The 288358-nt window shown below is 41.0% G+C and overlaps 4 protein-coding genes and 1 non-coding gene across 21 annotated transcripts in view; 4 read left to right on the plus strand and 1 right to left on the minus strand.

Moving 5' to 3' along the window:
- Positions 1-4345: 4345 nt before the first annotated feature.
- Positions 4346-214853, minus strand: DNAAF6 (dynein axonemal assembly factor 6). Of its 4 annotated transcripts, XM_007507009.3 has the most exons (9): positions 75676-75910; positions 56972-57080; positions 49382-49454; positions 43840-43945; positions 34197-34293; positions 15226-15311; positions 5431-5572; positions 4866-4894; positions 4346-4642 (listed from the first exon to the last, which is right to left on the minus strand). In XM_007507009.3, exons 2-7 carry the CDS (start codon positions 57065-57067, stop codon positions 5443-5445), a joined length of 588 nt encoding a protein of 195 aa, XP_007507071.1. In that variant the 5' UTR covers positions 57068-57080; positions 75676-75910; the 3' UTR covers positions 4346-4642; positions 4866-4894; positions 5431-5442. The 4 variants fall into 4 exon arrangements, with proteins under 4 accessions (XP_007507071.1, XP_007507073.1, XP_056664904.1 ...); XM_007507011.3 differs by lacking the exon at positions 4866-4894; XM_056808926.1 differs by lacking the exon at positions 75676-75910 and adding an exon at positions 214759-214853 and having other exon boundaries at positions 4346-5572.
- Positions 74943-132882, plus strand: LOC100015414 (nuclear pore glycoprotein p62-like). Of its 8 annotated transcripts, XM_007507007.3 has the most exons (18): positions 76032-76116; positions 91511-91680; positions 91840-92128; positions 93221-93585; positions 95211-95321; positions 97330-97434; positions 98914-99015; positions 102040-102160; positions 103980-104018; positions 104384-104422; positions 104791-104829; positions 105193-105231; positions 109936-110080; positions 110249-110298; positions 110425-110559; positions 112013-112124; positions 118656-118722; positions 131664-132882. In XM_007507007.3, exons 3-18 carry the CDS (start codon positions 91851-91853, stop codon positions 131753-131755), a joined length of 1839 nt encoding a protein of 612 aa, XP_007507069.1. In that variant the 5' UTR covers positions 76032-76116; positions 91511-91680; positions 91840-91850; the 3' UTR covers positions 131756-132882. The 8 variants fall into 8 exon arrangements, with proteins under 8 accessions (XP_007507062.1, XP_007507064.1, XP_007507063.1 ...); XM_007507000.3 differs by lacking the exons at positions 76032-76116; positions 91511-91680 and adding an exon at positions 74943-75354; XM_007507006.3 differs by lacking the exon at positions 91511-91680 and having other exon boundaries at positions 75991-76116.
- On the plus strand, positions 175892-175998 carry LOC130456217 (U6 spliceosomal RNA). The gene has a single exon (XR_008914810.1). It is a non-coding gene; the product is annotated as a U6 spliceosomal RNA (small nuclear RNA).
- Positions 214854-219230: 4377 nt separating the features above from the next.
- Positions 219231-258587, plus strand: RBM41 (RNA binding motif protein 41). Its single transcript, XM_007507012.3, has 7 exons — positions 219231-219379; positions 231868-231984; positions 232258-232450; positions 232884-233088; positions 240858-241267; positions 248526-248673; positions 256251-258587. Exons 1-7 carry the CDS (start codon positions 219372-219374, stop codon positions 256415-256417), a joined length of 1248 nt encoding a protein of 415 aa, XP_007507074.1. The 5' UTR covers positions 219231-219371; the 3' UTR covers positions 256418-258587.
- Positions 258588-260412: 1825 nt separating this feature from the next.
- Positions 260413-288358, plus strand: part of MORC4 (MORC family CW-type zinc finger 4) — a 43917-nt gene continuing 15971 nt past the window's right edge. The window contains exons 1-4 of one of the 7 annotated variants that reach the window (XM_056808986.1): positions 260413-260702; positions 265239-265373; positions 278459-278557; positions 282215-282342. Coding sequence is in view for 4 of the 7 variants with exons in the window: in XM_007507020.3 (XP_007507082.1) it covers positions 282263-282342 (80 nt within the window). In the remaining 3 variants the exon portion in view is untranslated. Of the gene's footprint in view, positions 260703-261787; positions 261931-265238; positions 265374-278458; positions 278558-278594; positions 278698-281424; positions 281444-282214; positions 282343-288358 lie in introns of those variants that run through there. The other 6 variants (XM_056808987.1, XM_007507018.3, XM_056808988.1 and 3 more) reach the window with 6 other exon arrangements.

Below are 288358 nucleotides of genomic sequence, written 5' to 3' on the forward strand. Positions count from 1 at the left end.
CCAAAAGCTAGTCAGACCATATGCAGGGCTACACAAATGCCCCTGGGGATTATAGGGCAGAATAATGGAGTGAAATAACTCCTAGGGAGGAGCCCCATTGTGGCTTTAGTCCTCAAAATCAGGGGCTTCAAGTGCGAATAGAAAGGGGACATATGTTAAGGATCCCTGCAGGCCGACATATCGACTTAGTTCTAAAATGCAATCGGATCTATATTGCATGGTATTTTTGTTTATTTAGATAAATATTCCTCAACTCCATTTTAATCTTGTTCTGGCCACACTCATGAGTTTCGTGGGCCACACGGGGCCTGCAGGGTATCCATTCGACATCACTGCTCTAAACAGTGGAAAAGGCTCGCCGAAAACTAGCAAGCAGAAGTGATTTCTCCTGTGTATTCTCTTTTCTAGATTTGTATGATTGAAGCTTGGTCTTCTGCAACAAGAGAGCATTTGTCTCTAAGATCACTTTGAGCTCTCCCGTTCGTCCCAGCTGTGAGCATGCCTGCCCCAATTATTAGGTATTTATTTGGAATCTGTTTATAGGACAGAGGCCTCCTCATGGAGTCTGAGTACGGATAAGAGTGGATCCTGGTCACTTCCAGGCTCAGTATTGAAGGAGACGGGGTTTGGGGTGACGTAGCAAATCCTGAGCCCTGTGATGGATGGAGGGGGGGTGGCGTGGAGCTTCATCTTATAGGTTATGTGGAAGAGCTACCTACTTAGACTTGAAAAGGAGAGGCTCTTCCCTCTGGCTCTCTCTTCTTGTTTCCCGAGGGTGCTGGCAGTCACATTCTCTTTAGGAGAAGGGGAAAGGGAGAGGGGCAGCCTCCCCAAAGCCTGGGACCTCCAAACGTACATAAGTGGGCCTTTGGATGCCTCTTCTGCTTTGAGTTTCTTCCCCTGAGCACAGGTCCCCAGAGGGTTTCTTAGAGAAGGGGCTACTTCAGAAATCCCTGGGTTCCTTAGCTGCCGCTGGCTACACTTTAGGAAGAGCCCTTATAACTACCAACCCATCTTGAACAAGTCAGTTGCCTTTAGCAGGTAGATGGGCTGGCTTGCTAGAAGTCCTAGAGCTTGAAGAGGACAGCACAACACCTTCCTAAGTCAGCAGGCCTGCAACATGTTTCATGTTTGCATGTTTCAATTAATTCCCCTCCTCCGCCATTTAATAGTTGTGTAACCCTGGGAGAATCACTTACTGTCTCCGGCCTCAGTTTCCATCTGGGTTGGACCCTGCTGAACAGCATTTTCTAATCCTATGAACCTTCCAGATGCATATAATAGTGCTTGTAAGTTACTGCATTTATGTTGAAGGGTTGTTGGATTTTTCTTCTCAATGCATGCTTGTGAGGCTTTGGGGTTTGTAGAATTTCTTTTTATGGAAGAAATCAGTAGCTGTTCTACATTTGATTTACATTTTATATATGGACCTTTCTGCTTTCTCCTTGGGGGAGATCCAGGACATTAAAAAACAAAACAAAATCTTACCTTCGGTCTTAGAATTGATAGTGATTATTGGTTCCAGTAGCAGAAAGGGTAGAAGGGCTAGGCAATGAGGTGTAAGTGACTTGCCCAGGGTCACATAGCTAGGAAGTTTCTGAGGCTAGATTTGAACCCAGGACCTCCCTTCTCTGGGCCTGGCACTCTATCTACTGAGCCACCTAACTGCCCCCTAGATCCTAGACATTGACCAAACCTAAGTTAAGTGATTTTCTCCAGGGGTCTGGGGTATGGGTTAAAAAAACCTCCCCTCTTTGAAGTGGGGCACTTCATATAGTGAGTGTGGACACCCCAAAATTCAATTATTGGAACTGTGATTTATTAATAGCAGAACAAATAAAGAATCTACCAGCTGGGACAGACTTCCCTAGTGGAAACTGCTTCAGATTAACATTATGGGATAGTTTATATAGGTTAGAAGATACAAAGTTATTTCCTTTCACATATAGGTTCTTATTTGACAATCAAACAAACCTTTATCACCAACACAGGAATGTGAGGTCAGTGATGAGGGGACAATCCTCAGATTTATTTAGAGGTTGTTATTTAGGGGTTGTTTATCTTCACATGTACTTAATCACCTAGCCCTAGTTAGCCATATGCTATCTTGCATTCCATCCTGACCTCTTTGATATTCCTGAAATTCCTTTGTTTCCTGCCCTTCCTAATTCTCATCCTCAAGCTAAGTAGAGCCTGGTCTTCTGCCTGCATAAGCAGCTTGACCTCCTGGGGGGAGGGAAGCTGGGTCTGTTCCCTAAAAATGCAGGCAGGGATTTATCTACTTCAATTTTATTGTCCTCCCCTTTTGGGACTACTTCATCTTGAGGGGACAGGTTCCCCAAATATTAAACTTAGTTCAGAGCTTAGAGGGATCCCTTAGGGAGGGTGAGTCTTCCAGACTTCCCGGGCCCAACAACTGTTCTTTATGTTTGTCACTTATATCTGTATGTCATAAGGACTCTTGCCAGCATGGATCTCCATTGCATGTTAAAGGGGACTAGGGACTTTGGCTCTGTGGTGGCCCAGTCCTGAAAGGATTTTGTGGTTTAGTATGATGTAGTAAAGTCTGAGTGGTCCCTTGGTCATACTCCCATAATATGACAGCAGCCTAGAGGCAAGGGCTACATGGATGAAAAGAACAGAGAGCTTTCAGTTCCTTCTCTTCACAGTCCCAATCTCCCATGGTGAGTCATGAGCTCTTTGTTTCCATTTTTCCAGGCCAAGGAGAGGAGAATGGGCAGAGAGCTAAGCAGTTTCTGCCTGGACCCCCACCAGCTTTTTCTGTTTTGGTTTCCTTTTCCTGAGGTGACTTAACATGGTTCTTTAGGTGGACATGTGCAGGCTTGGAGACTGCAAGAGGTCTGGGGATCGTGGGTCCAACAAGAAGGGCAGCTGGTTGCAGCAGAAACAGAAAAGTCTTTCTGCCTTGGAGGTGTTGACCACCGATAAAGACAATTGGGACAAGCCTGACCATTTTACCACAGATGTCAGAAGTTGTTTGCACAGTGCAGAGCCAAGGTGAAATGTAAAATGCCTCCCCGCAGACTGTAACAGTAGTTCAAAGTTATTGTATCTTCTGTAATTCTGCTAACATGTTCCACCTCTTATCTTTAGCATGTCCTGTGTGTGGAGGTATAATTTCCTGGCCCATAACTGATTTATATTGTAAACTGAGCCTCTTTTTTTTTTTACTCTCCCCTCTGGAGATGCCCCAGGAGTAAGCCAAGATAAAGGCGTCCCGAGGGAGGTGGAGACTTAACAAGACAATGGTTATGAGAACAAATGGTTGACCATCTCTCCACAGAGGCAGGATTCCCTGTCCTATACATGCTTTAAATTATCCCTGGGCTTCCTTTCATGGAAAATAGAGGGGCCCAGGATCCTAGGACCTAGAAGCAATACCCCATCGCTAAATGTTCATGTCTCCTTCAATAGAATATGGAAGCCCGGGGCCGTTTCTAACACAGTGCCTGGCACCTAACAGGGGGCTTAAAATATTCCTATTGATTGCAGGATAATTCTACCATTTGCGAAGTCAGAATACCTCTCTTCAAAAGTGGAAAGTCCCCTGAATTGTCAAAAATGACTACTTCTGACCCCAAGGACAGTGAAGTAAGATGATTTCAATATGGCTATAAATCACTGAACTAAATTACATTGTTCTTGAAGCTCAATTTCATTACATAATTAATATAGAACCACATAAGCAATGCCCAATGCAATTTGGCCTGGAAACGCTGTCTTCTCTTCCAGGGACAAAGTGTACCCAGTCATCCAGATCACCTTACTTGAGTGATAGATAGTCCTTCTAATTAGGACCAGCACATAAAAAGGGGGTGGGGGAGTACATTTCCCACTGATTCATTGCTAGTCTTTGGAGAAGAGAAATGCTTACCCAGAGCTTATACTTTGGGGCATAATCCAAATAAACTCTCAAAATACTGCCTAGATAAAAGAAATGCTAAAACCACAAAGCTGGTAAAGTAACTCTTCTGATCAAAATCACTGTGGGGACTTAAATCACTGGGATGTACTTAGCCACTTAATCCTTGCCTTTCCCTTTTGTCTCCCTGGGAGTAGCCAAGGCAATTTTAATTTTAAATTCTGTCTGAGATCTTCCTGCTTAACCACAGGCAATTGATCACAGTCTGAGACTTGCTTGGTTCTACTTTTCTACTTGACCTAATCCCAGCCCAGATCCTCCCTGGCCGCTGGCCAAGGTGATGAACTACTCCCAGGATGCATCTGCCCTATTATTGATTTCCCCCAACACTTGTTGGAGAAGGGTGGGTATCTTTCAATTGTTCCCTTTCACTCCTGACCCTGAAGAAAAGCAGAGAAGAAATGCCACAAGATTTTTTTTTATTGTTAACTTGCAAATGAAGGATCTGACTGAGAAGGTTACATTTCTATCTATGGATAGACCATAGTTGAACAGTTAACAGTAACAGGGACAAAGACTAGCAAGCTCATCACCAAAATCGGGGAATCCAATTAAGAAGAAAGCTTGGAAATGAGGGAGACATAGCCAATTTGTCAAGGATGACTCTTCTTTCTTTCAGTGCTTTTCAGAATCCAAGGAGTTCACTTGCCCCAACAAAATACGGAGTACTGGAAAAAGGCTTTGGTAATAATTTTAAGGCTGCAAAGGGAGAGAAAAAAGAGTTTTTAGAAATCTTTCAAATGCAACTACTAAATATTTCAAACAGGTCAAAATTGTTCAGAGATTACAGAAGCCCTTCATTTCCTTTTCTACTCAAGCATAGAGTTTAATATGATGAAAATGTTAATATCTATAAGCAGAATTTCCCCAAAGTCCCAATACAGTGGTTTAAAAAAACAAAAAAACAAAAACAAACCCTTACCTTCTTTCTTGGAATCAGTACTAGAGTATCTGTCCCAAAGCAAAAGAGCAGTAAGAGTTAATTGGGGTTAAGTGATTTGCCCAAGGTCACACCTAGGAAGTGTCTGGAGTTGGATTTGAATCCAGGACCTCCAGGTTCATTGAGCCACCTAGCTGCTTCTCCTCATGCAGTTTTAACTTTTTAAGCTTAAATTTTGGGACATCCTGTATGCCACTCATGGGAATATTTTGACTACTTTAACATAAGTGAAATCTAGAGAGTTTAACCAAAATTAACCAAACAACAGAAAAAGAGCTTTTTTTTGCTTTGGTTTAATTGGTTTGGGCCATCCTACAGGCCAATCGTTGAACAACATACTGGTCTGAGGAGTGCTTAAGGCTGCTGAAACAAAAGGACTAGCCATTCTCCATTGTTGTAACTAGTAAACTGAATCAATTCCTTAGTGATCACCCCATAGATGGATGACCAGATCCAGTCATCATCAATACAATTACTCAGCGTCCAGGGAGTTTCCGCTGGTCTTTGGCGGTATTTCTAGTCTTACTGGACAGAAATCTTATCTTACCCCATTACAGCTTCAGAAAAAATTAAGGAAATCAAACTCTCTTTTCATAGTCAAGGTGACTTCAAGGATCTCCGTTTCTGTGATAAAGCTTGCTTTTCCAGTCTTGCTGTCCACAGGATGGGGAAGGTGCAGGACCAGCTTACTAAAATAAAGGAAGAACCATGTTAGAAATGGCTACTTAAAACTAAAACAAGGGGCAGCTAGATGGCTCAATGGATAGAGCACTAGACCTGGAGTCAGGAGGTCCTGGGTTCAAATCTGACCAGTCAGACACTTCCTAGCTGTGACTCTGGGAAAGTAATTTACCTGCAATTGCCTGGCCTTTACTGCTCTTCTATCTTAGAACTAATACAGACAGAAGGGAAGGGTTAAAAAACTGAATAATGAGAAGACATTTCCTTCACTGGAGTAAGAGAAAAAGAACTCTGAATGATCAGAGCAGGGTGAAGGTTCTTAATTGACTGATAACTTGTTTTGAAATGTAGGTGTCTTAGGTTAGGGTTACAGGTTTGGTGGCAGAGACATTACAGTGTCCTTCTGACCGTAACTTTGATTGAACCAGACATCCTTTCCTTGATAACTCTCAGGCCTGTCCCACATCAAATCTCTATTTTCTGTCCCCAGCCCACCCCATTGATCTGCCCTCTGGAAGGAACCCTTCGGTATTGTTTTTTTAACCCCTCACCTTCCATCTTAGAATCAATATTGTGTATTGGTTCCAAGGTAGAAGAACTGTAAAGGCTAGGCAATGGGGGTGAAGTGACTTGCCCAGGGTCACACAGCTGGGAAGGGTCTGAGGTCTGATTTGAACACAGAACCTCTGGTCTCCAGGCCTGGCTCTCAATCCACTGAGTCATCTAGCTGCCTCTACCCTTCTCTATTATTAACAAATTCCCCTTCACTGCTAGCTCCCTTCCACCCATAAAAGACCTTATCATCCTTTTTTAATGCTGGCCACTCCTCTCATATCTCCATGCCAATAAGGATAGGAGGAATCATCCAGTTGTGTCGGCTGACCCTTTCAAATCTACTTCTGTTTAGGTTCACGCCATCCAGCTATCTCACACAGCTCAGATCTGTGCTGCTCTCATCTACCACCCTCTGGAGCCGACTTTCTCCTTCCTCAGTAAATTCAGGACTTGGCTTTCCTTTCCACCCCAACTCCTGCCCTCATCCTTAATAATGCCTATATTCATTATCTGAACACCCAAGCCACCTCTTTAACTCCCGTGACCTTCTCTTCCTCTGCACCTTAACCCCTCACACGAGTCCCATTTTAGGTTTACAGGTACGGCAGGGACTGATCCACCTCCAAGACCTTAAACTCTGATGGCCATCCCCTGACCTCCCACTTCCCTTTTGCCTCACTCCTCATAATCCTACTCTTTGTCCTTTGGGAAGCAGCATGTCACGCGTTCTAGAGCTGCAGTCAAGAAGATCTGGGCTCAAATGCCACCTCGATACTAGACTTAGTAGTAGCTATGTGACCATAGCCAGACAACCTCTCAGAGTCTTGCTTTCTGCATCTGTAAAATGAGGCTAATGCCTATACTCACCTCATAAGATCATCTCGAGGGTCAAACGAGACAATGTCTGTAAAAGCACTTCATAAACTGCCTTCAAAATGTCACTCTTTCTCTTTGGCTCTCCAGGCCCTCAACTCACCCATGTGCCGTGCCGAATTCACTTTCCTCCCATCATAATACTGACCCTATAATCATCTAGTTCCGAAAGGCTCACCTAGTCCTCTCACATCCTTGTCCTTCCATTGCCTATTTCAATTCACAACTGTATTGTATTGTATTTTATTTTTCATACCCATACCTTCCGTCTTAGGTATATGTTGGTTCCAAGGAAGAAGAATGGTAAGGGCTAGGCAATGGAGGTTAAGTGACATGCCCAGGATCACACAGCTCGGAAGTTTCTGGGGCCAGATTGAAACCCGGGACCTCCATTCTCTGGGTGTGGCTTGGCTCTCAGTCCACTGAGCTACGTGGCTGCCCCTCAATTCTCAACTTTAGTCAACCTCCTCCCATTTGTCTTCTCTACTGCTACTCTCAAGTCAAAGAACAGTTCTGGAGGAAGTTATCCAAACTTGTCAAGTGGGATCACTATAAATTCATATTTTCTAACCTCAACTGGGTCCTTACTGCCACACGCAAATTCTTTTCTTCATGCCTGATTGCCACCCTCCCCCTGCTGCCTTTTTTATCCCACTTCCCACAATAGCAGTTCTAATCTTCTCAAGCCCTCAACTCCATCTTTCTCTCTGCAAAAGCCTCATCTCATTTTCATGAAAAGATTGCGGTCATGTCCTTTCTTGCCCTTTCTCCACACCTCAGAACTTCTGGGCACCTTCAGCCCACCTCTTTTTTGTCCCTTCCCATATGACCTCAATCCCATCTGTTCTCCTCCCTTTGAGGAACTTGTCTAATCATTCCCTCTCATCCTCAGTCCTTTCCTAAATACTTCTTCCTTCCCTGTTGGCTACAAACATGCTTAGGTCTTTCAAATCCTTAAAAAAATTCCTTTGAACTGAATGTTGGGAAAATTGAATGGGAATTAAAAGGAATATATACCTTCTTTTCAGCAGTACATGTATGTACACAAAAATTGACCATGTACTAGGTCATAAAAACTTCACAACCAAATACAGAAAAGCAGAAAGAATAAATGCATCCTTTTCAGATCATGATGCTATATAATTATAATCAATAAGGGTCCATGGAAAGACAGTTTAAAAATTAAATTGAAACTAAATAATGAATGACAATGAGGAGACATCATGTCAAAATTTAGGAGATATAGCCAAAGAAGTGCTTAGGGGAAATTTTATATATCTCTGGATGATTTTATAAATAAAATAGAGGAAAAGTAGAGCAATGAATTAGGTATACAGTTAAAAAAAAACAAGAAAAAGAATAAATGAAAAATACCCAATTAAAGACTAAACTGGAAACCCTAAAAATCAAAAGAAAATAAATAAAATTGAAATTAAAGAACTTTTGAACTAATAAATGAGACTAGGAGTTGGTTTTATGGGGAAAAAATCAAATAAAATAGATAGAGCATTGGTTAATTTGAACAAAATGTTGGGAAATTAGAAAGACCAAACTTGACCCCAAAGAAGCGATAAGAGAAAACAGTTCCCCCTAAATCAGAGGTTAGGTTCCTGGATGTGGGATATCATATGTAAAGTCAGATCTTTTGGATGTATTATTTGGTTTTTCTGATTTTTTTCCTTTTTCCCCCCTTTAAATTTGTTGTTGTTATAAGGGATGGATCTCAGGAAGAGGTAAGGAGGAGGGATACAGGAAAAAATCTGAGAGGTGTAGAAACAAATGATAACAAAAACAATCTATTTTAAAAAAACTTCCCTTTGACCCTGCCACCTCCACAAACTAGTACTATTTCTCTATTCTCTTTCACAGATAAATTCCTAAAAGAGTAGTTTACTACATTAATATCTCCATTTCCTTACCACCTGTCCCCTCCTCAGTCCCTGGTTATGTTATGTTAAACTCTGCTTGCCAAAGTTTCCTCAATCATAAAAATGGGGACAATAATTGTACCTACTAACTATAGGGTTGTAGGGAGGGTCAAATGAGATAATACTTATAAAATATGCTTAGCACAAGGCCTGACACATAATAGGTACTTAATAAATGCTTATTCCCTCTACCAAACCTGCATATTCAACTGCCTTTATCACTTGTATACCCCACCCAAACCTCAAACTCAACATTTCTGCAATGAAAAGGGTATATGTGACCTTAGAGTCACAGACTAGGGTCTATTTAAAAAAATTTTTTTATAAACCCTTACCTTCCATCTTGAAGTCAATACTGTGTATTGGCTCCAAGGCAGAAGAGTGGTAAGGGCTAGGCAATGGGGGTTAAGTGACTTGTCCAGGATCACACAGCTGGGAAGTGTCTGAGGTCATATTTGAACCTAGGACCTCCTGTCTCTAGGCCTGGCTCTCAAACCACTGAGCTACCCAGCTGCCCCCAGGGTCTATTTTTTAAAGTCTTATTTATTATTTTTTGTGCCTCCTTTACCAAGTTGTTGACTCTTTTTCATGATTTTCTTGCATCACTCATTTCCCCCCCCCAATTTCCCACCTACCTCTCTTATTTCATTTAAAAAATCTTTTTAGAGCTCTTCCAGGGCCTGAGACCAATTTACATTTTTCTTTGATACGGTTCAGGTAGTTGATTTGATTGTGTTGTCTTCTTCTGAGTTTGTGTTTTGAGCTTCCCTGTCACCATAGTAACATGTGATGGTCAGGTTCTTTTTGTTTTCTTGCTTACTCATTTTTCTCCCCCTCTTTCTTGACTTTTAACTTTATGTTAAAGTTGAGCTCTGCTCCTGGGGTGGAGAGGTCACTGTCCCAAGCTTCAAGTTTTTTGTGCTACTGTTTTTAGAGCTAGTTTTAGGGGGTCTATAAGTTAATTAGATCTTCCAAGGTGGATGAGGGTCCTAGCTCATGCTCTGGTCTGTGAGTAACCACAAGCATTCTTTTATGCCCTGGAACTGAGACCAAGGTCCCAGATCCTACTTGTGTTCCTCCTTACCCTGGGACTGCAACCAAGAACTCCATATGGTCAATGCAACAGAGTCCTGCTCCCAGTGCCAGCTAAGAATCCTCTGTAATCTCCTTCTAACCAGTTATCCAACCTCTTTACTATCTGTGGGCTGATCTGAATCAGCCACTCCCAAGGTCAGCTACTGGGATTTCTGTGTGTGGCCAACACTGAACTATGCTCCACTTTGACCCCAATGAGATAGACCTTTTCTGTTGGCTTTCCAAGCTGTCTTGGGCTAACAAATTGTTTTGCCCTGTCTTTTTGTTGATTTTACCACTCCAGAATTTGTCTGGAGCTGTAATTTTAAAGTTGTTCAGAGGGGAATTTGGGAGGTCTCAGGCAAGTCCCCGCCTTTATTTTACCATCTTGGCTCTGCCCCCATCAGATATCATCTCTTCTGAACTGCCTTCCAGCCACAAGAGGTCTCCTTCCCTCCTCAAGGTTTCCTAGAGTATTTTTGTCTTAAATCTCTTCTTTGCCCCTGACATGTGAGGGAATAAGGCATGGACATGAACATTTTTCAGAAGTCAATGCAGGGTCTTGAACATTACTCAATATATATTGGAATAAACTGGTCTGCCCCATTAGTCCCCACAGTAGCGTGGGAATGGAATGACTCAACTCATAAGGAGGTGCTGACCCTGCCCACTGGATCAAAGTTGAAAACCTGAGAGGTTCTGTGTCACCGAAGACTGAGTCCTCACCAGAGGGCTAACAATTGAGGCTGAGTTTTGGCATAATTACAATATCACACTAATGAAAATGGCTCTGTTTTCTTGCTGCTGGCTGTTCTGACTCAACATTGTTAAAAAAAAAAACAAACCTCTCTGATAGATTTCTGGATTTGTTTGTAGTTAATGGCTCAGTTGTCCAGCAGCGAGCACTTTAGCTGCAATGTGGGTGATGAGACGGCCATAATTCTGTCATAGTGCTATGTGCCTGAATTATGCATGGAGCTGGCATATGCTAGGCTCTAAAGAAAAGTAAATGCTTGCAGCACTTATTACTCAGTTTTCTCTGATGGAAACCTTGAAGATTTCTAAACAAAGTGAATAGATGATCTTCTAGATATAAGATTCAAATCTCTAAATGAAAACAGTATTTTTATTGTCGAGGACTTGAATTGAATATTGCTTTATAAAAAACAAAAGACAAAAATCAATTCCTTCTTCAATCATATGTGCAGGCCTAAGTCCAGGAGATCTTTCTCATCAGCAATATCGATTGTACATGTTGAATTCTTAAAGGTGACCTTTTCTGGGAGGCTTCCACTACTGGAGGAGTTTGGGGCTAGGAGAAAGAGCTCCCTCTACAGTGGTGGCCCAACAGCAAACCCTCCTATCCCAGGAAAAGTATTTATGTGATCTGTGAATTGTGTTGCTGTACGGATTGGGGGCGTGGGGGGGGGTCTATATATTGGGATGATTCACAGAAGTACATAAAAAGAAATCATTGGGCAGAAATGCACATACGCACCTTTTGGAATCTGTTGCTTGGAATATGATTTCTGCTCAAAGTGGAGTTTTTTATCTCTAATTCTATAAATAATAGATTTTGTTTTTAAGAGAAAATCTAAAACTCAACAGTGGAGTAAATTATTCTCCTCAGCCAGAGTCAATGCACATTCACGACAATAAATTAGCAGAAGCAATAATGTCAATGATAACATGTATTTCTTTGTCTAGAGAAATCCACTCCAAGGGGGAAGCTACCATTAGAGTGATGGAGCTGGACTAGTGTTTCTGCTTTGGGAAATTTGGACCAATTTCGTCTTTCAGGAGAGAAGTGCATTTGCCTGTTGTGTTTTACTGGGTAATGACCAAACTAGGATTAATACTGTATTTAAATGCAACAAAATTCTATGAAATCTTTAGTAAGTCCACAAATTCAACATAGGGCAGGGAACAGCTCTTATTCATCTTTTTGACCCTCTGTAGAGCAGTAGATACAGCACCAAGCCTGGAATCTGGAGGACCTGGATTCCAATCTGGCCTCACACACTTCCTAGTTGTGTAATCCTGGGCAAGTTACTTAACCCTGACAATCGCCTAGCCCTTACCTCTCTTCTGACTTAGAATCGATACTAAGACAGAAGGTAAAGGCTTAAAATTCATTTTGTCTTTAAATACAGGGTGGTGATGGGCAGTGTAGCTGATGGCCTATCTAAGTTGGGAGGGATTCATTACTCAGTTGATCACGGGGGGATACTCTGGAAGATGATCGACCATGTTGTGGAAATTCCCATGCCAAAGAAATTATGTTTTTTCAAAGGACTGAAATACTGTTCTTTAAGAGTTCTGTTAACTGGGGTTAACAGGCATAACAGTGTATAGAGAGCCAGGCCTGGAGATTAAGTCCTAGGTTCAAATCTGGCCTCAGATACTTCCTAGTTCTGTGACCCAGGGCAAGTCTTCTAACCTTAGCCCTTACCACTCTTCTGCCTTAGAATCAATTCTAATTTGGAGACCAGGGTTTGAGGGCAGGGTGGGGTGGGAAAGAATTTCTGTTCAATCATCCCAGGTCAAATATTTGAGTTAACATTCTTGCTTTTGAAACTATGTTAGCAGTGACATTCAAATATAAAAATCAAAAAGTATATACAAGGGGGCAGCTGAGTAGCTCATTGGATTGAGAGCCAGGCAGAGAAACAGGAGGTCTTGGGTTCAAATTTGACCTCAGACACTTCCTCGCTGTGTGACCTTGGGCAAGTCACTTACCCTCCATTGCCTAGCCCTCACCACTCTTCTGCCTTGGAACCAATACACAGGATTGATTCCAAGACAGAAGGTAAGGTTTAAAAAAAAGTATATACAAAATTTAGAGAGTTTGGAGACTCTAATGTCATAGGTCAAATTTGCTATGACTATATTTCACAGTAGGTAGTTTTTCTTTCCTATATTAAATAGATTAAGGTTTTGGTTTCTCTGTCTAGATTTCATATATCTATATATGCATATGCATTTTCAAGACCCCCTAAGGTAGTGATGGCAAAACTTTTATAGATGGAATGCTGGGCCCTGTCCCCATCCCACCCACCACCAGACTGAGTGCTGTGCCTGTCCCCACCCAGAAACCACATGCTTCCCCCTGCCCCCACCCTTATGCCACACAGAGGAGGGAGAAAACACTTCCATTGGACTGCTGGGCAGAGGGGCAGGGGATGTGAAAAAATGTCAGGCATGGTGGACAGGGGGAGGGGAGCAGCTGCACTTGAGTCCCTCTGACTTTTTAGTAATCAACTTGGTAGGGAGGAGAGGGAGGGCAGCTGCATGCCCACAGAGAGGTTTCTGCATGCCATCTTTGGCACCCATGCCATATGTTCACCATCACTGCCCTAAGGGAACCTTAAACTTCAGATAAACTATAAGTGACTGTGGAGTTTCAGCTGCATATTTCAAAGGTTTGTCAAATTACAGGCAGCTCTCAATTATTTGCTTTAATGAAAAGTAACAGTGATGTGTCTCCCCAGCCTGCATTTACTCCACTTTAGTCATTGCAAGCCAATTGGTCTTGTTGTTGTTGCTATTGTTGAGTGTTTTTTTTAGTTTTGTCTGACTCTTCATGATCTCATTTGTGGTTTTCTTGGCAGAGATACTGGAGTGATTGGCCATTGCCTTCTCCAACTCATTTTACAGATGAGGAAACCAAGGTAAACACAGTAAAGTGACTTGCCCTGCGTCACACAGGAGGTGTCTGAGGTCCAATTTGAAGATGAGTCTTCCTGACTGCAGGGCCAACACTTTATCTACCACAACACTACCTAGCTGATGACCCTCTTGGTCTAGATAATGGCAAAAATTGAGTTTTTACTGATTATGGTCAAATCAATAATGTACACAAACAGAGATTGATGTCAGCAACCAAAGCAAGGCTACAACACTTTTGTTTGGGTTTTAAAGAATTCCCTGCTGAAAATAATTAAGCAGAATAGGTTTTCATATCAAAGGACATTTTGAAAGCAAGATTTGAGTTGGGAAGAATCTTGGTTCAGAAAATGGAGAGCTCTTTCCCCCAAAGGATGAGGCAGGATTTCAGAAAATGGATCCAAGTTTTCTTTGGCTTTTCTTTCAATCTTCTTTTTACTGATCATTTTGTCTTTACATTCTCTTCACTTTAAAATATCTCCATCCATTGCCTCCCTCACCCAGTCAACCATAATTTTAATAAAGGATTTTTCCAAAGAGGAAATAAGGCTGTTCATCAAAGCCAAGAAACCCATGAACTCTATCTGACAATATATGCACAGAATCCCCTACTGGTACAAAGATGGGAGGAAGATGCATTTTCTCATTTCTTCTTTGAGACTAAGCTCAATCATTAACATCATACAGCATTCATTTTCATTTTGTTGCCCTTTCTGTCTAGATTTTCATGATCATTATAGATATCTATTGCTTTCCTGGTTCTTCTTTTTTAATTCTGTATCAGTTCATTGAAGTCTCCCCAGGTTTCTTTGAATTTGTCATTTCTGACATTTGTCATTTCTGACAATATGGTCATGTCCCATTACATCCAAGAACCATGACTTGGAGAGCCATTCCCCAATCAATGAATATCCACTTTGTTTCTAGTTCATTGATAATGCAAAAAGAGCTGCTATGAATATTTTGGTGAATTATTGCAGAGATGAGGATCTATGGGGTGTAGGGGCAGAGTATTGCGTGTATTATCAGATAAGGTTGATGGTTGGTTTTGTTAAGTTGTTTTTTCTTTGTTACAAAAGAGGGCCCACTAGGTAGAGGATGGGAGGAAATGGGAGGATGGGAGGACATTTGGAAATGAACATAATGCCAAAACAAAAAAATGTCGTGAAAAATGTGATCTTGCCACTGGCTAGATTCTCCACCTTTGCTATTCCAGTAAAGAATCTGTAAGAATTCTCATGCAAGGTTCAATAACGGTGAAGTATCTTCAGCTCTTACCATTTGTTCTGCTTGCTGTCCGTTAATTGCACTGTAAGCTAAAGATCTGACTGATTGAGGGGTGGGGTTTAAAAGGCACATAAAGTCTTCCAGATATGCTGACGTTGCATAAACCAAATATCTGAGTAACTAAAATGTTCACTTTCCAGTGGGGTGCCTTGGAGGAGAATAGACATGGCCTCTCTTTAGATGCCAAGGCAAAATCACTCTATATATTTTCATAAAAAGATATTGACTGAAGACTCACTTAATCACGTTAACTATTCCCTCTGCTGCGTTTAACTTACTGCTTGGGAGTCCTAAGGTCGAGAACTTTTTCATGGATATCCAGAGTGATGTCAGAAGACTTGATACCTGGCAATTTGATTTTAACCTGAAAGAGAAAATGAAGATGTTCTCTTAATTCAAGCATTTAAAAACTTTCAAGGCGGGGAATTTAGGCACCCTTCAGGGGTCATGAGACTCCGTATTGAGCGCTGGGCTGAAGCTTAAATCAGGGAGGAAGACTTTGCAGAGAAACTTTAGATCGACGATGAAAACCTCTTGGAACTAGGTGAAGAAAGTGACTATTATGTATAGAATCTAATATGACTAATAATAATATATAGACTAATAATCCATAGCCTTTGATCCAATGATTCTACTACCAGGTAGCATCCTGAGGAGTGCAGGGATAGAAAGAAGAAAGCCCTAAAAATACCAAAATCTTTGTAGCAGTTTTTTTGTTTTGTTTTGTTTTTTCGGTGGCAAAGAACTAGAAATAAAACAGGTGCTCATTGATCAGGGAGTGGCTAAACAAATTGTGGCCCATGACTGTGATGAAATATCATGGTGCTGTAAAGAAATTATAAATATGAAGACTACAGAGTGAAGTGAGCAGAATCAGAAAATCAATATCCATAATAACTATGGTCATGCCACTGGAAAAGACTACAGCGATCAGTAAAACTGAATGCTGTGAAATTACAATGATCAAGCTTGGTGCCAAAGAAGAGCTATGGGAAGACATTTTCCCCCTCTTTCCTCCCTCCATTGCAGAGGTGAAGGACTACGGGTATGGAACAAGCACTATACATAATGAACTTTTTCAAAGTGCGGGTTAGTCTTGCTAAACATCTTTTTTCTTTCTGGTTACAAGAGATCTTCCTCTGGGAGGATGAGGAGGGAAGGATACTTTGGAGAATGTAGGTGATATAAAAACAAAAGATACCATTAAAATTTTATTTCACACCCCCAAACCCAAGTGTAATACTACTGAAAATTGACAAAAACCCAGGAAGTTGGAGCTTCCTCCTTCTTGCCTCTGATATAATTGCCATAAGAAAAAGTCTCCCAAATGAGGCAATTTAGGTTACCAGTTGAAAATGTAATTTTTTAGAGGGTTGGGGGGGGTCAGGAAAGGTGAAGGAAGAAGCAAATTAATTGTTATGGGGCCACGTTGTTATCTCACAAGGTAGGTCCTTTCTTAATAGAAGGTCTTAACAAAAGCTACCTCTTGAAATATAATGAGGCAGACTATTAGAGACTTAGCCTTAATATATGGAAAGTAGAGAGAGCTGCCAAATGAGCCCTATCTGATTGTACCCAAGATCTGGCCAGGCCCATAACGGGGAAATAGCTTAATAGGATTGACCAACCAATTTAAGGGATTAAAGTTACTCTCTTTGCATTAAGATGCAAACTGAATAAGTTCCCTTAATGGGAGGCTGGGTGAACCAAGGGGAACAGACTGAAACATGAGGGGGGGGTATTTCCAAGCTTTTCATCTCATCTTTCAAAGTAGTTAATCCACAAAAAGAAGGCTAGACTGAGATTGAGGGCAGTGTTGGACCCTAAATCTGCATTCGTCATGAGACCTGTGCTTGCCACTGACCTGAAGTAGAGAGGTGTACAGATACTGCCACCTTGGACTCTTTTCCATGGCCAAAGGGAAAGGGGCCAAATGAAATGGTGAAGGGAAGCGAAATGATGGAGCAGGGCTAAAGCAGATGGAAGCGATCCTAATCAGATCAAAGAGGAAAGAAGACAGACAAGATCCAGGGGCAAAGAGAGAATGGGTCAATATGCAAAAAGGGGCAAAAACATGATCCAAAGACCATCTGCTACTGAAAGGAGGACTACATCACCCACCTGCACTAAGGAAATAGCAAATCGTGATGCATTCTTTTTTTTTAACCCTCACCTTCCATCTTAGAACCAATATTGTATATTAGTTCCAAGGCAGAAAAGTGGTAAGGGCTAGGCAATGGGGATAAAGTGACTTGCCCAGGGTCACACAGCTAGAAACTGTCTAAAGCAAGATTTAAACTCAGGACCTTCTATCTCTAAGCTTAGCTCTCAATCCATTGAGCCACCTAGCTGCACCTGTAAAAGCAATTTTTGACATTAGTTTTCTGAAATTTTGAATTCCAAATTCTCTACCTCCCTGAGACAGTGAGCAATTTGAGACAGGTTATATATGTGTGATCATGCAAAACATATTTCCATACTGGTCATGTTAAAGACACATATGTATATATAAACGCACAAAAAAATAAAGTAAAAAAATAGTCTGCTCTGGTCTGCATTCAGATCCCCATCAGTTTTTTCTCTGGAGATGGAGAGCATTTTTCATCATGAGTCCTTTGGTGTTGTCTTGGATCATTTAGGGCTCAGAACACCTGACTTATTATTATTTTTTCCTTAGATTTTGAGAAGCAACTCAGAATAAAAGAATCTCATCTCCATGAAAGAAAGGAACACAGGAGAGTGGGTAGTGGAGCATTCAATCTTTTTATGAATTTTTATATCAAAGGAGCTGATCTTCAGTTTTCATTAGTTGTTCCCAGCACTGTCTCATCTAGTCAAAGTCAAGTCTCTCTCTTGAACTTCAGTCCCTATTACCAGCTGCCTATTGTACTTTTCCAAATAAGTGACCCAGAAGCATCAAAATTGGCATGTCTTTACCAGATCTTTCCCCCCAAATCCATCCCACTTACAAACTTGCCTGTTTTTTCAACCCTTATCTTCTGTCTTGTATAGGTTCCAAGACAGAAAAGTGGCAAGGGCTAGGCAATTGGAGTTAAGTGGCTTGCCCATGGTCACATGGCTAGGAAGTGTCTGAGGTCAAATTTGAACCCAGTTCCTCCTGTCTCCAGGTTTGGCTCTCAATCTACTGAGCCACCTAGCTGCCCCCAAATTTCCCTATTTTCATAGAAAGCATCACCAGTCTTCATAGAAAGCATCACTTGGCATCATCCTCAACTCCTTAGTTTCTCTTGCCCTACATATTAAATCAGATGCCAGATCTCAAGAGTTCAACTTTTACAAGATCTTCCAGATCTTACCCTTTTTTCCTATTTAAAGGAAAACCTTTGTTCAGGCCCTCGTTGTCTCCTTCCTAGGTATTGCAATTGCCTTCAAATTGGAGTCCCTGACACAACCCTCCACACTTTAATCCATCCTCCACACAACTGACAAAATGATTTTCCTTCTGCACAGATCTGATCACATTCATTGCCTATGCAGTAAACTGTAATGATTCCATTTTGCCTCTTTAGTGGTTGTTCAGTTGTTTTCAGCCATGTCTGACTATTTGTGACCTCATTTGGGATTTTCTTGGTAGTGCTTTGCCATTTCCTTCTCCAGCTCATTTTACAGAGGAAAAAACTGAGGCCAACAGGGTTTAGCAACTTGTCACGGGTCTTATAACTAGTAAGTGTCTGACGCTGGATTTGAACCCAGAAAAATGAGTCTTCTTAACTCGAGGCCCAGCATCCTATCAAGAATAGCACCAGCCTTACAAACAAAACGAATGCCTCCAAAATTAGAAGGGAAGCAACAAATTGGGAAACAAATCTTCATTACAAAAACCTCTGACAAAGGTCTAATTACTAAAATTTTATAAAGAGCTAAACCAGTTGTACAAAAAATCAAGCCATTCTCCAATTGAAAAATGGGCAATGGACATGAATAGGCAATTTTCAGTTAAAGAAATCAAAACTATTAATAAGCACATGAAAAAGTTTTCTAAATCTCTTATAATCAGAGAGAAGCAAATCAAAACAACTCTGAGGTATCACCTCACACCTAGCAGATTGGCTAACATGACAGCAAAGGAAAGCAATGAATGTTGGAGTGGATGTGGCAAAGTTGGGACATTAATGCATTGCTGCTGGAGTTGTGAATTGGTCCAACCATTCTGGAGGGCAGTTTGGAACTATGCCCAAAGGGCGATAAAAGACTGTCTGCCCTTTGATCCAGCCATAGCACTGCTGGGTTTGTACCCCAGAGAGATAATAAGGAAAAAGACATGTATAAAAATATTCATAGCTGCTCTCTTTGTGGTGGAAAAAAATTGGAAAATGAGGGGATACCTTTCACCTTTCAATTGGGGAATGGCTGAACACATTGTGGTATCTGTTGGTGATGGAATATTATTGTGCTCAAAGGAATAATAAAGGGGAGGAATTCCATGGAGACTGGAACAACCTCCAGGAAGTGATGCAGAGTGAGTGGAGCAGAACCAGGAAAACATTGTACACAGAAACTGATACACTGTGGTACAATTGAATGTAATGGACTTCTCCATTAGTAACAATGAAATGACCCTGAACAACTCGGAGGAACCTACAAGAAAAACCACTATCCACATCCAGAGGAAACACTGTGGGAGTAAAAACACCGAAGAAAAACAACTGCTTGAATGCATGGGTTGAAGGCATATTGTTGGGGATGTAGACTCTAAATGAACATCCTAGTGTAAACAACAATATGGAAATGGGTTCTGATCAAGGACACATGTAATACCCAATGAAATTGCGTGTTGGCTGCGGGAAGAGTGGGTGGAGGGGAGGGAGGGAAATAATGTGATTATTGTAACCAAGGAATAATGTTCTAAATTGACTAAATAAACTTATTCAAATGGGAAAAAAAGAATAGCACCACCTTGGCAAAAAATTGGAAAATGAGAGGGTGTCCCTCAATTGGGGAATGGCTAAACAAATTGTGATGTATGATGGTGATGAATACTATCATGCTGTAAGGGATGATGATCTGGAGGCTTTCCATATGAACCGGGAGAACCTCAATGAACTGATGCAGAGTGAAGTGAGCAGAACCAGAAGAACATTGTACACAGAAAGTAAAACATTGTAGAACAATCCAATGCAATGGCCTTTGCTACTAGTAGCAATGCAACAAGCCAGAACGGTCCTGAAGGACTTATGGGGAATAATACTATTCACACTGAAAGAACTCTGGGAGTAGAAATGCGAAAGCAAAACCTATGACTCATCACATGTATATATGGGGATGTGATTTGGGGTTTAGGCTTTAGAAAAAATTGCTCAATAACAAAAATGAATAATATGGAAATAAGTATCAAGTGATAACATTTGTACAACCCAGTAGGAACATCAGATAATGAGGTCATTCTCAGTCCCCCCCCCCATATTTAAATAGATATAATTTCCATTAGATTTGTACGGCACTAGGAAAGGAGGCACATCCCCAAAGCTCATGCCATGCACAACTTTCAGCATGAAGCTTTTCCCTACTCTATCCAACTGCTGGTGCCAACCCTTACAATTTATCCTGTATGTATTTTGTACAGATTTGTATGTTGTATTATGTAACCAATTTGGGGTTTTCTTGGCAGAGATACTGGACTGGTTTGCCATTTCCTTCTCCAACTGATTTTCTAGAGGAGGAGACTGAGGCAAACAAAGTAAAATGATTTGCTCAGGGTTACATAGCTAGTCTCTAAGGTCAGATATGAACTCAGGGCTTGTTGATTACAAGCCAAGCATAATATCCACTGTGCCATGGAGCTGTCCTAGACTTGTATATACTTCTATATGTATACACCCTAGAATGGAAGCTCCTTGAGGGCAAGAATTGTTTCTTTGTTGTCTTTATAGCCCTGGAGCCTAGCACAGCAGGCAAGAAATAGATACATGCTCATCCATCAATTCCTGGGAAAGTTGCTGTCCAAGGTGGGAAGGGATTATCTCTGCTATCTACCTTGTGACATGGCTGATAAATGCCTTTGGCCTGAGCTTGCATCACTTAACCCTACCCTCACCACCTCCCTGAACCCCCACATTGCTTGGCTTGGTCCATAGACTGCCTCTCAGCTCCACCCTCTACCCAGTGCTGTTATTGTCCTACTGCTGAGGCCCCTGCTAGAACCATCATTAGATGAATGGAGCTTCTGCTGTTTTTCCAGGATCATCCAACATTCTTCTGGATTCTTAACTGCCATCCACTGAGGTTCCATGGGCTTTTACCTTGCTGCTGCTGCCACCTTGGGGACCTGTCCCCTTTCTTTAGTGACCCTGTTCAGTTCACAAGCCTCTGACTGGTCAGCATATGCATGGCCTCTCCCCTACAGGATAGCCTTCCTTTTTGATGCGGATCCACAGCTGCTTTTGCATTGTAATCACTTGATTCATTCCTTCATTAAACAGATTGCCAGCTTCATTGTGAAACACCAGTCTTCTCCAACTGGCTGCTCCAGCACCTACATAGTCCTGAGTCAAGCAGGTGAATTCTTTTGACCCCCTTTCTGGCTCAGGCTAGAGGTTGGGCAGCTCTCCCCTCCCCTCCCCTCCGCTCCCCAAGGTCAGGACTTTGTCTGAATTTGGGGAGAAACATATGCCTTTTCATTTGCCCTTTCGAATTCCCTCTGGCCCCCTCAACACTCAGCCTCCCCAAAGCCTAGAAAACAATGGAGGAACAAAGTGGGGTAGGCAGCTCCTGGCATCCATCCTTCCATCATTCTTGCTGCCACAACAAAGGTCCGTGTTCCCCTTTCACTATTAGAAGTTACAAAACACTTTTTAAAAAATAAAATCCTCACCTTCCATTTTGGAGTCAATACTGTGTATTGGCTCCAAGGCAGAAGAGTGATAAGGGTTAGGCAATGGGGGTCAAGTGACTTGCCCAGGGTCACACAACTGAGAAGTGTCTGAGGCCAGATTTGAACCTAGGACCTCCCATCTCCAGGTCTGACTCTCAATCCACTGAGTCACCCAGCTACCCCACAAAACACTTTTATATTATCTATTATCTCATCCCATCCTCCTAACAGCTCCCTGGAGGATGTAAAACTGTTGTCTCTATTTCACAGATGAGGAAAGCGAGGTCAATGAATTGCCCAAGATCACATCATAAAGCTAGTAAGAGGTCAAGCCCAGCCCTGACCCAAAGTCCAAAATGACTTGGTTGCATAAATACGAGTTGCTGTTTCTATGTATTATTATTGTAATGACAGTGCTGGCTCTATACCGTGCTTGCTGTTGGAGGTTTGGAAGGGAAATTCCAGGAGGGGCTGGGCTCTGTTTCTTCCCCTGAATGGACCTCTAGGCACCCTCATGCCAGGATCCTATGTGCCCTTGTTTGCACAGCGTAACAGACACAGCTGGTTGGGGTGGATAGCTTAAGAAAGAGAAAAGTAAGAACCTCAGGGAAACACAGCAGTGTTGCTATAATGATAAATATTTATAACATCAATTAGCTAATTCACTCAGCCACAAATAGAGAAACAACATAATGACAAAGTAAAGAAAAAGCCTTTGAAATACCAAAAGTATAGCTCTTCACTTGCCTGTGATAACTTGACTTTAGTATCTTCCTAGTCTATTCTCAGCTATCAGAAGCAGTCTGTTTTAGAGTTAAAATAATATATTAACTGCAGAATCCAAATCATAGAATTTCAAAAGGTAGGAAATAACTTTAGAAGCCATCTGACCCAGCCTCTGCTCCAGAAAGAAAGAATCCACTTGACAAATTGTCCCCTAGTCTTTGCCCAAAGAATCTCCAAGGAAGGGGCCGCCACTGCCCCCTCCCCAAACAGACTGTTCCATTTGGGGAGAGTTCTAATTCTCAGGAAGGGTTTTTTGACATTAAGCCTAAACTTGCCTATTTGAAACATCTATCTCTTGCTCCCCATTCTGCTTTCTGGAGCCAAAGAGAACAAGTCAAGTCCCTTTTCCACAAGAGAGCTCTCCAAATACTTCTCGTCAGATTTGTCTATTTTATTTTTTTTTTAGATAAAAAATCCTTACTTTTTGTCTTAGTATTAATTCTAAGATAGAAGAGGAGCAAAGGCTAGGCAATCTGAGTCAAATGACTTACCCAGGGTCACACAGCCAAGGAAGTATCTGAGACCAAATTTGAACCCATGTCCTCCCAACTCCAAGCCTGGCCCTCTATCTACTGTGCTATGGAACTGTCCCATTTCATCATAAGATTCATAGCCAAAAAGAATCTCAGAAGTTCTTGGATCCAACCCCTTCCTGCTACTGAAGAGGAGACTGAGGCTAAGTGAGCTTAGGTGATTTGACCAGTCTAGTAAGAATCCGAAGCAGGATTTAAACCCAGGTATGCCTGACTCCAAAGCCAATATCCTATGCCCAATGCCATACTGCCACTTGTAACATTTATTAAACATTTGCCAGTTCCTTCAATAAATCTTCCTTCTATGAGACTTCCTTTTTTGTTTGCTCACCTATGTATGATTTCAGGCTTATCAGTGACCTTCCTAAAACAGCACCCAGAACCAAACTCCAGCTGTGGTTTGATCAAAGCAGAATGTAGAAGAATCGCTCCCTCCTTATCGCTGGAAGCAACGCACGCCTCTCTTATGGCAGCTAAGTTCACAGTCCATTAAAATGCCAAGGATCTTTTTAGACACACTCCTATCTAAACATACCTCCTCCTTCTTTTGATGTATGAAATCGATTGGTTGAAACCCCATGTAGGACTCTACATGAATCTCCATTAAATTTCATCTGATTAGACTTAGCCTCATGTTCTTGCCTTTTAAGATCTTGTCAGATCCTGCAGGGTGTTGGCGATCCTTCCCAGCTTGGTGTCACCTGCACATTGGCTCGGCCCACCCTCTCTTCTTTTAGCCAAGTCATTGATAAACATGGTCCGTGGTTAAAGCTTAGGCAAACTCGAGATTTTCTTAATAATATTTTCTTTTCCTCGATTACCCATAAAAACAACTTTTATGTTTATTTTCTACAATTTTGAGTTCCAAAATCTCTCCATTCCGCCTGCCCTGCCCTGCCCCCAAGGCAGGAAGCAATTTGACCTAGGTTATACTTGGGCGATCATAGGTAAACTATATGTACAGCATTCACCTGGCCTTAAGTAACCACCAAAAAAGAGATCAAGTTGGCCCAATGGACACTGTTCTTTATCAACACTACCTCTTTTCCAGACATTCCCTAATCATCTCCTTAATAACCTATTCAAGAGGGGGCAGCTGGGTTGCTCAGTGGATAGAGAGCCAGCCCCAGAGATGGGAGACCCTGGGTTCAAATCTGCCCTCAGACACTTCCTAGTTGTGTGACCCTGGGCAAGTCACTTAACTCCCATTGCCAAGCCCTTGCCACTCTTCTGCCTTGCAACCAATACATGGCATTGATTCTAAGACAAAAGGTAAGGGTTTAAACAAATAAAAATTTTCAAATAACCTGTTCAAGAAGTTTACCAGGAGTCAGTCAAGCTCATTGACCTGTAGATTACAGGTCCTATTGTCTTCTCGATTGTGAGACACAAGACAAATGTCTGTGGTCCTACAGAATACCAGCCATTCTCCAGAATCTCTCCAATATGAAGGACTGTGGTTTAGCAGTCACATCTGCTTCTTCTTTTAGCACACAAGACACAGCTGTAGAGCTCTGAATCTAATTTTATCCATGGCAGCCAGATGTTCTTTCTTTTTAACTTTCTGTTTTAGAATCAATACTAAGTATTGGTTCCAAGGCAGAAGAGAAGTAAGGGTTGGCAATTGGGGTTAAGTGACTTGCCCAGGGTCACACATCTAGGAAGTGTCTGAGGTCACATTTGAACCCATGTCCTCCCTTCTCTAGGCCTAGCTCTCTATCCACTGAGCCACTGAGGTGTTCCTGATGTTCTACTATCAGTTTATTTCAGTTGTGTGAGAGTTCTCCTTCAGCCCAGCAGTTTGGTCCTCTAAACCAAAGGTCACTCCTCTTGCAAGAACTAAATCAGAGTTGAACAGCTGGGCCTTCTCTCTGCTGTCAGTCATCATAGGCCCATCCATTCTTAGCAGCAGTGGGCCCAGTCCCATCTTTGATCTTCTACATTCCCCCAGTGCAAAACTTGGTGTTCCTTAGCACTCCTTGCCAGCTCATTCTGACCTTTAGCACTCTTGACCCTGCTTTAAAATATTTTTTTTCAATTTTCAGTTCTAAAAACTCTCTCCCTCAACTCCCTCTCCCACTCATTGAGAGGACAATAAACACCCTACCTATTATAAATATGAAATCCTGACTCTATTCTTAAACAACTATACCAGTCTCAGGCACTTAATTGAATGGGTGACCCTGGGCAAGTCATTTCACATCTATCTGTCTCAGTTTCCCAATAAATGTAAAATGGAGATAATAACTGCACCCATCTCACAAGGCTATTGTGAGGATCAAATGAGACAACAATTTGTAAAGGGCTTAGCCCAGTTCCTGGCACATAGTAGGAGCTCTATAAATGTTGATTTCCTTCTCTCCCTTCCCCTTTCGAACTTATCCTGTTCCCTGTACTTGATTCCCTCTTTTATCTTTTAAAGATTTAAGCTGGTTTTTTTTCCATTTCCCACCAGCCTCCTTGGACAACTTTACTTTTTTCTCCTCATCAGAACTGTTTCAGGACACATAGGTGGCACAGTGGAGTTGGGAGAACCTGGGTTCAAATATGGACTCAAACACTTCCTAACCATGTGACCCTGGGCAGGGCACCTAACTCCATTGGCCTAGCTCTTGCTACTCTTATGTTTTAGAGTTCTTATTAGGACAGAAGAACTATTTCCCTTTGGGTCTTCAGAATTCCATTCTCAAGTAGCCCATTTCCCTGTAAAATTCTGGCCCATGGGATCCAACCGCTCCTTCTTCTGAACCCTTGGAAATTTGTTCTCTGCCAAACTGGGGTGCATGCTTTCCTTCTCTACTGAAACTCAAAGAAGTCATGATCTATCACTGCAAAGGGTCCCCTTTTCACCCTAGCAGTCAACTCTTCCTGGTTGGTGAGAAACAGATGAACTTGGAATTTCTCCTTGTGGGTTGAAGGATGAAATTATCATCAGAGCAAGTCAAGAAGCCTTAGCTGTTGGGTTTTGGGCAGAGAGAGAGCACACTCCAGAGGATGAAGCTCCATGTCACAGCTCTATCAGGCTTCTGTTTTCAGGTTCTATTTCATGAAATCCCCAGCTTACTGACTCCTCCTATTCGAGGGCTCTGTTGTATTCTGTGATGGCAAAATCATTTCTGTTTCTCCCTCTGTGGACCTTTACCTAAATGTTTCTCCCCTTTGCTTCCTCAGTTTCCTCACGTGACAATATATTTTAATATATAATGCTATGCCAGTTCCCCTTTTACCAATCCTATTTTTTAAATGGCATACCATAAAGAGCCATATTCCAATCATACTTCCCTTCAACCATGTACAGATGCCTATCTTGTAAAATCTGTCTCCTTGCATTGGGAACTCTATTCCCCTTTGTTGCCTAAATGGAAAGTTTGCATATAGAGATTTGAGCCTGTGAGTTTTACTTCCTGTGTTTTTAATCCTGGGAACTTCTAGGTATCTCAACTGCTAGTCTTCTTCTACCTTTTTCTTTTTTTAAATAATCCTGGCCTTCTGTCTTAGAATCAATACTGTCTATTGGTTCCAAGGCAGAAGAGTAGTAAGGGCTAAACAATGGGGATTAAGTGACTTGCCCAAGGTCATCCAGCTAGGAAGTATCTGAGGTCAAATTTGAACCTAGGACCTCCCATTTCTAGGCCTGGTTCTCAATCCACTGAGCTACTCAGCTGCCCCAGTATTCTTTCTTAATTGTAGTTGCTCTCAATGGTGTCTAGTTTGGTGGATAAATACAGGAAGTAGTTTTAGTTTTCTCCTCTTATTCTTTTCGGCTTAAAGATCTTTTGGTTAGATTTGCAAAAGAGTTGGCAAATTCATCTATTATAGCCATTGGTTGGTATACTCTGTCCCAGGAGTATAACAGGAACCTCTCATTCCTAAGTTTTAAGTAGTGGTAACAAAGTGCAAAATCTCACTATAGACACCATCTTTTAAAATAATATTTTGTTTTTTTCCACAATTACATTTAAAAACAATTTTAACATTCATTTCAAAAATTTGAATTCCATATTCTCTTCCTCCCTTCTTCCTTCCCTTCTCTCTTCCTTGAGACAGTAAACACTGATACAGATTTTACACATGCAATCATGTAAAACATTTTTTCATATTGGTCCTTTTGTGGAGGAAAACTCAATAAAAAATAAAGGAAGAAAATGAAATATAGTATGTTACTGCCTGCATTCAGACTTCATCAGTTCTTTCTCTGAAAGTGGATAGCATTTTTCATCATGTGTTCTTTAGGATCGTCTTGGATCATTGTATTGCTGACAATAGCCAAGTCATTCACAGTTGCTCATCATATGAGATTGCTGGTACGGTATACAATGTTCTCCTGGTTCTGATCACTTCACTTTGCATCAATTGATACAAGTCTTTCCAGGTTTTTCTGAACTCCTCCTGCTCATCCTTACTTATGGCATAATGGTATTCCATCACCATTTTATACCCCGACTTGTTCAATCATTCCCCAATTAATAGGTATCCTGTCACATTCCAATTCTTTGTCACCGCAAAAAGAGCAGCAAAAATATTTTTGTACAAATAGATCTTTCTCCCTTTTTTATTTCCTTGGGATACAAACCTTGTCGTAGTATTGCTGGGTCAAAAATATGAATAGTTTTGCAGCCCTTTGGGTATAGTTCCAAATTGCCCTCCAGAATGGATTGATCAGTTCACAACTCCACCAACAGTGTCCTCCACCATTAGCGTCCTAAACTTCCCACATTCCCTCCAACATTGATCATTTTCCTTTTCTGTCATTAGTCAAATGCAAAGTGGTACCTCAGAGTTGTTTTAATTTGCATTTCTCTAATCAAGAGTGTTGACACCATCTCCTTAAATGACTGATCACCTCCTAAATCAGCTTTTCTTTTCTTTTCTTTTCTACATCTCTTGCTTTCAGTTGACAATAGTGATTAAAGAAGCTCAGGCCTCTGTAGACTTCCATGTCTTACCTAAGCCCTCATGAACTTGGGTGATAGGTTCCTTCTGGCAGTATCATTTTGCCAGAAGTGGGTGGTAGTTGTCCATTTTTGATAAAGTCTAGAAGGTTCTTCATTGTTTTCTATAGGAGTAGTGACAAAACTCTGTCAAAATGCTAAGCTATATCCACAACTCAAGTCTCTTCATCCTGGGACATCACTGGTCATACCTAAGACTTCATGATGCCATTGTTTGTATCCGAGGCACCATGGAGGGTGATCGTCCAATTGACTTCTACCACTAATGAAGTCACCCAATTGTCCCCAATCTCTTGAAGGCTATTCTTTCTGTACTTTGAAACCAGGGCCCTGCACACCTGTCTGCCATTGTGACCTTTCCTGTGTGTCTCATTGAGCATGGTACAAATGCTCACACACAAAACTACTCAATCTCTGTGCCCAAGTACCAGGCAATCTAGGACGTAAGGGGTAATCAAAGCTTTTCTGGAAACATCAATTACTGACAGGGGGGGTCTTTGGTGCCCCTTATTTCAGCTGTAAGTTGATAAAACTAAAATAATAAACTAAGGCAATTTATGGTTTCTTGCCTTGTTTCTTGCCTTCTACAGAGCCTTGGGTCATTCAGCCTGACTATCAGGTCCAGGGGCCTTGTTCTAAGGCCTGATTGTCATAACCCTGACCGCTATGATACTTCTGCTTCTCTAACCCTATGGCAGCTGCTCAAAGTCTGAGGAAGTCCTACTCCTACTCCTACTCCTACTGCCTTTGCCCTTGGGTGTTTTTGCTATCTGTTGTCACTTAAAACCTTGGTATCATCTTCAATTTCTCTCTCATATTCACTCCATTACAGATGATCTGTTAAGTTTTGTCATTTCTCCCTTCTCAACATCACTCCTATATGACTCCTTATCTCCTCTGAAACTGCTACTACCTTAGAGCAGGCTCCCATGACCCCCTGCTTAGGACTAATGCAATAGCCTGCTGGTTGTCCCTCACTACCCCAGCCCACCCTCCACTCGGCTGCCAAAGAGGTTTTTCTAAAATGTAGGTCTAACTATGAATAAAGTCTAATGGCTCCCTATTAACCCCAAGATCAAACAAAAAATGCTTTATTTGGCATTTAAAGGCACACAACCTATCCTCTTCCTATTTATCTAGTCTTCCTTCACTTTCCCTCTCTTCATTGGCCTACATTTTCCTCTGATCTTCCTAGAGTAAAGCCCTTCTAAAAGCTAGCTTTTTGTATTAATGGATATGATGTCACTCTGTCTTAGTGACCTCTATTAGCATACCCAGATTGCCTCTGAATGAATGATTCAGCAACCCTATTTCTTAAAAGGGTCATACTATTTTATTTTAAAAAACCCTTACCTTCTGTCTCAGAATTGACACTAAGTATTGGTTCTAAGACCGAAGAACTATAAGGGCTAGGCAACTGGGGTAAAGTGACTTGCCCAGGGTCATACAACTAGGAAGTATCTCAGGCCAAATTTGAACCCCAGTCCTCCTGACTCCAGGCCTGGCTCTTTTTCTAGCTACCATGGGTCACACTATTTTAAAGCAACACGTTAAATAGAATTAAGTTTAACTTTCACCTAGATATTTTTTAAAAACCCTTATTTTCCATCAAGAATCATATGAAAAAGTGTTCTAAATCACTCTTGATTAGAGAAATGCAAATTAAAATAACTCTGAGGTACCACCTCACACCCATCAAGTTAGCCAATATGATGGTAAAGTGATAAATGTTGGAGGAGAGGTGGCAAAATTGGGACACTAATGCATTCTAGGTGGAGTTTTATGAACAGATACAACCATTCTGGAAGACAATTTGGAACTCTGCTCCAAGGGAGGGATATAAAACTATGCATGTATACCCTTTGTTCCTATATTACTACTACCAGGTACTGGGTCTGTATCCCAAAGAGATAATAAAAAAGGGAAAAGGACCTACTTATACAAAAATATTTATAACAGATCTTTTTTGTGTTAGCAAAGAATGGGAAATTGAGGGGATTGTCCATCAACTGGAGAATGGCTGAATAAGTTGTGTTATGTGATGCCAATGGAATACTATTGTGCTATAAGGGATGATGAACAGGATGATTTCAGAAAGAGCTGGGAAGACCTACATGAACTGACCCAGAGTGAAATAAGCAGAACCAGGAGAACAATGTACACAGAAACAGCAATATTGCAGAATGATCAACTGTGATAGACTTAGCGACTCTGAGCAATATAATAATCCATGAAAATTCTGAGGGACTTACGACAAAGGATGCTATACACCTCCAGAGAAAAAACTGGTCGAGTTGGAATATAGATCAAAGCATGTTATATTTTACTTTCATTTATTTGTGATTTTATTTTGGCATTTTGGCTTTATATGAGTATTCTCTTAACAACAATGAATAATATGGAAATGTTTTGTGTGATAATTTATGTATAACCCAGACCAAATTGCTTACCATATCTGGGAAGAGAGAGGGAAGGGAGGGAGACAGTTTGGACCTTATAACCTTAGGAAACAAGTGGAAAATTGTTATTATATGTAATTAGTAAAATAAAATATATATTTTTAAACCCTTACCTTCTGTCTTGGAATCAATACTGGGTATTGGTTCCAAGGCAGAAGAGTGGTAAGGGATAGGCAGTGGGGGTTAAGTGACTTGCCCAGGGTCACACAGCTGGGAAGTGACTGAGGCCAAATTTGAACCTAGGACCTCCCATCTCTAGACCTGGCTCTCTATTCACTGAGCTACCCAGATGCCTCCCCCCCAAAACATATTTTTAAAAAACAAAAAACCTTTTACCTTCCATCTTAGAATCAATACTATGTATTGGTTCAAAGACAGGAGAGTGGTAAGGACTAGGCAAAGGGAGTTAAGTGATTTGCCCAGAGTCATACAACTAGGAAGTGTCTGAGGCCAAATTTGGACCCAGGACCTCCCATATCTAGGCCTGGCTCTCAATCCCCTGGGCCACCTAGCTGCCCTCTCCACTTTGATATTTTAACAGACACATTAGAGAAAGAGAAGCATGGTCCAAGGAGCAAACCAACAAGAATCACATGATTATCTTAATAGACGTAGAAAAAGCCTTTGATAAAATACAACACACATTCCTAATAAAAACACTAGAAAGCATAGGAATAGAAGGGTCATTCCTAAAAATAATAAACAGTATATATCTAAAACCATCAGCTAATATCATCTGCAATGGGGATAAACTAAATCCATTCCCATTAAGATCAGGAGTGAAACAAGGATGCCCATTATCACCTCTATTATTTGACATTGTATTAGAAACACTAGCAGTAGTAATTAGAGAAGAAAAAGAAATTGAAGGCATCAAAATAGGCAAGGAGGAGACCAAATTATCGCTCTTTGCAGATGACATGATGGTCTACTTAAAGACGCCTAGAGATTCAACCAAAAAGCTAATCGAAATAATCAACAACTTTAGCAAGGTTGCAGGATACAAAATAAACCCACATAAGTCATCAGCATTTCTATATAATTCCAACACAGCTCAGCAGCAAGAACTAGAAAGAGAAATCCCATTCAAAATTACCCTAGACAAAATAAAATACTTAGGAATCTATCTCCCGAGACAAACACAGGATCTATATGAACACAACTACAAAACACTTTCCACACAACTAAAACTAGACTTGAACAATTGGAAGAACATTAACTGCTCATGGGTAGGACGAGCCAATATAATAAAAATGACCATCCTACCCAAACTCATCTATCTATTTAGTGCCATACCCATGGAACTTCCAAAAATTTTTTTTACTGATTTAGAAAAAACCATAACAAAGTTCATTTGGAAGAACAAAAGATCAAGGATATCCAGGGAAATAATGAAAAAAAATACAAAGGAAGGGGGTCTTACAGTCCCAGATCTCAGACTATATTATAAAGCAGCTGTCACCAAAACAATCTGGTACTGGCTAAGAGACAGAAAGGAGGATCAGTGGAATAGACTGGGGGCAAGCAACCTCAGCAAGACAGTATATGACAAACCCAAAGACCCCAGCTTTTGGGACAAAAATCCACTATTTCATAAAAACTGCTGGGAAAATTGGAGGACAGTGTGGGAAAGATTAGGTTTAGATCAACACCTCACACCCTACACCAAGATAAATTCAAAATGGGTGAATGACTTGAACATAAAGAAGGAAACTATAAGAAAATTAGGCAAACACAGAATAGTATACATGTCAGACCTTTGGGAAGGGACTTCAAAACCAAGCAAGAATTAGAAAGAGTTACAAAATGCAAAATAAATAATCTGGATTACATCAAATTAAAAAGTTTTTGTACAAACAAAACCAATGTAACCAAAATCAGAAGGGAAACAACAAATTGGGAAAAAATCTTCATAGAAACCTCTGACAAAGGTTTAATTACTCAAATTTATAAAGAACTAAATTAATTGTACAAAAAATCAAGCCATTCTCCAATTGACAAATGGGCAAGGGACGTGAACAGGCAGTTCGCAGCCAAAGAAATCAAAACTATTAATAAGCACATGAAAAAGTGCTCTACATCTCTTATAATCAGAGAGATGCAAATCAAAACAACTCTGAGGTATCACCTCACACCTAGCAGATTGGCTAACATGACAGCTATGGAAAGTAATGAATGCTGGAGGGGATGTGGCAAAGTGGGGACACTAATTCATTGCTGGTGGAGTTGTGAATTGATCCAGCCATTCTGGAGGGCAATTTGGAACTATGCCCAAATGGCGACAAAAGACTGTCTGCCCTTTGATCCAGCCATAGCACTGCTGGGTTTGTACCCCAAAGAGATAATAAGGAAAAAGACTTGTACAAGAACTTGTACATAGCTGCACTCTTTGTGGTGGCCAAAAATTGGAAAATGAGGGGATGCCCTTCAATTGGGGAATGGCTGAACACATTGTGGTATATGTTGGTGATGGAATACTATTGTGCTAAAAGGAATAATAAAGTGGAGGAATTCCATGGAGACTGGAACAACCTCCAGGAAGTGATGCAGAGCGAGAGGAGCAGAACCAGGAAAACATTGTACACAGAGACTGATACATTGTGGTACAATCGAAGGTGATGGACTTCTCCATTAGTATCAATGCAATCCCTGAACAATCTGCAGGGATCTAAAAAAAAATACTACCCACAAGCAGAGGATAAACTGTGGGAGTAAAAACACTGAGGAAAAGCAACTGCTTGACTACAGGGTTGGAGGGGATAAGACTGAGGAGAGACTCTAAATGAACACTCTAATGCAAATACCAACAACAGGGAAATGGGTTCGAGTCAGGAAGACATGTGATAACCAGTGGAATCATGCGTCGGCTAGGGGAGAGGGAAAGGCCGGGGGGGGGGGGGAGAGGGGAGGAAAAGAAAATGATCTTTGTTTCCAGTGAATAATGATGTTTGGAAACGACCAAATAAAATAATGTTTAAAAATTAAAAAAAAAAAGAATTGGGGAAGAGGAGGAGCTTACGCTAGCTGCTGAATCCAAAGCTTGGGTCACTCCCACCATCTGCCTCTTTCACTCCAACTCACTTGCTGCTGAGTGTTGCTGCTAAATGAAGCTAGAGGAATCAACACAACTGAGCTGACTGGGTCTCCTACGAATTTGTGTTTTCTAATTTTAGCTGGGCCCTTATGGCAGTGAGGTGATACTTTTATTCCTCCCTAAATGCTTCTGTATCATATTCCCCTCAGCCACTTCTATAGGAAGTGTGATATGTGCTAGTGCTCCTGTCGACTTTTGAGATGAGAGGCACGGCAGTCTAGAAGAGGTGAGAAGAATTCACCTCAAAGTCAGGAGGAAGAATCATGTTTAGGTTCTATTTCTGAGAAACACTGGCTAAGTAATTCCTGGCCAATCATAATCCCCGCACCCCAGGCAACTTTCTAAGACTATGAATTTCAGCACTGGCTTTGAGCCATGCAGGCAGAGAGATTTTACACACTGGGAGTTCCCTATACCAATGAAATCACACAGCTGGTCCAAAAGGAGGAAAGATTTTTTTAAGACATTTGATGGTAGGGATCACTATTTTTAAAAAGAAGTCTTCACTTCTCCTCTAGTGTGATAATAGGCAAGAGACATATAGCAACTGGATTTTCTTTTGGGTGAACATTGGAAAATGGGATCTAGCTCACCAAGAGATCCTCACAGCAGGCTGTAGAAGGGTCCTTTCTGGTCATGCCCAGGAATACGTCCTCGGCTCCCACATGCTGTTTGAATATAATGTCATATCTGGAATAAACAAAAGAAATGGTAGTTGGGATACATGGACTAACAGCTTTTAGGCATGGAGTAGAAAATCCAAGACTGTGGGAAACTGTATTATCAAAACTAGATCTGGAGAAAGTACTAGCAGTTTTTCAGTTGTTCAGCAGAAAAGGAGAGAACAATTTTCCTCAAACTAGTAACAAAATTCAAACAGTGAGGATAAAAAGTGTTGAATCCTGGGATTCAGTAGATTGAACACAACTTGGAGTTAGGAAGCTACAAGTTCAAATCTCACCTCAAACACTTACTACCTGCAAGTCATTGTATCTTTGCCTCAGTTCCTTCCTCTGTAAAAATGAAAGGGTTGGGCTCAACAGACTCTAATATCCCTTCCAGCCCTCAATCTATGGTTTTGTGACCTTACAGGGAGTAACAGACCTTTAATGGGTGCATAGTCATTTTGGCTTACCACTGGAAGTTGCCACTGAAAATTAACTTAGAGATCTTACTTGTAGGGGCTGCTTTGATGCTTAACTGGAAGTTGAGAAGTCTGGGCAGGGTACAGTTTGGGTCAGGGGCAGGCTGGGAGGAGGGACCTTGTCCAAAGCACACTGGCTATTTTTGTTTCTCCCTTTTGAGCTGTGTGTGAATGTGGCAAAACTGGAAAATATGTGTTTGATGTTATCCTGGAAATTAACGGGCTATGGCTAATGCCATTTGGCTAAAAGAAAAGCCTGGGAAGATTGAAATCAGTGCCATTTCAAGTTATTTTATTTTTCCATTTCCATAGATCAAAATACCATTTAGAAATTGAAAAGATTTTTAACTTAGTTTTCATGATAATCAGCTTGGCAAACAGATGGCATTTCCTGTGTTCAAATGGATCTAAAATTATCGTGCCTGTTTTTAGTCATTTCAAATTGTAAAAGCCATAATAGTACTAAGCAGCTTTACCACAGTGGGCCATTTTTATTGGAGATGTCAGTCACCCTGTGCAAATAGCATCAGGAGTTCATTATCTTGCTATTGCTTAAACAAGATAATATACATACATTTATATATAAGAGCGCCTTGCAAACCATGAAAAGTTATGTAAATGTCATCTATTCCTATTATTATTGCTTCAGGCCAAAGAGGGAATGGAATTCAGACTGTAGATCTATCACATCCTGGTTTCCCATTCATCTATTAGTACTCCATTGGGAAAGGAATTAGAAAAAAAGGATCATAGAATCAGGGATTTCGAGCTGGAAGAGACCTCAGAGATTATTTAGTACAACTCTCATTTTACATAGGAAGAAAATGAGGCAGAGAGAACTTAAGCTCCTGGCCTACAGTCACACTGCTAGTTAGTGTAAGCAAGGTGTGAACCCAGGGATGCTGACAAGGCAAAAAGAGGCTTAGGGAGTCCCACTGCCAAACCAAAAGACATTCGCCTATCCCTCAACTCAGGGATGTTTGTGGTGATGGGGGTAATGTGAGCACCCTGGCAACCTTGACACTATGGAGAGTTCACCCACACTAATCAAGTGCATGGAGGGAAGGAATGTATAAGAAGATTGGAAAGATAGGAAGGGGCCAGGCTGTGAAGATAATGAAATGTCAGACAGAAGAGTCCAGGTGAAAGGTTGACTAGAATGGACCCATTGGTTACCGGTTACTCGACTCAAGGAAACTAGCCTGGCAGCAGGTTCCCAGTCATTTCTGGTTCTTTCAGTGACTCCACTTTAACCTCCCTCTTTTCATCTGCTCCCTCATACCATGACTGTTCTCTGTTTATGACTTTGGCTGGCCTGATCCTGGCCCTAACTTTCATCTGCCTCTAGACTCTTCATCTCCCATTCCATCCATTTCTATGCCCTACCCCCATGCCCGAGGATGCAAAGAAGGCCCTCCCCTTTGAGGTCTTCTTCTGACACAGTGCTACAAAAATGTCCATGACTGTTGCTGCTTATTTTTTCGTAGTTTGTTAGTCCTGACATGATGCTTCTAATTTCAGTGCAATAAAGCTTCATGATTTCATTCTTGTGGGTATTCCCTCTGCCTACTGAGATCACAACTCGTCTGTATCTTGGCAGATGCTCTTTGGGAGATGCTTTGGCTGAAAGAAAAAATGTCACCATGAAGCTGACCCAGTGAGACAAGGCTCTCCAATTGACTTAAACTGGTCTTTAAATCATAGACATAGAAAGCATTAAGAGGCCAATATCTGAAGCCTTTGAAGCTCAGGAGGGTCTGCCAGAGCTTGTAGTCTGCTGCTGGCTACTCTCTCTTCTCTTGCATTTTGTGACAGTACTCTGTTTTTGCTTCTCTTACTTATCTGGCCAGTCTATCTTAGTTTCATTTGCTGGATCATCACCTGTCTCACTGTCTGGTCCTCTTCTCTTCTGTGCTCTCAGTGACCTCATCAGCATCATTGGGTTTGACTAGAATCTCTAGGCACATGGCTCTCAGATGCATACATCTAGACCCCAGGTCTAGTCCCACACTGCAATTAGACGGACCCATAGGCAACTCTAATTCAATGTATCTAAGACAAGAATTCATTATCTTTCCTTCCAAATTCATTCTTATGTTGCACTTTTCCCTCTCCTTTCAGCCTTTCCCTGCTTAAAATAGTTTTGCTTCTGTTTACCCATCTCCCCAAGTTCCCCCTCCTTTTAGTCTGTCTCCCACCTCTTTTTTGCTCCTCCTCCCATGCTTACTTCCCTGGTGGGTAAGATAGGCTTCTATACCGAACTGAGTGTGGATGTTATTCCCATTTTGTGCCAATTCCGATGAGAGTAAGGTTCAAACATTGCTTGCCGTCCCTATCCTATCTTCCCTTCTACTATATTGATTCTTACATGCCTCCTCATGTGAGATAATATACCCCCAACTTTCTCTCCTTTTCTCTTTTCCCACTGTATTCCTTTTTCTTATCCCTTGATTTTTTCAAAAGTCATTTCATCATATTCAACTGCTCTCTGTCTATATATGCCCTAATTGTGATAAAGTTCTTAAGTATCTTCAGTACCTTAAGTATCCTAAGGATTTTAGGTGTCTTAGGCACTTCAAGTATCATATATATCTTTTTTTAAAACCCTTACCTTCTGTCTTAGAATCAATACTGTGTATTGGCTCCAAGGCAGAAGAGTGGTAAGGGCTAGGCAATGGGGGTCAAGTGACTTGCCCAGGGTCACACAGCTAGGAAGTGGCTGAGGCTAGATTTGAACATCATAGATATCTTAAGCATCTTAGTTAACACCTTACTAGTAATGTAATCAGTTTACCGTGTGTGTGTGTGTGTGTGTGTGTGTGTGTGTGTGTGTATGTGTGTGTGTGTGTGCGTGTGTGCCCCCCCCTTGCTTCACTTGCTTACTTTAAAGTATCTTAAATATCTCTTGTACCATAACTATCTTAAGTATTCTAAGTATCATTTTCCCATGCAAGGAATGTAATCAGTTTATTCTATTGAACTCTATTTCTGTTGAGGTCACTGCCATCCTCACAATCACCCACCTTTGCACCCTTAGACTCATCATTGACCCTTCCTTATCCCTTCCCACTCAAAGCTAATTGTCAGGTTGTCAAGTCTTATTACTTTTACCTTCACAACATATCTCTCTCCTCTACTCACATGGCTCCCACCCTAGGTCTTCATCACCCCATAGCCTAGACCAGTGATGGAAGACCTTTTAGAAACTGAGTGCCCAAACTGCAACCCTCACACAACATGTCAGCCTCCTCTGACTCATCCCAGACAGGGGAGGGAAGAAGTGCCCATTGGGTTGCTGGGCAGAGGAGTAGGTGATATGAGAATTGTCCTCAGGCATGTGTAGAGAAGGGGGAGCAAGTAAGACCCCTTTGGCATGCTCTAGCATATGTGCCATAGGTTTGCCAACATGGACCTAGACTGTTTTAGTAGCCTCCTGACTGGTCTCTCTGATTTCTCCCTCCAATTCTTCTATCCAGCTGTCAAAATGCTATTTCTTTTTTTTTTTAACAACTCTTACCTTCTGTCTGTCTTGGAATCAATACTAAGTATCTGTTCCAAAGAAGAAGAGCAGTAAGGGCTAGGAAACTGCGGTTAAGTGATTTGCTCAGGGTGAGACAACTAGGAAGTATCAGACCAGATTTGAACTCAGGACCTCCCCTCTCTAGCCCTGGCTTTCTATCTACTGAGCCACCTAACTGCCCCTCAAAGTGATATTTCTAAAGCACAGGCCTAACTCTGATACTTCCCTTTAAGACATTCTAATTGTTGGGGGGTAACCAGGTGGCTCAGTGGATTGAGAGCCAGGCCTACCTGGGTTCAAATCTGGCCTCAGGTGATTCCTAGCCATATGACCTTGGGCAAGTCACCTGACCCCCATTGCCTAGCTCTTACCACTGCCTTGGAACCAAAATACAGGCAGAAGGTAAGGGTTTTAAAAAATTAGTTCCAGTTGTTTGTGGTATTTGTTAAGTTTGTAATAAAAAAGAAAATTTGAATATTTTTTAATTTTATTTATTTATTTTTTAAAACCCTTACCTTCCATCTTGGAATCAATACTGTATATTGGTTCCAAGGCAGAAGTTTGGAAAGGGCTAGGCAATGGGGGTTAAGTGACTTGCACAGGGTCACACAGCTGGGAAGGGTCTGAGGTCAGATTTGAACCTAGGACCTCCCATCTCTAGGCCTGGCTCTCAATCCCCTGAGCTACCCAGCTGCCCCAGAAAATTTGAATATTTTTAAAAGAACCAACTAGTTTATAGCAAAGGGAAAATCAATGGGCAACCCACATTCCACTGATATTGGTCAATGTCAAGAGATCTAGAAGAAATCCCCCATCAACCTGGGAGAACTTTCTGTGGAGTATTGATAGAAAGTGGAGGACAGGTTTAGGTATCATCCAGACTGAGAAAGGGGGAATGCTCTGCACTCCTACAGGGAGTGCCCATATCGGCAAGATCCTAGTTCCATCAACATATCGTGTGATCAACATAGATGGAGTTGGTGATCTGCCCACAATCCTAGATTTCTTCTGGATAATCTGCTCTCTAAGAGTCACATCTCCCTATCTGATATTCATGAAATTCGGACTTTTTGAAACCAAGTGTAAGACTGCATTTCCTCCTATTAAATTCCATCTTATTAGATTTGGGTTGGCAGTTTAGTCTGCAGAACTATTTTTGGATCCTGACTCTGTCATCCAACAAGCTAGCTTTATGTCAACTGTGAATCTGATAAGCACACCATCTTTGCCTTTATCCAAATCACGAATATAATTAGGAAAGAGCACAAGGCCAAGCCCAGGGAAAGGGAGTTCTATCACTGGAGGCCTCTTTCCAAGCTTATATCAAACCATTCTTGACCTCATTGCTCTGTAAGTCTGGCCATTAGGCCAATTCTGAAGCCCCATGACTCCAGTCTAGCCCACACTTCTCCACTGTATTCAGAAACATGATATGAGAGTATTGGCCAAATGCTTTGCTAAAATCTAGGCAAACAATATCTGTAACATTCTCCTCATCTACCTGTTGATTTTTGTGATTATTGTTTCAGATCTATGATTTTTTTGGAACCTCCAGTGTGAAAACATTCCACCAACGCAGATCAATAACTCATCTATGACTTCTAATCTTAGAAAATTTGCTGAGGAGTTAAGTGACTTAATTGTAGTCAGAACACCAGAATGCATCAAAAGCTGGATATGAACCCAGGCCTTCCACACTCCAAGGCTGGTCTTCTAACCATTATACCACACTCTCTTCTACTAGTCTAATAACCTTGCCAAAACAGGAAATGAGGTTAGTTTTGAGGATGCCAGGGTGGCTCATTTTGACCTGTACTTCCTTTTTGAGAAGTTCACTAGACATCCCTTTAATACTATATTGTAGAATTTTGTGAGGAATCAAAGTCAGGTTCACTGGCCTATACTTTGGAGGATTTACTCTTCGTTTCTTATGAAAACTATAATACTTGCTCTTCTCCAACCCTGTGGCACTTCTGGATAAGAAGTTAAAATGACAATGATTTGTTTATTTTGCATCATGTAGATAAAGCATTTAGATGTCCACAATTTTTAATTTTTATCTAGGTTCTAAGGGTCATATAGGAAATTTTTAAAAGTTATTTTGGCTCAAAATCATTATTAATAAATTCAAACAATTTTAAGGTACCACCCCACACCTATCAGATTGGCTATTATGATAGAAAAGGAAAATGACAAAACTTGGAGGGGATATGGGAAAATTGAGACACTAATACATTGTTGGAGGAGTTGTAAATGTATTCAATCATTTTGGAGAGCAATTTAGACCTAGGCCCAAAGCGCTATAAAATAGCATGTGCCCTTTGACCCAGCAATATCATTACTACATTTATATGCCAAAGTGATAAAAATCAAAAAGAAAAATAACCTATATGTATTCAAATATTTAAAGTAGCTCTTTTTGTGATAGTAAAGAATTGGAAAGTGAGGGGATGCCCATCAATTGGGGAATGACTGAGAGGGCTGTGGTATATGATTTTAGTGGAATACCATTGTGCTATAAGCAATGATGAGCAAGAGGATTTCAGAAAAACCTGGAAAGACTTACATGAACTGATGCAGAGTGAAATATGTAGAACCAAGGGAACACTATACTTTAACAGCAATATTGTATGATGGAACAACTTTGAATAACAGCTCTTCTCAGCAATACAATGGTCTAAAACATTCCCAAAAGACTCATGATAAAAAATGCCATCTGCTTTCAGAGAAAGAACTAATGAAGTCTGAATCAAGACCAAAGCATACTTTTTTATTTCCTTTCTTAATTTTTTTTGTACAATTTTCCTTCCACCAAAGGATTAATATGGAAAAATGTTTCACGTGATTGTGCATATGAAATCTATATCATCTCAGTGAGAGTGGAAGGGAGGGAAGAAAAGAATTTGAGACTCAGTTTGAAAAAACCCAGATGTTAAAAATTGTTTTTACATGTAATTTGGAAAAAAATAAAATATTATCAAATTTTTTAAAAAGGAAAGGTCTTAGGGAGCCTACCTTAATAAACAGATACAATTGATATACTTTTTAAAATTATTTTGCTTAATCATTTTAATAAGTTAACCAACTTGATTTTACATTTTAATATTAAACAAAAATATTTCTTAGAACTAACCTAACAGTATTAACTATTAATTGACTGACTCAGTGTGGCATTTTATAATAGTATAGATTTCTCTCCATCCAAGATGGCACAGTATACTTTATCTAAAAGCCAAAGTAATCCCTTCTACTAGGGAGGCTAAGGCTGGTGGAAAGAAGGAAATAATATTTATTAAGCACCTACTATATGCCAAGAGCTTTACAAATATTATCTCATTTGATCCTCATAAAAACCATAAGAGGTACATGCTACTACAATCTCCATTTTACAGTTAAGGAAACTGAGGCAGGCAGAGTTTAAGTGATTTGCCCAGGATTATCCAGCTACTAAGTGTGTGAGATCAAATTTGAATTCAGATCTTCCTTACTATCTTTTGCCTCTTTTTTATATTGATAGTGCTTAGTACAATGCCAGGCACATAGTAGATACTTAATAAATGTGCTCTATTCGCTGTGCCACTTAGCCTCTTCATTTGAGTCCAGAACGTCCGAGCTGATTGAGTTTCCACAGTAAGCCCCTGGGAGCAAGGCCACCAGACTGCCTTAAAAAAAGCAAAACCACTGATGTCAGAAAAAGGAAGCAGGTTAAAGCTTTCATATGAATCAAAATTGGGATGGGACCCAGGAGTGGTTGCTACATTTTCAACCTGAGTGAGATAGGAAGACTGTAGGGGTAAAATTTATGGTTGGACTGAATAAATTTTGAATTGGTTGCCAGGGATTTAATTACTAAATCCCAATGAATTGATCAAGTCAGAATGGCTTTTATGGTAGTTTACTTACAATAGAGGGAAGAAATTAAGGAAATGAGAGAGAGAGAGAAAGAAAGAGAGATAGCTGCTCTGGCCTGGCCTGAACCAGGCAGGAATTCAGAGGCCCCAGCCAAGGGATGTGGGGGGCCCAGACGATTAAATTTAACACGGCTTTCAGCCATGAGGCCTCCTACAAGATGAGGGATCTCTCCAGAGGCTGGTGCCTCCAGAAAAGCCAACGAAAAGGAGTCAGCCTTTTTACTCACCATGTGGCAGTCCAAAGGGAAGCAGTCTGAGATCTCAAGTCCAAAGTCCTCCACAGTCAAGTTCCAAGGGGAAGACTTCCTCACAGGAAGTGACCGTGAAATATAAAGGCAGTTCTTTGTGTCACTTCCTGTGTCTTACATGTACCAATGGTGGCTTAAACTTGGCTTTGGACTGCCCAGGGGGGCCGTCAGTTGTTTTTGATTTGTTACTTGCTAGCACACGTTGGTCATAGACCTTTCTCCCCCACAATTAATCCTTAAGTGGGGGTGTATACATTCCTGGTAGCTAAAATTCTTAAGAATAAGTAGGGTGGAGTAAATCTCAATTTCACAAGATCCAGTCTCAAAAATGGATGGATGGATGGATAAATGGATGGAAAGACAGACATATAAAGAGATAGTGAGAGAGGGATAGATGGATGGAAAGATAGATAGATAGATAAAGAGATATTGATGATAGATTAATAGATAAAAGCAATGGATGTCTCAGACCAAACTGACTAGAGTCCTACAATCCCTGACTTCCAGGGCTCCTCTACTTTTGCATCAGGTATAAGAGGTAAAGAGCCTGGAGTCAAGAAAATTTGGGTTTAAAGCCCTCTTCTGATATTAGCCATGTGATCTTTGGTAAATTCTGGAGCCTTGGACAACTTTTTAAGACTCTAAGTTACAGATGGGCTGAAAGCTGTTGAGTTCCCACTCAAATGAAATCACAGGTCTTTGATCTAGGGACAATGGGTCCCAATTACATTTAAAAAATCTTATGGCATTGAAAGTAATACTAAGCAAGAGTTTAATACTGCCTTAAAAGTATATGAAATAGTGTATTTGTTCCTACAGATTTCTAAGAAATAAGTTTGTGTAATGATTAATAATTAGAGAGAGAGAGAACATAGCCTCCCACCCATTGTGGAACACTGAACAATTAAAGGCAGCCCTTTGATACATAAACATGGTATTATAAGACAGTTAATAGGAATGCTGGTAATTTAAGGGGCTGGTTTTCTCCCACTCTGAATCCCACATTACACAAATAACTGGCATTATAGAAAAATTTATAATGGAATTGCAGTGTGTTATAGTGGAAACTTAGCTCTGTCCCTTCCTACACATGTAGTCTTTAACAAGTTATTTAGCCACTCTGGGTCTCAGTTTCTTTATCTGTAAAATTAAGGAAATGGACAAGACGATATCCAAGGTCCTCTCCAGCTTAAATCTGTGATCCTGTGATGCCACTTATTGTCAGATCATTTGGAAAGTAAAAGGTCCTATCTCTTCTTGTCTCATCCCTTTGGTACACTTGCCTTCTATCCTCTGCCTTTCCATCTTGTCAGGAATAATGCTATATACATACATCTTGTAGGAAAGAGAGCACCATCATATCCCTCGCCCACCTCATAGCAGCAGACCCATTTCTGGCTTCACTTGACTTACTCTGGCTGTTCCCGGGGGTCCCACATGTCATCAAACTCCGATCCTTCTGGCACCTCCTCCGGATCCCAGATGTCCTTTCTATTTTCAGGCTTATTTGGAGGGTTGACTAGGAAGGAAAAAAAGATAAGACTGATGTTATTATTCTAAAAAATGATTGCTGTCCTTTTCCCATACTCTTCTGGACAGCAGGAATCAAGTTATTTCTATTTGTAGCTATCAGATGAATTGCCTTTTTGTCCAATTTTATTTTTGTCTAATTTGGTAACAACCAACTTCTACCCAATAGCTCAGATGAACCATGAAGTCAGTAAGCCCATCTCCCCATACTGTGACTGGCAGAGACTAGACATTTAATAAATGCTTATTGACTGAGTCCATTAATCTGATGTGAGCGTTATAATGACGACAGACTATTTTATCCTTTAAGCCATCTCCCATCCTTGGGGAAGCAGATAAGGTACCTAAAGGGCTCTAGAAAAGCAAGTCGCTATCTAATACCAGTGAGGAGGAGGAGGAGGAGGAGGAGGAGGAGGAGGAGGAGGAGGAGAACCCTGACTAGTGCAGGTAAATGATCTCTAAGGTTCCATTTAGCTGTCCAAATCTGGGCTTGTGTGAGTGAGCAGGGTCAAACGAGGTGCTACACAGTCTCAGCTGCATGCAGATGTGAGGCTGCCAGTAGAACCAGACACACCAATGTGCACAAGCATCAAGGCCCCTGGAGACAGGCAGAGAGCTCAGCTTAAAGGGGAGCAGCCTGGGCCTGAAGGCAAGTACAGGCAAGGCACCCTCCTCAGCACCTCCTTCCTCAGCCATGACAATGACTTCCTGGTTCTTATGGAAAGACCTGCCTTTATACATCTAAACCACATGCTCTATGATTTCTATATTATTCAAGGCCCAGAATTTATTTAGAGCTTATTAGTTCTCTCTCTCTCTCCCCCTCCCTCCATACACACATATTATAATATAATAAACCCACATATAAATAAGAATGCATGCATATATTATATAATAAATATACCTGTATATGTATTATATGTGTAATATGCATGTTATATAATAAATATATGCGCATGTATTGTGTGTATAATAAATATACACACATATATATTGTATTTATAATAAATGTACATTATATTATATATAATGAGCTTACACATCATAAACAATAGCATATTATAATATAATAAACATATACACACATCATATATACCAAACATACGCCTATATTATATACACACATATATAACATGTATATACACATATTATACATATAACAAATGCACACACAAATTGTATATAATAAATATACACGTATATCATATACATACACACATGTATGTATGTATGTATGTATGTATGTATGTATGTATTGTCCCTTCACTACATAACTAGTTGGTTCCTTTAAAAATGTTCAAATTATCTTTTTTATTACCAGTGTAACAAATATCCACAAATAACAACTGGAACTTAATTTTTACCCTTTTCTTCTATCTTAGAATCAATACTGTGTATCAGTTCCAAGGCAGAAGAGTGGCAAGAGCTAGGCAATGGGAGTCAAGTGACTTAACTTGCCCAAGGGCACCAGCTAGGAAGTGTCTGAAGCTACATTTGAACGCAGGACCTTCTATCTCTAGGCCTGGCTCTCAATCCACTGAGCTATCTAGTTGGTACACACACACATACATACACCAAAATATATTTTACAGAGTTCATCTAATGGATTGTTCTTGACTAAGACAAATAAAAATTATAAGTAAATTAATATTTTTCATGTTAATGAGGGAGAGAAATATTATGAATAATTGAAATCTACAGATAGATACCCCATGAGTTTATCTTGGCCATCAGTTTCAACCTCTCAAACAAATCTCTTACTGAAGAATCTAACAATCAATTCATAACTGCGCTCTTTGTGGTGGCCCAAAACTGGAAAACGAGGGGATGCCCATCAATTGGGGAATGGCTGAGCAAATTGTGGTATATGTTGGTGATGGAATACTATTGTGCTCAGAGGAATAATAAAGTGGAGGAATTCCATGGAGACTGGAACAACCTCCAGGAAGTGATGCAGAGCGAAAGGAGCAGAACCAGGAAAACATTATACAGAGAGACTTATACACTGTGGTATAATCCAATGTAATGGACTTCTCCATTAGTGGCAATGCAAGGATCCTGAACAACTCTGAAAATATAAGAGAAAGAACACTATCCACATTCAGAGGAAACACTGTGGGAGTAGAAACACAGAAGAAAAGCATCTGCTTGATCACGTGGGTCAAGGGGGATACGGTTGGGGATATAGACTCTAAATGAACATCCCAGTGCAAACAACAGCATGGAAATGGGTTCTGATCAACGACACAAGTAATACCCAATGAAATTGTGCGTTGGCTGCAGGAAGGGTGGGTGGTGGGGAGGGAGGGAAATCATGTGATTATTGTAACCAAGGAATAATGTTCTAAATTGACTAAATAAACTAATTCAAATAAAAAAAAGAATCTAACAATCAGTAAACATAATGAATGACTAATAAACAACAGTTAGAATGCCCTTCTTTTGGAAAGATGGAGAAGTTCTCCATCAAAGAAAAGTGTTAGGAACATACCCAAAGCACCAGATTCTAGGTTAGAACAACTTTAACATATACAATTCCAAGGATTTTCTCTTATGAATTTTTTTTAAATTAGAGGCTTGAACTCTGAAATGCCTGGAAGTCAGGAAGGTAAAAGGTGGAGAAGTCAAAAGTTAGGCAATCCATAAATGAGGCAAAACAATCTTGAAGCATCCTTCAAAGCTCTCTGGTTCCATACCACACCTGTCCCTCTTCAGACATCTCACTGTCAGTGTGTGTCAATGTGTGCCAGGGCATGTCTGTGTGCACCAATCTGTGCCAATGCGTTTTGCTGATTGGGAAGAGAGCAGAAGAAAAATGTACATGACTAAAGGGTCACCATGTCCCTCTAGTGTGTGAGCTTCCTTAAAACAGCAGGCTGAGCTAAGAATGCCATCTCCAGAGGGGTGACCATGGCTGCTATGGCTCTTCCTCCCTTAGGCAAATTTGAGGAAGTGCTAGTGATGGTCAGGACCAGGCCTAGGTGAATTCCTAGTGAGGAAACTCCCTGTAGCAATGAAGATTGACAGCTATGCTGCTGTTCTGGTCTTAGTTGCCTGAGGCACCCAGAAATGAAGGTACTTGCCCAGGGTCACACAACAAAAAAAAGTTCCACCTCTGAGACTGGTTTTCTAGTCACTACATCCCCCTATGACCCTTGGTCAATATTTATATCTTTGTTAACTTGCTCCCACTTCCAAAATTGTAAATTGCAATTATCCCTTTCTGATCACACTCTCTTATCTCTCCCTAGGCCTTCATCTTTCACTATGGTCTTGAGGCTATCAGGCCTGCTTTGGTCTAGCCTTTCTTCCCTGTTCCTCAGCAGTTCAGTCTGGCTTATTCTTCCACCCTTGAAACCCTTGGCCCCTGGTCCATCTGCTGTTCAACTTGGAGTCACTCCGACTCTTTATCTTCTCTGTTCCTACTACTACTGAATATTTATAACAGCTAACATTTCTGTAGCACTTACTATGTACTAAGCATGTGTTAAATATTTTATATTATCTTACTTGATGCTCACAACAGCCCTGGGACATATGTACTATTATTATCCCCTATTTACAGATAAGGAAACTGAGGCAAATAGAGATTTTTTTTTAAGTGACTTGGCCAAGATCACATAGCTAGTAAATAACTGTGGCTGGGGTTGAACTCAGGTTTTCCTGACTCCAAATCCAACATTCGATCCACTGAGCCACCTAATTGCAAAACACTGTTGGAGGAAAGGCTGGGCTCTCTATATATTTAGCTGATCTTCACTGGGGTTTCACGGTTGGGCAGCAACATTTTGGTTCCTCCCAAATAAACTATCCCAATCACCAGAGAAGTTGCTCCAAGTTTCTTTTCTTGAGACCCACTCTGCCTATCATACTTCATGCCTACTGGAAGTTATCCATCATGACTGCCCTCATCTAGATGACTTCAAACCCTTTCTATAGGGGTGATAACCCATCTTTCCTCCTTTGCTCCAGATCCTGAGAAAGAGATGGCCTTTCATGGGACAAGCCTAACCCTTCAATTCCTGTCCTTCCTGTCTCTGATGAAAGTTTTCCCCAATGATCAGAACACACTCTTGTCTCCATCTTTACTGGCTCCTTCCCAGTTGCCTCCAGACATGGTGCAGGTCTCATCTTTGGCATTGACATCTCCTCAAGGTATTGCTGTTCATTGCCAACTTGTAGAAAGAGTAGTCTATTCTTGGGGCCTTTACTTCCTCATCACCCACTCAACCTTTCAACCTCCTACAAACTGACTTCTGACCTCATTAACTCAATGGAAATTGCCTCTCAAAAGTGACCAGCCATCTCATAATTACGTTGGCTCCTCATTTCCTCGATTTCACAGTAGCTTCTTAAACCTCTGCTTACTCTCTCCTCTTGGATGCTCTCTTCGCCCTTACCTTACCCTACATACCACTGCTCTCTCTTGGTCCCTTTCAAGTCTTACCAATTCTACCTCCACATCTGTCATTTGAACACTTGTATAGCTACTATAGGAGGTTCTTATTGACTCTCTCCTGGATTATTGCTATAGCTTCCTAATTGGTGTCTGGCTTCTTAGACTCTCCCTTCTACAATTGATCCTCCACACAGCTGTGAAAAGAAACTTCCAAAAGTACAGATCTGATGATCAGGTTATTCCTCTGCTCAAAACCGTTTGGTGGCTCCCTAGTGCTTTTAGGAGAAAATACAAACTCCTTACCTCATTTCAACATATCTTGTCAGCCTTGTTTCATATTTTTCTCCTGCATTCTGAATTACAGCCAAACTGGACAACTAGCTGATCCCCAAGCCCACCTTCCACCTCTATGTATTCACATAAATTGCCCCCTGTGTCTGAGATGTTCTTCTTTATCTCTCCCTTTTGGAATCCTCATCTTTCTTCAAAATTCCACTCAGGTAGCAGAAAGTAGGCATAGACTAATATACACCATACACCAAGATAAGTCAAAATGGATATTTGATCCAGAAATAAAGGGTGATACTATAAACAAATTAGGGGAACATGGAATAGTTTACCTGTCAGACTTATTGATAAAGGAAGGACTTATGATCAAATAAGACATAGAGAACATAATAAAAATGAAATGGATAATTTTGATTACATTAAATTAAAAAGGGTTATACAAATAGAATCCTGCTCAGGTACCATAACCTAAATTAAACCTTCCACAATTCTGCCCCTTGTTTGGAGCTTTTTTGCCTTAAATGACCTTGGCTTATTTCTATGGTTCTTTCTATGTGGTGCCCTCCCAGTAGGATGAAAGTTCCTTAAGGGCAGGGGCAGTTTTATTCTTGTCTTTGTATCCCTGGGCATAGCACAATGTCTGGCACAAATAGGTGCTAAATTGAATGGAAGTGCTACTATATTGAGGAAGCAATCAACAAACATTGACTATATTTCATGGTTTATTGAACAATATACCTTTTGATTCTTCTTTCTTTGCTGGTCCAATATTCCCAGGACTCAAGGCTCCAGTGGAAGTTGATGGATATAACTGAAAGAGTCCACAATTGTGTAAGTAATGTTTCCATAGCCCACCTGATTATTAATGATTCAAATTTGATGGTTTACAACTCTAGACCCCCCTAGCATTCTGTCAAATTAAATTGATTACCAATCCCTGATATGATGATAATATCCCACCTTGGCACAGTGATTTTCTGTTTACAGAGTACTTTCATATCCATTACCTAATTAAATAAATCCTCATGAGAACCCTCTGAGATGTCTTTCTTTTTCTGTTTTCAACAGTTTACAGGGCAGGGGAACTGAAGCTCAGAGAGAAAGTGACTTAACCAACTTACTACATGACAGAGCTCAGATTTAAGCCTATGGCTTCTGACCCCTGTCTGGTATTCCTTCTACTGCAGTAAATTACTACTATTCTCCCAAGAGAAAAAGAGGCCAAATTATTATTTTCAGTACTTGGCTTCTAGGTCTTTGCAAACCCTTAACACAGAGATGACTGGCTCTAGAGGACAGGCCTCTCTGTGGGTCAAAGGGCATGCACAGTTTAGTGCCTTTGTGGCAAGGTTTTGAGTTGCTTTTTCAGAACAGTTGGACTCATGGCACAGCTATGCCAATTGCACATTAATGTGCCTTTTTCCTCATAATGCCTCTAACAATTGTTATAACATATAGGGGTTTTTAAAAAGTAAGTTTTATTTTATATATAGTCTTCTTTTTGTTCTTTATGGATTAAAATGTTTATTGATGAGTTCATAATTAAAAAGGACATTTGGGGGGAACTAGGTGACTTGGTTGATAGAGACCAGGCCTGGAGATGGGAAGTCCTGGGTTCAGATCTGAAATTGGACACTTCCTAGATGTGTGACCCTGGGGAAGTTACTTTACTCCAATTGCTTAGCTTTTACCGCTCTTCTGCCTTGGAACCAATACTTAGTATCAATTCTAAGACAGAAGGCAAAGACTTAAAAAAAAAAAGAGGAAGAACATGAGACCTGGAAGGCAGGGCTTATTTTTTTAGAGGTTTTGAATCTTCAGCATTTAGTGCAGTGCCTGGTACATAGTAGGTGTTTAATAAATGTTTGTTGATTGATTGATTGAATTGATGTTCCAGAGGTAGTCCAAAAGCTGAGCTTATTTCCTAGGTGACCTCCACACTAGAAACAATCAAACTAGTCTAAGTTCTTTCATTCAGCAAGCATTTGTTAAACACCCACTATGTGCCAGGCACTCCGCTGGGTGCTAAGGACACAAAAACAATGTGCCAGGCACTCCGCTGGGTGCTAAGGACACAAAAACAAAAATAGCTGTGTCAAACTTGAAAGAGAAATAGGATCACTAAACCATATATCTCCATGGGCTGCATATTGACTTAGAAAACCACAAATTAACATTATCTATGTTCTATTGCATTTTTGTTTATTTTGTTAAATATTTCCCAATGACTAGCTTTTTCCATCTGGTTCCCAATGCACTGGGGAGCTTTGCTGGTTGCAGTTGACATTTCTGGTATAGAGAACCAGCTGTTTAGTCTCCAAGTTACCTATAGGAGTCACTAGAAAACAATCTTATTTCTTTTCCCAGAAGGCATACCTATCTGGAAAACAAAACTGTGAATTTAAACAGCAGTAAAACTTCTTCAGTACGGTGTCTGAAAATGCACTATGGGAACCATGAATTTTAGTACATCTTTTGTTTTTATATCCTCTAGATTTCCTATACCAGAGAGCCACCCCTTATAATAAAATTTTTTTTAAATCAAGGGGAAGATTAGGAAAAATATTCAATGAAACTGATCCATATATCATACAATATGACATTATCTGCAGTGTCCCATATTCATACCCAGTACCTCTGCAAAGGAATGGCCGAGGTGTCTTCTCCTATCCCTTCTTTGGGTCTAAGTCTGTTCTTCCTAATTTAGCAATACTTGTTTTTTATTGTTTTGAGGTAATTGTTCCATTTACACTGCTGTAGTCATTTTGCATTATTTTCCTGACTCTGCTTATTCCACTCTGCATCAGCACAAAGAGGTCTTCCCGTGCTTTTCTGTATCCATCATTGTTTCTTGGAGCACAGGCATAGTCCATTATATTTGTGGACCACAGTTTGTATAACTATTCTCCAATCAATGGACATCCATTTGGTTTCCAATTTTTTGCTACCACAAAAAGGCTACTATGAACATTTTGGCATCTATGGGGACTTTCTTTTTGTCATCAACCTCTCTGGGGTATACATGTTGCACACATTCTTATGTAGCAATCCTAATTCTGTAATACACACTGGGTCTTTTTTATCAGTAACTTTCAGGCCTTTTGATAAATGAGCAATTGCTGAAACACTCGTAGCCAGTACAAAGTCTTTTTGGTGCATAAAGACTTGTTTTATTGATTGCTCCCTTCCATAGAACATTAAAATCATTAAAATCAGTAGAAATAAAGTACATTCAGTTCTTGATAAAATTAATAGGCTCTCCATGGGCTTTACTGATCAGATCAGTCTATTCGAACAGAGAAGGGAGTTTCAGCTTACTAATTTAAAGAAGACAAATGATTTAAAACTTGTTTCTCAAATGAAAATATCAAACTGGGTAGTGACAGCATTCAGAAGCTTCTAGTAATTTGTTGTCTATGAAAGATAGCACTTTAAGACTGTACCAAGGATCCACATCCAATAATTTGAGCAGTCTATCCTTGCCAGTCTCATTGCTTTGTGACTTGTGCTATGGGCTGTTCTTGGTTTAAAATATTTGAAATGCTGTCAAATTGATCTCAGAGACTTGAAGTCCTTTCCCTGACACCTCGTGGCTGACTGGGTGACCCTGGGCAAGTCATTTAATATCCAGTGTCCTGGGCAGTTCTCGTAATCTGACTATACATTGTAGTCTGTACTACATTGCTACCCACTAGCATTGTAAAAGGTTAGTTCTCTCACTAGCAGTCTCCTTGCCCGTCCCAATTCCTATTGACTTTTGGGTGACCTATAAGTTAAAGAAAATAATAAGTATTTTCTTTCTAATATCAGGAATTCTTGCCAGTTTAGTTCTCAGTGAGGTTGGTACAAACAAAGCAATGTTCAGGCAGGAAGGCTCTTGCTGTGACAAAGAGTAGGTTTTAAGAAAATCATTCTGGTGATATTTCTTCAATTCCCAAATGAACACATGCTAAAGAGAAGTCAGCAGCTTTTCTACTGCAAAATGTAATTGCTTATTAACAATATCATCAGGGTAGCTAGGTGGCTCAGTGGATAGGGAGCCAGATCCAGAAATAGGAGGTCTTAGGGTCAAATCTGGCCTTGGATACTCCCTAACTGTGTGGTCCTAGGCAAGTCACTTAACCCCAATTTCCTCCCTTCCTGCTCTTCCACCTTAGAACCAATACTTAATGTTGTGAAAGGAAATTCTAGGTTCTCTTTGTCTATTCTGAGTTTGCACTTGTGAAAAGGGAATCCTTTGTTCTCTTTGTCTAGTTGGAGTTAATGCTTTGGAATAACAATAACTTAAGTACTCTTACTTAGTACCTCACTAGACTGAAGACAGGATTAACTCTCTTCTACTTTTGAATTACCCATACTTAACCCCAAAGTAAGGGAAGTCCACAAACTCTTACTCCTAGGAGGAGAGTTAACACCTTTATAGGTAAGAAGCCAACAAGATACTTGAAAGAGCTCAATCCTTTTTTCTAACTCAAACAGCCAGAAGCCTTTGAATTCTTTTAAGAGCTGGGGGTGGGGGGAGGCAGCTGGGTGGCTCAGTGGATTGAGAGCCAGGTCTACAAATGGGAGGTCCTAGGTTCAAATATGGCCTCAAACACTTCCCAACTGGGTGACCCTGGGCAAGTCACCTAATTCCCATTGCCTAGCCCTTACTATTCTTCTGCCTTGGAGCCAATACACAGTATTCACTCTAAGGTGGAAGGTTTAAATTTTGAAAAAAAAATTTAAGAGTTCACACACACAGAACCTTGTGGTTCCAAAGGTGTGAATTCTAGGATGAGTTGCTACCTTCAGAGGATGAGAGGTGTGACAATTTTGGAAACTATAGGAAACCACCATAAAAGTCACAAAATCCTCAGGCTGGCAGTCTGGTGAAGTTGAATCTTGTGGAGAGTGTCTCCTGCAGATAGTCTTCGAGGAAACCTCATTGGATACTGAATCGTGGATCCTGACTTCAACGTAGACTCTGACTCCTGGACTTTGGGTGAGTGAAATGGCTGACTCCCTTCCTAGTTTCCTAAGAGACTAGCTTCCATCTTGGAGAAGGCTACGTGATTACTCACTACCACTAGCCCTCTTGGCTGAGGACTAGTGTAGATATTTTCTCTAACCTCTTTCACATTTCTCTACTTTATTGTTTCCCCTCTATTTTGGTAAATAAACTGCATCCAACCACTAAATTTAACCTTTACAGTGTCAATTCTGATAGAAGGCCAGAGTTTTAAAAGAACCATATTCTTACTACACTATATTTGTATAGCACTTCACAATTTATGTGCTTTTATACCCATTATTTCAAAAGATTAATATCATCCTCTCCAGTGCATCAGTGCTTCAAGATTGGAATGCCTAAATATCTCCAGCTTGCTTAAAACCCAGACATACATAATCACTACATTATGACAATAATTTCCACTCTCAGTTATGATCTCACTCAATCAACAAGCATGTATTCGGAGTCTACTGTGTGCCAGGCCTTATACTAGGAATACCAAGTAAAGTGAAAGATGGTCCCTGCCCTCAAGTCTAACCGGGGAGACAACATACAAACAACTGTGACATGTGTATGATATGACATCTGAAATACGACAAGATATATAAAGAGGAACTGGAAAGTAACCTCAAAGTGAAAGGGACTAGCAATTAGGGGAACTAGGAAAGGACTCCGGTTGAAGATGAGATTTGAGCTGAATCTTGAAAGAGATCAGGGATTCCTTCTAAAAAACAGAAGGAGAGAGAGAGAGAGAGAGAGAGAGAGAGAGAGAGAGAGAGAGAGAGAGAGAGAGAGAGAGAGAGAGAGAGGGAGAGAGAGGGAGAGAGAGACAGAGAGAGACAGAGAGAGTATTCCAGGCAAGGTGAACAGTCCATGCAAAAGCCCAGTGATAGGAGATGGGCTGCCACCTAGAAGGAACAGCAAGGATGTCAATATGGCTGGATCACAGCAAATGTGGAGGAGAGTAAGGTAGCCCCTCTGGGTTCTTCCAGGTTCTTGTATTTTCCCTAGAACACAGTTAGATGTAAATAACTCTCCCTATGTTTAAACATTCATGGTTCAATGTTGCAGTGGAATAAATCCTTTTTTCTGGCTCTGTTCCAGTTCCAATTGTCACTTCCTGTCATTCCCAATCTCTGTAGGGCAGCAGATTTGATTTTCATAGATGTCTTTAATGACACCGCCCTGGACCATTTTCAGGAGGTGGTCGCCAGACAATTATTTTCCTGCTGTTTCAGCTAACTAAGCACAGAGGAGCCCATGTACCTCATTCTCCTCTATTGCCTTCTTATTTCTTTCTCCTGTGTCTCACTTTTATAGATTCTAAGCACTTATTAATTTCCAGCTTTCAGGTTTTGTTTTATTCTTTCTATACTTTTCCCCAACTAAAACTTTCTGGTTCCACAACCTGACCTCTTTGTAGGCCTGGATTATTACATTCTTCTCCTTTGCAAATTCAATTTCCATTTTATGACTAAGGTCTACCCTTCTCTATCAAATCTACCCTAGGAGGGGAGTCCCAAGGACTCGGTGATTATCTCTATTGTCTAATGGTAACATTGAACTTGTCACTCATCCAGACTATACATCTTTCTAAACTTGGGGAATTAATGCTTTGGAAAGAATATGCTGGTTCATTGTGATGGTAGTTTACCATTTCATGATAAAACAATTTCCCAATTCCCATAATGAAATACTTCATTAAAAAATGTAACAATAACAAAATACATTTCTTTCAGATCCATGGATTTTGCTCTATTAAATAGATTTATGGCAAACATGTTTATTTGGCCTCATATAAATGGTTTGCCAGCCAGGGTTCACAATTATCCCAAACTGAAGGGATTTCATGAAAATACTCCTGTCATCTTGGGAGCGCTGGCTGGCCCAGAAGAAGTTGTCATAGGTGTCCCATTGCAGAAGTGCAGTAATATGGGACCCCTTCCCTCACTGAAATATCCCTGACTTATAGTTCTCTTCAGGGAAACACTAGAGGATCCTTTTTAGATTCAAGCTAGGCCTCAAAACACTCTGAAATTTGACCCATGATGTTTCCTGTGCCTGTATCTACTTTACAGGTAAGTCAGACAAATCAAGGGAGTAGGGAGAGGGAATTTTGAGCCAATAGGTTCAACAATACTGTTCTAATCAATAGTGGTCAAACATTTTGAAAGGTAGTTGTTAAAAAAGATAGGAGACACAAATGTTCTAGGCTATAAAAATGATGACTATAAATAATAGAGAGAAGCATGAAAAGATCCATGAACTGAAACAAAGTATAGTAAGCAGAATGAGGAAAACAATATACAGTCATGCAATGAGCATTTATTAAATGCTTAAAAAATCAATCAACATTTATTAAGGACCTGCTCTGTGTCAGGTGCTTTGCTAAATGCTGGGGATACAAAAAAAGGCAAAAAATTAGTACTTGCCCTCAAGGAGCTTGCAGCCTAAAGACAACATGCAAACAAATCTGTACATAAATGTTATGAATAGGGGCATCTGGGTTGCTCAGTGGATAGAGTGCCAGGTCTAGAGAGGGGAGGTCCTGGGTTCAAATGTGGCCTCATCCACACTTCCTAGCTGTGTGACCCTGGGTGAGTCACAACACTGATTGCCTAGTCCTTGCTGCTTTTTTGCCTTGGAACTTATACTTGGTATGGATTCTAAGAAAGATGGTAAGGGTTAAAAAAGAAAATGAAATGAATGTTCTGAATTATGCTCATCAAGTTTGGTCATTTAGAAGAGAAGAAAAAATGCACCTCCTTCCCTTCTTTGTAGAGGTGGGGGACTGGGGAGTAGAGTACTGCATACACTCAGACTTATTTGACATGGCATTTAGTGCTACTGAGCTTATTGTCCCTGACTTTTGTGTTCTTTTGTTAGAAGAGGTGGCTCTTGGGAGGGAATAGAGGATGACTTAAAACAAAAGATATCCATAAAAATGAGAAAATCAATTCAAGTTAGACAGAGACAGATAGAGAGGAGGGGGAGACAGAGATAAAGAAGAGAGGAAGGAGAGAGACAGAGAGAGAGAGACAGAGACAGAGAGAGAGAGAGAGAGAGAGAGAGAGAGAGAGAGAGAGAGAGAGAGAGAGAGAGAGAGAGAGAGAGAGAATGGTGATTGTTGCTACCATAGTTACAGTCCCGCTTTCCTACACAGTGTTTGGGAAGATTTGGTTTGAGTGTTTATCAGATGTTCTCGAGGTTATGCTTATATGTAAGATCTATAAAACGTTCTGAGCCAGCCTCCAACCCCAGCAATCTTGACACAGGAATGCCATGACCTGGCACTGCCAGGCAGCCTAACACTCAAGCACTGTATAGACACTTACCACCTGGTCCAAGGCATCCTCCTCTTCTTCTGGAGAGCTGAGCAGCTTGGAGAGGGCCTGCAGAGCAGATGTCGAACATACATTTTCAAGGTCCATGTCTCTTGATTTCCTAGGGTTAGGGGTACATAACAACCAAGAACCATTTTATCCAAACACTTTCTTAACCAGGGAAAAATAGATAAAGAAATGCTTGCTCCTCCCAGCCCCCTAAACACTCTCCCCTTGAATGATTTAACGATCTTCTGTTCCTCCTAGAGACATTTTGGTACCTCTCAGGCAAGGGCTGAGCAGCAGTGTCAGACCTTGGTCCTGCTTTCCTCAGCTTCTACACTTTCACCACAATTCATCAAACATTTATTGAACATCTACTGCATGCACAGAACTGTTAGGTAATACAGGACGTATTAAGGAAATATTCCCCAAGAATTTATAATCTACTTGGAAATATAAACACATGCATGAAGCAACTCAACGCCAATTCCCAGGCAATATGGTAAAAGGTGCATGAGGCTATAGTACAGACTATCCCCATTTGGGGGCATATACTCATATAACCACAGGCTGTTATTGCTAGAAGGGACTCTGAAGATCTTCTACTGACAATGCTGCTGTCTGTTTTTTAAATCATGTTAAATAGCTGATTTTTTTCCAAATTACATGCTGATAGAATTTTTTACTTTATTAAATGCAACTTAATTGTTGCCATCTTTCTTAATTTATTAAACAAACTGAATAGAATCTAGTATGCACTTCAATAAAATTTTTAATAATCATTTTCTGACATTTTGAGATCTGGGTTCTTTTTTTCCCCCGGGTCCTACATGTATTATCCTGCAAATCAAATTTCAATATTATTCATTTTGTTAAGTGAATAATCTTATAGAACCAAACCCCCAAAACATATAACCAAATAAACAAGTGATAAATTATATGTTTTCATTTGCATTTCTATTCCAGCAGTTCTTTCTCTACAGGTGGGTAGCATTCTTTGTCGTAAGTCCCTCAGAATTGTCCTGCATCCTTGGATTGCTGTTAGTAGCAAAGTCTATCACATTTGGCAATCTGTGTTCTTTCTCTCCCTCCCGCTTCTCTCTCCTCTCCAAGATGGCAAGTAATATGCTATACATTATATATGTGTTATCATATGATACAGATTTTCATGTTCATCATATTGGAAAAGAAGATACATGTTGCTTACCCTAGAGAAAAATTCAGAGGAAATAAAGTGAGGGAAGATATGTACCATGTTAATTTAAAAACAAATGTCACCAACATATATGTTAAAGTTCTACCCAATTCCTTCATGGGTTTGACTACATAAATGACCTTGAACAGCCACTAAGTCCAAATATTGCATTAAAACAAAGTAAATGAAAGACCAGAGCTCTGTGGAAAGTTCGATATCCAAGCACAGAAAGCAAGAGAAACATGAAAAGGTAAATATGAAAGAAAGGGAAAAGGAGATAAATCTTATCTTTTTCTTTAAGTCAAACTCTCTTCTATAAGGACTACATTTACATCAAATTATATATATTAATATGCGGGGAAAATGTTTTGTGTAACTCTCATAAATTGTATCATCATAAGAGTAGTTAGAAGAAACATGCATAGGGAAAGATTGGGGCATTAAGAAGATTTGGGGAAAGTGGGGACAAAAAAAGGAAAAGGGAGGGGGGAACTGTCGATAATACTAAGATTAACTTCAAGAAATAGGGGGGGGAAATCAATAGAATAATCTTTCCCATATAAAGATACACATGGGAAGGGGAGGGGAAGAACTCTCATATGAGAAGGAGAGGAAGAGAGCGTGAAGTGGAATTACTTAAACCTTACTCTCAGTGAAATCAAATCTGAGAGGGAAGAACATCTAGATCCAGTGGGATCCTGAATTCTATCTTATCCATTAGGGCAAGAAAGAAAGGAAAATTAAGGAGGGGGTGGGGGGAGGGAGTACAAAAAGGGAGGGAAGGAGAGGGGGAAGGGGAAGGGAGCATAAAAAGGGAGGGGCTAGAAAGGGAAGCATCTCAAGGGAGGGGACTAGGGGGACTGACCTAAAGTAAATCACTGGTTCAAAAGGAGAAAGCTAAAGAAGAAAGGTCAGAACTAGGGGAAGATATCAAAATGCCAGCGAATCCACAAATGACAATCATAACTTTGAACGTGAATGGGATGAACTCACCCATAAAACTTAGACAAATAGCAGATTGGATTAGAACCCAAAACCCTACCATATGTTGTCTTCAAGAAACACATATGAGACGGGTTGATACTCACAAGGTTAGAAATAAAGGCTGGAGTAAGACCTTTTGGGCCTCAACTGATAGAAAGAAGACAGGAGTTGCAATCATGATATCTGACAAAGCCAAAGCACAAATAGACGTGATCAAAAGGGATAGGGAAGGTAAATATATTCTGCTAAAAGGGAGTATAGACAATGAGGAAATATCACTAATCAACATGTATGCACCAAATGGTATAGCATCCAAATTTTTAATAGAGAAACTAGGAGAATTGAAGGAGGAAATAGACAGTAAAACCATATTAGTGGGAGACTTGAACCAACCACTATCAAATTTAGATAAATCAAACCAAAAAATAAACAAGAAAGAGGTAAAAGAGGTGAATGAAATCTTAGAAAAATTAGAGTTAATAGACATATGGAGAAAAATAAATAGGGACAAAAAAGAATACACCTTCTTTTCAGCACCACATGGCACATTCACAAAAATAGATCCTACACTAGGTCATAGAAACATGGCACTCAAATGCAGAAAAGCAGAAATAATAACTGTAGCCTTTTCAGATCACAAGGCAATTAAAATATTGATCGGCAAGGGTACATGGAGACCCAAATCAAAAATTAATTGGAAATTAAATAACATGATACTCCAAAATCGGATAGTTAGAGAAGAAATCATAGAAACAATTAACAATTTCGTTGAAGAAAATGACATCGGCGAAACATCCTTTCAAACCTTATGGGATGCAGCCAAGGCAGTACTTAGAGGAAAATTCATATCCCTGAGTGCATATATTAACAAATTAGGGAGGACAGAGACCAAGGAATTGGAAATGCAAATCAAAAAACTTGAGAATGAACAAATTAAAAAACCCCAGAAGAAAACCATACTAGAGATCCTCAAAATTAAGGGAGAAATTAATAAAATAGAAAGTGACAGAACTATTAAGCTAATAAATAAGACCAGAAGCTGGTACTTTGAAAAAACAGACAAAATAGACAAAGTACTGGTTAATCTAATTTAAAAAAAGGAAAGAAGAAAGGCAAATTAACAGCATCAAGGATGAAAAGGGGGATCTCACCTCCAATGAAGAGGAAATTAAGGCAATCATTAAAAACTACTTTGCCCAACTATATGGCAATAAATATACCAACCTAGATGATATGGATGAATATTTACAAAAATATAAATTGCCTAGACTAACAGAAGAAGAAATAGTTTTCTTAAATAATCCCATATCAGAAAAAGAAATCCAAAAGGCCATCAAAGAACTTCCTAAGAAAAAATCCCCAGGGCCTGATGGATTCACCAGTGAATTCTATCAAACATTCAGAGAACAGTTAATCCCAATACTATACAAACTATTTGCCATAATAAGCAAAGAGGGAGTTCTACCAAACTCCTTTTATGACACAAGCATGGTACTGATTCCAAAACCAGGCAGGCCAAAAACAGAGAAAGAAAACTATAGACCAATCTCCCTAATGAATATAGATGCAAAAATCTTAAATAGGATACTAGCAAAAAGACTCCAGCAAGTGATTAGAAGGGTCATCCACCATGATCAAGTAGGATTTATACCAGGGATGCAGGGCTGGTTCAATATTAGGAAAACTATCCACATAATTGACCACATCAACAAGCAAACCAACAAGAATCACATGATTATCTCAATAGATGCAGAAAAAGCCTTTGATAAAATACAACACCCATTCCTACTAAAAACACTAGAAAGCATAGGAATAGAAGGGTCATTCCTAAAAATAATAAACAGTATATATCTAAAACCATCAGCTCATATCATCTGCAATGGGGATAAACTAAATCCATTCCCATTAAGATCAGGAGTGAAACAAGGATGCCCATTATCACCTCTATTATTTGACATTGTATTAGAAACACTAGCAGTAGCAATTAGAGAAGAAAAAGAAATTGAAGGCATTAAAATAGGCAAGGAGGAGACCAAATTATCGCTCTTTGCAGATGACATGATGGTCTACTTAAAGAATCCTAGAGATTCAACCAAAAAGCTAATCGAAATAATCAACAACTTTAGCAAGGTTTAGCAAGACAAAAGACTGTCTGCCCTTTGATCCAGCTATAGCACTGCTGGGCTTGTACCCCAAAGAGATAATGGACAAAAAGACTTGTACAAAAATATTCATAGCTGCACTCTTTGTGGTGACCAAAAATTGGAAAACGAGGGGATGCCCATCAATTGGGGAATGGCTGAACACATTGTGGTATATGTTGGTGATGGAATACTATTGTGCTAAAAGGAATAATAAAGTGGAGGAATTCCATGGAGACTGGAACAACCTCCAGGAATTGATGCAGAGTGAGAGGAGCAGAACCAGGAGAACATTGTACACAGAGACTGATAAACTGTGGTACAATCGAAAGTGATGGACTTCTCCATTAGTATCAATGCAATTTCCCTGAACAATCTGCAGGGAACTAAAAAAAATACTACCCACAAGCAGAGGATAAACTGTGGGAGTAAAAACACCGATGAAAAGCAACTGCTTGACTACAGGGTTGGAGGGGATATGACTGAGGAGAGACTCTAAATGAACACTATAATGCAAATTCCAACAACAGGGAAATGGGTTCGAGTCAAGAACACATGTGATAACCAGTGGAATCATGCGTCGGCTATGGGAGAGGGAAAGGCGGGGTGGAGGAGGGGGGAGGGGAGGAAAAGAAAATGATCTTTGTTTCCAGTGAATAATGTATGAAAACGACCAAATAAAATAAAGTTTAAAAAAAACAAAGTAAATGCCTAAAGTATTCACTAGTATCAAGGAAAATGTCCTAAACAGTATTATTGTTGAATGAAATAGTGTGTGTTCCATTCCTGAAACCCACAGAAGAATGTGGGAATCAGAGTTCTCACTCATAGCATTGTTATCATCCCTTTCTCATGCAAGACACTGTGGTTCCCTTGGAACTCACTCATTGGGATTTGAATCTAGGAAACCTTGTCCTGTCTATCTGCTTCTGGAAAAAAATGGAATCCTTCCAAATAGATGTGGTCGTAGTATGGAAAAGGCAACAGAATTGATCCATGGAGGCAGAAAAGGGAATAAGCAAGGAATAAAGTGGTCTTTCCACTCCAACGGGACTTTTATTTCAGATGATATTTAAGCATTACTAGCATATCTTTTCTTAGATTAGTTCCCACGTTTTTGAAAACGCAAAGTGATCAAATGAGAGGGAAGAGCAAGAATAAATAAGTCATACTCATAAGATGAGTTGATAGCGAAACCACCATCTTTGTGCTCTGACATCACAGTCTCTGATATGTTGTAATAGTAACTAGCAATGGTATTCATAAAAACAAAGATAGGAGGAACAGTTAGGTTAGATCATATAAAGACAGAAGGCATCAAGAACTTCTTTAAAGATCCAATAGAGACCTTTAATGTCAATAGCATGAAAATGTGCGGCCTTATTACACTTAGTGGGGCTGGCAAAAGGATTAGGTCAGTTGTAGAGATGGGTTGTGTGGAATATGGATGGCCCATTAGTTCATAAAAGGGCACAAATTCCTGATGGGTTGTCCTAGCAGAGCTCTATCATATAACAACGTTTTCACTGCAACTCTGTTGGGCCATGACATTAGGAAAGCCTGAATCAGATGGTATCCATCAAATGATTCAGACTTCAACATAGAGGATCATGTGTTAAATGCTTACTTTCAACCAGGGCCAAGTGCCAGGTTAGCAGCTGTTCTGATGGAGAATAATTTTCTGCTGCTAGAGACAAGACATTGAACCAGAGATCACTTCTTCCAAATAGGCCATCATAGACTTCAGATGCTGAGATCACTGTTGGCTATAGAAACCTGGAGGACCTCTGGGGACAATGGGGACAGAAGGGTTCATTATATGTCCTCAAAAATTCATAGAACTATAAAAGGAACATAGTTCTCCTTTAGTCCAACTGTCTCATTTTATACATAAAGAAGTTGAGCCCCAGGAGAGAAAACGACTTATTCAGGGTTACATAAGTAAGTAGAAAAAGCGTAATTTGAACCCAGGTCTGGCTTCAATGCTCTTTTTTTTTTTAACCTTTACCTTTCATCTTAGAATCAACACTATGTATTGGTTCTAAGGCAGAAGAGTGGTAAGGGCTGGGCAATGGGGGTGAAGTGACTTTGCCCAGGGTCACAAGACTAGGAAGTGTCTGAGGCCAAATTTGAGCCCAGGACCTCCTGTCTCTAGGCCTGGCTCTCAATCCACTGAGCCATCCAGCTGCCCCCTGACTTCAATACTCTTTCCATCACACTATATTGTTAGTCTTCTTCATAACCCAATAGATAGGTCTCAGAAGGATGCCCATATAGAAAATATACTCCTTTCCAAAATCAAAAAGGGTTTTCTCTGCCTAACCTTGGGTTTCCTTTTTAGTATAATGTTGAGCTAGGTAGAGGAGCTCAGTCCTCATGGGGCCAGGGATATATCGGACAAGTTCCTCCCATTGTCTTCTCAGGAAGTTTATTGATTGTGAGGGCCCCTATACTTTTTTCCTGCTCTCCTCGAGATGCTTGATTAATGATTGGAGCCCAAGTTTTATAGGTGGCCTTTTTCTTGACCTTTTCCCTCTGTGACAGCTGCAACCTGTCTCATGATTTGAGATGTCACGGATATATTAATTTTTGTCTATAGGAATAAGTCTATGTGATGATTGGAATATTGTGGTGGAAAATGAATTTGTCATATTCTGTTCCCACCAGTTTAACAGATACTTTTCTAAGGCAGTTTAATTATTATAATGAGTATAGAGTATTGTGTTCAGTTTTGAGCACCTTGGTTTTAGAATCCTTAAATTAGGAAGTAGGCTGGACAAATGGGCAAACAAACAAACAAAAAAAGAATCCCACCATAAAAAGTTATTATGGTGTCTGGAATCCTCAAGACACAAACCCAAAAGAAGGAAATTACTCCAAATTATTAACAAGCAAGCCCTCAAAGAAAAAGTGCTTGACAATACAATGCTCTTAGGCATTTCTGAAGGACTTATTACAAAGAACGCTATCCACTTCCAGATAAAGAACTACTGCAGTCAGAATGATGATCAAAGCATACTATCTTTCACATTAGGTTATTTATGTTTTATTTGGGGATTTTGGTTTCATATGAGCATTCTATTACAACAGTGACTATTATGGAAGTATATTTTGCATAATAATGCATGCATGATTCAGATCAAATTGCTTACCATCTCTGAGACAGGGGAGGGAAGGAAGGAAGGGAGGAAGACAATTTGATCTTATAATTTTGGAAAACATATGTTGAAAATTGTTATTACACATAATTGGAAAAATTAAAAATCTTTGAATTAAAAAAGAAAAATAGCTTGAGCACAAATTTAATCGAATTTCTGAAAGATATGAAACAAGAGTTTTTTGAAAAGTAAAAAATGTCATTGTCATTGAAATAGGGGTGCTAGAAGAAAAAAAATTGAAAATAAATGAGTTATAGAAGAAAGAACAAGAAAGGGAATTGATAGCTTGGCAAAAGAGGCACAAAACCCTGGCCATGCAACAAACTCCTTGGAATGGACAGAATAGAAGTCAATGGCTCTATGAGAAAATAAAAAATGTTTTTTTTAAATCAAAAGATTCAAAATAGAAAAAGAAAACATAAGGTGTCTCATACCAAAAACAACTGAACTAGAAGATAGATCAAGGAGACAAAAATGTAAGAATCATCAGACCAAGGGACAACCCGGTGGCTCAGTAGACTGAGATCCAGGCCTAGTGATAGGAGGTCCTGGGTTCAAATATGGCCTCAGACATTTCCTAGTTATGTGACTGTGGGCAAGTCACTTAACCTTCATTGCTTATGCCTTATCACTCTTCTGCCTTGGAACTGATACACAATATTGATTCTCAGACAGAGGGTAAGGGTTTAAAATAATCATCATCATCAGACTACTAGAGTATTTGACCAAAACAAGAGCCTAAATTTCAATTAATCTTAACAGAAAACTTCCAAGATCCCTTAGAACCAGGGAAAATCCACTGGTCACCCCTTGAAAGAAATCTCAGAATGAAAACTCTCAGGAACATTAAGGTAAAAAAATCTAGAGTTTTCAGTTCAAAGAAAAAGAATGAAAACAGCCAGAAAGAATGAATTCATTTACTGAGGAACCACAGTCAGGATCACACATATAAGTCATCATTGTAAAGGAAAAGAAAGCTTACAACATCATATTCCAGAAGACAAACTATATAGACTTACAATCAATGATTACTTGCCCATTAAAATCAAGCATAATCTTACGGGGGATAGTGTAATGGGGTGAGCAGGGAATGAAACTTTAATGAAAAGATGATTTCCAAATATTCCTATTAAAAGCCCAGAGCTGTGTAGAAACTTTGAAGTTCAAACAAAAGACTTAAAAGAAACATGAAAAAGAAACAATGATAAAGGACTAAACAAGGATAAAGGAGGAGGCACCTATAAATTAAGGAATGACTGAACAAGTTAAAGTGTAGAAATATGATGGAATACTATTGTGCTATAAGAAATCATGAAAGAGGTGGTTTCAGAAAAATCTGGGAAGACATATAAATTGATGCAAAGTGAGGTTGAGAACTAGAAAAACAGTTTATACAAAGACGATATGGGAAAGAATTTGAAAGAATTAGAAAGTAAAAAAAGAAGTAGCAAGCATGATCTCTGACAAAGTTAAAGCAAAAATAGATCTGATTAAAAGAGACAAGAAAGGAAATTACATCTTGCTGAAAGGTATTATAAACAATGAAGTAATATCAATAGTAAACATATATGCACCAAATGGTATAGCCTCTAAACTTTTAAAAGAGAAATTAAATGAACTTCAGGAGGAAATAAACACTAAAATTATACTAATAGGGGACCTCAACATCCCCATTCAGAACTAGACAAATCAAACAAAAAAAATAAACAAGAAGTAAAGGAAATGAATGAAATCTTAGAAAAGTTATAATTAACAAATGTCTGTAGAGAATTGAATGGGAATAGAAAGGAATAAACCTTCTGTTCAGCAGTGCATGGCTTCTACACAAAAGCTGGCCATGTATTAGGGTATAAAAACTTCATAACCAAATGCAGAAAAGCAAAAGTATTAAATACTTCCTTTTCTGATCATAATGCTACAAAAATTATAATCAATAAAGCTCCATGGAAAGACAAATCAAAAAATAATTGGAAGCTAAATAATCTAATGCTAAAAACAGGAGTGGGTCAAAGAACAAATTATAGAAATGATCAATAATTTTTTAATGAAAATGACAATGAGGAGACAATACATCGAAATTTATGGAATATTCCAAAGCTGTACTTAGGGGAAATTTTATATCTCTAAACACTTATATCAATAAAAAAGAGAAAATATAAAACAATTGGGTATGCAATTAAAAAAAACTAGAAAATGAACAAATTAAAAATCCTCAATTAAAGACAATTGGAAATCCTAAAAATTAGAGAAATTAGTAAAATTGAAAGTAAGTGAGCCATTTAATTAATAAATAAGACTAGGAGTTGGTTTTATGAAGAAAAAAATAAAATAGACTGAGAATTGATTAGTTTGTTTAAATAAAGAAAGACCTGTGTGAACTGATGCAGAATGAAATAAGCAGAATCAGGAAAACATTTTACAATATAACTGTAATATTGTGGAATAATCAAATGTGATAAGCTTTGCTAATAATATCAATACAATGATCCAGGACAATTCTGAGAGACTTATGAAAAAGAATGTTCTCCTCCTCCAGAGAAAGAACTGTTGAAATAGGAATGCATATGAAAACATATGATTTATCATTTGTTTATTTGGGTATATGTTTTGGGGTTTTGGTTTTGCAAGATTATTCACTTGCAAAAATGAATAATATGGAAATAGATTTTGCATGATAATACATGTATAACCAAGATTGAATTGCTTGTCAGTTCCAAGAAGGGGAGGGAAGAAGAGAGGGAGATAATACAGATCATACTTCAGAAAACTTTTGTGGAAATTTGTTGTTAAAATAAAAAAAAATTAGGGGCAGCTGGGTGGCTCAGTGGATTGAGAGTCAGGCCTAGAGACAGGAGGTCCTGGGTTCAAATCTAACTTCAGATACTTCCCAGCTGTGTGACCCTGGGCAAGTCACTTGACCCCCATTGCCTAGCCCTTACCACTCTTCTGCCCTGGAGCCAATACACAGTATTGACTCCAAGACAGAAGGTAAGGGTTTAAAAAAAATAAAAAATATATTTTTAAATGAAAAAGGTGACCTCACCACCAATGAAAAGGAAATTAAAACAATCATTAGGAGCTATTTTGCCCAATTATATGCCAATAAATCTGACAATCTTAGTGAAATGGATGAATATTTACAAAAATATGAATTGCCCAGATTAACAAAAGAGGAAATAGAATCCTTAAAAAATCCAATCTCAGAAAAAGAAATTGAACAAGCCATCAATGAACTCCCTAAGAGAAAAAATCCCCAGGGCCAGATGGATTCACAAGTGAATTCTACCAAACATTTAAAGAACAATCAATTGCAATACTACATGAACTCTGGGAAAATAGGCAGAGAAGTAATCCTACCAAATTCTTTTTACAAAACTAATATGGTACAATTACCTAAGCCAAGAACAGCAAAAACAGAGAAAGAAAATTTCATCAGTGAATATAGATGCAAAAATTTTAAATAGCATAAATAACATAGTAGCAAGGAGACTACAGCAATGTATCACAAGGATCATTCACTATGACCAGGTTGAACTTACACCAAGAATGCAGGGCTGGTTTAATATTATGAAAACTATCAACATAATTGCCCATATCAATAACCAAAATGACAGAAATCAAATTATTATCTCAATAAAAGCAGAAAAAGCCTTCGACAAAATGAAACGCCCATTTCTAGAATGCATAGGTATAAATGAGTCATTTCTTAAAATAAGTATTATCTACCTAAAACCATCACCAAGTACCATCTGCAATGGGGATAAATTAAATGCCTTCCTAATGAGATCATGAATGAAGCAGGAATGCCCATTATCACCAGTATTATTTAATATTGCACTAGAAATGCTAGCTTTAACAATAAGGAAAGAAAAATAAATGGAAGGAATTAAAGTAGACAATGAGGAAACTAAACTATCACTCCTTGTAGATGATGTGATGGATTACTTAGAAAATCCTAGAGAATCAACTAAAAAACTAGTTGAAATAATTAATAACTTTAGTAAATTTGTGGGATACAAAATAAATCCACACAAATCACCAGCATTTATATATATATATATATATATATATATATATATATATATATATATATATTACCAAAAAAGTCCAGCAGTAAGAGTTAGAAAGAGAATTCCATTTAAAATCACTCTAAACAATATAAAATACTTGGGAACCTATTTGCCAAGGCAAACACAGGAATTATATAAACACAATTATAAAACACTTATCATACAAAGTCAGATCTAAACAAATAGAAAAAGATTAATTGCTCATAGGTGGACCAAGCTAATATAATAAAAATAACAATTCTACCTAAATTTATTTATTTATTCAGTGCCATACCAAACAAACTACCAAATAATTATTTTATAGAACTAGAAAAAATAATAACAAAATTAATCTGGAAGAACAAAAGGTCAGGAATATCAAGGGAGTATGATCTAGATTGAATTGCTTGCCAGCTCTGGGTAGGGGAGAAGGAAGGGAGACAATTTAGATCATATAACTTTGGAAAACTTATGTGGAAATTTGTTACTAAAATTTTTTTAAAAGAATAAACTTAAAAAAAAATATCTTGATTCAAACCCATTTCCGTGTTGTTTGTATTTGCATTAGAGTGTTCATTTAGAGTCTCTCCTCAGTCATATCCCCTCCACCCCTGTAGTCAAGCAGTGCTTTTCTTTGGTGTTTTTACTCCCACAGTTTATCCTCTGCTTGTGGATAGTGTTTTTTAGATCCCTGCAGATTGTTCAGGGACATTGCATTGACACTAATGGAGAAGTCCATCACCTTCGATTGTACCACAATGTATCAGTCTCTGTGTACAATGTTCTCCTGGTTCTGCTCCTCTCTCTCTGCATCACTTCCTGGAGGTTGTTCCAGTCTCCATGGAATTCCTCCACTTTATTATTCCTTTGAGCACAATAGTATTCAAGAATACATGTGATACCCAGTGGAATCATGCGCCCCGGCTATGGGAGAGGTGGGGTGGGGGGGGGGGGGAAGAAAAGAAAATGATTTTTGTTTCCAATGAATAAGGTTTGGAAATGACCAAATAAAATAATGTTAAAAAATATCAAGGGAACTAATGAAAAAATGCAGCAGTACCGGATCTCAAACTGGCGTCAATCAGAACAATCTGGTACTGGCTAAGAAACATAATGTCAGTGAAGTAGATTAGATACACAATATACAGAGGTAAATGACCTCAGCAACCTAATGTTTGATAAACCCAAAGATCCCAGCTTTTGGGATATGAACTCATTCCTTAAGAAAAACTGCTGGAAAATTTGGAAAACAGTATGGCCAAAGCTAAGTATAGACTAATATCTCATACCCTATACCAAGATAAAAGTCAAAATGGATATATAATTTAGATATAAAGAGTGATGCCATAACTAAATTAGGGGAACACAGAATAGTTTACCTAGCATATCTTTGGAGAAGGGAAAAATTAATGACCAAACAAGAGACAGAAAGTATTATAAGATGCAAACTGAATAATTTTGATTATATTAAATTTAAAAGCTTTTGTACAAACAAAACTAATGTAACCAAGATTAGAAGGGAAACAACAAACTGAGGGGAAAATTTTATAATGAATATCTCTGATGAATTTCTCAAATTTATAGAGAATTCTATATATATAGAGAGAAGTCAAATGTATAAGAATAGAAGCCATTTTCCAATTCACAAATGGTCAAAGGATATAAAAAAGCAATTTTCAGATGAAGAAATCAAAGCCATCAACATTCATATGAAAAAATGTTCTAAATCATTCTTGGCTAGCGAAATGAAAATGAAAATGAAAATGAAAGTATTACCTCACACCTATCAGATTGGCCAATATGACAGTAAAGGAAAGTGGTTAAGTTGGAGGGGATGTGGCAAAATTGGGACACTAATGCATTGCTGGTGGAATTGTGAACTGATCCAACCATTCTAGTGGGCAATTTGGAACTATGCCCAAAGGGCTATAAAACTATGCATACCCTTTGATCAGGTAATTTCACTACTGGGCCTGTATCCCAGAGATCATAAAACAAGGGTAAAGGACCTACTTGTACAAAATATTTATAGCTGCTCTTTTTGAGGTGGCAAAGAACTGGAAATTGAGGAGATGTCCATTAGTTGGGAAATGGCTGAATAAATTGTAGTAAATGATGATGATGGAATGCTATTGTTCTGTAAGAAATGATGATGAACAGGATGATTTTAGAAAGAGTTGGAAAGACCTATGTGAACTGATGAAGAGTGAAATAAGCAAAACCAGGAGAACAATGTACACAGTGACAGCAATATTGTATGATGATCAACTAGGAAGCTTGGCTACTCTCAGCAATGTAAGGATCTGGAACAATTCTGAAAGACTTATGATGGAATACTATCCACCCCCAGAGAAAGAACTATTGGAGTCATCATTTACATCAATGTATTTGTAGTTTTATTATGGAATTTTGGTTATATTTGAGTTGACTCCTACAGCAATGACCAATATGAAGTGTGTTTTGCATGATAATAAAAAGAAAATAAAAGAATTAGAATTCTGATCAGTAAGTGTAATGACCAGAGGACTAATCACAGAAGATGCTATTACCCACTTCCTGATAGACAAGTGAAGTATTCAGAGCCACAATGAGACACATTTTTTTTTGCACATGGCCAATGTGAAAATCTGTTTTGCTTGACTATATGTATCTATGACAAGAGTTTTATTATTCTTTCATGGGGTGGGGGGAGAAAGAAGAACTAGAGAAAGGTAGATTCATGCTAACTGAAAAAATATAATAAAAATTATATGCTACCACAGAAAATATATTTTATCTAATGTTTGAGGATTTTTAATTTTTATTTATTTTTAAACCCTTATTTTCCAACTTAGAATCCATACCGTGTATTGGTTTCAAGGCAGAACAATGGTAAAGGATAGGCAATGTGGGGGTAGGTGACTTGCCCAGGGCTCCTCAGCTAGGAAGTATCTGAGGCTCAATTTAAACCCAGGACCTCCCATCTCTAGACCTTGCTTTCAATCCACTGAGCCACCTACCCAGCCCCAAAGGATTTTTTAAAAAGAGAAGTCCCTTGCTTTTGGTTTCTTTGGGGTTTATTTCTCTTGACTAGCCCTGGAGGTCAAGATAAAACCATTGTCCATCCTCCACTAATGACTAATCCCTTCTAGTTGGAATTGGATACTAGGCTCTGTCTGGTCAGGGTAATTCAGCTTACCCTCCAATTAACCATCATCAGTAAGTTCTATCTTGCTATTCTTCTGTTTATCCCACAAGAGCAATTCCCAGGACACTCAAAAGCTAATGGCATGGGTCACTAGTGTATAGGTCCAGTTCAGGTGCTATTTATCTGGGGAGACTGATGATGACAGTGAGCAGGGACTCTGATTAGCTTCCACCCAGTGAGAGAATGGATTAAATACCCACACCCACTTTGTTTCAGATATCCAATCCAACCACCAGCCGGGCTGGGTAAAGTCCAGTTAGTTCAAGTAGCCAGTAGTCACATGGTAGCCCCAAGCAAATACAAAGCCTGAACCCTATGTGAGTAGGTCTAGCAGCACAGGGCACCTCCAGTGACAACTCTTTACCCTGGAGGGTGCTGCTAACCAGGTACTTTGATTCTCTTCTGCTTTGGGAGTTTTGAACATCACAATGGGGTGATGGAGGAAGGGAGGTGAAAAGGAAGACTGGCCTAGCCTGTGTTTATTGTATGTAACACAAATGTGGGAATCTACCTTTCCATGGCTTTTCAGGCCCTCTTCATTTGATACAAGCACAGACATAATAGTGTAGAGACTTGGTGTGGAAAGTCTTTACAAATTCTAGAATGTAACAAAATGTTTATATGTGTGTATGTGTATATATATATATATATATATATATATATATATTCACAATTTCAATCAACAAGAATTTATTACAGCATAGAAGGACAAGTCAACAAAACTAACCAACATATCATCCAAGCCTGACAGTCTATATCAGTGGTGGTGAACCTTTTAGAGACCAAGTGCCCAAAATACAACCCTCACACTGCATGTGAGCTGTCCCCTTACCGCAGACAACTGGGCTACTGGGCAGAGGGATGGATCATGTGAGAAAAACGTCCTCAGGCATGCATGGAGAGGGTGAGGAAAGTATTTCTTCTTCTGGGTCAAGCTTGGTCATTAGAAAGTATTGTTCCTTAAGTCAAACTTACAAAAAATCAAGCCATTTTCCAATCGACAAATGGGCAAGGAACATGAATAGGCAGTTTTTACATGATGAAATCAAAACTATCAATAAGCACATGAAAAAATGTTCTAAATCCCTCCTGATTAGAGAAATCAAAATCAAATCAAAACAATGCTGAGGTACCACCAGCAGACTGGCCAATATGACAGCAAAAGAAAGTGATAAATTTTGGAGGGGGTGTGGCAAAAATGGGACATTAATGCACTGCTGGTGGGGTTTGAATTGGTCCAACCATTCTAGAGGGCAATTTGGAGTTATGCCCAAAGGGCTTTAAAAGACTGCCTACCCTTTGATCCAGCCATAACAGTACTGGGTTTGTACCCCAAAGAGATAAAAAAAATGGGGAAGGACCTGTTTGTACACAAATATTTATAGCTACACTTTTTGTGGTGGGACAAAACTGGAAAATGAGGGGATGCCCTTCGATTAGGGAATGACTGAACAAATTGTGGTATCTGATGGGGATGGAATACTATTGTGCTGAAAGGAATGATGAACTGGAGGAATTCCATGCAACCTGGAAAGATCTTCAGGAATTGATGCAGAGTGAGAGGAGCAGAACCAGGAGAACATTGTACACAGAGACGGATACACTGTGGCACAATTGAATGTAATGGACTTCTCTACTAGCAGCAATGCAATGATCCAGGACAATCCAGAGGAACATAGGAGAAAGAATGCTATCCACATCCAAAGAAAGAAATGTGGGAACAGAAATGCAGAAGAAAAACATATATGTAGTTCTATAGGGATATGATTAGGGTTTTGATGTTAAAAGATCACTCTACTGCAAATATGAATAACATAGAAATAAATTTTGAACAATGATACATGTATAACCCAGGGGAATTGCTTGTTAGCTCTGGGAAGGAGGAGGAAAGGAGGGGGAATCATGAATCATAGAACCATGGAAAAATATTCTGAATAAAAAAGAAATAAATGAGGAAATGGAGCGGGGAAGGGAAGTATTGTTCCTTCTATTCTGTCAGGTGAATAAACTTGTAGGCCATAGGGTAAATGGTTCTGATTCCAATGACCTTTAGTTCTAGACCAGATTTTAACCCGGGGTCTGTAAACTTGGATTTTATATTTCAGTAACTGATTTGAATACACCAGGTCTCCTTTATGCTCTTCTTTTCTTTTAATGCCTTTTAAAAACATTTTTCTGAGGAAGGGTCCAGAAGGTTTCATCAGAATGACAAAAGAGTCCATGACCAAAAAAAAAAAGAAAGAAAGCAAGCAAGCTAAGAACCTCTATTCTGTATTGTTTACAGTAACAGCTAGTTAAGAGGGGCCTAGTTATATTCCTGGAGGTTGCCGATTGGATGGTCAGCCTGGAGCCATCTTGAGAAAGAAACCTCTGATCATGGATTTGAGAATCCAGGCATATGAATTTCTATGTCTAAATATGTGAAAACTAATAACTTGGTATGTTTGTGGAGTAGTCTACTTGCTAGAATCAGCCATAATAGCTAGCATTTTCTGTCTTTTCACATATATTAACTCATTTTATTCTCCCAATAATCCCGCAAGATTGGCACTATTGTCATCTTCATTTTAGAGAGGGGTAAACTGAGGCCTGGAAAAGGTAAATTATTTGCCGGGGGTCAGAAGCTGAATTTAAATGGCATCTTTCTGATTTTGAGTCTGTTAGTCCAGCCTCTGAGATGTATAGCAGCTGTCAGCAGGGTACTGTCGACAGCTCTAGCTTCCACCGAGGTGGGTGAGTCCACCTCAAAGGGGGCGACGATTCCCCAGTGGGTTTTCTGTCCCGCCACACCGGGACGACCTCCATTTTTATAAACCTTCCATTGTACAATTGGGTTTCTCCTCGCTTTGCTGATCCCCACCCCCACCCCAAGCTGCAGCAATTCCCCATCACCGCCTTCGATAAGATAATAGAGACCGCCCCCATCTTGGTCTGCCCACATAGGGTGCCCCCACCATTATTCAAAGGGCTGTTGGGACACCCCATTATGTCCTTCCACGGGGTTAAACTATTCTGTCCTCGTTATGTCTAGCCCCTCCATAGAGGTAGAGATCGCCTCTATCACATCCAGCCCCCACAAAATTATTCGGAGTGCACCCCTGCTTTGGTCCCCGTCTACACAAAGCTCTTCGATACTGCTGCAATGTAATCTTTCCCCGAAGGGTTGTTGAGACACCCCATTTTGTCCCCTCCCTGGGTTAAATGGTACTGCCTCCATCGTGCCCCGCCCCCACAAGGCTGCTGAGCCTGCTCCATAGTGCCACACCCCCGCAAGGTTACTGAGACCACCCCCATCCTGCCCCCGCAGCTGCTGGGTTATGGATCCCAAAGCCACTGCTCCCCTTCCCCAAAAGGCCGCTGAGGCGCCCCCCTCGTGCCCCATACCCGGGCTGGGGGTACCCCCATTGTCCCCTCCTTCGCGGGGGAGCCGGGCCTGCTCCCCACCCCGTTATGACCCCGCCTCCATCGGGCTGCTGGGACCGCCTCCCTCCCTGCCCCACCCCAGAAAATCTCCTCAGCATCTCGGCGCCACAGCACCTGGGCAACGCCACCTCAAGATGTTCCGCTGGCCTTTTGTCAAGGGCCAGAACACCCCACCATCGCCGGTCCCCGGGCCCGGGGACCTCCAGCCGATGCCGCTCCTGCTGGACAAGACCGATCAGAGGGCGAACCAGTTCGGTAAGTACGGCTGCGGCACCTTCAGCAGCTCATTTTTCAGTAGCACAGAATCGGGGGATTGGGGATGGGGGTGGAGGGAGGACTCGAGCCCCTCTTTCCCCCTTTTCTCCCCTTTTTATTTCCTTTTTTAAAACCTCGAGCTCAGGGATTTTCGTGGCGGCGACCTCAGCCTCGGCCTCGGCCTCGGCTAAGTCTCGTCGTCGCGAAGCCCCCTCAGCCATTTTCCAGCCCGCTAGCCAGCGCCTAGCTCAGTGGCCCTGATCGTCGCCACTCCTAAAATCCAAAGCACAAGGGGAGGGGCGGATCTCCATTAGCTGTCACCTGCTATGTGAGTGTTTTCCTCAAAGACCTTCCAGGGAGGCCCCCTCCTCTAGTCAGTTGGTGAGGCGCGGTACGGGAATCGAAACCCTTATTAGGGCCTTCAAATTTGTCCTCAAGCAAAAAAGAAGTCCGAGAGCGCAGCTTCTGCCTGTTGTCATGGCAACCCTCGGGCCTCTTTTCTCCCGCGTAACCGCTAACTTTTCTCACCAATTAGAGAAGTCTGCCCTCTAGAGCGATCCCAGAGACATCCAATAGGACGTCCGGACCAATCGGAAGCCTTCCCCCCCTCCACCCCTCCAGTTAGCAGTCTGCACTACAGACTAACGTCTGTACTATAGACTACAGTCCCTCCTACCGGACGTAGGCCCTTGGCGCACTGCTGCGCAGGCGCACTGGTTTAAACCCACTTCCGGGCCGGGAGCGGGAGCGGCCGCCATTGTGGTGAGTTCGTATCTGTGTGTGTGTGGGGGGGTCTTTTATCGTTACATTTCTGTTGTTTTTCCCACAGGAGTTGGCAGCCTTCTTTCCCCCGCACCTGGGTGCTGCTCCCCACGCCCGAAGGCTGGACTAACGACAAACAAGGCGCTCTCAGTGTGAGCCCAAAGGTCGAGCACAGGGACCCGAGCGGAGCGGCCAGGGGCTGCGTGTGTCGCCACCCCCGCTCGGGTCTCTCCACATGTCTGATTTCCCGTCCCCCAGCACAAGGAGTGGCGGGGCTCTTGCACCCTCCCCGACCTCTTCTTGTGCCTCTGGAGGGAAAGGGGCAGCTCATGTGGAGAGAGAAAGCAGAGCCCCGCCCGCAGCGCGCTGCCCCTAAGGCCAAATCACACGAGCCAAAGTTCCAAGTTTCCCGCCTTTTCCTACTTCAGCCAACTGTGGCAGCTCTGTCCTTTCGCCTCGAAAATGGCTCTGCTTGGCCTGTGCTTTGGGCACCCGGGGTCCCTTTTCTGATAAGAGTAGGCACAGGGAGACTTGGCTTTTCTTTTCCCTCCCCTCGGGCGTACAGTTGTGCAAACAACTTGAGGTGTTGTTTGGTTGGTTTCAGTGGTGTTGGGCAATGGCTGGTCGAGAACAGCAGCTGTTGAGGGTTGGCCCAGGTTTCCTGTAGGGAGCTACTACTTAACCCACATGGCAGCATTTGGTTGCTTTGATAAATGTGTACAGTAACAACGAGACTTTAGATGTATGCTTGGCAGCCAAGTTTTTTCCCTCCTGTTCTTGCCTACTTTTTCTCCTGTTAGGGTCTTCCTCAATGGGGAAAGGCAAAGTCAACCGCTCTTACAGTATTCAGGCACAATGCTAAGGAACTGAACCTTCCCAGAATTCAGCCTTCATTTACCACAATAAAAAGTCTGGTGGGGCAGGATGACAACAAAGCTATTGGTGAAAGTAGACCTTTGTAACCCTTTAAATTTCATCTGTGACTTATTATAGAGAGCAAGTTTGGCATAGTGGATAGAAAACTAACTTCAAACTTAGGGAGAGTTGAGTTCAAATCTCCTCTGAGACCTACTGACCCAACTTCTCCATATTCTTAAGCCATCCATGTTCAGAGTGTGTTGTCTGTGGAACCCTGGGAGTCCTTAGGTCAAAACTTTTTCATAGTAAGATATCTTAATTTCTAATGCAGTAAATATTTTAAGATATTTTATTTTACTAATTACATATAATAACCATTTTCCACATAAGTTTTCAGAAGTTGAAGTTGTTTCCCTACCTTCCTGAAAATGGTAAGCAATTTGATCTGGGTTATACATGTATTATCATATAATGAAATAAGTATTGGTAGACATTCCACACATAAATAAAAAACTTTGGGGAGAGTCTTTGGTAATTTTTCAGAGTGTAAAGGGGTCCTGAAACAAAAAAAGTATGAGATCCACTCAAGGACCCTTAAATTGCAAAGTATGTGCCCACCAGCATTGACAGAGGAAATAAACTTAGTTCCCCTGGAAGAGGGAAATCACAGGTCACATCTCTAACCCTACCTATTACCTTACATAATTATTAATGGTCTACCCTACTTTTATTTCTGAAGATTAGTGAAGCTTGCCCAGAATAATATATAAATAAATTCTGTGTGACCTTGGCAGGCCTTTACCACTTCTGCCTTAGAACTGATACTTGGTATTGCTTCTGAGACACAAGGTAGAACCAGTTCTTAGTATTCTTAAAAGGTAGAATTAATAGTTCTTATTAAGTTTTAACCCTTACCTTCCACTTTAGATTCCATACTATGTATTGGTTCCAAGGCAGAAGAGTAGTAAGGGCTAGGCAATGGCAATTATGTGGCTTGCCCAGGGTCAGACAGCTAGGAAGTGTAGTCTGGGTCTGAATCTAAGACTTCCCATCTCTAGGCCTGACTCAGTCCACTGAGCCACCCAGCTGCTTCCGCCCCTCCCCATTAATTCTTAAAAGGGAAGAGTTTTTTTAAAAATAATCTCAACACTCTTCTGCTTATAAATTTATTCTTCTCACAGACCCAAAATTCTAGTACTTGAACTAGTGAACTCACTGTTCTATATAATGCCATCAGATGTGTGTTGATCGCATATGTCCAGCACACTGAGATAATTCACACATACATAGGACTTAAAGGTTTACAAAACATTGTCCTCACAACCTCATTACAGATGAGGAAACTTAAGACAGAGGTTGTCACTTGTTCATGGACATACACCTAGTAAGTGTGAAAGCCAAGTATTGGAACTCAGGTATTCTGACTCCTTGTCTTCTACTCTTTCCACTATGCCTGCTTCTTATGATATTTGTGATTCAAAATACTGCATGTGATTATACTGTTGCCATTGTTTATCAGAAGTTATAATCTGCACTTACTAGCAGCATCTGGTGATGAGCATAAAGGAGAAAACAGATACCAGTTCTACAGGATGGTGTAGACCTTATAGAAAATATTCGGTGGACACAATAGATTTGGACATCAGATAAAACACATTATTTCTGGTAGCATATCTTTTGTCATATGACCTCAACTAGAAGACCAGGCATGAGTGGCCAAAAAGTATGATTGATTTCAGTGAACTTTGGTTATACCAGCCTGTCAGTTGTTGGTAACTGTGTGGCTAAGACTTGCCATTGGCCCCAGTTGACTGGAGGATCTAGAAATGTACCTCTCCCAAGCTAATGCTTAGCTTAGAATCTCCCTGTGGAGGGTAAGTTGCATACCCATAGGAGGATTCCTGATTTGTACATTTAAAATATTCTCTAGCCTTGGTAGCTTAAAATTATGAGTTTTATATATATATATATATATATATATATATATATGTGTGTGTGTATATATATATATATGAAATATAGTTAAAATTATGAGCTCAATAAAATTCTGTTGGTGCTTTGAAGGCAAATCTGTTTAGTACCCCTTGTTACATGCTGGTGAACCCAAAGCAACTTGGCTTTTTTTTTTTTTTGAGGGAGGCAGAATAGATTGGGCTAGAAGATGAGAAAGAGGATCAAAGCATAAATAAGATAAATATTACATTATAATGGGTTATATAAGATGAATAAATAAGAGAAATATAAGATAATTAAGAAAGTTTTTGTGACAAAAGGGATGTATTTCTCTTCTTCCCTAAATTAAGTAGTTTTAGGGAAGTGAATCTGGCAGGGAAACCCCAGTTATGGAAGACTTTAATGGAGGATGCAAAGTGATCGGTCTTGAATGGGAATGTTTATTCCCACAAATTAATTTCAATTGCCAGTAGAATCCCAACTCCTTGAGGGCAGAGACCACCTCAACACTTTGGCATTTATATAGTCTTTATATCCCCAATGCTTCTTATTTAATTGCTAGAATTAGTATACAGGATTTTATATCAGTATTTAAAAACCAATGAACTTGACTGCCATATATATGTGTTTTATTTTTATGTATGCCTGAATACCCAACTTTCTGGCATGGAAACTTTGTCCTAGGCAGATTGCAGCCTTCTGTGTCTTAGTTAACTCCTAGGATGGTGCTTGAGGAATGTGGAAGTTAAGGGCCTTCCCAGGGGTCACAAAACTGCTAGGGTTGGAAGTGGAAGTTCAGCCCAGGTCTTTAAGCCCAGCTGTTTTTGTTCATTATATGTATAGCTTATAGAGTTGTAGTTTGTTTTTGTTTTTTCAAACTGGTTCTGTCTTAGTAACAACTCTTAAGATGGAAGGGTCAAAGACTATGCAAATGGGGTTAAAGTGACTTGTCCAGGGTCACATAGCTAAGAAATGTCTGAGACCAGATTTGAGCCCAGGTCCTCTCAACTCCTGGTCTGGTGCAATAGCCACTGAACCACCTAGCTGCTCTAAACTTAGGGAGTTTTAAATTGAATGGCCATCTTCTAAGAAAATATCTTGGACACCAATTAAAATCTCTTGGTAAATTTACCCTTAACAAGTGATTTAATATCTAGTTTTAAGGTTTCTAATTCAGTGATAATTTTGTGTTGTAAAAATAAGAGTTAATGTGATCTTTACTTAATTATATGGGACCAGAAAACTCAGGGAGGAAGTACCTGGCCTCCTCTGCCACTTGTGGAGAGTTGCGTTAAGTACCCCTGGGCGAGTTTCTGATGTCTGAGGTAGGCCTTGATGCCAGGTCTTGATCCAGCTCCTGTCTCTCCTGGCAGCTTCTCACTGCTGTCTTAAGGCTAGGGTCTCGACCTTTGCTTTTATTAGTGTAGGGAGCCCTGCTACCAATGCAACTTGTTATCTTAGAGTTGCCTGAAGCACTGAAAAAAGTAAGTGACTTGGTGCAGCTAGGTAGCACAATGGATAGAACAACAGGCCTAGAGTCATGGGAGGTTCAAATCTGACCTCTGACTCTTCCTAGCTGTGTGATCCTGGGCAACTCATTTGTTTCCTCATCTGTAAAATAGTGATGATAATAGCACCTACCACTGAGAGTTATTGTGAGGATCAAGTGAGATAATTGTAAAGCACTTGGCACATAACACTTAGAAATGTTATTATTATCATTACTTGTATTAATGTGCTAAGTTCAGAAAGAGATTAGAGGAGGGTAGCCAGGATAGCAAGGGGACTGGAAAGCATGCTGTTTAAGAATTTCTTTGAAGAGCTAATGGAGGTGTCTGGGTAGAGAAGTCTAGGGAGATGATTGCTTTCATGTGAAAGAAGGTCTTAGCTAGGAACACAACTTGGAGCAGTGGAAGGAAGCTGCAAAGAAGGTTGATCTGGACGTTCTCTAAAGAGATATGTCCTCTTTTTTTGCCCTGAGGGCATACAGGCTGCCTATATGGGAAGTTCTCCCTTTAAAGGCTTCCAGGCAACAATTAGGTGAACAGTTAGTTATGAGGGGTATTGTAGAAGATTTCTTTGTACACTAGATTAGATGGACTTCGAATGTTCCTCCCAGCTCTTAAGATTTTATATTTCTAAGTCTGAAATGGACAGAGTGCATATTGGGAGAGGAACAGGAATTCAGAACATGTACATAGACCATAGCAACTAAATCCCCTGATTTGAACGGACTTGTTCTAGCTAATATGAAACTGAAATAGCTTGAAGAATAACTGCATGTTGATGGGAAATGAGTCAGAGACCTCTAAAGCTGGAAACCCCTTAAGGAATTAGTACTCTACCTGAGTAATTCTTGGAATGCTTAGTTCACTGTTTCTTTGTTAATTAAAAAGGGCTAGGGGGCCCATTTTAGAACTTTTTGCTTAGGCCTCAGAATTAATAAGCTAAGATGTTTGGGGGAGTACTTGAATTTTATATAGTGGGTAATAATATCCTCTCCCTTGATTGAAGGGGAAAAGCTCTCCCAAGTAGCTAAGAAATCATTTGTGAAAGTTGTGTTTCCCATGTGGTTATTAGTCATGGCTACTCTCTGCAGAGAAAGAGATTTATGAACTGGTGTTATCCTAAGGGGCCTAGCTGTTGCACATTAATCAATTTGAAGTCCAACCCTGAACCATTATTTGATATTGTATCCCGAGCCCATCTTTGCTTCTCTCTCTTTTCTCCTTATATTCTCTTAGAATCTTTTTCTCTCTCTGAATTGCATGGGAGGATTAGACTAGGTGACTCCTAAGATCTTTTTCGGCTCTAGGAGCCTTCTTGCCTTTTTTTTTTCTTTCTCCATTATCCAAGGAGAACCTATAAAGCCCAGAAGTCTGCTATCTTCTACCTCCGTACAACTTTTCAACCAAATTGAGGAACTTCCTCTGTTTGGCATTTAATGTACTTGGCCATGTGGCACTAGCTTCACTTTCCACCAGGCTGATTGCACATGATTCTAACATTTTAAACATATTGGCCTACTTCTTGTATCATTTCCCATCTGTGTCTTCTCAGAGGCTCCTGTGGAGAATGCTTTCCCTTCCTATGACTGCCTCTTGGAACCTCTGGCTCCCTTCTAGGCTCAGCAAAAGTACTACCTCCTAGAAGAGACCTTTCCCCCTCCCCAGTTGTGAGGCAGCCCCTCCCCAATTATTTTGTATTTACTTTGTATGTTTCTTTTATTTATAACCATGCCATTGCCCACCCTGTCCTGTTCCCCCAACCCCCAATAAAATGGAAGCTCCTTGAGAGCAGGATCTGCCTCACTTTTGTATTTGTAACCTCAGTTCCTGGTACAATAGGCACTTACTAATGTCTTCGGATTGATTGTTCTCAATAAAGAAGCCCAAGGTATGTCATGGAATATTTGAGCCCCTAGAAGTATTTCACAGAATAAAACGATTTGACTCCCCACTAATTATTTGACATAGCTCTAGAATTCTAGCTCTAACAAGAAGATGAACAGAATTAATGGTAGAATAAGCATCAGTAGAAAGGAGACAGAATTATCCTATTTGCAGATGACATGATGGTATTCTTGAAAATTCCCAGAGAGTCAATAAAGAGTCTGATTGAACCAGTGCAGCCAAAATTAGGGGGGGAAAGCAGGAAACCAGGGTGGGGGAAATCTTCACAGCAACTTTCTTATAAAGGTCTCCTTTCTCAAATAGATAAGAAACTAAGTGGAATTTATAAAAATAACCATTCCCAATTGAGAAATTGTCAAAGGATATGAACAGGCAGTTTTCAGAAGAAAAAAATCAAAAGCTATCAATAGTCAAGGGGGGAATGCTCTAAATCACTAATTAGAGAAATACATATTAAAACAACTCTGAGGTACCACCTCACATCTCTCAGATTAGCTAAAATGGCAGAAAAAGAAAATGACTTACTGGATGGAATGTGAGAAAATAGATGCACTAATGCATGGTTGGTGGAACCAACCATTTTTCAAAGCAATTTGGAACTTACTCTTCACTGAAAGCTATAAAACTGGGGGGCAGCTGGGTAGCTCAGTGGATTAAGAGCCAGGGCTAGAGACGGGAGGTCCTAGATTCAAATCTGGCCTCAGACACTTCCCAGCTGTGTGACCCTGGGCAAGTCACTTGACCCCCATTACCTAGCCCTTACCACTCTTCTACCTTGGAGCCAATACACAGTATTGACTCCAAGACAGAGGGTAAGGGTTTAAAAAAAAAGTTACAAAACTGTGCATACATATCCTTTGACAACAATACCACTACTATAGGTCTATGCACCCAAGATAAAAAGAAAAGGACCCATGTGTACACAAATATTTATAGCAACTCTTTTCATAGTGGCAAAGAATTAGAAATTGATGGATTGCCCACTTGGGGAATAACTTATGGTATATTAATGTAATGGAATATTGTTGTAAGAAATCATGAAAGGGGTGGTTTCAGAAAAATCTGGGAAGACTTAGGTGAACTGATGCAAAGGGAAGTGAGCAGATCCAGGAAAACAATGTACATATATTAGCAACAATGAAAGACTTAGTAATAAACTGATCAATACAGTGTTCTACCACAACTCAAAGGACTTGTGATAAAAAATGCTATCTACCACCAGATAGAGAACCATGGGCTTAGAGTCCAGACTGAAACTTCTCTCTTTCCCTTTCTCTCTCAACATGGCTAATGGGAAACTATGTTTTGCATGACTTCATATGTGTAGTGACTGCTCTATTTCTTGCTTTGTCAGTGGATGGGGAAGGGATTGGAGGGAGGAAGAAAATTTGGAATCAAAATAAAAAAGAAACCAAATGAGGTGATTAATAGCTTCAGGAGGTAGAAAGTAAATCTTAAAAAGTCATCAGTATTTCTGTCCAAATGTTTATTAAGTACCTACTATGTGCCAGGAATTATTCTAAGCACTTTTTAGATGCCTTATTTTATCCTCACAATAACCCCATTTTACATTTGAGGAAACTTGAGGCAGACAGGTTAATTGATTTGCCCAGGGTCACAGAGCCAGGAAGTATATGAGGCTGAATTTGAACTAAGATCTTCTCTACTCCATGCCCTGTATTCTAACCACTGTGTCATCTAGCTGCCAAGGACATCACAAATCCATGGGTCCTTGAGGCAAAACTAGTCATAATTCTAAGACACTTAAATTTCTAATATGGTAAATATTGATAGATGTGACCCACATAAAAGCTCTTTAGAAGGTTCTCAATCATTTTTAAGATTACAAAGGGATCCCGAGACCACAAAATTTGAGAATTGCTGTTGTACAGTACTAAAAAAGGCCCAGGAGAATCTATAATAGGAGACATTCCATTCAGAATAACTACAAAATACATAGTTAACAGTTAAGATGCCACACCATCTACATTATATATGGATACAGCTACAAAACATGCTAGAAATGGAGACTTAAACTAGTTTCAAATTCTCTCTACATCAGTTTATGTGAGTCTTTGCATGTTTCTCTGAATTTCTCTTTCCTCATTTTTTGTGATTCAGTGATGTGCCACTGTTTGATCATTTCTCAGTCATTGGGCATCCACTGTTTCCAGTTTTTTCTATCACAAAATATTGCTGCTACAAATACTTCATGATACACGAATCTCTCACTTCCATGAGGTTTGTGCCCAGTGATGAGATACCAGAATCAGAACAATTTAGTAACTTTTCCCACTTTGTGAGAAATTGTATTAGTGTGTATCTTCTCAAAATCATTCCCACACATTTCATATCTTTTATCATCTTTGACAGCTTGATGAGTAGGAGATGAATCCTTTGAGTTGTTTTCATTTACTTTCTACCCTCCATTGAGGATCACTTGAAAGTTGCTTTAAATCCATGCTCACTAGAATACTTCTTTTTAAGGGATTGCTAGTCGAAGAGATTGAAACAAGTAGAAGAAGATGCAGCTTGGGAATGGCCCTTTCTTTAAATGGGCAAAATGTAACTGAGCCAATGAGGTCCACACTCATTTTTAAATTTTAAACCGTTGCCTTCTATCAGTTTTTTAAAAACCCTTACCTTCCATTTTAGAATCAGTATTGTGTATTGGTTCCAAGGCAAAAGAGTGTTAAGGGCTAGGCAGTGACTTGCCCAGGGTCACACAGCTAGGAAGTACCTGAGGCCAGCCTGGCTCATAATCCACTGAGCCACCTAGCTGCCCCTATAGTATCAGTTCTATACAGCAGCAGAGTGGCAAGGGCTAGACAGTCACGGTTAGGTGACTTGCCTAGAGTCACTCGGCTAGGAAGTGTCTGAATCCAGATTTGAACCCAGGATCTCCTGACTCCATGTCTGTCTCTGTATCCACTGTGTTGCCTAGTGCCCTTTGGACTTCTCTGTGGCCTCTAATTCAAATGTTGGTGTCAGAACTCTCTTTTACCCACACATTTTCTCTCTTTCTCTCCCCCACCTTTCACACACCACCATTGTTGTAGCCAACTGAAACTTGTGTCTGTAATGTTAGGTGGGTTTTTATAACAATGAATAAGATCATTGAAAATACTGCACAATTTCTCCCTTCTATTCAGTTCTCAGCCCTGGTCATGGTCCATGTGAAACACCTTTCCAGAATATACACACAATCATTTTTTAAAATTAATTTATTTAGAATTTTTTTTCATGTTCTTTCCCTCCTCTCTTCCCTCCCTCCTCCCTGAGCTGATAAGCAATTTTGCTGAGTTATATATATTTCATTGTTTAAAACCTATTTCCATTTTATTAATATTTGCAATAGAATGATCATTTAAAGTCAGAATCCCCAGTCATATACCCATCGACCCACGTGATCAGTCGTATGTTTTCTTTTGCATTTCTGCTCCCACAGTTCCTCAGGATTGTCCTGGATCATTGCATTGCTGCTAGTAGAAAAGGCCATTACATTCCATTGTACCACAGTGTATCCGTCTCTGTGTATAATGTTCTCCTGGTTTTGCTTCTTTCACTCTGCATCACTTCCTGGAGGTCTTTCTAGTTTACATGGAATTCCTCCAGTTTATCATTCCTTATAGCACAATAGTATTCCATCCCCATCAGATACCACAATTTGTTCAGCCATTTTCTAATCGATGGACATCCCCTCATTTTCCAATTTTTTGCCACCACGAAAAGTACTATAAATATTTTTTTTTGGTTGCACTGGTTTTGTTTGTACAAAACCTTTTTAATTTAATATAATCAAAATTATTCATTTTACATCTTGTAATTTTTTCTCTTTGCTTGGTCATAAATTTTTCCCTTCTCTATCGATCTGACAGATATACTGTTCTACCTTCACCTAATTTATTTATAATATATAATATTTTTGTTATATCCCCATTTTGACCTTATCTTGGTCAATATTTGCCATACTATTTTCCAATTTTCCCAGCAGTTTTTGTCAAATGGTGAGTTCTTATCCCAAAAGCTAGGATCTTTGGGTTTATCAAACATTAAGTTGCTGAGGCCATTTGCCCCTAGTCTGTTCCTTTGATCCACCCTTCTATTTCTTAGCCAGTATCAGATTGTTCTGATGATTAAGATCTGGAGATGTACCCATTTCCGATCAGAACACCAACACACTTCTATTCATCCAGATTCCCAGCTTCAGTTATCTGTGGAGTACTTGTCCCATAGAATGTAGACTCTTTGACTTATAGCTACTGCCTCACTTTTGTGTTTGTATCCATAGCACCCAACACACAGCCTGGCACATTAAAAAAAAAAAAAACCTCTTTTGATTGATTATCCCTCATGTTAGTTGCCACGTCTTGTCAATTCTGCCCCCATAACATTGGTTCCACCTATACAGCCTATACCCTTCAGGCCTTCATTTACCTCTTGCTTAGACTTATTGTAATAACCTCCTTTTAAATTTTTTTCTAATTACCTCCTAAGTGGTCTTGCCTCCAATATCTTATTCTCCAATTCACCTTCCAGGGCTGTCAAATATGTTTCTAAGTCACAAGCCTAATCATGTCAGTCTCGTACTTGGAAATCTTCTCTGACTCCCTATTCCTTTAGGGTAAAAACAACATCCTCTGATTGGCATTCAAAACTGCCCACAGAAAGACTCCCAGCAACTTTTCCAAGCTTCTTCATGTTACTACCTTCCTTAACACATTCTCTGGCCTCTTGGCTTTTCCATCTCTTTTGTCTTAAGTCTGGGGTGCATTCCTTCCACATCTCCATCTCTTAGTCCCTAGCTTCCTTCAAAGCCCAGCTCAGGTATCACCTGAGTCCCTACCTCTTCCCCACCCCCTTAGTGGTTTCTTTTTCTTAGAACTTTTTGGTATTTGTGATCTATTCTTTGTTTACTTTGTATTTAGCTCCTTGAGGGCAAGGACTGATTGTTTCCCTTCTATCTTACTAGCTCCATGAGTATGATTTGCCCATGATTTCTTAATAAATACGTACTCAATTGTCTTATTTTCTACTGCATGTTATAAGCTGGGCAAGATGCATTTTTCATTTATTTTGGTTTTTGACTGAGTGGTGAGAACTTTCTCTTCTCTCACACCATGATAAAGTTTGTTTGGGCCCAGGATTTAATCAGTGTAGGCAAGTGATGTCTGACTCCAATAGAAACTGATCTCTCCAGCCCAAATTGACTTTGAAGACCACAAATGAACATTATATTGTATTTTTATTCACTTTGTTACATTTCCATATATATATATGCGCATTTTATACTCTACCTTCTGTCTTAGAAAGGATTCTGAGTATCCTTTCTAAGGCAGAAGAGTGGTATGGGCTAGGCAGTTGGGATTAAGTGACTTGCTCAGGGTCACACAGCTAGGAAGTGTCTGAGGTTATATTGGAACCTAGATCTTCCTGGCTTCATGCCCTATCTACTGTGCTACCTTGCTGCCCCTCTGCAATTATATTTTAACTAGGTTTGGGCACACTTGAGTATCCTGGAATTTGACACTTCTGATAGGGAATCACCAAGAGAAAATTTCACCTAAGAATGGAGACATGCATCTCTTTGGAATTCAATAAGGTAACTTACCCAGACTCGCATAGCCTGCGTGTGTCTGAAGTGAGATATGATTCCAAGTGCATCCTCTGTAACCACCCTGTGCCACAGGCTGTGGACACTACTTTTCCATAAGAAGTCAAGAAAATGAAATCCAAAAGAAGATTGATCTTAGTGGATAATATATCTGGGTTTTTTAGCCTGGTGGTGCTAAGTGTCCCCCAAATCTTTGAAATAAGAAACTTTACCTACATCAAAATATTTTCATACTATACAACATTGGAATTATTTTATAAGTGACTATATATGTGCCTAAAATAATTCATAGAAATATAAGATGATGCAAACATTTTAGTGCATTTTTTAAGTTTTAATAAGACACATCACAGAGTTCAGCTTTTTTTTTTTCAACCTGTGTCTAATTAAAATCAGTGCTAAGTATCAATTCTAAGCCAGAAGAGTGGCTAGGTAATTGGGGTTCAGTGACTTGCCCAGGGTCACACAGCTAGGAAGTGTCTGAGGCCAGATTTGAACCCAGGTTGTCCCAACTCTGGGCCTGGCTTAGCACTCTATCCATTGTGTTATCTAGCTACACCTTTAATATCTTAAAACTGTATTAAGACTTTAGGGACCACTTCTATGAGTAAGGAAATAATAGCTAACATTTCTATAGCACTGAAGGTGTTTATAGATATTATCTTATTTGATCCTCAGAACAACCCGGGCATAGAGGTGTTCTTATCCATCCCTTTTTTACAGATGAGGAACTCGGGGTTTCCTGATTGTAAGTGTAGCACTCTGTACCACTTCCCCATACCTCATAAAGCCTGGCAATTTCATTAAAAGCATAGCCTCCCTCATTGGAATTGCTTGGAAAGAAAACACTCCTTTGGGTATCTGAGTTCTAGAGTGTTTAAGTGTAAAACTAAAAAAAAAAAATCCCTAAACTAAATAGCAATCATATTTCTTTACAGTCACCCACCATTTGTGCATATAACACATTGAAATATTTACCTCCTGAACCATAACCATAGTTTTAAGTATAAAACTTGGAATACTCCTTATTCCCTCTCACCACTTCCTGGATCTCTACCACCATCTTTGGGTAACCTCTCCTCCTTTGAAGTCTTGCACCCAATCAAAATCCTGGTAGACATTCTGTAAAGACCTCCAGGTTACTCCCCTTCCTTTTTCAATGATTTTGGTATCTGGATCAACATCTCCTATGCAACTCCTGATCTCATTTTAGGGGATTTCTCTTCTCTCCAACACCTGAACACCTACTCACTTCCTGGGACCTATTCTCCATCCTACTTCAGCCATACATAAAAATGGGTGTACATTTCATCTTGCCATCCCCCATAAAGTGCCACTAACATGTTTATGAACTCTAAAATTCCCTTATCTACTGTTGCGTCTTGTCCAACTCTTCGTGATTCCATTTGGGGTTTTCTTGGCAAAGATACTAAAGTGGTTTCCCATTTTCTTCTCCAGCACATTTTATAGATGATGAAACTGAGACAAATGGCACGAAGTGGCTTGCTTAGGGTCACACAGCTAATACATGTCTGAGGCTTCATTTGAACTCAAGAAGATGATTCCTGATTCTAGACCTAGTGGTCTGTGCACTTTGTCACCTAGCTGCCCCTATCTGATCACAGTCTTTTGACTTTTTGCCTCTCCCGCAGCCTGCTCATACCAAACCCTATTCTTTGTCCACACTGACCTTCCAATCCCTTGACCCTTCAATTCTCTCCCAGGCCCTCTCCTCTTCTCTAGCCATTCTTTCCTTCTTTCTAATCTTGACCATTTGGTGAACCAGTTCAACTCTACACTGTCTTCTTGTGCTCTGCCAAGCCTCAGCCTTTCCTCCTACACAGATGCTCCTGAATGAAGGTGGGGAACAATCACACAACTGTTCTCTGACTTGGTCCAGTGTTATATAACTTCACTTGAGCCCTTACTGTTGCTAAGCAATCCTACTCTATGTCACTTATCAGCTTATTCTCCTACTCTACAGTGGCTCTTCCAGACTTTGTCAAAACCTCCCATGGCTCTCCCTCTCCTCAGTCTCTCACTTAAGAACCTTGTCTCAAATTTTACAGATAAAATTGAAGTCATTCACTGGGAGTTTCCTCTCCTCTTCTTCCAATTCTCCTATCACTCAGGTTCCCTCTGTCACTGTCTCACGTGAAGAGGTGGCCTTATTCCTTACCAAGGATTAACCTCTCTACATGCTAAAGCGATCACTTTCCAGCCTGTCTCCTCTACCAAATTGCCCCTGCTGCCGTCCCCACTCTTTCATTTATCGTCAGTCTCTCCATCTCCACTGACTCCTTTACTGCCTACAAACATGCCCGATATCTCCCCCATCCTGAAAAGCCCCCAAAATATTTGATCCTTCATCTCTACTAACTTGTGTCCTATACTTTTTTTGATTTAATTATCATTTCTATGCTGACGATTCTCCTATCTACCTTTTCTGTCTTGATTTCTCTTTTGACCTCTAATCTTCCATCTTCAACTGCCTTTCAGACATCTCCAACTAGATGTCTCGTAGACATCTTAAAGTAAACATGTCCAAAACCGAACTCATTTTCTTTCCCCCTAAAGACTCCTCTCTTCCATTGTTCCCTATTACTGTCAAGAGCACTGCTCTCTTCCCAGTCCCCTGGGCTCCCAACCTTTACAACATTTCTCTAATACACCTTCCTTCCTCTGATATTACTTACCTTATCCCCTTACACCTGGACTATTGTAGTAGACTCTCCACTTTCCCTAAGATGTCAGTCCATCTTCTATTCAACCACCAAAATGATTTCCCTAAAGTGCAGGTCTGACCATGTCATCCCACCTACTCAGTAAAATCCATTGGTGTGTACAAATATAAAACCTTCCATTTGTCATTCAAAAGTCCAACCTTTCCAGTCTTCTTACATCTTATTCCCTGCCGTGGATTCTTTAATTCAATAATACCACTTGAAACATTGCTGTTTCCAAACAAGATTCTCCATCTTTTGCTGTTGGCATTTTCTCTGTTCCCATGTTTGGAATGTTCTCCCTCCTCAACTCCATCTCCTAGATTCCTTTGAGACCCAACTAAAATTCTGTCTTCAGGAAGCCTTTCCCAGCCTCTCTCGATTCTAATACTTTCTCCTTTATAGTTATTTCCAACTGTTTATAGCTTGTTTCTTCTATATAACTTGTTTGCATGTTGTCTCCCCTGTTAGCCTATGAGCTCCTTGAGATCAAGAACTGTCTTTTGCCTTTCTTTGTTTAGTGTCTGGTACATAGTTAGGCATTTCAATGCTGACTGACCTATTTATTAAATGACTTCTGAGGCCTCTTCCTAATTTAAAATTCTGAGCTATGAGATTTAGGCCCAGATACCGTGAGAGTATGCGTGCATACTCATACGTCTGCAGAAAAAGCTTCAGGATTGTTACAAACAGAGACCTTAGTGCCTGCGGTAAAAAGACAAATATTTTCGGTTGTAGATAGAGCTAGTGTTATAAGCGACATGCTATGTTTTCACTTAAGAGAAATACTTAAAAATCATTGTGTGCCCAGTGAAATTTTCCTTATTTTCTAGTATCTGTTCATGAAGCATCCATCACATAAGCTTGCATGTACTACTACTGGCAACTCGTATCTGATTCATTGGCTTTCCATTGTTTCTGAAGTGATTTATCGAAGGACCTTCTTATCAATGCATCACATATTTCAAATTGTTCTCAAGAAAGTTAGGAATAAAGGAACTAGGTGAGAATATTTTTCTGTGACCAGAGGTACTTTTTGATGCTGAGAATTGCAATTACTACAGTATGGTAAGGGTTTGTGGTTTTTGTTTTTGTTTTTTCCTTTATCCCATTTGGATTTCTAAAATGACCTAATTTCCCCTCCCCCCTCCCCTCAAACCAGGGTTTGGAATCATGAGTCAATTTAATTTTGGAGGATCTCCTGCCACTGGAGGTGGTTTCACCTTTGGCCCTGCAAAGACAACTACTACCACACCAGGACCAGCCTTTTCCTTCTCCACACCTGGCTCTGGAGGAGGGTTTAATTTTGGGACTCCCTCCCAGCCTACCGCAAGCACGCCTGCTACTAGTTTGTTCTCCCTGAGCACCCCTGCCTCAACTACACAGACTCCAGGCTTCAGCTTTGGATCCCAGGCCACACCAACTCCAGCCACTCCTGGGTTTTCCTTAGGGTAAGAGTGCTACAGTTTCTGGCTCTCTGAGTGGCTGTGGATATATAATCACCTCTCAAGGACAGGCTTTTAGTTTAGCGCATGGATAAAGGGTCAATCAATTTTATAGGAAGACATTTATAAAACTACCATTTGGAATGGTGCCACTTGGTCTGTAAGTACTCTCTTAAATTAAACCTGTCTCTGGATTGAAGCAAATTAAAGGTTGATCTACAGCCAGAATTTGTGAACCAGTGAAGGGTAGGGGGAGTGCTCTGAGAGTTTTGGACATGGGCCTTCTTAAATTTGGAATGTGGCCTTATTATGGCTCTCTAGAGTTATCTTTAATCAATCTAATGACCCAAAATTCTTCCTTCCTATATCAGTATTAAAAGGATTCTTCCCCTACCTGCCTTTTAAGCAGTTTTTTATATTAAATGCTTTCTTTAATAAATCCAGTCTGACCCAGCCACTTGTTTTTGTGGCACTGGAGTGACCAAGAGAACCACTTGCTTCCTTTTGACGGCATCTGGGAGGTAACTGAGCGATTACCCTCCAGAACTTTTCTTTCCCATTCATTTCAATTATCTAATAGTTTGTGGTTAAAGAGTGCCAGGATTGCACTTCTTTGGGAAGGCAACTTGAGCGATAGAATATTTATTATCTAGGGTTATGAAATACATTAAAAAATTTTTTTGGACCTGTACCCAAAAAAAGTTAATGGGATGCCTGACATTTGGCATTGCCGCTTACTTTCTGAAATCCTGACACTATGTTGAAATATTCTGTCAGAAGAAATCACATTTCTACCCATGCTAAAGAAAATCCTAGGAGCTACTCTACCCAAACCCTAGTTTAGAGTACTTTCTTTAGGCAGAACAGGCCACAATCTCATATACCTGGGAATGAACTGCTAGCCCATTACAGTCATTAAAAGCATTATATACTATAATCTAGCTCTTATTTCTGGGTATTAAGATGACAGAAATCTAGACCAGTTGTTGCTAGTTACTTAATTTGATGTGGGGTCTAAGAACTGCCCTTTAGTAGTTGATAGGATGTCTGTGTTGATTTGTTAGTCATAGTTCTGATGCATTTCCTTTCTCCATTTAGGTTAAGTACCCCAAAGTTAAATTTGGGCAGCAGTGGCACCCCACTCTCTTCAGGTATCTCAGGGAGCTTTGGGCTTGGCAACAGCACACTTACTAATTCCTTAGCAAGCAATGTGTCGAGCCAGGCATCAACTCCTACTGGCTTTATCTTTGGTCCTCCTACTACCACTGCCACCCAGTCCACATCATCAATAGGATTCTCCTTCTCCAGTGGAAATACTTCCCAGGTGGGGACCACTGGTTTTAACCTCGGCTCAATGGGGAACACAAGTCAACCAACAGCACTTACAGGGTTAACCTTTCCTGCTGCCACTCCGGCTTCCACACAGCCACATACTCCCTTCAGCCTTGGAGGACAGTCTACAGGTAAGCTCTCAGCCACTCGCCACTTGCTTGCTCTCCTGGAGAACACTCAGGTAGCCAAGGTTCCTTATAAGACTTATAGACTGATTTTCACATTGACTTAGTTTATTGGGGGGAGATTTTCATTGTGGAAATTGCCAAAACTCTAGTAAAATTGGTGATTAAATGAGTTGAGATAGAATCCCAGGATCACTTGGGGTTATAGTCTGTTTCATTAGTTCTTTTGGCTTATATTCCTATTCACCATGGGATGTTCTTTGCTACTTTTTCAAAACATAACTTCAGAAATGAAGTTTCAAGGAAAGAGACCCCAAAAGGCCATACCACAATAGTAAGTACTGGAGAATTTGAGGACAAATTAAAAGTGGTAATAACTAACCCTCGATGTCTGGTGTGGGTGGAAATGTTTTGTGTAGAACAATCTGCTTAAAAGTTTCTACATAGTATGTAGCTAGTGTATCCTATGGGTCACCAAGATTCAGATAATTATCATAACACTAAGACTATACTGAACATGATCCATTGTCTGTCTTCTCGTTATTTTGAGTGAACAAAGGACACCTGTATTATAACCCTGGAGTTGTCTGTTGTTGGGGAAATAGACAGTTGTACTGGAGATGTGCAGAAATATTGATTACTAAAGAGTTCTAATGAGAAGATGCCAAATGAGCCAGCTTTTATTTTAGATAGATGCTAGAGAACATTGGAAAGCCACTGGGGAGCCTCTTAATGAACGGATAGAATGACTTGATTTTGTAATGGGTTTTAATAAAGTGTAGATTCAGCAGTATTTCAGAGTTTATGGCTAAGATAAAAATGAGAGATGATGAGAAACGGTATCACAAGAAATTTAAAGAACTAGCCATTTCTCATATGTTTAGAATGTGGGAGGGGTAAAACAGACTCCTGTGTCGGAAATGTTTGTCACTACCAAAAAACCCATTTAAGCCTAATGAGATGAGGCCTATCTTTTTTTGATTCTTGCCCAAAACTAAAGGAATAAAGTATAGACCATTACTCTAGCTTTATAGATCATTTATTTAGTGCTGGGTGGGGGAAATTTTTTTACTGGATTCAATCACCAGGGGAAAGTCCTGTTTCTAGGGGAGAAAAAAACCCCAAACCTCTTTGTCTTTGAAATCCTTTACTCTGAAGGAGTATGGCCACTCTAAGTTAAAAGTAAATGATCTTAAGTGGGGTATTTAAAAGTCAGCCAACCATGGAGGCAGCTTAGGCAACTATGAAAGTATGTCAGGTCTGAGGACAAGTGATTAAGATAATAAGCTTAGGCACAGTATTTCCATTAAATACAACAACCTTTGGTGCTAGGAGGTGGTTGTGTTTTGTCACTAGCTTAGCTGATGCATTATTGAATAGCATTCCAAGTCTCTGTGTGATTCAGGAAGAGCTGATGATGCCCTGGTCATTGTCCTTCCATCTCCTGCTAAAGAAAGTGGCAGTTTAGGTTAGTTAAGCTGAACAAAGTGGTACACCTCTGCCAAGTAGCTCCATGTCCTAAAATGCTGAGAAAAGTCATATTGACCACCATTTTTCTTTCAGCTCTATGTAATTTGCCTGCCTGCTGTTGTTAATTCATGTTTTATATCTGTTCCTTTATTTCTCTTCAGGTTTAGGATTTGGATTATTGGCCTCTACCGGGTCTACCGCTATACCTACTGGATCATTGGCCACAAGCTTCAATCAGGGATCTGCATTGGCTTTTGGCTCTAAGCTGTCAGGTAGATGATTGGGAATGCTTGCATGCCCACTTGCCTGCGGTCTAATAGAAGGTCCCAGAATCAGTGAGAGCTTGGAGTTAAGGGAAATGAGAGTGGTGAGCTCCACGTTGCCAGAGACCATTGATTAGTAGTCCCTCATTCTCAGCAGCTTAAAAAAAAATGGATAGTGGTATTTATTTAGGACCATCAGAAATTAGGTTAGCACAAGAGAATGGACAGCTCTAGATAGTAGTTTACTTATTTTTAAAAATTGGAAATTTCATTCCATTTGGAATCTGGAGGATAGGGGTGGAATTAAGTTGGAAGCAGTTGAGAAATGATGACGGAATTATCCAAACATAAATTCACCTTGAGTGATGGAAGAAAGAAAAGGAAATAAACATTTATTAATTGCCTACTTACTATGCATCAGACACTGTGTTAAGCACTTTAGAAATAAATCATTAGGTCCTCACAACAACTCTTATGAGGTAGGTGCTATTGTTATTTCCATTTTAAGATGAGGGAAGTGAAACAGACAGGTAAGTAGCTTGCCCAGTGTCACCCAATTACTAAATATCTGGGGCCAAACTTGAACTCAGGTCTTCCTGACTTCAGGCCCTACACTCCCTCCACTACACCACATAACTGCCCAGTGGCATTTTTTCTTTCTTTTTTAAAAAAATGAACCCTATCTTAGTAACAACAACTTCTTAAGACAGAAGATCAAGGTTCTAAGCAAATGGGAGTTAAGTGAATTGTCCATGGTCAAACAACTAGGAAGCATGATGCCAAATTTTAATCCAGGTCCTCCTAACTCCATGCCTGCCTCTGGACAGCCATTGTGTCACCTAGCCGTACCCCCCATGACATATCAGAAGTCACCTGCAACTATTGTAATCACAATATGGATATGGATAGGCCAAAAAAACCCAAAAAAACAAAAAACCCAGACTAAAAAAACCAGTCTTTGGTTTGTTTGGGGTTTTTTCTCCTATGTTTATTTTTGTCTCTACAGTTGGGATTTGGCTGGGGGGGTGGGGGGGGGTGTTTAAACCAATGCAGGATTTTATTTTTATTTTATCTCTGTTAAGTTTCATCTGTTCATCTTGGCTACAGCCTGAATGTTAGCCAGTGGGTTATCCTTCCCAGCTTTATGTAGCCACAAATTTGACAGACACACCATCAATGCTTTTATCTAAGATATTGATAAAAGTTTCAATAAAACAGAGCTCTATTCTAGAACAACATCACTCCATTGAATACTCTTTTAGGTCTAGACTCAACCAGTTCCATAGCCATCCAGCCCATGTCTTTCCATCTTATACACAAGGAGTTCATGAGAAACTTTGTAAATGCCTTACTGAAATTCATGTGTTTCTATGTAGACGGCTTTCTTCTAATCTGCCATTTTAATTTAAAAAAAGGAAATAAGAGTTTATAGCAAGAATAAGACAGGATTTATGGTGTCAGTGGGCTGTTGCTCTCCTGAAATGTTAAAAAGAATGAAAGGAGAGGAGAGCCTCTCACGTACTGGATAGATCCTCTAGAAGAAGTTTTATGAAAAGATGTGGCTAAGAGGCAGGCCTTCTCATCTTCCTCTGCTTTCTAGGCCTATTACTAGCAAATACTTAGCTTTGTGCCCTGGTACTAATCTCTTAACCTCTCTCATCCTGTTTTTTCATCTGTAAATTGGGGTTAATCTCTATTTTGTTTTATATGCATGAAATAATGGATGTAAGATTGTTTTGTAAAATGCTATATAAAGGTTACCTCTTGTTGTTGTTACCAGTTTTTGAATTCCTTATCTTCTCTCCTAGAATCAGTACTAAATGTTGATTCTGTGGCAGAAGAGGCTAGGCAGTTGGGGTTAAATGATTTTCCCAGGGTCACACAGCTAGGAAGTGTCTGAGGCCAGATTTGAACCCAGAACCTCCTGACTCTGGACCTGGTACTCTATCCTCTGCTACCTAGCTGTTCCGTGTTATCATTTGTGTTAGTCTAGTTAATGCTGATTCTTTTCCACCAGGCTTGACTCCAGCAACTTCTGCTCCCACCACTACTTCTGGACCTACATTGTTTGCTTCTATTGGAAACTCTTCCCTTCCACTGTCTTCTGCCCCAAGCCTTTCAGGTAAGGCACGAGTTTTAAAGACTCCTCTATGCATTTACTGTCACAGCATGAGGAATGTGGAAGGATGTATTATATGAAACAGTGATATAACTTATATCAGACTACCACCTCAGGGAGTGGGAAGAAGAGCCTGAATCTCAAAATATCAGAAAACAGTTGTCAAAAATTGATTTTGCTTTTTAACCTTTGCCTTCCATCTTAGAATCAATACTGTGTACTGGTTCCAAGGCAGAAGAGTGGTAAGGACTGGACAGTGGAGGTGAAGTGACTTGCCCAGGGTCAGCCAGCTAGGAAGTGTCTGAGGCCACATTTGAGTCTATTGACCTCTCTCTAGGCCTGGCTCTCAATCCACTGAGCCACCCAGCTACTCCCTCCAAATTTGTTTCTACTTATAATTGAACAAATGTTTTAATTAAAACAAAGACAATCATCCATTAAATCTGTGCTGCTGTTATTAAACCTGAAGATCTCTTCCACCTCAAATTCATCATTACACTCGATTCAGCCAGCATCTACTATTGTTCTCATTAGCTGCTTAACCACTCTTAAGACAGGAGGCTTTTGTTGTGAATTTGCAACATGCTATCATTAAAGTATATACAGTATCTCAACATGCAATATTATGAAGTAACTCTTTAGACCAGGCAAAAATAATTGGATATTTCCCCAAGTGTGTCAGAAGGAAGGGCAAGTGTCGCTGTTTGTGTGGACATCATGAAGGAGTGGGAGCAGGGACAAGATCCACATCTCAGCACATTGGGACCTTGCTGTATGTAATGTGCTAGGGCCCAGGGTGATTGTGTTATTCTGTGTACTGTCAACAAAGTCTCAGGACCTTGTCTCCTCTACTTTGCCATCCTTCTCATTTTGGAAAAGGAGTGGCCAGCAGCAGATGTTAGGTTATCCTTTTGACCCCATATGGGTCTGCATTGTTGGAATGACTCTGTGACATCGCACTGAAACTATGTTCCTCTTTGGTCCTCTGACAAACTGTAAAATGTCTCCCCTCCCCCAAGCCCCATTATAGAGTAGTAAGATGCTAAAAAGTGACAATCTTCCTTGCCTGCCAGGAAATCCAGCTGATGTCCAAATGGGGACATTTGTCTCCAATACAGAAGGCATAGGTGAGCATTTGAAAATGGCTGTTAGCTAGTAGAAGAACTTTGCTGCCAGAAGAGGTTCTAGATTCTAGATTCTTTTTGTGACACATCTGTGATGTAGAAAAGTTCCGTTACTTCTCTTGGACTTCCTATTCTGTGGAGAGTACATCTTGTGAAGGTATGGTATATTGTCAAGATTGCTAGTTACACTTTAGGACTCTTAGATTAATTCTGTTTAATTGAAGATTTGGCAACTCCCTCTTCCCCCTGACTTGACTTTTTTTGTGAAATGAAAGAATATTATGATCCAGTTGATCAAAATGTTAATGAAAGGTTTTCCAAATGTTCTTTAGTGACTAAGTTCCATTTTCTCTAACAGTTGGGACCCCATCCACTTCAGTTGGGGCACCTGGTCTTGGAGTGCTGGGATTTGGATTAAAACTTCCTGGATCAACAAGTGCGACTACTTCCACTACGACTAGTAAGTTAGGGACCCTAGACTGGCCTCTGGGCGGGGTGGGGGGAGGGACACTCATTGGAGATGGCTGTCATTATTACTTACAGTGAAAGAAGCCAGGCCCCAAAGCTGGACAAGATGCCAGGGTGGTGGTGAAGGGCTAGTGTTTGGGTTTGTCTATGTCTCTCTTTTTTATAGCTGACAAAATGATTTACCCAGGGTTGTAGAGCAAGTATGTGTTAAGAGGAGGTAAAAACCCTAGTTCTTCTGTTCATTCTCTTATGTGACCTTGGGAGGAACACTTAACCTTTCTGAGAAATTTGTAAAATTGGCCAAGTTGTTCGGAGAATCAAGTGAGATGGTGTCTCTTAAAGGGCCACGACAGAGTGAGGGGGCAGGTGTTTCTGAATGGCAGGGCACTAGTAACATACCATTGGGACAACCAGATACAAGAATAGTTTAGAGCTAAGTTGCTCAGAGTTTTCATTGCCCAGTTTTCCTCTTTTGTCGTGGTTTTAATCTTTTTTGACGCTGCTACAATCAATGCTATACTTGTCCTGTGCAAAACTTGCTTTCAGATTCTTCTATTCTTCAAATGTTACAGGGTTATAAGTTGACCTACTGCTTTATATACATACATACATATATATACATATATGTATATGTTCATTTAAATTTTTCTTTCTGGAAGAGAGAACTATCTAAATCTAAATCAAAATGATTACTTTTGATGCATGGAGATATTAACCCTTGAATACTTCCCAACCCTTGACCTGATCAGGATCATTCATAAAAGATCTGGCTTGTAGTACATTCCCAGTGCAAAGTCAAGACCAGGAAAATAACAGCGGGTGACCCAGAAGAGGGTGCCTGGGAAGGAAGGCAGGACAGTGAGGCCTTTAAAATGTGGCTTTTATGTCTTTTGTTTGTATTGTCAAATTCCAAAATATTAGAGGACATCAGAATGACATCTCTTTAAATACAGATTCAGAAATATGTTGAAAAACCAAATATCTAGGATATTTTGGGTTGTTTTCTGTTTCAAATTGTGTATGCCATCCCTTCTCCATTAGCTCAGATAATCAAGAGTTGACTATATGAAATGACTGAGACTTGCTCCTTGCATCTATGTGTAGTCCAAGATTCAACCAGCCTTCTGGATGTTGTCAAATACTTGGGGTTACAAACTCCTGGGATTTTTTTTTCCCCTTCCTTAAACCCTTACCTTCCATCTTAGAATCAATACTGTGTATTAGTTCCAAGGCAGAAGAGCAGTAAGGGCTAGACAATTGGGGTTGAGTGATTTGCCCAGGATCACACAGGTTGGAAGTGTCTGAGGCCACATTTGAACCCATGACCTTCCATGTCTGGGCCTGGCTCTCAATCCACTGAGCCACCTAGATGCCCCTACATATATATATATATATATATATATATGTATTTTTTTTTTCAAATGATGCCTTCTTTGGGGAGTAGAAGGAGGAAGGAAGATATCTGGGGCTTTAATGTTACAAACAGATAAATTAAAAATAAATAAATCTTATCTCCTATGTCAGAGTTATGTGAAGAGCTAGAAGGGACAAAGGTAATTATAGAAACTATGTAGAATAGTTGAGAATTTAAAAGGCAGACTTTTTTTTTTCTACTGAGGCAGATGGGAATTTGGCATAGCATGAAGGTGATGTTCTTAAGGACTAGATCCGTTTTCCCTATTCTCAGAGAAGGAGTTGAATTTTCCAGGGGAAACTTGAGAGATGAAAGGAACCCTAGAGATCATGAAGGCATGACTTCTCCCAAAGTCCTAGACATCTAATTCATGGAGTCCAGATTAGGATCTGGGTCTCCCAGTTCATGTCCCTTTTCAATCATGCCTCCTACACCTGTGCCTTTAAACCATCCCTTAAGTTTAGCATTACTCTTAGGCCATAGAATATGTCCTGGTCTTCCCCAATCTCTGCTCCAAGTCAATGATAACCATCCCCTTCAACTACCCTTTTGATTTCCACTTTTCTAGCACACTTAGCCATATGTCTCATAGCTGTCTCTTATGTTCTGTCTCCCACCCTAGACTTTGAGCTTCATGAAAGCTTGGTCCATTTCTTATCCAAACCGTAATATCTTGCCCATGCAGAGTTTAGATGTGCTATGAGTCATATGTAGAGTCCTCCTACTTCACAGGGTTCTCCAGTGAGTCAAATTAGACCCCCTCAGTTTTCCCTACAGTCATGAAAAAAACGTAGGGAAATCTTTCACTTGTTGAACCCATAAGCCATCAGATCCCGAGAGCTTAAAGGAAGAAAGGAATAGGAAAATGCATGAACTTTGGCTGGGTCTAGTTGCCTTGTGGCTGCTTGTTCTCTCCCTCTTCCCCCACTGGAAGTACAGGGGCGTCTTATAGGTCAGTCCCACATTGATTGGCTTGCTTGGAGCTTGACCTGCTCCATTTATGACCTAGGCTGCATAACATCTCCTTTAAGTACCCTGGTGGCTACTACCCCCCACCCATTGGCCTCTCAGGCTCACTACCCTGATACAGTCTTTCCCAGCACATAGCAGGCTCCTAAGAAATTCTTGTTTGTTGATTAATTTCTTTGTCAGAATGTTTAACCTACTCCTAGATTAAGTGACAGCTGATTTTGATTATTTCTAATAGATAATTTCTTTATAAATTAATTGTTTAGTTCAATAGATGTATAGCTGAGTTTCTTCAAGTGGGAGGGCAGTTGAGGCCTGTGGTTCTGCCCTTGGCACTAATACTGGTGTTACAAACCCCCCAGGGATTATTGACTCAGATCTGAGGCTAGATCTGGCCAGAAAATGATGGGTGTTCTAGGCTAGCACTGAGAAGGGAATGTTGTGCCGTAAGGAAAGACAGCTCTCCAGAGGGGCCTGCAGAAAGAAGTCTTGCCTCTTCAGTGATTACATGACTATGAAGGCCTTCTTCATTGGTATCAATATCCATGCCCCAGCTTTCACTGCCTAGGAAGTTTCTAAATGAAACAGACTCTTCGTTTTCCCCTTTAACTTCACCTATATATTTTGTTTCAGCTACAACTTCAACTTCGACTCCGGCCTTTTCTTTGAACCTGAAGCCACTGGCGACAGCTCCAGGCATTGGCGCAGCCCCTTCCACTAGTGCTGCTTTGCCCTCAACTAGTACAACTCCAGGGTGAGACCTGATTGCAGAATTCTTCTGAATTCCACTTCATTGGTGAGGTGTACACAGTTAGGAGATCTCTCCTCTTTGGTGCACATAGTGTATTTCCTGAAGGTATATTTCAGATACAGATAAATGGCTTCTGAACCTAGACACATTTAGAAGCTAGATTTCTGAAACTCAGTGAAAGGAACATTCATTTCCCTTTGTTAATTAAATACTGTGAGAAAGCAGTCCATAGACTCATAAAATAAAAGGAACCTTAGTGACTAACCATCTAGTTTAAACACATGATTTTACATAGGAGGGAACTGAGGCCTAGAGAGTTGACTTGTCTGAGGTCCCATGAGCTCCTCAGTATCAGAGATAGACCTGGAGCCCAGGTTTTTGATTCCCTAGGCCAGGTTTTTTCTATTGTAGTGTTTGGTTAGAATGTATTCCATCATTCCAAAAAATAGCACCACCACAAAATGCAATGCTAAGAGCAACTTTCTAATGGGTATGCCAATATATCTAAAATGAATCTGATTCTTTTTACTTATCTTTACTTTCAATTTTTCCCCATTATTTGCAGCTTTCGAAGCCTATAGTAGTTGTTCTTGAATAACAGGAGATGGGCCTATCTGATCAAGCTAAAGACTGAAATGTCTAATATCTGCTTTGCTATCCAACGTCTTCTGAGACTTAAGGTTTTCTAATAACAATCAACAAAATAACTGTTCCGTTTCTAGGTCATTGATTCATTCATGTAACCAGTGTCCTAATTCCAAGTTTTTGATGGTCATCAGAACACAGTATTGGGTTTAGTTATTATTGTCTTGAAGTAAAATCAATAAACAAAGGAGACCTGGGGCCTTGAGATCAAGTTGCCTGCCATCAGGTCAGAAACCTAGAATTCTAAGATCTCTGAGAAGAGTCACAGCAACAACAAAATGAGACACAAAGGAGATCAGAATCAGATCCCTAGACCAAATCATAGAACATGGGTGAATGACACCATGTTTGTTTAAGAGCAATAATACCAGAAGACAGCTGAGGTGGGTGAGAAAAGCACTATGACTCTAGGTTCAGCAACTGGAAAAGGATAGAATCAAAGATATTACTAGTGAAAAGCAGTGTTTGAAGAACTGAAATTCATGGCCATGCCAGTTGTGTTTCCTTCTCCACCTCATTCTAAGCTACAGGTTAACCTTTTGTGCCCTATCTAATAAAGTTTTTGTTATGTTTTTCTGACAGTCCTAACACAAATTAGTAATAATAGCTGGGTGTGTGTCTGTGTGTAGCTAAGATATATTCAGAATAAATTAGAGATTATATTTATTGTTTGTAAAGGCAACTAGATGGCAATTAAGTAGCAGTGAAAGCTGAAACAGCTCTGACAATCCTTGTAAAGGCAACTAGGTGACTCAGTGGATAGAGAGAGCACCAGGCCTGGAGTCAGGAAGACCAGAGTTCAAATCTAGCCTCAGATACTTGCTAGCCATGTGACCTTGGGCAGGTCACTTTTTTTCTCTTTGCCTTAGTTTCCTCAGCTGTAAAATAGGAATAATAGCACCCATCCAGATTAGTTGGGAAAATCCAACAGTGCTATAGTGTCACATCATAGGCTCTATGTAAATGCTTATTCCCTTACTTTTAATATCCACTCCCCCTTAGTGTTTTGCATACATTATTTTATTTCATCTTCACTGCAACCCCCTAGAGGTAGATAACACTTTTCTCATTCATTTGTACTTAACAAGATAGTAGCTGGGAACTTGACTGTCTGGTACTCCTTACACATACTTGGGTTCATGGAATAAAGAAAAACCAAAAATGTTTTTATTTGCAGGCCCACAATGGATCAGGACAATCCCCCATCCTCTTTATGGTAGGCTCCATTTCATCCAACCTCAGTGACAACCTATGTGATTCTTATACTTTCCCATACTGCCTTGGGTGATGCTCCAGCAAGGGGCAGGGCCAAAGCTAACTAGTCCTCTGCGCGCTGTAGGGACTCTTCTTAGTCACATCATTCCAGTGAACCTCTATCTTCTCTTCTGAAGTGGTTCCTGTCAAGTAAGAAACCGTGTCCCTCGTCCTTCCCCCCGCGCCGAGCTGTTCACCATCCATATTGGTGCCTCCCGGTTCACAGGGACACAAGCTCCCTACCCATTTACCCCTTGTAAGTTCTCTTTTACAGGTACTCGGGTTCATAGAACATCAAAGAAAAACCAAAAATGTTTTTATTTGCAGGCCCACAATGGATCAGGACAATCCCCCATCCTCTTTATGGTAGGCTCCATTTCATCTGACCTCGGTGAAGACTTGTGTGATTCTTATGCTTTCCCATACTGCCTTGATTGGTGCTCTAGCAAGGAGCACGGCCAAGGCTAACTAGTCCTCTGTGTGGTATAGGGACTCTTCTTAGCCACGTCATTCCAATGTGCCTCTATTTTCTCTTTTGAAGTGGTTCCTATCAAGTAAGAAACCGTGTCCCTTGTCCTTCCCCCCATGCTGAGCTGTTCACCATCCATATTGGTGCCTCCCAGCTCACAGGGACATAAGCTCCCTACCCGTTTAATCCCTTGTAAGCTCCCCTTTATAAGTACTCGGGTTCATAGAACATAAAAATAGAAAACCAAAAATGTTTTTATTTGCAGGCCCACAATGGATCAGGACAATTCCCCATCCTCTTTATGGTAGGCTCCATTTCATCTAACCCCCAGTAAAGACCTGTATGATTCTTATGTTTTACCATAATGCCTTGGGTGGTTCTCCTGTAAGGAGCAAGGCCAAGGCTAACTAGTCTACTGCGCGCTATAGAACTCTTCTTAAGTCACATCATTCCAGTGAACCTCTATCTTCTCTTCTGAAGTGGTTCCTGTCAAGTAAGAAACCATATCCCTCGTCCTCCCCCCCGCGCCGAGCTGTTCACCATCCGTATTGGTGCTTCCCGATTCACAGGGACACAAGCTCCCTACCCATTTATCCCTTGTAAGCTCCCCTTTGCAAGTACTCGGGTTCATGGAATAAAGAAAAACCAAAAATGTTTTTATTTGCAGGCCCACAATGGATCAGGAGAATTCCCCACCTTATTTCTGGTAGGCTCCATTTCGTCTAACCCCTGTGAAGACCTGTGTGATTCTTATGTTTTCCCATACTGCCTTGGGTGATGCTCCAGCAAGGAGCAGGGCCAAGGCTAAGTAGTCCTCTGTGCTGTAGGAACTCTTCTTAGTCACTTCATTCCAGTGAACCTCTATCTTCTCTTCTGAAGTGGTTTTTATCAAGTAAGAAGCCATATCCCCTGTCCTTCTCCCTGTGCCTAGCTGCTCACCATCCATGTTGGTGCCTCCTGGTTCACAGGGACACTTGAGCTCTCTACCTATTTGTCTTTGCTCAGTCATCTGCTGAGCAAACTGAGGGGAACCAGAGACTGCTCGGGAAAGGAAAAGAGGACAAACAACTGAAGGAGTTGGAATTAGAGATCTGTGGTCCTTTCCAGTTCTAAATCTTTAATGCTATGATACCCATTTTACAAATGTGCTTAAGTAACTTGCCAATAATGACACAGCTAGGAACTGTCAAAGGCCAGATAAAATAGAAAGCTGCTGGGAGCAGCAACATGGGCAAAAAGGTAGCATATCCTTTAAAAAAATTTTTTTTTCTAATGCCTTTTGTCTGGTCAGTCATTTCACACCTACTCCCCCCTCACACACCCCCCCCCTCCCACTGAGCCTTCCTTTATGACAAATAAAAACAAATAAAAATACCCAATACATTTCTAACAATGTTTTTAGTAGTCTCTCCTAGACCTAGTATTCCTCCCACCTCTGCCATAAGTATGGGATTATGTTTTATCATCTATTTCATGACCTTGATTTTTCAAAATTCAATTTCATTTTAATGATCTCTTCATTTACCTTGTTTTAGACATTAAGTATATTATCCTCTCTCTCTTGCTTATGTTGCTATTTATCAGTTCATACAATCTTCCCACCTTTCTCTGAATTCTTCCTAATTGTTATTAAATTACATCTTATTTTTTTTTTCATTCTCCAAATAATGAGCAGGACTAATTGAAAGGAAGAGAAATCACCTAACTTAAGATTGAAAAAAAATGCAGGTAAAATGATATATAATTAGACAAAAGCAAGAGAGAAAAAGGAACTAATAAGCAAAACCCTGAAGGGAAAGTGGTAACAAACAAGAGGAGGGAAATCAGGGTGAGGCGAAGAGAGTCAGTGGGAACAAGGCAAAAGAAAAAAGTAAAGTAACCGAGGAAACACAATATTGTGTTTATAGCAGAAGAGGGAAGAAATCACAACTTTAAAAATAGAGGCAGTTGGAAGAAAACAATTTTAAAAATAAATGGATTAAACAATCCAATAAAATGAAAAAATAATAGATGGAATAAGAAAACAAAATCCTGGGATATGATTGGGAATATAGACTAAACAATCACTCTATTGCAAATATTAATAATATGGAAATTGGTTGACCAATGATGCATGTAAAAACCCAGTTGAATTGCTCGTTGGCTATGGGAAGGGGAGGAAGGGAGGGAGAGAACATGAATCATGTAACCATGGGAAAATACTCTAAATTAATTAAATAAAATTTTAAAAAAGAAAAAGAAAACAGAACCCTACAAGCAAAGGCATATACAAAATAGAACTGAGGATAGAAAAAAATTTACATCAAGTGAATCCAAAAAAGCAGGAATTGCAGCTTCTACATTAAAGGATTGGAGGGCGTGAAATATGATATTCTAGATAGCAAAGGAGCTAGGATTACAACCAAGAATAATCTAGCAAATCTGAAAATAATTATAAATAAATGAAAATCTTCTTAAAAAATAATCTAGTAAAACTGAGTATAATCTTTTGGGGGTGGTGTGGTATTTAATGATATAAAGGACTTTCAAGCATTTCTGATGAAAACCGGCTGAATAGAAAATTTAATGTTCAGACATAAGACTCAAGTGAATAAAAAAGTAAACATGAAAAAGAAATGAGACCCAGTAAAATTAAACTGTTGGTGGAAGACTATGGTGAAATATGATACATATGACTTCTAAGAATGTTATCGTTTTGTTGGGGCATTCAGAAAGAGTTTACGTTGACAGCAGGCATAGGTGTGAGTCAATTGTGTTGGAATTATCTCTTTTAAAAATGAAGGGGTTAGAAAGAGGGATGCATTGGAAGATGGAGGAAGGAAGAGGTAGGATTGAGAATTTTCTCACAAAAGTGGAGCACAAGAGAGCTTTTATAGTGGAGGGAAAAAATGAGGGGATGTCAGTCAGTGCTCGAACCTTACTCTCATTGGAATTGATTCAAAGAGGGAAGAACATATGTACACAATTCCGTTTTGTATAGAAATCTCTTACTCAATAGTTAAATAGGAGGGGAAGGTTATATGGGGGGAGTGGTAGTGATAAAAGGGAGGACAATAGCAAAATAGACTTGGACAGGATAGAAAGAAGAAATAAACGAAATAGGATGGAGGGAAATGCATAGTAATCATAACTATAAAATGGAAGCAGATTGAGAATGGATTAGAAACCAGAATCTAATATGTTATAATGAAGTAATATAAAAAATTTTTTCTAGAAAATTTATCTAATAAAGCTCTCATCGCTTTTAGTCAAAATTATAAAAATAAGAGCCATTCCCAAATTAACAAATGGTCAAAGGCTATGAACAGATAATTTTCTGAAAAATCAAAGCTCTAGTTGTATTTTAAAAATGCTCTAAATCATTTGATTAGAGAAATGCAAATTAAAATAACTGGTATTTCCTCATACCTATCAGAAATGGCAAATTCTGGAGGGCATTAGGGAAAATAGGTATACTGATGAATTGTTGGTAGCATAGTCAACTGGTCCAACCATTTTGGAGAGCAATCTAGAACTGTTCAAAGGACTATAAAACTATGCATACCCTTTGACCCAGGAATACCACTACTAGGTTTATATCCCACAGAGATCAGAAAAAAAAAAGGACCTACATGTACAAAAGTATAGTAACTTTGTGGTGGCGAAGAGTAGGAAACCAAGGAGATAGTCAATTGTGGAAAAGCTTGTCACATACGATAGTGGTGGAGTACTATTGGACTTTGAGAAATTACAAAGGGGGTAAACATGGCAGGACCTATATGAATTGGTACAAAATGAAGTGAGAAGAACCGATATACTTTTTTCACTTTTTTTTGGCAATATGGAACAATATGGAAATGTTTCGTGTGATTTCACATGTATAATTGATATATTGCTTGCCTTGGAGGGGGGAGGGTGTTGGAATTTGTAACTCAATTTAGAAAAAATATATTTTTAAATTTAAAATTTTTTGAAGTAAAAATAATTAGTGCAGGGACAACAATGTAGACTTAACAATAAAGTCTTTAAGTAAATAGGTCAAACAACAAATCATAGAAATAATAACTTTAAAGGAAAACATTAATGACAAAACAGCACACCAAGTATTTCTGTGATATAGCTAATTCAGTACTCATGTTCTTACAGATTAGCAAAATGGACATTTTAAAAGTTAGCCAACAAACACAAAAAAAAGATTAAAAATTAGCGGAGAAATGGATAAATTGGAAACAAAAACTGTAGAAATGATAAAACTTAAAACTGGCTTGATTGATAAACCCTTAGATAAATCTGACTTAAAAGAATAAAGATCAAAACACAAATGAGATCTTATTTTCTTCTCTTTTTTTACAGTATGACCTTTTCAGGTCAGATAGCTATCCTTTTTCTTCTGCTACCTATACACACACCAATTCACATCCTACTTTGAATTTTATTAAATAAATTTTTGTTAAGGGAAGGCTAGCTAAAGAAATAGCTCCCAGACAGGGACACTGGAGATAATGCTGCTTTAAAAAAAATGCATTTTTTAAAAATTTCATTAAATATTTCCCAATTAAATTTTTATCATTTTTTAATATTTGAGTTCCAAATTCTCTTCCTCTACCTCTTGAGAAGGTAAATGATGTATTAATTATACATGTAAAGTCATGCAGAACCTTTCCATATTAGACATGTTGCAAAAGAAAATACTCATTTAGAAAAAAAGCAACATGAAAAACATAGTAAGAAAAAAAAGTCTTAATTTTTAATCTGCCCTCAGAGTTTATCAGTTTTTTTTTTCTCTGAAGGTAGATAGCATTTTTCATCATGAGTCCTTTGGAATTATCTTGGATCATTGTTTTGATCAGAGGATGGAAGATTTTCCCAGTTGATCATCCTTGCTATATTGCTGTTAAACAGTGTCTCTTGTTCCCTGGTTGAATCTTCTACTTAGCCATAGCTGTTCCCTCCTTCCACATTCCCATGTTTGGCTTTGAGGAAGCCAGAAAAATGGCTATTAAAAAAAAAAAAAGATCTCTACTTCCAGGGCTATTTGGTTGTAGTTGTGTCCCTCAAGGCCAGAGCTAATCCTTTAGGTGCCCCCTTTCTCTAGCCATTTTCCACTGCACAGTGACATTTTCTAAAATGGAACTTTAGCTTCCCCATTTCTTTTTTGTCACTGTGACAACAGTGGCTGCCACTGTTAGATTTTTTTTACTTATAACAGTGCTATATGTTAACTTTCTCAAAAGATTTACCTGGGAAAATTATGGGTTGGCAAATAAAACCGAAAAAGATTATTAGTTCTAGACCCCCCAAACGCCAGGGATGATTGGAAGCTCTGTAACACCTTGGGAATTTCCCCATCTCTTATTAATATTGATTTTTTTTTCTTATTCTAACAATTGTACTTACATGGGACCAATCCTTTCCCTTTTTTTTTTTTCAGTATAAGCCCTGTGATGACTTATGCTCAGTTGGAGAGTTTGATTAATAAATGGAGTTTGGAACTGGAGGACCAAGAGAAACACTTCCTTCACCAGGCCACCCAAGTGAATGCTTGGGACCGGACATTGATTGAGAATGGTGAGAAGGTAAGAAGGTAGTCTTTAACCAATATGACTAACCAAAGACAGATTCTTCTCCTATTACAGATAACTTTGTTCAGGTGAACAGAATCTTAAAGGCATGTACTTCTCATTTCATTTAGTTTTGTTTGAGCAGCATGTTTTCATTGTTGCACATTCTTCTTTGTTTCTTAGATTACTACTCTACACCGAGAAGTAGAGAAGGTGAAACTGGATCAAAAAAGGTAGGAACTTTCACAAGTTCCCCAGTTTGGGACCTCAAGGGGTTTGTTTTCTTGAGCCACTCTGCCCTCTTTTGGTCACTCCCCGTTGCTTTTCAGCTCTTTTGTTCACTCAAGTCATTTCTTTAGGTTGGATCAGGAACTGGACTTCATCCTATCCCAGCAGAAGGAGCTGGAGGACCTGCTGGCCCCTCTGGAGGAGGCTGTGAAGGAGCAGAGCGGGACCATCTATCTGCAGCATGCAGATGAGGAGCGTGAGAAAACGTAGGTGCCTCGGTTAAGTTTGGAAGAACAGGGCCAGCTGGGGTTTTTGACAACCATGGAAAGGTCTCCTAAAAGGGGGTGACATAGATTTGAAGGGTAGAGCAGAAGACCTGGCTGAAAGAGATCTCTTTCAAGATCTCTTCTGGTTATTCACTTGCTCTCAATGACAGGGTTTTCCAGAATACTGGGAAGCCAAGTCATCCTGACAGTTGTTAGATATGATGGAAAATAAGGGTGATATCATGCATAACTTAGTCGCATCATTCAAAACATTTGTACTTCTCAAATGTGTTCTCAAATTAGAAATACTAAAGCAGTTTCATTTGCTAAGTATTATGATGTGGGTTCTTTCTGGACCCAATCTTCATGCAGTTTTCTTTCTCCATTAATGGGTTACTATTTCCAAGCACTTTATTAATTTGAAGGAATACTGTCTTGACTCCCCAGTATGAAACAGTTTTGGTACTTTCTGGAGCCAGACATGTTTGATGAGTGCGTTGTAGTTGGTTCTTTCTCGTAAAGCTCTCTTGGTTGGTTTGTTTCCCTGCAAAATTCTGAAATGTTTGGAGAATATTTGTGAATGTGCTGTGGGAGCAAGACTGTAAATAAATCCAATCATGTTAGTAGTGGCTTATCCTTATGAAAAGATGGACTTGGATCATTTAGCCCATGGAAGAACTTAAGAATACAATAAGCATAGTTCTGATTCTGGTTTTGTGTTTTAATATTTGTATTCTAGGAATTTATTAATAGATCTAATTGAAATTTTTACTTCAGAAAGCTTCCACTTCCTAATAGTTCTGAAAATTTCCACACAGATTTTTTTTCTTTCAAGTAGCTAGTAAGCTCAAAAATTTCATCAAGGCACCTGTAATTGACAGCAATATGCAAGTAGAAAGAATGTTGGAGGTGGAATGAGGTGGACTCTAAATTTCATCACGAGTACTTGTTAATTATGCCCCTCTCGCAATCTTGGTTTCCTCATCTGTAAAAGGGAGATAATAATCCCTGAACTCCCCTACTTTACCAGGGTTGTAGAGGAAATGCTTCAGAAATATGAACTGTTACTGACTCATCACCAGACTTGGGGAACAGATTCGTTTATTCTTGGCACATTCTAGAATGTCATAATTTGGGCATTGAAGAGTTCTTTATTGCCAAAGTGACTTAGAATATTATTGGGGTCATTGACCAAGAAAATGATAGGACTCCATAGGCTGTGTAGCAGAGGGTTAGTGAAGTCAGAGTTAGTCAAAGGGCTAATTAATTACTCTTGGCCTGTTTCAGGCCTTTGGGATTCCTCTAAGCCCTTGTTTAGGGGATGTTCAGCTTTAAATGGCTGTCATTGGTCATGTGGGAAGCACATCAAAAGTCTCTTAGTACTTAGCAGAGAAAACCAAACAGCTTGTATCCTGATAGGAAACTAACTTGAAACATTGCCATTATTTTACAGTTACAAACTTGCAGAAAATATCGATGCCCAGCTGAAGCGCATGGCGCAAGATCTCAAGGACATCATTGAGCACCTGAATATGTCTGGAGGACCCCCTGACACCAATGACCCTGTGAGTCTGTCCCTGAGGGTGCCTAGGGGGAAATGCCCACCCTTCTTTGGGTTCATTGAACAATTACCTCCTCTTCCTTCAAGGCAGCTTTGGGCCTAACTCTAGAGATAGGGAAATTCAGAGGAGGATTTCCTTAAAAGGAAAAAAAAGCCTTTTTTTTTACCTACTGAAATTGTTCCAGATTTTCTAAACCTTCCCATCTCTTAACTTCTCCATAACTGTCTTCCCTGGAGAAGCCCCCATTTTCTCTTCTAGCTGCCTCTTCTCACCTACTTCCTAATATATGTACCCTTTCCCATCTTGCCTTGTGTGCTTATCTTTGTTTACTCATGGGTGTGTCCCAGAAATCATTTGGTTTTGGGTTGTGTTGAAATTCAAAATACACTATCCTAGGAAAAAAGCATTAGAAATGTTGGTTGGGCTCCCAGTTGTTTCACAGAAACTTTGCTTAAATCCATGATGCAGTTAAATAATAATAATAATACTATCATTTCCCTTTGTTTCTTTGGTTATGTACTATATTCCATTTGAGAATTTAGCATACAGGAATACATCTTGCCCTGCCTATAGGAGTGAATGCCCTTTCCATCCTGGTATGAGAGCTACTCAGATGTAAAAGATGTTCCCACATCTGGTCCTGTATCTGAATCTGCCAGTATCAATGCATGGAATTTAGCTCTGGATTTTTTTTTTTGCCCAATTGAGTGTGGTTATGAGGTCGAGGTGGGTCTGGGTTATGAGATCTAGGTTGACTTTACTTGTCCATTTGCTGTGAAGAGAATGAACATCAGCTCTATTTAATATCCCGTGGGTCTGGAGACTGGGACAGCAGATTTCCATCTGTCTGTTCATTATGACAAAGTTTCATTACAACGAAACTCCACATTTTTACTTAAAGAAATGTTTTTGTGTCTAGGCAAGACTTAGCTCTTCATGCTAATTAGGGGAGCCATTTGGGGGGGGCTTCAGGCAACCCCCTGCCAAATTAGGAATCAAGTAGTAGCATGGCATAATAGAGACATTATTTCTTGGCTTGGGAGCCAGGAGATCTTGCCATCGATGCCCAGTTTCTCCATAGTGAAGAAAGGGCAGAAGAAACACATGCACCAGCTAGTCTCCCACGAAGCCTGGAACTATTTGTTTACTTTTTTTTTTTTTAAAGAAGGCAGAGGGTGGGGCAACAAGGTGGCACAGTAGATTGATCTCTAGACCTGGAGTCTGGGTTCAGATCTGGCCTCACACTACCTCACCATGTGACTTTGAACCAAGTCACTGAATTCCAGTTGCCTAGTATTTACCACTCTTCTTAGCATTGATTCTAAGATATAATAAAGGTGTTTTGTTTTGGTTTTTATTTTTTAAGAGGAGATAAAAAGTGAAGTTGGGTCAGATGATGGTCTTTGTGACAGGAAGGGCTGTGCTATTGGAGGTGAGGGAGTTGACAGGTATATAAAGTCACCCCAGCCAGCCTTTACTGTATGACTCCTGGGACCTGCTGAGAGTCAGGCCAGCTTCACTCAGTTCTCATGTTGAATTACTTGACCATTCCATGTGTAGCCTGCTACTGAAGAGCAACAGCTCACTGATTAGAAACAGCCCTATGAAGGACAAGAAGATGCCACATTATCGCTCCTGTCAGCCATTTATGCAAGAGTGCAAGAAAGAAAGGAAGAAGAATCTTGGGGGTTGGGTCAAGCTTTGAGGCCAGGCTTTGGGTTCCCAAGTCACTTTTCCTTGACTTTGAAAGGTCAAAGTGGATTTTCTCCTCCAGAATCTCACAAGGGTGATGGGTGTTTGGCTTCTTAGAGCCTTTGCTTCCTGCCCCTCCACCAACCATGATGCTTTCCTCCCTTTTCAGGCACTAGTATAACAACAATGGGTGATAGCAAGGGGTTTTAGGATGTTGAGTGGGGAAAGGGAGCTTTTGGTGATTGGCTGTTGTGCTGTAGGGAACAAATGTCCCTTTCAGATTTCATATTTGATATTTTACATAACCAGTCTATACTTGGAACCCAAAGGTAGCATCCTTTCCCATTGCTGTCTCCCCTGGGAAGATGGATTGTACCTTTTCATTGCTAGCTGGAGAAAGAGCTGAAATCAGGGCATTTCTAAACTGGAAAAAAAAATGCCTCCCACCAGTCTCCATTCAAGATCAAGATATCACTGGATTCTTTAATACCCACCTACCCCCAACATACACATACACAGACATTGTCTCAACACGTTAGCCAACTCCTCAAGAGGTCCCACTCATGTAAGCTCCTCCTGCTGGCCCCATTGTCTACCAGCCTGAAGCCTCAGTTGTGCCTCTTAATTTGAAACATCAGGTCTCCCCATCCCCATAAAGAGCCCAGGCCTAGCCTGTAGTCCCCTTCCCCATAATTTGCTATTATGGTCTAAGGAAAAGATCTCTTGTCTAACTTTGTTGCTATGGAGCTGAATACCCTCTACAGCTCAAGGAAGTATGCCTCTAATTGCTAATTGTGATGGCGGGACAAAAGAAGCGTGAAGAGCTCTGCTCTGTGCTCAGCCAGGACAAATCAGTGGACAGGAACCAGAAGAAACATTTGTCATACAATACTCTCCTTGTAGCAAATTTCCTATAACCCAACTAAGAAAACATGGTTTCTATGGGCAGTCAACCAGAGCCTAGAAATAACTTTGGGGTACAAGGCTCTTTCGTGCTCACTCTTGTCAGGAAAAAAATCTGCTTAAAAGTCATTCATTTTCCTTCAGTTGGTGGCACTTCCAGCAATAACATTGTTCTAACATTGTTTTGGTGTAGGCCCTTCAAAATGATTGACATTCAATATCTAGGATTTTAGATGGAAACTTTCAGATATAGTAACTTCATTAGTTCATTATTGTTCATTTGAAAGTCATAGCTAATTTGAAGTGCTAGTTCATATCTAAGTAATACTCTTAAGATTTAATTTTTCCTAAAGTACTATATGGTTACTGCAAAGGTTTCAAGTATAGATTAGTTATCTGAAATTTTCACTCATGTCTGACTCCATTTAGGGTTTTTTTGGCAAAGATCCTGGAGTGGTTTGCCATTTCCTTTTCCAGAGGAGGAAACTGAGGCCAACAGGGTGAAGTGACTTGCCCAGGGTCACCCAGCTAGTAACTGTCTAAGGCCATATTTGAACTCGGGAAAAGGAGCCTTTCTGACTCTAGGCCCAGCTCTCTATCTACTGCAGCGCCACACCTAGCTGATCGGTTATCTAAAATATCAAATATGAAATATGAAAGGGGGATTTGCTCCTTATAGTACTACTGTATCTTCAGGTATATTTATGGTGACTGAAAAAATTTTAAGGTGATCAACAGAAGCTCCTTTTGCACTACTCCACATCCTAAAAGCTCTTGCCATCATCCCCTATTACTCCAGTGTCTGAAGAGGTGATCCTTCTCTCCAAGATCAGCCATTCTTTTGCTCCCATCATCCCCCTTCTCTAATTTTCTTTATCTCTTGTCTACTAGCTCTTCTCCTCTACCTCTCCAAGCTTTCACAGTACAAAAAGCTGTCTCTTATATTCATGGCTTCTACTTCTCTTCTTTCCTACATCCCTTGCAATCTGGCTTCCAGGAAGTTTGTCTCTCTCCTAAGTTACCAGTGATTCCTTCCCACTTGCCAAATGCAGTGATTTTTTTTTTCCAGTTCTCCTCCTTCTAGACTTCCCAATAGCATCTTACATAGCTAACCACTGTCTCCTCTAGAGTTTTTGTGACATTGCTCTGTCTTGACTCTCTTGACTGACTGTTCTTTCTCAGTCTCCTTTCCTGGATCATCATCCATGACCTATATCCTAACTGTGGTTGTTAAATCCTACCCTACCTCCCCCACTCCCCCCCCATCTCTGTCCTGGACCTTCTCTCTCTACCCCAGGGCTTCCAAACCTTTTTTATGTCATCGGCTCCTTGGCCAGTCTGGTGAAGCCCATGGAACCTCTTTGAATGGTGTTTCTAAATACATCAAATATGTATAAACATCGGATTAAAATACATAAAATTGTTAAAATACATATAATGCATAGGATTACAAAGGAAACCCAAGTTTAATTTAAGATGTCATTTCTTCCCCCCAAGTTCATGGTCCCCTTGAAATTTAGGTTAAAACCCCTGTTCTGAACACCTCGTTAGGGTTCCATGGGTTCAGTTATCCTCATTCCCCAGATGACTTCTAGATTGACCTCTCCTTTGACTTTGATCTTCTCAGTCACAAAAGTAACTTTCTGAAGTCAGATTTTTGTGTTGTTTTTTGCTCATTTTTCCAACCTGTTTTAAAGCTCAGCTGTATTCCTAGGGTAGAGAGAACTGCCCTGAGCTTGTGTTGTGGTCTACTCAAAGCAATTATTATTAAGCACCTACTATGTGCCAGGCATTACGCTAAGCACTAGGGAAGCAAAGACAAAAATTAGAGTCCCTGCCCTTAAAGGTCTTAGGTACAAGTTAATTCCCCATTAGACTTAAGTGGGTATATTCAAGGTATGTGAAAGTCCAAAAGAAAACTGTTTTGTCCTCAGAATTCACCCCTCTTCCACACTTCCATATTTCTGTAGAGGTTTCTCTTTCAGTCTCCAAGAGTCACATCCTCAGAATCACCCTCTGCTCTTCCTTTTTCTTTATCCCACATATTTCAGCAATTGCCAAGTCTTGCTGATTCTCCCTTCACAACCTCTTTTCCACATACTTTCTGCTATCCATTTCCATAGCCACTACCCTATTTTGCCCCCTCCTTACCTCTCACATGGCCTCCTAATTAGCCTCCCAGCCTCCAGTCTCTTCCCTCTCCATTCTATCTACACAACTGTCAAAGTAGTTCCTCTTACCCCCAGTTTTGACCCCATTACTCCTGCTCAAGAAGCAAACAAGTTCACACCTATTGCCTTTGCGATCGAATTAAAAACTAATCTCTGGCATTTACAAGCCCCTTTCTAATCTACTTAGCACTGGACCCTGGACCGTCTTCAGAAAGCCATAGTATGCCATTCCTCCCTTTTACACACTTTATGCTTCAGTCACCATTGGTCATCGTCCTCACTCACCTACAGCATTCTGTCTCTCCTCTCCATACCTTGCCATAGGCTGTGCCCCATTCCTGGATTCTCTCCTTCCTCATTTCTGCCTTCAAGACTCAGCCCAATGGCTATCTCTCATGTGAGACTTTCCTGCTTCCTTTTTTCCCCCCAAATTACATCGAATGCTCTTGGTGAGCAGAACATACTCTCCTTGACCAGCACTGATGTGAATCCTCGGGGCTTACTCTGGCAGATGTATTCCCTTCATGCCTCTTGTCACAATGTGCTCCCACTTGAATTCATTTCCAGATTGCCCACTTTTTCAGTTTTCTAGCTACATGTTTTCAGGACAGCATCCACTTTGCACAGTTTACATTGGGACCCTCTAGTGCCCGGTATCATTAACACCCTCAGTGTTACACCACTTTGATCCCTCTCATTGATGACACAAATTAAAATGCCACCAGCCTCTCCCCACTTCTAATTCTTATGGATATAAGCACCACACCACATCTAGGTTGTTTGTGGTGATAGGTTGGAAGTGAACGTATTTCCAGTTCCCTTGTTCTGGCTCAGGAGAAAAAGCAGCCAATGTCCCAGTAATACCTCCAGGGAGACACCCACATGTGACCAAAGAATAAACCTATTGGGACAACAGGGCCAAACTCACATGGCATCTGTACTCCCTACCAATATTATCTTTTTTATTTTTTTTTAATAACCCAATACTGGGTATTGGTTCTAAGGCAGAAGAGTGGTCAGGGCTACGCAATTGGGGTTAAGTGTCTTGCCCAGGGAAGTGTAGATTTGAACCCAGGACCTCCATCTCTAGACTTAGCTCTCAGTCCACTGAGCTATCCAGCTGCCCCTCCCCCCATTTTATTTATTTTTAATGCTAAATGCTTATCCCTCCAGTGGCATAAGTAAGCTAAGGGCTACTTGTCTAGTTCTTTTAGAGGTATCCCTCCACAGGGCAAAACTCTTCCATTAAAACTTTTCCTGTGAATTGAAGCATCTGAAGTCCTTCAACATTCTTTGTGCTTTCATTGTGGTGGGAGTGAGGTAGCAAGACCCTAAGCTGCTGGCAAGGAACTCTATTAGATTGTAGGGAGCCTTGGATTTAGCTTATTTAAACTTTATTATTTCTGTTCCTTTCCCTGAATCTCGCCCCCTGGAGGGCCAGTGCCTTGGGTACTGTCTGTAATGTTCTCGTTGTTCCTGGCCTGTATTAGCGTGAAAGCCCTTCTTGGACAGAACATTCCAGAAGACTTTGTTCTGCATACCTAGCAGCTCATAGCCAGTTGCTCATTTTACAAATAGAGGTAGAAAGTAGCATATACCCATGATAGTTCTCCAAGATAAGTGTTTATCAACATGGCCATTAGCAAGCAGACAAGTGGTGGGAGATTGTTTTTCTCTAATTCTGTCCTCAAGTCATTTTAGTCACTGCTATTTCTCTTCCAGGCAAAATGACCAGAATATAACATGTTGTATTTTTGGACTTTCTTAGCTCCAGCAGATCTGCAAAATTTTGAATGCTCACATGGATTCACTTCAGTGGATTGACCAAAACTCAGGTAATGTTTAATGAGTACACCTAGCTAATTACATAGAGGGAAAGGTCAAGATTTGGGGGAAAGTGTACCCGCTCCTTTTATTGTCACGGTATCCAAGTTTGATTCTCAGCTCCTCCTCTTGGGCAAGCAAGTACATGTCCTCTCTGGGCCTTAAGTTTGTGTTCCACTAGCAGATCTCTAAAGTCCCGACCAGCTCTCAGTCTGTGAACCTATGAAGGTCTCCTTTTACTGCTGAGTGAGATGCCAGAGATCCTGGGTGCCCTTGGCACAGGGATTTTATCTGACTTTGGTTATATCCACAGTGGTTTCACAGATGCCTCAGTGAGGCCATATTCCAAAATTAGTGGCTTAAAGGGTCAGGAACTGTATGTAATCTGTATTCCTTCTAAGTAGAAATAAGAGAATAGAGTCTCAGACTAGAGATGTTTCCTTCTGCTAATGGAGCAACTGGAGTCCCCTCTATGATACAACAAATGCTAAAAAGTTATCTCCTGGTGATGAAACTCTTCACATTCATTGAGTCAGTCTTTGAGGACACTTACCTAAAATTGGTAACTATGACAATTATTTTACAAGAAAGTCAACATCCTTCCAGTCATTTCCATTGTAAAGCACTTCAATGGGCTTTTCCACCATTGTCAATGAATTACTTGCTAATTTTGAAGATTAAAGGCTCAGAATAAGCTTTCTTTTTAAAGAAGATCCCTCACCTCTTATCTTAGAATAGAGGGCAGCTAGGTGGCTCATTGGACAGAGCCACTCCTGGATTCAAATGTGACCTCAGACGCTTCTTAGCTGTGTGGGCAAGTCACTTAACTCCAAGGCTCTTCTGCCTTGGAACCAATACATGTGGTGAAAATTGATCACACCAACATAGTCCCCAAGCTATTGATAGGTTTATTGCAAGGGAGCCAGTCTCACAATAAAGCCAGACCGGTCAATGCCTCCACCAAAGACCTTGAGCCTCAGGAGCTAACCTTTTTTATGCAGAGAAACCTGATGACACAGTGACAGAAAATACAATCATAATTAAAATAGAATGGATGCAAAATCTTTCACATGGACACAAAGATAATCACTATGGGGGTAACTTTATGTTTATTATTATGGTTGGCTTTTCCAAGACCTCTGCAATAAGAGTCAAGGGCTAATTGTTTTCTGCTGACAATTATGATTTAATACTAGGATTCAGCAGTTAGATGGCCAACATTTGCACCCAAGAGTAGGGTGTGGTGGGCTTAGTAGAAACTTGGGTTATAGGCTTCCTGTCTAAATGCGTGTAAACAAGAGTTAATACCACCCTAAACTGTATTTTTTCTTAGCTAATGATTATAATTCTTATGTGGCAAACTATATTATTTGACTAATGATTATGTTATTAAAATAATCACAAAGGCTAGTACTGTTACAATCATAAAAGGCGGGAGGTGGTTTCATACTCACATACACAGGATTGATTCTAAAAGTGAAGGTAAGGGTTTTAAGAAGAAGAATCAATACTAAGTCTCTGAGCCTGGCTCTCGATGTAGTGACATAGTAGTGACCCTACCTAAAAGGAAGAGAATTTCAGTGGCTTGGGATGGGGATATTTGGAATGTCTCAAATCTAGTTCATTCATTTGAATTTGCTTTTCTTTGTCTCATCCTTGATTATACGTCCTTCTACCTCTCAATTCTTGAGCAAAGGCTTTTTCTTTAACCTTGTCTTAACCTTGTTTTTATCTCCAACCAAGCCCAAGGGTTTTGTGTGCAGAATCCACTCAATAAATATTTTATTTCCTTTGAAAACTTCAGCAGAAATCCTTTGGTTCAGAGCTTTAGGTATGTGATGCAGATTAGGTCCTTGCTTTCATTTTGATAAATTAAACATTCTTCATGGAGAAAGATGAAAAAAGCAGAAGAGAAGGAGAAGTTAGTCTGAATTCCAGATCTTTTTCAGTGTTTGTGAGTAGTAATAGCTCCTAGGGTAAGCTCTTCTGTGGCATCCTCTTAGCTACTGTGCTCTCTTAGTTGGCACAGCCATGTTTGCTGAACTCTTGGCATCATTGATTTACAGAACTTAAGTGCAGGTGGAGTGGAAAGATTGTTAATTCAGAGTCAGGAATGCCTGGATTCAAATCCTACCTTGCACTTCCTCGCTGTGAGATTTTGGGCAAGTCATTTCAAAAATGAGCTACAGTTTCCTCATCTCTAAAAAGAGAATAATAATACCTAGAGACTACTTCATAGGGTTGTTGTGAGGATGCCAGAGTGTGTCTGTAAAGGGTTCTGTACCTTTCTAGCATCACAGTAATGCCAGATGCTGTTAGGACCTGTCATTGTTTAGTCACATGCACCTCTTTGTGACCCTGTGGACCACAGCATACCATGAGGCTTTCTTGGCATAGATAACAGAATAGTTTGCCATTTCCTTCTCCAGTAGATTAAGGCAAACAGAGGTTGAATAACTTACCCAAGGTCACACAGCTAATAAGTTTCTGAAACTGGATTTGAACTAAGATCTTCCTGATGCCAGATTCAGGCTTTATCCACTGAGCCTCCTCATTGCCTCCAACCATCAGTGGTTACTATTTGCCTAAATATTTGATTACCCAGAGTGCCCTGCTTCCCAGCCCACAGGATGAGAGTTTCTGTCTAAACCAGGGCTTCTGAACAATTGTGTATTGGAAAAGTCTGGTAAAGCTTGGTGTGCCCCTTTTCAGAAGAAACAAATGCATAAAATCAAATACACAGGGTTACAAAGGAAGCCAGAGATAGCAAAAAATAAAGATATAAGTTCATGGACCCCAGATTAAGAACCTTTGGTTTATGTCAAACCAAATGTAACTGGAAAGAGAATTACAAGGGGGAAAAGCCATAGGAACCCCTGCTGGGAATATGGCCACTGACCCGGGACCAGAAAAAGCATTGTCATTAATGGCTTCCTGGCTGGAGTAGCCAGGTTTCTGCAATGGCTGGCTGGGCTTCGTTGAACAGTGCCCAAGCCTGAGGCAGGCAACCTCCTGGGTCCTGAGCGAGATTGGAGAAGGGGGCTTGTGAGGTTCCCTAAGCCTATACTTGGCATTTTGTCAGCTACAAGGAGAGATTCAGGGGCAGCCCCTATGGCAAAGGAAGGAAGGAGGAGGGCCCCCCTCTGGCTGTTATCTCTGCTTCCAAATGGAGAGAATTTGCTTCATTTGAACTCAAGTAACCCTAGATTTGTTTAATTGTAAATCACTGAAGAGATTCTCTGGTATTCTAGCTAGAAGATAAATCACCCTCCTGTCTGTTCTTGGGATGTTTCCGAATGGTGCTGGCCTTGAATAATTGGCTGGTCCCAAGGCCAGGGCATCAGGTTCTGCGCCCCCATAGGCTAGCCCAGCAGCTCCACTCTGCTCTGAGGCCACACACTGCAATGCAGCCTGTCACTGGGACTGGTAAACAAGTCGCTCACTGCAGCCAGCAGCCTGAGGCCTAGTTTGAGTGGGTCAGCAGGGTTCTCTTGTCTTTGTGTTCTAGAGATCATCCCATTTTCTTTTCACCTGGAATCTTCCAGGTTAATATAGTGGAAGAACCAAGGTTTCAGCCAGTTTCTCCTTTAAATATCTGATAATGGAGCACCAGTGACTAATGACTGTTTCTTCAGGATCAGATTATAATTTGATTCCCCTACCCCCAATAGAGCAGGATTTAGATGAGGTGCTTGGCCATCAGGGGGTGAAAAGGGGTAAGTCGGGGGCAGCTGCTTACTCTTGGAGGGATGTTATTTCTGGAAACCCACCCAGTTGCATGGAGCTCTGAGATTTCTGAGCAAAAAATGCTTCCTTGTAGAAGCTTTTGGGAGAAATCTGAAACAGAGGCATCAGCAGCCTTGCTAAAGGAGATCACATCTGACTCCATTTTCTTTCCCTCTACTCCTCCATCCCTGCATGCCTCTTTCTTCTCCTTCTGCAGCAGGAAATGAAGACACGTCTTCCAGGGGAGGCTTTGGTTTTTGGTGGCAAGGGAAACCATGGAAGGCACTTGGACCCAATAAAGCAATAATGACTACATAAATCCACAAGTTGGGTGTTGAACCCTTACTCCCATTGTAGCTACATTTTAGGAGAAATGACCAAATGTAGGACTGTGAGAAGGGCATTAGATTTGGGGGGAGGGGAGAGGGGGGTTGCAATGGGAATGAGCATTTGCATCAAGAAAGGAAAAAAACAAACATAAGCACCTCCTGTGTGCCAGGCACTACACTAAGCACTTGGCAAATATTATTTTGTATTATCCTCACAACAACCCTAGGAGGTAGGTGCTATTATTATTCTCTACCACTCCCCACCCTTTTTTTTAATAGATGGGAAAATCGAGGCAGATAGAGGTTGAGCAACTTGCCCAGGGTCACACAGCTAGTAAGTATCAGAGACTGGATTTAAGCTCAGGTCTTACAACTCTAGGCCTAGCATTCTATCTGCTGTGCTACCCAGCTGCCTCTCGAGTCAGCATATTTGGGTTCCTATCTTGGCACTCTTGCCCTCAGTAACAGCCTCAGTTTCTTCATTTGTAAAATGGAGGTGATGATATTTTTACTTTCAAACATACTTTGTTGGAAAGAGAGTGATTTTAACCCTTTAAGAACTATATAAATGTGAGTTATTAACCAAAAGTTATGAGAAAGTTTTACCCTATATAATTACTTTTTGATTGTTTTTAAAAGCTTTAAATTCCATTGAAGTCATTTGATTTATATTATAACCAGATAGACTCCGCCCAATGAACCTTCCCTTGTCACAAATAGGAAAAGTTAAGCAAACACTAAAATAGGAGCCATACTGAACAGCATATATAGCGTTCTGCCCCTGAGCACTCCAAGGAAAGTACTCCAAGGAAAAGAGAGTTGAATCTCTGCTATTTTTCATTTTAGTGCTCTTTTATATGAAATTAATCACATTTTGTTCTGGTTCTACTTTCTTTGTGTCCGGTCATATAGATCTTCACATTTTCCTCAGAATTCATCTTACAGAATATATTTCATCATATTCCTATGCTACAATTTGGTCAGGTATTTCCCAGTTGATGAGCAGCTTGTTTCTAGATTTCTGCCCCCCACAAAAGTGCTTCTATAAATATTTTGTTATGTAGTGGTTAAAAATTGTTTTGCAAGTCATTACTTTTATATTTTAAAAGGTCTATGGGAAATATTCTTAATGATGTCTAATTTTTTTTAAAACTCTTACTCTCCATCTTAGAATCAATACCGTGTATTGGTTCCAAGGCAGAAGAGCCTAGGCAATGAGGGTTAAAGTGACTTACCCAGGGTCACACTGCTAGAAAGTGTATACGGCCAATTTGAACCCAGGACCTCCTGTCTCTCAATCCACTGAGCCACCTAGCTGCCCCTTTTAAGGTCAATACAGATTTGTTTTTTCATAGAGTACAGCAGCTGTACAATTTATCTGTTCACATATTTAATGAAAGAGTTAAACTTCCTTTAAAGATGGACAGCTTGCAAATTAATCCAATATTTTTAAAAGTACTTTTGTTTAAATCGAATACTACAGTGTTCTGCCCAAAGTGGGGTTCTCCATGAGCAGGTTATCTCTGGTGCTTCAATATCTCTTCTTTTGGTTAGCTGGGAAGAATCAGGGCTGTGTATGAAAAGTTAGATGATACTGGTACTTTTGCATAATCGGAAGTACATTTCTAAGTTTCACATAGTGAGGATTCTCCATGTTTCTTCTCCCCTTCATTATAAAGAACTGACTGACTGCAGGTAGAAATATCAAGGGACCAGAGCAGCCCAACTTCCCTGTGGCAGATGAAGGACTGGAGTTTTGTCAGTTCTGCATCTGCAGATATCTGCCTGGATAAACCACTAGAGCTGCAGACCTCATATCCCTAGTTCTTCGAGCCAACAAGTCCAAAATGAGCCATCCAGTTATTATGCCACAATTCTGGCATCATATTTTCATCCAGATTTTTTAGTATTGCTGATGGGTTAGTTCATTGTGTAATATGATCTTCCATTACTATTTTTGGAGTCAAAGCTAAGTGCTATAGACAGTATTATAAGCATGCTATTGGACCAAATGGTTCTATATTTCTGTCTTGCAACTTTGGAAAGTGGAGAGTTTTTATGACACTAATTTTTGGAAAGTTTAGATGGACTTTCATGTGGCATTTTACTTCCCAGAGAGTCTCAAAATCTTAAACTTAGAAGGGATTTCCTCTGCAATAATCATATATAGGTCAGAGCATCATTCTTGTTCCATAGTCAAGTCAATAATCATTTGTGAGGGGTTTTATCTTTACCTTTTGTCTTAGAATTGATGCTAAGTATAGATTCCAAGGCCAAGTTAAGTGACTTGCTCAGGGTCACACAGCTAGGACATGTCTGGTCAGATTTGAACCCAGGACCTTCCAACTCAAACTTTGGCTCTCTATCCACTGAGTCACCTAGCTGCAGTCATTTGTCAAGTGCCTAGTATATGTGTGCCAAGCACTGTGCTAAGGACTTCAGATATAAAGACACAAAAACAGTCCCTGCCCTCAAGCAGCTCTTAGTCTAAATGAGGAAACAGCATTAACTATGCACAGACAAGACATTCACAGGCTGAATTGTAGAGATCCACAGAGGGAAATCACTAGCATGATGGGGAATCAGGAAAGACTTCTTGTAGAAGGTGGGATTTTAGCTGGGAACTGAGGGAAACCAGGGAGTCCAGGAACTGGTGATGAGGAGGGAGAGAATCCTAGTTTAGAGAATAGTAGGTGAAAATGGCTGGAATTGGGAGGTGAAGCAGAGTATGTGGAGAGGAATAAGAAGGCTAGAAGGGGGAGGAGGGAGCAGGTTAGAAAGTATTTAAATGCCAAACAGGATTTTATATTTGATCCTGGAGGCAATAGGGAGCCACATTTTTTTTAATTAAGGGGAAAAGAGGGACAGGACCTGATTAGAACTGTGATCATTTTGGTATCCAAGTAGAGGATGGTCTAGAGTAGGGAGATACTTGAGGCAGGAAGACCATCCTGAAGGTGTGAGATAATGAGGGCCTGTGCCAATGACAGAAGAGGGAAGGACATGTGCAGGAGATGATGCCATGGAGGTCAAATATACAGAATTTGGCAATTGATTAGACTTGGGTGGGTGAGGATGACACCGAAGTGGTTGACTGGCAGGATGGTAATAATGCCAGTCATTGATACTGAATCAGCAAGTTAGGAAGACAGGGGAGGATTTTGAGGGAAAGATGCCGTCAGTTTTAGACGTGCCTATGAGCAGTCCAATTTGAGATGTCTAATAGGCAGTTGAAGATGGGAGACTAGAGGTCAGGAGAGAGGTTAGGGCTGGATAAATCTGCAGAGAGATGCTGATTGAAACCATGTGAGCTTATGAGATCACAAGGGGAAATAGTATGGAGGTAGAAAAGGATGGACAGAGCTTTGGCGAACACCTCCCGGAAGTATACAGGAGTGACTTGGATGAAGCTTCTGCAATGAAGACAGAAAAAGAGCAGTCATACACCTAGGAGGAGAACCAGGAGAGGACATGTGCACAAATGTTTACATCAAAGAAAGTGATTGGCCAAACACAGCAGAGGTCAAGAAAGATGAATGCTGTTAAAAGGCAACATTGCTTTTGTGGCTTTAGAGCCTGGGGATCTGGGCTTTTTGGCCTTCTTGATATGAACACTCCCCGGGCTAATAAATGCAGATAAATAATTCATCTGCTGGGGGCTGAGGCAAGGAGCTGGGGAGGCAAGAAGGTGCTGTCACAGTTTTAAGTCCAAAGTCAAGAATTCTTTTGTGTAGCTAAAAATTCCGGAGTGCATTTTGCTAGAGCATAAATCCTACAAGCAAATGCCTAAAACTGGGCCTCTGGTCCCCGAGCAGTTTAATTTTTTTTTTAATGCAAAAGATTTTCAGTTGTTTATCCTAATATGATAAATACTTCTCTTTTTTCACAAAGTACCTCGAGGGTCGTTTTGGAGAAGCAGCTTTGCTTCCTCCAGCTGTTTGAGAAGCATGAAGTGTTTTAATGAGATGTGGTTTGTGGGTTTGTTTTTCTTTTGCAACAGACTGTACCGACAGGGCTGATTTGAAATGAGATCCACATAAAAATGAAGTCTTTTCAAATCGTTATTAATTACTTTTCATGTTCATCTCTCTGAAGACAAGCTGAAAGATGTCCAGAGATACCTTGGGTTTCTAGTTAAAATGTTCTCCTGGAATAGAATCTGATTTAGCAAGGAAAGCTGCTATATTTCCCATTCCTCCTTTGCTGGGAAACTTGGCTGAGAGGGCCATCTCCTGGCCTGTAGGGGTATAACCTTCTACTCCAGGCATTTGATGGAACATTGACACAAAAAGACCCAGAAAACTGTGGCAGGGGCATACCAGAGTGGAGGGGTTGGCAGAAGAGAGGCACTGGATATGAGATGCTGGAAGATAGACTATACAAAGATTTGGAGTCTCATTGGAATGTGTTTTATAAAAGTCCTTGTGACCAATGGGGCTCCATAACTTCATTAATAAACCACCTGTTCCCACTTTTTGTCTCAGCTATAAATAAAGGTCTTTAGCTCCTGTTTGGGCAGGCTAAGGGCCAATCCACAATCCTTCCCTTCTATGACTAAGTCCATCCCCTGGGGAAAATAGGCCTTCCTACTAATGCAGTGTTAAATCCCTCACTAATTCTACTCCCCTCCCCTCTGGATAGACCCCTCCATTTGAAATCATTTGCACATAGTAGGACTTAATTTTGAGAGGAGCACCAGATTCTCCCTTAGAGCAGTTTTCTTCTTCTTTGTGCCTAAAGTGCATAAACTTACAGGGCTTTGCTAGAATACAGTCCTGAGGGGATGCTGCCTGTGTGGATGGAGCTCTTTCACCCACCAATTTAGGGATGGCCTACTCCATGAATTAGCCCTGTGCTACTTTAGGAGCAAATGTAGATGCTGAGGTTCCAGGGTACAAATCTTTCATTGATATGAACACCCCCCAGGCTAAATGCAGATAAATAATTCAGCTGCAACTTAGATAGTTTTCTATGGCTTGCCCCTGGTCACCTAGCTCTCCAAATAATCCTTTGTAATTCAAGAATTACCTGGCATTTGATAAGCTTGAATGATGCTGTGGGAAAAGCCCTGAGCCCTGATTCCAAAGGCCCACATTCCACATTCCTAGTCCTAGCTCAGCCACTCAATATAGTTTACTCATCTGTAAAATGGGAATAATAATAGCTGTACTGCCTACCTCACAGACTTGTCTAGAGGCCCAGATAAGATGATGGGTTTGGAAAAACTTTTAGAAGCCCTTCCAAACTGCCAGAATGTGTCTTTTTGTCAATATGAGCACAGTTCACAGGGAGCCTGTTGGCAAGCTTGCTGGGGAATAGCCAGACCATGTAGTTATATATGTGGCTGACCCAGGGGTGGGGGGGGGGAACCCCAGGCTCCCTTCCTATTTGCGGTGAAGCAGCTGAGCAAGGTATGAATGGAGGTAAAAGCAATATGTGAGTGTAAAAACACATCAGTACTAGAAAATTCAAAGCCCAGAGCCTGTTGTTTGTAAGCAATGCCTTTGATCACACCTCTGGTTTCTCCTTAAGACCTCAAGAGTACATTCGAATCCTTTCTCTCATTGATCTTGCTCAGCCACAAGCAGCCCTGTGAGACTGAGGCCTTTTCCCAGACAGGGGTTTTGCAGGAGCCCTGGCTGAGTTTGGTCACTTTGCCAGCTACTTTGATGAAACTCAGTGTCCACTAAGAGCTGGGATGCATCCAGGACTGTGCTAACTTTGTTCTTGTGCTCATTTACCCACTCAACCCATCTTTTCCTCCTTAGCCGTGGAGGGCGTGTCTAACTTTGTTACTTGCCATCATCCATCTCCAGATTCAGCAGGATGGCACTCTTGTTGGGTTTCTGGAAGACATAGGATTCCTTGATAGCTTGAAAAATGGGTCCTTCTCCACAGCTCTTGAGTGGAGCAGGGTTGGGAGGATTTTGAGCTTATTCGCCCCTCCCTACCAAATTTAAAGATAAAAATGAGTCTTTTGTTTTTTAATCCTTACCTTCCATCTTAGAATCAATACTGTGTATTGGTTCTAAGGCAGAAGAGTGGTGAGACCTAGGGAATGGGAGTCAAGTGAGCGGGTGGGGTGTGTGTGTGTGTGTGTGTGTGTGTGTGTGTGTGTGTGTGTGTGAAGAAAGGAAAGAAGAGAGAGAGAGAGAGAGAGAGAGAGAGAGAGAGAGAGAGAGAGAGAGAGAGAGAGAGAGAGAGAGAGAGAGAGAGAAGAAAGAAAGAAAGAAAGAAAGAAAGAAAGAAAGAAAGAAAGAAAGAAAGAAAGAAAGAAAGAAAGAAAGAAAGAAAGAAAGAAAGAAAGAAAGAAAGAAAGAAAGAAAGAAAGAAAGAAAGAAAGAAAGAAAGAAAGAAATTGATTGTAGAGACTTAAGTTAAAAAGGTTCTGGTTCTGGCCTTAGATTTTAGAATTTTAAACACTTGTTTATTGGTCGGTTAATTTAATACTGATGCAATCAGCAAATGTGCCTCTCTGTTACTTTTATTTTGAACTCAGAGGTTTATCTGTCTTCTGTAAGAGCTCCTGCATGTCAAAAGGGTTGTGCTGGAGAGGGTGGGGAAGGGAAGAACCTACCTAAGGAATTAGCTTTGGGAATTTCACCTAATCTTAGTTCTATTTTGACATTGCCTGTTAAGCAAATCCTTAGGCTAGAAACAAAAATGTTGACTATAGGGACAATTTCCTAATTTTCCAACTTCAACCCTATCCCATGCCTTCCATTAATGACTATCCTGAGGGGGCACTGGTAGGCTTTAATGAACACATATATACATTTGTATGCGGCTCAGACTAAAAGCTAGAATTTTTCTCAGAGGATGCTTCCTTAGGGAGTGGATGTTCCTGTAGCTGAAAGCCGCCGGGCAGGTGGGGGGCTCTGTTTATCCATTGCTTCTCCAGGTTCTTGAAGGTTAGATGAAATGAATTTCCGCTGTTCAAATGGTGCTTTGTTTAAATAAATAAATAAACAAACAAATGGCTTGAAGTAGTTTTGCAGACAGATACCACCCAGAATGGAAGTTACTGTGTTCCTATCCTTTCTGTTCCTGGGAACTTGATCCAGTCTCTCTTGGTGTCCCTGTGAAAGTGAAGAAGGAATGTAGTCTAGACAATCCAGCTATTTAGATTTGGAACTAGTTGAAAGGAAAGGCCAGACTCCAAAGAGTAGTATATAATCAGTCTCATTTTGGAAGAACATCTTCAGTGGAATGAATGCCCTAGGGACATGTACTTGTTGTTCTTCACTTAGTTCAGTTGTGTCTGACTTTTCCGGACCCCACTTGGGATTTTCTTGGCAAAGACAATGGAATGGTTAGCAATTTTCTTTCTTTCTTCTTTTTTAAACCCATACCTTCTGTCTTGGAATTAATATGGTGTATTGGTTCCAAAGCAGAATAGTCAGGCAAGGAGGGTTAAGTGACTTGGCCAGAGTCATACAGCTAGGAAGTGTCTGAGGTCAAATTAGAACCCATGACCTCCCATCTCTAGACTTGGCTCTCAATCCATTGAGCCACCCAGCTGCCTGGGGTTTGCCATTTTCTTGTCCAGCTTATTTTTATAGATGAGGAACTGAGGCACATGCTAGTTAGTGTCTGGAGATCAGATTTAGCCTTAGGAAGATGAGTCTTCTTGACTTTAGGCCCAGTGCTACCCCAATGTGTGCTTGGCCTTGTGGTATTCCATATTTTCATCAGTAACTTGGCTGGTCAACTTTGTAGGAAACACATTTGTTGGAAGGGATCACAAACTCAGGAAAAGATCTTGATTAGCTAGAACTCTAGATGGAGCCAAATCCAAGAAGATGAAATTCACTAGAGCCAAGTTTTATACTTGGATTGACAAAAAATCCTCTTCACAAATATAAGGCAAAGGGAGGCATGGCTGGAGAGTAGTTGTTTTTAAACCCTATCTTCCATCTTAGAATCAATACTGCGTGTAAGGGCCAAGCAATGGGGGTTAAGTGACCTGCTCATGGTCACATAGCAAGGAAGTGACTGAGGCCAGAGTGGAACCCAGGACCTCCAATCTCTAGTTTGGCTCTCAATCCATTGAGCCACTTGACTGCACTCCCTGGACAGTAGTTGTTTTTTCTAAGAATCTAAGGATTTTCCCCATATTCTCAAGTCAGCTTCTTTGCGTCCTGTGACAGCTTGACTTTGATTCCTAGAAATTGATTAAGCAAGGGAAAGCTAGTGAGCAGCCAGAAAAGAAAGTAGTGATAATGAACCAGTAGGGCTGGATCTTGCTTCCTTCCTACTTTGAGCAAACTGTAGGCAGGCCCAAGGATGTCATACATGTTTAGTGAGATAGATTTTAGCCAAGCTTTTTATCTAGTCTCTCTTGCTTTTGTTGTGAGATAAGGATGACTAGATTGGGAGTATTGTTTCATTGATTAGAAGGAGTTAATGGCCAGAGGACACCAAGAAACTAGAGAGCTTCCAGAAAAGGGCAAAAAGGAAAGGCCTTGAATTCATTCCATATAAGCATCAATTAAAGGAACTGGGAGTGTTTAGCCTGCAGAAGAATAATATTAAGAAGCACATGATCCCCTTCAAGTGTTTGAAAGTGATGTCATGTTTAAAAGACTGATTACATACACCCCTTGTTCTTATTAGTTCAAGAGGGTAGAACCAGGATTAATGACAGACAGGTAGGCTTGGCATAAGGAAATAACAAGTAGAACTCTTCAAGAATGGAAGGACTCATTTTGGAAGCCAGGGAATTCCCGCTTGTTGGATGGTTTTGAGCCAAGACTGGCCAATCACCAGCTGAATATGTCATAGGAGGGACTCTTTAAATGATGGGTTAGATGAGCAAACCACCAAGGTGCCTTCCAACTTTGAAGTTCTGTAACTTTAGTCTTGGAAAAATGATTGTATCTTGTGTTTCTCTACAGCCTTATTGCAGAGGAAGGTGGAAGAAGTATCAAAGGTGTGTGACAGTCGTCGCAAGGAACAGGAACGCAGCTACCGCATTGTCTTTGATTAAATGGCTTGAGCCTTTGATAGTGTTGTTGTGTTGTTCGTTACCTATACATTATATGAAAGGTCCTAGACTAAAAGTTGGGTAAAACATGAAGTTACTATCTGTTGTAGTTAAATTTTTGTTAAAGTAAATTTTGTGGAATCCTTTCCACATTCTAAATTGTGAGTAAAACGTAGTTACTATCTGTTGTAGTCAATTTCGTCACAGCGAAGTCTGTGACTATTCTTTTCCTGTTATAAATTTTGAGTAAAAATAGTTACTATTTGTTGCAATGTTCATGTCAGTGAACTTTGGGAGCATTTTCCCATTCTAAATTACAAGTAAAATATACTTACTATCTGTTGCAATGAATGTCATCACAGTGAACTTTGTAAGCATTTTCCCATTCTAAATTACAAGTAAAACGTACACTTACTATCTGTTGCAATGAATATCATCACAGTGAACTTTGTGAGCATTTTCCCATTCTAAATTACAAGTAAAACGTACACTTACTATCTGTTGCAATGAATATCATCACAGTGAACTTTGGGAGCATTTTCCCATTCTAAATTACAAGTAAAATATACTTACTATCTGTTGCAATGAATGTCATCACAGTGAACTTTGTAAGCATTTTCCCATTCTAAACTACAAGTAAAACGTACACTTACTATCTGTTGCAATGAATGTCATCACAGTGAACTTTGGGAGCATTTTCCCATTCTAAATTACAAGTAAAATATACTTACTATCTGTTGCAATGAATGTCATCACAGTGAACTTTGTAAGCATTTTCCCATTCTAAACTACAAGTAAAACGTACACTTACTATCTGTTGCAATGAATATCATCACAGTGAACTTTGTGAGCATTTTCCCATTCTAAATGACAAGTAAAATATACTTACTATCTGTTGCAATGAATGTCATCACAGTGAACTTTGTGAGCATTTTCCCATTCTAAATTACAAGTAAAACGTACACTTACTATCTGTTACAATTAATGTCATCACAGTGAACTTTGTGAGCATTTTTCTCATTCTAAATATTTAAGAAAGAAGAGAAAACTTGTGATTTTGCATTCGTTATATCAAAATTTTGTGAATCTTGTTATGTCCATTAAATTGGTCACATGCTTTGTGAAGTCTCCCTATGTGTGTAACTTCTGGTTTTTTTCCCCTTGAGTTTTTCCTCCCACTCCCTTCAAAGATAAAGATGGAGGGAATGATGCTGATATCTCCCTAAAATACTATGTGCTAGTCACAGGGCTGGGCTTCAATGGATGTACAATAAAGAACAAGCTACAATCCCTAACCTTGAAGGAGCTTAATGTGGTTTGGAGCCCCAGACAGACCATTTCTAAAAGGGAAGAGATCTCTGCAAGCTGGATTAATCAAGGAAGGGCCTAAGCACTTGAGGGAAGAGTGATATCCTGGCAGCTCTCCACTTGGTTTTGCTAAATAGCTATGGTAAAACATTTTATTTATTCAATTTAAAATGTCAATTCCTCAAAATAGATGTATTTTTTTTAAGAGACCAAATTCGGACCCATATAATCTCTTTTATTTTGTTTGACTTAAATTTATCTTAAAATTTTTTACATATTTTATTTTTCCCCAATTACATGTAAAAAGTTTTTAACATTGGTTTTCTAAAATTTTTGAGTTCCAAATTTTCTCACTTTTCCTGCCTTTTCCCCCTGAAAAAAAAAATAAGCCATTTTATTAGATTTACATGTGTATGATTCCATATTGGTCATTTTGTAAAAGAAGACACATTTTTTAAAAATCACACAGAAAATAATGTGGAAAAGAGTCTTCTTTGAATCCATCAGTTCTTCTGAAAGTGGACAGCATTTTTCATCATAAGTCCTTGGAATTGTCTTGGATCGTTGTATTCCTGAGAAACAGGTAAGTCATTTCATAGTTGATCGTTGGACAGTATTGCTGTTACAATGACCTGGTTCTGCTCTCTTCACTTCGCAGCAATTCCTATAAGTCTGTCCAAGTTTTTCTGAAAGCATCCTACTTGTTATTTCTTTTTGTTTTCTTCCTCTTTAGTAATTTTGTAATTTTTTCCCAATTACATGTAAAAACAATTTTTCTTATTTACTTTCCTATATTTTGAATTCTAAATTCTCTCCCCACTCCCTGAGACAATAAACGGTTGGATATAGGCTGTACATGTGCTATCATACAAAACATTACTATATCCATCAGGTTGTGGAAAAAAATTTTCTCTTATATCAAAGGGAATCTTCAAAGAACATAGAGACAGCTAGGTGGTACAAGGAATGAAACATTTAGCTTAAAAGTCAGGAAGCTCTGAGTTCAAATCCTGCTTCATACCTAGTGACTGTAAACAAATCACTTTGTCTCATTTTCCTTTTTTGTAAAGTGGGTACAATTATGCAACCTATCTCGCAATCTCCTGTAATTCCTTTGCTGGGCTGCATTTTGACAACCCTTTATCACACAGGATCCTAGACACGCCTATCCTGAACACACAGAATCATAGATTTTGATTTGGTAGGGCTTTTAGAGGACGATTTACTCCAGCTTCTACATTTGAGAGGTGAGAAAATTAAGGCCCAAAGGTGAGGCAGGTGACTTACTTGTTCAGTGCCACATTGACAAAAGTTCGTGCTTGAATTTGTTTTCACACTCACGACTCCAGGCCTCTCTACCATACACAATACTGATGAAGGAAATTATGATTTTAAAGTGGATAACTAGGAATCTTCATTTACTAAACAGGAGCTCACTTTTTTTCCCTTACATTTTTCAGAGAAAGTTATTTCTCAAGGACCAAGCTTTTAACACAAAAATGCTAGAATATGTATCACAAGATTCCTAATTCCATTAGTGAATGTCCTAGGCACCCCACTTTTGAGAGAAAGTGTTATTTTTGACTTCTGACCACATTTTTTCCCCTGTGTTTGTAGATTCCAAGTTTGTCAGTAAGAATGTGTGTGATAGACATTATAATATGTATATACACACACACACACACACATATACAGAAAGAAATCAAGAATACTAGATAGAAGAAAAAGCCCTGAATTAGAAGTCAAGGCATTGGCACTCATATCAATGCTGCCATCCACTGACTGGGCGACCCTAGGTGTATCAATAACTTCATCTCTTAAGTTTCACTTTCCACTGGGTAGGAAATTGAACTTGACTCCTTAAGATTTGTCAAACTCTCATTTCTGGTAATTCAACCAGGGAGATCACTGATACCTCCAGAAGAAACCTACCTGTAAAGTAGTAGTTCTTAAGCTTTTGTATGTCCTAGACCCCTCGATGTTTGGAAAGGCATAAAGTAAAATATATAGGCTTACAAAGGAAAGCAATTATACTGAAGTGGTTTATTTAAAAAAAAAAATTTGAACAAGTTCATATGTCTAAATCACCATTGATTAGAAATACAAATTAAAGCAGCTCCTAGCAGATTTACTCATATGACCAAAAAGGAAAATGATGAAATGTTGGAGGGGATGTAGGAAAATTGGCACACTAGTACATTGTTGGTGGACTTGTGATTTCATCCAACCATTGTGGAGGGCCATTTTAATCCATCCTGAAAGGGCTATAAATAAATCTGTGCATATACTTTGTTTCAGCAATACCACTACTAACTATCCCAAAGAGATCCAAAAAACAAAAAGGAAAGGGACCTATATGTACAAAATATTGATAGTAGCTCTTTTTGTTGGCAAAGAATTAGAAATTGAAGGGATATCCGTCATTTGAGAAATGACTAAAGTTGTATGTGATGGTGATGGAATGCCTTTGGGCCAGAGGAAATGATGACCAGAAGCTGTCAGAAAAACCTATGAAGATTAATGTGAACTGATGAAAAATGAAGTGAGCAGAATCAGGAAAACATACACAAAAACAGCAACATGGTGAACAACTCTAAGTGCATTAGCTATTCTCAGCAATGATCTAAGACAATTCTGAAGGTCCTGTAATTTCTTTCACTACTTGACTAATAGGTGAATATATTTTGCATGACTACTGTAAACCTTAAAATTTCTCAGACTTATGAATGTTGGAAATTTCCCCATTGGGGAATCTTCTACTTAAAAAAATTCCTTAGCAGATAGTGAGAATTCTACTTGAATATCCCTACTCCACCCTACTTAAGACTGCTTTAGGACAGAAAACTCATTGCTAAACAAAGAAAATACTTGGGTCCATGCTTATGGTGGGGCAAGGAGTTCTTTGAGCCAGGCCTGTTTTTAAAATTGATACAATGGGATGCTAGGTACACATATAGGTGGGGAAACTTGTAAACTACTTAAACCTAAAAGGGTGATAACTTATTCAGAGGTTTTTTCTTAATGAAATTTGTCGACACAGCAGCATTTTTTTCTGACTTACTAAAGAGGAGATTAAAACTGCTCGGCTGTGAATTCAAAATGGGCGGTCCTTTAGAAACATCTACAGTGATTGGTAGATGTAAGGACTTAGGGGAGGTGACAGAGGAAATTTTTGCCCTTAAAAATAAGAGCTTGGATCTCATTCAGGGATCTCGATTTCTGATTCTCATTCTGAGAGACTCATTTCCTTGAGGACTGATGCTTGAGGGCTCTTTCCTTGGAGATAGATCTCTTTGAGGAGAAGTGCTCTTGGAGGAAATCTCATTCTGAAGGAGAGCTCCTTGAGGAGCTCCTCTAAGGGGCTCTGTCCCTCTGGGGTAGGAGCTCTGGAGGCTCTTGAGAGAGGCCCTTTGAAACAATCTCAGGCTGGAAGACTCTTTGAGGAAGGACGCTGGCCTGGTGTCACTAGTATCCTTGTTTAGTCAGACCTTGTGGTGAGTATTAAAAAACTGACTGATTTCTCTTTTAAGACTCAGGTCTAGGCCATATTGGCTTTGAGGCCCTTCATACTTATTCCTTTCTTACTCTCTCTCTCTTTCTTTGATTACTCATTGTATTGTTAATTAAAATCTCTATAAAACCCAATTGACTTGGGTATTTGAATAATTGGGAATATTTCCCTGGCGACCACCTTATATTTGATTTTAAAAACCCAAGACACTGTAGTGAAACATATTTCTGCGGTCAAATTTACTCACCCTCTCTTATATCTATCACAATTTATATCTTCCACTATTTTAATCACTACAGTTTAAGACCTCAACCATTTTAAATCTCACACTACATATAAAAACATCAAGTTGCTTGCCTTCTCCAAGGTGAGGGAAGAGAATTTGGAACTCAGAATTTCAAAAAATGAGTATATTCTTTAAAAATAATTTGAATGTGCTTCACCCGAAGTAATGCAGAGATAATAATCATCCTCTCAAAAAAGGGAACAAGAAAAATGAAAAGAGATTAGCATGGAAACTTCATTTTGCTGAAAGGTACTATAAACAATGAATTCATATTCTAAATGTATTTCTTAGCAACAATAGAAAACTTTCTCAACTCCACGTGGTACCTTCACAAAAAGTTCATGTATTAAGAAATCAATACCCAACAATTATAGAAAAAAATATTAAATCTTTTATAGATTATAATCATTTTTTCCCAAAAATTGAAATTGGGCATTTCAAGAGAGTATTCATTGGGGAACTGAATAGCTACTCTGACCACCACCAATCTCTCCATTCTTCAGTCTATCCTCAATTTAGTCATCAAAGTGACTCTTGAAATCTGTTCTGGCTGACACTTCCCTATGCAAACCACAGTGGCTCCCTATCATCTCCAGGATCAAATATGTAAACACCTCTATATGGTGTTCAAAGCTCTTCAGAGAGGGGGAGGGGGTTGGAGTCAATATGGTGGCTTACAAGCAACAAAAATTGATTCCTTTGTCAAAATGTTTCCACAATAATCAAAACCAAAAAACTTTAAAGGGGACAGAAAACCAAATCTAACAAGAAGACATCTGAGGGGCCCTCCTGCTCAATTCAACTTAAAAGATACCCAGAGAAGGTTGAATTCACAGGTTTAAGGAAAAGAAAGAAGGAAGGTCCCAGGATTGCCCTCCCACTACTGTGCTGAGACTCCAGGGTCAGTGGGATCTCAGGGCGAGGGCTCCAACCTGGATGGGGTGCCTTGATACAACAACTATGTGAAGCTCGGGGATCTGACCACAGCTGACAAGGAGGCAGCTGGAGAAGAGGGCAGACTGGTCGCAGCCTTCAGCCACCACACCTCCATCTTGGGCCTCTGCCTCTGGAAATTTTGACCTAGGCACATTCAGCTCTGCAGATCAGCTCAACTGGCTTAATCCAGTTTATCAATAGTGCAGAGAAGAAGCCTCCAGAGGGCAGGGGGGGCTCAGTCTCATGGAGCTGGCAGAAAACCAGAGGAGCAAGGGTGCAGAGTGGACAGAGCCAGGCTCAGCATCCAGAGCCACCAGTCTCTCCTGCTTGATCCAACCTGAAAGGTACCTACTGCCCTGAGACCCTTGGTAGGAATTCAGCTGACTGGGATCTCAGGGCTGCAACTGCAACAGAGTACCTTGGTACCATCATGGGAAACTCAGGGCCCTGATGGGGCAGCTGACAGGGATGCAGCTGGCTGAAAGGAGTAGAGAAGAGGACCTCAGGTAACTACTTTCAGCCCCCACATCTTCACTTTCACCATGAGCCTCTGCTGGCAGCTGGAGAAGATCTGGCCTCAGGGCATATTAATAATACTGGTCAGTTCCACCAGCCTAATCCAGTGAATCAGCTGAATAGAAAAGAAGCCCCTTCAGGGCAGAAAAACCCAAACTCACAGAGCCAGCAAATAAACAGAAGAGCAAGAATACAGCCAATAAGGAGGGGGGAAGAAGGAAAAACTATGAGTAAACAACCAAAAAAGAAATTACAATTGACAGCTTCTATTCAGGTAATGAACAAAGAACAAATGGAACAGAGGAGAACCAAGGAACACCAAGCAAAAACTCAGGAACTCCAGCGAATTGGACCCAGGCACTGGAAGAACTCAAAACACAATTCAAAAAACAATTAAGAGAAGTTGAAGAAAATTAGGAAAAGAACTTAAAAAGCAAAATAGGTCATCTGGAAATAGAGTATTAAACTAAAACAAGAAAATAGTGTATTTATGCTAGAATTGGCCAGCTTGAAAACAAGGCAAAGAAGGTAAAAGATAAAAACAATGACCTACAAAGAAAAATAAATAAAAAAGAGGAGGAGATTCAAAATGTCAGGGATGAAATTCAGTCTTTAAAAATTAGAATTGAATAATTAGTAGCAAATGAATTATTGGACTACCCAAAAATCATGGCCAAAGAAAAATTCTGGACATCCTTCTACTGGAAATTATCCAAGAAAACTGCCCTGGTATTCTTGAACAAGAGGGTAAAGTAGAGATTAAAAGAATCCACAGATCACCTCCTGCATTAAATCCCCAATTAACAATGCCCAGGAATGTTATAGCCAAGTTCAAGAACTTCCAAACCAAGGAAAAGATATTACAAACTGCTAAAAAGAGACAACTCAGATATCATGGAGCCACAGTCAGGATTACTAAGGACCTGGCTGCATCCACACTGAAGGACAGGAAGGCATGGAATATAAAATTCTGAAAAGCAAGGGAACTGGGTCTACAAACAAGAATCAACTACGCAGCAAAATTGACTATATAATCATTTAATAAAATAGAAGATTTCCAAGCATTCCTGAAGAAAAGACCAGACTTAAACAGAAAATGTAATGCTCAGATACAGAACTCCAAAGAACCACCAAAAGGTAATTAAGAAAGGGGAAAAAAAATTTAAGGGACCAAATAAGTTCAAATTACTTGTATTCCTATATGAAAAGATGATGTTGGTAACTCTTAAAAATTGTTATTATCATTGGAATAGCTAGAAGAAGTATACCTCAAGTTTATAGTGTTAAACTGTGTTTATAAGTTTATAGTATTAAACTAAAAAAGTTTAAGTTTATATATAAGTATATAAAAAAGTATAAGTTTATAGTGTTAAACTAAAAAAAAAGGATGATATGTCAAAAAATTATATATATAAGTATATATAGAGGTAAAAAAGATAATACTAAGAGAAATGGGAAAAGAGATAAAATGGGGTAAATATATATTGCATAAAGAAGCGCACAGCAGGAGGGGGAGGAAGACCAATATAACGGATGGGAGGAAGAGGTTGGTGACAGGTAATATTTAAATCTTACACTCATTGGAATTGACTCAGAGAGGGAAGAACAATCAGATCCATTGGGGCAGAGAATTGTATCGTGCCCTATAGAGAAATAGAAGGGGTATAAATGGGCTGATGGGAAGGGGAAACAATACAAGGGAGGGAGAGATTGTGGGGGTCATTTAAAAGGCACTATATGGTAAGAGGGGAATAATAAGGGAGGGGGGAAGGGGAGTAATATTAGGTTGGGGAAAGAGGGGAGACTGACTAAAAATGAAAAATTGGAGGGGAGGGTAAGAGGGAAAAGGGAAAAGGCAAAATCAAAGGAGGAAATCAAAATGGAGGGGAATACACATACAGTAGTCATAAATGTGAATTGGATGAACTCACCCATAAAAAACAGATAGAAGAATGGATTAAAAATTAGAATAAAGGTAAGAGGATAGAATGGATTTTACTGGGCTGCAAGTGAAACAAAGAAGGCAAGAGTAGCAATTATGATAAAAAAAAAAACAAAGCAAAAGCAAAAATAGATCTGATTAAAAGATATGGTAATTACATCTTGATAAAAGTATAAATAATGAAGAAATATCAGCACTCAATATATATGCACCAAATGGTATAGCATTCAGATTGCTAAAGAAGAAATTAAAGGATTTTAAGGAGGAAATAGATAGTAAAACCATGGAGGGAAGAGGCCAATGAATTCGGCATGCAACTTAAAAAAACTAGAAAGAGAACAAATTAAGAGTCACCAGATAAAAATCAAATTGGAAATAAAAGGAGAAATGAATAAAATTGGAAGTAAAAGAACTATTGAACTAATAAATAAGACTTGGAGCTGATACTTTAAAAAAACAAATAAAATAGATAATGTACTGGTTAATCTAATAAAAAAATAAAGAAAATCAAATTAAGAGTATCAAAGATGAAAAAGGATGTTCTCATCTCTAATGAAGAGGAAATTAAGGTAATTGTTAAGAGCTATTTTGTCCAACTATATGGCAATAAATATAACAATCAAGATGAAATGGGTGAATGTTTACAAAAATATAAACTGCCAAGATTAACAAAAGGAGAAATGGAATACTTAAGCAATCCCATCTCAGAAAAAAAAAAATTTTTGAACAAGCCATCACAGAACTCCATAAGAAAAAATTCCCAGGGCCAGATGGATTCACAAGTGAATCTCTATCAAACATTTAAAGAACAACTAATCCCAATATTGTACAAACTATTTAACAAAATAAGCACAGAAAGAGTTTTACCAAATTCCTTTTATGACACAAACATGGTACTGATTCCAAAGCCAGTAAAACCCCAAAGAAAACTATAGACCAATCTCATTAATGAACATAGATCCAAAAATCTTAAATAGAATACTAGCAAAAAGATTCCAGCAAGTGATCATCAGGATTATTGACTATGACCAGGTGGGATTTATACCAGTAATGCAAGTATGGTTTGATAATAGGAAACTATCAGCATAATTGACCATATTAATAACCAAACCAACAAAAATCACATGATTATCTCAATAGATGCAGGAAAAGCCTTTGACAAAATACAATACCCATTCCTGTTGAAAGCACTAGAAAGTATAGGAATAGATGTTTAGGAAATTAGAAAAGTTTAGGAATATTCCTAAAAATAATAAACAGTTTGTATTTAGGGGGCAGCTGGGTAGCTCAGTGGATTGAGAGCCGGGCCTAGAGATGAGAGGTCCTAGGTTCAAATCTGGCCTCAGACACTTCCCAGCTGTGTGACCCTGGGCAAGTCATTTAACCCCCATTACCTAGCCCTTACCACTCTTCTGCCTTGGAGCCAATACATAGTATTGACTCCAAGACGGAAGGTAAGGGTTTATTAAAAAAACAAAACAAAACAAAAAAACAATATGTATTTAAAGCCAATCAGTAAGTATCATCTGCAATGGAGACAACTTAGAAGCTTTCTCAATCAGATCAGGAGTTAAACAAGGATGTTCATTCTATTATTTAACATTGTACTAGAAACACTAGCAGAGAAGAAAAAGAAATTGAAGGGATTAAAGTAGGCAGTGAGGAGACCAAGCTATCACTCTTTGCAGATATGATGGTCTACTTAAAGAATCCTAGAGAATCAACCAAAAAGCATGTGGAAATAAGCAAAAACTTTAGCAAAGTTACAGAGTACAAAATTAACCCACACAAATCATCAGCATTTCTATATATTTCTAACACATCTCAGCAGCAAGAGTTAGAAAGAGAAACTCCAATTTAAAATCACTCTAGACAATATAAAATACTTAAGAATCTATTTACCAAGACAAACACAGGAATTATGTGACCACAACTACAAAACACTTTCCACACAATTAAAACAAGATCTAAATAGCTGGAAAAATAATAATTGCTCATGCATAGGATAAGCTAGCATAATAAAAATGACAATCCTACCCAAATTAGTCTACTTATTCAGTGCCATACCTATCAAACTACCAAGAAACTTTTTTATTGAATTAGAAAAAAATATAATTAAGTTCATTTGGAAGAACAAAAAATCAAGAATATCAAGGGAAATAATGAAAAAAGAAATGTGAAGGATGGAAGCCTAGCAGTTCCAGATCCTAAACTGTACTATAAAGCAGTGGTCATCAAAATAATATTGTATTGGCTAAGAGACAGAAGGGAGGATCAGTGGAATAGACTTGGGGTAAATAACCTCACTCAGCAAGATAGTGTACAATAAACCCAAAGATCCCAGCTTTGGGGACAAGAACCCACTACTTGACAAAAACTTCTGGGAAAATTGGAAAACGGTATGGGAGAGATTCGATTTAGATCAATATCTAATACCCTATGCCAAGATAAATTCAGAATGGAAAAATGACTTAATTTAAAGAGGGAAATTATAAGTAAATTAGATGAACATAGAATAGTATACCTGTAAGATCTATGGGAAAGGAAAGAATTTAAAACCAAGCAAGAGATAGAGAATATTACAAAATGTAAAATGAATAATTTTAATTGCATTAGATTGAAAAGTTTTTGTACAAACAAAACCAGTGCAACCAAAATCAGAAGGGAAGCAACAAATTGGGGGAAAATCTTTATAACAAAAACTCTGACAAAGGTCTAATTTCTCAAATTTATAAGGAGCTAAATCAATTGTACAAAAAATCAAGCCTTTCCCCAATTTGAGCAAGGGACATGAATAGGCAGTTTTCAGATAGTGGTAGACTCTCGGTGACCAAGAATGACAATTGTCTTTGTGCATTATCATCTATTGATGTACCCTCATGTGGCTTTGAAGTCCAAAGACTGAGGAACAGAGTTTGCCCAATGCCCAATGGGGCATGGGACGCCAGTTGTTACGGGAGGTGCGGTTGTGGCCTGGTGTCGGCGTTCACAGGCAGCGGCAAGACGTCGACGTCGCTCATCTTCAAAAGTGGCAGCGGCATGGTTAATGTGGGTTCTCCAGCTGCTTCTGTCAGAGGCAGCGAGTTCTAGTTGCTTTGGTGTAATGCCAGCCCACTTCAAGTTGGACTTTAGCTGATCCTTGAATCTTTTCTTTGGTCGGCCTTGTTTCCTGAGTCCAGCTGACAGTTCACCATAGAATACCTGTCTTGGTATTCGCTGTGGGTCCATGCGGATGATGTGTCCAGACCATCATAGCTGGGTTTTGAGGACCAGGACTTCGATGCTGGTGGAGTTGGCTCTGTCGAGGACTTCCTGGTTGGTGATTCGGTCCTGCCATCGGATCCTCATGATTGACCGGAGGGAGCATTGGTGGAATTGCTCCAGCTGTTCGGTACAGTGTCCATGTCTCACAACCGTACAGGAGCGAGCTGAGGACCACTGCGTTATACACTTTGAGCTTCGTCGCAGTGCTTACACCTCTGTGTTGGAGGACTTTGGAGCGCAGCCGCCCAAGTGCCTGGCTGGCCTTTTGGATCCTGGCATTAATCTCGTGGTCTAGGGACCCGTCGTTGGTGATGGTGCTGCCCAGGTACTTGAAAGTGTTGACGTTAGAAAGCTGCGTGCTGTCGATTGTAATGCACGGCTGGTTCGTTGGCCTCCCTGGTGCAGGTTGGAACAGCGCGTCTGTTTTGCTGAGGCTGATCGTCAGGCCAAACAGTTTTGTTGCGGTGGAGAACCTGTCCACAATGGTTTGGAGATGATTTTCTTGGTGGGCCATGAGAACACAGTCATCTGTGAAGAGAGCTTCCAGGATGAGTCTCTCTGTTGTCTTTGTTTTTGCAGTCAGGTGGCGAAGGTCAAATAGTGAGCAATGCAGTCGGTATTTGATGTAGACGCCCAGGTCTAGATCCATCACAGCATGTCGTAATACTTGGGAAAAGTATAGGTTGAATAGTACCAGAGCGAGGACACAGCCTTGTTTCACACCATTGGAAATGTTGAAGCGATCGGAAGTCTCTCCACCAGATAGGACTTCCCCTGTCATGTCGACATGAAAGAGCTGGATCAGTTTGACAAATTTTGCTGGTCAACCGAGCTTGCTGAGGATCATCCACAATGCATCCTTGTTCACTGTGTCGAACGCCTTTGTCAGGTCTATGAAGACAATGTAGAGATTTAGGTTCTACTCAAGGCATTTTTCCTGCATTTTCCTCACTGTGAAGACCATGTCTATGGTGCTGCGATCTGGTCAGAAGCCACATTGTGATTCAGGCAGGTTCTGCTCTGAAACAGATGACAGGAGTCTGTTGAGTATAACACGGGCGAGGATCTTTCCAGCAGTGGAGAGTAGTGAGATGCCTCTGTAGTTGTCACAAGCTGCTCGTGAGCCTTTGTTCTTGTATAGGGCTACTATGGAGGCATCTCTGAGTTCTGGGGGCATGTCTTCCTCTTCCCATATGCTGGTCAGTACTATGTGGAATGCCTGGAGCGCCTTTCCATTTAAGGCCTTGTATACCTCGGTTGGGATCCCATCTTTACCGGGTGCCTTGCCTGCACTCATTTGTTTAATGGCTTTTTGGACTTCCTCTATTGAAGGAGGGACGTCAAGTTGTTCAATGGTGTGGTTTTGGGGGATCTGGTCAAGGGCGCTTTGGTCGACTGAAGAGGGTTGGTTGAGAAGCTGACTGAAGTGTTCTTTCCACCTGTTGCTGATGCCTTTTTTATCTTTTATGAGAGTTTCACCGTCAGAGGATAGCAAGGGAGTGGTGGTGGGTTTTAATGGCCCATAGACAGTCTTGAGGGCACTGAAAAATTGTTTATAGTTTTTCGTGTCAGCAAAGCCCTGGATTTCTTCTGCCTTTTTTTCCCACCATCGGTGTTGCATTTTCCTGATCTCACACTGCGCCATGGCTTGGAGAGACTTGAATCTGTCCTTTTTAGGAGCAGAGTTTGGGTTATTTTGCCACTCCATAAAGGCTTTGTTCTTTTTGCTCAATAGGTGTTCAATAGCAGTGTTGTTCTCGTCGAACCAGTCCTGGTGGTTGCGTTGTTTGGGGCCTAGGACTGCCTTTGATGTTTCTTTCACTGCGTCTCTGAACTGGTTCCATTTCTCGGTTGAGCTTCCAGTGAGTGGTCCCTTGGCAGACAGCTTGTCGTCCAGGCAGGACTGGAATGTTTGCAAATAAGATGGATCTCTAAGACGACTCACGTTGTAAAATGCACAAACTGTCTGGGCGGGTTTTGGATGGTGAGGCACAATGCGCATTTGAAGAGTCACTCTAACCAATCAGTGGTCTGTCCAGCATTCAGCTCCTCTCATGGCTCTGGTGATCTGTACATCCTGGATGTCTCGCCGGCGTACAATGATGTAGTCAATGAGATGCCACTGTTTTGATCGTGGGTGCATCCACGTTGTTTTATATTTGTTCGCCATTCTGAATACAGTGTTCGTGATGGTGAGTTCGAACTCTGAGCATTTGCTGAGTAGCAGTAGGCCGTTGTTGTTCATTTTGCCCATGCCGTGTTTGCCGAGCACTCCTTTCCATCTTTCATGGTCCTGGCCAACGCGGGCGTTGAAGTCTCCCAGTAGTATCAGCTAGTCATTTGTGGGCACTGAGTGCAGGACGGCACTCAGGTCAGAGTAGAACTCCTCGATGGTCTCCTCTGTGCTGGTCAGTGTAGGGGCATATGCGCTGATGATTGTGGCATACCGGTCTTTGCTGAGAGGCAAATGGATCTTCATGAGCATCTCGCTGATTCCCACAGACAAGTCTGGCAGCTGTTTGAGCAAACTGGTCTTGATGGCCAGGCCAACACCGTGGATTCCGTCTTTATTTGAGGCTCTACCTTTCCAGAAGAAGGTGTATCCAGTGGTGGGTTCGCTGAGTGATCCCTCTTCTGGTAAGCGTGTTTCACTTAAGGCTGCGATGTCGATGTTATATCGCGCCAGTTCTTTACCGATTAGAGCTGTTCTTCTCTCAGGTCTTGGGTATTCTCTCTGTCAAGTAATGTTCTGATGTTCCATGCTCCTAGTAGGAGTTTCTTTGTATTTTTTCTTTGATTTCGACCACTTAAAGGGATGACCCACCAGCCACGGTGTGCTGACTGGGTGTTTGTAGGGCAGGCAATGTTTGGGATACCTTTTCTAGTCCACTCCCTTGATTAGAGTGAGCAGTGCTGTCCTAGAGAGGGCTGCTCAGTCGCCCAGGATGCTGCCGAACGTCCCTGCTGCCCTACAGGGCTGAGTGACCACTGGTCCGTGGGCCGCCTACGTGCAGGATCGTGACTACAACTGCCAGTGGTCACCTCCACCTGTTGTGTCGCCACTCCCCCATCACCGCAGGTCTTGAAGAGGGTGGACGGGGTTAGGATAGATGAGTGTGCACAAAGATACTTGTGCGTGAAGGAGATTTAAGTGGAAAAGCCGATGCACAGAGACAATCCCACTCTCTCGGCGTTGGAAGCCTGGGTCCAGTGGCACGAAAAATTGTTACACCTGGAGACTTCCTCAGCTGCATTGGATGGCCGTGTTGTCTTTTGTGCTCCAACATGCCCTAAGCACTCACAGTGCTTTGCTGCATCGCCCTCTCAGCCGTTGAACCTTCTTATTGGTTTCTTCTGCTTGTTCCGCCGAAGCAGTCTTCACATGCTGGGTGAGCAAAGCCCTAGTTCACCAGGGGTCAACAACGACGACCCAATGGCTACCCTCACAAGGTTTAGCCGGCCTGTGGAAGCCGTTGCCCGGGGTGTGGCCGCTGCCGCATGCTAGCAGCTACTGGGAACCACAAGTGAGAGCTGGGTGTCAGGTGGGGGTTGGAGGCTGGAGAGCTGCCCTAGGAGGGCACGACAAGTCCTCCATACCAGAGATACTACCCCTCCCTTATCAATAAGCACATGGAAAAGTGCTCTAAATCTCTCATAATTAGAGAAATGCAAATCTAAGCAACTCTGAGGTACCTACCACCTCATACCTAGCAGACTGGCCAATATGACAGTAAAGGATATTGATAAATGTCAGAGGGGATGGGGCAAAATTGGGACACTAATGCATTGCTGGTAGAATTGTGTTTGATCCAACCATTCTAGAAGGCAATTTGGAATTATGGCCAAAGGTTAAAAGACTGCCTACCCTTTGACCCAGCCATAGCACTACTGGGTTTGTACCTAAAGAGATAATAGGGGGAAATACATGTACAAAAATATTATTCATAGTTGAGCTCTTTGTTGTGGCAAAAAAAAAACTGGAAAATGAGGGGATGCCCTCCAGTTGGGGAATGGCTGACCAAATTGTGGTATCTGTTGGTGATGGAATACTATTGTGCTCAAAGGAATGATGAACTGGAGGAATTCCATGCAAACTGGAACAACCTTCAGGAAGTGATGCAGAGTGAAAGGAACAGAATCAGGAGTATAATTGAATATGTGGCACAATTGAATGTAATGGACTTCTCTACTAGCAGCAATGCAATGATCCAGGACAATTCTGAGGGACTTATGAGAAAGAAGCTATCCACATTCAGAGAAAGAACTGTGGGAGTAGAAACACAGAAGAAAAACATATGATTGATCACATGCTTCGATGGGGATATGATTGGGTTTGTTGACTGAATGATCACTCTATTGTGAATATTAATGATATGGAAACAAATTTTAATAAATGATATATGCATAACCCAGTGGAATTGCTCATTGGCTCCAGGAGCGGGGAGGGAGAAGGGGAGGGAAATAACATAAATCATGTAACCCTTGAAAAAAATACTCTAAATTAATTAATAATTTTTTTTAATTAAAAAAATAAAGAACCTAGCCCCATCCCCACTTTGCTAATATTCTTATCCCTTACTTCCCTCTGTGGATTCTGCAATCCACTGGCCTTCTTGCTATTTCCCACAAGACATTTTTCCCAGCTTTGGGAATTTTCAATGGCTGTCCCTCATGCATGAAAAAATGTTCTTGCTCTCTATCTTTACCTCTTGGCTTCCTTCAAGTCCCAGCTAAAATCCCACCCTGTAGTTGTTCACTGGTGCTCTCCCCTGTTAGGTTTCGGACAGCAGGCGGTTGTTTTGCCTGCCTTTGTTCTCTGGTGCTTAGTACCCAATAGTGCTAGGCCCACAATAGCCCCTTAATGCTTAGTTCCTACCAGCTGTTTTGAGAAGGTGGTTGGTTGGTTCTTCATCACTGGTGATGTCTTGACTCACAAATAAATTGGACTTAAGAAAGGCAGAGTTACATAGTCATTGGCCTCCCCCTCTTCCAGAGGGTCCAATGACAAAACAAAAAGCAAGATGATTTTTCTGATCATGACCCAGGATGCAGTGGATGACCTTCAGGTCTTCCATGTTTGACCAAGGTCTAAGCATTCCACTGCACCCCCTTCATGGCCGTTGAAACAAATTATTCTCAGCCTGTTCCACTGGGGGAAGTCTTCGCATGCTTCATTTGTGAACTAAGTCATCAACAGTTTTGAGGCTCATTGGTTACCCTCAATCTATCTCATTTCCTTTCCCTGACCTTTTTCTTGAGGCGGGGAAGAAAATGGAAAAAAAAACCCAACAGCATAATATATGGAGTCATCATTATTGATTGCTTAAAGATCTGCCAATGTGCCAGACACTAAGAATATAAATACAAATACAAACACCTAAATGATCAGTCGTAAATATGAATGGGAGAACTCTGGGGTCTCCCTACAATCCTACCCCTTCCACCAATCACAGTGGGAGGAGTAGACTTGGGCCTGTCCCAACTTGGAGTCTGAACTTAACTATTCACCAGTTACCTGTGAAATGGAGAATTGGTACCCCACATTATTCTGTATTATTTTAGGGCTCAGCCAACTGATCATGTATCAATGGTCAATCTGATTGATATTCCATGATTATTGATCGAGAATTATAGCTAATTAGGGCATCCAATCAGAATCAATATTTATGAATCAAATTCAGACTCGATTGCGTATGCCCTATTAGTAAAATTGGTAAGAGTTTCCTATGGCCTACAGTCCAACAGAAAAGTTCTAACTGGTGAGCTTTTGCTGACCATGGAGAAAGATTACGCTATCGTGTGATAGGATGTTTGCCCACTACAAGATTCTCCAGTGATTGCTAGTCAGGTCCAGCTGGTGAAGAACAGATGTAAGCAGCATCAACCAACCAGGAATGAAATACATCAGTACAGTCACTGCAAATGCTATAAAAGAGTTGCTCTATCAATTTTATTGACTGTGGAGGAGTCTTGGATCCAATTTTTTAGTATTCATTAGCTGTACTAATAAATTGGTCATTTAGATTAGATGAGACCTTTATACCTCATGTTGTGGGACTTTTTATTGTGATAAACCTATGTTTCTCCTGTTTTCTCCCTAACTATGTAACAATCACCAGCCATTTAGGAAGAAACTCCCCAGTTCTCTCATCCCCATACTCTCAACCCTACCCCACCCATGTCCCACTCCAACAATACTCATCCCTTCCATCTTGCCCTCTGGAATTCCTACTCTGTTGTTAACAAGCTCTCCTTCATCCTACGTCTCTTAAACTCCTTCCATTTATTAGCCCAAACTAAGACCTGGCTCCTTCCCTCAAGACAGTGTAGCTTTTGGGATACCTTCTCTCAAACTACCTCCCTCTCCATACCCCCCCAATACTCCTTGCTCCCTGCTATCATTGCAGACTTCTTCTTGACCTCAATTCAGCAACATCTCTTCCTCTGAAGGTCACCCCATCAAAATTTTCCTTCCAATACAATTTATAGCAGCTGTCATATGCTGTCTCCTAGGCCCATATTGGTGAACCCATGGCACACGTACCCCTGTGTGCAGGAGGAGGTTGCTCCATTCCCCCTCTACACAGCTCCAGAGGACATTTTTCACATGCCCCGCCCCTCTTTCCAGCAGCCTAAAGCAAGCATTTCCTCCCTCTGCTGTCTGGGGTAATGTAGGGGGCTCACAGGCAGCTTCAAGGTGCAGTTTGGGCACATGATCTCTAAAAGGTTTGCCAACACCATCCTAGATCATTTTCCCTCTTCTCGAGAATGTCAGCACCTGGCTCACTATCTTCCTCTCCCCCCCCAAAATTCTGCCCTTATATTACGGAACTTTAACATCCAAATAGAGGGTCCCTTAAACTTCCTAAGCTCCTGTTTTCTCAGCTTTCTTAAATCACATGACCTACTTCTTCACCTCAGCCACACAGAGACATGGTCAAACTATGGGTTTTACCCCCATTTCCCCTAAGTGTTTCACTTCCCTGATCAGGTGATTCACACCTGAACTACATTTACCCAGAATCCTTTTAAGTTACATCTCACTTTGTGTCCTGATGTTTGGGAGATAAATTTTGCTAAAACCCCTGCTGTGGGACTTTTGGGGCTTATTGCTTTGGTAAAGTGCAGCAGGTGTGGGTCTCTGGCTCTGCTCACTTGGCTGAAGGAACCCCTTTCTCTCTCACTTTGTTGTTATTAAATGCTATAAATTTAAATACTTGGAGTATTCATTCATTTTTACTCACATTTTTAATTGGCAAGACACAAAGGGACTTCAGAACTTTAAAGTGAGTAGAAGAACCGAGTTTTTTCTCCTGCTGTGGGCTCCTCTCTCCCTTCTCCCCTCTCCCTCCAGGGAACCCCCTTCGGAGCTTTCCCAGGCTTACTGCCTGCTGTCACCCACCAGGAGAGCTGGGTATTGGCTTCTCAGCCAATCTGAGCTCTAGCTGTTTTTCTACCTATACCCACCTACCAGGAGAGTTGGGTAGCCAGGTCTCTCCCCCCCCCCAAAAGCAGCTCTTCTCTAGTTCCTGCCACTGTTTCCCTGCAGTCTCCTGACTGCTCCCTCCCATAGCTGAGTCCCTGAGTCTCCTGCTCTCTGGGTTATGTCTCTACAGTAGGAGGCCCTACTGCCTCCCAGGTTTAACCAGACACTACCTGGGTGGGCTCTGTGCTTTCCCAGCCCCGAGGCAGCAGCCATTCCTGCTACTCCTCCTACCTGGCTCCCCACTCAACCAATGGCACTTGCCCCTCTCCAAGGATCTAACTATTGATCCCTTAGCTGCCATTTCTGTGAAAAGAAGGCCACATAATGATGAATTGTAGGAATTTTTTCCAGGCAATCAGAAATAATATCCACTTGAATAATAATTACAGAAACAATTCTAGAAATAATAATTACAAAAAAGGATTTCTGGAATTGCAACTCTAGGATTGATAAAAATTCTAGGAATATAAATCAGGCAACTGATAACTCAAACCAAATGACCCCTCAACAGTATATCTTAAGTGATGCTCATCCCCAAACTACTCATGGTGTTAATGCCCCTCAGGGGAAAACCTAAGGAAGTACCCAAAGATTATGAAGGTGGGGAGGGGGGGACACAGGAATAAGAGGATACAATCTTTGATTTTTCCAGACCCTGATATCTTCCTGCCTGTTGTTCCTATCCACTTCCCTCCCATACTATGAGTCTCACATAACATTAAAGGTTGGTAATGCCTATTATGATTGTCTTTTGGACCCTGGAGCCCTGGGTCTGTATTGAGGAGCACACCCGATTCAGATTGCAATTCCATTGACTTAATAGGGGTATTGGGGACACCCCAAAAAGTTCCAAAACTTTCCCCTAGGATGGTGTCTGTAGGACCCCTGTCCTGGGAGCACTCTTTCCTCTTGATGCCTGGCTTACCTATAAATTTTCTGGAAAGAGATCTTTTATGCAAGCTTAGAGCCATAATAATTTGCTCTCCAAATGGTTCCATGTCACTGGAATTACCTGAGGAATCCTTAACTTTGCTCCCTGTACTTCTTTCAGACAGTCATGAGATGAAGGAGTCTCCCACTTTTAAAATCCCAAATGATATACCTGAGTCTCTCTGGGCCACATCATCTTCTGATGTTGACTGTCCCTGTCCAAATTAAAACAAAATCTAGCCCACCTCCTTCCATTCCTCAGTATCCTCTCTTGAAGGAGGCAATTGAGGACATTGCCCTGGTAATAAATTCACTAATTTTCCAAAGCATCATAATTCCCTATAAATTTGAATATAATATGCCCATTCTGCCCGTTAAAAAGCCCAAATTGGGGCCTGATGGCAAGAATCTCTAACAATTCATCCAGGATTTGAGGGCTGTGAACAATCACATTATAAAGAGATACCTCATAGTTTCCAACATCATAAACACTATTATTTTTTCTATTCCTAGCACAGTTACATACTTCACTGTAGTAGACTTGTGCTCTACTTTCTTTTCTATACCCATACATGAAGATTCCCTCTTTGCCTTCACCTGGAAAGGTTCTCAGAGGACCTGGATCCATTTACCCCAAGAGTTCATTGACGTTGTTTATACATTAAATTTAAATACAGCCATTTAATCAAATATATGGATGATTAACTCTTGGCTTCACCAAATGCTGAAGCATGCCAGGAGATAGCAAGCATCTCCTTTTGGAGCTATATAAGAGAGGCCACAAGGTCTCCAAAGACAAAATTCAGTGGTGTCTCCCCAAAGTACAATATTTAGGTTTCATCTTAACTTCTGGGTCCCATTTAATTCCTCCTAAGCATATTGAAAGTATCCAAAAATTAAGAGCTCCTACCACTAAAAAGCAATTGAGGGCAATTCTTGGAGCAATGGGATTTTGTTGGCAGTGGATCCCTTGCTATGGGGAAATCATTAAACCTCTTGTATCACTCACAAAAAAAAATCAGCCCTGAACCACTTAAATTGGAAATGGAACACCTGACAGCCCTTTCTAATCTAAAACGGGTCTTCCTGTCTGCCCCTGGTCTAGGCATCCCAGATTACAACAAGCCATTTACCTTATATGTCCATGAACAGAGAGGGGTAGCTTCAGGTATTCTAATTCAACTTTTGTGACCTGCTCAATGCCCAATGGCCTATTATTCATCCCAGTTGGACCCAGTAGCTTCAGGAGCACCACCATGCCCTAGGGGAGTAGGTGCCATGGATTTATTAGTAACCAAATGTGCAGATCTAGTACCAGGAAGCCCTCTAACTCTAATGTGTACTCACAAGGTCAAGGCATTGTTATTTTTTAAACTCTTACCTTACATCTTGGAATCAATACTATGTATTGGTTCCAAGGTAGAAGAGTGGTAAGGGCTAGGAAATGGGGTTAAGTGACTTGCCCAGAGTCACACAGCTGGGAAGTGTTTGAGGCCAGATGTGAACCTAGGACCTCCTGTCTCTAGGCCTGGCTCTCAATCCACTGAGCTACCCAGCTGCCCCCAAGGCATTATTATTAAGAAATAGGACACAGGCATTTACTGATCAAAGAATTATGAGATACGAGATAACCCTATTAAATAATGAACATATCACATTAAAATGCTGTGGAGTTCTTAATCCTGTAACCTGGCTTTCTGATTTGCCAACTTCAGGAGAACATGATGGTATATCTTTTGTATCCATTGCTGATAAACCTCGTAATGATTTACTGGACACCTTTTTGTATAATTCTGATTTAATATTATTTGCAGATGGTTCTTCCTTTATAAGGGATGGCATGTGCTATACAGGAGCTGTGGTAGTTACTGAATTTGCCACTCTATGATCAGTTTCCTGACCCTCAAATGTAAGCTCACAAGGTGCAGAACTCATAGATTTGAAACATGCCTGTATCATTGCAAAAGATAAGAGGGTCACAATTTACACAGACTCCCGTTACACCTTTGGCATATGTCATGCCATCAGCATGCAATGACTTCAGACAGGATTTTTAACATCAGCTGGAAAATGTATTGCCAATGCAGAACTTATTACTGACCTTCTTTCTGCCCTCCAGATCTCTGAAGCCTTAGCTCTGTTCACTGCTCTGTCCACACCCATTGTACTGTAAGAATTAAATAATATTTCTACCCAGATATATATTTTATAAAGTTTATTGGAAAGGGTAGACAACTATTCCTCTAAGTAATCTGACTGTGTGGCCCCTAACCTGCATATCTCTTCTCTCCTTCCCCCCCCCACCTGCCTGCTCTGTTCTCTTCTCAGTTCTTCCCAATTCTTTCTCGATTCTCCTGCTCAGAAGCCTCAAACCTTGACCTTTATTGATGTACCAAATGTTGACCGACGCAAAACCTGGAGCTACTGTGGTATGTCAGGAATGTTTGATAGACAGGTAAAGCTCCTCAGGAGGGGGAGGGGATAGAAATCCTTGACACCATCCCCCCCTGTGATCCTTTGGGAGACCCATCTCCCGATTGGATCATTTAAATATAACTATCTTAAAACTCTAAATACCTTCTAGCTAAAAGTACATACAATATTGCATTTTTCTAAGAGGGAGTTACAATAGTTAGAGATGGGAGTAAAATACAAAAACTGACTCATAGACACATTGACCAAATGCCAATTGGGGGCAGTCCCCTTTGGCATAAGAGTTCAATTCAGTTCATTATATCCCAAAGTTCATTCTGGATCTTTTGATGCAGTGTGCAGCTTCTTCAGGCATCTTTACAGCACCTTCTCCAAAAGGACCTGCTTTCTTGATTTTGGGTGTTGGCAAGTTTCTTTTCCTGAAATTTCTCCAAAAAATTTTAAACCTTGGATTTTTAGGATAATTACACAATACCCCCTGAGGAGGATGTTGACAAACACTAGAATCACACTGGGACATATGACTGAGTTATGCGGTATATGAAACAATTGTCAAAACAAAAACAAAACCAAAAACAAGCCACCCCCAAAAATCCCAAAATAAAAGAGTAAAAAAAAATGAAATTCTGTATAAAAATAATAAGAAATACTGAAATGATAAAAAATGAAATAAAAATCTTACGTGTATAAAATTCTGAGTAAAAAACTAAAACTATAACAGGTTCTTGAATCAGAGGCAAGGATCTATTAAAGTGACTTATGTCCCACAAGCCTGTAGGACAATAGCAGAAATACAGCACTTTACCCATTTGCATCCAGGAGTACAGAAAATTGCCAAACTATAAGAGAGAAAGGACTAAGTTTCAGCAGCAAATGGGAAAATCATTCCCTGGTCTGATTTTACCATCACTGTCAGAGATAAGGGGAGCCAGGATAAAAGCCAACCTGAGGTACTTTACTCAAATTATTGCACATGGAGGGTTGTTCAAGGAAGTCCTGCATTTTAACATATGTCAAGTGCCGCAACCTTGATTCTCACACTAGGTTCAAGTCCTTTTGTATTGGCATAGAAATTCAACAATCTTCCCTGCATTGGTTTTGGTCTGTTTTGACCTCATGCTACTTGGCACTGTATAATGGCTCTTTTGTTCCCTTCTCCTGGAATCAGACATAATCATTAAACAATGTCCCATAACATCTATCAATAAATGGCAGGTTTCCATAGTCAAAAGCCTTTGGGCATGCATATTACTAGGGCTAATAGATACTGTAAACTTCTACTATAAACTTTATCCTTCAAGTAAAAAAAAGCATTAATACTGATTTCATGTACTTCAAGTATCACCAAGGTTAGGAAAAAAGAAAGAAGAAAAAAATCAAATATCCTATTACAAACATAAAGAGAAAAAATAATTTTAAAAATCATAATTTCACAGTTCAAATTCCATGTGACAATGTGTTAGCCAAGCAGAGGCACAACACAAAAGGTGCTCACTCAAAAATGAAATTTATATCACTTAACTAGACCAGGATCCACAGTGTGAGTGTACATAATTTCTTCAACAGGTAAAAACCTTTTAACAACAGTAGTACAACTAATACAGATTCTAAAAAATACCTAAATCCCAAAAATTATAAGAGCCCATTTAATGACAATAGCAAACAAACCAGCTATCATTAGGATTCACATGACTTACTGTGTGACATGTAAACACTTTTGAAATCACAAATACTTGTCACAAGTTCTACAGATTTAGCCAATCAACCTTGGATGAGATATTTTAAACAAAGTCTACTATTACCATCATTCCAAAAGTTGGTAGGAGAGAAACCCAAAAAACCTCTGTACTGTTGATGAAGAATTACAAATATAAGAAATCCATTTCAAAGCTACTAGGCTTCACAAGAAATATCATTCCTACCTTCTGGATGAGATTATAACACATCACAGGGTAACTAAGCCACTTGGGCACCTCCATCCCTCTTGGTAGGAAACAGTGTAACAGTGTAACAGTGTAACAGTGTACAGTGTAACAGTATAACAGTGTAACAGTGTAACAGAACTATCTTCAATATGTCCCACCCATTTTCACATGGAGTCCAGGACTAAAAAGTGAAAATCACTACAGATATGTCATCCATTACATTTACAATAAATGCGGAGATGGGAAAATACAACAATGCCACCTGTACCTCATGTTACAAACAACTCAAGAGGCAGGCAAATAAATGATCAGCGGTAGGAATGCTCCCAGATATCTGAAAATCATGTTTGAATATCCGTTAAAATAAATTTAAATTATTAGACAAATAAACTCTCCAAAATATGTATACTGGTTGAAAACAATTTGATGGAGTTCATCCATCAGCTCTGTGTGACAATTAACAAAGGCAAAAAAAAAAAGAACAAAATGCTGTTTATGGGCTTTTACAATGATATTCCTCTACAGTACCATCATAGTCATTGGGGAGGTACAAATTAAGACAATATAACAGAATATTACAATTTTGATAACTTTCAAAGTAGTTGACAGTAAATTACATACATCTTGTACTTAGAATTAAGTTACAGAGACTTCTCCATTCTGGAGATGTAGCAGTCCACCCCTAGCTATGGGCAAGGGAAACAGTTGGTATGTACAGATTGCCTTAGAAGAGAGCATGCTCAGTCTTGAGCATGCTCAGTATTGCACGTGGCTGGGAAAGCCTTTGACCCTTGACCCCAGCTTCCCCCAGGTTAGGCGGGAACACAGGTTTCTTTGTGCTCACCTGGTTAAGAGAAACCACACCTATACCTTGTCATTAACCAATGAGAATCATCCCTATGTACTGTGTCTATTTGCATATCAAAGATTATATTTAGCCCAGCAAGCTCCGCCTCTCTCTCTCTCTCTTTCAGGCTAGCTGATGGCTGTCCTGGCAGGAGCTTGGCCTCTGGCCAAGCTCCATCTTTAAACCTTCTCTATCTCTCTTTCATCTATCCGACCTGTGTGGTATTAAATGTGGATCTCTGGACTGGTAAAAGCCTTCGGAACGGTCCTTTGATCAAAGCTTGGCTGTGGCTTATGGAAAATTAATAAAGACTCATTCCTGCCACCTCATATCTCTAATTTGACTCTGTCATCCCCCTCGTGGTATCTAAAACTTCTATCCTGTCTCTATCTTCCTACCTTAAAGCTTCTCTCCCCTCTGAGGAAGCTTTAGGGGAGGGGAATAAACTGAAACAGTTAACATCAATAAGGCAATTAGGTCTGAAGAGGCTTAAAATTCACCCCCAGACTCTTTGAGGTTCCTTCCCTTTCCAAGTACCATCATTCATCACAATTTCTTTGTCCACACTTCTTGGTTACCCCATACTGAGGGGAGTCCCCACATTGAGTACAGGTGTTTGGGCATGAGTTTTGAGTTTCTTCAATGGAATAACTATTTCTCCTACTAACATTACTACTCCTGAAACTTCTATTCCTATTTTTCTGATTTCTCTTCTTACAATTCATAATTACATAACCAAATTTTCCACAAAAAATAACATGTTAGTGGTCGTTTTGTAGATTCTTGTAAGGGAGCTATGATCTCTCCTTGATATACCTTTCCAACTGTTTCAGTTAATTCTTTTATTTCCTTCCTTAATACTTCTCTTAAATCAGTGTTCTCTTTCCCCTTTTCACAGTGCTCAGAAGTCAATTCCTTTATTTCCTTCCTTAATGCTTCCACTAAATCAGTGTTCTCCTTCTCCTTTTCCTTATGTCCTTCAAAATCATAAACTGCCACTCTTTTCAATTCTTCAAGGTCCATAGTAGGTCAATTTGGACATCAAGTCATAAAATAATTCCTAACTGCCTAACAATTGTTTTTTACAAATTGTATTCTGATTTGTCTAGGGTCCCATTCTCTATCCAGATCAAGCTCAATATATCTTCCACCCAGCTTAATAAGTCTATCCATAAATTGGGCAGGATTTTCACTGTTTTCTTGCTTAAGATTTTCAAATTTAGTCCATGTACCAGGTCTATCAGAACAGGCTCTCATAGCTTTTATCAATGCATTTCTAGGCTGGCATAGTTGTAAGTAATCTTGCTCTGAATTTGGGTCCCATTTGGAATCCTCAGTTGGCCAATGAGTTGTTCCCTCTCCTTAGGCCTGATTAACAAGAGAAAAAATCTTATTCCTTTCCCTTTCTGTTAGCAAGCCCTGGAGCAAATCTTCTACATCAAGCCATATGGGATTATGTGTGCAAAAAATGTTTTCAAACTTATTTATCACCATCACAGGCTCAGCTTCATATGAAGGTGTTTTTTCATTGAATCTCTCAATGTCCTGTGGAGAAAAGGGTGTATGATGTCTAATGTTTACTAAATCTCTATGTCTATTATATGTAGGGACAACTCTTAGAGGTAAAAGACCTTTATTTGAATCATCTGTGGCAAATGCTGCTTGACCTGTGTTCTGGAGTTCAATGGAGTGGGTTGTAGTGAGGCTGGTAGGGAAAGGGGGTGGGATGGTAGAATGGAGCTGGTCAGCAGGTGGGAAGGTAGAGGAAGAAGATTGGGAGTGGGGATGGGAGTGGGTGGAGAGGAATGGGGAAGGGGCTGGGGGTGAGGTGGAGAAGAGTAGGATGGGTGAGGTCTAGAGGAGTCATAGTAAGGTGGGTAGAAAGAGGAAGAGGATTGAATTAGGGATGGTACAGGCAGGGATAGGAGAGATGGGTGGGCAAAGGAGGGTAGAGAGGTAGATTAAGAGGAAAGGGGATGGGAGGAGTAGGGGATGAGTGAGGTCTGACAGGGAGAGGAGCTGAGGGGTTCAAGTCTTGGTTTGGGTCAGTATGAAGAGAAACCTCCTCACAGGCCAGGTGGGGTGATAGAGCATGTTCCCTGCTAGATTTCACTGAAGGAGTTAAGCTAGAATGGTTTGGTTCCAAAGAAAGAATGATTTCCAGGGGATGGTCGATTTATCAACATGATATGCCCATAAGTACCAGTATTTATAATCTTTGGAATCTTTGTTTTTAATGGCTAACTTCAAATCTTTTAAGATCTTGAAGTCAAAAGAGCCATATTTTGGCCAGGTAAAAGATATGTCCCTCCATGCTCTACAAAGCTTTCTAGCTTCTTTCTTTGTCATCCAATTCTCCTTAGGCAAATTGGAATCACTCCAGTAATTAAGAAATTTATGCAGGGGTGAATCAGGAGGAATAGTTCCTGATTTCCCGTGATGTGTTGCAGTATTTTCCATATTTTCTAGTCTGTATGTGCTATTTAAGCTAGTTTGAGCATTGCTAAATGGTCTGCTTACACAATGAAAAGTTCCTAAAACATAAAAAAAGGAGACACAAAGTTCTTCAATCTTATTGTGGAAGGCAATAAGAGGATGTTTAAAACAAAAAGCTAATGTAAGGGAAACCGTAATTGTTGCACAACAATTGTATCAATAATGAATGTGTATTTAGTTTAATAATTGTTGTTATTAATAATCAATAACAATATGTATTTATTATAACTATTGATTATGTTATTAACAATTAACAATATGTATTTATTATAATTATCAATGATGTTATCAATAATTATCAACATTCACTTATTATAATTATTATTATTAATAATTAGCAACAATAAACCATAAACAAGTATCAATCATCAATAATAACCATTAGCGATTAATAATAATGACTAATAATAGTTATTGAAAATTAATAATTATTGTTATTGATAGTATTAATACTATTTTATTCTAAATTATTCCTTAATATTATACTTAATTAATTTGATTTAATGTTGGCTTTGTTCAATTTTAGAAATTTGGTTTTAATTTAAATTCAATATTATTAATATTTACTATTAATAATCCTTTTATTTAAATGTATTCCATTTAACAGCATTATTTCAGATCACTAGTAGCAGTAGCAAAGAAATTATTTTTATTTTCCTGAAGTTTTAATTCTCAACAGTAGGTGGTGCTATAAATGTGTGTAGAGTGGAAGGCACTTGTGGGTAGTGTGGGCACCTGTGCTATCTAAGCAAGCAGTCAGATAAAGAGATGGCAAAAAAATTGTGGCTTTTATTAGCATTCTCTTCTTCTCCTTCTTTTAATAGTCTTCTTGCCCTCCCCTTCCCATGTGCCTCTCTATTTATCTTATTCCTTCAAATTTCTCTTGGTGCCACCTTCTATTCCTCCCTCCCTTTTTCTTTTTTTTGTATATCATGTTAGACCATTTGTTTCCCCAATCTCTGCCTATGAATGATTCTTGTGATTACTATAATAGTGAATATAATTTTTGAGAGTTACAAATAACATTTTCCATATATTAACATAAGCAATTTGATCTTATTGAAGCCCTTGAAGGAGAAAATTTAAATTAAAAAATCATTTTTCCCTTTCCCCTCTCTTTCTCATTTATCTTTTCATGTTTCTCTTGATTTTTGTGTTTGGATATCAAACTTTCCACTTAGTCCTAGTCTTTCCTTTATAAATACTTGGAAATCTTCTATTTTGGTGAATGCCCATACTTTCCCCTGGAAGTATATAGTCAGTTTTGATGGGTAGGTGATCCTTTGTTGAAGACCAAGTGTGGAGGCTGCCAATCCTGTGTAATCCCGAGTGGGGCTCCTTGATATCTGAATTGTCTCTTTTTGGCTTCTTGTAAAATGTTCTCTTTAGCTTAGAAGCTCTTAAATTTGGCAATTAGATTCCTGGGGGTTGTCTTTTGAGGGTTTGGTGTAGATGGTGTTCTATGAACTCTTTCAATGTCTATTTTGCCCTCTTGATCAGGAACATCAGGGCAGTTTTCTTGGATAATTTCTTATAGTATGATGTCAAAATTTCTGTTTATTTCTGGGTTTTCAAGTAGACCAATGATTCTCAAATTTTCTCTTCGAGACCAGTTTTCATCATCTATCATCTTTTCAGTGAGATATTTTATGTTTTTTTCTCTTTTGTCAGTCTTTTAACGTTGCTATATTAATTCTTTCTGTTTTGAGAGACCTTTGGCTTCCAGTTGCCTAAATTCTGGTCTTTAAAAACTGGTTTTCTGCTATAATCTTCTGATTTTCCTTTTTGGTTTGGTCTATCCTGCTTTTCATAGCTTCCAGCTGTTTAATTTTGGTCTCCAATTGGGAGTTCTTGTTCTTTAAACTGTTATTTTCTTTTTTAACTATTTCCCTCTTTTCTTGCCAAAATTCTTCCATCTTTTTTCATGAGCTCGAATTTAAATTCTTCAAGAGCTTGTGGCCAATTTCAATTTTTTTGGAAGGTTTGGATGCATATATTTATATGTCCTCTTCTGCTATTTCCTCTGTAGTCTGGATTTTTCCTCCATAAAAATCATCCAGGGTCGATGCCTTCTTGTCCTTCTTGGTGTTGGGAAGTTGTTTTTTCTGGGCATTGTTTGCCATTACTATGGTGGTTTTCCCTTCCCTTTACAGTCTGAGTGAGGAGGGTCAGGCTCTCCATGTATGGAGCTAAGGAGCACGTTTTTTGCCTGAGGACACCCTACTGTGGAGTTCATTGTTCATTGAATTTGGTAGTCTATATTGGTTGGCGATGAGGAGAGGTAGAGTCATGCATCTACACTGCTGCCATGTTTACCTGGAGGTTAGTGCAGATTTATTCTGAGGAAAATTGTTTCTAGTAATAAGTGTCTGAGGACAGATTTGAACTCATATCTTCCTCACTCCAGGATAGCTTTTTATCCAATGTAGCTATTTTGTATAAGAAACACAGCAAGTCCATGCAAAATCCAGGGAAAGAGTTGCCTCCTCCATTCTGGCTCACCAACACAGAGAGAAAATCTGAATGCATTTATTTTGAATGTACACTCTTATGCCAAAGGGGACTGCCCCCTAATTGGCTTTTTGTCAATGTACTTAACATTGGTTTTGTTTTTTTCTCTTTTATTTCCCTTTGTCCCCAAAGTATTGTAATTTACCTTTATAAACTGCAATATTGTATATACATTTAGTTAAAAATCTTTAAAATTTTAAGTTAATTATGTTTAAAATGATCCATTGGGGAGACTAGTTTCCCAAAGGATCACAGGAGGGATTGTGCCAATAGAAATTTGGCACACATAAACTACATTTACACAGTATCCTTTTAAGTTACATCCTCACTTTACGTCCTGATGTTTGGGAGATAAATTTTGCTGAAACCCACCCTGCAGGGATTTGGGGGTTTATAGCTTTGTAAAAGCAGCAGGTATGGGGTGTATGGGGTGCTCAGGGAGGGGTAATATCTCTGATATGGAGGGCTTGTCGTGCCCTTCTAGGGCAGCTCTCCAGCCTCAGACCCTCACCTGACACCCAGCTCTCACTTGTGGCTCCCAATAGCTGCTAGCATGCGGCAGCGGCCACACCCCGGGCAACGGCTTCGACAGGCCTGCTAAACCTTGTGAGGGTAGCCATCGGGTCATTGACCCCTGGTGAACTAGGGCTTTTCTCACCCAGCATGTGAAGACTGCTTCGGCGGAACAGGCGGAAGAAACCAACAAGAAGGTTCAACGGCTGAGATGGCGACGCAGCAAGGCATTGTGGAGTGCTTAGGGAGTGTTGGAACACAAAAGACAACACGGCCATCCAATGCAACTGAGGAAGTCTCCAGGTGTAACGACTTTTCCTGCCACTGGACCCAGGCTTCCAACACCGAGAGAGTGGGACTGTCTCTGTGCATTGGCTTTTCCACTTAAATTTACAAGCACAGGTGTCTTTGTGCACAAAAACGCACAAAGACAATTGTCTTCCTCGGTTCGAGAGACAACCAACCAAAAGTAGCAGGTATAGATCTCTGGCTCTGTGCTCTTCTCATTTGGCTGAAGGAACCCCTTTCTCTCTCACTTTGTTGTTATTAAATCCTATAAATTTAAATATGTGGAATATTCATTCCTTTTTTACCCTCACATTAGAAACTCACACATTCCCCAATCTTACCATACCTTCCCCCTCTCCTTATGCCTTGGCCTTCCTAAAACATGTTTTTTGTTTTGCTTTGGACCTCTAAACATTCCATGTCTTGGAACTTAAAGAACTATAAATATATATATATATATATATATATAATACAAAATATATACAATATTATATTTATATATACATTTACAATATATAATACAAAAAATAAAATATAAATAAAAAACTTGAACTTAAAAAACTATAAATCAGTGATAAGAGTTGGACTAGAGACAGAATTTTTTTTTAAAAGCAAGGGAAGGTTTGATCCAGATATACCACTGCTGAGTTTATACCCCAAAGAGATAGAAAAATGTTTGCACAAAAATATTTATAGCTGTGTTCTTTGTGGTGGCAAAAAATTGTAAAATGAGGGGGTGTCCCTCAATTGAGGAATGGCTGAACAAATTGTGGTATCTGATGGTGATGGAATACTGTTGTGATGAAAAGAATGATGAACAAAATGATATCAGAAAGAGATGGAATGTCTTACATGATGTGATGCAAAGCTAAATGAGCAGAACTGGGAGAACATTATACATAGTAACTGAAACATCGTGGCACAATCAAATGTAACTGACTTTGCTACTAGTAAATCCAGGAAAATCTAAAGGGACTTATGAGAAAAAAAATGCTATCCTCTTCAAGAGAAAGAACTGTGAGAATAGAAATGCAGAAGAAAAGATATAATTTATCACTTGGTTATGTGGGTAATAGGATTTGAGATTATGGTTTTTAAAAGATTACTCTATTATCAAAATGAATAATATAGAAATATATTTTGAGTAATAAGACATGTATAAATCTGTGGAATTGCTTGTCAGCTCCAGGAGTGGGGAGGAAAGAGGAGAGGGAGAGAAAATGAATCATGTTACCATGGAAAAATATTCTAAAAAATGTGAATTAAAAAAAATAAAAAGCAATGTAAAAAAGGAAAATTAAATGATCTGATAGAGTTCCATGCAGAAGAGAGAGAAGACAGTTGATGGAATAGGGGGAGGACAGGGAAAGATGTGTGTGCATTCATGTACACATACACACATATGATAAAAGAAAGAAAACCTGAGCAACCAAGTCCATGGTGTAGGTAATTTTAAAGGCCTATGGGAGTGGGGGTAGGCACAGCGAGGTGACTCAGGAATTAGAGAGACAGACCCAGAGATGGGAGATCCTGATTCTAAGAAGGGAAGGAAAGAGTTCAAGAAAGGCTATGGGATTTTTTTAGTAGTGTAAATTATCAATGTTGGGTTTTCCTAATAGTTCTGGATAGATAGTATGACAGTACTGACATCATAGATTGCTGACCACTTATTCTTTCTTTTTTTAACTTTACCATCTGTCTTAGAATCAATACTGTGTATCAGTTCCAAGGCAGAAGAGTGGTAAGGGCTAGGCAATGGGGGTGAAGGGACTTGCCCAGGGTCACACAGCTGGGAAGTTTCTGAGGCCATATTTGAACCCAGGACCTGTAGGCCTGGCTCTCCATCCACTGAGATACCTAGCTGCCCCCTTTGATTTTTTTTTAAAGGAGAAGAAACTCAAGTTACTGAAATAAAAGATGAAAAAGGAAAACTGACAATAGATCAAGAAGAAATAAGAAAATTGTTGAAAACTTTTTATGCTGTTATATGCCCCCCCAAACCTGATAAATGGAAATATATCTACAAAAACATAAAATACCATGATTAATAAGACAAAACAAGAGGAACCAAGCATTTATTAAGCATTTGTGGTGTAGTGCTTTACAGTTACTTCATTTGATTCTCACAACTTTGAGAGGTAGGTGTTATATTATCCCTATTTTACAGATAAGGAAACTGAGGCAAGATAGAGGTTAAGTGACTTGCTCAGGGTCACACAGGTAGTAAGTGTCTGAGATCAGATCTAAACTCAGGTCTTCTTGACTTCCAGCCCAGCACTCTTATCAAGAGAATTTAAATTGGGCAGCTAGATAGCACAGTTCCAGGCCTAGAGTTAGGAGGACCTGGATTCAAATGTGACTTCAAATATTTCCTAACTATATGACCCTGGAAAAGTCATTTAACTCCAGTTTCCTAGCCCCTACTACTCTTCTGCTTTAGAAGCAATATAAAATCTGAAACAGAAGGTAATGGTTAAAAAGAGAGAGAGACAATTTAAACAACCTAATCCTAGAAAAAGATACTGGTTAAGCCCTAAAACTCTGAAAGGAAATAAAAAATCCAGGCCCAAATGTATTTACAAATGAATTCTTATATACATCGAAAAATTAACTCTAATATTACATAAATTGTTTGTTTGTAAAAACAACAGAGAAAAAAGACATCTGACCAAACTACTTTTAAAAAGACAGAAAAAGACAGAAAATAACCAAAGGGAAGGTGGTTTCCTGAAAGAAAACTGTAAGTCAATATCTCTAATGAATATTGATGCAAAAATATTGAATAAAATATTATCAGAGAAGGAACAATGGTGTCTTTTTGTTAGGAAAAAAAAACCCTTGCCTTCCATCTTAGAATCTATACTACATATGTGTGTTGGTTCCAAAGCAGAAGAGCAGTAAGGGCTAGGAAATGGGGCTTAAGTGACTTGCCCAGGGTCACACAGTTAGAAAGTGTCTAGGCTCAGATCTGAACATAGTACCTATTGTCCCTGGGCCTGGTTCTCAATTTACTGAGTCAACTAGTTGAGCCCATCAATATTTTTTTAACCCTTACCTTCTGTCTTGGAACCAATTCAGAAGAACAGTAAGGGCTAAGCAATGGAGGCCAAATGACTTGCCCAGAGTCACATAGCTAAGAAGTGTCTGAGGTTAGATTTGAACCCAGGATGTCCCATCTCTAGGCATGATTCTCAATCCACTGAGCCACCCAGCTGCTCCCCCATCAATATCTTTTTTTTAAAACCCTTACCTTCCATTTTGGAGTCAATACTGTGTATTGGCTCCAAGGCAGAAGAGTGGTAAGGGCTAGGCAATGGGGGTCAAGTGACTTGCCCAGGGTCATATATCTGGGAAGTGTCTGAGGCCAGATTTGAACCTAGGACTTCCCGTCTCTAGGCCTGGCTCTCAATCCATTGAGCTACCCAGTTGCCCCCACCCCCAACAATATCTTTTAAAGATTATTTACTATGACCAGGTTCTATTTATACCAGAAATTCCAAGTTGGTTCAACATTAGGGAAATTATAAACATAACAAAAATCCCATGCTTACATCAATACATACAGAAAAGGTGTTTGTTTGTTTTTTTGGTTTGCTAATTAATGGTAAAGTTTATTGATTGTTAATTCTTTTCATTTTTTTAATTTTATTTAGTCAATTTACAACATTATCCCTTGGTTACAAGAAACAGAAAAGGTTTTTGACAAAATACAACACTCATTCATGTTCAAAATAAAAAAGTATAGGAATAAATGGAACTTTCCTGTTTATGGTTTGGATTTTTAACATAAAAATATTTTATTTTACGAATTACATGTAACAACACATTTCTACATAAGTTTTCCTAAGCTACAGGATCCAAACTATGTTCCTCCTTCCCTTCCCTCCTCACTCCTGGAGCTGGCAAGCATTTCAATCTGGGTTACACATGCATTATCATGCAAAACATTTCAATATTGTTCATTTTTGTAAGACAATAATCATATAAAACCCAAACCCCAAAATAAAAACCCAAATAAATTAAAATGCAAAATCGCATCCTTTGATTTACATTCCAACTCCTAAAGTTCTTTCTCTGGAGGCAGATGACATTCTTTGTCCTAAGTCCCTCAGAATTGTCCTGGATTGCTGAGAGTAGCTAAGTCTATCCCAGTTGATCGTTCCACAATATTGCTGTTACTATATACAGTGTTTTCCTGTTTCTACTTATTTCACTCTGCATCAGTTCATGTAGATCTTTCCAGCTTTCTGAAATCATCCTGTTTGTCATTTCTTACAGCACAATAGTATTCCATCACCATCCTACACCACAATTTGTTCAGCCATTCCCCAATTGATGAGCAGTTTCCAATTCTTTTCCACCACAAAAAGAGCAGCTATAAATATTTTTGTACAAGTAGGTCCTTCTCCACTTTTTTATCTCTTTGGTATACAGACCTAGAAGTGGTTTTACTGGATCAAAGGGTGTGCATTGTTTTACATCCCTTTGAGCATAGTTCTAAATTGCCCTCAGAATGGTTAAATCAGTTCACAACTCCACCAACAATGCATTAGTGTCCCAAATTTGCCACATTCCCTCCAACATTTATCACTTTTCTTTATTGTTATATTAGCAAACCTAATGGGTATGAGGTGGTATCTCAGAGTTGTTTTGATTTGCATTTCTCTAATTAAAAGATTTAGAACATTTTAATATTATTATTGATAGCTTTGATTTCTTTATTGGAATACTGATTTTTCATATCCTTTGACCATTTGTCAATTGAGGAATGGCTTATATTCTATAAATTTGGCTTAGTTCTTTATAAATTTGAGAAATGAGGCTTTTACCACAGAAATTTGTTATAGAAATTTCCCCCAGTTTGTTGTTTCCCTTCTAATCTTGGTTACATTGGGTTTTTTTTTGTATAAAACCTTTTTAATTATAGTCAAAATTATTCACTTTATATCTTATAATGTTATCTACCTCTTTTTTAGTCATAAATTCTTTCCTTCTCTTTTTTTTCCATTTGAATAAGTTTGTTTAGTCAATTTAGAACATTATTCCTTGGTTACAATAATCACATTATTTCCCTCCTTCCCCTCCACCTACTCTAATTCTTTCCTTTTCCATAGATCTGACAGGTAAACTATTCTATGTTCCCCTAACTTAATTACATTATAATCCTTTATGTTGAAACCATATACCCATTTTGACCTTGTCTTGGTATATAGGGTGTGAGATATTGGTCTGTATCTAGTTTCTGCCATACTCTTTTCCAGTTTTCCCAGCAGTTTTTGCCAAATAGTGAGTTCTTATCCCCAAAGCTGGGATCTTTGGGTTGATCAAACACTAGCTTGCTGAGGTCATTTATACCTAATCTATTCAATTGACCCACCCTTCTATTTCTTATGAAGTACCAGATTGTTTTGATGATTACTTCTTTATAGTATTGCTTAAAATTGGGTACCACTAGGCCACCATCCTTCACCTTTTTTAATAGTTCCTTAATATTATTGATCTTTTCTTCTTCCAAATGAATTTCATTATTATTTTTTCTAGTTCTGTAAAATACTTTTCTTGGTAGTTTGATTGGTGTGGCACTGAATAAGTAAATTAATTTAGGTTGGACTGTCATTTTCCTTATATTAGCTCAGCTTACCCATGAACAATTAATGTTTTTCTAATTGTTTAGATCAAACTATTTGTATGAAAAGTGTTTTGTAATTGTGTTCATAAAGTTTCTGTGTTTGTCTTGGCAAATGGATTCCCAGATAATTTATATTGCTGAGAGTGATTTTAAATGGAATTTCTCTAACTCTTGCTGCTGAACTTTGTTGATAATATATAGAAATACTGATGATTTATGTGGGTTTAGCAACTTTGCTGAAGTTACTAATTATTTCAACAAGTTTTTTAGTTGATTCTCTAGGATCCTCTAAGTATATGATCATATCATCTGCAAAGAGTGATAGTTTAGTCTCTTCATTGCCTACTTTAATGTCTTCAATTTCTTTTTTTTCTCTAACAGCTACTGCAAGCATTTCTAGTACAATGTTAAATAATAGTGGTGATCATGGGCATGTCCTCTTCAATCCTGATCTTATTGGGAAGGCTTCTAATTTGTCCCCATTGCAGATGATACTTGCTGATGATTTTAAATAAATATGGTTTATTATTTTGAGGAAAGGCCTTCCTGTTCCTATACTTTCTAGTGTTTTCAGTAGAAATGGGTGTTGTATTTGTCAAAGGCTTTTTCTGCATCTATTGAGATAATCATGTAATTTCTGTTGGTTTGGTTACTGATATGGTCAATTATGCTGATGGTTTTCCTAATATTAAACCATCCTTGCATTCCTGGTATAAATCCTGCCTGGCCATAGTAAATAATCCTTGTGATATTTTGCTGTAGTCTCTTTGCTAATATTTTATCTAAGATTTTTGCATTAATATGCATTAAAGTCTAATTTTATTTCTTGTTTTTGGTCTTCCTAGCTTAGGTATCAGCTATCATATTTGTGTCAGAAAAAGAATTGTGTAGGACTCCTTTGCCTATTTTGACAAATAGTTGTATAGTATTGAGATTAATTGTTTTTTAAGTGTTTGATTATCTTATGAGAAAGAATGCTATCCACGTTGAGAGAAAGAACTGTAGGAATAGAAACACAAAAGAAAAACATATGACTTATCACTTATATATAAATGGGTATATGAATTGGGGGTTTTGGCTTTAAAAGATTGTTCTACAACAAAAATGAATAATATGGAAATAGGTATCAAGTGATAACATTTGTACAACCCAGTAGAATTGCTTGTTGGCTCTGGGAGGGGGAGGGAAGATGGGAGGGAAAGAAAATGAATCATATAAACATGGAAAAATATTTTTAAAAAACCAATCAATTAATTAAAAACTCAAAAAATATATAATTAACTAAAAACAAATGTTTGATAAAATTCACTTGTGAATCCATCTGGCCCTGGGGATTTTTTCATTGATGGCTTATTCAACTTTCTTTTTCTGAGATGGGATTATTTGAGTATTCTATTTCCTTTTTTGTTAATCTAGGCAACTCATATTTTTGTAAATATTCATCCATTTCACCTAGGTTGTCAGATTTATTGTCATATAATTGGGCAAAATAACTCCCAATGATTGCTTTAATTTCCTCTTCATTGAAGATGAATTCACCATTTTCATTTTTTATACTGGTGATTTGATTTTCTTCTTTTTTAAAAAATCATGTTAACCAATGCTCTATTTTTTTCATAAAACCTCTCTTCTAGTCTCATTTATTAATTCAATAGCTCTCTTAATTTCAATTTTATTAATTTCTCCTTTGATTTTTAGGGTTTCCAATTTAGTCTTTAATTGGAAAATTTTAATTTGTTCTTTTCTAGTTTTTTTTAGTTGCACACCCAATTCATTGATCTGCTTTCTCTCTATTTTATTGATATAAGCATCCAGAGATAGAAATTTTCCCCTAAGTACTGCTTTGACTGTATCCCATAGATTTTGAAACGCTGTCTCTTCATTGTCATTCTCTTTAATGAATCATTGATTATTTCTATAATTTGTTCTTTTACCCACCCCTTTTTTAGAATTAGATTATTTAGTTTCTAATTAATTTTAATATGTCTTTCCATGAGCCCTGATTGATTATTATTTTTATTGCATTAGGATCTGGAAAGGATGCATTTATTATTTCTACTTTTCTGTGTTTGGTTGTGAAGTTTTTATGATCTAGTACATGATCAATTTTTTTCTTTTTTCTTTAATTAATTAATTTAGAATATTTTTCCATGATTACATGATTCATGTTCTTTCCCTCCCCTCCTCCCTCTCCCTTCCATAGCCAATGCGCAATTTAACTGGGTTTTACAAGTATCATTGATCAAGGCCTATTTCCATATTATCAATATTTGCAATACATTGATCATTTAGAGTCTACATCTCCAATCATATCCCCATTGAACCTACATGGTCGATTTTTGTGTATGTACCATGAGCTGCCGAAAAGAATGTGTATTCTTTTTTATCTCCATTCAATTTGGACATTGGACAGAAAGAGGTCTATGGACTTCAGTATGACCTTTGGTTTCCAGAAGATATCAGGTAACATTTGCAGGAATTTTGAACAAGAAAAAATATATCTTAATATACAATCTAGATTCTGTATACACAGTGCTGGCAATAATGGATAATGGTCAGCTATGAATGACAACTATTATCAGCAATGCAAGGGTCCAGGACAACCCCAAGGGACTCAGGAAGAAAATGGCTATATACTGTCAGAGAAGGAAATTATGGAGTCTGAATGCAGACTGAAGTATTCCATTCTTCACTTTATGTCCTCCATGAACTTTTCTCAAATGTAAGTTATATGTATTTTCTTTCACAACATGATGAACATGGAAATATGTATTGTATGATAGTATATGTACAACCCATATCATATTACCTGTCATCCTAGAGAGGGGAGAGAGATAAGAGGCAAGGAGAGAACATAAATTGCAAAATGTCAGAAAATGATAATTAAAAATTATAATGACATATAATCTAGAAAGAAATTTTAAAACTTTAAATTTATAGTCTAGATTAACATTCAATCCCATTACTATTGGATCCTTTCCTTCACTCTTGGAGTTAAAGAAAGAGATTTCCTCCTTTCCTCACAGTATAGAAAGGTACATCTGGAATCCAAAAGACCCAAGTTCAAATCTAGCCTAAGATATTCACTGTGTGACTCTGGACTAGTCAACGTCTGCTTCAGTTTTCTTGTCTGTAAAATGGGGGTAATAATAGTACCTACCTCCCTGGGATGTTGAGCAGATTAAATGCGATAATAAAGTGCTTAGCACAGTGCCTGGCACATTGTAGATACCATATAAATACTCTGTCCCTCCCCTTCCATCAATACCCTAATTCTTTCTCAGTGGAAAAGAATAGGTCTTAGCACCAATCACTTCAAGTGGATGGAAAGGCAATGATCTCACATAGGCAAGAGTTAGTTTGGGTTGTCACCATTCATCCATTTCCCAAAGAAAGGTCTCAGCTTTTGCTCTACCTACTCTTTCCTAAAGAGAAAAGTTTGCAAAGGGTTTTAGGTTGGAGAAATAGTATTTCTTAATGTTTCTAAGGAAACTAAAAAGGAGGTTTTTATGACTAGAAGAGCTGGAATTTAAGAGGACTTTGAAGGACCAAGTTGTGTTAATTGGCACAGTGCATATTTTTTCACCTCTAAGCCAAAGAAAATAGAGTTAATAGGATGAAAATGATTATTTCAAAGCAAAATGATCATATTTTGACACTGATTGTTGTGTCTGGTACTAGTTTAAATATTCTCCCACAATTCCCTCTTCTCTGCCTCTGCACAATTTAAAGCACAGTTTATATTTTTTCAACTCTAGGACCCCAATTTTGTGCTAACTAATCAGCAGCAAGAAGCATATCTAATGCACTGAATGAAGTAGAACAATGAGGTGACTAGGACTATTCTTCTTCCTTCCTTCCTTCCTTCCTTCCTTCCTTCCTTCCTTCCTTCCTTCCTTCCTTCCTTCCTTTTCCTTCCTTCCTTCCTTCCTTCCTTCCTTCCTTCCTTCCTTCCTTCCTTCCTTCCTTCCTTCCTTCCTTCCTTCCTTCCTTCCTTCCTTCCTTCCTTCCTTCCTTCCTTTCTTTCTTTCTTTCTTTCTTTCTTTCTTTCTTTCTTTCTTTCTTTCTTTCTTTCTTTCTTTCTTTCTTTCTTTCTTTCTTTCTTTCTTTCTTTCTTTCTTTCTTTCTTTCTTTCTTTCTTTCTTTCTTTCTTTCTTTCTTTCTTTCTTTTCTTACCTTCCACTTTAGAATCAATAGTGTGCATTGGTTCCAAGGCAGAAGAGTTGTTAGGGCTAGGCAAGGGTAGAAGGAGGAGTTAAGTGATTTGTCCAGGGTCACACAGCTAGGAAGTATCTGAGGTCATATTTGAACCCAGGACCTCTCATCTCTGTGCCTGGCTCTCAATTCACTGAGCCACCTAGTTCCCCCCAAGGAATTCATTCTTAAGGCAATTGGAGCTTGATTCTGGCACTTATCTGGCCAGGAGATGGTCTGGTCCCCTTGGCCTGGCTGTTCCAGAAGAGAGAACCTGAACCACATACTGATTCTTCTATTAGAACCCAAAGCCATCTCTGGAGAGCAGACCTCTTCTCTTCCTTGTATCTCTCGAGCCTTATCGAACACCTTTGTCTCTGAGTTTTGTGCAGCTGTTCCTGGCTGGTTGTAAAGTGCAGAAAGTCCCCAGACTTCCTATTCCTTCCAAACTCTCTGTGCTTATCCCAGGAACACTTAATGGGAGCCACTGTCTCCCCTGGGGCTCTGAGCTCCCATACACCAGGAAGGGCTCCTCAGTCCCACATGCATCCTTCCCTGTCCTTGAGTTAGGGCCCAGACACACTTCATGGAGCCTTGAACTTCTTTCTGAGCTGTCCTGCAGCACCAGACCCTGCTGCCTTGGACATCACTGGAGACCCGACTTCAATGGCCTTGGGTTCAGTTTATGGATAATGCACCGTTCACACTGGACAGGTATCGGCCCAAACTCCCAGACAAGACAGGAGACAAACTTGTCCACTTATTCACACAACCCAGACTCCAGAGAGTGGATGTACTTCTCATGCAGGTTAGTGAGGAGCTTCTGAAAAACATGGGCCCCAATCATTCTGGCCAAGAATTTGCTCTTTCATTTTTCTGAAGGGGGAGCTACAAATGGCAGCCTTTCCAAGGACAGAGACCTTGTTCTGAGCTCTGCTCCCCAATCCAGGGTCCCCCCAACTTTTTGTGACTTTACCTGAGCAATGGAGGAGCTCACTAACCAACTCACAGGAGTTCAAATTCCTCTCCACCCTCAGAACAGAGCACCTGGTCTTTTTCCTGGGCACAGAGGGATCTAGAACCCCATTTCCAACTGCTGAGGATCCCCTGATCTGAGGCCAGCCATTCCCAGGAAGGAGAGTGCAATGGCCAACTTCAGTCAAGCGCTCTGAAATGACCAGGAGGATCTCTTGAGTGAGGGGTCCCACATAAGGATGAGGAGAGAGATGGAGGCAGGATGTGATCTTGTGGTCATAGACCCCTTTGTTGTGGAGGAAAGAGCAGTCTCTCCCTTAGGTGTTTCTCTCCATAACCACAGAGCAAACTGATAAGACACTAAAATAAGTCCCAAACTGGAAAAAAAAAAAACAAACTTCTTAACCCTTCTAGCCAGTCAAGAGTCTCTGGACAGAGAGCCACAGGGTTTGGGGTACACTCAGGGAACCTGGGAGCAATGAAGCTCCTGGTCATGGACTGGGCCACTAGGCCCAGAAGATCTGCTCCCCAATACTAGGAAGGGGGCAAGGAAAGCTTACTGGTCATCCCCAGTCATGGCTGCGATACCATCCCCGATGCCGAATCTCGTGTTCTGGTACTGGCTGAAATTGATTTAGTCCCAGTGCGGAGAGGCCATCACTATGTCAAGCTGCTAAAGAAAGACTTCATGCTGATATCATATGCGGCTTCCCAAGGGAGGTGGGCCACCGACTCAGCCACCAACAGACATGTCCAAATCCCCCTAATGATGGCTGACTCGCTTGGCCTTTCTCTCAAATGAGCAGATTCTGCGAGCCCAGCCAGAAGTCAGCAAGGCTGGGGTGGTTCTCTTCCAAAGGACTTCCTGTGAGGGTTCCAAAGGGACCTCACCATTATTCAGCTGGTCAGGGAAGTCTTTTAAAAAGAAGGAATCCTATGGACTAGAGGTACCTTACAGCACTATTAAACTCTCAGTGAAAAATATGAAGATTAAAAATATACTATGAATTAGGTTCAGGTTTAACAGAAATAATTTTATTTGATTTTTCATTGAAGAGAGAAATTTCCAAATTGACAAAGTACCCCATGCCTCATGATATGATTCCCTGTCCCAAGATTTTGGGTAAAATTTGTAGGACTCTTAAACAAGGAAAATATATCTTATAACTCAGCCTGGATTAACATTCCAATCCCATTCCTCTTAGACTTTTCTCCCCAATTCCTGGGTATCCCCTCTTTTCCATCAATATTTTAATCTTTTACAATTGGAGAAGAGTGAGTCCTTGTACCAATCATTTCTAATGGAGATTTTAATTTTTAATATATTTTTGCATGTTTACATAATTCTTTTCTTTCCCTCCTCCCTCCCAGAGCTGACAAGCAGTTCCCCTGGGTCATACAAATGTTATCACTTAGAACCTATCTCCATATTGTTCATTTTTGCTACAGAGCAATTTTTTAAAAGCCTAATCACATACCCAAATATACATGTGATAAGTGATGTCATATGTTTTGCTTTTGCATTTCTGCTCCCACAGTTCTTCCTCTGACTGTAGATAGCGTTCTTTCTCATAAGTCCCTCAGGATTGTCCTGGATCATTGAATTGCTGATAGTAGAGAAGTTCATTACATTTGATTGTGCCACAGTGTATCAGTTCTCCTGGTTCTGCTCCTTTCATTCTGCATCAATTCCTGGAAGTCTTTTTAGTTCACATGGAATTCCTCCAGTTCATTATTCCTTTGAGCACAATAGTATTCCAACATCAACATATACCACAATTTGTTCAGTCATTCCTCAACTGATGGATACCCTCTCATTTTTTAAATTTATTTTTAAAATTGCATTTGATTGATTAATTTAAAGCATTTTTCCAGGATTACAAAAATCATGTTCTTTCCCTCCCCCCCCCCAGCCCCTCCCATAGCCAACGTGCAATTCCACTGGGTTTTACATGTGTCTTTGGTCAAGACCTATTTCCATATTATTGATATTTGCACTAGGGTGATCATTTAGGGTTTATAACCCCAGTTATATCCCCATTGACACATGTGATCAAGCAGTTGTTTTTCTTCTGTGTTTCTACTCCCACAGATTTTCCTCTGATCGTGGATAGTGTTCTTTTTCATAAGTCCTTCAGAAATGTCCTGGGTGCTTGCTTCAGCAGCACATATACTAAAATTGGAATGATACAGAGAAGATTAGCATGGCCCCTGCGCAAGGATGACATGCAAATTCATGAAGCATTCCATATTTTTATGAGAAAGGACACTATCCAGAGGAAGAACTGTGGGAAAAGAAAAAGAGAAGAAAAACAACTGCTTGATCACATGGACTGGTGGGGCTATGACTGGGAAAGTAGACTCTAAAAGATCACCCCAGTGCAAATATTAATAATAAGGAAATAGGGCTTGAACACATGTTAAACCCAGTGGAATTGTGTGCCAGATATGGGAGGGGGGAAGGGAGGAAAGGAACATGAGTCTTGTAACCAGGGGATATTATTCTAAATCATCCAATAAAATAAAATAAATTAATAAAAATTTAAAAAAATGTTTAAATAAAAAAGAAATGTCATTGCATTGCATTGCTACTAGTAGCAAGTCCATTGCATTCGATTGTACCACCTTTTATCCTTCTCTGTGTACAATGTTCTCCTGGTTCTGCTCCTCTCACTCTGCATCACTTCCTGGAGGTTGTTACAGTCTCTATGGAATCCCACCAGTTCATTATTCCTTTGAGCACAATAGTATTCCATCACCAACAGATACCACAATTTGTTCAGCCATTCCCCAATGGAAGGGCATCCCCTCATTTTCCAATTCTTTGACACCACAAAGAGTGCAGCTATGAATATTGTTGTACAAGTCTTTTCCCTTATGATCTCTTTGGACTATAAACCCAGCAGTGCTGACAGGATGAAAGGGTAGCATTCTTTTAAAGCCCTTTGGGAATTGCTATCCAGAATGGTTGGATCAATTCACAACTCCACCAACAATGCATTAATGTCCCAATTTTGCCACATCCTCTCCAACATTTATTATTTTCCTTTGCTGTCATATTATCCAATCTGCTGGGTGTGAGGTGATACCTCAGAGTTGTTTTGATTTGCATTTCTCTAATTATGAGAGATTTAGAACACTTTTTCATGTGCTTATTTATAGTTTTGATTTCTTCATCTGAAAACTTCCTATTCATGTCCCTTGGCCATTTGTCAATTGGGGAATGGGGAACCATCTTTTTAGAACATGAATTTTGGCTATCACCATCAATCCATTTCCCTATGTAAAGCCTTCTTCTCCTTTACTTATCATCCAATCATCCACCTTTCCCAGAAATCTGGAAAACTATATTTAGAAGAAAATGTTATTTCTGAATTTTTTTACCTTCGGTCTTAGAATCAATACTGTGTGTTGGTTCTAAGACAGAAGAGCAATAAAGACTAGGCAATGGGGGTGAAATGACTTGCCCAGGGTCACAGAGCTAGGAAGTATCTGAGACCTAGTTTGAACCCAAGACCTCATGTCTCTAGGTCTAGCTCTCAAACCACTGTGCAACCCAGCTGCTCCCATTTCTTAATATTTCTAAAGAAACTAAAAAAGAAGTTTTAAATATCTTTCCACAATGGTAAACAATATCTATCTAAAATCAAGAGTTGTTACAATCAGCCATAACAGGAAAGCATTATCTTCATTGTATCAATTAATTATAAATAGATCAGTTCCTTATAATTTTGAATATGTGACTTTTATCAGAGAAACTTGCTTCACATAGTTTCCCCAAGTCCTTACTGGGCACCTAAATGTACTACATTAGATGTATTTGTAGAAAAACTTTGAAATGTTCTATAATCAAAAGTATCTATTTCATGTTTTGTTTTCTTCTCTATGCCTTGCTTAAATATGAGCTATTCTTCTAGACATAGACCTGAAAGGTGATTTCTTCCTTGCTCCTTTACTTGTTTACGATGTGATTTTTTTTATATCTAGGGCATGTGTCCACTTGGAGCTCATCTTGGTGTATGGTGTAAGATGGTGATCTAGCTCTAATTTCTACCAAGCTTCTGTTCAGTTTTCCTAGCAGTCTTTCTTTGTTTGTTTTGTCAAATAGCTTATCCTTCCCCTCAGTAACTGGACTCTGGGTTTTTTGACCCCAAATTGGATCACTTCTCTCTGTTGTATCATCTAATCTGTTCCACCAATTGACCTCTTTATTCTTTCACCAGTATCAAATTGCTTTAATGATTATTGTTTTGGAGTACAGCTTGAGTGCTGGTATGAATAGCCTCATTTCCTTCACGATTTTTCTGATTATTACCATGGAGATCCTCGACCTTTTCATTTCTTCGTAGGAATTTCATTATTCTTTTCTCCAGTTCTATAAAATAGTCCTCGAGTAGTTTGATCAGCAAAGCACTAAAGAAGGAAATTAATTTAGCTATCATTGTTGTGTTTGTTGTTTTAGTTTAATCTACCCATAAGTTCAATTTGAGGGTGAAACCAGATGCCCTTAAGTCATTGAACAGGCTACAAAATGGTAGCCATAATATAGGAAGAATATAAGACAGGAATACAGTGGCAAAAACTCATTTGGTCAGACTGGCAGGATAAGGTGATTAGAATGGTATTCATTCACCAAGTTGGAGGGCCCCGGGTGCACATGGATTACCGTGCCAATCCCATTCCTCTTGGACTTCTCCTCCCAATTCCTGGTGGCATGGGCATTGTTCCCCCCAAACTCAGGCAAACTGTAAGCAGGGCAATTCCTTTGCTCCCTTCTGTCCTTGTGACTCCTAACCCAAGAACATCTGATAACTTCTATAAGACTCTGAGATTATTATCATCCTTGGACCATGCATTAGATTTGAGATGGACATAGAGATGCACCTCCAGGCTACACCTGAATACCATCAGACTGTATCTCAGACATCCCTCTGTCCCCTAAACTGTGAGGGTCTTCAGGCAGACCCTGGTCAGATGACCAAACCCCCCACCAAATGCCTGAGTGTTTACCACCCTAGGATCACATCCTCACCATGACACAGTATCACATCCTCACTGTTGTAAAAAGTATATAATCCAGGGCAGCTATGTAGCTCAGTGGATTGAGAATCAGGCCTAGAGATGGGAGGTCCTGGGTTCAAATATGGCCTCAGACACTTCCCAGCTGTGTGACCCTGGGCAAGTCACTTGACCCCCATTGCCTAGCCCCTACCACTCTTCTGCCTTGGAACCAAAACACAGTATTGATTCGAAGGCAGAAGATAAAGGTTGATTTTTTACTTTTTATTTTTATTACCAATTTCATGTAATAAATTTCCACATAAATTTTCTGAAGTGATATGATCCAAACTGTCTCCCTCCCATAGCTGGCAAGCAATTCAATCTGGGTTCAACACATATTAAGGGTTTAAAAAGGAAAAAAAAGAAACTGCCTCAAGGGGGGAAGAAATCTGCTGAATACTAGGAACAATATTGTCTCCTTTTAGGGGAAATTAATCCTTTTTAAAAGGAGAAGAGGGCACCCCTGCTCTGTATTGGTCCAATCACAAACATGCCCATGGTGGTCCTAAGAATCTCCCTGGAAGACATTCTATACCATAAATGCATTCAGGGCTCTTAATAAACAATCTTCCCAGAATAGAGAAGGAAAAAAGAAAGAAAAACAAAAAAATTACAGCACTTCCCCCCACCCCTAAAGAGTTACCATGAATCAATGCCAAATATCAGTTCCAAGGCAGAAGAGCAGTAAGGGCCAGACAATGGGGGTGAAGTGACTTGCCCAGGGTCACACAGCTAGGAAGTGTCTGAGGCCAGACTTGAGCCCAGGATCTCCCATTTCTAGGCCTTACTCTCAAACTACTGAGCCACCCAGCTGCCCCCAACTTCTGTTGCTTTCGTAATAGCTCCAACCTGGTTGTTTAGTATGTGATGTCTCATGATGCTAACATGCCTCACAAACCACTGAATCTAGTCGCATCACACATCAGCAAAATTCCTCCATTGATCCTGACCCCAAAGGCTAAAGCTTTTGTTTGTTCGGTCCTAAGGTCTCTAGGCCCTAGGCCTCTGGGCCAGATCCATGGGCACTGCCCAGGAATCACTGTAGTTGAAGCTCTTCTCTGCCCCAACCCTCAAGACTTTCTTAGAAGTCAGCCATGCAGCCTGAGTTCATCCCACTGGAAGGACTTTTCAGGATCCTCAGTCAACAAACTATGGCCCATACCTGCTTTTTGTATAGCCAGAGAGAGATGAATGACTTTTCCAGTTAAAAATAACATTTGCGGGGGCAGCTGGGTAACTCACTGGATTGAGAGCCAGGCCCAGAGATGGGAGGTCCTAAGTTCAAATCTGGCCTCAGACATTTCCCAGCTGTGTGACCCTGGCCAAGTCACTTGACCCCCAGTGCCTAGCCCTGACCACTCTTCTGCCTTGGAATCATGTATTGATTCCAAGATGGAAGGTAAGAGTTTAAATAACAATAAAAAGAACATGTAGCCATACAGCTAGCCATAGTTTGAGGATTCGTACTTTAAAGGATTCCCTGTTATCAGATTGATGGACAGGGAAGTCTAGCTGCATGTGTTTCTCTGATGGCAGATGGAGGCCATTGGAAACCAACAAAAACAGTGATCCCTGGGGACCAGAACCTTATTGGTGGGGCCCATTGGCCTAGTAGGAGAGGCTAGATTCCAGGGTCTGACCTAGAGGTCTCTGTCTCCAGCAATCTACTTGTTTGTGAAGGACGTTGGACACCAGAGGGAGCCATACAAGTGGGATTTCGAACATACCATTTCCATTTTCAGTAGAAGTTTCATGCAGCCAACCTACTTGTTAGAGGCACCATTTCCCACCATCCTTCCACCTCCTGTAATAGTCAATTCTAGATGAAGAGTGATTGTTCGATCCTGTATCATCACTTCCGTGGAAGCCACGGCCTCAGTAATAGGCACACAACTGCTTCTGGTTTTCCAAATGAGTTTTCAATCAAGAAAATATTGTTTCTCCCTTTCACCTTCCATCCCAGGCCCCCATTGAAAAACATCAAGAAAAACACAACCCCAGTGACAAGCAGATAGTCAAACAAAGCAAATCCCCACATCGACCAAGTCCAAAAAAATGTGTCCCAGTCTGCACTCTGAGTCCGTTACCTCACTCTCAGGAGGTGGGAGTTTGTTCCATCACCAGTTCTCCAGACTCAGTTCCTCAGCTCTCCTGCCCCTCTTTTCTTTTCTTTCTCTCACCTAGATCCCAACCTCAGCTTTTTAGCCTTCCTTTTCCTTTCTTCCAGCTTCACCTAATTGGTTAGGATTTATTTTGCTTAGGACTAATCCATCTATTAATCTACCCTCCCTTTATCCTCTTATGTCTCCCTTTTCCCTCTTTCCCTGACTGATGAAATGTATTTCTGTGCTCAACTCAGAGTATATATTCTTCCCTCCTTTGATCAGTTCCAAATTAGAGTGAAGTTTGAGCATTGCTTGCTCCCCTATCCCTTTCCTCTTTGCTCACATACAAAGAATTCTATTTATGCACCCTGATTACCTAAGATAATTTCCCTCAACTTTCCTCTCCTTTTTCCCCATTACTGTATTCTTCTTCCCCATTTCCACCTATCTTTTAAGATAAAAAAGATACAATGAAATAAAAATAGGTCCTCTGTCTAATTGGACTCCTTCTATAATCAATGCTGATGATAGCTTATATGGGGGTACAGGCTTCCCCTAGACACCCCCAAACCTTAAAGGCTCCCCAGATCAGAGAGTACATAAAGAATTCATTTCCCTTTGCATTCCTGCAGTGCTGAGGGAAGGTGGCTTTGAGCTGAGAGGAATATCCCCTCTGGCCTCTCCCCTCATTCTTGATGAGCACAGCTTGCTTCTGATAAGCATCTGTTTTGAGCTCAGATATCTAACCATCCTCTAAATTGGACAAGCTCACCCCCTTTTGACTTTGAGGCATAGGACATAAACACATGACCCATCTCGGGTCCCAGAGTCCCCAGAACATCACCCCACCATCATCCCATCTCTAGTCATATAGGTCCTGTTGTCAAGAGGGTATAAGTATTCCAAATCCCATCTCCTCTGGGAGGCATATTCCACCTGCTCCTGCCTCCTGGCCAACTCAACTTGGGCTTGCAACTTAAAAAATTAGAAAAAGAACAAATGAAAAATCCCCTGATAAAAACTAAATTGGAAATCCTAAAAGCTAAAGGAGAAATTAATAAAATTTAAAGTAAAAGAACTATTGAACTAATAAATAAGACTAGGAGCTGGTACTTTGAAAAAACAAATAAAATAGATAAAGTATTTGCAAATCTAATAAAAAAAAGAAAGAAGAGAATCAAATTGACAGTATCAAAAATGAAAAGGGTAATCTCACCTCTAATGAAGAGGAAATTAAGACAATTATTAAGAATTTCTTTGCTCAATTACATGGAAATAAATATGACAATCTAGGTCAAATGGGTGAATATTTAATAAAAATTCAAATGCCCAGATTAACAAAAGAGGAAACAGAATACTTAAATAATCCCATATCAGAAAAAGAAATTGAACAATCCACCAAGAAACTCCCTGAGAAAAAATCCCCAGGCCCAGATGGATTCACAAGTGAATTCTATCAAACATTCAAAGAACAACTAATCCCAATACTATATAAACATAAGCAAAGAAGGAATCTTACCAAATTCTTTTTATGACACAAATATGGTACTGATTCCCAAAGTAAATTTCCACACTGGTTATGTTCAGAAACATTTGTCCCATTCTGTACCTTGAGACCTTCATCTGTCAGCAAATGGGTACCATGGTTCATTATTAGTACTCTGTTCATTTTCTTTCCAATTCTTTCTTTCATAATTCTAATTTCTTTTCCATTTTCTCTGGTGCTTTCATTTCATTTATAAAAACATTTTGAGGACAGCTGGATGGCTCAATGGATTGAGATCCAGGCCTAGAAATGGGAGTTCCTGGGTTCAAATGTGGCCTCAGATGCATTCTAGTTGTGTGACCCTGGGCAAGTCACTTAACCCTAATTGCCTAGCTCTTACTGCTGTTCCAAGACAAAAAAGGTAAGCAGTTTAGAAAGGGAAAAAAGAGAAAAAGTTGGGTTAAGCTGTGAGCTTAATCCTTTACCCCTCCCTGGAGACTGAGGTGGTATAAGAAGGATTGTTGAGGGGATATTTATGTTTGTTCTTGCTATACCTTTAAAGTAAATATTACTTTGAAAATACTAATTTGGTTTTAAGTAGCAAAATGGAAGTGGGATGGTGGGATGCTAGTCACTGGGCCCTAAAAAAGTGTAAAGACAATTGGTGGGGGGGTTTTGAGTCAATGTGGGAAAAATGAAGATCCTCCATCTCCTTCAGAATACAGGTTTTCCACCATGGGAGGGGGTAAAATGTAACAGACTTGGCCTTCAGAGATGAGGCCAGAACAAACTCAAACTGCAGTAGACTATAGAAAAATTATATAAGGACTGCTAAGGTCAACCCTGAAAAAAAAAACTTCTTGCTTCCTCAATTAGCTTATTTCCCATGACCAAAGCTACATAGCTACACACAGAAATGGTCATAGTCTTGACCTTGCCATTACCCACAAGGGTTCTACTTTCATTTTCATGAACTCTGAAATTCCTTTATTTGGCCCTAAGTTTTTTTAAATAGAGATATGAGTTTCCCCCTTGAGGGCTGCTTTAGATACATCTCAGAAATTTTGTTTCATCACTGTCATTTTTCTTTCACAATATTATTTATTTTTTTATGACTTGTTCTTTGACCTGCTCATTATTTAGGATCTCATTGTTAAATCTCCATTTGGGTCTGTGTCTTTTGTTTATGACCCCTGAACCAATGACTATTTTTATTGTGTTATGGTCTATAAAAGATGTATTAACAATTTCTGCTTTTTGCCATCTGTTTGCAGTATCTCTATGTCTTAGTACATGTTCAGTTTTTTTAAAGTTCTATGTAGTGCTGAAAAATATGCATATTCTTGTTATCCTGTTTAGAAAACATGAGTCTTTTAACTCCAGTTTCTCCATAAACTTGTTCAGTTTCATATTTTTCCTTTTATCTTTCTAGTAAACTTATTCAAAGCTAAGAGACCAACATTGAAATTTCCTGCGACAGTTGCCTTGCTCTTTATGTCTTTTGGTAGCTTAGTTAGTGTTTCCTTTATGAATTTGTTTGCTAAAGGATTTGGGGTATATAAGTTTATTATTGATAATGGTTTGTTGTCCATAGTTCCTTTCACCTTAATGTAATTTCCTTTTTCATCTCTTTTATTTTTTTGAATATTTGTTTTTGTTTTTTCAGAAAACATGAATTCAGTTCTTTCTTTGGGGGATTTATCCACTGATTAGTAATTATCCCCCCATTCTCTCAGTTTTATTTTGTATTGTTTTTTAAAAGTGTTTCTTGTAAACAACAGAATGTAGAGTTTTGTTTTCTTATCCAAATTGTTTCTCTTTTTTGTTTTATTGTATTGTTTGATCCATTCACATTTAAAGTTATGAGTTATGTTAATATATTCATCCAGTTTTCTTTAATATTGTTTTTTTCAAGTAATGATTTTTCCCTCTTCCACTGTAAACAGAATAATATATTCAGAGGTATCATCTCACACCTAGCAGACTGGCTAACAGGCCAGCAAAGGAAAGTAATGAATGCTGGAGGGGGTGTGGCAAAGTTGGGACATTAATGCATTGCTGGTGGAGTTGTGAATTGATCCAACCATTATGGAGGCCAATTTGGAACTATGCTCAAAGGGCGCTAAAAGACTGTCTGCCCTTTGATCCAGCCATAGCACTGCTGGGTTTGTACCCCAAAGAGATAATAAGGAAAAAGACGTGTACAAGAATATTCATAGCTGCACTCTTTGTGGTGGCCAAAAATTGGAAAATGAGGGGATGCCCTTCAGTTGGGGAATGGCTGAATAAATTGTGGTATATGTTGGTGATGGAATACTATTGTGCTCAAAGGAATAATAAAGTGGAGGAATTCCATGTGGACTGGAACAACCTCCAGGAAGTGATGCAGAGCGAAAGGAGCAGAACCAGGAGAACATTGTACACAGAGACTGATACATTGTGGTACAATCGAATGTAATGGACTTCTCCATTGGTGTCAATGCAGTGATCCTGAACAACTTGGAGGAATGTACAAGAAAAACCACTATCCACATCCAGAGGAAAAACTGTGGGAGTAAAAACACCAAAGAAAAACAACTGTTTGACTACAGAGGTTGAGGGGATATGATTGAGGAGAGACGCTAAATGAACACTCTAATGCAAATACCAACAACAAGGAAATGGGTTCGGAACAAGGACACATGTGATACCCAGACGAATCGCGTGTTGGCTGGGGAGGGGTGGTGGGAGACGGCAGGGAGGAAAAGAAAATGATCTTTGTTTCCAATGAATAATGTATGAAAATGACCAAATAAAATAATATTTAAAAACTTAAAAAAAAGAATAATATAGTCATTCTTTCATTACTTTAGCTTATTCTTTTTTAAGGCTGCCTTATTTCCATTGACTCTCTTCTCATTAGTTATTTCTTTCCCATTTGGGTTTTGCTTATTAGTTCTTTTTTCTTTCCTACTTTTATCTGGTTTTAAAATTCTTCCCCTACTTCTTTTTTCCCCTTTCAGTTGATTCCCCCTGACACTTCTTATATTACCCTTAATTAATCCCTTTCATTAGTTTTTTAAATTTAATTTTTGAGCCCCTTTTCAAGAGGTTTCTTTTACTTCATTATCCATTTTTCCTATCCACTTTAAACTCTCATTCTCCGGTTCTGACCCTTATTATCCAATGTATTGGATATTCTCCATTTTTCCCATGGAATCAAAGCTTCCAAAGTAAAACTTCCTTTGTTTTGCAATATTTTTTCATAGATATCTAGATTAGTTTACTATATCTGAAGACCATATTTCCTTCTGTTGTTAATGTCTTCCCTGTTGATTTATCTGTTTATGTCTGAGTTTTTTTATCCCTTCTGATTGTGATTTCTTTCAAGGCTGTATTTTCAAGTGTTGCAGTCTCCTCCAACACTGGGCAATTAAATAAATCAATCAATAAACATTTATTAAGCACCTACTATGCGTCAGGCACTGTGTTAAGCCCTGGAGATAAAAAGAAAGACAAAAGAGTTCCTTCCCTCTAAGAACTTACAGTTTAATGGGGGAGACATATATACAAGGCAATCTGTATCAGCTTGATAAGACAGATAAATAAGAGATAAGTTAAAAATTGAAAGCATTAGAATTAAGAGGGGTTGGGAAAGGCTTCCTATAAAAGAAAGGGGTTTAGTTGGGATTTAAAGGAAATCAAGGAGAATAATAGTCAGAGCAGATGAGGGAGACCATTCCAGGAATGGAGGACAGTCAGAGAAAATGCCTGAAGCTGAGAAGTGGAGTGTCTTGTTTGTGGAACAGGTAGGAAGCCAGTGTCACTGGATAGAAATCCAGATAGGGGGTAAAGTATAAGAAGATTGGAAAGGTAGGAGAGGGCCAAGTGATGATGAGATTGAAATACCAGAGTGGTTTACTGAAGCCCACTCCTGTAGGCAAGTCCCAATTTACCAGCCTAGGTAAACAGGACTGCCCCAACTGAATGAATTATGGTATATGATGGTGATGGAATACTATTGTGCTATAACGAATGATGAACAGCGTGATTTCAGAAAGAACTGGAAAGGGGGCAGCTGGGTGGCTCAGTAGATGGAGAGCCAGGCCTAGAGACGGGAGGTCTTGGGTTCAAATCTGGCCTCAGACACCTCCCAGCTATGTGGCCTTGGGCAAGTCACTTGACCCCCATTGCCTAGCCCTTACCACTCTTCTGCCTTGGAGCCAGTACACAGTATTGACTCCAAAATGTAAGGTAAGGATTTAAAAAAAAAAGAAAGAGCTGGAAAAACCTACATGAACTGATGCAAAGTGAAATGAGCAGAACCGGGAAAACATTGTATACAGTAACAGCACTATTGTGGAATGATCAACTGTGAAAGACTTAGCTACTATCAGCAATACAATGCTCCAGAACAATTCTGAGGGACTTAGGACAGAATGTTCTCCATCTCCAGGGAAAGAACTGCTGGAGTTCTCAGAATGCCATGGAAGCAGATGATTTTTCACTTGTTTATTTGAGTTTATGTTTTGGGGTTTGGGTTTTACTTACAAAAATGAACAATATGGAAATTTGCTTTGCATGATAATACATTCATACCACAGACTGAATTGCTTGCCCGCTCTGGGAGGGAGGAGGGAAGAAGGGAGGATGACAGTTTGGATCAGATAACTTCAGAAAACTTATGTGGAAATTCGTTATTATGTGTAATTGGGAAAATAAAAGATCTTTGCCAAAATAAAAGAACTAGCCCCAGATGGATGCTAAGCTCCTACCCTCAGACTTAGTGAAGTGCCACAAAGCCCTCCCAGCCCCACCCTAACCCATTCCAGGGTCCTGTCAAGATCCCTCTAATCCTTAGTTCTCTGGGCAGGCAACAGCTCTTGGTGCTGAGGGGTTGATTTCTATAGTGTGGATCCTAAGGTTGTGCAGAAGCATGGTGATGGGGTGGGTCTTGACCTCTATTTTAAACCCTTTTCCCCTCTTTCCTAGGTCTCCTGCAGAGACCTTTTGCAATACAAAGCACTGCCTTTCTTCACCCAGCAAGTCTCTGCTCCTGGAGTACTACCACAGAGCAAGCAGCCCAGGCACTAGCTCTTCCACAGCACTGGAGAGAGGCAGGGGGACCTGGGGCATGGCGCAGGGACTTGGTTGTGATTCTGGGTATCAGATCCTTGGGTCACATCCTTGGATCTGCTAACGAGCTACTTTAATGCCAGTAGCCTGGGACATGGGAGAGTCAGTTCATGAGTTTGTTTGGGGCTTGTTGTTGTTTTTAAAGCTTATTTTGGATTCTGGGTGTCCTAAACCATGGGGACAACAGAAGTTGCTTTATCTTTGGCACATTGTTTTTGACTCGGAGAGGTTTGAGAAGTTATGGGGATCAGAGAAAATGTTGAATCCACTATTTTGGTGCTCACACAACATGGACACTTCTGATCATAGTCTTTCCTCCTTCTGTCTTTTCCTCTGTGACCTTGAATTCCTCTTTCCCTCCATTTCCCGCCAGGTCATCACCCTTGAACTGGCTACATTCTCCTCCCTTCCTGATCTTGACCCTTCTTGATCAGTTGAACTTTACAGTATCCTCTAGTCTCAAGTCATTTGTCCCTGTATCCTCTTGCCAATCATTCCCTGCCAAGCGCAAGGCTGGGATTACTCTTGGCATCTGCCACCTTCCTGCCCATTCTCACCCTGCTGAATGGAGCGCGAGGAAATAACAAAATCATACTGACTGGCTTCACTACGCCTCAACTGGGCTCTGGAAGAAGTGATGTAACCCCTTTGTATCTCCATAATCATCTCAGTGTCCCACTCACCACAGCTGCTTTTTTCCGAATTCTTTCATCCTTCCTCAGACTCACTCTACCCCCTTAGCTGAGAGCCTCTGCTCATATTTTACTGAAAATTGGAGGCCATTCACTGAGAGCTCTCTCTTCCCTCCTCCTCAATCCCACCTCACATCATTCACACTTCTTCGCCCACGGTGTTCCTACCCTTGTGACACATGAAGAGATGGTCCTTCTCTGGCCAAGGCAAACTCCTCCATCAAATCTTCTGCTACCCCATCTATCGTCTCCACTTTTTAAGTAAACTCCCCAATCTTCATACTCTCCTTGTCTACTGGCTGAATCCCTATTGCTTGCAAACATTTCCACGTCTGCCACATATTCGAAAAACCTTCACTGGCTCCATCCAACCCCACTATAACCCTACATCTTTCCTCTATTTCGTGGCTAAAATCCACAAGAAGGCTTTGTATAATCAATGGCGTGTTATGGGAGAAATATCCCAACAGGCAGCTAGGTGGCTCAGTGGATAGAGAGTCAGGCCTTGGGTTCAAATCTGGCCTCAGATACTTCCTAGCTATGTGATCCTGGGCAAGTCACTTAACGCTAATCAGCCCTAGGTGATTGCCTTCTGCCTTGGAATCAACACTCGGGATTGATTTTAAGACAGAAGATAAGGTTTATACACACACACATCTATACCTTTATGTATATATATCCTCAATGAGTTCATGTGCTAAGTAACTGCTGACAAATGTATGGAATGACAAATGGCATGGCAAATTGATGGAAGTAAAAACCTCAGTTTGATTGTTATACTCGAGCATAGATTTGAGTCTCAAAAACCCTGAATTCTAAAAGCTTCTTCTGGGCAAAATGATAGCGCAGTGACTGAAAAATTGTTCTTTTGCATATTGCAATCTTGTACATTCCTCTTAGGCCATGAAGTCAAAGGAAAGATCGATCCATAATTCCGTGCTTTCTTCGGTGTCCTAAAAGATGAACAAACCTAAACTGTCATGATCTTATATATCAATTTTATTATTAGTTGTAGTACTATACCGTTTTCATATTTTATTCTTATCAAGTATTAATTTATTATTTATCATCATAAACTTTAGCTACTGTCATAATCTTATATACAAACAATATCATTGTGTTTATTATTATTATATTTCATATTTTTCTACTATGATTAATTTTTATTTATAATAAATTTTAAACTGTTATAGTCACATATATAAATATTATTATATTATATTATTTTTATATTTTAATTTTGTTTATTATTACTAATGTATTATTCAACATACTCTAGTTAAACTGTCATAACCTCATATATAAATGTTATTATATATTAATTAATTTTTATATTTGTTTATTATTAACTTATTTATCATAAACTTCAAACTGTCACAAACACATATATAAATGTTATTTTGCTTTATTAATTTTTATATTTTATATGTGTTTATTAACTTATTGTTATTTGTCATAAATTCTAGTTAAACTGTTGTAACCTCATATATAAATTTAAGTATGTTTTATTAATTTTTATATTTATTTCTAATAATTATTATTTACCATAAACTTTAGTTAAACTGCCATAATCTCATATACAACTGTTATTTTGTATTTTATATTTGCTTATTATGATTCATATATTATTGTTTAACATGAACTCTAGTTAAACTGTCATAACCTCATAAATACATTTAATTGTATTTTTAATTATTAACATATTATTTATCATAAACTTTAATTAAGCTGTTGTAATCTCACATAAACATTATTATTATTATTCTATTTTCTTATTAATTGTTACATTTTATATTTGTTTACTGTTATTACTATTTATCATCATAAACTTTTGCTAAACTGTCATAAGCTCATTTATTCCCTAAGGTAACACACTTTGCCAAATCAGCTCTATAGATGAATAGATAAAAGCCAGGTTATAGATTAAACTATATGTGGAGGCTTCACAAATAGGCTGATTGAGAAGGATTTGCAATGTTGCCAAGGAATGAGGGACGTTTGGGATCCTTCCTTGGACTTCTTATCCAAGGAATGTTTAAGACTTTTAAGTAAATCTTTCACATCCCATTGGACTTTTGTTCAGATGAGGTTAATACCAAAACAGACTTTTAGTTAACCAAAATCTACAGGAAGATTGGTCCCAAATCCCAAATAATAAGAGGAAACCAGAAAAGTCCCATAACTGTACTGTGTTTTGATAGAGAATTCATGATATTTCTCTTTGATTACACACATAAATTCTGCAAATCTCTGCCCTGGGCATATTTCTACTGGATTTATGCATACATTCCTATAGGGAGAGGTGGATGCATTGGAAAACATTGGATCTAAGGCTGAGTAGTAGACCTATGATCATCAATGCTAAAAAACACCAAGTCTCCTTAATCCAGCTTGTTCCAGGTCATCCGATCCAAATATCCATTTAATCAGCTTATTTCATCTTGCGTCTTAACTGTGTCAGTTAGTCATCTGGTCCTTGGAAACATTTTCTCTTGGGGATTCTGGAATAAGCCTCATTCCCAAGGTGGCTCTGGAGAGATATTCCTCCTAAGACAGTGATGGCGAACCTTTTAGAGGCCAAGTACCCAAACAGTACCCTCATGCTGCATGTAAGCCCCCACCTTAATTCAAACAAGGGAGGGAGGAACATTCCCATTGGGCTGTTGGGCAGAGGGGCAGGTCATGTGATAAATATCCTCAGACATATGTGGAGAGGGGGAAGGGAGCAAATATGGCCTCAGGCACTTTCTAGCTGTGTGACCCTAGGCAAGTCACAACCCCCATTGCATAGCTCCTACTGCTCTTCTGCCTTGGAAAAAATATTTATTATCAATTCTAAGACAAAAGGTGTAGGTTAAAAAAAATATGGATCTAACTTTATTAACAACCAAAATTAAGAACATCAAATTAGAAACCCATAATTCGCCTGAAAGTTAAGAGATTTCTGCTTTTATATATACCTTTTTCTATACCTCCTTCTATATTTACCTGGCGGAAGAAAAAATCTTTAAGAGAATCCATGAAGGTCTGACATTCTGCTTCTTAATATTGTTAGGCAGAGACTTCAAAACAGGAAGAAATTATTGACGCAATTTCATATGGAAAATCATTAATCCAATTTTGAGAACTTATTAGTAAAGCATAATCAAAGCCTGTATATCTCAGAGGGGAAAAAAGAAAGAAAATCATCAGTGGGTTTTTAAAAAAATTCATCTGTGCATATTCAATTGAAGATGAATGATGTTCAGAATTGTAGTCTATTTTTTCAGTCTTGTTCGTAATTATTGTAAGGATCAAAAGAAAACAAATATCTCATCCAGGAATATCATGCTTACTTGGGCTTTTGTCTTGAAAGCCAATCATATACACACATGTATATATATGTGTGTAAATTATGTGGATATATATATGTGTGTGTGTATGTGTGTGTGTGTGTGTGTGTGTGTGTGTGTGTATGCTAGGTGATTAGGTGGCACAGTGCATAGAGAGAGAGCCAAAGCTGTGGCCAAGAAACCTCTTTTTCCTGAATTCAAATCTGGCCTCATTGACAAATGGTTAAAGGATATGAATAAATAGTTTTCCGAGGAAGAAATCAAAACTATCAATAATCATATGAAAAAAATGTTCTAAATCCCTCGATTAGAAAAATGCAAATGTAAACAACTCTGAGGTACCACTTCACACCTAGCAGACTGGCCAATAGGGCAGTAAAGGAAAATGGTCAATGTGGCAGTGGCAAAATTGGGACACTAATGCATTGTTGGTGGAATTGTTAACTGAACCAACCATTCTGAAGGGCAATTTGGAATTATGCTCAAAGGGCTATAAAACAATGCAAACCCTATGTCCCAAAGAGATAAAAACACGGGGAAGGACTTCCTTGTATAAAAATATGTATAGCAGCTCTTATTGTAGTGGCAAAGAACTGGAAACTATAGAGATGTCCCTTGATTGGGGACTGCCTGAACACATTATGGTATATGATAGTGATGGAATGCTGTAAGGAATGATGAGCAGGAAGATTTCAGAAAAAGCTGGAAAGACCTTCATGAACTGATGCAGAGTGAAATAAGCAGAACCGGGAGAACTTTGTATACAGTAACAGCTATATTGTGGAACAATCAAATATAACAGGCTTTGCTACTAACAACATTACAATGATCCAGGCATTTCTGAGGGACTTATGACAAAGAAGGCTCTCCAGCGCCAGAGAAAGAACTGTGGGAGATGGAAGCAGATGATTTATCACTTGTTTATTTGGGTTTATGTTTTGGAGTTTGGGCTTTATAAGATTATTTGCAAAATTGCACACTATGGAAATATGTTTTGTGTGATAATGCGTGTATTTATAAACCAGATCAAATTGCTTGCCAGTTACAGGAAGGGGGAGGGAGACAAGTTCAATTATATAGCTTTGGAAAACTTATGTGGAAATTTATTATTACATGTAATTGGTAAAAAAAGAAAAACAAGAAACAGAAAAAGTCTGACCTCAGACATGTGACTGTGGACAAGTCACTTCACTCTGTTTTCCTCAGTTTCCTCACCTGTCACCTAAGCTGGAGAAGGAAATGGCAAACCACTTTGGGATCTTTACCAAGAAAACTCTAGAACTGGGTCATGAAGAGTTGGCCATGACTGCAAACAACTCAGTAACAAGCTGGAAACAGCTTACTTTGGGTGGCCAGCAGATTGTTAATTCAGAAGCACTTAGGTCACCTAGAGCACTGGGCCTGCAGTCAGGAAGACCCAAATTCAAATTTGACTTCAGACACTGTGCAATTAGAATTTGCTCCCCAGAACTCTCTTTCCCAGCTTCCCATTTTCCCTGTCACATTACGTGCTAACGTAGGGAGGATATATTTTGATGTAACCGCACCCCTCATGCTCTTCTTCTTCCTGGAACTTGGCTGTGGAGGCTGGGGGGAGAGCTTGGCAGGAAAGTTTACTCAGGTGGTCATACTTAAGCTTTCGACTTCTGGTTTTATTTCTGCTACTTCAAGGGATTCCTAAGAAATCTTATAAAATATAATACTTGTTGTTATTGGACATTAATTTTTAATTTTACACACTCGATAGCTGTGTGACCCTGGACAAGTCATTCCACCCGGTTTGCCTCAGTTTCCTCACCTGTAAAATGAACTGGAGAAGGAAATGGCCAACCACTCCATTATCTCTGGCAAGAAAATCGCAAATGGGGTCATGAAGGCTTGGACACAGTTGAAAAACGGCTCAACAATGATATCACTGAATCCATGTAGAGATAGGGGAGCTGGAGAAGCCTGGTTCTCAGACAGAACAGTATCATCTTCTTGCTTTGCTCAGGGAGAGGGGGAGGCCCCAAGCACACCTGCTGCTACATGCTACTGAGGCAGGACCAAGGGGATAGAGGGTGAGCCGAAGGACTTCCTTACCTGGTTGCTTAGGTGAGAGAGTTGAAACTATCAGAGCCCACAAAGTCAGAATAGGCACATTAAAACATTAAGGTCTTTCATGCTTATATCCTATTAGAGTAACTCAGAGCTATCTGAGTATTGCCACAAGATTCATCATATATGTGCTTATGCATATACACTGTATATGTACACGCATGTGTATATGTATATGTCCATGTAGTGTATATATAGGTGTGCATACAAATGGATGTGCATGCAAACATGCATATATATGTGTATAAACACAGTGCATGTTTCTTTATAGATGGGTGTGTACATGTATGTATATCAGTGTACATATATGTATATCGACAGTCACATACATGCATATACTCATGGGGATATGTGCACATATGTTTTACATGGGTGTTTATGTACATGCATGTATGCATGCTCGTTGTGTGTACATGTGTGTTACACACATGAGCACATGCATATATGTGGATATTTGCACATGTGTGCATTTGTGTTTGTATATGCATATATGTGTGTGGTGTATGTATATTTGGAGATATATGCATGTGTTTGTATATGATGTGTTATATGTTCATGTATGTATTGGGTAAAATATATATGTGTACAGTGTTTTGTGTGTGCATGTATATGTGTACATTGCAATACATTTGTGTAGATTGCATATATATATGCATGTACACATATGCATGCTTTGTGTATGTGTTTGTATATAGTTTGTGTATACACATGTTTATACGTGTTTTGATACATGTACATGTTTTGATACATGTAAACATTCATGTTTGTGTATGTACAGGAATGCATGCATATTTATACAAGCATTCAAACACACGTGATATGTGTATTTACAAGTGTATACACATGTTCACAGGTATACACACTGCATATGTGTATATTTGGGTATACATGTGTGTTTGTATGTGCATGGAAGTGTATCTGTATGTGCATGTATGTGAATGTATGTGCACACATACATACATGCACATGCACTGTGTGTGTGTGTGTGTGTGTGTGTGTGTGTGTGTACTTGCTGTGCAAGAGAGAAGGTGAGAGATGTGGTTATAACCAAATGTAGCATTGGCCCTCCCAGGGCCCAGCCCAACTTGACATGGACATCACAGAGTAATGGTTCCTTAGCTCTGCTTGATTCCTAGGAAGAGTCACAGGCGCTCTTTACTTTGGAAAATTCAATCATGCCACCAAACTGCACATCATTCACAGGCCGTCAGAGGGGCACCTTGTTCTTCAACCTCCTGTGGATGTCTGAAACCCAGGGAAGTTCTTGCTTTAACTTAAAAAAAATTTTTGCCTTCCATCTTAGAATCGATACTAAGTATTGGTTCCAAGGTGGAAGATTTGGTAAAGGCTAGGCAATTAAGGTTAAATGACTTGCCCAGGGTCACATAACTAGGAAGTGTCTGAGGCCAGCTTTGGTAGTTTCTTAGGTATGACACCAAATAAGTAAATTAGCTTGGGTAGGATTGTCATTTTTATTAAGTTAGCTTGTCCTAACCATGAACAGTTAATGTTTTTCCAATTATTTAGATCTAGTTTTAATTGTGTAGAAAGTGTTTTGTAGTTGTGTTCAAATAGTTCCTGTGTTTGTCTTGGCAGATAGATTCCTAAGTATTTTACATTTTATGGGGGTGATTTTAAAGGGAATTTCTCTTTCTAACTCTTGCTGCTGGGATGAGTTTCATGAAGATTGGATTTGGCTCTCCCCAGATTGTAACAATGAAGATACTTAACTCTTCCTTGATTGTGAAGATTAAAATTGTAATCCTGTCTGTTTTTAGATTTTAATCCCTAAAGTGTAAACACAATACTTAAAGTTGAGTATGGAGACCTACCCATTTTGGATTTTAACCACAAAAAGGTGTGAACACCCATTTCATACACTGAGTAGGAGGTCTGTGAACCATGTGTGAAAGAGTGGGCAGTCCTGGAGTAGAGCGTCAGCTGTGATTGGTAGACATAAAATTTAGGGGAAGTAACACAAGAGAAAAAGGTCTTTAAAAGCAGAAACAGAGACACACAGAGAGACACTTGGACTTGGAGTGAAGGGACACGTGGACTTGAAGGGAGTCACTTGGAGTGAGGACACTTGGAGTGAAGAGAGACAGATGGAGTGAAAAGAGACACTTGGAGTGGAGCCTGCTGGAGCTGAGACTGATAAAATAATCTGCTGATTGAACTGACAATATGGTGAGTGTAGAGGCTGACTTCTTTCCTTGCCCTTTCTCGAGGCATGAGCCTCCAGGAAAGGCCTATTGTCTCGAGACTCCTTTCCCCTGGCTGGAGCCTTAGAATTTCTACCTGGCTCAGAGGAAGCCAGAGCTCTCTCTGTCTCTGTCTCTGTCTCTGTCTCTGTCTCTGTCTCTGTCTCTGTCTCTGTCTCTGTCTCTGTCTCTGTCTCTCTCATCTCTGTCTCTCTCTCCCCCTTCTTTTCTCTCTTCCTTAATATCTTCCCTCTATTGTAAAATAAACAACCATAAATTCCATTTTACTTTAGTAATTCAGTTTTGGGATTTAGAAATTAAATCCCTAGCGACCAATTAAATATTCAGTCCAACAATAAAATTTAAGCATCTGGCTGACCACGTTGGTTGTGATAATCTTCTTAACTTTCCTAAACTTTTCCTTTATTGTGACTATTCCTAAGTCAGCTTTTAATAGCTTATTTTGAATTAACACAAATCAGCTGTAGAGGTAAATTCAAAATGTTTCTTTTCTCCTTAAATTAAATAGAACACAGCTGTTTTAATCTAAGCAACAGGGCCATAAGGTCCTAGCTGGGGGAAGCTATTTCTAAACCTCCCTTGCCTTAGGGAACAAACAACCCAATTAACCGATTCTTGCTGGCAATACTAACTGACTGGAGTGTTCTTAACTAGCTGTGAGAAAACCTGGAGAAAGGAGCCCTGCTAGAGAGAGTATATTAAAATTTTAGCCTTGTCTCTATCTGCCCTTTCACCCAGAAGAGTTAATTGGATCAAAACTTTAAAAAGGGCCACACCCAAACACTTAAAAAAAAAACACTAAAAAAAACACATTAAAAAAATGTGGTTAGAGCCAGTATACAGCTAAATTAACTGGCTTTTCAGTAAAATAACCAAAATTGGACAAACATTGTTCTTTGTCTATTTCATAATCCGGGAGAATGTATGGCACTGGCTATACTCCACACTGCACCCGGTTGTGATTTTAATTGTTGGAGCTGTAATATTGTATCTATTTTTCTCTAAGAGAAACTTGGAAAATACCATACATAAGCTAGAGAATCAGATAGGAGAATTGTGTCAATCTCCCCTTGAAAAACATATTTCCCAGTCAAACCAACCAATTGTTCCTTCTACTACTCAACAGAATGTGGAACTAAAAGCTCAGCTTGAGTATAACTCAAGTTGACGGGAAATTATGTAGGAGAGTTTGGGGGAGATCATAGCTTTTATAAAAATAACAATGAAATGAATTTAAAACCACCCTAGAGTAGGAGTGACTTATCTTTCCATACTTCCTCATTATAAGAATCTCTGTCCCACCCTGCTCTACACAATATGGCTCCTAGTTCACAAACCTTGCCCTCCCATACCCAACTTACTCCTTCACCTACTACCCAATCCACTCCTTCCCCCACCCATGTTGACTGCCCCACCCCCTCTGCATCCTGCCCCCCAGTCCCTGCCCCTCCTTCCCACAATGATGACATAATGTTACCCTGGGAGACTTTTTTTTTTGCGGGACATGCTGATAAAACACCTTCAAAGATGAGGATGGGTGGTAAATCCAGCCCAAATTCAAAGCCCTGGTGCATCTGCAAAGTTCCTCAGGGTTGTATGGTTGGGTGAGGCACAAGTTGTACCAGCAGCTGTCATAGATGATCCACAAGGCTACCCGCTGCCCACTACTATAAAGGAGGTCCAAGTGTTTATGGGACTTTTAGGATATTGGAGAGCAGTTACAGCCCACCTGGCTCAGTGTTTGTGGCCCCCAGTTCTAGCAGCCAAGTGAAATGCTAGTTAGGAAAGGGTTTGGAAAGAACAACAAGCCTTCAAAAAAACTGAGACATTGGTCCAACACGTACAAACTTAAGGAGTTATACAGAAAGGACATCACTGTCACTCCTGAAGGAATGGGCTGGAGCTTGTGGCAAACACAGCGTAGCAGGCCATGTGCCTTTAGAATTGGGGTTTCCATTATGGAAAGAGGTGAAAACCAGATATGCCGCTATTGAAAAATGATCATTGGCAGTATACCTTTCACTACAACAAGTGGGGCTCCTCACAGATGGTGCAGGAGTTACTGTGGATACCACCTATCCCATCAAAGGGTGGAAACCACAATCAGTCTGGACTACATGGCATACCTACTTTCAACAACAAGGCCAGTGTCCTCGGAGCTAAAAGCCATTTAGGTCCTGTTACATTCGTTGCTCCCACTTCCAACAAGAAATAACAACTATTGACCCAGTTCCTAAACTCTCACAAGTTAAAGAAGGTGGGGGTAAGGGGGAGCAACTAGGTGGCTCAAGGAACCAGGCCTGAAGATGGAAGGTCCTGAGTTCAAAGTTGACCTTAGCTACTTCCTGGCTGTGTGACCCTGGGCAAGTCACTTCATCCCCATTGCCTAGGTCTTACCACTCCTGCCTTGGAACCAATGAACAGTAGTGATTCTAAGATAGAAGGTGAGTGCTTAAAAAAAGAAAGTATGGGGACTCTTCCTGGGGAGGTCTACAGATGCTCAAGCAAGGGCAGCCCTTCTACCTGGTGAACAGCAGTGATACAACCTACCACCAATACCATCTGGCTAGAGATGTACAGACTGTGGCAGCCATTGGGCAGAATTGTGAGCAGTTTGGATGGCAGTTTTGATGCAAACCTTGGCTTTTGGTGATATGCACAGACAGATGGGCTGTTATAAGACATGTGGACGAATCAATGGCAGAAAGATGAATGGTCTGTATTGGGCAAACCTTTGTGGAGCAGTGACGTGTGGCAAGATAAGTAGGCATGCCTAAGTGACCGCAAAGCCCAATTAACAGTGTGTCACGTCCTGGCACACTGCCCAGAGACACCACCCAGGAATAGAGAGGCAGATGCCTTAGCAGGTGATGGTCTCTGGACCAAGAACTGGTACTGTCAGCTGGATCCATTTTTTTAGTAAAGCAGCCACAGAGGAGCCAGAGTAGGCTGAAGAAAAGCACAGACTTCTGGGTTTCCCCTCGCAGAAAGAGACTAGGGAGAAACAGCTGCCCAGAGTCTAGTGTATGCCCATCAAAGGTCATGGCAAATAACCTGAGCCTCTGGACACATCCGTTAGAGCACCAAACCAGTGAAAACATGGCAGGTTGATTATATCAGGCCCTGCCCATGAGTGGGAGGTTCCAGGGGATCAACATGCAATCTAGAAACCCCAAACTTGTAGCCTGGTAGGATCTGATGAGGCCCAAGTTTTAGGACTGGCTTGTAAGTTGGAGACCCCCAAGTTTGCCCTTGTTGCCTGTTCCCATGAGAATCCACCCTGGAGGGAATCTCAGACTAGCAGTTTCAGACTGAATAATGAACCCTAAGGTAAATGACAATCCCGGTCAGGTGGGGCTAAGCAAATGCTACGTAAGTACTCTTTGTCTTCCCCATTTTTCTGATTATTTCAGAGTTCTGTGTTTTCCCCCAGTCAACAAGGGTATGCTTTAATATGTGTGGCCTGTTGCTGCTGTTGGGGGCTCATCTTTTGTTTTCAGAGGACCCATGATATTTTGACTTGCATTGGAATGAGGCGAGTTGCACAGTCACTAGCCTCACTCACTCTTCTAGGGTCCTCCAAGACTACTGGCAAGGCAGAAGTCAGGTTGACTGATACCCAAGATGCAGTGGCTAACCCTGGCCTCTCTGATGTGTGACCAAGCTCTAAGCGCTTCCCAATGCCTAACTCAGGTGCCCTCATGGTCATTGGAACACATTGTTCTCATCTGTCCGTTCTCCTGGGGAATATCTTCATGGTCTTGGGGTAACCTTCTCTCTAACTCACTAATAGGTCTGATGCCCCTTGGTTACCCCAACCCGGTCTAGTCTGCAGAGGCAGTTTACCAAGGTGTGACTGCTGTGCATGCTATAGCTTCTTGGAGCCACAAATGAGAGTTGGGTGACATCAAAGGTGGATGAGCAGCCCTGAAAAGGACTATGCAGGCTTTTAGACTAGAGGGGCTGGTCCTCCCTCAACACTCCTAAGGGACCACTGGGGAGACCCTGCATACTAAGCAAATTTACCCTTTTCTGAGGCCTGCTGGATGAGGACTGTTTTCCAATGGTACAATCATCTTTTCAATATTATTTGTAAAAATAGACTTGAATCCAGGACTTCAACCCCCAGAAGCCCTTGCTCCACTTCCCCAGAATGCTTTGTAATCTCACTGAATTCTCACCTGAACCGAGAGCAAAATCATTATTTAGAGGGGCTCTGCTCACGGCAAGCTCTTCTCTTCCTGGCTCTGCAAACAGACATGTCTCATGATGTGAGTGAAATTTGGGTGGGCCTCATGGCCCACCTAGCATGTGCTTCTCTTGCTTGTATTTTCTTTAACCCTTGACCTTTAATAAACCTCATAAAAATATAATACTCCTTGCAGAGAGAAACTAATTTCTCTCTGCCTCAGTCTCCCCTAAAATTTTTAATCTTTACACATTACACCTAATATTGGACCAGAGGCTGTACTAGCCCTCACCCATTTCACACAAACTGACTTTAATAATAGTATAAGGGCACAGGGTTTGTTCAAATCAGAAGTGATGTAAACACAGACGGTAGTATTACAAAATACAGTGGTACTAGATATCTTGACAGCCGCCCAAGGCAGAGCCCGTGCTGTAAAACAAACCTTCCTCTGTTCCTTTATCCCTGATGAATCATATAATATCACCAAATTACTGAAACATTATGCAAGCCCAAGTCTCTGCCTGGAACAAAGGCTAGATGCTACAGATTCTTTCTTTACCTCGCTAGGGGTGAGATGGAAGACAATCATACCAGTCGTGGTGGTTTTCCTTTTGCTTATATTGTTCTGACTCTGCTTGGATTGCTGTTGGGGATTGTGCCTCCAATGCAGTTCACTGGTAAGCTACACACAGAAAGAATTTATGAACTAGTCACAAAAGCGGGCTGGAGTGAAGGCTGGGAAGATGACTTCAAGGCTCGCAGTTAATATCAGCAGGAAAAGTAGCTCTATCCAGTGGGGAAACTTGCATGTGACCACAGGCCATCCTTGGCATTATGCCTTCTTTGTTCTATTTCTATATAATGTCTGGCCCAACCTGGAGTCAACACAGGGATCCACCATTTTGTTTTGTTACCACCCAGAGATGGTCTTGCTAGTAAATTCTCCTGATAAACCTATATACTACCATGCTGGCGTGCGCTGCCTCTTTCTTGGTATCTCAGTACAGTAGGACCTTGTTTTATCAGATCAATACATTCCAAGACCCTTTACGTGATTGAAAATCGTGCGTAAAGGCTGACCCCATTATAGAACAAGTATTTTTATATGGACATGTCAAGGTGTTCTATGACTTTTCTTTGACTTCTCCAATATTAGATGTAATGATATCCAAAAGATGATTGTACCACTGGAAAAAAGTTCTTCTCCAGCGCCACTCCTCTTCTACATTGGGACCATTATTAATAACTAAATAGCATTAATAAAAAAAAACAATGAAGCCTGAACAGCGAGAAGGAGCACGACTGGCCAATCTGCAGTGAGACTTTAAGCCCCTTGGGAGAAACAGTGTGGAGTTAGTGTGTAATTAAAATGTTTTATTTGCTTTCTATTTCTGCCTTTATTTTTCTCAACTGCCAATAGCATATGCCTGAATTTGCATTGGATGAGTTTGCATGAAACGGTGTCCTGCCCATGGAGGGACTATCCCTCTGCCAGTCCCAGTCTGCTCCCTTACATCCCCTCAGCCTGTTCAGGCACAGCCTTGCACCTGTAGGGGTTCTCAGATCACACTGCCTTTAAGCAGCGCATGGCATTTCCTTGAATGGCAGACTATTGACATAACTGTAATTCGGCCTATCATACCGGAAACCAAGGCTCAGAACGATATCAAGATAGGGTCCCAAGCAAGAGGGCCCACCTGAGTGGCAAGCCCCCTTAGTCCCAGCTCCAGGGTAGAAGCGATCATTATTATCATCTCCTCTGGTTAGAGTAACACTTAGTTAACCACCACACACCAGGTCTTTTCTTATTCATCCTTCCTACTTTAAATCCATCCTGGTGCAGAAATCAGTCATAAGAAAGTAAGAAAAGAATCACATTCTGCAGGGTCACTCACCCATCACAAATACAAATACATTCAAAACCCAGACAAGATGCCAGCCCCGACAAGATCCTTCGCTCACAGACATCCACTTCTCAAAGACCACGGTAAAAATAATAGCTTTAATTCTGGCTCTATTGATTCAAAGGAGGAACTCCAATACATACTCCAGGTACAATTTTAAAAAATGTAACTAACACTTTATTTTTTATTAAAAACTGTTTTTTACCAATTACTGTTATAACGAGTTGCCACACACGTTTTCCTAAGTTATCTGATCAAACTCATCTCCTTCCTTTGCTTCTCTTCCCTCTTCTCTTCTAATGCTGTCAAGTGATTTGATCTTCCAGGTACAACTTTATCATTTTCATAAATAATAGCCAAATGATTTAGCAGATGTTTATTTTTTTATTTTAATAACAAATTTCTACATGTTTTCCAAAGTTACATGATCCATATTGTCTCCCTCCATTCTTCTGGATGCTGACAAACACTTCAATCTAGGTTATATAGGTATTATCATGTGAAACTTATTTCCATATTATTCATTTTTACAACTAATAATTTTATGAAACCAAAAATCCAAACCACATACCCAAAAAACAAGTAATTTATTAGATTTTTAAAAACTCTTACCTTCTGTATTGGTTCCAAGGCAGAAGAGTGGTCAGGGCTAGGCAATGGGGGTCAAGTGACTTGCCCAGGGTCACACAGCTAGGAAGTGTCCAAGGCTAGATTGGGAAACCAGGACCTTCTATTTCTAGGCCTGGCTCTCAATCCACTGAGCCACCCAGCTGCCCCCAATTTATCAGATTTTCAAAAATCCTTCTTTGTGAAATAAACTTGTAAAACCTCATACTTCAGCTGTGAGATGTTCTAGTGTCTCCTTAAAACCATTTCATTACATTAGAATTTTACAACCTGCTGTCAGCAAGTCTGATAGCATTTTATGATCTGCCCAAATAGAAGGCCCCAAGGAACTTTGTAGGACTCCAAAGAATTTTATAGATAAGAAAAAAAAGTCTGTGGTCCATTTCCCACTCAGTACATTATTACTATTATTATTATTATTATCATTATCATTATCCTTTTTTTTAAAACCACCCTTATCATTATATCACTCTATAGGTACCTTTTTTCAAATTCTCCGCATTACTTATATAATGACTTCCCCCAAATCACAGTACAAAAGAAAGTAGAAGTCTAACAATAACATAAACAATATTATGGAATTTTAAAACATAAAACAAGACATTGCCAATCAAATAACATCAATTCATTTGAATGCGTTTCCAAGTCATCTTACATGGAAAATCACTTCATCCATCTATCAATGAGTCATTCTATAATAATCAAATAAAAAACCAGAATAGAGTAATTATACTTCATTCTTATTCATGAAGTTTCTAAAGCCCATCACCTTAAAGCCAAATATAAAGCATGTTTCTCCTTTAGGTCTGACAATCTAGAGAGGGTCGAACATCACAATTATCCAAAAAAGAGAACACATCTCACTTTAAATGGTACCACATTATAATCTCGTTTTAGGACAAGCTCAATAAAATCAAATGGGGAGTTACAGTCATAAATGGTATCATTCAAAATCTCAATTTTCCCAAGGGCCATTAGCTGCTAGCAGAGTCGGCGGCTTTCAGTTAGCTCAGTTCCAGAGTTTTGTGGCAACAGTTGCATATTTGGGGGCCAATGGGGATGTCCTAAAGCATTGAAATTGATAACAATAATATTAGGACAATATCTCACATACAGAGATTAGAACACACCCTTCTAACAGTCCTTCACCAATAGTTTTAGGTATCCTATACTCTATTCTATGCTGTAAATGTATTACTATAGTTTCCAGTTGGTAAATGTAACTTGACAGAATACTGTTAATATCGAGGGACTTCTGGGTAAACATAGTGGCAATCTAGACGCGAATTGCTTCCTCTCCCCCAAACCGAATGAAATAGACTACCTCAAAAGAGCATAAAAAGCATCTTTAGAAGATCGGAGGGACTCTCCAGCAGCCCACAGCAACGAAGGTACATGGGATTGGAACACTTCCACAATATAAGAGGGAGAGAAAGCTCGCTGCCAAGCGTGAGCTGAGCTGGGCTGCCCTCCTCCACCCAGGAGTAGGGACCAGTGCACTCACCAGAGACAGTGAGTGAGTGAAGAACATCTCTGCAGTGAGTGGGGAACACTCCAGGGTCCTTGGGATCTAAAGAGGACTCCCAGAGAACTACCCCTCAGAGCAGTTTCACTGGAGAGCACGCAGAAGGTGGGCAGCTCCTGCAAACTGTGGAGGCTGCAGAGGCTCTAGAAATGGCCTGAGGCAAAATCTCCTCCACTCCTTGCTGTAGTGAGGGGGGGCACACTAGAGTCCCTGGGAACTGACAAGGACTACCAGAGAACTACCCTAGGGAGCGGTTTTACAGGGGAAGCCTGGACGCAGGGGAGAGAAGAGACCACAGACTTCATGGGCTAACAAACTTCGGAGGCTGGGAAGAATCAGCCTGAGGCAAAAACATCAAAATCCGCCCATTTCACTCAGATTCCTGACTGAAAAGGAAAGGGAAAACCACCAAAGAGATGACTCAGGGTGCCCAAGATCAACCCTCCAAGAAGAAAGGGAAAAAAAGTGACTATTGAAAACTTTTATGGAGGGAAAACAGATGAAAAAGGGGATGAAATGCAAACAAAATCAAAACACGACCCCCAAAATGGAAACTATTCACAAGCTCTGGAAGAACTCAAAATGGAGCTTATCCAAAAGATGGAAACCTTCTGGCTAGAAAAATGGGAACAAATTCAGAAAGAGGTCCTCAGCCTGACAGACAAAATCTCACAATTGGAGCTGGAAGTCTCTAACAGAAGGGCAGACCAAACTGAAAAGCAAAACCAGTCCTTAAAGACCACAATTAAGCAACTGGAAGACAGTGATCTTGCAAAACAGCAAGAATTAATACAGCAAAGTCAAAAAATTAATGACTTAGAAGAAAACATAAAATATCTCACTGACAAGGTGACAGACCAGGAAAACAGAGGAAGGAGAGAAAACTTGAGAATCATTGGTCTACCTGAAAAAAAAAACCAGAGATTAACAAAAATATCGATGCCATACTACAAGAAATCATCAAAGAAAATTGCCCCGATGTTCTCAAACAAGAGGGCAAAATAGAAATCGAAAGTTCATAGAGCAAACACCCTCTATACTAAATCCCCAAAAGGCAATCCCCAGGAATGTAATCGCCAAATTCAAGAGCTTCCAAGCTAAGGAGAAAATATTACAAGAAGCTAGGAAGAGAAACTTCAGATACAGAGGGGCATCAATAAGGATCACACATGACCTAGCAGCGAACACGCTAAGAGACCATAAAGCCTGGAACACGATATACAGAAAAGCAAGAGAACTGGGTCTTCAGCCAAGAATCAGCTACCCATCAAAACTGACTATATACTTCCAGGGGAAAGTATGGGCATTCGACAAAATAGAAGATTTCCAAATATTGATAAAGAAAAGAACAGAACTCAGTGGAAAGTTTGATATCCAAACACAAAGAGCAAGAGAAACATGAAAAGGTAAATATGAAAGAAAGGGAAAAGGAGAAAAGTGCTTTATTTTTTCTTTTATTCAAACCCTCTTCTATAAGGGCCACAATTAGATCAAATTATACATACTATCATATGGGGGAAATGTTATATGCGACTTTCAAAAATTGTATGCATTAATAGAGTAATCAGAACAATCACTCATAGGGAAAGATTGGGGCATTAACATGATTTAGAGGGGAGGGAGAAAAAAAAGAAAGAAAAAGGAAAGAGGGAATCAATGAAGGTACTAAGATATACTTGAAGAAATAGAAATAAATTAAATAGAACAATCTTTGTCACACAAAGATATACACAGGAAGGGGAGGGGAAGAATTCTCTTATAAGAAGGAGAGGGAAAGAGTGCTAAGTGGTAATACTAAAACCTTACTCTCAGTGAAATCAGTTCTGAGAGGGAAGAGCATCTAGATCCATTGGGATCTTGAATTCTATCATATCCAACAGGGTAAGGAAGAAGGGAAAACCAAGGGGGGTAGGGGGGAGGGGACACCAAAAGGGAGGGAAGGAGAGGGGGAGGGGAAGGGAACAAAAAAGGAGGGGCTAGAAAGGGAAGCATAACAAGGGAGGGGACTAGTGGGACTGATGTAAAATAAACCACGGGTTCAAAAGGTAATAGCAAAAGAAGAAAGGTCAGAATTAGGGGAGGATATCAAAATGCTGGGGAACTCACAAATGACAATCATAACATTGAACGTGAATGGGATGAATCCACCCATAAAACATAGATGAATATCAGAGTGGATTAGAATCCAAAACTCTACCATATGTTGTCTTCAGGAAACACACGAGGCGGGTAGAAACTCACAAGGTCAGAATTAAAGGTTGGAGTAAGACCTATTGGGCCTCAACTGACAGAAAGAAGGCAGGAGTTACAATCCTGATATCTGACAAAGCTAAAGCAAAAATAGACCTGATTAAAAAGGATAGGGAAGGTAAATACATCCTGATAAAAGGGAGTATAGACAACGAGGAAATATCACTAATCAACATGTATGCACCAAATGGTATAGCATCTAAATTTCTAATGGAGAAACTAGGAGAATTGAAGGAGGAAATAGATAATAAAATTATACTAGTGGGAGATCTGAACCAACCACTATCAAATTTAGATAAATCAAATCAAAAAATAAATTAAAAAGAGGTAAAAGAGGTGAATGAAATCTTAGAAAAATTAGAGTTGCTAGATATATGGAGAAAAATAAATAGGGATAAAAAGGAATACACCTTTTCAGCAGCACATGGCACATTCACAAAGATTGACCATGTACTAGGACATAAAAACATGGCAAATAAATGTAGAAAAGCAGAAATAATCAATGCAACCTTTTCAGATCATAAGGCAATAAAAATAATGATCAGTAAGGGTACGTGGATAGCAAAATCAAAAATCAATTGGAAATTAAATAATATGATACTACAAAATTGGTTAGAGAACAAATCATAGAAACAATTAATAAGTTCATTGAAGAAAATGATAATGGTGAGACATCCTTTCAGACTTTATGGGATGCAGCCAAAGCAATACTCAGAGGAAAATTCATATCCCTGAGTGCATATATTAACAAATTAGGGAGGGCAGAGATCAATGAATTGGACATGCAAATCAAAAAACTTGAGAACAAACAAATTAAAAAACCCCAGAAGAAAACCAAACTAGAAATCCTAAAAATTAAGGGAGAAATTAATAAAATTGAAAGTGATAGAACTATTTAATTAATAAAACCAATTTATCATTCTTTGCGGATGATATGATGGTCTACTTAAAGAATCCTAGAGAATCAACAAAAAAGCTAATCGAAATAATCAACAACTTTAGCAAAGTTGCAGGATACAAAATAAACCTACATAAGTCATCAGCATTCCTATATATTTCCAACACATCTCAGCAGCAAGAATTAGAAAGAGAAATCCCATTCAAAATCACCTTAGACAAAATAAAATACTTAGGAATGTATCTCCTGAGACAAACACAGGGACTATATGAACACAACTACAAAACACTCTCCGCACAATTAAAACTAGACCTGAGCAATTGGAAAAACATTAACTGCTCATGGGTAGGACAAGCCAATATAATAAAAATGAACATCCTACCCAAACTGATCTATCTATTTCGTGTCATACCCATTGAACTTCCAAAAAATTTTTTTACTGAATTAGAAAAAAACATAATAAAGTTCATTTGGAAGGACAAAGGATCAAGGATATCCAGGGAAATAATGAAAAAAAATACAAAGGAAGGAGGACTTGCAGTCCCAGATCTCAAACTATACTATAAAGCAGTGGTCATCAAAACAATTTGGTACTGGCTAAGAGACAGGAAGGAGGATTAGTGGAATAGACTTGGGCTAAGCGACCTCAGCAAGACAGTCTATGACAAACCCAAAGATCCCAGCTTTTGGGACAAAAATCCACTATTTGACAAAAACTGCTGGGAAAATTGGAAGACAGTGTGGGATGGATTAGGTCTGGATCAACACCTCACACCCTACACCAAGATAAACTCAGAAAGGGTGAATGACCTGAACATAAAGAAGGAAAGTATAAGTAAATTAGGGGAACACAGAATAGTATACATGTCAGACCTTTGGGAAGGGAAAGACTTTAAAACCAAGCAAGACATAGAAAGAGACACAAAATGTAAAATAAATAATTTTGATTACATCAAATTAAAAAGGTTTTGTACAAACAAAACCAATGTAACCAAAATTAGAAGGGAAGCAACAAATTGGGAAAACAATCTTCATAACAAAAACCTCAAAGGTCTAATTACTCAAATTCATAAAGAGCTAAAGCAACTGTACAAAAAATCAAGTCATTCTCCAATTGATAAATGGGCAAGGGATATGAATAGGCAGTTTTCAGCCAAAGAAATCAATACTATTAATAAGCACATGAAAAAGTGTTCTAAATCTCTGATAATCAGAGAGATGCAAATCAAAACATCTCTGAGGTATCACCTCACACCTAGCAGATTGGCTAACATGACAGTGAAGAAAAGTAATGAATGCTGGAGGGGATGTGGCAAAGTGGGGACATTAATGCACTGCTGGTGGGGTTGTGAATTGATCCAACCATTCTGGAGGGCAATTTGGAACTATGCCCAAAGGGTGATAAAAGACTGTCTGCCCTTTGATCCAGCCATAGCACTGCTGGGTTTGTATGCCAAAGAGATAATAAGGAAAAAGACTTGTACAAGAATATTCATAGCTGCGCTCTTTGTGGTGGCCAAAAATTGGAAAACGAGGGGATGCCCATCAATTGGGGAATGGCTGAACACATTGTGGTATGTGTTGGTGATGGAATACTATTGTGCTCAAAGGAATAATAAAGTGGAGGAATTCCATGGAGACTGGAACGACCTCCAGGAAGTGATGCAGAGTGAGAGGAGCAGAACCAAGTAAACATTGTACACAGAGACTGATACACTGTGGTATAATCGAACGTAATGGACTTCTCCATTAGTCTCAATGCAATGTCCCTGAGCAACCTGCAGGGACCAAGGAGAAAAAAACACTACCCACAAGCAGAGGACAAATGGTGGGAGTAAAAACATTGAGAAAGGACAACAGCTTGACTACAGGGGTGGAGGGGATATGATCAAGGAGAGACTGAATGAACACCCTACTACGGAAACCAATAGCAGGGAAATGGGCTTGGGTTGAGAACGCGTGTGACACCCAGAGGAATTATGCATCACCGATGGGAGGGGTGGGGGAGGGGGAGAAAAAAAGTGATCTTTGTTTCTAATGAATAACATTTGAAAATGACCAAATAAAATAATGTTTAAATAAAAAAAAATTTTAAAAAGAATACTGTTAATATCAAATTGCTAACTGGCATATCTTCAAAAATTTCCCATACCCTCTGAATCAATCTCCTTCCAAAACATCGAATTCTTGACTTTCAAACTCTTTATTCACCTAGTCAATGCAAACAGACTCCAAATCTCTTTACCTTTCCACCCATTCTCTTCTGCTATCTCTTGGATTTTCTCTCATTTTTCTCTTCCAATGGGCTCTGATGAAAGCCCTTCCAACTCCAAGGCTGACCCCTTCTTGTTATACTCTGATTTAACCCTTCTCTTTAACTTCATTAATTTTCTTAATTTACATCTCCTCCATAGTTCTGAATTATGTTATATATGATTATTTGAGTACATATATACTCCAACACTATACTGAATCTTTCCTGTATGAACTTTCTGATCTTTTACATTTTGAATTGCACTCTGTTTCAAATTCTTTTAGGTGACTTTGCCTCTACTATACCTAAATAATCAAGTTTGGTTAAATCATTCCCAGAAGAAAATATAAAGATAAAGCATCATCCAATAACACCTATAGGCTGCAGAATGTGATCTGTTTGTTTAGCCCCTCACCTTCTGCTGTTCCAAGGCAGAAGAGTGGTGAGGGCTGGGCAATGGAGGTTAAGCAACTTACCCCAAGGTTACACGGCTGAGGCCACATTTGAACCCAGGACCTCTCATCTCTAGGCCTGGCTCTCAATCCACTGAGCTACCCAACTGCCCCCTCTGAACTATTTTTTAAATGCTTTTTTTAATTTTTTTTCTCTGGGTAGTGAAAATACCTTCTACTAAAACAATGATTTTTAAAAACAGTTTAAAGGGTTATTTGCATGTAATCTTGGTTTTCAAAATGTGCCAACCAAATGTTCAGTATATTTCAGCATTTATAAAAACGCTCACACCATAATTAAAAATTTACAGTCCAGATTTTGATTACAAATGTAATCTCTAATCATTTTACAGCACTACAAACTCTCCTTTCACCTGAACTTGACAAGGGTTAAGATCAAGAAGAGATTTCTCTTGAAGTTTTTCCTTATTGCCCACTGCAAGTCTTATCAAAGTATCAGTGGAAGTAAGTCCCCATTTACTGAGAAGGAGAGTTTAGCACAGGAACTGAAACACATGAAACTGAACAAGGAGACCTTTTCCAGGTATAAAATTTAGTGATTAACTTAAACTCATGCAAAACTTTAATTTCAAAAATTATCATCTCAGGGCAACTAGGTGGCTCAGTGGCTAGAAAGCCACGTCTGGAGGAAGGAGGCCCAGGTTCAAATCCGGCCTCAGATACTTCCTAGCTGTGTGACCCTAGACAAGTCACTTTACCCCATTTGCCTAGCCCTTATACCTCTTCTGTCTTAGAAATAATACAAAGAGGGTCAGGTAGGTGACTCAGTGGATAGAGTACCAAGTCTAGAGATAGGAGGCCTTAGGTTCCAATGTTACCTCAAACACTTTCTAGGTGTGTGGGCCTGGGCAAGTCACTTAACCCCAATTGCCTAGCCCTTGGTACTAAAACTTGTATTGAACCAGAAGGTAATATTGTTTGTTTGTTTTTTTAATTACCATCTCCTTTGACAGGCAATTTAGAGGAGACATACCAAATGACTGGTATCATCATAGTCTTCCTCACTTTTTTAAGCTCCTTAAATTTGCTTCAATTTGATTGTTCTGACTACTTTTCTTGGAAAGGATTAGGGGAATGTTTTGTGCTAGGCTCCTTGCTTGCATAGTGTTTTGATTAGCAAAACCAGTAAGCACTTCTGTAGGGATAAGTGTCACAGCCAATTGTTGGATAGCTTGTTTTTTCCCTCAATTTAGGGCAGAAGTTTTTATTCCCAAGGTCTCCCCAATAGTAAGAGATTGGAGCAGAAACTATCGGGCTCCAACTGAGACAAAAAAAGCATGATCTCAGATAGAGATGAAGCAAAAATTGATCTAATATAAAAAGATAAGGAATGTAATTACATCTTGATAAAAGGTAAACAATGAAGTATTAGCAGTACCTAACATATATGCATCCAAATGGTATAGCATCCAGATTTTTATAGGAGAAACTAAAGGCGATTAAGGAGGGAATAGACAGTAAAACTACACTAGTGGGGGACCTTAACCTTCCTATATTAGAAACAGATAAATCTAACCAAAAAATTAATAAGAAGTAAAGGAAGTGAATGAAATTTCAGAAAAGTCAGATTTAATAGCTATCTGGAGAAAATTGAATAGGGATAAAAGGAAAATACCTTCTTTTCAGCAGCACATGGTACATATACAAAAATTGACCAGGTACCATAAAATTGACATAGTTCGCATAAAATTTGCATTAAAATTGCCAGGGTCGGGGGCAGCTGGGTAGCTCAGTGGATTAAGAGCCAGTCCTAGAGACGGGAGGTCCTAGGTTCAAATCTGGCCTCAGCCACTTCCTAGCTGTGTGACCCTGGGCAAGTCACTTGACCCCCATTGCCTAGCCCTTACCGCTCTTCTGCCTTGGAGCCAATACACAGTATTGACTCCAAGACGGAAGGTAGGGGTTTTTTAAAAAAAAAATTGCCAGGGTCTGTCCAAATGTGTAAAAAAGCTATTTGTGGGGGTATTGATTTTCTGTAGCCAATCTAAGGCCACATGGGATATAAAAATCAAAGGATCCTTTTCAGAGTCAAGGATTTCTATCCCCTGAAATTAATCCTGTTCAAAAAAATATTCAGAGAGATTTTTAAACTTAGATAATTACATTCCATGAAAGGAATCTTTTCCAAATTAACCAGGAGATAGCAATACCAGATATTAAACTATACTATAAAGCAGCAATCACCAAAACAATATAGTACTGGTGAAGGGTTAGAAGGGTAGATCAATGGAATAGACTTGGGGTAAATTACCTCTGCAAGATAGTGTACAATAAACCCAAAGATCCCAGCTTTTGGGACAAGAACCCACTATTTGACAAAAACTGCTGGGAAAATTGGAAAACAGTTTGGGAAAAATTAGGTTTAGATCAACATCTCACACCCTATACTTAAATATTCAAAGTAGGTAAATGACTTAAATTAAAGAGAGAAATTATAAGTAAATTAGGTGACCATAGAATAGTATACCTGTGAGATCTATAGGAAAGAAAAGAGTTTAAGACCAAACAAGAGATAGAAAATATTACAAAATGCAAAATGAATAAATCTGATTACATTAAAAGTTTTTGTACAAACAAAACCAATGCAACCAAAATGAGAAGGTAAGCAACAAATTGGGAGGGGGGATTTTTTACAACAAAATTCTCTGACAAAGTCTAATTTCTCAAATATACAAAGAAATAAGTCAAATTTATAAGCAATCAAATCATTCTCCAATTGACAAATGGTCAAGGGATATGAATAGGTGGTTTTCAGATAAAGAAACCAAAATTACCAACAATCATAAGAAAAAATGTGCTAAATTCCTCCTGATTAGAGAAATGCAGATCAAAAACAACTATGAGATACCACCTTACACCTAGCAGACTGGCCAATATGGCAGGAAAGGAAAATAATAAATGTTGGAGAGGGTATGGCAAAGTTGGGACACTAATGCATTGCTAGTGGAGGTGTGAATTGATATGGCCATTCTGGAGGGCAATTTTGAATCATGCCCAAAGGGCTTTAAAAGAATGAATGCCCTTTGATCCAGCCAAAACACTACTAGGTTTATATTCCAAAGAGATAAAAAAAAAATCTCTGCAAGGATCTGTGTGTATAAACATATTTATAGCCTCGCTCTTTGTGGTAGCAAAAAATTGGAAAATGAGTGTGGGTCCATCGATTGGGGAATGACTGAGCAAATTGTGGTATCTGATGGTGATGGAATACTATTGTGCTATAAGAAATGATTGAATTGATGGATTTCTATAAGAACTGGAAAGACATATATAGACTGGCTTGGAATGAAATAAACAGAACCAAGAGAACATTATGCAAGAAACTGTAACATTGTGGGATGATCAAATGTGACTGACTTTGCTGCTAGCAGTAATGCAATGATACAGGACAATTTTGAGGGACTTATGAGAAAGAACGCTATCCACACTCAGAGAAAGAACTGTGGGAGCAGAAACGCAAAAGAAAACATGTGATCTATCACTTGTTTATATAGGTATGTGAAGGGATCCGATATGATGAATCCTGAGGATTATGAAAATATGATCAAAGCTGATCCCAATGAACAATGGTTAAGGGTCAGTGGATGCAAGATATGGTTGCAAAACCAATTTTCTTGTTGTGGCTATATTTAATAATTCACAAGATTGATTTGTTCTGGATCCTTCTATCAGAGAATTGGCTTGGGGTAAATTATCTGACAAGCTCCAAGGCAGAAAGAAGCACTAGAACTTGTGGCTATAGGGGAACAAGGTCTCTTCCTGGCTATTCCCCAGTTGATGGACATGGGATGATTTTTTTAAACCAAGGGATGAGAAAGAGGGATGCACTGTCAGTTAGTGAGCTCCTCCACTACTCAGGTAAAGTCAATACTGAGTGTCTACTTCAGGAAAAGTTGGAGGTACCTCAGATTGGGGAGCAGAGCTTAGAACAATGTCTCTGTCTTTGGAAAGGCTGCCATTTGTAGCTCATTTATCAGAGATATGAAACATGCAAGTTCTTGGACAAAATGATTGGGCCCAAAATTTTTCAGAGGCTTCTCATTTAATCTAAATTAAGAGTGAACTTGAGGCAGCAGAGTTACTCAGTAGATAGAGAGCCAGGCCTGGAGATGAGAGGTCCTGAGTTCAAATTTGGCCTCTGATGCTTCCTAGCTGATAAACCTAGGCAAGTCACTTGACCCCAATTGTTTAGACCTTACAGCTCTTCTGCCTTTGGGATCAACATTTGGTATTGATTCGAAGACAGAAGGTAAGGGTTTTAAAAAGACTGTACCTTCTGGATTTTAGGTTGTGTGAATAAATGGATGCTGCCAGCAAGGCAATGTCTGTTTCTTGTCTTGTACATGAGTTTATGTTGTTATCTGTTCAGTATAAAAGACAGTCTATAAACTGAACTGTAAGAATTTAAAATTTAGGTTTTATGCTAAATATGAAAGTTCTAAAGGAATACTGTGGTCGCTGTTTTAAAAATATTACAGCTTAAGTCAAAATGACTTTTAGCAGCTTTATTTACAGAGAAGTGGAAAGAGTGAACGTGGGGAAATAGAGATAAAGAGACAGATTTTTAACAAGCTTACCAGCCCTCCTCCGGTGAAGTGAGGGCCAGCCCAGCAGGGGCTTCCCCAAGTCCCTTGTCCCCATTGGATTTCCTGGTAAGCTTCAAGCCCAAAGTCTGGTGGTGTCTTCAGCCAGAGTTCCACCAACACAGCCTCCTCCAAAGCCAAGGCAGGAATCTCCAGAACCAATCTCTCCAGAAGCCAGGATAGGAAGGCCAGCTACTCACCCAGAAAGCCGTCACAGGACCCAGGGAAAGAGTCTCCTCTTCCAGTCCAGCTCACCGACACAGTGTCTAAAGAAGAACTCCAAAGGAGAAGTTCAAAGGAGAAGTCTCCTTGGACAGCAAGTTCCAGACTTTCCAGAACCAATCGCAGTCTTTTAATTTGCCTAGCACTACCCAGGGGTGGGGCAGCAGCCTCTGGAGTTGTCACCTACTTTAGCAAGTGACTTGTAAACTCTCTTACTTAGTGTCAAATAGGGGAACTTTAAGTTCTTGATTTGATTTGTTTATTTTTAAGACAAGGGGAGAGTCAATGCTATCTCCACAGAACTGAAGGCTATTTAAAAGATATTCTTTGGACAATTCCCAAAACAGCATACAAAATGGAAAAAATCAAAAGGGAAATTAGATATAGTTTACAATATTCTAGTATAGACCTGACATTCAGCCAAGAGGCAATGAGAATCTATCAGGGGCTGTTAAAAGTAGAAAATTCTAAGCATACAGCTCTGCATACTGTTATTACCTCATCTATAACCAGCTTCAAGATTTGATTCTCCAAAAGCAAGAAAACAGAAGCGATTTTCCACTTAAACAGGGACCATGCATGGGCGTGCAGGCCCCTCATTTTCCCCAGCTACCTCTTTTAGGGGATAACTTAGAAAAACAAAACACAAAAAGCTAGGATTTGGGAACCGTTGCATTAGAAGGGGTTTTGGTTGTTTTGTTTTTCTCCTTTGGAAAGCTGGCAAGTGACGGCTTTGCAACATTTAGAGATTTGGTCCTCTTGGATCAGAATTCTGTGCTAACTCTGAGCAAGATTGAATCTGGAAGAGAAAGTAGTCTGCATTTGGTTAATGAATCTCTAAAGTATTCAAATGTATCTATTCCAGACCATGAAAGTATCAACTCACACTTGGTCAAGAAACCATGCTGGAGGCTCTGTACCATGCTGGAGACTTTGTTGCAATTGAGCTTGAATATAATCTTCCCAAGAAATAACAGGAAGATCCCTCCCTAAATGAATGTCAAGTTGTTTTCTGGAATCTATGTTCAAAAGGGTGAAATAAAATGTTCAATAGTAAAACTCAGGCCATAATCAAACTTCAATCTTTTTTCTTAATGCAAATGAAGCCTTTACAGAGGAAGGAAGGAAGGAAGGAAGGAAGGAAGGAAGGAAGGAAGGAAGGAAGGAAGGAAGGAAGGAAGGAAGGAAGGAAGGAAGGAAGGAAGGAAGGAAGGAAGGAAGGAAGGAAAGAAGGAAGGAAGGAAGGAAAGAAGGGAGGGAGGGAGGGAGGGAGAGAGGGAGGGAGGAAGGGAGAGAGGGAGGGAGGGAAGAACTTTTCAGAAAAAGAGGGATTTTTCAGAAGTACAATCCAAAGCCATCCTAGTGAGAAAGAAGATCTAAGAAGGCTCCATAGCCAAGCCTAGATCTACAAGTCTTTTTCACCCTTCAGGTAAAACAATTATGACTTACTATTGTCATTACTTCGGTCCAAAATTTTGGTCAGGAAAAAAAAGATGGGTTGAAAATTTGAAATTTTCACATTTGAAAATCTCAACGATATATTTGTAATATCCTTGCAGCTGCCTCATCTACCAGCTAGGCAACAGAGTCCTAGAGTCAGGAAGACCTAAGTGCAAATTCCATCTTAGATACTTCCTAGCTTTGTGACTCTGGACCAATCACTTGATCCTTATTTTTCTCTGTTTCTTCACCTCTAATATGGGGATAATAAAAGTACTTAACTACTACCAAGGATAGTTGTTATAAGGATAAAATTAGATATTTGCAATGTGCCTTCCAAACCTTTTAGTACTTTGTATATGCGAAATACATTATTATTGCTTTTCCACTCCACAGAGCACACAATTTGGGGAAACTAGACCCAGACAAAGGGGGCAGCTAGGCCACTCAGGACAGAACTCCAGTCTTGGAATCAGAGAGACCCAAGTTCAAATTATGCCATGGATTCTTACTCACTGTGCAGCCCTGGTCAAACCTATTTCTCAGCCTCAGTTTCCTTATTTGTGAAATAGCATCTACTTCTCAGTGTTATTGTCAGGAACAAGTGCAATGTAGACCTCAAAGTGCTCCATTAAGGCTAGCTATTCAGTCAAAGACAACGATAACACAGGATTTAGGGCATTTTCTTTTGTTATCATAGCAGTTGATTCTAACCAAATGACAAAAGGTTATAACATTTACCGTTTATGTAGTACTTTAAGATTTGCAAAACACTTTATAGATGCTTGAATCTCACTTGATTCTCTCAACAACCTTGGGGGGGGTAGAGACTGTTATTATCCCCATTTTACAGGTGGGGAAACTGAAACTGAGAGAGATTAACTGACTTTCTAAGAGTCACACAGCCAAAAAGTGTCTGAGGTAAGATTTGAACTCAGGACTTCCCAACTCTAGACCTAGAGGTCTATTTACTGTGTCACCTACCTGATACACACACACACACACACACACACACACATGCTGTTCTTATTATACTATGTATGTTTTTAGGATGAATTCAAATGAACCCTATTGATAAAGTTGATCCCAAGACAGTTGGGATTGGAAACTGAAGGACTTTTATAACCAGATTACTGTCAATGCTCCCAAAAGGTTACTGAAAGCCAGGGCCATCAGTAGGGACCTTCTGTCCTCCAAGTCTGCCTTATTAAGGGTTAATAAGAGTTAACTGATTAATGGTTTAAGGGTTACATGGTGTAACTGTGACTGTTTTTTTTAATAAATGAGAAGTAGCTCAGCTGTTGTTCTTTGCCCATTTCAGGGTGACCCAGTCATGGTGGACTGAGAGGAGAATCTCTGCCCTAGGAGTGGTGTTCCAGGGCAAGGAGTGCTGAAAGACCCTAGGCTGCCTATTGAGGAAAGAGCAAGTTTAGAAGTAGGCAGCAGTTGTGTGGTTTTGGTGGGGTCTAGCCCTGCTTAAAGCCTGCAAGAATCCCAGAAGGAAGGGGAATCCCAGTTCCATCACTCTGAACTAACAGAACTATTCAGTTGGTTGAAAGTGGTTGAGTGGAGCAACAGTCTTCCGGAACTCTCCAGTCAGGGGTACGTTGATATGTGTGTTGTTCAGTCCCAAACCCAGAGCTGTAACATACAGAGGTCAGCTCAAGAAAGCCAAGACCAGACTTTGCCATGGATCAGACCATCTTGGACACACTGAAAGTTTGTGGGTCTCTGACCATCCTGGAAAAACTCGGTATTCAATTCCTCAAAAAGGAGTAGCAGGACCTGGCCAGACATTCCTTCCCGAAACGCGTTCCTTTACCTACCTGCCCGATTTCTCTAAGGATACTCTTCCCCAGAGATATTATGTACATTGATGAGAATGTCTGATTCAGGTTGAAGGATCACACCCTCCTTGCTCTTGCCTTCTATTAAATCAATGTTATTGGGTTACAGTGTGAGGATTTGCCAAGCCCTTTTCAGGGCTGCCCATTCACCTTTGGTGTCCACCAGTCGCCTATGGCTCCAAGAAACTAACAAGTGAAGCTGCTACCTCTTGATTCCCCATCTAGGCAGACAGGCTAAAGCACGTGGAGAGTAATGCTGTCTGGGGATTAAGGGAGTGTCTACCCCCGAGCATGTGAAGGCTCCCCCTGGTGAAAACAATTTGGTCCAACAGTCACGATGCCAGGAAGATGCCAAGGTCATGCACTGCCTCCCCAGCCATTGTTCATCATCTTCACTTTTGTCTTTGTCACTGGACTTTGATGACTCTGGAAGAGAGAATAAGGCAGTGCCACTCTGCCTTGCTGCAATCCAGCTCAGGAGTAACTCATGACATCTCATTGGTTCTCTTTGAAACCAACGATCAACATTAGGTTTTGATCAGCCCTTGCTTTTGCCTTATTAAAGGTAAATGCTGTAAGGGCTACATGGTGGAACTGTGACTGATCTTGTATATTGTATACGGCAGGTTTGATCTGGGCTGTGACAGGACCCCTGCCACCCTTGGAAACACAGACAGCGACTGGGGTGAGTGAACCAGTCTGGAGAGAAAAGGGGGGCGGGGCCAGGCCAAGACCACATTGGGAATGCCAAGGCTATAGGTTCATAGCTCTAGGAGTGGAAAGGACCTTGGAGGTCCTCTGGTCCAACTTCCCCGTTTCACAATAGAGGAAACTGAGGCTTGGGGAGGTGAAGTGCCTTGCCTAAGGTCTCATAGTGGTAAAAGGCAAAAACAAAATTTGAACTCACACCCCGTGACTTCAGAGCCAGGGCTCTTTCTCCACCGTCGATTTTTTCGGCTTTATTATATTCACTTATTACTTGTGGAGAGGGAGGGGCTCAGTTGAGGAGTCTACTAGACATCCAAAGAAAGGAAGAAAAGGGAAACGATCTAATGTTAACCGAAGGGGAAGGTCCTCCCTCTCTGGCCAGCCAAGGGCCTGGCCTTTTTGTGACGTGGCCTCTCGCTTCGCCTGGAGGTCTCCCGCAGTGAGGAAGAGAGGAGGCCGGAATCTGCGCGTGCGCCAGCCCTCACGCCGCAGTGGCCCCGCCTCCCCGGGTTCTTGACGCGCAGGGCATTGTGGACATTGCAGTCCGCAGCCGTCGGGATCCAGCGCACAGCAGCGGCGTCGGCTCTAGCGGCAACATGAAGAGGTAAGGGCTCCCGGGGCGGGGGCCGCCGCTTCGCCCCCTCGCGGGCCTTTGAGCTCCCGAGACCTTCCCACAGCGGCTCCTTCCTACTTGGCACAAAGCTGGCTTCCTAGGGAGCGAAGGGGGCGATGCAGGGACGTGGGGTGCTGCGCCAACTCCCTCTTATCCGGGTCACCGCGGCTTATACCGGACGGTGTCGTGCCCCCCTCTCCTGGTCTTCTTTCATTCTATAAGGGGATCTGAAGGCAGATATGGGGGCGGGGGAGGGGAAGAAGGGGATACTTTTGAGTCCCCCAATAAGCTGAGACGAGAAAGGGGGTGCCCCAGAGGCTGGCACGGAGTCGCCCCCTGCAGGCACTGCAGCCTGCCTCCTCAAAGGTCGGTGACTAGCTACTCCTCGCTGTCAACCCCCCCTCCAGGCACCCCAGTACCCCCACCCCCCAGGGCTGCCCATTTCCGGCTAAGTTGCATAATCTCGGGGAGGTAGGTGTTGCAGTGACTCCCGATAGTCTCCAGATCCTCCTCCCGGATTGTTGGGAGAAGAAAGACCGGCTGTCACCGAGGAGGAAAATGGCCAGGAAGACGGACTGGCTGGTGGCTTAGTCCTTGAAACCAGAGGGTCAAAGGGGCGGGGTGGGGGAGTGGAATCCTAGGACGGCGACCCTCCTCCTCCATGTTCCACCTCTCTGCCCGGGCACACACTCTGTCCGTCTGCCACCACCCCCCACCCCCCCGCCACCCCCATGCCGGGATAGTTCTCTTTCCCTCCGTCCCTCCTCCCTTCCAAAACACCAGCACCCCCAGAACTACTACACTGGCAAGGGCACTCAGTGGGCTGCCTTCCGATTGCCAGGTGGTGACTTCAGTTCAGTTGCTTTGCACCGATAGCTTTTGTTTTTTCAGGCATCTACATTCATTCCCCCCGCAGCCCTCCTCCTCCTCCTCCTCAACCCCTCCACCCCCCAGCCATCCTTCATAACAAAGAATTTTTTTGAAGGGGAAGGGGAAAAGGGAGAAGAGAAAAAGATTCCGTTAAACTGATCCATACATCGAAAAAAAATCTGCCTTGATATTTAGGCTGTGGTCCACACCTGTGGCCCCCTCCCCTTCCTCCCCCTCTGCAGAGAAGGGGGGAGGGGACAGGACCTGTCTTCTCCTGGTTCTTCCTTGGGTTCAAGCTTCTTCTTTCTCATCTCTAGCATTCGTGTTCGATTGTTCTGTAGAGGTTCTTTCCATAAATGATTTCCTGGCTCCGCTACCTTGATTCTGCCAGCCCATCCAAGTCCTTAGTGCTTCTCTGCATTCATCATGTTCGCAGTTTTTCTTTTTCTTTCTTTTTTTTTTGGAACAGCACAGTAATATTCCATTACATTCATGTATCACAATTTGTTTAGCCCTCCTTCCCCAATCGATGAAATTCACTTTGTTCCCTGCTGTCACAAACTGCGCTGGTGTAGATGGAGCCCTTTTTGTCAGTGACCTCCTTGGGTAAATATGTCTAGCAGGAGAATCTTTGGGGCAAAGAGGAGAGGGGCATTTTAGTTACTTGATTTGCAGAATTCCACCTTGCTTTTCGGAATGGTTACATTCATCCCCAGCTCCACTGACAGTGCATTAGGGTGCCTCTCTTCCACAACCCCTCTGACTTTTGACTATTCCAATCTTTTGTCATTTCCAATTTGCTGGAAGTGCTGTGAATCCTCTGGATTGTTATTAGCGAGTTGGAGCATTCTTTCATCTAAGATTGTCCATAGGTTTGCAGTTTTCCTTCTGACAACTGTTTCTCAATATCCCTCTGAGTCAGTCTGGCAACGAGCATTTTTAGGCACCTACTATGTGTCAAGCACCATGCTGAGCTTTGGGATGCATAGAAAGCCAAAAAACACTGAAGGCTGGCTTTTGTTTGGTATCACCAACTGTGAGCATGTCTACACAGTATTTGGTGTGTCCTAAGTGCTTGATAAATTTGTTACCAATCATGAACAAGCTTTTAATTGTTTGCCATGTGCCAACAATAGTGCTAGGAGGCTGCCCTCAAGGCAGTAAAAGGATCACAGATTTCTCTCTCCCAATCCCCGTATTTTACAAAGGAAACTGAGGCATCAGGAAAAGAAGTGACTCCCCCAAGATTACATATCGGATCAAAGATGTAGAGCTAGAAGGGACCTCAGAAGAGGTGGATGCTGGGTAGGGACAATCCAAGGTAGGGGTTCATCAAGGTATGAGGGGCAATAGGACCAGGTGAGTTAGGGATTTCAGTATAAAGGAGGGATCATGTAGAGCCAAAGTTTCATTGATGGCCTGTCAGGGCACCGAAGGGGCAGGGGCACAAGAGGAGGGAAACATAGGGAGACTGGTCAGGGAAATTGCATACTTCTCAGCAATGGGAGTAGACCTTTGTATTCTTTTGTGTGCCTGGGAGTGAAAGTGTTATCTTGAGAAATTTCCACCCAAGGGGTCTCAAAGGAAATTAAATGAATATGCTCTATGTGACTACTTTGGGAACTCAAATCCTTTAAAGTTAAATCCCATTTTGAAAAAAAAGAAAATTGACATGTTACGTAAAAAATTAAAAACAAATTCTTGCAATGGGGTTATTGGACATTTTTCAAATGTAATTTACTTGCTTGTGGAGAATATTTTTCCTAGGTTCTCCATGCTTTTGTTGTGTTTAAAAAACAAATGAATTTGAGAAAGATCTCCATCCACATCAAACTCTTCTTTCTTTCCAAATTCTCTTCTGATCTCAACATATCTGTATGATCAATGTCCTCAGTTAATAGTGTATTTTTTTTCTCTTTACCACTATTCTGCACATAGCTCTTTATGCATTTTCATGGTCTACTGATTTTCTTTTTCATAGCCTCAGAGTCCCTTCTCATGCTTATAGCAGAATTTTCTTGACCATTCTTCTAGTGTGGCGTGTTTGTATAGCTAGCACTGCTGTAGACGTCTTCCTACATTTGTTTTTTTAATGATTTTCTTTGGAGGATAGCCCTTAAAGGGGAATTAGTCAGATGGTCTGAACAGTGTTGAAGCTCTCCTTCCAGCTTGCCAGAATGTTCTCTGAGAAGACTGCACCAATTTGACAGTGCTACCAGCAATGTTTGCTTGAATGTCTTGTGCATACCAGTGTCCTGATAACTGCCTGTGAAAGAAATGCGTGGATTTTTTTATGATTTTAAACAGCAATCAGCACGTATTTCTTTCATTGTTGGCAAACCTAGGCAGCATTTCCATGCAATGAATTACTGGTTGTCTTTTCTAGATCTCCTTTAGCCATTTATTTAATGAAGTCTGTACCTTGCTTGACCTTATGCCAATTTGGGGCATACTTTGGGTCAGAAGCTTTTATTAATTATTTTTGTTACATATAGTTTTTTCCCAACTCCCTTGCCTTTCAAAGGGCAGCATTCAGCCTTCCCTGGGAAGTAAATCTATAATATTCTATTCCTTAAGAACTATTTTTATAGCTGTCAAGTATGTGGATAGATAGATAAGTATAGATATTGAATGAAAATATCCATCAGGTAACAAATAAACTAGTCCCTAGGGGTGGGGGAGGGCAGAGGGAATATGGTAGAGCTCAGGAGAGGAGAGGGATAAGATACAGTTCTTGCCTTCAAGGGGTTAGGAGAAGGGACTAGAGCCCTACAAATAACTATTAGTTAGACCGAAGAATATGGCAAGTATCACAGGACAGATTTTATGGAAGTAGAGATCACCTTTGCTTTAAGGGATCAGGAAAAGTGTTCATGAAATAGGGGCAACTAGGTGGACAGAGAGCCAGGCCTAGAGATGGGAGACCCTGGGTTCAAATCTGGCCTCAGACACTTCATAGCTGTGTGACCCTGGGCAAGTCACTCCACCCCCATTGCCCAGCTCTTGTTGCCCTTCTGCTTTGGAACCAATACTTAGTATCAATTCTAAGATAGAAAGTAAGAATATATTTTTTTAAAAGTGTTCCTGATCTATGGTCAGATAGGTGTCTCAGTGGATTGAGAGCCAGGTTTGGAGAGAGGAAGTCTTGAGTTCAAATCTGGTCTTAGATACTTCCTAGCTGTGACCTTGGACAAGTCACTTCACCCCTCATTGCCTAGCCCTTACTGCTCTTCTGCCTTGGAACCAATACTAAGTATCAATACTAAGACAGAAGGTAAGGTTCTTTAAAAAAAAAACATGTTCATGATCTGTGGGGCACTTAGGCAGTTCAGTGGATTGAAATCCAGGAATGGAGGCAGGAGGTCCTGGGTTCAAATGTGACCTTAGACACTTTATAGCTCTGTGACCTTGGCAAGTCACTAAACCCCAGTGCCTCATCTGTTACCACTCTACCCATACTTAGCATCAATTCTAAGACAGAAGGTAAGGGTTGTTTTTTTTTTAAGTGTTCACAGTCTATGAGCAGCTGGGTGGCTTAATGGATTGAGAGCCAGGTCTCGAGATAGGAGGTCCTGGGTTCAGATGTGACCCTAGACCTAGCTCTACAACCCTGGGCAAGCCACTTGATCTTGATTGCCTTTACTGTCATCTCCTGCCTTTGCAACCAATACTTAGTATTAATTCTAAGACAGAAGGTAAGGGGTTAAATTACAGTTGAGCTAGATCTTTAAAGATTAGGTCCCATTTCAGCAGGTAAAGGAGAGAGATGCTCAGTGTTGGTGGAGGGGACCAGACAACCAAAGAGAAGGAGATTGGGAAGCACTACCCATATTCCCGAAGGCCCAAAGATGTAGAGAATAGATGGAGGTTAGGCTAGAAAGCGGGGCTGAAGCTAGAGCATTGAGGGCCTTTAATGCCAGGTTAGGGAATTTGAATTTAATACCATAGACGTTTTTGAGCCGCATCATACCATTATCAAAGCTGTGCATCAGAAAGAATAATCTGACAGCTGTGTAGTGTGAATTAGAGAACGGGGAGACTGAAGCTGGGGGCACTTGTTGAAAAGCTATTCCCTAAATGCCAGCAAAACATAATTGAAAGGAAATAGATGATTACTTATAAAAATATGAAACCCCAAATGAGTAAATCCAGAAAAGGCATTGTCAACAACCCGATCTCGAAAAGGGAAATTGAACAAACCGTAGAGGAACCACCAAAGTGGGGGCAAATCAAAGCTCTGATCCAGAGTTAGAATGAAATTGTTTTTTAAAATATACATTTTTATTAGTATCTTTTTTGCATCGCCAAAATTTCCACCAGTACTTCTTACCCCTCTCAGAGAGCCATGCCATATAATGAATAATTTTTTGCAAGAACACGCCATATTTAATAAGAGCTAACATTTACTCTCTCCTAAACACTGGGCTAAGTGCTTTACAGATGTCATCTCATTTGATCCTCATAACAACCCTGTCAAGTTGGTGCTCTTATCATATTTTAAAAGAAAAAACAAAAAAGAAGAGAAAAAATCTGCAAAACTGAACAATGAGTGAAAAAAGTCTGAATGTTTGTACAATATTTCCCCTCTGTGGACCTTCCACCTCTGCAAAGGAGTGGGGTGGGAGTGCCTTATAGTTCTTTTGAGCTTGTTCTTTGTCATTTTGCAATATTTGCTTTTTTAAAAAATCTCTTACCTTTTGTCTTAGAATGGATACCACGTCTCAGTTCCAATGCAGAAAAACAAACCATAAGGGTTAGGCAATTTGAGTTAAGTGATTTGCCCACAATCACACATCTAGGAAATGTCTGAAGCCACATTTGAACCCAGGACCTTCCATCTCTCCTATCCACTGAGCCACCTAGCTGCTGCAACATTCGCTTTTGCCTTTTTTGGTGGTTCTTTCCATTTACATTGTTGTAATCATTTAATCTATTTCCTTGACTTCACTTACTTCATTCTTCATCAGTTCAGGTAAATCTTTCCATCTTTTTTGTATTCATCATATTATCTATTTCTTATAGCATAGTACTAGTCATTGCATTCATGTACTAGTTGAGCTGTTCCCAGTTGTAGGCATCTACTTTGTTTTTAAATCTTTGCTCTCACAAAAGCAGTAGTGTAAGTATTTTGGTAGGCATGGGAACTTTCTTCTTATCCATGGCGTCCTTGGGATATATGCCTAGTAATGGAATCTCTGGGTCAAAAGGTATAGACATTTTAATTACTTCATTTATATATTTACAAATTGCTTTCCAAAAATTGATTCACAGCTCCACTAACAATGCACTAGGGTGCCAATCTTCCTACAGCTCCTCCAACACTGACTATTGCTGTCTTTTGTCATCCAGTTTTGGAAACAGGAGATCCTGGGTTCAAATCTGGCCTCAGACACTTCCTAGCTGTGTGACCCTAGGCAAGCCACTTGATCCCCATTGCCTAGTCCTTACTGCTCTTCTGCCATGGAACCAATATACAGTATTGATTCTAAGGCAGAAGGCAAGAGTTTTTAAAACAAATCTCCTTCCTGTAGCTGTGAAAAGTAAATGACCTGCTCTTCTCATTTTTTTAATGTTATGATCTTTAATATTAAGGTCAAGTATCTGTTTTGAATTAATTGTGAAATATGACACAAAGTATTAGTCTAAGCCGAATTTTCTGCTAGATGCTTTCCAGTTTCCCCCATAGTTTTTATTAAATAGGGAGTTCTTTCCTGAGTAATTTATTTTTTCTGATCTTGGGTTCTGTTGCTTAATTCATCCTTGTCTAGTCTTTTCTGTTGCCTACCTCTTAATTATTTATTTACTTGTTTATCTTTATTTTTTAACCAATACCAAATGGTTTTCTGACCCCTAGAGTGGACAGTGAGCTGGCCTTCGAGTCAGGGAGTGGTACTTTGAATCCTTCCTCAGATCCTTGATGTCCCTGAGCAAGACACTTACCTGTTTTGTGCCTTCCGTTTCCTCATCTGTAAAGTGAGGATGAGATTAGTACCTTCTTTACAGAGTTTAAAGGATTGAGACAAATAAGATAACATGTGCAGCCATTTACAGAACTGAAATTCCTTTATAAATTTACAAATAAATTCTATCAAATATTTAATGAGCAATTGAAACCTATGTTACACAAATTATCCTCATTAATAGAGAGGGGATAGATGAACTGGACGTCCAATTAGGAGGCCTATGCAGTAGTTCAGGGGAGAGGTGATAAGAACCCCAACTAGGGTGATGACCGTGTGATTGGAGAGAAGAGGATAATGGGCACTCCCCATGGAGTGGATGTTGGAATGACAGGTGTTAGCTGGAGAGAGGTTGGGGAAAGGGCCAAGCCAAAGGTGGTCTTTGAGACTCCAGATCTGCATAACTAGAATGATGTCAATATTCTCAGCAGAAATGGGGAGAGGCAAGACTCAGAGGGTGGGGTTGTGAGTTGAGTTCTGTTTTGGACTTAATCATAACTAATATTTCCATAGTACTTTAAGGAATGCAAATTGCTTGGGTTTGTTATCTCATTTTGATCTTCACAACAACCCTGTGGGGCAAGTGCTGTTATTATCCTCAACCTACAGATGAGATCATTGAGACTGAGAGAGATAAAGTGAATCTTTAAACAGATAGTAAGAGACCGAGGCAAGATTTGAACTCAGATCTTCTTTTTTTTTTTGGAGTTTTATGGTGATTTAATTACAGCAGGAGGAAGAAACATATATATATATATATATAGATAGATAGATAGATAGAGAGAGAGAGAGAGAGAGAGAGAGAGAGAGAGAGAGAGAGAGAGAGAGAGAGGGAAAGGAGTTTAACTCAAAACCACTTTGGCTCAGGCTGAGTCAAGGCGGGAGTTTAAGGCCTTGGAGAGTCAAGGCAGAGAAGGAAGTCAGTCCTTATCACTCACATGACCAATCTGAAGGAAAGCTGTCTGCGGGGCTCCTCCAAGCTCGAGCTCCAGGATTGAACTGGCGTCTAGCCCTCTCCATAGGAAGTGGCGAAAACTCCAAAGGCAGTTTTCTACCTCACTTCCTATGTCTCACATGTGACAATAGTGACTCAAGCTTGGCTTAGGACAGCCCAGAGGGGCAGTCAGTTGTTTCTGATTTGTCAATTGCTAGAACATGCCCGTGTAATGTGGGTGTGCACATTCTTGGGTGCTAGACCAAGCAAGATGGAGGAAATCTAAAAATCACAATTCCCCTTGATGATGATTGAGGGACTAGTCTCCCCAACTGATCACTAAACATCAGTGTCCTGCACCCCCCAAATTTCTAACTGCCAGTGTATACAAAATTTACTCTTTAAGAGGAAAACTACAATAGTTATAGATAAGGAGGAAATAAAGGAAAGAGAGAGAGATAGCAAAACCAATGTTTTTGCTGGGCGCATTGACAAAATCCAATTAGGGGGCAGTCCCCTTTGGCATAAGAGTGTACAGTCAAAATAAATGTTCAATCAACCTTCAGTTCAATCAACTGCATCCCAAGGTTCATTCTGGATCTTCTTATAGTGTAAGGGTTTAGGTATCTTTTTGCAAACATGAACTCAGATCTTCTGAACTCCTAAGTCTAGCTCCGGATTATCCACTGTGCCTAACTGCCTAGGATATGATGAATTTGAGGTGTCTATGGGCCATCCATTTGGAGATGTTCAGTAGGCCTATCTCTCCTACAGGGCTTGAACTCAGTAGAGAGATTAGGACTGGATAGGTGGATCTAAGAGTCATCTGCATAGATATTACCATTGCACTCACAGGAACTGATGAGTTCATCAAAGGAGAGGAGTGTCTTTTTGATGCCTCTCATCGTCAAAGGTTCAAATCTGGCCTCAGACACTTATTAGCCACGTGACTCTGGGCAAGTCATGTAACCCTTTTGCTTTAGTGTTCTCATCTGTAAAATGAGTTGGAAAAGATGGCAACCCACTCCAGTATCTTTACCCAGAAAACTCCAAATGGGGCCCCAGGGAGTTGGGCAGGCCTAAAACTACAAAAGGGCAACAATAAAAAATAAGGATCACAGTAGCTCTATTACCTGTCTCATGATTGCATAAGAATCAACTGACTTGTCTATTTCCATCAAAGGTATCACCATCCTTCCTTCTGGTCAACCAGGCTCTCAACCTTGGAGTTATCCTTGGTTCCTCACTCACTCTCACTCCCCAAAGCCAGTCAGTTGCCGACTCTTGTTAGTTTTTCTTCCATGATATAACTTGGTCCCCATTCCCTTCGCTCTGTTTCTATGCCTTCTTTACCTAATACCCTAATTCCTTCTAGACCTAACAATCCAAAGAGCCTCATACCTGGTTTCTCTGATTCTGGGTTCTCCAATATTCAGTCTCTTCCAAATAGTTGAGAACTTGGGATGCCTAAAGTACAGATTTGACTACATTAACCTTATATTTATCTATATATAAATCAAATAATCTGACTACATAAATTGCTGCTTTAAGCTCTTTTACCTTTAAGATCAAATGTCAGTTCTGCTCTTCTCTTTGGCCTTTACAGTCCTGATTTTGGCATTTACACTCTCTTTCCCATCTGATTCCCCGTTACTCTCCCTTACTCATTCTCCCTTCTAGCCAGAATGGTCCCCATAGCACTTTGCCTACACCAAATTTCCTCTTGTGTTTTCATGCTTCTTTTGCCAAGCAGGCACCCCCAAAATGCTAACTGAATTGAAAAATGAAATAATGTATGTAAAACATTTCATAATATCATACAATTATATTCATATGTTTATACATTGCAATATTGTGTATATGTTAGCTATTGTTATTTCTAGATAAATTTGATGCTTAAAAACATTTTTTTCAAAGAACTAAAATATATATTCTGTCTACCTTCCTTCCCCTCACTGGAAAAAAGAATAAAATAAAATCCTTGTAACAGATATCCATAGTCAAGACAAAACAACTTCTCAGCATTGGTCTTTTGGAATTGTGGCTGGCCACCTCCTCGTGTTCAATTTGTTAAAAAAATTTCCAATTAATGAGCTAAGTTTCCATTTCTTTGTCCCCACAAAAAAGAGCTATGCTATTTTGTGCAGAGAGGAGACCTTTTCCTCTTTTTTTGTTCTCTCTGGAGCATGGGCCTACTAGTGGTATCACTGAATCAAAGGGTATATACAGTTTAGTAACTTTGGGAACTTAATTCCAAATTGCTCTCCAGAATGGCCATACCAGTTTGCATGTTAATCCATATGCCTGCTTTCCCATGTCCCCTTCAACATTGACATTTTTTCTTTTAATGCCACCTTGCCAATCTGATGGGTGCAAGTAGAACCTCAGAGTTGCTTTAACTTGCATTTTTCTAATATTAATGATGTGGAGCATTTTTTCATATGGCTATTGATAACATGGATTTCTTCCTTTGAGAACTTCCCACTCACATATTTTGAACATTTATCGAATAGGGAATGGGTCTTTTTATTATAAATTTGTTGTAAATATCTTGAAAATAAGATCTTTTTCAGAGATACTTTCTGCAAAGATTCTCCCCTCCCTAGCTACCTGCTTTCCTACTTATTTTAGCTGCATTGGTTTTGTTTGTGCAAAATTTTTAAGAAATCGAAATTTTGCATTTTTTCTTCTGTCCCTTGATTGGTCATGAACTGTTTCTCTATGCTTTCCTATCTGAAAGGTAATTTCTTCCTTGCTCCTCTAATTTGTCTATAATGTCACTCTTTATCCTTTAATTCATATATCCATTCAGAGCTTATCTTGGGTACAGGGCATAACAAGTTGGTCTGTACTTGTTTCTAACAGACTTCTTTGCATTTCCCCAGCAGTTTTTGCTAAAGAGTGAATTTTTATCCCAATGGGACAAGTCTTTGGGTTTACTGAACACTAGGCTACTCTGTTCATTTACTTCTGTATGTTTTATACCTAATATGTTCTATGGATCAGCCTCTCTATTTTTTTGACCAGTACCAAATCATTTTGATTACTACTTTGTAGCATAGTTTAATATCCACTACTGCTAGGGCATCTTTCTTCCCATTTACAAAAATTAATTTCCCTTAGATTCTTGTCCTTTTGTTCCTCTAGTTGAATTTCATTATCTTTTCTAGATGTAATAAAGTAATACTCTGGTAATTTGCTTGGCATGGCACCGAATAAGTAAATTCATTTAGGTAATATTGTTATTTTTATTATATCAGTTTGCCTTCCTATGAGCATTGAATATTTCTCCAATTATTTAGTTCCATATTGACGTAAAGAGTGGTTCATCTTTTTTATTCATATAATTCCTTTGTGTGTATGGGCAGGTAGACTGCCAAGTATTTCAATATCCTGTAGTTATTTTAAGTGGAATTTCTCTTTCTCTCTTTTCCTGCTAGTTTTATTGATAATATTCAGAAACATTGATATATGAATTTATTTTATATCCAGCATTTTGACCAAAGGTATCGTTTCAGTTCATTTTTTAGTTGACTGTAGGATTCTCTAAGTAAACCATTGTATCAACTGTGAAATGCTTTTGTTTCCTGTCTGTGCTTAGTCCCTCAGTTTCTTTTTCATGTCTTCTTGTTATAGCTAGCATTTCTAGCGCCATGTCAAATAGCAGTGGTCATAGTGGATACTCTTGCTTTATCCTTAATCTTATTGGAGAGGTGCTGTGCTTGTTTTTGAATGTTTTTAGTCCCAATGAGGAAAGTCCAAACTTCTTAGCCTGGCCTATGATGCCCTCTAAAATCTGTCAGCGGCCAAGCTTTCCGACCTTATCACCTATAACTCTTGCCGTATAGATACTCTGCCCACACGGATCAGTTCATTCCCAACATTGCATGAACATTTCCACTTCTTTGCCCTTTATGATGTTATTCTCCCTGCTGAGCATGCCTATCCTTCATCTTTGATTATCACCGTCATATCAAAAGTTATCCCCTCTGGGAAGTCTTCCCTGATAGCCTCAACCCAAAGTGTTATCTCCTGCCTCTGATTTCATATGACACCTTACTGTCTGTACCATAGGCTGTCCTATGTAGTTAATGATCTTATTCTGTATAAGTCCTGTCTCACCAACCTAGACCGTAGATTCCTTGGAGCTTGGCATTGAGGACGGGCCATGCTTTGGACAACTTGTTAATTCTGCCATGCTGGAAGAATTGATTACAGGGAGTGAGTCGTCTATAGTCGCACCACCCTGAATGTGCCCAACTCATCTGATAAATGGATAGGAAAGGGTCCAAGACCACAGGTCATTCAGCCGTGTCCCCATGGATCATAGTTATTATCCATGGGGTTTTCTTGGCAAGGATATTGGACTGATTTGCTATTTCCTTTTCCAGTCAATCCAGTGAATCACTTTTGGACCAAACAGTCCAAAGCAAGAGATTTGGGGCAGCGAGGTGGCTCAGTGGATCAAGAGCCAGCCCTGGAGACAGGAGGTCCTGGGTTCAAAGCTGGCCTCAGATACTTTCTAGCTAGGTGACCCTGGGCAAGTCACTTAACCTTGATTGCCAAATCTTTACCGCTCTTCTGCCTTGGAACCAATACCCAGTATTGATTCTAAGACAAAAGGGAAGGGTTGAAAAAAGGGAAGAGATTGAAGAAGAAGTTTGAGATTCACTGCCTCATTTTCTTTCTGTATTATTTTGTTCTTTCCATTCCAGGATAAATAGCAGCCTTTCCAGTGATGACCTTATTCTGGAGGACTTGGAAACAGAAGGAGAGAGGCAGCTAAGGAGCCTCCTTCACCATCAGCTTGATACTTCTGTTTCTGTGGAGGAGTAAGTATTAATTTTGCAAGTAAGGTGGGAGAGCTGTGGCAGAGACCCCAGGCGTTCCTGGACAGAATCCTCTCAAGTTTTCATTAGCTCTGTGTGAGCTGGTGATACCTGGGGGCTCATCCCACTACACTGGAGGGAGGCTAAGCCTAGAAATAGGTGAGGAGCTGGAGCTGGAGCTGGAGCTGGAGTGGTTGGTCCCATTCACATCATGCCGTACAGCACCCTGTTTCTTTGTACTAAAATAAATCCTAACCCTTGTCGATTGTTCGGCAGGTGTGTATCCAAGAAGCAATGCTTTGCCCCCGCTGCAGTGTACAAGCCCTTTGGCGAGGAGGCAGCTGGGGCTTTGAGCTTGTCCCAGTTTCAGGCGCTACAGAAGAGTGACCAGGAAATCTCGTCTCTGAGGGACTTGGGGCTTAACGACAGAGAGATTATACTATGGAAAAACCGTGCTTCATCGGAGAGGGTCAGTGGATGACATTTTTCTCAATTGATTTTTATTTGGGCCTCAATGAACACTAAATAAAATGGGCATTTCCTGTATGTAATAGAACTGAAAAGAGAGGATTCTACATGCAGTTACCAATGCCTGTTATCTACTGTTTACTTTTTTGAAGAGACCCGATTTTCCAGAGATTAAAGAAAGAATTTTCCATTTGACATTTAGAATCTTCCCATTTTTGAGCCTTGAAGAGACACATCCTTAAGGCTGAGTCTTCATGAATTTCTAGGCCAGAGTTATTGGTAACAAGGAAAATAAAGGAACTCCATAATTAGCTTGGATAAAATTCCTCTTCTACTACTTCTGATATACTACTTAATTCTTAGGTATCACATCATGACTTGCTGGCTGTGCCCTTTTGTCTTCATTGTCTGTAATTTCCTTTCTCTGGCTTTAGGGGAGGGGGCTGGGCGCAGCCCCTGAAGCCACACAGGACCGTCTTCGAGACATCGAAGAGAAGATCTCAGAACATCAACGCATTCTGGCCTTGCCACAGAGGTTTGCAGGGAGTAAACAACTGAGCCGACGAGAGATGGAAATTGAAAAGGCTTTGTTTCAGGGGAATGATCGCCATTCTTTCCTGAGGGCTCTCTATTACCAAGGTATATAGCTCCCACTGACCCTGATATGGCTTTCCACCAGGAAAATAATCAGAGCATGGGGAGAGGGTTAGGGCATCAGCAGAGAAGGCATGAGAGATGCCAGCGGTCTAATGGAGCCAAGGCAGCTCTCCGAAGAGGTAGCTGTGTTTTCATACACATTATAAAATGAATATTAATTGGACTGTCTAATACAATCTTTTTTTTAACCCATACCTTCTGTTTTAGAATCAGATCCAAGGTGGTAAGGGCTAGGCAATTGGGATTAAGTGACTTATCCAGAATCACCCAGCCAGGAAGTATCTAGTGCCAGATTTGAACCCAGGTCCTCCTGACTCCAGATCTGGCTCTCTATCCACTGAGCCACCTGGCTACCCCCTATAAAATGAATCTGAACTGAATTTGTTAATAGGATTTTTTTAAACTCTTACCTTCCATCTTGGAGTTGATACTAACTATTGGTTCCACGGTGGTAAGGGCTAGGCAATTAAGGTTAAGTGACTTACCTCTGGTCACCCAGTTAAGAAGTGTCTGAGGGTAGATTTGAACCCAAGACTTCCTCTCTCTAGGGCTGGCTTTCTATTCACTGAGCCACCCAGCTGCCCTGACTAACACTGTCTTTTAGAACATGAAAAACCTACTTGCCTATTTTCCCGGGTACTCATGGCATCACAAGTGGGAACTTGGTTCTCAGCTATCACCTTTAACGCAGGTAACTCCTAGATCTCTGTAGCCTAGCCTGGTGTCACGGGAACACTTTTCTATTCATCAGCCATCACCCTAGCCTTCAGCAAACTTTGATTGAGTGCCTGCTGCTATGAATAAGGTACTGTGCTAGGCCCTGGGGGTGCAGGTGATAAAAAATGGCCTTGCCTTGGAGGTTCTTAAAGTCTATTGGGGCTGATAAGATCACACGCACATGCACACGCACACGCACACGCACACGCACATGCACACGCACACAAATACATATATCTCAATACGTTAAATGTTAAATGAATTATACAGATAATTAGTACCATAGGCATTCAAAGAAATGATTGATCACTGAGGGCTCAGGTAGTTGGGGAAGAATTCACAGAAGAGGTAAGATTTTGGGGGGCCCTTAAAGGAGAAGCAGAAGTTGAAAATCAAGGAGGGCATTCCCCAAGCAAGGATGATGCTATAAAGAAAGGCCATCTGACCTCAGGTACTTCCTGGCTGTGTGCCACTTGGCAAACCATTCAGCCCCGCTTGTCTGGCCCTTGCCTTTCTGTCTTAGAGCTGCTACTAAGACAGAAAGTCAGTGTTTATAATAATAAGCAAAGACCAGATAGCCTTTCATTCATAGCAATGGAGAGTATCGTTTGGTTGGAGCAGAGGTTCTTAAGCCTTTGGGGGGGGGTGAGATGGACCAGCTTATTAATCCCTTCTCTGAATAATGTTTTTCAATCCATAAAATAAAACACACACGATTATAAAGGAACCGATGAAACAACAACAGCAACCATAGCCCAGGGCAAGCCCTTGTGGCTGGGGAATAGCAGGAGCTAAAGGTCCAGAGATGGGTTGGGGCCCAATTGGGAAGGCACCTTGAAGGCCGCGTTGGGGAGATTGGATTTGAGACTTGATTTCATCGGTGATGGAGGAGCCATTGAAGGTTTTTGTGTAGGCTGAGAGGGCTAGGAAGGTGAAATCATCAGGATGTCGCTCTTAGCTGTGCAGTTGGGTTAGCGTGGTGAGGATGGAAACCAGATTTCAAGGGAGTAAAGAACAACTGAGTGGTGAGGAAATAGAAGCAACAGGTAGAAAGCTGCTGTGAGCTCACTGTGAGCAGTGAAAGGAGGAATAGGAGAGTCGTTCCTGAGCAGGTTATTGAGGAAGGGGAACTGCAATCTATTTTCAGACCTTGAGAGTCCTCATTTTTTAAGTCTTTGCCACCATCATGCTCTGGAGGAAAGAGGATAAGTGTTTGGGTCCTACTGAACAAATGAGATAAATTGAGGAAGGTAGACGAGGAAACAATTTTCTTACAGTTACAATTGGGCCATCCAGGTCGGAGCTTCTTAACCTGAAGTTCACAAACTCCTAACGTGCTCGTGGATAGTCTGTGAACTTGGATGGGAACAAATTACATCTTTATTTCCATTAATGTCCAAGCGAAATGTCATTGTATCACGTAAAGGAGTTGATAGACTGTGCCAGACTATGAAAGGGGGAAGGAAAGAAAATAGGCATTAATAAGTGCTTCCTATGTGCCAGGCTCTGTGCTAAACCCTTTACAAATATTATCTCATGACACCAAAGAGTTAAAGAATCCCCGATCTAGGCCAATCTAGAGCTAAACAAAAATCCCCCAAAGCAGGGGGCAACTAGATGGCTCAGTGGATAGAGAGATGAGATGTTCCACATTCAAATTTGGCCTCAGACACTTCCTCGTTGTGTGACTCCGAACAAGCCACTTGACCCCAGCTGCCTAACCCTTACCGCTCTTCTGCCATGGAACTGATACTTAGTAAGGGTTTTAAAAAAATAGTAAAGATCCAGGAATGCAAGGCCCCTGTTCTGTGAACAGCTCAAAGGGAGTCTCTTCCTATCCCCATCCTGTAAAAGCAGGAACTTTTCCCTGGAGGCCAATTCTCACAAGGTGGAGAAGGAGCCACTGCGGACAGCAAAGGGGCAAACTGTGGATGGTGAGGCAGTGAAAGGGACTGGGGAGGAGCAGGTAGTCAGACAGGAGGAGAATGAGGAGAGAGCAGCTGAAGTTCAAGGGTAGCTGGATATTTGCAAAGCGCTCTCAACAGGCCCATATTTCACGTGATCCTCAGGATAGCCGTGCAAGGTAAGTACTGCATATGGAATTGTTCCTCTTTTGCAGATGAGAAAACTGAGGCTCAGAGAGACCAAACTAGCCTAGTCACAGGATCCAGAGTCAGAAGCGACCTTAGAGGTCATCTTTATTCTAAGCCCTGCCTTTTACAGGAGAAAACAGAGGCTCAGGAATGGTAAATGCCTCTGCTCATGGCCACACATCTTGTGAGCATCAAAGGTGGGATTTGAACCCAAGTGTTTCTGAGTTGCAAAGGCCAGTACTCCTTGTACTATGCACTGCTACTGCTCCCAGCAGCCAGAGCTGCAGAGAAGCCCAACAGAAAGAGGACTGAGAAAAGGGCCCTTAGATTGAGCACTCGTAGGGTCAGAAGCCATATCACAAGGAATTGGGAAATGGGTGATGAGGAAGTGAAGGGAGGCAATTCTTTGCAAGGGGTTGGCTGCGAAAGGGAAGAGAGGGTTGGCAGGGTCAAATGAAGGCTCTCTGCCTTGTTGGTAGTTTCCATGGAAAGTACCCACAGCTAGGGAGAGGTTATAATTGGGGGAGAAAGAGAAGGAAAGAAGGACCAGGCTTCTGGAGGAGATCGTGCTTGAGGGCACATTTTAAAGGGTTGACCTTGGCAAGGAGAATGGTCCCTTCTTCTCCTGAGACTAGAATAAGGAGAAGATGTTGAAGATAAAAGGAGGAGGGCTTCCAGTATGAAGCCAGTGAATTGAGGGGGTTCACAGTTGACGGCCTTTGTTTTCTCAGTAATGTAGGTGGTAGGGACATCTTCTGAGGGTCAGGGGGTATTGGGGCAAAAGGAGAGAACAGCTTTTGGAACAGCTCCTTAAGAGACTGAGATCGAAAATCAAGGGAGAAGAAGAGCTCTGCTATATAGCAGTGAGAGTCCAGCTGAAATCAGATAACTGAGTTTGCAAAATGGCTCCTGGCAGCCAGTGGGATGACTTCAATTCCATCCAGCAGCTTAGAAGCATGAGTGACTGACGCAAGTGGTAGAGGGTGATCCAAGGCCAAGGGCAGGCAAGGTGCGACTGGCAGTGGGATGAGGGGACATGATAATCCAGGGTAAAGGGGTTTGTTGTAAAGTAGGAGTAAAAAGGATAGAGCTGCGGTGACGAACTGGGAGACTAGATGGTGTGCTGAGGATGAAGTCTAGGGTTAGGCCAAGGGAAAAATGGAAGAACAAAGGATTGTGATCAGAGATAGGAATCTGAGAATCTGAAATCCTGAGAGGCAGTTGGCGGAGGTGGTGAGACCTAAGGTATAATTATTCCTTCGTTGAGGCAGAGGGAAATTGTAGGTCACGGGAGTTGTCCAGGAGGCAGTTGACTTTGGCAGCCAACGGATTTGATAGGACACCAAAGTGTACATTGAAGTCCCCAGGGAGGAGGGTAGGGATTGGGTTGGAGAAACTCTGAACTCCCTGATACAAAGGAGGCTGTTCAATGATGGCAACCAGGATCTGGATGGAATGCCATAGGCGGGGTGGGGAGAAATTGATGAGTTATCATAGGGTCTGAAAGTGGCAGCAGGGAGCAGTGAGGATGTCAGTTCCTTCTCCTGGATCATTGCAGGGGGGATACAGGTCAAGATGCAACCAGCACTGGATGGGAGGGGGGCCTGGAGGATGAAGCTAATAATGATGATAACACATTTAGACAGGGCCTTAAAGTTGTCGAAGTGCTTTTTATACCTTTAAGTCATTTGAGCCTCACAAGAACTTTATGAGTAGCTCCATTTCACTGAAGAAAAAATGGAAGCACATAGTGGTTAAGTGACTTTCCTCAGGTTACACAGCTGGTTAGTGTTGAAAGCAGAATTTGAACCCAGGTCTTCTTGATTCTTGGTTGCCTGTTCCTTATAGTGTCTTCTGGAGAGTTGCCATGAATGTGAGTTGGCTGAAGTGTAAAGAGGAGACATCAAGATTGAAGGGACTTTTGGTATGATTAAGTGGGGTTTCCAGAGGCACTAGAGGATAATAGCATCTTGATAGGTGAAGACGGGAATATGGGGAGAGGTAACTTGTGGGGGGTTGTTGTAGTGGTGGTGTGCTGGTGGTTTCCTTTCAGGAGACAGTCGCCTGGGGCAGCAAACTTGCTGGCCGTTACACTGGAAATGCCATTTGATTGATGCCTCTACTTTCCAGCGTCTGTGAGGATGGAAGGCAATGTTGGTACATGTGTTCTCCTTATAGACATTGGAGAGCTGGGATAGGGATTTGGGGCTAGAAGTTTGGGGCCCTAGAGATTGGCCTGAACGCACATGTGACATCAGCTCATTAGTTATATTCCAAGATGGCAGGAGATGAGACATACTTAGAAAATGTATCCACCATGGACTGGATGTTCCTTGACTATGATACTTCTGGCATTTAGCGTGATGAATGTGGTACAAATCAATCAATCAGTAAACATTTATTAAATACCTACTATGTGTCAAGCACTGTGCTAAGGGCTGGAGATACAAGAAGAGGCAAAAGACAGCCCCTGCCCTCAAGGAACTTACAATCTGATGGGAGAGACAACATGCAAACAAGTATATACTAAGCAAGCTCTATACAGGAGAGTGGTTCAGTCATTTTTCAGTCATGTCTAACTCTTTGTGACCCTATTTGGGGTTTTCTTGGCAAAGATACTAAAGTAGTTTTCCATTTCCTTTGCCTACTCATTTGACAGATGAGAAAACTAAGGCAAACAGGGTGAAGGGACTTAACCAGAATCACATGGCTAGTGTCTGAGGCCAGATTTGAACTCAGGAAGAGGAGTCTTCTTGCCTCTAGGCCCAGCACTCTACGCACTCTGCCACCATACAGGATACATTGGAAGGCACTGGAATTAAGAGAGGTTGGGGAAGACTTCCTGTAAGAGGTGGGATTTTAGTTGGGACTTAAAGGAAGCCAGGGAGGTCAGTTTCAGAGTGGAGGAGGGAGAGCATTCCAGGCATGGAAGACAGCCAGAAAGGATGCTCAGAGTCAAGAGCTGGAGGGTATTGTTGGTAGATTGGCCAGGTTAGCAATAGTCCTCTGCCTGAAGTCCCTGTCTCGATGTCTTCAGACACGATGCCTGAGATCCCAGGTGGAGCTCTTCTAGCCTGTTTAGCTGCTCAATATCTTTAAGCTCTTTGGCAAAACATAAAGAATTGTTTAAAGTTCTATTTTACTGGACTTGGAGAGAGAAAACTTGGGTTCAAATTTTGGCTTTGCCATTACTTGGGCAAGTAATTTAACCTCTTAGAGCCTCAGTTTCTTCATCTACAAAATGGGAATAGGGTGAAGAAATATCAGTGTTATAAAACTCATAAGGTTATTGTAGAAATCAAATGAGATGACAATATATAAAGTGCTTTATCTCTCCAAAGTACTATATGCATGTAAACTATTATTGTTTTGTGAGAAAATAATCACTCTTCCTTTAAATATTTCTTCAATACTTGAATGAATCCATGATCTAATTAAGGTAGGTACTTCTTCCATTGGCCTAGATTGTAACCCATCTATACTTTCTCATCTCAAGCAGCCGCCACCCATGTGTCTTCCCATAAATCTTCCCCAGGAGCTCTTTCTTCCCCTAGATAGCCTGACCTTGAATCGAAACTCATTTTGCTAGTGGGCTAACCATTTGTCATGCCAAGCTTTTGCTCCATGTCAGCCCACCTCCTTTTCAGGTCATCCCTTCCCTCATCTCTTTGGTTAGAGATGCTACTCACTACTTCTCAAATACAGTTCATCCTTCATAATATTCCTTTAAAGCATGTGCCTTCCAAATATTTGAAATGGGAATGAAGTGAAAATTTCTCTAAACATTTTGAGCTTTGGCCACGTCACTTACGTTGACTGCTGCTCTTATCTTGGAGCCACCATTTTTTCCTGAGGAGCATACTTCCAATGATAAGATCCCAAATAAATGGAAAAAGGAAATTTGTACCCACAGATCTCTTGACCAAAAGCCATTCTAGCCAACTCATCTATAAAGGAAATATAGATATATCTGTATATGTATGTGTATAGAGAGAGAGAGAAAGAAATACATAATTATATAGTAAAGATATAAATAAAGCAAATATGTAGAGAAATAAATACATGGTAAGTCGAAACATATATGCCTGGATCTATATAGATAATATATGCTTGTATATATTATCCAATGAGACGATGACATGTAAAAAGTGCTTTGCCAACCATAAATATGTAAATGTTAATTAGTATGGATTATAAATTATATAGATGCTAGTTTTATCTATTATATATATCATATATATTCTATAAATGTTAGTTGTTATTACACACATGTTTTTTGGGGGGAATGTATGTATATGCATGTGGTGTCTCAAAAGTCTTAGTGAGTGCCATTTTTTGGTGTTCAAACTTTTGGGACACTCCACATAGATCCTTATTTTACCCCTAGCTTCCATTTTGAAAAGAGTGGTGGGATGGCATGTGCCAATTGGAAGCGAAAGTTGGTGAGCAGAGGATGGTGTTCTGCCATATCCCAGAGGCCGCCAGGTGGAGAGCAGTCCATTGCCTGGGGCCAGGAAGCTCTCTCTGCCTAGCCACCTGGCTCCAGTGCCAGGCATAAGCACTATCTCCCACTTTGGGAGTTAAGTCAGGGCCAGCCTTTCTGCCTGATGTTTTCCTCCAAGGTTGGTCCTTTAGGTCCTTTTAGTCCAAGTTTATTTTCAGTTCCATAATCGGAAATCTGGAATCCATATGGAAAGAATGTAAACAATTTTCTTTGACCCTACCACGTCCATTTTGTAAAACCTAAATGAAATGATGCGCATCCTGATTTTCTGAAGTGTCTGCTAGAGCCATTGGTGATAGATTTTCATTTAAGGAGCTGCCCGCCCCTCAGGAGAGCATCTCTTTCTGAGACGTGGGGCCCTTGGCTTGTCGGTGACTTTTTTGTCATGGGCTATAAGAGGTTTTGACCAACTTTTCTTCCTCTTTGCCTCGATCCAGGTGAATCCCATAAGAGACTAGAGGCTGAGAAGGACCCCATTAATAATCTGGAGACTGTTTACCAAGAGATGATGGCCAAACCACATCCTGAAGAGGCTCAGCTTATGAGAGGTGAACCTTTTGCTTGCCCCTCACTGGACTCAGATGTGTTAGTGGACAGTAGTGGCCCATCTAAGAACCTGTCAGTACTTGAGGATCAGGGAAATCAGGCAGCACAGGCTGAGGGGTCTAGCCTCCATGTGGTGAAAGCTATTGAATCTGAACCCCAGCAATGTCTTAATGAGCCCAAGAAGTTGACAGAAGTAGTGGATTTTGTCTCAGAAGATGATATCGAGAGGAATCGTCTATCAGAGGAGGACATCCGAAAAATTCCCATGTTTGCTTCCTACAGCCCCGGAGAGCCAAATAAGGTATAGGCCAAAGCAAGTTTGGTATGCGTGGCTGCTTCTCCTTTTTTCTCTATCGAAACAAGACTATAGATGAGGCCTTGTGATGGGAAGGCAGAGCCGTGAGGTCATCACTGCCACTGGCTTTGCCCTTCAGCTTGAGGGGTTGTAGACTTGTCTGTGTGAGAGGGCTCAAAGATGTCATCTAGTCCAGCCTCCTGGTTGGGGATGAATTCTCCCCTTGAGTACACCCCAAGGTAACCTTTGCAGACCAGATGGCTGCCTTCGGTCCTGCTGGCCACCCATTCTTGCTCCTCACTCGAGGAACCTTGGCCCTCTGAGGTGGAACAGTCTTGATGAGAATCGCTGTCTCGATCCACATGAGAAGCCCCAAGCTTAGGAGATGATAAAGTCCAATTCCCTTGGACAAGGGCAGGAAGCTTGAAAGTGCTATGTGAATAGGAGTTACTTTTCCTAGAGACCATCCCTTCCTAGTGGCTAGTGAAATGGAATCTGGGTAGAGTCGGTAAACAATAGCGCCATCTGCTGCTCAAGTGCTTAGTCGCTGATTATGGCTGCCAACTGGCCCTCATCTCTTCCTCCTGGCCTTACGTACCAAGCTTCCGGAGGGTAGCAAAGGATCACTTCTTTGAGCAGCTTTGTCATAGGCTGCTAGTACCCATGAGGCTCTCAGCCAGTGAACCAGCAGGCATTTATTAGAGCCTTCCACATTCCAGGGGCCTTGCTAGGTGCTAGGGATGCAGAAACAAAAGGGAAACACTTCCTGTCCCCAACGAGTTTGTCTTCTGGTGGAGGAGACATGTACACACACCAGCAAACACCAGGATATTGGGGTGTGTGAGAGAGCCGCTGCTATCTGGGGGGATCAGGGAAGGCCTCATATAGGAAGTGGTATTTGGAGCCATGCTTTGAAGACCCAGACTGAGACGCTGAGTCGAGGTTATGGTTATTAACCCATATTTCTCTTGGGCTTTGACGTATACAAAAACCCCAGACTTTCTTCAGTGTAATCCTATGAGGTAGGTAATACAAACGTTATTACCATTTTCCAGATGAAGACAATGTAAGATTTCAATTAATGTCCTTAACACCAAGTATTATATTTTATAAGATTTCTTAGGAATCCCTCGAAGTAGCAGAAATAAAACTAGAAGTCGAAAGCTCAAGTATGACCACCTGAGTCAACTTTCCTGCCAAGCTCTCCCCCCAGCCTCCACAGCCACGTTTCGGGAAGAAGAAGAGCACGAGGGGCGGGGTTACATCAAAATATATCTTCCCTACGTTAGCACGTAATATGAGAAGGAAAATGGGAAGCTGGGAAAGCGAGTTCTGGGGAGCAAATTCTAATTGCACAGAACTGAGGTTCACAGAATCACTGAATTTCAGAGTTGGAAAATGCCTTAGATGTGCCAGCCTATACCTGAAAAGGGATGTCTTCCTCATGCCCAGTAAGCGGCCATCTAAGCCTTGCTTAATTAAAGATATCCGATGGGGAGGAGGCAGAGGATCTCACTACTTTATACGACAGCCCAGTGTACCTTTGGATAGCTTTTACTGTTTGGAAGCTTCTCCTAGTGTTAAATCTAAAGTTGTCCTTTTGCAGCTTCTGCCCATTTTTCCTTGTTTCTGTCCTCTGGGGCCAAGCAGAACAAGGCTAATCCCTTTTCCATATGATAGCTCTTCAGATACTTAAAGCTCTCATGTTCTCGCTAAGTCATTTGTTCTCCAGGATAAGTATTCCCATTCCAATGACATGAATTCAAGGCCCCTGGTTGCTCTCCTTTGGTTGCCTCTCCAGCTTCTCAGTCAATACAGTACCCTCCAAATGTGATCTGGGACAGAGCAGAGTACACTGGGACCATCTGCCTCCATATTCCTTGAAACCGTATACAGCTTCATGGGGCTTGCTGTTAAGGTAGTTAGTCTCTTGATCACCACAGCACATTCTATAGTTGTCTCCTGTTGAGTTGTGGTCCACTGGAAACCCTAGATTTTTTTTGAGATGTGCTTTCTAGCCAAGTCTCACCCACTTAATGCTTGTAAAGTTGATCTTTTGAACCCACATAAATGGATGACTTTTCATTTATCCCTCTTAAATTTCTTCTGTTTGGCTCCAGGTTTCGTTCTAGCATTCCAGATCTCGTTGGACCCCAAGTGTCACCTAGTATGTTTGCTAGCCCTCCTGACTTGGTGCCATCTACAGATTTGGGGGTCTAGTTTCATAAATATGGACAATTCAGAGAGTATGGTAATCCCTAGCTATTCTAGAAGGAGTGATGGAGGCGAAGGATATTACCACATTGTCTTTTCAGTGACTGAATTTCTATAATCTCTTTATGGTTAATTCTTGCTTATGGCTTGATGGCTTCGCTTGGGACAGCTCAAAGGAGTAAATCTCAATGTGGACCCTTTCTAGAGGGTAAGAACATTGGCTCAGTTTTACTCAGTCCTTTTTCCTAAAGAAAAAAGAATTATTTGACTTACTGATGTTCCACATTGAGTCCTTGAAAGCTCCAAAAACGACTTTAATTAAATCACTGAACCATTGTCTTTCTTTAAGAGCTCACCACACTTAAATCATCTCAGACTAGTGCCCTCTGTTTTTAGCAGGGACCCAACTGGCTTAGTGGATGGAGCACTGAGCTTGGAGTCAGGAAAGCCTGAGTCGGTGAGTTCTCAGGCCAGGCATTCCTCCTCTCAGTTTCCTCATTTATAAAATAGGGATAAGAAGAGCACCTACCTCACAGGGTTGCTGTGAGGATGAAATGAGGCAATATCATTGTTGTCACTGTGACTTTTAAAGACATACAAATCTAAAGAGTTCCACCTGCCACAACGGGGAGCAGTAGTGACTTTCAGGAAGGTCTTAGCTATGAATTCTTTGTTCTGTAGCATGTTCAATTTTTAATTTACATGAAAAACAGAGAGCTACCATCATCTGTAGCAGAATCCTTCATAATACTCCCCCAAATCACTCTGTATATATTTTTCTATTTATGCATCTAAGTATATGTAGTCACCTACAATGCACAGAGTAATGTGCTAGGAATACAAAGCAAAAAAAAGTCACTTTTCCTCAAGGAGTTTCCATTCTCCTTAGGAAGACACAGTATATATACAGATAAAGAGATGGACAGGCATTAACAGAGTATGGGTATGTGGCCGGGAATGGGGGTGAAGAAAGGAGGGGGCAACTAAAGACTTACCTTCTATGGAAGGTGGCCCCTACAGCAAACCTTGAAAGTTAGAGATTCTAAGAGACAGGCATGAGGAAGGGAGTGGATTCCAGGTAGAGGGGATACCCTCCACCATGCAAAGGCATGGATTAGGTTCAATTAAGCAAGCATTTCTTAAACTGCCCACATTATGTCAAACTCTGTTCCTGGCATTTGAGATACAAAGACAAAAAATGAAACATTCCCTCCCCTCAGAGCTCTAGTAAATACAAAATATATACAAAGTGATTGTGGAGATTCTGGGGGAGAGAATTAACAAATGGAGGTCAGAGGAAGGCTCTCATGCAGAAGGTGGCACTGAACTGAGCTCTCAGTGCATAGAAAGAGAGCATTGCAGACATGAGGGACAGCCTGTGCAAATGTATGGAGGTGGGAGATGGCATATAATTTATGAGCAGCAGGAAGTAGATCATCGTGGCAGCAACACTGAGTGAAGTGGAGGAGTAATGTGGGCCAGAACCAGGTTATATGACGGGCATTTTCAATGCTCCAAAAAAAAGAATTTGTATTTTATCCTATAGGTAAAAGGAAGAAGCCACTGAAGCACGTGCTTTAGGAACACTGTAGTGTAACATCTAACACAGGTTCAATTTTCAAGGATATAGGGCCAAAACTGTGTGGTCAGAATAATGTCTGAAAATCCTCTAAGTCATCCAGAAAAGTACATCATATACAGTATTTTCAAATAGTTGTGGCTACAAGGGAGCTAGGTCTCTTTTTGAAAAGGAAGTCTATTTCATTATATGGATCTCAGATGGTTAAAGCCGGAAAAGGCTTTAATGTAGAGGGTTTGAATTTCCCCTACATGTAGTTAATCTGATTGATGATTAGGAGCAGAGCAATACCCAGAACTTTTACTCAACTTGAAAACAAAAACAGGTAGGAAAAGTAAGAATTAGGGAACAATGCTCTTGAAAAGTCTTTATGTGTCTAAGCGTGGTTATATTAAATTGCACTACCCCAAATCTGTCTTCTTCCTGCAGCAAGAGAGGATGCATTGACGTTAAAGGAAGCACAGCAGAGGCCTTCTAGTTTACCAGGAACATCAGGAAGGCTGAGGAGGACCATCTCCCTCAGCCTCCCCAGCCTATGCAAAATGAAGAGACTGTGGGGCTGCTGAGGAGGTTCTAGAGATTCTCTAGATTCATCTAGAGATGTTCATGCTCTGAGTAGCCCACAGCAACTGAGACCAACTGTAGGAAAGCAGATTCATATCTCTTATCTCATGCTCATTGGGGGAAAGGAATTATTTGTGCTATTTCAATGATTTTTCTTTTGATTTTGTCAAACACTTTCATAGTTGATTTTGCCTAAGTTAGATGCACATATGCTATGACTCCATTGTATCACTTTGGCAGCTATATGGAGTATGGATTGGAGAGGGGAGAGTCTGGATACTGGGAGACCAGTTAAGAGGCTATTATAATTGTTTGTCAAGGGCTTAGATCTGTGTTGATGAAGGCATGGCACATATGCCCCAGCATGCCCAAGGGGGCTGCTCCATTCCCTCTCTCTATCACACCTGAGGACAATGTTCACATGCCCCGCCCAGCAGCCCAGTGCAAGCACTTCCTCCCTCCCCTGTCTGGGGTAATGTGGGGGGCTCACACCCAGCTTGAAGGTGCAGTTGCATGCCATCTCTAAAAGGTTCAACAACACTGGTGTAGATTATGGTGATAGCTATGAGAGTGGAGAAAAGAAGACGGATATGAGAGATGATGTGGAGGTATAATCAGGCCTTCGTGGACTTTGAGGGGTAAGGAAGAGTAAAGAGCTAAGGACAACCTCCAAGGGAGTGAACCTGGGAGACTTGAAAGGTAATGGTATTTACCCTAGCTAGAAATAAGGACGTTGGGAAAAGGAAGAGGTGGATTTGGGAGGAGAAAGATAATGAAATTTGTTGTTACATATTAAGCTTGAGCTGCTTAGACAAGTGGCTTGGAAGTCATCTGCATTGAGGTGATCACTAAAGCCCATGGGAGTTCATGCATGTGGTCACCAAGAAAGAATAGGATTGAACTCTGGGATACCTCTAGGGTTAGGGATTAGGACTTGTATGAAGATCCTACAAAGAAGACTGAGAAGAATTCGGTTCAATTAGGTAGGAGGGGAAACAGGAGAGATCAGGGTCATGAAAACTCAGAGAAGAGATAGTGTTACGAGAGACAGGCAAATCATTTCAAGGGAAGTTAGGGGGCTAATTTAGCTGAAATGTAGTATGCGAAGAGGAGTAAGCCTAGAATGGTAGAGAGGAGTCGTCAAACTGGGGAGGACTTTAAAATGGCAGCTTATAAAATAAAAATAAAATGACAGCTTCTGTTTTATCCTAGAGATAATAATAATAATGAGCAACTAAAAGAGCAAGAGAATGGCAGGGTTAAACAGCTAACTCAGAAATAAGACATTTCAAAGTGGCATGGCAGATGCTTTGGAGAGGGGAGAGCCTGGTGGCAGAGACACCAGGGAGGAGGTGGTTGTAATGGTCCAGGTGAAGAGTGATGAGGGCATGTATTAGTGTAAGTAATTGTGTGAGTGAAGAGGAGAGGGGAGATGTGGGAGAACTTTTAAAGCCAGAATTAGCAAAACTTGGCAACCGATTAGCTGTGGAGGTGAGGATCCAAGGTGGTGAACCTGGAAGCCCTCAACTAAAATGGGAGTTTGAGGAGGAATGGACTATGGGGAGATTCTTGAATTCCATTTCGAACATTTTAAGTTCGAGATACCCATTAGACCTTTGGGAAGAGATGTCTAAAAGGCAAGTGGTAATAATGGAAGTGAAATTCAGGAGAGAGGTGTGGACTGAATATGTAGATTTGGTAGTCTCCTGCATGGAGATAGTATTTGAACCTTGGGAGCTGCTGAGAGGACCAAGAAAGTGAATAGCAAAAGGAGAGAAGAGGATCCGGGGACAGAGCCTCAGGGTACATTCATTCTTAAGGGGACAGAAGATGATAGTAAGGGAACAGTCAAGATAGGAGGAGAGTAGCCAGGAAGATATAATGGTCAGAAGCTACAGAGAGTTAAAATGATGACTGAAAAACAGCCCTTGGGTAGAAATTGAGATCTTTGGTAACCTTGGAGAGTGCAGTTTCAGTCAAATGGTGGGATCAGAAGCCCAATTCCAAGGGTTTTAGAAGTGAGTGGGAGATGAGGGAATGAGGTCAGTAGCACAGATCCTCTCTAGAAGTTTGACTTTGGGAGGAAGAAAACATGCAGGACGGTAGTTTGAGGGAATGGCACGATCATGTCAAAGCTCTTTAAGGATCAAGGAGACCTGAGCATATTGGTTGGCAGCAGAGAAAGGAGACAGTGGTGTAGGAGGTTCTGAAGATGAAAGAGGAAATGGTCAAGGAGACATCTCTAGGAGAAGGTAGGAAAGAATGAAATCAAGAACATAAGTAAGAAGGATTAGGCTTGCTTAGGAGAAGGGCCACCTCTTCCTTCCAAACTAGAGCAAAGGAAGAGAAAATAAGGGATGCTAGGGTGAGAGGAATTTCCTTGGTGTGGAAAGGGAGAGAAGACAGTCCCAATTTAAAAAGAAGTGGAGGTGCCCTAGAGAGGAGGTGGTTTAGGGTTCTTGGGGAGAGGGGGAAAAACTAAAAGGATCACCATGCAGCAGTGAGGGCCCAGTTGAGATTAGATAACATATTTGTCATGGCCTCAGTTGGCATGGTTCTCTAACAACCCATTTTTTTCTTTGTCTTTTCACTCTTTCGTTAACATCACTCATACAAATATCACTTTCCAGTTGTGACAAGCACAGCTGAGCCAACAAATCATCTATTTGGTCATGGCTGAAAATGTATGCCTATCATTCTGAGAGGTGGGAGCCATATTTCTCCACCATTCTCTCATTATGACTGACCACATTATGTGACTCTCTCCAGCTACCTTTCTTCATTAGGCTCTTCCTATAAAATTGAGCCCAGAACAGTAGTAAAGGTCTGGCTAGTGCTAACTATAATGAATAAATTACCTTGTACTTCTTTCATGTAATATTCCTGTTGAACCTGAATTTGATTTAGGTACTGTATTTGAAGAACCTCAGTCCTCGAGTGACTGAGAAGGAACTTGTCTCCTTGTTTGCCCGGTTCCAGGAGAAAAAAGGACCCCTGATTCAATTCCGAGTGTTGACTGGCCGCATGAAGGGCCAGGCCTTCGTCACCTTCCCCAGTAAGTAGCTTCACTTAGTTATCAGTAAGATAACCACTAAATTATAGCATTTTTTAACCCCAAAGTTGCCTGCCACCTCTCTTAAGGCAGAAAAACAAAATTTACATGGAAAACCAATAGATGTCAATAAAACTCATTAAACAGAGCTTATAAATATTTATAGTTGAATACTTAATTTCTACATATAAAATGTTTACAACCACTAAACTGTTATCCCCTCTGAGTCACCTGTAACTTCTATTTTTGGCCATCCCCCACCACACACACACACACATTTCTGTATAGATTTTCCCTTAGATGTGGTCAGAGTGCACCTGCTCTGGTGTTTCTTCTTAACTTCCTAACTCTCCCCAGATATCTTTGCACAGTTTATTCAGCTAGTCCCCCACTGATCAACACTTCCATTGTTCCCGATTTGGGGCAATAACAATGCTGCTATAAAAAAAATCTTTGAACATAGTTTGTTTTGTTTTAATTTTAATTTAATTTAATTTAATTAATTTCAATGTTTTCATTTAAAATGAGAGGATACCCTCCAGGTATCATCTCCATATGGGTAAAGGAGCATGACGATTTGAATAATTTTTGCAGTGTACTGCTAGAGTATCCTCCAAAAAGATCTCACCATTTTGCAAAACTGCCAATTATGCATGAGTGCATTTTGTTTCTTCATATCCCTGCCAGCACTGACATTACTTCTTTGGAACTTTTTGCTATTTTGAGGAGTACAAAGTAGTGCCTCAGAGTTTGCTAACTTTCAAGTGATTTAAAAAAATTTTCTCCCTTAATTGTAAATTATGAACATATTCTTTGTTTTTGTCTTGCATTTATTTATTTCAATTTATTATTTATTTATCTTTGAACATTCATTTTTTTAAACCCTTACCTTCCGTCTTGGAATCAATACTGTGTATTGGTTCCAAAGCAGAAGAGTAGTAAGGGCTAGGCAATGGGGGTGAAGTGACTTGCCCAGGGTCGCACAGCTGGGAAGTGGCTGAGGCCAGATTTGAACCTAGGACCTCTCATCTCTAGGCCTGGCTCTCAATCCACTGAGCTACCCAGCTGCCCCCTGAAAATTCATTTAAAAAGAAATTCTGACTGCCAAATTCCTTCCTTTCAATCTCTCTCCCACTCATTGAGAAGACAAGCAATAAGATATCAATTGTCATATGAGTTCATATTCTTTGAATATTCATTCATAGGGCTTCAGCTGGCTTTTGCTGTTGATTTTTTTTTATCCATGCTTAATACATTTTAGAGATTTACTTTGTGTCACCCTGGGCAAGTCACTTAATCTCTCAATGCCCCAGGCAACTCTTAGATTTGTTTGTCATAGAACAGATGCTGACTTATATTGGTAGAGACTTTCCTTACCTGGAAGTTCACTATACTGAGTGACATCACAGGTCCAGGGGGCCCTATAACCCTATATGAGCCATATTTTCTTTTGGTTTTGCTTTGTAGAAATTTGTGTACAGTCAGGTGCATTTTCTTGGTTACAAATAATTTCTTCTATTTGATCAGTAGATAAAAATGTACTTCCCTATGACAGTTAAGGCTAATTTATTACTCAATTTCCCCCCATCATTTTTATAGTCTTAAGTGGCTATAATTCAGTGTGGTAGGGTATGAGGTGGGACTATAATTTGATTATTTTCCATATTGCTCTTTTTATTTTTATACATCACTGTCATTTGTAATAAATAGCGCATACAGGGAAATAAGAGTTCATCTGGTCCCTGGAATCAAATCTGGTCGTTACATTAATCCAAATTGTTGGCTTTTTAAAAAAAATGTTAGTTTCCTTTTTATTATTATGATCATCATACATGTTGCTTTTAGTAATGTTGTCTTCAAGCTGTATCAGCCCCATTCTAGTTTCTCTGAATTCCTCCTATACATCATTTCTACTGGTTCAATAATATTCCATTCAATTTATATGTCATATTTTGTTCAGCCACTTCCAAATCTATTAACATCTACTTTGCTTCTGGTTTTTTACTACTGCCAAAAGTACATAAATTTTTTTTCCTCTTTCTTTGTTTTCCTTGGAAAGAAAATAATGGTAATCAATTGGGTCCAAGGCTATATAAAATGGTTTATCCCTTTTCTCAAATAATTCCAAACTTTTCCAGAAGAGAGCTATTCCCATTTCTGATCATTTCCCCCCAACTGCATTTCCAAACTTTTTATTTTGTGCATTATATATGTATATATATATATACACATATGAAACACTCATCTTTGATACATATTTGGTTTGCTATCTGGTTCTGTTCCATTGATCTATTTTTTGCTCATTTTCAGATGGTTTTGGTGATAGCTGCTTTCTAAATGTTTTAAAATTTGGAAGTACAAGTCCATCTTCAGTATGTAGAGTTTTTTTCCCCCACAGTGTCCTTTGCTATTTTAGCTTGCTTTTTCTTTATTAATTTTGTTTTTAATTTTTTCTAGTTGTATACAATATTTTAATATTTCCATTAGTATTACATTAAATTTGTAAATTAATTTAGGGAAAATTGACACTTTTACTGGGTTAATCTGACCTGTTGGTAAACATGGAGCATCCATCCAATTATTTAGGTTTCCCTCTGTGTTTTAGTACAGTCTTATTGTTACCTTTATAAAGGTTGGGTCTATGTCTAGATTAGATCATTCTCAACCCCTTAATTTTTATTGTAAATTTGGGTTCTTTTTTAATGATTAAAAAGACACCTTACTTTTTGGATCAGTAACAACTTTAAGACAGAAGAGCAAGGGTTATGCAAAAAGGGTTAAGTGACTTGCCTGTATCTTCTTGACTTTTATTTTTAGTATATAAGGATACAACTTATCTTCGTGGATTTATCTTGTATCCAGTTGACTTGTGAAACTCATTTATTGGTTCAATTAATTTTTTGTTTGGATGATTAGCTTTTCTAGATACAGAATCATGCCATTTGCAAATAAAGATACTTTAATCTCTTCATCGCAACATTCATCTCTTCATTGCAACAATTGCAACATTCATTCCCTAGTATCTTTTCCTATCTTGGTGCAATTGTTATCATTTCTTATACTATGCCAAACAAAAATAGTTAGTGAGCACCATTGTTTTGTACCTTTTAATGGAAATATTTCAAATATTTCTCAGTTCCTAAAAGAAGCAACCTCATGTTGTATTAGCTTCATCTTTTTCATTCTGTTGAGGAAAAAAATTCTATTCCTATTTTTCATTTTTTAAAAACTATGATTGAGTTTTGGGATGTTCTCAAAGGCTTTTTCGGCAGGGCTTTTTAAAAATGGATTCCATAGAGTCTTCATTGGGTCATGTGATCTCCTCAATGTGATTGCACCCTGTTTTGACACAGGTCACTATTCATCTATGCCTTCTTGTTCTCTGAGATTCTTGTGCATATTTTCCTATAACTGTACCGGAGAAGACCCACCCTGTTTATGGGAAGCCTTTTTCTAGATCTCTTTATATTTTATGAGGGCCCTTGCAGCACCCACCGGCAAGTCAAGACATCACCCTCATGATGTCATTGGTCTTCAAAAAGGAAGGATGAACAACAACAACCCAGATTGCCCATTTGTTTTTGGATCTACCTTGCTTATCTGGAATAAATCCTGCTCTGTTGTGGTGAATCATTTTTAATATTTTACTATATGATGTTTGCTCATGTTTTAATTAGTTTTTGGTATCTGTATTTATTATGGAAATTGGTCTATAATTTTGTTTTTTGTTTTCAAATCAGTATTATATTTGACTCATAGAAGGAATTGGGTAATCTTCCATCTTTCTCTATATTTAGGAATAGTCTACATAATTAAAGGGATTATTCACTCTTTGAAGGTTCATCTAAGAACCCTTCTGGAACAGATGCCTTTCTTCTGGGTAATTCATACTGCTTGTTCTTCTTTAGTTATCAATTTTCTGATGTGTGTTGGCAATTTATATTTTTGCAAATAATCTCCATTTCTTTAAAGTTCTCCTATTTGTTAGTAGTAACTGCATGGATTTTGGTGATCTGTGTGTTTTCTCTCCTTGGATTGTTTGCTAATTTTTTTCAGTTTTTATTTTGTTTTACTTTGGTTTTAAAAAAACAGCACTTGGTTTTATTAATCTCCATGTGATATTGGGTAAGTCATTTAACCTCTTAGCCTCAGTTTCCTCATTTATCAAATAGATTGGATGACCTCTACAATCCTTTCTAGCTCTAAGTCTATGTTCCTGTTGTGTTTTTCATTTTCTGTTTGAATTTTGCATCAAGTTTATTTTGATCCTTCTTTTATTTCTATTTCTTTGCTACCTTCCCTTCCCTTCCCTTCCCATTCTTGGTTCATCCCACTGCAGTGCTCACCCTTATACACACCCTCAACCCCCACTGTAACTTCTGTCTGATTCATTCCTCTCTGCCTACAAACATTAACCATCACTTGAGCCAATCATTCCCACTCTGTCTTCTCATTCACTTATTTCCTTTTTAACCCTCACTTTTTGTCTTAGTATCAATTCTAAAGCAGAAGAGTAGCAAGAGCTAGGCAGTTGGGGCTAAGTGATCTATCCAGGGTCATCCAGCTAGAAAGTACGTAAGGCCAGATTCAAACCCAGGTCCTCCTTTATCTGGGCCTGGTGCTTTATCTACTGTGTTACCTAGTTGTCCCTCTCATTCTCTTTTTAGCCCCTTACAACCTGGTTTCCAATCTTATCACTTAACTGAAACTCCCCCCCTTTTAAAGTTACTAGTAATCTCTTCATTGCCAAATGTGATGGTCTTTTCTCAATCCATATCCTTCTTGACCCAGAGATCTGCAGTATTTGACACTTTCCATGACCCTCTTCTCTCTTTTCTAGGTTTTTATATTATTTCACTTGTTTCTTCTCCCACTTATCTGACCATTTTTTCTCAGATTTCTTTGCTGGATCATCTTCTGTAGCCTGTCTCCTAACTGTGGGTATAGCCTGTATACCATCTTCTCTCTTTCCTTTTTCTTGGTTGGTGATCTCATTGACTTCCGTGGTGTCAGTGATCATCTCTCTGCTGGTGGCTCTCAGATCCAGCCCTAATTTCTCTCCTGAGTTCTGACCCATCTCACCAATTACTATTAGCTGTTTGAAACTCCATGTCCTGTAGGCATCTGAAGCTCAAGATGTGTGAACACAGATGTAATGATTAAAAATTAATGGCTTGACTAAAATGTATGAAAATTATAAATAATAATGGTGGTCACCAATTCAAAGTATTATTGCTCAAAGTTGAAATGACTTAAACAGTTTTTATTTACAAAAGCAGTAGGAAAAGTGAAAGCAGAGAAATACAGAAGGGTAGAGAAGACATTAATTAGCCTATCTAACTAAATATTGCTCCAGTGCTCGACTCAGTCAGGACTTGTTGACCTTCAACCAGAATTAAACTCTCTCCAGAAGATAGGAAAGGAAAGCCAGCTGTCCACTTAGCTAAGTTCTCTCCAAGAGGCAAGTCAAGACATTACTCCAGCTGAAGGTGACCCCTGAGGTTGACTTTCTTCCTTGAGCTGACTTGAAGCTGACTTCCTTCTTGAAGTCGACTTCCCTTACCCCAGAAATTCAGGGTCTTTTATAGTGACTTCTTGTCCCTCTTTACAAGGGCCAATCACAACTTCCAAATTGCCTAGCACTGCCCAGGGGATAGTGTTTGTGGGAACCACTTCTCACATTCTGGAGAGGTGAATCAAAAGGGCTCACAGACTCCTGGATGATTGAGGTGTGAATTCTCATTTCCTGACTGATTGAGTTGAAAGGGTGGAGAGCTCTTCCACCTAGTGCTAAGTAGGGTGTTCAAGCTTTTGTTGATTCAATTCAAAAGTAGACAAAGGAGAGTTAATCCTGTCTTCACAATGTGGTGAGATACTAAGTAGGGGTACTTAAGTTATTGTTAACCAAAGTGTTAACTCCAACTAGGCAAAGAGAATAAAGGATTCCCTTTTCACAAGTATAAACTCAGAATAGACAAAGAGAACCTAGAATTTCCTCTCACACAGAGCTTGTTATCTTTTCCCCCAAACTGCACACTCTCTTGAACTTCACTATTTCTGTCAAGGGCACCACCATCTTCCTAGTCACCCAGCTGTGTAACCTCATTGTTACCCTAGACTTCTTTCAACCTTGCCATCGATCCAGTCACAGTGCTGCTGATTTATTCCCCATGACACCTCTCTCAGCTGTCCCTTTATCTCTGCTCACAATGCTACCACCTCAGTCCAGGCCCTCATTACCTCTTGCCTGGACTCTTGTAACAGCCAATTAATTGGCCTCCATGCCTTGGGTTTCTCCTCTCTCTGATCCATTCCACCCTCTGCCCAGCTGCCAAAATGATATTCCTGAAACATAGGACTTCCATATCCCTCCTATGCTCAGTAAACTTTGGTGGGTACATACACTGGTTTTTTTTTCCTACTATCAACTGCAAACTCCCTTGTTTGGTATTTAAAGCCTTTTATAATCTGGCTTTGATATACCTTTTTGGCCTTCTTATCCAGTTGCTGCCTCTTAGAAATCCCAGTCAGTCTTCCAAGACTTCCTTGGGGAGTCCTTTCTTCATCTCCCTCACTGCCTGGGCCTCTCCCTTCCTCCTAGACTTTGTATTCATTTAACAAAATTTTAGTAGAGGCTTCTCTATGTGTACTGTATGATTTTTTAATTAGACTATAAACTCCTCAAGGGCAGGAACTATTTGTTTCTTTTCTCTGTATCCCCAGTGCCTAGCTTAATAAGTGCTTGACTGATTGATTGCTGTGTCTTCTGTTGTGCTTCTGTTTGGGGGGGGGGGTTGTCAGGAATTTATGAAAGTCCATGGTTCTAAAGTTGTGGTTAGTTGGAGAAGAAAGGAACCCTCAAATAGCAAGGTATCTATGGGTGGTGGGATGATGGAAGGTGGTTAAGAAGTGAGGTGTGTGGTGGAGATAGTTGAGGAAATTTCAAGCGTTCAAGGTCTCTGTTATGCCTTCTGAGCTTCTTTGATTGGAGGAACCCTTCTTTAGGAAATGCAGATGTACGTCAGACATGAGTTTTGGTTGTGTTGCATTTTCTTCAATAATTGATTTCTGTACAACATGAGTTCTATCCTCGATTTCTCCTATAGCGAACCTTCCCCATGTGTTTCTTCTTCTTTTGTGTGCCCAAATGCATCTGTGTGTGATCTCATCGATGTGGCTCTTCCCTCCAACAGTAGAGATTGCAACCCACCTATGACTACCTGTTCATGACTTCCCAGAAGTTCATCAAAGGAGATCCATCCATTGTGTGCTGGGAGCCTTCCTCAATTTCTCTTGACATTGCGAAGATGCTAATGAAGTTGAAGTAGACGGACTGTTCACTTTTCCTTTCACCACATGATGGCCCCATCTTTTCCTCTGGTGCCTTGCTTTGACTCCTTTTGTACTGACAGAAAAATTGGAGAGGACCTCAAGCTTCCAACATTGAGATTATTCCAAGTGACCATCCAGCCTTGAGGCCTGACATTTAACCCTAAAGTAAAAATCCCCTAATCCACTTCAGTTCAGGGAATCAAATTGTTGAGCCCTCGGTAAATTCATTTTAAATTTTTCTCTTTTAGATATGGAGATGGCCCAGCAGGCATTGCTGCTGGTGAATGGATACAACCTCTTGGGGAAAACACTGGTGATAGAGTTTGGCAAGAACAAAACGCAGATGCCGGGGCTTCAGTCAGCCTCTCCCATCCCGTGTGCAACAGATAGCATGACAGAACGCAATGGAAGCTAAAAGAGAAATGGACCAGGGTCCATATGTGTTCTCGCTTGTATTTGCAACTCACTTCTAGGGTCTGTATATAAAGAACCATCTCATAAGGGAGAGTGATTAGAAAGCACCTAAGACAGTCCTTTTCCAGTGTTCATTATAGGCAACTTTTGGAAACATTTCCCTCGATGAGAGACCTTATGGGATAGAGGAGATACTGAGAACAAAGTGGGTCCTCCCTCTCCCCTGTCCCTAGGGTAAGATAGAGTTGTTGTTTCCATTTGGTCTTCCATTTATTTCCTGCTACCTTACAGATGGTGACAAAGCTTCCCAGCCTGTCTCCTATTAGCCAAGGGTGGCAGGCTCAAGACATCCTCAAGCCATTCCTCTCACCCCAACCAGTCATCCAGGATGGCCAGAGAGCAGTTGGCTCGAGTGTATTCAATTTGTATATCTTGTCTCTCCAACTAAACCATATGCTCCGGGGTCCCCGTCGTCAGTTTCTTTGTATCCCCGCTTTGGTGTCTAGCACAGTGCCCTGTACATAGTAGATAGGTAATAAACCTTTGTGGATGATTTGACGGATTCCATAAGTCATCACAGGCCATTAGACCATCACCCTGGAAACCTTTTCTCTTTGGGGGCCTATACTTTTTGGGACACTGTCCCACAGGAGTTTCTTTCTCCCTCAACTTTCCCCAGTGGCTTGGCTTCCTCATAAGTATGCCCAACCCACTCTCAGGGGGTTGATGGAGGAGACCCAGGGCAGACTTAATATCCTGCTGTCCTTATTCCCAGACTAGAATAACTCCTCTTCCTGGGGCAGGCCTTCTTCCAGCCTGCATTCCGATAGGTTGCTTTCTTTCTTCAGAGTAAACCCTCATTTATGAAATATGCCACATCTTGTGGTCCCAGTCACATTGGATCCCTTATTCCCTTGGCCAGGGCAGGACTGTCTCTCCTCAAAGCAAGGCAGACTCCAAACGAGCCTTTGGGGAGGGGCAAGAATAGTGTTGGTGGCTCTGGCCAGTCCTGAGAGCTCTGGGAGAACAAGCCTTACATGGTTCTGCCCGTAGTCTCATTAGTTTATCGTGGGACCCTGAGATCCTACTTGCTCTGTCCTCTCCATAGAACATCTCTCTACCTTGATGAAGTAAGTCTTCATCCAGGACCAAACGATTTTCCCTCCCAATATTTCCTGCTCCCCCAAGATGACCCCAATCCAAGGATGTCTTCCTCTCTCAGTATCTTGGGAACAGCCAATCAGGAGCCAAAATACAAAGCCCCTGGGGAAGGCGGGAAAAGGGAATATGTGGCCAAGAGAATTTGGGAAGCAAAGACAGTTTTCACAAATGATGGGCACAGAGAAGACTCATCAAACCATGGCTATATGTAAACTATTTTGTGACGTAAGACACAACTGTACTGTGGCGTGGGCAGATAACCTGTCTGTGTTTTAGGCTTGGTACATTACGTGAATATGTGTCCATGAATATTTGTATATCTGTGGAGAGGTGTTAGTTGGGGGGGGTGTTATTTCATTTTTTCTATTCCCCAACCAGGATGCAAAGGCTCTTGCTCTCTTTTCTCCTGGAAGTCTCTGTAATTTCATGGGTGCTGTTCCATGTGCAGGGTACCCTTCGGGGGAGGGGTGCTTTCTAGTGTCTTCCCATTTTTCTTTTAAAGAGCAGCTCTTAGCTAGTTACTCCTCTCTTCCCTCTTCCACTGTCTCAGCAGCATCCTGTGTGTCACAGATATTAGAACATATTAGAGAAATAGGGCTATGTAGAGAAACCGTTTGCTTGAAACTTAGTTACAACTGAAATCTGGTTGAAGTGATCACTAGTCAGGCCTGACAATCAGAGAGGCCCCATCACAGCTGGCAGGAGATTGGTACCGTGGTGTTTGTTGGGCTTCTGTTCTCTGACAGGCTCCAGGAGCTCTGACCGAACAGCAGTTCACATGAAGAAGATCTTGGACAGATTAGTTCAGTGAGTGACCATCAACCTCTGCAGGGAGGTGCGGAATGAGGCATCCACTTGCAGACAAGGTCAAGACGTTGATTTGTTTTGCTTGACTGTACTTGTTCCAAGGGAAGGTTCTGTTGGGAGGGGGGCATGGGTGGGGGGGTAGTCATTGAGAAGTGACAGTGATGTTAAAAAATAGCTTCAATAAAGCATTTTAAAAAAGCAAAGGATTCTGATGTTTCAGTGAGCCCCCAAACTATGTGCTTGTGTGTGTATGGCACAGCCACCCCAAACGCTGCTACAGCCTCAGGCTCTGTAGGGAGGAAGGTGTGCAGTCCATCCTTTTGTTCTGTGCCCAGGAGAGCCTGCATCCAGAGTGTCCTGTCCAGCTTCAGGAAGGACAGCGGCAGGCAACCGAGGCTGAGAAGACTTGAGGCAGTGCCCTATGAGGCTCATCTGAAGAAAATCAGGGTGTCTCCCCTGGGGAAGAGAAGACTCAGGAGGGAGGGATCCAGTGGGTATGTGAGGCAGCAAAGAAGCAGATGTCTTTTCCTGGACCTCAGACAGCAGGGTTGGGACCCATAGATGCTTCTGTGGAAAAATAGATTTGGTTTAACGGGAAGAAAGTGGAGTGGATTAAAAGGAGCCCAGTTAACAACCATCACCTGAAACTCCTCCCGTGTTTATTCGCAAGGATGCCTGATAAGGATCCTGTGGTAGTGGCGGGAGAGCTGGCCTCCTCCTTTGGGGTGAATCTGGCCAAGTCACTTAAGTAGTCTGGGAAGCTGCTTCATCATTTGGTAACTGGATTTCCACTATAACCGGGCTCCTGGGTCTAGTTTATGCATTTCCAAGCCCGGCTCGTGCCTCCTAGCCTCTTTGATTCAGTTGCCAAGCAAGTGAGGCCTTTTCTGGTGCGGAAGTTGCCTATGCTAATGAAATCACTGGTCTAGTTTCTTCCCCGAAAACAAGGAAGTTCCTCCTAGTTCTCCAAAGAGGGAGCGAGCTGGTTGCAGAATAATGGAGTGACTAAATACCTCTCTCCTTACTGGAGGCCCGCGGGCAGGCGGGCAGGCGGGCAGGCGGGCAGGGGCCAGGCTAGCGCGACTCAGGAATGCTAGAGGATTCCGGCCTCAGGTAATGGTTGAACTAGGTGGCAGGTGGAGATCCCTTCCACGAATGGGGCCCAGAGTTTCTTTGGTGCCTTTCCAAAGATCGCGCAAGTTAGTTAGGAGCCTTGACTCTAGGACGTACGTGGGGGGTGGGGGTGGGGTTAGAAACCCTCTTCGAGGTGGTTCTTCTGACCTAGAAGCCTGGGGTTCTGGTCCCCATTTATATGGGGCTCATACTACTTACTACTACTGAAACAACCTGATGTAGCCAGCCCAGAGGGCTGCCACTATGGAGCCTGGGAGTTCGCGTAAACAAATGACCACATATGGGAGGAGTCTGGGTACTTGACTTGCTCTGCGTCGGCTCGCCTCGAAGTGGTAGGGGCCCTTCAGCGGAATCTGGCCGAAGTAGCGGTATGACCCAGATGAAGTCTCTACTTCGGCGAAGTGGCGGCTACCAACAAATGGGCGGGGGTGTTGATCGTCATGACCTCTAACCCCACGATGCCCCTCCTGAATGGGGTGGGGCTTAGGTTTGAACACTTTCCGTGGTAGTCTACGTTTCTAGGGGAGAAACTGAGGCTCTGGGAGCTAGAGAGGGGCGGGCGGAAGAATTTGCTCCAGTAACTAACTCTTACTCTGAGTTGGCTCCTCCCTTCCTTCCCTCTCCCTCCCTTCTTTCTTCCTTCCTTCTTTCCTTCCTCCCTCCCATCCTTCGGGGCCCTGCAGCACCAGGAACGCACACACACTCCGGGTGGCTGGAAGGCGGGACCGTGGGGCGGTGGGGCAGAGCTCCTCCTCCTCCTCCTCCTCCTGGTCACCGCCTTTCCCAGCTGGGAGCCAGAAGGAGGCCAGGCCCGAGAGGCCCCGCCCCCGGCCCCGCCCCCCGGCCTTGGCCTTGCCCCTGAGCGCGGTAGGGGGGCAGGGACGGGTTTCAGCGGGAGGGAGTAAGGGAAGGGAAGGAGAGAAAGAGAGAGGAGAGAGGGAGAGAGAGGGAGGAGGGAGAGAAGGGAGAGGCAGAGAGGGCGAGCGAGAGGGAACCAGAGGCGAGCCGGGCGGGCCGGCTGGCCGGCAGGGCGGGGTGGGAGGGCGGGCGGCAGGTGGGCTCGGGCCTCCGCCGGGCGGGCGGGCAGGCACAGGTGAGCCCCGGGGCCCTGCCCAGCACCGCCCTCGGGCCCACGTGGCCCCCTCCGGGGCCCTCGCCGAGCTACCAGGTGAGCGGTCGGCCAGGTAGGTGCGCCAGGGCGGGCAGCCTCAGGCCGGCCCATCGGGCGGGCGCTGGTGGGGGGGGGGGGCGGCTGGCGGGGGGTCGGGTGGGGGACCCGGGTCGGACCCGGCGGAGGCAGCGCGGCAGCCGCCTTCGGCCGTACTGGGCGCTTTGGCATAGGCCGGCCGCCGGGCCGCGGCGAGAAAAGCACATAACGGGCGGTCACAGAGCGGGGCCGGCGGCAGCCCAGCGGGGCGAATGTAAACTGAAGCCTAACGCGGGGGAGGGGGGAGGGAGGGAGGAGGGGGAGGGGAAGGAGAGGGAGAGGGGAGGGGGGAGGGGAAGGAGAGGGAGGGAGAGGGAGAGAGAGGGAGGGAGGGGAGAGGGGTGAGAGGGGGGGAGAGAGAGAGAGAGAGAGAGAGAGAGAGAGAGAGAGAGAGAGAGAGAGAGAGAGAGAGAGAGAGAGAGAGAGAGAGAGAGAGATGGGGGAGGGGCTGGGGAAGGGGAGGGGGCGGGGAGCGAAGCCTCGGAGGAGGAGAAGGAGGAGGAGGAGGAGGAGGAGGGGGAGGGGGCTGGAGCTGGGAGCTGGGAGCTGGGAGCAGGGAGCAGGGAGTAGGGAGTAGGGAGCAGGGAGCAAGGAAAGGGCTGGGAGCCCGGATCCCGGAGCGCTCCACTGTTTGAACAAGAGGCCTGGCCTACCCTGCCAGGTGAACCTGTGCAGCTCTCGTGCCTGGGGGCTGGGGTGGGGGAACGAGACTGCTGCAGCCCAGGGAGGCCCGGGACAGGGGAGCCCAGCGCAAGCGCGGCTGGGCAGAGGCCCCCCGCAGGCCCTCCCTGAGAATCTTCCCTTTAAGTCAATCAACCAACAGCGAGTGAGCTCCCACTAAAGGCAGGCCTGCCAGTCATTCAGTTCAGAATCCATTAGTAAGCACCCACCCAGGGCCAGGCTTAGGGGAGAAGTCCAGAGAGGGAACTAGAACAGCCCGGCCTGCCATCAAGAAGTTCCTCAGCATAGGCAGACCTCACTGATGAAGCACCTACTGTGTGTCAGGCCCTGTGCCCAGGGCTGGGGGTAGAAAGGCCAAATGAAGTGGGCCCTGCCTTCCAGGAACTACTAGCCCCCGCCCAGTGGGGCCCACCATCAGCAAACAAACAACTCTGCCCAAACAAGCTATTGGCAGGAGCCAGGAGAGCTAGTCAACATGGGAAGGCTCTAGAATTAAGGGGATCTGCAAAGGCTTCCTGTAGAAGGTAGGGTGTTTTATATGTGTGTGCATGCATGTATATACCTAAATGTGTGTATGCCTCCATCTGTTGTACAGGCGTACACATAGTATGTCTTCAGTGTGTTTTCATGCTAACACATATGTGTATGTGCACATATGTGTACATACAAATGTATATGCACCTACAGTATATGCATATGGGTATGTGAGTACAGCTGTCTACACATACATATCTTCATGTGTACTGCACACATGTATCTACACATGCAGTGCGCTTACATGCACGTACATTGCCCACACGTGTACAGACATGGTGCATATATGTCTGCATATATACACACAGAGATATATGTGCAATAAGCATATGCACATGTGTATAAGAATGTGGGTATGCGCCTTGATATATACACATATATTTATATACAAATGATAATCTTCATGTCAAAAACAAGATTAACACATGCAACATGTCAAATAAAGACAAGGTGATGGGGGGGGCAGAAGAGAGGCAGAAAGCCCTGGGGACATCAGGAAGGGCTTCTAGAACGGCAGTTCTCAAGATGTGGTAGAGGGAACCTAGTGGATCCCCTAGATGTCAAAACTGTTTTCATAATTCTATTAAGACATTTACATTTCTAATATGGTAAACATTGGTGGTCATAACCCACGCAAACAAAAGCTCTTTGGGGGGATCCTTGGTCATTTTAAAGAGCTTTGTAAAAGGGTCCTGAATCCAAAAAGTTTGAGAAGCACTGATCTAGAAGGTGGCCCTGGAGCTGGGAATTAAAGGGAGCTAGGGATGGAGTCTCAGAGGCGGAAATAAGGAGAGAATGCTCTCCAGTCAAAGGAAACAGCCTGAGCAATGGCATACCAAAAATAGGAGATTAAATGGCATTTAAGACACCATCTTGGACAAGCTGTAGTGTATATGAAGGGAGTAATATAGTAGTTCACAAACCCCTTGGGGCTCAAAATGATGATCCAAGGGCTAAATATTCTTTAATGGTCCCTTAAACAGTAAATAATTGCCTGACTATGTTACAAATAAATATATTTTGTATCTATACAGACACTCCACCCCAGGGATCCACAACACATTGTTTCATTGTTCAAATTGATTCAAAGAATGAAAAAAGTTGATAATTGCTCTAGTAAAGTATAACGGTAGAAAGGTAGACCAGAATCAGGTAGTAAAGGACTTTTACAAGCAGAGGATCTATCGTTGATCCTGGAGATAATAGAGAGCCACCAGAGTTTATTAAGCAGGGGAGTAACAGGTCAGACCTATGCTTTACCTCTATATAACCTACCTTCCTTCCTGCCTTCCTCCCTCCCTCCCTTTCTTCCTTTTTCCCTCCCTCCTTCTCTCTCTTGCAAAAACTCTTCCATCTTAGAATCCATACTATGTATTGGTTCCGAGGCAGAAGAATGATAAATACTAGGCAGTGGGCATTAAGAGAAAACTTGTTCAGGGTCACCTAGCTAGGAAGTGTCTGTGGCCTGGATCTCAATCCACTGAGCCATCTGCTCCTCCTACATAACTTTGCAATGTAGCAACATAGGCATGCTATATAGTATAATAGCAGGCCCCGAAGATACATAGAGGTCTAAATGTTCCTTTTCTCAAGCAACCTACAATCTGATTGGTGCAGGTAAAGGGTCCCCAAATTGTGTGTGTCCATTTGGAATGTATTTTCATACCTTAGTGGGGTCCAGTGGTCTGAGAGTTCTTCTTGTGGCAACCTGCCCTGGAAGTTGTATGGCACTCCTGGACGCCCCCTCCTTGTTTTTGGAATAGATGACCTCACTTCTCCGACTAATAAAAGGACCAGACCTAAAAAGAGATATGCTCCCTCTCTCTAAGCAGGGTTGCTGTCTTTCTTAGGGTCAGGAGAGGCAATTAACTGGCTTTGACTTAAAAGGAATGAATCTCAAACCTCCTTCTGTCCCACCTCCTAATAGAGATGATGATATTCATATAGATTTTATTTAAGCTGAAGAAATGATCATTTTCAGGTTGAAAACAATATATGTCCAAGGTAAAGTAGACAACATGGAACCACTTAGAGCAAAAATTGTTTCATCTTTTCTCCCTGGCATCCTTTTCCTGAAGGTGCACCAGTGAAATGGTTGAGTCAGGCATAAGCAGGGGAGAAAAAACCAGAGATTCAGACTATTGGAAAATTCCCACCTCCACCCCCAGTATACATTTTTCAGGAACAGACCTGGTGACTGACTAGACAAAAGGAAACGCAGAACTGGGTTTCATAGTTGCCAATCCAGCAAGTCTCCTTAGGTTCCATGGGCTGCCACCACCACCCCTTGTCCCTCTCCACGTCTGTCCTTCAAGCAGTTCATTTCTCAGCTCTACATGGGATGGTGAATGATAACCACCACCTAGTTAAGGCAAAGAATAATGGAGGGCTGGCAAAACACAAGATGATGAAGAGGGTGAAGAGACCCACAATGGAGAGCCTGTCTTGGTTGAGTTGATGTCAAGTAGTGAGTGTCAGAAAAGAAATCTATGCAAAGAGCAAGTGAGAAGACTGAAGTAAAGGACTAAGCAAAGTCAGAGCGAAGAGAGAAATAGAGGAAATCAAGGACAAACAGATGGGAGCCTCGAGATAAGAGCTGGACTTGATTCCTTGCTCTTAGGACCTTCTTTGATCTTTGTGCCCCTTTGTAAACCTCTTCATACCTTCTATTCATACTAAAGGAAAGAGCATCTAGTTTCCCATGTGTTTGCAATAAGAGATTGATTGCTCTCCATGGGATAATATAGTTATTACCAGTTATTCCCTCTGCCGCCCCCCCCCCCCCCCCAGGAAGTACACATACCTTGGGTTGGGAATCCCTTGTCTTGGAAGAAGGAACAAATTCTGAACAGCTGAGGGGAATAAATAGCCTGTCAAGAAACATTGGGGCAGCTAGGTTGCTCAGTGGATAGAATGCCAGGCTTGAAGATGGAGGGGCCTCAGAGACATTCTAGCTGTGTGACCCCGTGCAAGTTACTTAGCCCCAAATACCTAGCTAGCCCTTACCCCTTTTCTGCCTTGGAATCGATATTTAGTGTCAATTTTTTTTATTCAAAGATATTTTATTTCTTAGTGTCAATCTAAGACAGAAGGTAAGGGTTTTAAAAATAAACATTTATTAAGTGCCTACTGTGTGCTAGATACTGCTAAACACTGGTTCAGATATCTCTTTCCTCAGGAACCCCTGTATCCCTCGGGCTCCCAGTGATTTGTGTCAATGCCAGGAAGCAATCTGAACAAGTGCTTAAAGGGACAGCTGAGACTGGCATCTCGTCTCAGAGTTTTCCTTCTTTTGCAGACAATGCCACAGGTGCCAAGGGATCGGCCCACACGCTCTACCTAGAAGTCAAGAAGGTTGAGAATGAACTTGGACCTTTCCTCATAATGGTGGTGGAATGACTCCTTGGGACCTGGCCCTGGACCGAATGCTCAGGTAACCAGACGTCTCTTTTCTATGTCATATATTTTGCATATTTAAGGGTCCTAGTGGGAGCTTTAACTTTCCACCCTTTGGCTGGGCTTGGTATTCATTTCCAAAGGTCCCATTTGACCCCAGCAACACTCATCTGGATCCAAAAGGCACTTTGTGAGTCCCTGCGGGATAGGGATAAAGCATTCTCTTTCTGAGAGATAAACCACCTGTGCTGAGACAAAAGCAAAACAGTTTTTCCCTCAGGGAGCTCCCATTCTATAGGTGGAAGCTGATCTGTGCATATGTGGGTGGATACACACCCACATACACAGGCCTCCCAGGTTAGAGCATCCCAGCTCTAGAGCTGGAAAGGCCATCTAAGGCTCCATTCCACAAAGGAGGCAACAGGCCCAGAGAAATGAAATGACTCATCCAAAGTGCTGTAGAGCTGTGATTGGAGCCTAGTCCCTCTGTACCCCAGAGGCTATGCTGAAATTTGCAGTTTGGTTCTTGCCGGTTAGACGAGAGGGGAACCGAGGAGCCAGCCTCAGAGGCTCCTGGCATCCCAGATGGAAAACTCCTGTTTTACAGAGGAAGAAAAACTGAGGCCCAGAGAGCCCTCAGAGATTCTATCTAGTTGAGGGATGAGATAAGCACAAAAAAACTGGGTCAAGGGTACAGATGAGGGGAAGGCTTGGCCTCAGTCAGGAGAAGACTGTTCCAGCCTCTCTGACAAAGAAGTATTCCAAGATTTTCAGAGTGCTTTCTCAATATCAAACTATTCTTTCTGGCTTCCCTCTAGAATAGCTAAAGGGGAGGTACTATGCTTACTTTAAAAACAATGACTGAGAAACCGAGGTACAAAAATGAAATGATTCCCCAAAACCGAGGCATTTTTGGAGATGACAGAAGAAATCTGTGTCCTATCCGTGTTGCTTTTATTAAGCATCATAGATTGAGCTGGAAGGGCCCTTAATGGCCCACCCCCTCATTTTTCAAAGGAGGAAACTGAGGCCCATGGAGAGGAAAGGACTGGTCCAAGATGATTCATAGGACCCTCTATCTAGATTTGAAAGGACCCTCAGAGGCCATCTAGCCCAATCTTCTTGCTTTACAGACTGAGACCTAGGGAAGGGAAGGGACTTGTCTATGGTCTCACAGTTAGAGATGGGATTTGAACCTAGGCCTTCTGACTCCAGAGCTATATCAGAATTATCCTTATACTTAGAAACACTGAAACTCAATCACTAATAGATTATTTTTTTAAAATCCTTACTTCCTGTCTTAGAATCTGTCTTGTGTATTGGTTCTTAGGCAGAATAGCAGTGAGGGCTAGGCAGTGGGAGGTTAAGTGACTTGCCCAGGGTCACATAGCTAGGAAGTGTCTGAGATCACATTTGAACCCAGGACCTCCCTTGTTTAGGCCTGACTCTATCCACTGAGTGACCTAGCTACCCCCTAGAGTGGTATGGCTAGGCAATGGAGATTAAGTGACTTGCTCAGGGTCACACAGCTAGAGTGTCTGGGGCCAGATTTGAATCCCAAGATCTATTTCCCAACCTGGCCATCTAACTTCCCCACCAGTAAACTATTTAGAGCTCCTTGCTGCCAGGGTCACTAATGGTCAGTGCTGGACCTGTGCTCTGGGTGATCTGAGGCAACCAGATGTGGCCTCAGGTACTTCCTAGTGGGGTGGCCCTAGGCAAGGTGTTTTGCCTCTCAGCCTCTGTTTCCTCATCTGTAAAGTGAGGAGGATAATAGTACTTCCCTTACCTTTTGGGAGAAGTAAATGAGATAATATTATTAAAATGCTTTGCAAGCTTTAAAATGCTTCATAAACTTGTTACTATTATTACTATTGATCTGAATCCAAGTGAGGTGACAGTGGCTCATGTCCCTTATCACGTGGGGTCAAGGCCCGTGTGGAGTCACCTGTCCTCAGTGTTCCCCCAGCACATGTGTAATCTCAGTGCCCCCAAAGCCAAATTCAAGCCAAATCTCAGAGGCCTCACTCCAAAAATGTATTGCTTTTTTAGCACATTCTATACTAGTGAGCCCCGAGGTGGGGGGAGGCCTGTTCTTTAGCCAGGACAAGAAAATGTTCTCTGAGGCTCTCCCCACCCCAGGACAGGCCTATAGAAAGATGAGCAACCACCTTAGCACTGACCCCCTGGCCCCGAGGTTGGAATCGGGCATAGGCACTCAGACGCACTCCAAAGACTAGAATGGTGCCAACAGGAATGTCCTCATGGCGTCCTCAGTTCCCAAGAGACTTCTGGGAGCTTGATGCCTTTATTTGGGAACATGGGCCTCCCCTTTCCCTGTCTCAGCAAGACATCCCTAATGACAAAGAATAATGAAGCACCAGAAAAAAAGGGCAGTGGGACCAAACACCAGCTTCTGTCTGATGGTGTATGCCGTGTTCCACACCCATAGATCCCCGCTCTGCATGACCTTGTCTCTTCTCAAGGGCCAAGCTTGTTCAGTCACTCATTTGGCAAAGATCAACTCTGTGCCAGACACTACAGTAGGGCCAGGGATGCAGGGGACAAAAGTGAATCAGTCCTTAACCCAGAAGGAGCTTCTCTACATTCTATGGGGGGAGAGGGGTGGGGGGCAGCACCACGATTAGCCATAGATTTATTTCTTCTTTCATTTGTGTTGTCATACATATTGTGTGTATTCTCCTCGTAACTTTGAATTTGAAAATAAAAATCAAAATGCTCACTATAACTTTTAAATAAAAATTATCTCTTTCCCCCTCTTATCCTTCCTTTCCCCCCTTTGTCCCTTCTTTCTTCCCTTCTTACTCTTTCCTTTCTTCTTCCTCCCTTTCTCTTCCCCCCTCTTTCCTCCTCCCATTCTCCTTTCTTCTTCCCTCCTTCCCCCTCTCTTTTCCCCCTCCCTTTCTCCCCTTTCCCCTCTTCCTTCCTCCTCCTTCTTCCCTCCTTCTCTTTCCCCCTTCTTTCCATCCTTCTCTTCCTCCCTCTTCTCCTTTCCCCCTCTCTTTCTCGTCTTCCCCTTTTTCTCTCCTCATCTCCCTCTTCCCCTTTTCCTTCCTCCTTCTTCCCTCCTTCCCCTTCTCTTTTTCCTCTCTTTCCCCTTTTTTCCTCCTCCCTTCTCCTTCCCTCTCCTCCTTCTTTCCATCCCTCCCTTCTTCCCTCATTTTCCCCCTTCCCCATTCACCCTTCTTCTCTTCTTCCCCATTTCCTACTTCTTCCCCCATTTCCTTCCTTGCCCTCCTCCTCCTCCTCTTCCTCCTCCCTCTCCTCCCTCCCCCTCAATCAGGAGGCTTCAGCTACCCTGTTTCTCACAACAAACAAGTCCAGGCCCTGCCCTGCTCCTCTCAGATCCTCTGCTGTGCTAGATGCAATGGGCAGATATTCCTGGACCACCCGCCTCCCAAGCGGAAAAGCTGGGCCTACCACGAGGCTGCCTAAAGGCCATGTCTCTGGAGCTCGCAGAATCTAGGAAGACTTTTCCCCACCTCCAGCTGATGTTAGCTTGTCATGCCAAGGGCACCCCTTGCTAAGTACCCTGCACGCCTGCTGTTGGCCGCTTTTTAAAACCACTTTAAATTCTGAACCTAAACACCAAAAAGGAGCATTTCTATATGCCGGGCAGAACAGCGACAGAGGCCGCCCTGTGAAACTGCGATCTCCATTTCTTCTCGCTTGCTTTTTCCAAACAAAGGATGCAATAAATTCCACACAACACTTTCAAAACTGTCCTGCTTGTCTTTGCTTCCTTCTGAACTTCCTTCTGTCCTCTCTGTCAGTCACCAGGATCTCACGGCACTAACTCTGTGCTGGCTCCCATGCTGAGGATACCACGACCCTTGGGGAGCTCCCATCCTCATGGGGGAAACAGCTTGCAAATGGCTCACTCATTACAGCACAACTAGATAGACACAGTGCAAATGGGAGGTGGGTGGCAGGGCCAAGAAAGGCCTCCTGCACATATTGGGATTTGGGCTGAGCTTTCAAGGTCGGCCAAGGCAAGGAAGGAGTGCAAGACAATTTGCCCAGAGCCACTTGTTCTAGAAGAGCCAGGAGGCTAGTCTCACTGGATCAGAGTATATGGGAGGGAGTAAGGTGGGAGAATGCTGGAAGGATAGGAGGGAGACAGGGTGGGAAGAGATTGAAATGACCAAGAGGAGACTTTCTATTTGATCCTGTAGGTAATAGGGAGTATATACAGTAGGAAGGGCAACATGGCCAGATTTGCCCCTTAGGGATCTCACTTTGGCAGTTAAGTAGAGGAAGAATTGGAATGGGGTGGTATGGAAGAGATTTGAGACAGGGACAGCAATCTGAAGGGCATTGTAGTAGTTTAGGCATGAGGGTCTTTACCACTGTGGTGGCAGGACCAGGGAGCAGAGGGGACGTATTCAAGAGGTGCTGGGAAGTTAGAAAAGACAACACATGGCCACAGATTGGATATGGGGGGTGAGAGAGTGAGGTGGTGAGGCTGGAGTCACTGGGAGGGTAGGGTTGCTTCAGATAGTGATAGGGAAAGTCAGAAGAGGGGAGGGTGGGAAGATGATGGGCGCTGTTTTAGACACATTGAGTTTAAGATGCCAATACGACCGCCATTTTGAAGTGCCCAAAAGGTAATTAGCAATGCAAGATTGGAGTTCAGCAGAGAGGTTAGGACTGGCTAGAGTTACCTAAAAATAACTAGTGAACTCTTGGGAGCTTATGACATCACTAAAGGAGATGGTTTAAAGGGAGAAGAGGACCCAGGCCAGAGTCTTTGAGGCCCCCTGCCTTCAGTGGGTGAGACCTAGGCAAAGATACAGCTATGGAGACTTGAGAGGCATTTTCCCCAACATTTCAGTGACTGCTTTTTGCTCAACATCATTACTGCTAACTCTTCCCGCTTCTCCACACCCATTAAAAATTGAGAGAGAAAGAAGGGGGGGGGGGACACCCTTTAGCCAATAAACATAGCCTAACAAAACAAATCCACCCATTGGCTAGGTCCAGAAATATACCGTGGCACCTCGTGTCCATCAAGTCTATGTCAGGAGGCTGTTGAAATGTTCTCAGGAGACGTGGCTGATGGCTGGGTGCATCAGAGTTTGTAGGCCTTTCAAAGCTGTCTGTTACTATATCACTGGGTTCAGATAAGTTGTTCTGTCCACTTCTCTGCAAGGTCACACTCTCCAGATGCTTTCCCAGAGAGTGTCTTTCATAATTTCTAATGGAGCAGTGTTAATCCGTTATGTTCATATACCAGGCTTTGCTTTCAAACAGGGCACCTAAGCCTGCTTGCTGTTGCTCTGGGTCCCCAGGTTTTCTACACTGACCTCCACCTTCCAAGGCTGGCCATCCTGGATTATTGAGCTTCAGAGCATTGACTCTTGGGGGCCCTTCGTGGCACCTGAGGACAAGATGCTGGGGACCTCAGAACTCCTGGCCTTAGGGTGCTATGACTCACTGGTCACTGCCAATCCCTGGGATTTCCCAAGGCCTCACACTGGGCTTTTTTTAAAACCTCCCTGGAGTTTTCTTGTGGAAGCCATCTGCTCTTGCTGCTTCCAGGCAGAGCCATGCAGGCCCCACATATCTCCTGCCCATTGCTGGTCATGCTGGGAAGCTGGAGGCTTGTTTGCCAGGCCTCTACTGCTTCCTCTGGTAGCCCCCCTTTCGGTCATCTTGGAGCTTCTCACTTGCGTTTTGTGTACCTGTGTCTTCTTAACTCATCGTTTTGGGCATCGCTATTGGTTTTTGACGCCATCCATCACCATCTTCTCCTGGATGCTCTCTTCTCTTTGATTTTTCATGACCCTGCTCTCTCCCGGTTCACCTCCGACTGTCCCTCCTCTGTCTCCCTTGCTGGATCTTCCTCCAATCATGCCCACTAACTGGTTGTCCCACAGGGCTCTATCTAGGAACCTCTTCTCTCTCTCTGTTACTTCTCATGGTCCTCTCATCAGCTCCCATGAATTCAATTATCTCTATGCCTATTCTTCTCAGATGGACTTGGCTAGCCCTAACCTCTCTCTGGCCTCCAATCTTGCATCTCCAACCACTTCACAACCCAAATGTCTGGCAGATATCTTAAACTCAGCATGCCCCAAACTGAAGTTGATATCTTTCCCTCTAAACCCTCCCCCCTTCCAAACTTCCCTATTACTCTTCCATTTCCCATAGCCGAGGTGTCGTTCTCAACCCCTTACTCTCTCTCACCCCCATATCTAGTCTGTTGCCAAATCCTGTCAATTATATCTTCATAACATCTCTTGAATGGATCCCCCTCTCTCCTCTAACACTGCCACCACTCTGGTGTAGACCCTCACCACCTCACTCCTGAACTATTACAGTGGCTTGCTGATTGGTCAGTCTGCCTTAAATGTCTCTGCTTGAGTCCATTCTCCACTCAGCCATTAGCATGATCTTAAGTGTAGATCTGGCCATGTCAACTTTCCAGACCCCCAGCATGGATTCCCTTATACCTCCGTGGCTCCCTGTTGCCTCCAGGATCCAATATAAAACGCTCTGTTTGGCATTCAAAGCCCTTCCTGACCCAGCCCTTTCCTGCCTCTCCAGTCTCCTTCCACCTGACTCTTCTGTCCATTGACATTGGCCTCCTGGCTCTTTCTTCCACGTGATATCTGGATGTTTTCTCTGGCTGTCCCCATGCCTAGAATCTCTTCCTTCCTCATTCCTGCCTCCTGGCTTCCCTTGCCTCTTCCAAGCCCCAGCCAAAATCTTCCCTTCTACAAGAAGTCATTTCTATCCCCTCTTAATTCCAATGCCTTCCCTCTGTTGATGATCTTCAGTCAATTCTGTCTCTAGTTTGTTTGTACATATTCTTTCTAGGTTGTCTCCCCCATTAGATTGGGAACTCCTTGAGGGCAGGGCCTGTCTTTTGCCTTTCTTGGTATCCACAGCACTTAGCCCAGTGCCTGGTACATAGGAGCTTAATGTCCATTGACTGCTTGAGTTCTAGAGTAGAAGTCACTTACTGTAGTTTCTGATTGGATTTCTTGATCATTTTTTAGTCTTGTGTGAACCTCAGATTTTTGTGTAGCCGGCATATAGGAGCTGAGCAGTCTGCCTCTGTTCAGGCAGTCATCTTGGCTGGAAGCATGATTGACTACAAAGTCCCTGGGAAGAAAAGAAAGGCAGCCTGTCCACCCCTACCCCGCTGCCCCCTGCCATATGTAATAAGAGTGTATTGAGAGGCAGTGGGAAAAAGTATTCGGTTTGGAGTCAGAGGACCCAGTTCAGGTCCGCACTGGTTGCTTCTATGTCACTTCCCCTCCTGGGTCTCTCTTCTTTTTGATAAAATGAGGAGGTTGAACTAAATGGCTTCTGAGATTCTTTCAAGCTCTAGAACTAGGATCCTGTGTGTGACCTTGGGCAAGTGTCTGCCCTTCCTAGGGCCCTGTCAGCTCTAGGTCTCTAACAACATAAATAATTTCTTTGTTGTTCTCTTTGGCAAAGTCCTTGGCATCATTTCCTCTTTGAACCTCAGCATCCCATCCCTTTTCTGGAACATCTTTGCCAGTTGGTATCCCAAGTGTTCCCTGCCATAGGGTGAGAGTAAGAGGTAAGAGCAAGGCTAGCTGATGGACTGAGGGGAGAAAGGAGGAATCGTCTGGGCCTTCCTTTGCTACCACGGGGGCAATCAGAAGTATTGAAAACCAGTGGCGAAATTTTCTACAGATTGCCGGGATTTCCCCTCCCAACAAGGAGATTTGCCCTTTGTGGAAGTTGTTTCCTGAACGTTAAATGTGCTTCCCTTCCTGAAGAAGACCATTCTATCACTTTTCGTTTTTATTTCTTATTTCATTTTCAATTTTAATTTACCTTTTGATAGCACCTTTGTGGTCAAAAGCCTCCCCCCCCCCCGTAAGACGTCCCTTATAACAAAAGCATGAGAAAAGACGCGAGGAAAGGCAATTCTATAAAACTTAGCCCATATACCAACCCAGTCTGACAGTGTTATGCCATGTTCCACACCCGCAGCCCCCCACCTTTTGCGAAGCCATGCATTTGCTCCTGTCCTTTTGGATCCACGCTTGGCTAGTGTAGTTAATGCCATTCTCCTTCACTTCCTTTTGTTTTCATAAAGAAACACATATATGCTTCAAGTGCCCCTTTCCAGGGGAGGAGATAGGTTAGAGGCCGCCATCTCCAGCCTCTTGCCAGATCCCCTTTGAACCAGGCGCCTGCATGTGTGCCAGGTGGTGGTCAGGGCTGTGGGCTCCAGCCCTCACCTCAAACAGGGCCCAGTCAGGTGGCTGCTTATGGGGCATGGAAAGAACAGTGAGCTCCTTGTTAAAGGGATGCCCACTGCCGTCGGGCCACTAGAGGGCTGAAGCAGCCAGGCCACGTTTCTGAAGAGGCCCTTCAAGAGCTGGCATGACTTTGACAAGCTTCTCCTCTTTCCCTAGGGAGTAGCCTATTTACGGGGAAAATTCTGAGGTGGGACAACATTTCCTGTGGCGTCAGACGAGATTGAGCCAAGCACAGGCCTTTCCACATAGTAAGCGATTAATTCCTAAGTGTTTCTGGAATTCCTCCCACTGGCCATCTTGGTGAATGCACTGGTTTTGCTGCAATGCTTTTTCTCCTCTTTCTTCTCTAGTCTCTGTTTCTGGGGACAGTGGCTGCTTGAGTAAGGCGGAGAGGGGGAGAGCAGAGCTCCTTGGGCCGGGGGTAATAAAGGCATACATGACGGTTCTAAAGATTTCCCTCTAAGCTCAGAAAGTGGGCTGGCAAGGAGTCTTCAGTCATGATGTGTGCCATAGTTAGTTAAGGCTCGCTCATGGGTCTGGGAAGCAGGTTCTCCATTTCTGTTGAAGGCAGTCGGGTTAGGCTTCTAAAATCAATCCATGGACATTTGCTCCTCACCTCCCACATGCCCAAAACTAGAGAGACAGACACCAGAATCAAATAAATGGGCCCTGTCTTTGGGGTGCTTGTGTCATGAACATAGCATGTGTTCATGTAAGTACATACATGATCATTTGGAGTAGAAACCCTAGAAGCTGCTGGGAGCACATCCTGGGTCTGGCGCTCAGAGGCCAGCTAGTCCAACCTCCTCACTTTATAGAGAGGGAAACTGAGTTTGGTCCCGGAAAGGAAAGTGACTTACTCAGGGTTACTCAGGTTAGAAGCATCAAGGTTCTTGTTCTGTGAGCCTACGTGTTCCCTTGGAAAAAGCACTAGGCCTCAGTTTCCTCCTTTGGATAATAAGGGGGTTAGACTTGGTGGCCTCTCTGAGGGTGCCCTTTAGGAAGTTACTTCCTGGCTCTCTTGCCTATTCTGTCAAATGAAGAGACTGGGCTAAATGGCTTCTGAGGTCCCTTCTGGCTGTTGAGCTAGGATTCTGGGACCCTCTGATTACGTGCAGTGTTATTGCTAATTGGTACCAAAAGCAGTTGGCTTAATAGGCCTTAAGGATAGTCGCCCTGCATGTGCTCAGAATCCTCTAGGATTCCTCACTGTTTTGTACAGAGTCCAAGTGGTTGGGGTTCGCCAGCTGCTCCCATTTCCACATGATGTTATGTTGATTGCATTAAGCCCCACATGGCTCTAGGCCAGAAGACCCCCTTGATGAGGTCCATGGTCACTCCAAAGAGATTGATGTATTGATGCAGAAGGAAAAGGAACCCAGTGCCAGACTCCACCGTTGGCTGTATGCCACACGATGAGTTACTCATGACTAGGCCATCATTGGCATCTCTTGGACAGGCGGAGCCCAGAACTCATCCGAAGGAGGAGATTGGATGGGATCACGTGTTGGAAACTTTAGATGATGCCAACATGCTCCATCACCAGCCCCCCCCCCCTTTATGCTTCTGTCCCTCCTATGATGGTCTGGGGCTGTTAATCAAATGATTCGGCAACCTCCAAAGCCTTGGAATGGTGTGCAACTCAAAGGGCAACAGAAAGGCATGTTGTTAGGTTAGGGTTAGGTGGGAAGATTCTGTAGAAAATACCTCCAAAGGGGGCAGCTGGGTAGCTCAGTGGATTGAGAGTCAGGCCTAGAGATGGGAGGTCCTAGGTTCAAATCTGGCCTCAGCCACTTCCCAGCTGTGTGACCCTGGGCCAGTCACTTGACCCCCATTGCCTAGCCCTTACCACTCTTCTGCCTTGGAGCCAATATACAGTATTGACTCCAAGACGGGTTTAAAAAAATAAAGAAACAAAAAGAAAGCAAAAAGAAAATACCTCCAAATAAGACCAGGAAACAATGAGGGGGAATGATCGCACGCTGCCCCATGATTGAACCCGGGGAAGCCAATGAGCTCAGTTTGAGAGAGAGGGAAAAGAAAACAGAGAAGATGGCTCAGAGTCAGGCCTTGCCTGATTCTCATCCTCGGAGGAGGGCATGGTGATGGATGAGCCAGCCAAGGGGGCTGAGAATTCATGGCGATTGGGGCAGGAGGAGACCCAGTAAGGGAACAGTGTCAAGGAAACAAGGCAAGGAGCCCATGGCTGAGAGAGGTGAGGCCCCGCAGGCCAGAAGTAGCAGCAGAGCATCAGGGAGGGAGTCAGGCCTGAGACCAGGCCCCTGAGCGCCCTGAGGGTAACTTCTTTGAGAACACTTGTGGTGAGATGCTGGGGTCAGAAGCCAGATTACCAGACTGATAAGGAAGTGGGTGAGGAGGAAAGAGAGGCCAAGGGGGGCTGTTCTTTGTAGGAGTTAATACTGAAGGGGAAGATAGACAGCTTGATAGCTCAAAGGCTTGATAGCAACAAGGAAAGGCTTGTTTTAGGAGATGGGGTGCCCGAGCTTGGACTCCTACGGAGAAAGGGTGAGCCCCAATCTAAGAAGTGTGCCGGGGATCCAGAGACTCATTTGGCAGAGGGGCCGAGGAGCAGCAAGCTGCAGTGGTGGTAGGCCAGGCCACGCCACATGGAGGCCTAGAGGAGTTGTCACTCGTGGGTAGAAACTCTTTGGTGGTGGTGTGGGGAGTGAGAATCCACAACTGTCATTCCCTGTGTAGAAGAAGCTCCCAGGGCAGAAGTTTCTTCTCCTGCTCTGTGACTTAGAGAAAGGTTAAGTGACTAGCCCAGGGCCACACAGCTGGGAGATATGTTACAGGCAGAACTTGAAACTAGGGCTTCCTGACTCCAAGAAAATCCATTGTTTCTAATTTCGGTCAGATATCAGTAAAAGACTTTAGGAGTGAGCATTTTTAGAGTCCACTAAGTTTCCTAGTGGATAGACCACTTAGCCTGGAGTCAGGAAGACCTGAGTTTAAATCTTGCCTCAAATGGACCTCACCAGCCGTGCAACTTCAGGCAAGTCTCTTCTCCCCTTGGCCTCAGTTTCCTCATCTATGGAATGAAGGGGTTGGACTGAGTGGCCTCGAAGGTTCCTTCCAGCTCTCATTAGAATGGGAATTTATGTTCCAGTGAGCTCAAATCTGGCCTTCAATGCTCACTAGCCAGGTGGCTCTAAGCAAGTCTCGTCTCCTTGGGCCTCATTTTCCTCATCTGAAAAATGAAGGGGTTGGACTAAGTGGCCTTGAGATTCTTTCCAACTCCTATTAGAATGGGAATTTATGTTCTGATGAGCTCAAATCAAAACCCTGAGCAAGTCACCTTAGCTTGCTCTCCCTTAGTTTCCTCAGAGGTAAAATGGGCATCATTTACCTTGCTGCAGGAAGATCAAGTGAGATAATATGTACAGCACTTTGAACTCCTATTTTGTGTGATGCCCAGAGTTTCAAGCTGAGTCAAAGAAGTACATCATAGAATCATTGATTTACATCTGGAAGGGACCAGCTCAACGCTGAGCTCAACCCCCATTAGGCCAACAGAGGTGCAAATGACTTGTTCAGGGTCACCTAGCTAGTGACTGAGGCCTGATTCTAGCTCATCAGAACATAGATTCCCATTCTAATAGAAACTGGAAGGAACCTCAGAGACTACTTGGTCTAACCCCTTCATTTTACAGATGAGGAAACTGAGGCCCAAGGAGAAGAGAATTGCCTGGGGGTCTCACAGCTAGTGAGTTTCTTAGGCAGGACTTGAATTCGGGTCTTCCTAAATTCAGGGCCAATCCCTCTCCATGGGGCCACCTAGCTTTGGGGGGAAGGGGGATGTTGATTGAACCAGCAGGCTTCTGACTGTTGTTTCCTATAGGTCCTTATTGTATAAAGAAAACACTCAGTCATTCGGGGTTACTGTCAGGCCATCATGTCTGCCTTTCAGACAGTTATCGTGTTCTAGGGAGAAGGGCAGGGGCTTTTTAAGCATCTCTCAGCCTGAATTGGCTTTGGGCTTCTGAGAGAGAGCAGACTGTCTTTTGGTTGGCTTTGCCCATGATCTCTCTGGGTTTATAAAGGAGGGTGAAAGCTGGGGCTTAGATAAGACTTATCAGAAATGGCGGCCCTTCTAAAATGGCATTACTCATGTCAAGAAAGAAAATACTGAGCCCTTCTCTCCATCTCCCCTGTCAAGTCGGCCACGTTGCACAGGCCCTCACTAATCCCTGTGTCTAAACCTTACGGCCTGGCTTGGCCTGGGGGGGCCTGCTGCTGTTCAGGAGCCTTGTGGAGGCTGTTGGGGAAGAGACAATCCCAGCACTGGGGGGCAGGGGCAGGAGAGATAGACCGAGACCCAGGAAAATATTTCTGCTGGACTGAATTGTTCAGAAATCTGCCCTATGGATTATCTGGCCTTGTATCACTGGCAATTCCTCCCTACAGGCCTCAGACAGCCTCCTGACTTCCCATGAGTCTGCTGATCAGCCCCACCCTGCAACTTGATCTCACTTTCTTAGAGCCTCTGTCAACGCAAGTCCTTGAATCTTTTTCACAAATGGCTCCAGAAGACTAGAGAAATAGGCTGGTGTGGGAGTGCCAGGATTGGGAACTCCTTTCAGCTTCCAACCAGAATCAGTTTCCGATGTTGCATCAGCCATCTTGTGTGTGACCAGAGAAGGCCATGAGCCCCCCACCCCGCCCCTGCTCCCATCTTGGGTCCACACATGTCATGGAGCCTGGAGGCTCAAAATAGCCATGACAGCTTGGTTCTTTCCTCTGTTTAGGCACCAGAGAGGCCGGCACCTGTCCCTGAGCTGTGTAAATCTGACCAGACCCTGAAATCTCTCTCCCTGGCTGCTTTTTCCTTCAGGTTGACTCAAGCTAACCTTGGCCAAAAGCTCAGTGCTTGTTGGAAGGGGAAGGCATCCCAGAAAAATGTTCCTGACTCAGCTGCAGCCAGACCAATAGGGTGAGTCAGACAGGCCACACCCACAGATGGGAGGGAGGGAGGAGGAGGAAGCATGGGGTGATACAGAATGACAGAGCTGGACTGGATGATCTCTAAGCACTTCAACTCTCCAGAATTCTTCCAGATTGCCTTTTTTTCTGGTCAGTCAATTAACAATTATTTGCTAAGAGCCTACTATGTAGGGGCAGTTGGGTGGCTCAGTGGATAGAGAGCCAGGCCTAGAGATGGGAGGTTCTGGGTTCCAATGTGGCCTCCAACACTTCCCAGCTGTGTGACCCTGGGCAAGTCACTTAACCCCCATGGCCTAGGTCTTATAGCTTTTCTGCCTTGGAACTGATATTTAGTAATGATTGGTAAGGGTTTTTTTTTTTTAAGAACCTACTAGGTGCTCAGGCACTGTGTTAGGAGTTAGAGATACAAAACCCAAACAGTCCTTGGTGCCAAGGACTTTGCATTCTGTAGGAGATATAGAAATCAACAAACATTTATTAATGGCCTGCTGTGTGCTAGTCCCCAAGGACTCGGACACAGAGAGGAAATAATTTTTGCCCTTAAATAGCTTACATTCTAATGAGGGAGACATCAGGCAGCAAGTATTTATTACTGTATGGGGGCTCTGAGCTAAGTGCTGGAAATACAAAAACAAAAGGAAAAAAATTCCTGCCCTCAGGAGAAAATGTGTGTGTGCAGGTACACATTTGTATATGTGGGCCAGCTCAACACTTCAGGAAAGGAATGTCACTTTAGCAGCTGGGCGGAAGATAGCCTGGCATGGGAAGAGAAGATCAAGCATTTAGATAGACCCTACTATGTGCCAGGAACTGTGCTAAGCACTTTACACTTATCTCAGTTTTGACCCTCACAACAACTTTTTGAGATAGGTGCTATTTTCATTATTATTATTATTATTTTTTAACCCTTACCTTCTGTCCTGGAATTGATACTAAGTATTGGTTCCAAGGCAGAAGAATAGTAAGAAGTAGGCAATTGGGGTTAAATGAGCTGCCCAGAGTCTGAGATCCAATTTGAATCCAGGACCTCTCATTTCCAGGTCTGTCTTTCTAGCTAGCCACAAAGCCAAGCTGCCCCTGATAAGTGCTATTATGATGCCCATTTTACAGATGAGGAGATGGAGGCAGTTAGAGGTGAAGTGACTTGCCTAGGATCACACAGCTGGGATTCATTTTTGAACTCAGTTCTTCCTGACTCTAGGCCCAGCAAAGAAAAGAGACCATGATTAGACAATAGATTTGAGGTTCCAGATAGATTGAACTCAATTCCATCCTGGTTTGTAAATATCTGTAAACCTGATAGGAACTTTGTCAAGCTGTTGAGGATTAAATGCCTCTTGACTGATTAGAGAATTCAACAACAAATCAGGGAGGTGGCTAAATTAAAGACAGAATAGAACAGCTGATTAGAAATGAAGTTCCCAGAAGCCTCAGGGAGGGGACCTTGAGAGCACACGAGTGTGCGTGAGCAAGTGCACACACGTGTGCACACACACACGTGTGATTTTTATTATGAAAGTCACTACCAAAAATATTTCTTCTTCCATTTTTTGCCCTACAACATAGTCTTTTTGGCAGCTAGGTGGCACTGCAGTTAAATATAGAGTGCCATGCTTGGTTTTACTGAGTTTAGCTCTGGCCTCAGACCTTTCTGGGTATGTGACCCTGGGTAAGTCACTTCACCCTATTGTTTGCCTCAGTTTCCTCATCTATAAAATGAGTTGGAGAAGGAAATGGCAAACCATTCTAGAATCTTTGCCCAGAAAACCCCTAGTAGGGTCACAAGGTGTCAGATATGACTGAGAAACACCTGAACAACAACAATGTCTTTTAAGAAGCCAACACTCCCGTCCCCCCCCCCCCCATTCATTGCAGAGGTGGAGGATTATGGCTGCAGAATGCTGCATCTTCTGTCAGATCCAGTTGGCTCATGGGTTGGTTTTGTTGGATTGCGGGGGAAAGAGATTTGAAATGAAGGTGATTTTCAAAGCGAAGATGTTGGATTATGCTTTAAAGAGGACTCAGAATGCCTCTTATTTCCATTTCCCCAGGATCTCAAAGCCCTTCCTGTCTCTTGATCCCACTTTTCCTGACACATTCAAGCAGGGCAAAGAGGTGCGCCCTTCTTGGTTTTGGAGATGAGGACGTTGGCCCTCAGAACAGACCCTGTTTGTAGGAGTGCTTGCCATTTCTTGCCTCATTTGAGCCTTATAAAGACTCTGTAGAGAGACCCTAGGGAAAGAATGCTGGGAAGGCCCAGGACTACAAGGAGGGCTTTGTATGGTGCCTGAAGGCAAGTCATACTTCCTGTTTGAGCCTTGCCTCAGTTTCCTTCTGTATAAAATGAGAGGTGGTTGGGTTAAAGAGCTTCTGAGTTCCCCCCTTATGCCTCAGACTGTAGAATCTTCCATGTGGGATACTTGGGTCTCAGTTTCAGGTCTCAGTTTCCTCCTGTGTAAAATGAAAGGTTTAGACCAGAGAACTTCTGAGGACCCCTTTCTACTTCTCAACCTAGGATCCTACGATCCTTTGGTCCTCTGCCAAAGTCTGAGGTGTGAATGCTATTTCTTTAAGAAAAAGGGGCTTGGCATGAAGTCTGTGTGTGTGTGTGTGTGTGTGTGTGTGTGTGTGTGTGTGTGTGTGTGTGTGTGTGTGAGAGAGAGAGAGAGTTGTGGGGGGAGTGGAGGGGGGATACTGCTCGGCTGACTCCTGTAAATGTATTTTTAGCCTGGCCAAGTGTCAGGCAAATTGACACCGTGGGCACAGCTTGTCACTGCAGGGGTGGGGCGGGCGGGCAGGCGGGCAGAGGGAACTTGGGACGAATTTGTTCCTCCTTTGTACTTTTGGGAAATTCAGTGGGGCCTGTTGGCTTTAGGTAAGGTGTTCTTATCTCCCTTGGCTTTAGAGCAGGAGCCTTACCTTGTCCTGTTTGTGTTCCTCAGGGACTTTTTCTTTACTGAAATAGTAGAGGGGGCTTTTGGGTGCGAGTTTGGAACCTCCTTGGGAGCCAGCTGGCTGCAGTGAGCCTTCAGAGTTGTTAGGATATGTCTAGCACTCTCTCTCTCTCTCTCTCTCTCTCTCTCTCTCCCTCTCTCTCTCTCTCTCTGTCTCTCTCTCTCTCTCTCTCTCTCTCTCTCTCTCTCTCTCTCTCTCTCTCTCTCTCTCCCTCTCTCTCTCTCTCTCTGTCTCTCTCTCTCTCTGTCTCTCTCTCTCTCTCTCTCTCTCTCTCTCTCTCTCCCTCTCTCTCCCTCTCTCTCCCTCCCTCCCTCCCTCTCTTTCCTTCTCCTTTTCTGTCTCTCTCTCCCTCCTCTTCCTTTTCTTCTTTCTCTCTTTTCTCTCTCTCCCTCCCCTCTCTTCTCTTTCTCCTCTCTCCTCTCTCTCCCTCTCCCTCTCTGTCTCTGTCTCTCTCCCCCCTCTCATTTATATACATGATTATATAGACACATTGTGAAGTCCATACCTAGATGTACGTATGTACCATGTGTCCTCTGTACCACATAAACGTATTAGCAAACACATCAGTAGATAGCTCTGTGTGGATATGTGGGTACCAGCAGTTTTCCATATAGAACCCTTGTATGCTCAAATAAGTCAAGGCACATGCCTGGGGTGTATAACTCACTCTCCTCCTCCTCCACGTATGCAGTGGGGCTCCTGACCAGATCCAGGGACCGTGGGAGGAGTGTCTCAATGGATGCAGCTTCCTGACAAGGTTGATCTGTCTCGGTTACCTGAGAAGCAGTTCTCTCACCTTAATCCCCATCCAAGATACAGGTAAGAACTGCTCTGCCCTGCTTCTCCCCAGCTGGCAGTGTGCTCTGGCTCTCTCTGCCTCCCTGCCACTGGCTCTGAGTCCAAAGTCTCCTAAAGCTTGTCATCTGGCTCCTTTGACCTCCTTACTCACTACTCTTAAAAAGAGACTTTCTCCAATGCCCTTTGTCTTTCTAGCATAATGGATTTGCCACTCATCCTCCAGACCAAAATCTTCCCTTATGACCAAAAAAAAGAAAGTAGGACCCTCAGTCTACATAAGGAAGGGACCTCTCAGAGGCCACCCAGTCCAAATCCCTTCGTTTTACAGAGGATGAAATTGAAGCCCTGGGGATGGGAAATGACTTGCCTAAGGTCCCACAGATCATCAGTGTGAAGTCTTTTTTACTCTTAAGTCTAAGACAATAGTCTGCCTCTCTTCATCAGGTCCTAGTAGACCCTCTAATTGCTAATAGTTAACTTCCTCAGGTTGAACCTTTCCTGCCAAAGTATACTCTATTCTTGTCCTGTTAACAAGAGCTAGCATTTCCTCAGCCCACTTTGCTGTAATTCTTTATCAGTTCTTGCAGTTCTCCCCATGTTTCTCAGAATCCCACATCATTATAATTCCTTCTAAGGCAAAGCAATATTCTATGACATCCATGCACTACAGTTGGTTTAACCATTCTCTGACTTTTGTTTCCAGTTCTTTGCCTGCCACAGAAAGTGCTATTATGAATATGTCAGGCGTGTGTGCATGTGTGTGCGTGTGTGTTGTGATATTGATATCACTTTAAAAGACTGATATTTATTAATTTAAGGTCACCAAGGAATTCACTTATGAAATTCCTAAATGAAACACTCAAGTCAGAATGGAGTTTTATGGTAATTTAATTACAATGGGAGTAAGAAAGAAGGAGAGAGAGAGAAGGAGAGAAGGAAAGAGGTTAACTCAACCTTCTGGCAGAGCCAGAGGGAGTTTAGGCCTTGGAGGGCCAAGGCAGGGAAGGGAATCAGTCCTTTCACTAACATGACCGATTCGAAGGAAAGCTGCCTGCGGGCCTCCTCCCTGCTCGAGCTCCTAGAACAAACTGGCGCCTAGCCCTGTCCACAGGAAGTGATCGAACTCCAGAGGCTGTTCTCTACCTCACCTCCTGCACCTCACACATGCCAATGGTGGCTCAAGCTTGACTTAGGACAGCCCAGGTGGGCAGTTAGTTATTTCTGATTTGTCCTTGACTAGCACATGCCCGTGTAGTGTGGGTGTGCACAATTTTGGGTGCTAGACCAAGCAAGATGGAGGAGATTTAAAAATCACAGTGTGTGTGTGTGTGTGTGTGAGTGTGTGAGAGAGAGGGGGGGGGAGGGAGGGCAGGGGTAGCCTTTCTTTCTCTTCCTGATTTCAAGATATTTTCCTAGCAGCAGGATGGCCCTTTCACTCACCCACTTAGATGATTCCAAATTGGCTTTCTAGGGTGTCTGGACCACTTCCCACCCCTACCAATGGTAGTGCTTTTCTGGTGTGCCTTTTTTTCCAAAGCACCGCCAGCATTGAACCTTTCCATCTTTTCTCATTTTTGCCAGCCCAACAAGTGTGAGGTGAAACGTCTGCCTTGCTTTCTTGTGCATTTATGCCTCACCCTAAATGATTGTGTCTCTTTCTGAGATCATTTATATTTTACGATTCTTTTGAAAACTCTTCATATTCTTTGACAATTTCTCTATTGGAGAATGGCTCTTGATGTTGTATATTTGTGTTAATTCCCTGTGTATTTTGGGTATCAGACTTTTATTGGTGCTTTTTACTGCAAATAGTTTTCCTATTCTATTATTTCTTTTAATCATGTCTTCATTGACTTGCATCATACAAATATTTTTAGACTTTATGCAGTCAAATTGTCTCTTGTTTAGTTAAGAATTCTCTGCCAGCTATAGTCATAAGGATACCACATGCTCTCATTCTTTTCTAACCGAAATCCTCTGCCCTGAGCAGGGCATTCATAGGAAGTATCTGAGGTCATACTGGAACAACAGGTTCATTTCTACTCTCATAACTTTGCTTGAAATGCATTATGCTTTCTCATATTCAAATCCCACTCACTCTTCAAGGCCCAGCTCAAGTCTCACCTCCTCTGGGAAGGCTTCTCTGATAATTCTAGCTGAGATCAGTCTTTTTTAGGACTCTCTGAAATATTCATTTTCTGTATAACATATTTTTGAATTTGGTCATATACTATATTTTGGGGGAACATTTTTATTACTAGAATTTATTTTTAAGTTTCTCAGCCTTTCCCAGCCTTCCCCACACCGTAGAAGGCATCATCCTGGAAACAGATAAGTATGTATTGATTATGTCTTTTGTGTTTCCATTTCTCAATTCATCCTCTGGAGGTGAACATTCCCAAGTCATTCTTGAAATATTAAATCTATAGCTGTATATAATGTTCTCTTGGTTCTCCTTATTTCATTGTTCATTATCCCATGCAATTCTTTCCAAGTTTTAAAAAGATTAATCTGTTCATTTTTTCTTAAAATGGAGCAATGTTGCATCATAATCTCATGCCACAATTTCTTTAGCCATTACCCAGTTGGTGGACATATACGATCTTGAATTCATTGTATCCTGATTGTAGCAGGAGAGTGTAAGCACCTCAGTTGTGCTTCAATCGTGTCTGACTCTTCGTGGCCCCATGAACGTGGCCCCTCTACTATAATATTGGCTATGGAGTTCTCGTGGCAAAGATGATGGAGTGGTTTGCTATTTCCTTTTCCAGCGGGTCACCTTTTGTCAGAACTTTCCACCCTGATCTGTGCTTCTTGGGTAACCTTTCATGGCACAACTCATGGTTTCATTGAGCTATGCAAGCCCCTTTGCCACAATAAGGCAGTGATCCAGGAGGGGACAAGCACCTTTAGAACATGGCTAATACTTCTTTTTGTTGTTGTTGTTTAATTTAATTAATTAATTTATTTTTACCAATTACACATAATAACAAATTTCCACATGAGTTTTCTGAAGTTATATGATCCAAATTGTGTTCCTTCCTTCTCCCAGAGCTGGGCAAGCAATTCAGTCTGGATCATATGTGTTTTATCATGCAAAATGTATTTCCATATTGTTCATTTTTGTAAGTGAATAGTTTTATAAAACCAAAACCCCACAGCAGTTGTTGTACAGGATTCCATGTTTATGTAGCAAGATGCATTGAAATGTTGATACTAGTATTGAAACATACGTGTAAAGATACACATTTTGTGGAATTTGTTCTGTTCTATTTTCTTGTATGTCTCATGTTTAGAGCATTCAATTTCATTTTTCATTGTCCTAACTAAATATGGCTAAATGAATACTGTAATTGAAAATATATCTTAAATCTTGTCATGAGTTTTTAAAAAGTCGATTACAAATTGTATCATTCCTGATTACACAGAACTTTGTGGGTGGTTTTAAATAAATTTTATACTTCTAAAAATAAAAACTAAAACCAAAACCAAAACCCCAAATCATAAACCCAGATAAACAAATGAAAAATCACACGCTTTCATCTGCATTTCTACTCCAAAAGTTCTTTTTCTGGAAATGGACAGCATTCTTTGTCATAAGTCCCTCAAAATTGTCCTGGATCATTGTATTGCTGCTAGTAGCAAAGTCTATCACATTTTCTTGTTCCACAATATAGCTGTTACCGTGTACAAAGTTCTCCTGGTTCTGCTTATTTCACTCTGCATCAATTCATGAAGGTCTTTCCAGCTCTTTCTGAAATCATTCTGTTATCATTCCTTTCAGCACAATAGTATTCCATCATGGAACACATGGTCCTCACAGTAGTAGGCACAAAACAAAAACAAAGACAAAACATGTTGAATGGAAATAGAGCTTGTTTCCTTCAACTGTCTGAAGTGTTATCTCAGACCCCAAAAGTAAGGATAAAGGGTGGTATAATTTTTTTGTTTATTTCTGGTTTTTGAGGAGGGGAAGGTACTAGAATATTGGCAGAATTCTAGAGAAAGAATAATCTCAGTGGAAAAAAATTAAATAAACAAATGAACCTTGTTCGGTTTTAGTTGAGGAAAAACAGAACGGAGCCATAGGCCACCCAGAGGAGGATGACCGAAATGGTGAGATGGTGAGGGCCTGTGCCATTCAGTTGTTTGGAGGAACTGGAAAAGAGATGAATCTTGCTGGGAGTGGGAAGATGTGAGGGAGGGTAAAGGGAGGACATCACATTAGTCATCAAATATTTGAAGAGTTCTATGTAGAAAAGGGAATACATTGGTCACCAAGAGGACAGAACTAGGAATGCTGGGTATAAATTATCCAAGAGAACATTGCCTAATGGTTAGAGCCTCTGCTCATCAGGGATGGCCTAGAAGGGATTTATGTTCAGGTTTGGGCTGGGTTGGAGAGAAAACACTTAAAGCTAGGAAAGTCTGGGATTCTGTATTATACAAGCCTTCCCCAGAAGGAATCCTATCCTGGCAAATAATCATTCTTTAAAAAAAATACTGGATTTTTTTTCCTCTCTGCTGTCAATATTTTCCAGTATACTTTGCTCCTCTTCCCCCTCCGCACTGACCGCCATAGAACCCTTTCTTGTATCAAAAAAGTACCATTTAAGTGAATCAAATGTTTAGAGGAGAGGGACTCCCCTGGAGTCGAGCCTGGACAGTTCATGTATCTGGCTTCGAATGTCTTTTAGCATGGTTTTCCTTGACATTGGTGTGGTTATTTTCTGCTGTTCTCTTGGCCCTCTTTATTTCACTCCTCCTTGGTGGTTCAGTTAAATCTTCCCAAGTTTCTCTGAATTCTTCATTTCCATTTTTGGAATGAGGAAGTGGAGAGTGAAGTTGGACTGCATCTGTGATTTCAGTCTTCTCAGTGAAGAAATTCAGACTCAGCAAGCTGCCTAGGACCTGGAGAGTTACTGAAGGTCACACTGCCCAGAGATGTTCCAGGCAGAACTCAAATCAAGGTCTTCCTGACTCTTAGAACTCCTCTCTATCCAGATCGTCATTTATTATGATGCCATAATATTTCATTATGTTTATATGCCACAATTAACTGTTCTTCCAGTTGGTGAGCAACTTTCTTCTACCAGAAAAAGACACAAACATGGGGCAACTAGGAGGCTCAGTGGCTAGAGAGCTGAGCCTGGAGATGGGAGGTCCTGTACTCAATTTTGACCTCTGACCCTTCCTCATTGTGTGACCCTGGGCAAGTCACTTAAGCCTAACTGCCTAGCTCTTACTGCTCTTCTGCCTTGGAAGCAATGTTTAGTATTGACTCTAAGACAGAGGATAAACGTTTACAGCCCCCCCCCACACACACACACCCACCTAGAAATAAAGAGCATTGCCATGAATATTTGTTTTATGTAGCAGAATCACTGGGTCAAAGAATATGCAGATTTTTCTCTCAGTTCCAAACTGCTTTCAGCTTCTCCAGAATGTTTCAATTCATTCACAGTTGCACTGACACTGTATTAATGTGCCCATTCCCCCCGCTAACCTTTCCAGTGTTGAGTATTTCCATTTCTTATCTCTGCCAACTTGATGGGTGTAAGTAAGGTGGCAAGCACCCCAAAGGTGGCATAATTTGCATTTTTCTTGTTCATGATTGGAGCATTTTTAAATGCTTCCTCATTTGCATTTTTTCCTGAAACTGTTCCTATCCTTTGACCACTTCCATGGGGAATGCCTCTTGCTTTATGTATTTGTTGCTTTGCTGTATGACATGTATAGTATCCTTTTAGGAGAGGGATAGAGAGCCTGAACCTGTGAGTTCATCAGAACAGAGAACTCTCAAAGAAGAAACTCCATCCTTGTTTCTCTGCAACAGAGAACCTTTGGGAGCTGCCTAGAGGATGGCTTGGACTCGAGCAGACACTACGAATCGGAGTCAGAATTTGAACTTGGCTCTTCCTGGCCAACTGGCTCCAAGGCCAGCTCTCTCTCCAGGATATCACACTGCTTCTCAGTTTAGATTTTTATCCAAGATTATTTGATACAAAGATTTCCCCCTATTCATTGCTACCTTCCC

Source organism: Monodelphis domestica, chromosome X (assembly GCF_027887165.1).
Source record: "Monodelphis domestica isolate mMonDom1 chromosome X, mMonDom1.pri, whole genome shotgun sequence".
Classification (NCBI taxonomy): domain Eukaryota; kingdom Metazoa; phylum Chordata; class Mammalia; order Didelphimorphia; family Didelphidae; genus Monodelphis; species Monodelphis domestica.

Bases quoted from the DNA above. Each gene is read 5' to 3' on its own strand.
- RBM41 (XM_007507012.3), top strand. The intron at 232,451-232,883 runs GTCAGTGGATGA...CTCTGGCTTTAG, and splicing joins ACCGTGCTTCATCGGAGAGG to GGGAGGGGGCTGGGCGCAGC. The intron at 233,089-240,857 runs GTATATAGCTCC...GCCTCGATCCAG, and splicing joins GAGGGCTCTCTATTACCAAG to GTGAATCCCATAAGAGACTA.
- DNAAF6 (XM_056808926.1), bottom strand. From the start codon at position 57,067: ATGGACCTTGAAAATGTATGTTCGACATCTGCTCTGCAGGCCCTCTCC. The intron at 34,294-43,839 runs GTAAGTCAAGTG...TGTTTATTCCAG, and splicing joins GACCCCCGGGAACAGCCAGA to ATATGACATTATATTCAAAC. The intron at 15,312-34,196 runs GTGAGCTAGATC...TTTCTCTTTCAG, and splicing joins CCTGCTGTGAGGATCTCTTG to GTTAAAATCAAATTGCCAGG.
- LOC100015414 (XM_007507000.3), top strand. From the start codon at position 74,994: ATGGATCCCAAAGCCACTGCTCCCCTTCCCCAAAAGGCCGCTGAGGCG. The intron at 104,830-105,192 runs GTAGGCTCCATT...TTTTATTTGCAG, and splicing joins AATTCCCCATCCTCTTTATG to GCCCACAATGGATCAGGAGA. The intron at 112,125-118,655 runs GTGAGTCTGTCC...GGACTTTCTTAG, and splicing joins CCCCTGACACCAATGACCCT to CTCCAGCAGATCTGCAAAAT.